This window comes from Malus domestica, chromosome 08 (assembly GCF_042453785.1).
Source record: "Malus domestica chromosome 08, GDT2T_hap1".
NCBI classification, from domain to species: Eukaryota; Viridiplantae; Streptophyta; class Magnoliopsida; order Rosales; family Rosaceae; genus Malus; species Malus domestica.
The window spans coordinates 2,099,268-2,370,445 of NC_091668.1; the positions used below are offsets into that span (position 1 = coordinate 2,099,268).

At 37.9% G+C, this 271,178-nt stretch overlaps 43 protein-coding genes, 4 non-coding genes and 3 pseudogenes across 84 annotated transcripts; 20 read left to right on the forward strand and 30 right to left on the reverse strand.

The window, feature by feature from the left end:
* Positions 1-629: 629 nt before the first annotated feature.
* LOC103428648 (uncharacterized) lies at positions 630-3,883 on the reverse strand. 5 transcript variants are annotated; one of them, XM_070827063.1, is made up of 11 exons: positions 3,705-3,841; positions 3,453-3,587; positions 3,278-3,349; positions 3,120-3,194; positions 2,890-2,973; positions 2,356-2,436; positions 1,604-1,673; positions 1,431-1,522; positions 1,294-1,335; positions 1,123-1,203; positions 630-885 (listed from the first exon to the last, which is right to left on the reverse strand). In XM_070827063.1, the coding sequence occupies exons 3-11, from the start codon at positions 3,299-3,301 to the stop codon at positions 814-816; spliced, it is 621 nt and encodes a 206-aa protein (XP_070683164.1). In that variant the 5' UTR covers positions 3,302-3,349; positions 3,453-3,587; positions 3,705-3,841; the 3' UTR covers positions 630-813. The 5 variants fall into 5 exon arrangements, with proteins under 5 accessions (XP_070683164.1, XP_070683163.1, XP_008364993.3 ...); XM_070827062.1 differs by lacking the exon at positions 3,453-3,587 and having other exon boundaries at positions 3,705-3,883; XM_008366771.4 differs by lacking the exon at positions 3,453-3,587 and having other exon boundaries at positions 630-1,005; positions 3,705-3,883.
* Positions 3,884-4,696: 813 nt separating this feature from the next.
* LOC103428647 (protein RADIALIS-like 3) lies at positions 4,697-6,318 on the reverse strand. The gene is made up of 2 exons (XM_008366769.4): positions 5,939-6,318; positions 4,697-4,975 (listed from the first exon to the last, which is right to left on the reverse strand). The coding sequence occupies exons 1-2, from the start codon at positions 6,199-6,201 to the stop codon at positions 4,951-4,953; spliced, it is 288 nt and encodes a 95-aa protein (XP_008364991.1). The 5' UTR covers positions 6,202-6,318; the 3' UTR covers positions 4,697-4,950.
* Positions 6,319-15,461: 9,143 nt separating this feature from the next.
* Positions 15,462-19,575, forward strand: LOC103440482 (probable LRR receptor-like serine/threonine-protein kinase At2g16250). Its single transcript, XM_070827066.1, has 4 exons — positions 15,462-17,888; positions 18,260-18,388; positions 18,519-18,541; positions 18,681-19,575. Exons 1-4 carry the CDS (start codon positions 15,910-15,912, stop codon positions 19,244-19,246), a joined length of 2,697 nt encoding a protein of 898 aa, XP_070683167.1. The 5' UTR covers positions 15,462-15,909; the 3' UTR covers positions 19,247-19,575.
* Positions 19,576-20,038: 463 nt separating this feature from the next.
* Positions 20,039-24,874, reverse strand: LOC103440481 (uncharacterized). 7 transcript variants are annotated; one of them, XM_008379171.4, is made up of 17 exons: positions 24,384-24,874; positions 23,363-23,685; positions 23,112-23,189; positions 22,771-22,991; positions 22,597-22,689; positions 22,412-22,495; positions 22,187-22,303; positions 21,824-21,929; positions 21,657-21,725; positions 21,457-21,510; positions 21,308-21,365; positions 21,084-21,160; positions 20,934-21,004; positions 20,780-20,840; positions 20,624-20,683; positions 20,448-20,510; positions 20,039-20,344 (listed from the first exon to the last, which is right to left on the reverse strand). In XM_008379171.4, the coding sequence occupies exons 1-17, from the start codon at positions 24,649-24,651 to the stop codon at positions 20,222-20,224; spliced, it is 1,926 nt and encodes a 641-aa protein (XP_008377393.3). In that variant the 5' UTR covers positions 24,652-24,874; the 3' UTR covers positions 20,039-20,221. The 7 variants fall into 7 exon arrangements, with proteins under 7 accessions (XP_008377393.3, XP_070683169.1, XP_028962472.2 ...); XM_070827068.1 differs by having other exon boundaries at positions 20,780-20,825; positions 23,999-24,872; XM_029106639.2 differs by having other exon boundaries at positions 23,999-24,872.
* A 7,049-nt stretch (positions 24,875-31,923) lies between these two features.
* Positions 31,924-32,352, reverse strand: LOC103410534 (uncharacterized). Its single transcript, XM_008349228.3, has one exon. The coding sequence runs from the start codon at positions 32,350-32,352 to the stop codon at positions 31,924-31,926; it is 429 nt and encodes a 142-aa protein (XP_008347450.2).
* A 1,472-nt stretch (positions 32,353-33,824) lies between these two features.
* Positions 33,825-38,647, forward strand: LOC103410505 (uncharacterized). Of its 2 annotated transcripts, XR_003775221.2 has the most exons (8): positions 33,825-34,125; positions 34,212-34,319; positions 34,448-34,578; positions 34,774-34,874; positions 34,959-35,018; positions 35,199-35,361; positions 36,002-36,814; positions 37,136-38,647. XR_003775221.2 is itself a non-coding variant. In XM_029106641.2 (6 exons), the coding sequence occupies exons 1-6, from the start codon at positions 33,840-33,842 to the stop codon at positions 35,281-35,283; spliced, it is 771 nt and encodes a 256-aa protein (XP_028962474.2). In that variant the 5' UTR covers positions 33,825-33,839; the 3' UTR covers positions 35,284-35,515. The 2 variants fall into 2 exon arrangements, 1 of the variants encoding a protein (XP_028962474.2); XM_029106641.2 differs by lacking the exons at positions 36,002-36,814; positions 37,136-38,647 and having other exon boundaries at positions 35,199-35,515.
* On the reverse strand, positions 35,950-37,779 carry LOC103410506 (uncharacterized). Its single transcript, XM_017325575.3, has 2 exons — positions 37,317-37,779; positions 35,950-36,834 (listed from the first exon to the last, which is right to left on the reverse strand). The coding sequence occupies exons 1-2, from the start codon at positions 37,777-37,779 to the stop codon at positions 36,206-36,208; spliced, it is 1,092 nt and encodes a 363-aa protein (XP_017181064.3). The 3' UTR covers positions 35,950-36,205.
* Positions 38,648-40,570: 1,923 nt separating the features above from the next.
* Positions 40,571-44,398, forward strand: LOC114826442 (DUF21 domain-containing protein At1g47330-like). 2 transcript variants are annotated; one of them, XM_029106644.2, is made up of 13 exons: positions 40,586-40,900; positions 41,242-41,318; positions 41,537-41,620; positions 41,717-41,830; positions 41,989-42,075; positions 42,220-42,359; positions 42,448-42,535; positions 42,659-42,732; positions 42,903-43,093; positions 43,275-43,298; positions 43,390-43,613; positions 43,759-43,805; positions 43,971-44,398. In XM_029106644.2, the coding sequence occupies exons 1-13, from the start codon at positions 40,723-40,725 to the stop codon at positions 44,131-44,133; spliced, it is 1,491 nt and encodes a 496-aa protein (XP_028962477.2). In that variant the 5' UTR covers positions 40,586-40,722; the 3' UTR covers positions 44,134-44,398. The 2 variants fall into 2 exon arrangements, with proteins under 2 accessions (XP_028962478.2, XP_028962477.2); XM_029106645.2 differs by lacking the exon at positions 43,275-43,298 and having other exon boundaries at positions 40,571-40,900.
* A 729-nt stretch (positions 44,399-45,127) lies between these two features.
* LOC103440485 (probable methyltransferase PMT28) lies at positions 45,128-57,945 on the forward strand. Its single transcript, XM_029106643.2, has 8 exons — positions 45,128-46,768; positions 46,877-47,026; positions 55,786-56,056; positions 56,158-56,250; positions 56,379-56,553; positions 56,750-56,992; positions 57,092-57,286; positions 57,369-57,945. The coding sequence occupies exons 1-8, from the start codon at positions 45,920-45,922 to the stop codon at positions 57,565-57,567; spliced, it is 2,175 nt and encodes a 724-aa protein (XP_028962476.2). The 5' UTR covers positions 45,128-45,919; the 3' UTR covers positions 57,568-57,945.
* A 353-nt stretch (positions 57,946-58,298) lies between these two features.
* LOC103440486 (S-adenosyl-L-methionine-dependent tRNA 4-demethylwyosine synthase-like) lies at positions 58,299-62,411 on the forward strand. 2 transcript variants are annotated; one of them, XM_070827071.1, is made up of 9 exons: positions 58,299-59,426; positions 59,535-59,650; positions 60,000-60,175; positions 60,549-60,739; positions 60,824-60,910; positions 61,033-61,190; positions 61,273-61,483; positions 61,572-61,719; positions 62,045-62,411. In XM_070827071.1, exons 1-8 carry the CDS (start codon positions 58,569-58,571, stop codon positions 61,710-61,712), a joined length of 1,938 nt encoding a protein of 645 aa, XP_070683172.1. In that variant the 5' UTR covers positions 58,299-58,568; the 3' UTR covers positions 61,713-61,719; positions 62,045-62,411. The 2 variants fall into 2 exon arrangements, with proteins under 2 accessions (XP_070683172.1, XP_008377398.3); XM_008379176.4 differs by lacking the exon at positions 62,045-62,411 and having other exon boundaries at positions 61,572-61,903.
* Positions 62,412-67,452: 5,041 nt separating this feature from the next.
* On the reverse strand, positions 67,453-68,498 carry LOC139198393 (uncharacterized). The gene is made up of 2 exons (XM_070827072.1): positions 68,381-68,498; positions 67,453-67,981 (listed from the first exon to the last, which is right to left on the reverse strand). The coding sequence occupies exon 2, from the start codon at positions 67,964-67,966 to the stop codon at positions 67,577-67,579; it is 390 nt and encodes a 129-aa protein (XP_070683173.1). The 5' UTR covers positions 67,967-67,981; positions 68,381-68,498; the 3' UTR covers positions 67,453-67,576.
* A 3,760-nt stretch (positions 68,499-72,258) lies between these two features.
* Positions 72,259-76,332, forward strand: LOC114826443 (uncharacterized protein At1g01500-like; annotated as a pseudogene).
* Positions 76,333-76,536: 204 nt separating this feature from the next.
* On the reverse strand, positions 76,537-79,345 carry LOC114826444 (uncharacterized). 3 transcript variants are annotated; one of them, XM_029106647.2, is made up of 6 exons: positions 79,062-79,345; positions 78,186-78,298; positions 77,914-78,090; positions 77,728-77,826; positions 77,401-77,646; positions 76,537-77,144 (listed from the first exon to the last, which is right to left on the reverse strand). In XM_029106647.2, the coding sequence occupies exons 2-6, from the start codon at positions 78,246-78,248 to the stop codon at positions 76,845-76,847; spliced, it is 885 nt and encodes a 294-aa protein (XP_028962480.2). In that variant the 5' UTR covers positions 78,249-78,298; positions 79,062-79,345; the 3' UTR covers positions 76,537-76,844. The 3 variants fall into 3 exon arrangements, with proteins under 3 accessions (XP_028962480.2, XP_028962481.2, XP_070683174.1); XM_029106648.2 differs by lacking the exon at positions 79,062-79,345 and adding an exon at positions 78,562-78,820; XM_070827073.1 differs by lacking the exon at positions 79,062-79,345 and adding an exon at positions 78,509-78,576.
* A 2,343-nt stretch (positions 79,346-81,688) lies between these two features.
* LOC103440487 (peroxisomal membrane protein 11A-like) lies at positions 81,689-82,790 on the forward strand (annotated as a pseudogene).
* A 68-nt stretch (positions 82,791-82,858) lies between these two features.
* Positions 82,859-87,398, forward strand: LOC103410508 (lysophospholipid acyltransferase LPEAT1). 4 transcript variants are annotated; one of them, XR_003775223.2, is made up of 10 exons: positions 82,859-84,335; positions 84,438-84,557; positions 84,653-84,690; positions 84,810-84,874; positions 85,080-85,148; positions 85,386-85,519; positions 85,684-85,824; positions 85,978-86,041; positions 86,342-86,762; positions 86,857-87,398. XR_003775223.2 is itself a non-coding variant. In XM_070826570.1 (10 exons), exons 1-10 carry the CDS (start codon positions 83,832-83,834, stop codon positions 86,869-86,871), a joined length of 1,320 nt encoding a protein of 439 aa, XP_070682671.1. In that variant the 5' UTR covers positions 82,859-83,831; the 3' UTR covers positions 86,872-87,398. The 4 variants fall into 4 exon arrangements, 3 of the variants coding, with proteins under 3 accessions (XP_070682671.1, XP_008347424.3, XP_028962483.2); XM_070826570.1 differs by having other exon boundaries at positions 86,593-86,762; XM_008349202.4 differs by having other exon boundaries at positions 86,593-87,398.
* On the reverse strand, positions 86,894-89,155 carry LOC103440489 (deSI-like protein At4g17486). 2 transcript variants are annotated; one of them, XM_008379180.4, is made up of 4 exons: positions 88,957-89,155; positions 88,117-88,376; positions 87,661-87,948; positions 86,894-87,361 (listed from the first exon to the last, which is right to left on the reverse strand). In XM_008379180.4, the coding sequence occupies exons 2-4, from the start codon at positions 88,325-88,327 to the stop codon at positions 87,117-87,119; spliced, it is 744 nt and encodes a 247-aa protein (XP_008377402.1). In that variant the 5' UTR covers positions 88,328-88,376; positions 88,957-89,155; the 3' UTR covers positions 86,894-87,116. The 2 variants fall into 2 exon arrangements, with proteins under 2 accessions (XP_008377402.1, XP_028962484.1); XM_029106651.2 differs by having other exon boundaries at positions 86,894-87,355; positions 88,957-89,149.
* Positions 89,156-92,518: 3,363 nt separating this feature from the next.
* On the reverse strand, positions 92,519-96,490 carry LOC103440548 (J domain-containing protein required for chloroplast accumulation response 1). 2 transcript variants are annotated; one of them, XM_029106652.2, is made up of 9 exons: positions 95,523-96,490; positions 94,663-95,405; positions 94,159-94,574; positions 93,949-94,054; positions 93,588-93,655; positions 93,366-93,437; positions 93,211-93,288; positions 92,821-92,997; positions 92,519-92,703 (listed from the first exon to the last, which is right to left on the reverse strand). In XM_029106652.2, the coding sequence occupies exons 1-9, from the start codon at positions 95,996-95,998 to the stop codon at positions 92,665-92,667; spliced, it is 2,175 nt and encodes a 724-aa protein (XP_028962485.2). In that variant the 5' UTR covers positions 95,999-96,490; the 3' UTR covers positions 92,519-92,664. The 2 variants fall into 2 exon arrangements, with proteins under 2 accessions (XP_028962485.2, XP_028962486.2); XM_029106653.2 differs by having other exon boundaries at positions 93,588-93,649; positions 95,523-96,231.
* Positions 96,491-96,657: 167 nt separating this feature from the next.
* On the reverse strand, positions 96,658-99,657 carry LOC103440496 (arabinosyltransferase RRA3-like). Its single transcript, XM_008379186.4, has 2 exons — positions 99,155-99,657; positions 96,658-98,047 (listed from the first exon to the last, which is right to left on the reverse strand). The coding sequence occupies exons 1-2, from the start codon at positions 99,341-99,343 to the stop codon at positions 96,929-96,931; spliced, it is 1,308 nt and encodes a 435-aa protein (XP_008377408.3). The 5' UTR covers positions 99,344-99,657; the 3' UTR covers positions 96,658-96,928.
* Positions 99,658-100,387: 730 nt separating this feature from the next.
* Positions 100,388-103,861, reverse strand: LOC103440493 (probable protein phosphatase 2C 55; annotated as a pseudogene). The gene is made up of 5 exons (XR_011583578.1): positions 103,724-103,861; positions 102,454-103,371; positions 101,634-101,958; positions 101,217-101,365; positions 100,388-100,840 (listed from the first exon to the last, which is right to left on the reverse strand). The product of XR_011583578.1 is annotated as a probable protein phosphatase 2C 55 (transcript).
* Positions 103,862-105,585: 1,724 nt separating this feature from the next.
* LOC103440492 (cytochrome P450 734A1-like) lies at positions 105,586-108,090 on the reverse strand. The gene is made up of 4 exons (XM_008379183.4): positions 107,403-108,090; positions 106,899-107,143; positions 106,391-106,754; positions 105,586-106,266 (listed from the first exon to the last, which is right to left on the reverse strand). The coding sequence occupies exons 1-4, from the start codon at positions 107,889-107,891 to the stop codon at positions 105,847-105,849; spliced, it is 1,518 nt and encodes a 505-aa protein (XP_008377405.3). The 5' UTR covers positions 107,892-108,090; the 3' UTR covers positions 105,586-105,846.
* A 1,537-nt stretch (positions 108,091-109,627) lies between these two features.
* LOC139198449 (cytochrome P450 734A1-like) lies at positions 109,628-112,885 on the reverse strand. Its single transcript, XM_070827232.1, has 4 exons — positions 112,371-112,885; positions 110,772-111,016; positions 110,337-110,700; positions 109,628-110,221 (listed from the first exon to the last, which is right to left on the reverse strand). Exons 1-4 carry the CDS (start codon positions 112,857-112,859, stop codon positions 109,802-109,804), a joined length of 1,518 nt encoding a protein of 505 aa, XP_070683333.1. The 5' UTR covers positions 112,860-112,885; the 3' UTR covers positions 109,628-109,801.
* A 935-nt stretch (positions 112,886-113,820) lies between these two features.
* LOC103440490 (cytochrome P450 734A1-like) lies at positions 113,821-116,472 on the reverse strand. Its single transcript, XM_070826571.1, has 4 exons — positions 115,920-116,472; positions 115,001-115,245; positions 114,566-114,929; positions 113,821-114,436 (listed from the first exon to the last, which is right to left on the reverse strand). Exons 1-4 carry the CDS (start codon positions 116,409-116,411, stop codon positions 114,017-114,019), a joined length of 1,521 nt encoding a protein of 506 aa, XP_070682672.1. The 5' UTR covers positions 116,412-116,472; the 3' UTR covers positions 113,821-114,016.
* Positions 116,473-118,018: 1,546 nt separating this feature from the next.
* LOC103420971 (cytochrome P450 734A1-like) lies at positions 118,019-120,564 on the reverse strand. Its single transcript, XM_029106654.2, has 4 exons — positions 120,018-120,564; positions 119,138-119,382; positions 118,703-119,066; positions 118,019-118,610 (listed from the first exon to the last, which is right to left on the reverse strand). The coding sequence occupies exons 1-4, from the start codon at positions 120,507-120,509 to the stop codon at positions 118,191-118,193; spliced, it is 1,521 nt and encodes a 506-aa protein (XP_028962487.2). The 5' UTR covers positions 120,510-120,564; the 3' UTR covers positions 118,019-118,190.
* A 1,634-nt stretch (positions 120,565-122,198) lies between these two features.
* LOC114826446 (zinc finger protein GAI-ASSOCIATED FACTOR 1-like) lies at positions 122,199-126,164 on the reverse strand. The gene is made up of 4 exons (XM_029106656.2): positions 125,669-126,164; positions 125,171-125,567; positions 124,839-125,053; positions 122,199-123,193 (listed from the first exon to the last, which is right to left on the reverse strand). The coding sequence occupies exons 1-4, from the start codon at positions 125,814-125,816 to the stop codon at positions 122,346-122,348; spliced, it is 1,608 nt and encodes a 535-aa protein (XP_028962489.2). The 5' UTR covers positions 125,817-126,164; the 3' UTR covers positions 122,199-122,345.
* A 6,857-nt stretch (positions 126,165-133,021) lies between these two features.
* LOC103440497 (uncharacterized) lies at positions 133,022-138,640 on the reverse strand. The gene is made up of 16 exons (XM_008379187.4): positions 138,497-138,640; positions 137,721-137,932; positions 137,183-137,319; positions 136,992-137,102; positions 136,764-136,865; positions 136,482-136,590; positions 136,186-136,386; positions 135,729-135,897; positions 135,473-135,554; positions 135,290-135,383; positions 134,988-135,084; positions 134,703-134,787; positions 134,525-134,597; positions 134,130-134,303; positions 133,908-134,030; positions 133,022-133,605 (listed from the first exon to the last, which is right to left on the reverse strand). Exons 1-16 carry the CDS (start codon positions 138,507-138,509, stop codon positions 133,444-133,446), a joined length of 1,944 nt encoding a protein of 647 aa, XP_008377409.3. The 5' UTR covers positions 138,510-138,640; the 3' UTR covers positions 133,022-133,443.
* A 114-nt stretch (positions 138,641-138,754) lies between these two features.
* On the forward strand, positions 138,755-142,750 carry LOC103440498 (COP9 signalosome complex subunit 4-like). The gene is made up of 14 exons (XM_008379189.4): positions 138,755-139,017; positions 139,126-139,271; positions 139,478-139,581; positions 139,685-139,745; positions 140,273-140,365; positions 140,469-140,569; positions 140,652-140,760; positions 140,838-140,882; positions 141,020-141,088; positions 141,167-141,258; positions 141,348-141,390; positions 141,579-141,638; positions 142,052-142,111; positions 142,306-142,750. Exons 1-14 carry the CDS (start codon positions 138,888-138,890, stop codon positions 142,378-142,380), a joined length of 1,188 nt encoding a protein of 395 aa, XP_008377411.3. The 5' UTR covers positions 138,755-138,887; the 3' UTR covers positions 142,381-142,750.
* Positions 142,751-143,490: 740 nt separating this feature from the next.
* On the reverse strand, positions 143,491-145,977 carry LOC103440499 (uncharacterized membrane protein At1g75140-like). Its single transcript, XM_008379190.4, has one exon. It carries the CDS (start codon positions 145,560-145,562, stop codon positions 143,655-143,657), a length of 1,908 nt encoding a protein of 635 aa, XP_008377412.3. The 5' UTR covers positions 145,563-145,977; the 3' UTR covers positions 143,491-143,654.
* A 1,994-nt stretch (positions 145,978-147,971) lies between these two features.
* LOC103440500 (uncharacterized) lies at positions 147,972-152,325 on the reverse strand. The gene is made up of 12 exons (XM_029106658.2): positions 152,216-152,325; positions 151,405-152,126; positions 151,260-151,314; positions 151,072-151,171; positions 150,820-150,976; positions 150,333-150,386; positions 150,106-150,245; positions 149,352-149,958; positions 149,062-149,173; positions 148,898-148,947; positions 148,616-148,753; positions 147,972-148,414 (listed from the first exon to the last, which is right to left on the reverse strand). Exons 2-12 carry the CDS (start codon positions 152,023-152,025, stop codon positions 148,037-148,039), a joined length of 2,412 nt encoding a protein of 803 aa, XP_028962491.2. The 5' UTR covers positions 152,026-152,126; positions 152,216-152,325; the 3' UTR covers positions 147,972-148,036.
* Positions 152,326-153,402: 1,077 nt separating this feature from the next.
* LOC103440501 (outer envelope pore protein 24B, chloroplastic-like) lies at positions 153,403-155,484 on the reverse strand. The gene is made up of 3 exons (XM_008379193.4): positions 155,110-155,484; positions 154,657-155,013; positions 153,403-153,609 (listed from the first exon to the last, which is right to left on the reverse strand). Exons 1-3 carry the CDS (start codon positions 155,305-155,307, stop codon positions 153,529-153,531), a joined length of 636 nt encoding a protein of 211 aa, XP_008377415.3. The 5' UTR covers positions 155,308-155,484; the 3' UTR covers positions 153,403-153,528.
* A 2,355-nt stretch (positions 155,485-157,839) lies between these two features.
* On the forward strand, positions 157,840-162,340 carry LOC103440550 (uncharacterized). The gene is made up of 7 exons (XM_017333619.3): positions 157,840-158,332; positions 158,501-158,572; positions 158,867-160,949; positions 161,028-161,103; positions 161,335-161,717; positions 161,825-161,923; positions 162,133-162,340. The coding sequence occupies exons 3-7, from the start codon at positions 158,934-158,936 to the stop codon at positions 162,292-162,294; spliced, it is 2,736 nt and encodes a 911-aa protein (XP_017189108.3). The 5' UTR covers positions 157,840-158,332; positions 158,501-158,572; positions 158,867-158,933; the 3' UTR covers positions 162,295-162,340.
* LOC103440502 (transcription repressor OFP7-like) lies at positions 162,310-163,589 on the reverse strand. Its single transcript, XM_008379195.4, has one exon. It carries the CDS (start codon positions 163,379-163,381, stop codon positions 162,389-162,391), a length of 993 nt encoding a protein of 330 aa, XP_008377417.3. The 5' UTR covers positions 163,382-163,589; the 3' UTR covers positions 162,310-162,388.
* A 1,325-nt stretch (positions 163,590-164,914) lies between these two features.
* On the forward strand, positions 164,915-166,863 carry LOC103440504 (uncharacterized). Its single transcript, XM_008379196.4, has 3 exons — positions 164,915-165,374; positions 165,491-165,838; positions 166,114-166,863. Exons 1-3 carry the CDS (start codon positions 165,111-165,113, stop codon positions 166,603-166,605), a joined length of 1,104 nt encoding a protein of 367 aa, XP_008377418.1. The 5' UTR covers positions 164,915-165,110; the 3' UTR covers positions 166,606-166,863.
* Positions 166,864-167,934: 1,071 nt separating this feature from the next.
* LOC114826701 (small nucleolar RNA R16) lies at positions 167,935-168,022 on the forward strand. The gene has a single exon (XR_003775757.1). It is a non-coding gene; the product is annotated as a small nucleolar RNA R16 (small nucleolar RNA).
* A 39-nt stretch (positions 168,023-168,061) lies between these two features.
* LOC139198493 (small nucleolar RNA R16) lies at positions 168,062-168,147 on the forward strand. The gene has a single exon (XR_011584021.1). It is a non-coding gene; the product is annotated as a small nucleolar RNA R16 (small nucleolar RNA).
* Positions 168,148-172,310: 4,163 nt separating this feature from the next.
* On the forward strand, positions 172,311-174,837 carry LOC114826450 (uncharacterized). Its single transcript, XM_029106664.2, has 3 exons — positions 172,311-173,201; positions 173,327-173,551; positions 174,464-174,837. Exons 1-3 carry the CDS (start codon positions 172,938-172,940, stop codon positions 174,539-174,541), a joined length of 567 nt encoding a protein of 188 aa, XP_028962497.2. The 5' UTR covers positions 172,311-172,937; the 3' UTR covers positions 174,542-174,837.
* Positions 174,838-175,617: 780 nt separating this feature from the next.
* LOC114826449 (protein ESSENTIAL FOR POTEXVIRUS ACCUMULATION 1-like) lies at positions 175,618-183,445 on the reverse strand. 2 transcript variants are annotated; one of them, XM_029106662.2, is made up of 10 exons: positions 183,251-183,445; positions 182,528-182,616; positions 181,428-182,345; positions 181,236-181,347; positions 180,951-181,145; positions 179,884-180,651; positions 177,116-179,744; positions 176,722-176,909; positions 176,581-176,640; positions 175,618-176,308 (listed from the first exon to the last, which is right to left on the reverse strand). In XM_029106662.2, exons 1-10 carry the CDS (start codon positions 183,318-183,320, stop codon positions 175,935-175,937), a joined length of 5,403 nt encoding a protein of 1,800 aa, XP_028962495.2. In that variant the 5' UTR covers positions 183,321-183,445; the 3' UTR covers positions 175,618-175,934. The 2 variants fall into 2 exon arrangements, with proteins under 2 accessions (XP_028962495.2, XP_028962496.2); XM_029106663.2 differs by having other exon boundaries at positions 180,951-181,142; positions 183,251-183,412.
* A 5,505-nt stretch (positions 183,446-188,950) lies between these two features.
* LOC103440505 (deoxyuridine 5'-triphosphate nucleotidohydrolase-like) lies at positions 188,951-190,015 on the forward strand. 2 transcript variants are annotated; one of them, XM_008379197.4, is made up of 3 exons: positions 188,951-189,306; positions 189,410-189,501; positions 189,604-190,015. In XM_008379197.4, exons 1-3 carry the CDS (start codon positions 188,966-188,968, stop codon positions 189,846-189,848), a joined length of 678 nt encoding a protein of 225 aa, XP_008377419.3. In that variant the 5' UTR covers positions 188,951-188,965; the 3' UTR covers positions 189,849-190,015. The 2 variants fall into 2 exon arrangements, with proteins under 2 accessions (XP_008377419.3, XP_070683175.1); XM_070827074.1 differs by having other exon boundaries at positions 188,963-189,306; positions 189,410-190,015.
* Positions 190,016-196,994: 6,979 nt separating this feature from the next.
* LOC103420951 (deoxyuridine 5'-triphosphate nucleotidohydrolase-like) lies at positions 196,995-198,175 on the forward strand. Its single transcript, XM_008358987.4, has 3 exons — positions 196,995-197,332; positions 197,551-197,642; positions 197,741-198,175. The coding sequence occupies exons 1-3, from the start codon at positions 197,145-197,147 to the stop codon at positions 197,983-197,985; spliced, it is 525 nt and encodes a 174-aa protein (XP_008357209.3). The 5' UTR covers positions 196,995-197,144; the 3' UTR covers positions 197,986-198,175.
* A 127-nt stretch (positions 198,176-198,302) lies between these two features.
* On the reverse strand, positions 198,303-200,913 carry LOC139198395 (glucose-6-phosphate isomerase, cytosolic 2B-like). The gene is made up of 12 exons (XM_070827075.1): positions 200,840-200,913; positions 200,441-200,568; positions 200,256-200,304; positions 200,116-200,169; positions 199,913-200,041; positions 199,677-199,740; positions 199,511-199,584; positions 199,376-199,429; positions 199,233-199,301; positions 198,822-198,911; positions 198,608-198,715; positions 198,303-198,472 (listed from the first exon to the last, which is right to left on the reverse strand). Exons 5-12 carry the CDS (start codon positions 200,033-200,035, stop codon positions 198,422-198,424), a joined length of 633 nt encoding a protein of 210 aa, XP_070683176.1. The 5' UTR covers positions 200,036-200,041; positions 200,116-200,169; positions 200,256-200,304; positions 200,441-200,568; positions 200,840-200,913; the 3' UTR covers positions 198,303-198,421.
* A 4,722-nt stretch (positions 200,914-205,635) lies between these two features.
* On the forward strand, positions 205,636-206,900 carry LOC139198396 (deoxyuridine 5'-triphosphate nucleotidohydrolase-like). 2 transcript variants are annotated; one of them, XM_070827077.1, is made up of 4 exons: positions 205,639-205,967; positions 206,069-206,142; positions 206,423-206,440; positions 206,543-206,900. In XM_070827077.1, the coding sequence occupies exons 1-4, from the start codon at positions 205,780-205,782 to the stop codon at positions 206,782-206,784; spliced, it is 522 nt and encodes a 173-aa protein (XP_070683178.1). In that variant the 5' UTR covers positions 205,639-205,779; the 3' UTR covers positions 206,785-206,900. The 2 variants fall into 2 exon arrangements, with proteins under 2 accessions (XP_070683177.1, XP_070683178.1); XM_070827076.1 differs by having other exon boundaries at positions 205,636-205,967; positions 206,423-206,900.
* A 4,078-nt stretch (positions 206,901-210,978) lies between these two features.
* Positions 210,979-216,862, reverse strand: LOC103440507 (glucose-6-phosphate isomerase, cytosolic). 2 transcript variants are annotated; one of them, XM_029106665.2, is made up of 24 exons: positions 216,734-216,862; positions 216,203-216,296; positions 216,039-216,115; positions 215,871-215,952; positions 215,731-215,778; positions 215,426-215,581; positions 215,251-215,347; positions 215,056-215,098; positions 214,822-214,889; positions 214,630-214,714; positions 214,445-214,493; positions 214,105-214,177; positions 213,963-214,023; positions 213,462-213,528; positions 213,086-213,142; positions 212,946-212,999; positions 212,727-212,855; positions 212,514-212,577; positions 212,347-212,420; positions 212,212-212,265; positions 212,070-212,138; positions 211,626-211,715; positions 211,404-211,511; positions 210,979-211,268 (listed from the first exon to the last, which is right to left on the reverse strand). In XM_029106665.2, exons 2-24 carry the CDS (start codon positions 216,251-216,253, stop codon positions 211,218-211,220), a joined length of 1,707 nt encoding a protein of 568 aa, XP_028962498.2. In that variant the 5' UTR covers positions 216,254-216,296; positions 216,734-216,862; the 3' UTR covers positions 210,979-211,217. The 2 variants fall into 2 exon arrangements, with proteins under 2 accessions (XP_028962498.2, XP_008377422.3); XM_008379200.4 differs by lacking the exon at positions 216,734-216,862 and adding an exon at positions 216,401-216,576.
* A 575-nt stretch (positions 216,863-217,437) lies between these two features.
* Positions 217,438-217,509, reverse strand: TRNAE-UUC (transfer RNA glutamic acid (anticodon UUC)). The gene has a single exon. It is a non-coding gene; the product is annotated as a tRNA-Glu (tRNA).
* A 103-nt stretch (positions 217,510-217,612) lies between these two features.
* Positions 217,613-220,123, reverse strand: LOC103440508 (protein LIKE COV 3-like). Of its 2 annotated transcripts, none has more exons than XM_008379201.4 (7): positions 219,852-220,122; positions 219,478-219,530; positions 218,969-219,078; positions 218,499-218,666; positions 218,200-218,424; positions 217,974-218,098; positions 217,613-217,867 (listed from the first exon to the last, which is right to left on the reverse strand). In XM_008379201.4, the coding sequence occupies exons 1-6, from the start codon at positions 220,002-220,004 to the stop codon at positions 217,992-217,994; spliced, it is 816 nt and encodes a 271-aa protein (XP_008377423.3). In that variant the 5' UTR covers positions 220,005-220,122; the 3' UTR covers positions 217,613-217,867; positions 217,974-217,991. The 2 variants fall into 2 exon arrangements, with proteins under 2 accessions (XP_008377423.3, XP_008377424.3); XM_008379202.4 differs by having other exon boundaries at positions 217,731-217,864; positions 219,852-220,123.
* Positions 220,124-220,926: 803 nt separating this feature from the next.
* LOC103440509 (glucan endo-1,3-beta-D-glucosidase-like) lies at positions 220,927-223,270 on the reverse strand. 2 transcript variants are annotated; one of them, XM_029106667.2, is made up of 5 exons: positions 223,167-223,270; positions 222,384-223,048; positions 221,947-222,270; positions 221,246-221,585; positions 220,927-221,176 (listed from the first exon to the last, which is right to left on the reverse strand). In XM_029106667.2, the coding sequence occupies exons 1-5, from the start codon at positions 223,222-223,224 to the stop codon at positions 221,139-221,141; spliced, it is 1,425 nt and encodes a 474-aa protein (XP_028962500.2). In that variant the 5' UTR covers positions 223,225-223,270; the 3' UTR covers positions 220,927-221,138. The 2 variants fall into 2 exon arrangements, with proteins under 2 accessions (XP_028962500.2, XP_028962499.2); XM_029106666.2 differs by having other exon boundaries at positions 221,070-221,585.
* A 1,697-nt stretch (positions 223,271-224,967) lies between these two features.
* On the reverse strand, positions 224,968-229,383 carry LOC103440510 (uncharacterized). 2 transcript variants are annotated; one of them, XM_008379206.4, is made up of 5 exons: positions 228,974-229,383; positions 228,362-228,423; positions 226,231-228,255; positions 226,036-226,105; positions 224,968-225,819 (listed from the first exon to the last, which is right to left on the reverse strand). In XM_008379206.4, exons 1-5 carry the CDS (start codon positions 229,080-229,082, stop codon positions 225,185-225,187), a joined length of 2,901 nt encoding a protein of 966 aa, XP_008377428.3. In that variant the 5' UTR covers positions 229,083-229,383; the 3' UTR covers positions 224,968-225,184. The 2 variants fall into 2 exon arrangements, with proteins under 2 accessions (XP_008377428.3, XP_008377427.3); XM_008379205.4 differs by having other exon boundaries at positions 224,968-225,825.
* Positions 229,384-232,431: 3,048 nt separating this feature from the next.
* On the forward strand, positions 232,432-243,338 carry LOC103440511 (uncharacterized). 10 transcript variants are annotated; one of them, XM_070826590.1, is made up of 11 exons: positions 232,438-232,719; positions 233,417-233,541; positions 233,888-233,924; positions 234,010-234,026; positions 234,553-235,357; positions 235,480-236,862; positions 236,976-237,005; positions 237,752-237,851; positions 239,983-240,062; positions 240,264-241,312; positions 241,411-243,338. In XM_070826590.1, the coding sequence occupies exons 5-8, from the start codon at positions 234,928-234,930 to the stop codon at positions 237,772-237,774; spliced, it is 1,866 nt and encodes a 621-aa protein (XP_070682691.1). In that variant the 5' UTR covers positions 232,438-232,719; positions 233,417-233,541; positions 233,888-233,924; positions 234,010-234,026; positions 234,553-234,927; the 3' UTR covers positions 237,775-237,851; positions 239,983-240,062; positions 240,264-241,312; positions 241,411-243,338. The 10 variants fall into 10 exon arrangements, with proteins under 10 accessions (XP_070682690.1, XP_070682693.1, XP_070682695.1 ...); XM_070826591.1 differs by having other exon boundaries at positions 232,439-232,719; positions 234,553-234,665; positions 234,893-235,357; positions 240,264-243,338; XM_070826589.1 differs by having other exon boundaries at positions 232,432-232,868; positions 240,264-243,338.
* LOC139198492 (small nucleolar RNA Z103) lies at positions 240,729-240,831 on the forward strand. Its single transcript, XR_011584020.1, has one exon. It is a non-coding gene; the product is annotated as a small nucleolar RNA Z103 (small nucleolar RNA).
* A 1,822-nt stretch (positions 243,339-245,160) lies between the features above and the next one.
* LOC103440512 (uncharacterized) lies at positions 245,161-247,414 on the forward strand. Its single transcript, XM_008379208.4, has 4 exons — positions 245,161-245,852; positions 246,322-246,463; positions 246,579-246,705; positions 246,824-247,414. The coding sequence occupies exons 1-4, from the start codon at positions 245,474-245,476 to the stop codon at positions 247,166-247,168; spliced, it is 993 nt and encodes a 330-aa protein (XP_008377430.3). The 5' UTR covers positions 245,161-245,473; the 3' UTR covers positions 247,169-247,414.
* Positions 247,415-247,554: 140 nt separating this feature from the next.
* Positions 247,555-249,109, reverse strand: LOC103440513 (protein BRASSINAZOLE-RESISTANT 1). The gene is made up of 2 exons (XM_008379210.4): positions 248,628-249,109; positions 247,555-248,497 (listed from the first exon to the last, which is right to left on the reverse strand). Exons 1-2 carry the CDS (start codon positions 248,868-248,870, stop codon positions 247,853-247,855), a joined length of 888 nt encoding a protein of 295 aa, XP_008377432.2. The 5' UTR covers positions 248,871-249,109; the 3' UTR covers positions 247,555-247,852.
* Positions 249,110-250,201: 1,092 nt separating this feature from the next.
* Positions 250,202-251,803, reverse strand: LOC103440555 (NEDD8-conjugating enzyme Ubc12-like). The gene is made up of 6 exons (XM_070826693.1): positions 251,706-251,803; positions 251,489-251,602; positions 251,102-251,210; positions 250,915-250,993; positions 250,694-250,810; positions 250,202-250,572 (listed from the first exon to the last, which is right to left on the reverse strand). Exons 2-6 carry the CDS (start codon positions 251,595-251,597, stop codon positions 250,417-250,419), a joined length of 570 nt encoding a protein of 189 aa, XP_070682794.1. The 5' UTR covers positions 251,598-251,602; positions 251,706-251,803; the 3' UTR covers positions 250,202-250,416.
* Positions 251,804-271,178: the final 19,375 nt, after the last annotated feature.

A 271,178-nucleotide genomic window follows, 5' to 3' on the forward strand; every position in this document is an offset into this window, starting at 1 on the left:
TCTGAATCTCTCAGTCTGCAAGCACGGTACGCAGAGATCCGAAGTGGATATCATTCCTTTGTTCAATTTCCCTTTGGTTTTGGTTTCTTTATATTGTAAAATTACAATCACATGTTACTGTAACGTCTACATGTAGAGTCATTCCTACTTACAAACAAAACCGAACACGACATGATAGCAAAACACTAATCGTTTTCTTTTTATAGTTTTAAGTGTACGCTTTTGATATATGTGTTAGACTGCATTTTGCATGTCATAAAAAAAGACTCGTTACATAGTTTATTTGTGTTTGGATGGATACAGGGGGAGCTTTACCTGGACCTCTCCATCTATCAATGCAGATAGATAGAGGTCGCAACCCAAATTTAAGAATCCACCGACCTCTATCTTTCATTGCAAATGGAGAAGTCCACTGCCCGCAAAGCAATCTACGCCATTGAAAAACGAGACCTTGCAAATGGTCCTTACAGACACCCTAACAATTCCTCTGTGGAAATATATCGTGAATGCCGGCGGTATGACTGCACCACGTCTTAATTATTTCGCATGGCAGTGCATGATAGGTTTAGGATACCGTCAGAGTCCTTAGTGTTTCTCTTTCTCATTCACATCGGTCTGTACTACCGACATAAACAAACTTGTCTACGATTCATCCGGGAAGCAAATATAGTTCACAACAGATACAGATGCGAATAGCAGGTAGTTATAGAGTTCAACGAAACGAGATCAGATGCCTAACGACAGAAGAAACATAAATACGCGTCAATTAGATAAAGTACCGTTAAATAAAAATGCGGAAATCTCCGGCTGCAGCTAGAGGGCCTCTTTCAGGAGTGTCCTAGTGAGATCTATGGGAAGTCCCATCACGCTATCGGTTGTCCCTACCTGCAAGCACCACACCAATTCAAATATGACTATAATGACAGGGCTCTACAATCCGTAATCAGTAGATCAAACATCCGACCACAATGGGTTATGCTTGCAGGATTCATTAAACAAAAGCTCCTGGATGAAACAGACACACGGTACCATAAATAGACTCCATCATGCTTCTGTTGCCTCGCATTCTCAAAATGTAATGACTATTGTTTACAACTTTAGAAGAGAGAGTAGAAAACCAACCACTTCTTTGACATAGGGAAGAATAAGAGGATGTTCGATTATGAGTCCCCCGGCAACTTTGAGCACTATCCCCTCCTCAATCTGACATGGACACAGAGGAATGGGTTCTATCGTCGTCATCTCATCAAGAAAGAAGTGAAACAACCAAATAGGATACAGAACAACTCTTACCAGCTTCTCAATGACTTCATCTGGTATTTTATGGAAATAAATCTGCAAGGAACCCCGAATAGATATTATCCATAGATATGATCAATGGAGTTGTAGCATTGGCATCAATTTTATGTTTCACTGAAAAAAAAGGGTACCTCCACTCGATCCCATTCTCCCTTACTGAATCCCGTTTTAAGGTTTGTAACATGCACAGATCCTACTGTTGCTGCATGCCCTCCAGAATAATCTGCAATTCATGTTAGGAAACTCATCAGAGTCAAAAAGTAAAACATCAGGGATAGAGACTGAAATCAACCGTTAAGCCAACCTTTCAAAAATTGCCGTGCTTCTTCCTTGCTGGATGGTTTTTCCCGGATCACACCTTCATAGACCACCACCTCCAGATCATTTTACAATAAGAGTAAGAAATAACAGATTTAACGTTCACTGACCCATAAAAGGAAATTTCTAAATTCCTGGTTTTACAAACAAGTCATATCACCATAGGCCAATAATGTTCATGGACTCATAAATTAGAAATTTATAAATCTCTAAATTCCTTGTTTGAAAGACAAACAAGAGTATGGCAAAGCTGATGCTTGGAGCAACCATAACAGAAGATGTTGATGCACAAAACTGGAGGGGTCTTGGAACAATGTAAATCCGACCGTGAATCTGCAAGAAAGTAAATAACACAAGATGTATCGTGGTTCACCCCAAGGTTTGGGCTACGTCCACACTGATATTGTATTTCTGAGGGAGAGAGCTCTGAATATGAGAGTGAGAGCTTTGAGAGGATGAGGGAGCTTAAGGCCTAAGAATCGGCCTCCCTTAATGAGGAGGGTGAGAAGTCCTTTTATAGAATAAGGGCTCCTCACTTATTACATATTTGCCCCTTCCCTTATTACATAATTACATTTGAGTCCCCCGAGTATTTATACAAGGTCTAAATACGGAGGCCCTACGAATGGAGTATGATAAAAATTCCATATATACATTTAGGTGTATTATCTGCAACATGCAACAGACACGTGACAAGAGTATAGAGACTATAAATATGGTATAAGATGTGATGTATACTTGATCAGAAGTAACTAATAGTGTTGGTTCGGCATCCTTTATGTAGTCCCCAACTGGGAGCTTTTGTGAAATGGCTTCTGCCTGAGATTTTTCCGTCAGCTTAGATAGGTAAGCAATTCTATTTCAATGAGAAACCAGTTCAGACAATGCCATAACATTATTAACAATATCCAGTAAACAAACAACTGCAACAAAGGGAGCATTAACACACACAATTCCAGACACTCATATACAAGCAGAAAGAAAGACCTATAGTTACGAGCATGAATTTAGTTGAGCACCACAACTAATTAGTATCTTTCTTTTCTTCTCAACTAGTTTTGCACAGTTATGCAGTCAAAATCCCAAATTAAGCCTTAAAAAAAAGTCTAAAACTGTAAAAACGATACTTCCTCAATAAAAAGAAAAACGGAAACATCTCCTCCATAAATGGCACTAGGTGATATCAGATTTTAAGATGCCTCTTGTAGATATACAGAGTGATCATACCATACATATAGATGTATACACAATATGTACGAAGAAATGACATACTGTGTCTGCCGCAATCACAATTGTCGGCTCAGCATCCTTCTCTTGATTATTGATGCTTTGCAACTTTGATATAATAGCATCGGCCTGACACGCATATTCATACACGGCCAATGTAAGAAATTAAAATCAAAACAACGCTAAACTAAAAGAAGCAAATTCCAAATCAGCCGATTAGTATTTAGCGTTAGATTCGCAATAGGAAAACAATAAAAAGGAGATGAACACCAAACCTTTGCCTTGGCAAGAACCAAAACCAACTCCTCTGGTTTTTCCGTTCGGATGGATTTTTCATCAATGTCTGCAGTCTAAAGCAATAACAAGAGTTTAATTTCAAAAAATCAGCAGGGAAATTAGTTTTTATATATTTCAGAGGAACAATTGGTAGCACCACGACTGTGAATTCATATCCCATTTCAGCCAATATTTTCCGGCGTGCTATCGAAGCCGATCCCAAGATTATCTGCATAATCACACATTAACATTAACATCATCTCCGGGATTAGCATAGTTTCAGTGGAATAATGAGAGCAATTTTCACATTAAACTAAGAACAACACAAATACTCTGTTTGGCAGAAGCAGCTGCAACCAAACAGTGCCCTAATATCCAGCACTACAAGTCCACAACCACCTCCTAGTGTTGTCCACCATCTAAAAGCTTCTATTTCTACTGCAACCAACCAGGAGGGAACGACGACGCTTCGTGTTTGAAATCGTCGCAACAGAAACGCGTCGAAACCCTAGCTTTTAGTTCAAAATTTGGAGCCGAGCAATGCGAAAAAGAAACTGCCTGTAGACGGAGAGTGAGTCGCGTACCTTGAAGGAAGATGAATCGGCTTCCATGCCTGAGTCAGCCGACGAGTCAGTCCGATACCTTGGAGCTTGGAAGAAGCAGTTGTGGCGGCGTTTGGCTATTTTCTTCGCGCCGTTTACTCGTTTAGGCGCGTTTTTACCATGCCGTCTTTGCAAAGTACGACGATTCTGTATCGGTCGTTTTTGGCGAGTAGGGTTAACATTTCAGGTCGTTTTAACCTTTTTGTTCATCTTTTTTATTTTGATTTTTTTATTTCTTTTAATTTTGTTTAAGAATATTGCACAATCATTCAAACCGTTTATTTTTTGTGTTTTGGTTTTAAAGATCATCTCAGTAAAAAGTATACAAATATGCTTTAAGTTTTTTCAACACAATCATATTTTAAGTTAAATATTATATTTTTTTATAACGTTAATCGAACGGTTAAAAAATTTCAATTTGATTAGTTTTTGCGTAGTTGATGTTCAAATAAAAAATAGATGATTCTAAATATCACGCAAATTGCAAAATTAGTAGAAGAGCCAGCGAGGAAGTCGCTAGCACCTTTCAATCGTCAACTTCCATATAATTTAGTTTACAAAATTTTATCTCCTTAAAAGAGACTACGATCATAATTTGGCCTTTCAGTTGGGTCACACCATACGAGTTTTATTATTTGGTTAGCAAAATGAAGAAGCTGCCATGGAGTCCCTCATGAATATGATATATAATATATTGCGGGGGATGACGACCAATATTTCAAACTTGAAGATCTGATCGTGTCACTTCTTTCAACATTTGATAAGTACTGGTTTAATTTGATACTCCCACCTTTCGACGGTTTTGACTGAACTTCATTCACGTAAAATTCTCTCACTTTCAAATCTTCTCTCATCTCCTCCTCTCTCACTTTCTTTGTCTTTCTCTCTCTATAAAGAGACACAAGATGTTGACGTGACTTAATCGTAAGGGTTCAAATAGAAAGAGACTGAAGAGAGGAAAGAATCCAGATCCATGAAAAGCAACCATATTCTATATTCTATATTCATGTCATTAACTGAGTTTCTTTTCCTTTTCTTAGTACAAAGGAGCTGAAAGGAAAATATAATGACTTTTGGAAAATTAAAGGGGAAACTGCAACAGATTAACTAATCACATTTGACTCTTGTCGTCTATATATATTGTTACTTCGACGGTTCTGCATTTTCTTTTATGTTGAAACTTAAGAATCTTTATTCCCATCTACGAACTGATCTGGGTTGCTCTCCTTCACTGAATTCTTAGAGTCTTCATCCTGCATGAAAACCATAATTAAGATCATCTGTGGTACAGGGGGGAAAGCATGAAACATTCATCTCTTTGAATATATAAAAACTTTTTTTCCAGCTTGGGATCATGTTATTGTTATATCACGTGTTTTATGTGTTAATATTCTATGTGTTAAAACATGTGAAGTTGTTACGCCACGTTGGTGATTCATGCGTATACATTTGCTTTGAACAAGAAAAAATGAATGTAGATATAGAATGAGTAAACTATTTAATTTCATGATACAACTACGATATGTAAATAACCAAACTTTAAAGTATGGTTCAATTACGAAGAAAGTTGAGGTTTCATCATAAAATCAATCGACAATATGGGAAAGTAGCTCAATTACTTATAAGCACATGCAATATCTCTCATTTCTCTGATATGGGATTGATATGATAAAATAAATGGACGTTCCAATAGACATTGTGCACTTGTTTCACAACAACCCCTTAGAGGAAGCACCAAGCAAGGGGGATAGCAGGTTGGAGAAATGGAAGTTTGGGCTCTAGAGGGATTTGGTGTGAAGCTATACTAACTGAAAAAATTGCATTTGTGATAAATTCATACCAATCCACCCAATTTTTTTATTTGTTACTTTGATGTAAAAGATTTATGGATGAACTTAACAATTTGGATAATATATCCAAATCTATACTTTCAACACGTCCCCTCACGTGTAACGAATTTTCAAGCCTAACATGAGGACAATGCAAATCAAGTGGTGTGGAGCACATGTGGCACACGCATGACAACCTACTCTGATACTATTAAAAAAGTTAAGGTTTCATCATAAAACAAATTGACAATATAGAGAGTAGCTGAACTATTTATAAACATATATATATATATGGGTAAATAACTATAACCAAATTTTTAGAAGTGTAGTATTTTCCTTTGTATAAATGAATGCAGCTCCAGGAATTAAAAGAGATTATAAATTTACCTCTGTTCTTCAATATCCATGGAATATGATTTAGTGTTTCCTCCACCAGATTTTCTGTAATTAGGCAAAGGCACCTCACCAGCCTCAATCTTGTTCACATCTTCTACAAGCATCTGATAGTGCCTCTTCACTTCCTCCACTGATTTGCCACCCACAGCCCTCGCGAGATTGTACCACCTCTCCGGCGTGTCCTTGTCGTAAACCGCCAGAGCATTCTCAAACAACTTGTTTTGCCTCGCCGTCCACGATCCTGACGACGCCATTGATCGATGTAAACCGAACTTCGCTAGCTACAGCTGATAATATGCTTGTTGGGGAGCTAGAGGGCTGAAAATGCCAAATGGAAGTAGGGTTATAATTGTTTGATGAGCAAAGAGAACGGCAGTGTTAGCTCCTTATATACTGGAGGGAGGAGAGAGAGAGAGGTGTGAGTAGAGAGAGAAAGAGATAGGTGGGGTGGGGTGGGGTGGTGTGGGGTCGGGTTTGGTTGCACAGCTATTTCTTTACTTGCAAAACAATGGGGGAGGATTTTGAACTTTGCAATAACGTACGTGGTATTTTTTACTTTCTAGGCAATATTTTCTATAGAATAATGTCAGAAAAATTAAATTTATAGACTAAATTTGCAAATTAAATAATGTATCATCAATAAAAAATGAGCACGTATTACATCGTTTAAATAATAATTCAATCATCAACTTCTATGTCATTTAATTTATAAAATTTAGTCTACAAATTTAGTTTCTTTAGTATTACTCTTTCATGTATTAGGGTTTAAACCCCCAAGAAATTATACAGGCCGACTTTGTTTTACCCAATAGAAAAGTAACATGATCGCCCTCATTCAACTCTCCTTGGTGTTCTTTTCTTCCCGTAAGCTTCGTATATACACCGTCCATTTCTACGTTCTAGTTGAAAGAAATTTTTTGAGTGTGCCGAACACATGATCCGGTACACGTGTAATAATACAATTGGTTGAAAATTTGGTTTTTTTTTTAATTTTCAATCAATTGTATTATTACATCAATTGTATTATTACATTTGTGTACCAGATGTGTTCTCTGTATACACTGACAAATGATCTCCTAGCTGTAATGCTTCAAGTGAATGATATTAATTAGGGTTTAGGAAAACAAGATTCACTTCACACTCTCAATTTGTACGTTATCATGCATTTCTTCCGTGAGGGTTATTTTAAGATAGTAAAATATTAATTTCAGATTACACAATGACAAATTGAAAGCATGAATAACCATTGCCTAACTTGTTTAATGTTTGATTTGTGTTATGAAACTTTTACGTCTATCAATTGAGAGATTTTTCAGTGTGTCAAGAACACTATCTGTTACACTAAGTATAACAATTAATATAATTAGCTGAAAACTTCAAAAAGATTTCAACTAGTTGTGTCATGACACTTTGTATATCGACCCATGTTCTCACCCGGCACACTCAAAAACTTCTCTTATCAGTGTAACTGACAATAGATTATGGTTGGAGGGCACCTAATCCCGATGCAAATACGCATGATTTTCGTGCAAGACGAAACTCCTCTCACCCATTTTTGGGTAAAAAATTTCAGTTATTTAGGGATGTGCCTTTTTTAAGTCAGTTTTCAAATAGGCTAATATAATATTATCAACATTTTTATAGATCTAAATCTCTTGTTAGTTTTTATGATTGGTAGAACTTCCGTATAGATGTTGCTGCAACTAACAAGAAAAAGAATTTCAACATGATCTATTGATGACCTAGAATGTGACTTCAAATTTCCATATTTAAAAGTATGTAATTATTACTTAGTTATAGCTTAAGTTAATTTATCAAGAGTAGTACTTGTGCACTAGAACAGAAAGCATGAGGCCCAGATAATCGATCTTATTCACAAAAAGAGTGTTAATGTCGAGTTTTATGAGGTAAAACACAAAATTCATTTTCCACTCTCTATCTTTTTCCAAGCGTTTTATACATGCATTTTGTGGTCAATCTCAAGTCTCAACCCTAGGTGAAAAACTTGAACAAGATATGTTTGATCGTATCATTTGTAAGACACTTCTCACAAAAATATAAAACTTATGTGTTTTGATATCGCCTAGTTATGCCACCCAATAAGAACTGTGCAACCCTAATGACAGATTTCCTCAACAACTCGAACACACCATGTACTCTTTTGTTTGGTCGTTGCTCTCTTATTAAGCAACCTTCCGAAACATTTCTAGCTGGCTCATCTCGTGTAGCAACCCTCCTACATCTCTCATTCCGTACTACTATTCACCCCAAATAAGTGAATATATACCCAAATAAATTGAACACAGATTACTACTTTAATTAGTCCTTGTAATTTGAGCGTTTATAGTTTTGGTTATCGCGATTTAACTCTTGCAATTTAAAAACAATTTAACTTCATCAACTTTTTAATTTCGACAAAATTATAGACCATAATGCAGAAAACTCTGCAGAACTTGGCGCGTTTCAACTATTTTTAGAGCAAAAGCATAGCTGTATGTATTGTACTCTCCTCTTACTAAACCAGTAATTAAGACAGTTGGCAATTGCTTTTGTATGACTTGATTTTTGAGAATCTACCTAATCATAATATATCTGGGCTAGTGGCAACCTAAATAGCAAAGCACTGCCATGGGGTAAAATAGTTCCAACTTACAAGTCCAGTGCAGAATATATCTATATCTATATATATATATATATATATATATATATATATATATATATATATATATATATATTGTTGTTAGTGAATTATGATTCTAATTCCCAGTTTAGTTGGCACAATTGGATCAAGTATAGTTGTCTAAATTACTATGTATCCAATTTACTGATAACTAGTTGTTACAGTACTGCAGCTGTCTTGAAAGCAAACATTTCTTCTTTCTATCATTTAAGTTCAAGAGATCCCATTCGTATGATAAAACAAATCTGATGGATACTAAACAGGCGTATATACATTTTCTTTGTTACAAATGAGGGGTTTGAATCATGAAAACAGTCTATTTGCAAAGCAAAGGTAAGAGTGCGTACGATAGTGTTTCCCTCCTACCATCACAAAACGGGAAGCCTTGTTGCCTTGGGGTCACCCTTTTAAATGAGGGTTTGGAACCCTAGATTCTTGGCTTATTATATCACTCTCAATGAAGATCAATAATCTTTCATTTTTATGGAAATAAAATAAGTAAATATTAAAACCTTTGTAAACTACATACATAAGCCAAAATATCTTATCAAGTAATGTAAGATGTATACTTGTATTTTTATCTTCTTTTTTTATGCAATTGCAGCTGTCTCTTGCTGCTATAATTTGGGAGAAACACACTGAAAAGGCGCTCCTAGTCATTGGCTTTGGATATATCATATTTGCGCACTGAATAATACTCATGCAACTTTTTTTTGTTCAGGTATATATATATTTGAAATTCTGATGTTATATATATATTGGATTGGAATCCTTATCATAATCCACGTCCGATCGATCAAAGAATTTAATTTATATCCATGGATGCCTGCTGCCTGCCTTTCCTTCAAAAGCTTTGACACTTGACAGTACTAGTTTTCCTTTTTTTTCTGGTGGCCCTGAGTTGCAAGTTGGAGCCTCATCACCGTTGGCCTCCACATTTCTATGGTCATCATGCGCCGGCACAGGCAGATGCGTTCCGATGGATGGATTCTTCGAAGACCTAGGACTGGATACCGAATATATGGTTGTTTCGATTAGACATTGCTGAGGGCAATGGGGAACCAACTTCCATTCATTTTTATTTGGGGAGAGAAAGTCCTTGATCTAGACCTCTCAACAAGCAAAACCATCTATTAGGGATTAGGGTTTGCACAAATTATGTATACATAACGTTGATGGGCGGATCCGTGAAACCATTTTTTTTACACAAGTTTTACAAGGCCACTCCATAATGTATTTTAGCGATCCGACCTCTGTATCTTTTAGGTATTTCCCCAAAGATCATGTACGTCACCCAAATTCAAAACCACATGACTGTTGAATTAAGGGTTTAGGGTTTCTTTGTAGAACCGTATTCGTAAATTTTCTTCACTACAAATGAATGTCTTAATGATTTTAGATTTGTCCAATTTTTTGTCAAGATATCTATGAATGATGTCCTAAAAGATAGACGGTTCAGATCGTTGAAGTACATTACGAAGTGGGCCCTGAAAAACTTGTGTAAAAAAGGTGGTGCTACAAATCCACCCCTATAACATTAATGTACGAGATGCATTTCTAATCCAGCAGTGATTATCATCTATACTTATGAGAGTAAAAGTGAACATGCCAAATTCAATGCTTAGTAAAAATGATGTATGACATACACTATTGTATGGTAGAATTTTTCGATACGTAGTACCTAGCGCTCGCTTTGTTGAGACGAAAAACTACTACTAATTTGGTATAGAAAGACATAATATACCAAATGTGACCGATGAATGGATATACCTGGAATCCTAATCAATGGTGCTGATCATTATTCCACTGTAAAGTTGCCTTTTATACGGTTCTGCATGTCCATCAATGGCTTTTGCGTTAGAACACCCTTTTAATTATTCTTTCTGCCTATGCATCCGCCCCTTCTCACAAGTTGGAAATTGCCCTAACATATTCAGCTTTGCATACCAAAAGCTTTTGTGTATTTTTTTGATAAAAAGGAGAAACCCAATTGGTTGATCTAGTTGCTGAAATATTGAGAATATATAGAAAGAAATCATCAGAACCAGGTGATACGATATGCGTATCTTGACATATAAGCAGAAAGACATATATTCTCTATTTGACTGATCTGATAGAAAGTTAGAAAAACCATGCATACAACTTTGTTAAAGATTTTAGCTAAGATACTCCAAAGTATAGAATACTTCATGTATTTTAATTGTTAGATCTTATTTTTTTTTCTTTTTCAAATAATGAATTAACGGCTATAACATCGAAGATCCCAAATAACAGAGTACCGTACAAAATCTCTTAAGAATATATGTGTTCCCAATTCCCCATTGTAGAATTTATTAATTAGCCCCAAAAAAGAATACTACATATAATTATTGAAAATAAAGATAGTAACCAAAGTCCAGTGTTCGAATCCTCGTTCATGTAGTTAATATAGACATCCTATCGTTGGTATAGGAAAATGTTTTAAAACTTACAAATCACAATGTAAACTGAATTCTTCTTTCTAATTAAGTATATATGAATATGATATTATGAAAGTCATATACGAAGAATCTCATTCTAAATATTGCCTTGTAAAGAATGAGAACAACTTACGTATAAATCCGGTGTATATCGGTTCCCAGTCTTTTCTTGCAGCATTTGTGCAACGTACACGTGATGAGTGTTAGAGCTGGTTTGATATTGCTGTGTTTTGAAAAAATACTGCTTCTGCTATGCTGTGAAATAAAGCAGCAAAGTATTTGGTAAATTTTTTTGTAAAAGTACTTTTGAAAAGAAAAAAAACAGTATTATAGTGTTTGGTAAACTTTTATGTAAAACAGATGTGAAAAAAAGTCAGTTTTTCAAAGCTGGGTTTTGCAACTTTGTGTTTTTGGCTTTTTTCACCCAAAACTGTGAAAAAAAACTAAAGCTGAATATTTACCAAACACAAAAAAGCTCATAGCTTTTTTTTATACCCAATTTTTTTCAAAATCACCTCAGTACCAAAACAGGCCTTAAAACATATAAATACATACTTTTTATGTTTTCATATTATTGACAAATTGGGCCAACTAAAAATGCTCACTAAAAGCCCACATAAATCATGACTCTTGGGCTATCTCTTTTTCTTGGCTGGCCCTAAGTGAAAAAATATACATTGATGTTCTTCATTCACGAAGCACACAAACAGGTGCTTATTCTATAAAGTATTTTAAGTACTTTTTTATATTGTATACTAGCATTTGCCTACATATTTTATGTGTACGAATACATTTTTTTTTAAAATGAGAAGGAGAGAGGGAGAGAGAGAACGTGGGGGGAGTGGGAGGTTTTTACTTTTGGTTTTCGGTTTTTTTTATATTTAATATTGGAGGTATTTTACATGTAAGTGAGACTTCAATAAAAATCAGTAAAATTTGTACCTGTGAAATTACATTATTGCCCATCATTTTTTTTGTGTGATAGAAAACTAAGTAGTCTTTTCATCATCTTTTGATTGATAAAGAGGGTTTCATTAATTAATAAAGCTAAGTATTTTTAACATTGTTTGTCAAACACTATAAAAACACTTTTGGTTAATTTAGATAAACTTCCAAGTACAACCTAATATCCATGGTGGGAACTTTTTCCCCTTTTCTTATGGTTTGTAGTGCCACAATCTAATAATATCTCCAATGAAGGTTTCAAGGGAATAGGCAAATGCCTTGGGCAAAAATACCTAAGAAGGTTTCGTGAGGCAAAATAGCCTTGTTGTAGGAGATAAGGCAATTTTGGGTCAATGTCAAATTGAACCAAAAAACCGAAAAAAAACATCGAACCAAACTAAACTGAACTATAATTTGGTATGGTTTAAGCAAAAAATAAACTGGTTGAAATCGAATCTACCCCTTTTGGATGGTGTGCTTGGAGTTTCGACAAGGAAAAAGCGGAGGAGAGAGAGAAAGCGGGGTGGTGGTGGGTCAGAGAAGAAATTTAAAAAAAAAAAAAAAACTTTATCCATGTGTCACGTTTAAAGTAAGATTTTTTTAACAGTTGTGATAAACTTTGTCGCAGAAAAACGATTTGTGCGATGTTGTACAAAGGATATGGTCTGTAATTTTTTGAGAATAATACTTGACTATTCAAAAAATAAGTAGGAGTTTCTACTTAAAATTGTTTATTGCCGATTCATAGAGCTTTATTTTTATGATCCAAACCGTTCTTATTATAAATAACTTTAACGTCACATCTGCAAAAAAAGTCTATTAAAATTAAGCCGTTTAGTCATCTAATTGTGTAAAAACAGATGAGCATAATCGATAAAAACATTACAAACCGTCTATCTATTTGCTACCATAGATTGACTAGACGACCTTAGTTTTAATTCATTTTTTGCCAAGATAATCTTCACATAGTGCAACAAAACTCTAAACAATTATGATCACAAATACAAAACTCCGTTAATGAGAATTTTGAAGAATTTCTACTCATATTTGAGTAGTCAAATTTTTTTATTTTTTTAAGGGACATATTAGACAAGACAAATATTAAAGCGAATTTTAACGAAAAGTTCATGACCTTATTTATTTTAACGAAAAACCACATTTTTATATTAAAACGTCAATCTTAGTACTATTTACTTTACCCTTTATTTTATCATTACCATTAAAACTCAAAATTTTCAAATATTTTTTATTAGTTTTCATAATATTAAAAGACAAAATGCCGATAACTATGAAATTTCATTTTGCAATGATTTTGACGCGGAGGCTGTCGGGTCAATGTCGGACTCCGTGGATAAAAATGCCACGTAGGCCACAATCATTTTCCCACAAAGTCGTTGTTTTTTTCGCCCTTTTGTTTGTGGGAGTGGGAGACTTGCTTTTGGCCTTTATGTCATTCCCATCGCTTTATTATTTGCCCATTTCATATTTTGACCGGACAATTCATAATTTTTGCATTTTTGGAGTTAATATTTGACTAAGAACATAATTGTTGGCCGCCATCATACTTTTCAAAATCCCTTTGTGGCCCCAAGGAAATTTATAGTTTTCCACTTTGAATTTTATTTTCTTCACATCATTACTTTGATAAATTATTTTACATAATTTACATGACGAGGAATGCTAAGAAAGCTCCTTTTTTTTTTTTTTTTCTTCTTCTGACCAGATGAGATGATGATTAGTGGGTCGATGTGTGCTCTTGATCACAATTATTAAAGGGGTGTGATATCCACACACCCCTTTTTACTTCTCTCATATTTTTTTTTAATTTTCAGCCGTCGGATCGGATGAATTGAAGAAGATCAACGGACATAATTTAACAAGGGGTGTGTGAGAAGTAAAAATTGATGTGTGGATAGCACACCCCTTATTAAAATAAAGGAAAGGTGATGGGATGCTCTTTTACTCAATTTCGGGCCGCCATGTTCATTCGTGTGAGAGTCAGAAGTAGAAAGATATGTTTGACGTAGTCAGTCTCGTCTTTTAGGGATTCTTCTTAGACTGTCTATTTTCTCACAGTTCAGCGTTAATTATCTTGTCAACATTATAAAATATGTGGTAAAAATATGAGATGACAGAGAGTTTATAAAGAGTCTCACTGTAAACAGAATCCCTCAATTAGCATTTTTCTTTAATTGAATAATCATCAAAAGCACATAAAAGTCCTTAGAATAATCATTTAACTCTACTTTGGTTCTGAGGACCAATCAAGAGTTATTCAAAGTGTAGGTGTTAAAAAAGTCTTGGTCTCTCACCAATTAACTAATAGTTAGGTACTTAAACTTTTAATACTAAATTTGGGGATAATATCTTGATACTTGCCCAAATTCTTATCTAATTACGTGAGTCAATAACTAGCAACATATGTACTTTTACGTAAGTCCATCCAATTCAAGATTGTGAATATGCGGAGAGAAGTCAATCTCTTCTCAAACTTTTTGTTTCCAAAAAAACATATGTAATTTTATCTGGTTGTTAATTAGATGAACTTACATTTATTTTTATTTTTCGTTTTTGATGAAAAACATGCACGAGTAACTCAAGAAAAACACAAAGATCATCCTTAAAGAAATAAAGATTAAAAAAAAAAAATCAAGGTCAACATAGTGTCATATTTTGTTCTTCAGTGAAATTCATAAAGTAACATATCATACTGGTAATACCGACATTTTATTTACAACATTAAAAGAAGTTTCAAACTTGAATTATTCGTCCAAATTCACAAGAAAGCGACATTAATTAAACTTTTTCATAAGAAAATGACTTATCTGAGCTTATCTTAATTGAATTTGGAACAAAAAACACTAGATATCACTATCATTCTGGCCAAATTTTTTGTGGCAGTATGTGACATGAGGCTAAAGGTGTCAATAACTCCATATGGAAAAAGAGAGAAGAAAAATCAAAGGCAAAGACGCGCTTAAAAGAAAAAGATGATGGTCTGTTTAATAAAAATGTGATGTGATCCTCTCCAATCCAAACACAATACCAAAGTACAAAGATCAAAATAGTAATTAGAGAAAGGGAAATACGAAGAATATGAGGTGGAGTATCTTTAGCATTTGTCAATATAAATTGTCAGACACCTTATATTTTTCATAATTCTATATAAAGTAAATTGTAACAATAATTCTTTAATTTTAATTTAATTGGAACAAGGAAACTTTAACGAAAAACTCTCGGTATTGTTCATTTTAACAAGAAAATCACATTTGTATACTAAAAAATCAATCTTGATACTATTCATTTTACCTTTCATTTTGCCCTTATCGTTAAAACTCAAAACTTTCAAGTATTTTTTATTAGTTTTCCTTTGAAACAATGGTAAAGAGTTTATAGAGAATCTTACTTTTAAGAGAATTCTCTTACTATCTTTCCAAGTTAATTACAATAATCTCAAAGAGTGTCTTGGCATTTTTCTTTCCAAAAACTAAATATCAATATTTCAATATTTTCAACCACACCACCAAAAGCCATAACTGAAACTGAACATGGCTTCATTAATGGCTTCCGGTGGCTCTGACAGTGACTCCACAATACAAAGACATAGACACAGCCTTGGCCGTTGGTTGAGCGGGCGCACTCCTCACTGCTCCTCTCTCTCATTAAATGGTCTACCTCCTCCTCCTTCGAAGTTTCAAACCCACTCTCTTTTCGCAGAGTACTCTTAATTTTCAGTTTTGTTTGTTGGGTCTTTGAAGTTCGCAATTTTGGTTGGTGGGTTTTCTTGAGTTGCTGAAATTTTTAATCTTGGTAGAGAAAAGAAGAATTATCAGAGAAATGGTGGAGACCAAGACGGAGAAGAATTTCCATTGACGACCATGAAGTTGTTATCTGTAACTAAAACGGCAATGGGGGCGAGAGCCCAAGTCGGCGCCTTTGCCGTAGCGTTAATCTTGTTCGTGATTCAGAGTGGTTTTGCGCAGCAGGGTTCTTTGAGCTCCGACATGGAGCGGTCGGCGTTACTGGAGCTCCGGTCTTCGTTGGGTCTCAGAAGCAAAAACTGGCCCAGAAAGGCCGACCCATGTTCATCCTGGACCGGAGTCACATGCAGCAAGAATGGCCGTGTCACTGGAATTACCGTGTCCGGTTTGAGGCGAACCCGAGTGGGCCAGCAAAACCCCCGGTTCTCCGTCGATTCACTGGCTAATATCACCCTCTTGGCTTCTTTCAACGCCTCCGGGTTCGCGCTTCCTGGGTCCATACCCGACTGGTTTGGCCAAAGACTTGGTGCACTCCAGGTGCTCGACCTTAGGTCTGCGTCAGTCATTGGTTCTATTCCCCAGTCGCTTGGTAATTTGAAAAATCTTACTTCTTTGTATTTATCTGGCAATGATATTACTGGGATTTTACCTTCTGCGTTGATAAACATAACAGAGTTGGAAATTCTTGATCTTTCGAGGAATGCGATTACTGGGTCCATACCTTCTGGCTTTGCCAATCTTGGAAAGCTTGAAAGTCTTGACCTTTCTTCAAACTTCTTATCTGGGTCGGTTCCACCAGGTTTGGGAACCCTTTCAAGGCTTAAGTTCTTGGACTTGTCTGATAATAGTCTCACCGATTCGATTCCGGTTCAGTTTAGTAACCTTTCCCGGTTGGTTGAGCTTGATCTTAGCAAGAACACTTTGTCTGGGTCATTGCCTGTGGAACTGAGAGGGTTGAGGAGTTTGAGGAGGATGGGTATTGGAGATAATGCTGTGGAAGGTCCATTGCCGGAGGGTTTGTTTTCGAGTCTTGTTCAGCTGGAAGTTCTGGTTCTGAGTCGGAATAAATTTGATGGTGCTCTTCCTGGTGCCTTGTGGTCACTTCCCAGTTTGCGATTTCTCGATGTATCCCGCAACAATTTTACAGGAACTCTACCGAGCCTGGGTTCAAATGCTAGTGTTAGTGGCGCTGTGTTCAACCTTTCTCATAATCTGTTATATGGAAATCTTACATTTCCTGTTGGGAAATTTGGCTCAATCGATTTGTCTGATAATTTTTTCCAAGGCAAGGTATTAGAGGATAGTCAAAGCAATGATACTCTTACTGGAAATTGCCTACAGATTGTACCAAATCAAAAGAGTTTGCAGGATTGTAGGCAGTTTTATGAAGGGAGGGGTTTAAGTTTCGATGATTTTGGGGCCCTAGAACCAGCTCAGCCACCTTTCCTAGAACCTGAATCAAAGAGCAAGAACCGATTAACATTTATATTGGTTGGGATATTTGGTGGACTCGGCTTCATTGTGATTTTGGTACTGGTTCTGGTAGTGCTCCTGAAAATGTGCAATAAAGGCACAAATCAACGTGGAAGTGCAAATGTTGGGCCTGTTCCAGAAGGAGATGACCCTTCACTCCCCAAAGATCTCATCGATGCATCAGGTCGAGGAGATTCATTTACGTATGAGCAGATTCTCCATTCCACTTCTGCTTTCAGTGAAGCAAATCTTATAAAACATGGACACTCTGGAGACATATACCGAGGATCCTTGGCGAGTGGAACCCCTGTAGTTATCAAAAGGGTAAATTTGCATTCCGTAAAGAAAGAATCATACACGATAGAAATGGATTTATTCAGCAAGGTTTCACATACGAGATTGGTGCCACTTTTGGGTCACTGCTTAGAGCATGAGAGCGAGAAGCTTCTGGTTTACAAATACATGCCAAATGGAGACTTGGCTAGTTCCTTGCACAGGGTTACCAACTTAGGAGATGGCAATTTACAGTCCCTGGATTGGATTACAAGATTAAAAATTGCAATTGGAGCTGCTGAAATCCTAGCTTACCTACATCATGAATGCAGCCCACCGCTCGTTCACAGGTATTCCTCATCTTGCTTTCAGCTATTGTCACATCTTACAGACATTGTTCATGAATTATAGTGATTTCGAGTCCTCGTACTAATAAAATGTAGTATTTTTTGGCTCAAGTTAAATATGTCTAATAAACCTGCTTAGTCTATCAAAATAAAGATTCCGTAATGATAGTGAATGGTTACAAATACAACTATTGAAACCGAAGGCAAAGCATGCCTTGTGGTTGATAGTTTATGGTTACACCACTTGGTACCTTTCATTCGAGACTGTAGTTCCCTGACTGACTATAGTTTTTTACTTCATGCTTAATTGTGCTGTATTTTGCTAATTTTAGTTAGTTGACAAGCGATTGAAAGTTTATTTTTGGTTGTTGAAGAGATGTTCAAGCAAGCAGTATACTTCTCGATGATAAATTTGAGGTCCGGCTTGGAAGCTGGAGTGAGGTCCGTGTGCAAGAAGGGGATGGTAACCCAAATGTGATCACGAGATTGTTGCGGAAACAACAGTAAGTGTTCCTTATGAGTAGCCCTGCATTCCTAACATATGCAATCTTTAGCATTTTTTCATCAAATTATACTTCAGTCGTGGATAATATATGAGAAGCATAATCACAGTTTCCGTTCTGTCTTATGCAGAACCTTGGAACAAAGCCCTTATGGTACGTAAATCTACTTGAAACTTTTTTTCTGAAAATTTCGTTCCTGTATCTCGCTTCCCAGTTAAACCTCTCAAGTCTTGGGTCCTTATATTTCTCGTTCAATAGATTAATTAGTTTTCGTTTCTTTCTGCATGGACAGCCTCGGCATCAGCTGCTTGCTCATATGATGTATACTGTTTTGGGAAGGTTTTGCTTGAGCTTGTAACGGGTAAGCTTGGCATCAGCAAATCTGATGATTCGTCTACAAGGGAGTTGTTGGATCACACGGTGCGCTACATCAGCATATATGACAAGGAACTGTTGAATAAGATTGTTGACCCATCTCTGATAGTAGATGAAGATCTATTGGAAGAAGTTTGGGCCATGGCAATCGTGGCCAGGTCCTGCCTCAACCCCAAGCCATCTAAGCGTCCCCCGATGAAATACATCCTTAAGGCATTGGAAAACCCTCTAAAGGTGGTGAGGGAAGAGAGTTCCAGCTCTGCAAGGCTGCGAACAGCTTCATCGAGAAGATCCTGGAGCACTGCTTTCTTTGGTAGCTGGCAGCAGAGCTCATCAGATAGCGCCACCGCTCCTGGCCACACGAGCAGAGAGAGTATCAGTGGCTTAAAACGGGAATCCTCTGCATCACACAAAAGGTTATCAAGTGAAATATTCCCTGAGCCAATTGAAATACAAGATCTCGAGCGACAAGATGAACATTAGATATGAAGAACAACGACGTAGTCTTCACACAGACCACCGGTATCTGCGTTAAGCTCTGCATTGCTCTGCATCTGCGATTCTGCGTTAAGCTCGACGACGATGCCGGATAAAGATTACGAGCTATCTGGCGGATTGGAAATGCCTGGTGAAGTTGGTCTAAAAGTTGAGCCAGATTGTTATTGGTATGATAAGCTTGTTAAATTGAAGAAAACAAGCTGCAAAACTCAGTGACGGATGCTTTATAAAAGATCCCACGAGTGGAGTATGAATTTGTTACAGATTGGAAATTGGTAATAAATCTTATACAAGAATTTTCGTGGTTGTCAAAATTCAAACTTCATCAGATACAAAAGCATTTGCACTGTTTCTGGAAGCACTTTTTCTACAAACAAAAGCACTTAAAAATATTTTGGCATAACTCCTTACTTTAGTTATCGACAATGAAAATCGATAAAAGTCCCTGAGTTTGTCTGTTGTAATCTTTCCGTAAAAAATCCATCAATATCAAAAATACCCTTAAAAGGGTGATCACATAATCGTTCACGTGACCAAAATGATTCATGGTCAACAGTCTCAGGGACCACTTCTATCCATTTTCGTTGTCAGTAACCAAATTGAAGAGTTAAGCTAATCTCAGGGTTATAGCTAAAAAGCCAAACTTAAAAAGTGCATCTATGTCAAGAACCACTTTCTAGAAAAGCACTTCCAAATGCTTTTGCATAATACACTTCCAAACAAGTCCCTAACAACCTAGATCATCTCGAGAGAAAGAAATCAAAGTGAATCGGAGGATAGTCATAATATGCAAGAAACATTTCATTCAGAATGCAGAAAAGTTTGTACCACATATGGGGCAAAGAAAAGTAAAGGGCTTTTAAGCACTTAATTTACAGTTCTCTATTGGAGCAAATCATTTACAGTTCACCTAGATCATCCATAGATGCTCGCGTCTTCTTATCACGAAGCAAACATGCTTCACAGGGAAAGAATATCGAATTCATGGGGCATGTAGTCTTCGCTCGGCCTGTAGTATTTGTCGGGAGAGTAGAGACTCAAGTTGGAAACTTGGCTAGTATAAAGGCAGGCAAATCTCTCGACCTGCATCATGAAAACACAGTTCCAATTGATGCCATCTTAGAGAAAAAGGCTTAAGTAAGAATGTGTGTTTTTTTTTAAAGGTTGACGCCATTTTACACCGCACCTGATGGGAAAAGCGGGAGTTCTGATAGCCAGTCTTCATGAGTTGCCCCCAGATCTTATGAAACTGCAAATGTAAGCAAACCACAAGTCAACATTCTTGAAACCAAACTCATATACCACTGGACTAAAGCCTCAGAACTAGGAAGCATGTTTCATGTTGTACAAGAGAATCACTACCATTTGGTGACATTCACGTTGAGCCTGTTGATGGGCGAAACGCACTTGATCTCTTTGAAACTATAAAATCAAGCCATTAAGAAGTATAAATACGAATTTCACAACTGTTGAGCAACATCTGAAATAAACTTTACTCGGCAAGTTTAACAGGCTTACCTCCAAAGCATTGCATTCAGAAGATAATTTTTGCTTCTCCACAGTACTAAAATCATCAAATCTGATAAGGGCAATAGCATTTCTGTGTAAATTTTCGCTCACAATTGAAAATTTAATAAATAAAAGTACTATAGAATTCTAGATGAACACTGACTTGAGAGACCACTTTAGATGATGTATTTTGTCTTCAATTAGATCGCGTTCATTCCTCAACAATCGAAGTTGCTGTATGAACCAGCATACAAGTTAGCTTGTTGATCATGATACTACATTACAGCAGTTTCACAAGAAGTTTTAGAAAGACCTTGCGGGTATCTCTCAATTCCCATAGGAGTTCAACCTCCCTCTCTAGCTCTGGAACGACAAGCATTGTTCTCCACCCTATCCATAAAGACAAGAAATTAGGGAAAATATGATCACATTTGGGGAAGCAACGTAGAAGAAAGAAAACATGCACATTGTTTAAAGAAGTGACACAGATAACTGAAATCTGGAAAAAAAAAAAAAGGAAATTAGAAGACTCAGTACCAAGAACCTTTTTGCTGCGCAAAATATCTCCATATATATGGTCACCAACATAAAGAACCTATGAAAAATGTGTAAAATATTAGACCCAAGTTTGTTGGTAGCATCGGTTTTTCTTGCAACTGATGTACTTCCAGGAAAGAATAGTTCACCTGTGAACTTGACTCAATTGAAAGCAGTTTATGAAGATGGCCAACGCTGCCTCCCTGAAACAATGTCAAAGGCACTATTACTCAAGTTGAAATAATTAACACAATAATCAGAAAAATGGAAGGTTTTGTTATAGAAAATAAACTATTCAGATAAAGCTATTAATATGATCCTATAATGCACTAAATATTTAAAAGAGTACCTGGAAAACTCTACAAGCCTTCTTCTGTCCCTTCAACGATAACGTAGGTGCAGGTGAAGAACTTCCAACCTTTTGGAATATGAAATTAATTAATAAAACTAGATTAAATAAGAGGATACAAGTGTATAATGCGACATACAATGAATTATCAACATTAGCATACCAACCTGAGCCATAGGAGAACCATTATCAGTATTGATTAGCATCCCTGACTCGAGTTCTACCTCAAACAGATTAGCACGGTTACCATCATGAAAGAAGCTTGGCTTTGCACTGCATAGGTAACCACTTCTAATGGTTAGTAAAATGATAGTTACTATGACATAGGCGGTGTAGATGGCAAATGCTTAGCAAATTCAGAGATGGTGAACATAATGATAAACAGCATAACTCATAAAAACCTACACCATGTCAAAGGGTAGGGCAATTGAAATCCAGATTAGCAATCTCCAATTAAGGAATTAATAAAGTAGTGATATATGGTAAAGAATAACAACAAAGAACGCTTAGAGGAAAGGAAAAATCATGACCTGCCAGTGATGACAACATCAAAGTATTTAAGCCAGTCGAAATTGCATTTTCTACTACCATCCACTGTACGTGACTCGCAAAGGAAATTCATCACAATGTTTGTGTAGTCCCATAAACTGTAAGACGTAAACAAATTTATAAGAAAAATGTGTGTTATAGATTATCAGCAAAAACATATAAAATTCTCAAATTTAATTAAACAGATATAAAAGAAGCACAAATACCTGTTTGTCACCAGGAATGTAGCACGGCCAGAATCTCTCAGCATTTTGAGCATAGGAACTATGGAGGTATCTTCATTAATATACCTTGTAGCATTAATCATGAAGACCAAGTAAGATTGTTTTACCATTCAATTATTGATTAATCTGCATTATGTGAAACTAATACACAATGTTTATATCCTTACCGCTGAGGGTCATTTGCCACCATTTGCTTTAAAGTTCCATCACGGTGGCACAAATCAACAGCAGCTCGAACATCCTTGTACATAACAGCATAACTGAAAAGAAAAAAAACAAAATAAATATTGATATCAAAGAATTTTACCATCCATGGACCACGGAGCAAGTCGTATTCTTACTCAACACCCTCTGGAATTTTTCCTGGATTTTTGTCTTTGAAGTCAACCAGTTGGGCAAACATGTAAGCTTCAGCTAGAGCAAAGAGAGTATCAATGATAATATAATCTGGCTCGTCAAAGGAATCCCGTATTAATGTATTTCCATAGGTGTTAACTTTATCTTCCTTAGATAACTCTTTGAATCCATGGTAAGCAACTTTCACATACTTATGTCGATCCATCTGCACATCCATGTAATACAAGTATTCACACAGAGATTCACAATGCAATAAAGAATAGAAATCCAACCTGACTTGGAATGACCACATAAAACATCAAAAAACCATAATCAACGGGATCACCTTCAGGATGTTGCCTCTCTTCTTATCCAGAACCAACCCTCTGACCATATATGTCCAATCGAAGGACCAATTCAGCAACTGCGCCAGGTAATTATTGTTAATCAACATACTACGAATCGCTCATATTTTAAAATGGTAGCAATGATGTTTGCTACTGGTTTAATCGCAATATGAAACCAAAATAATATATGACATGTCAGCAACATAATGTCTTCCTGAAATGGAAAGAACAAAGGATAGAACAGACGAACCTCACGAGGGTATCCTAGATCATACACCAACTTTCGGATAGTTCCATCGTATGCAAGAGACTCAAAGGTTTCCGGCTTGTACTGTGCCAATGTGTAATCCATATCAAATCCCACCGCGACAATATTCTTCATATTCAACGATCTGTTGCAGAAAATCTGCTTTCTTAAGTCTATTTTACATCCTCCTTGGGGAGATGACCACACACATGGTTTCTGACCACCATCCGTCGAGCCCATAGTTGCAAAATGTGATGGCTTGTCACCTCCTACAGCAGTCTCGTGGCCCCTTTCCATCGAATAGCTGGCATGCAATTGATAACCTCCTGTTAGTTTATAGGAGTGGAGCAAAAATTAGAGCTTCTGATGGTGATTGAAAACGATGACATTTTCATTCAACTAAAGCATGATGCACCATATATACATTAACAGCTTCAGATTATGATTGTATACGGTACTTTTCAATAAAACAGCTCGAAAGTCCTCATTTTTTTCATCATTCTTGACCTGACCCATTTCGGAAATCATTTTCTTACAGAAACCCCATTTTCTGTTGGAAAATGAAGACGAAGAAGGAACAAACCAGAAGAAGAAGACCCCATTTCTACGAACAGAGAACCCGGGATTCGGGAAACTTACCCCCAGTGCCAGACAAAAGTGAGCGCACAGTGCACCAGGTTAAGTTCCGACTCCACGAATCCTCCCAGCTACGCTCCAGGAGACCTAAAATTTCCAGTTTTCTCAAAATTAAAAGAAAAGCTCTGTGCTGTTTGCTCTCTCTTTTATCGCTGTTCAAACCGCGCCCCCCCCCCCCCCCCCACAATACTTACAGCCCTCTCCTCCTACGAACTTCTAAAAAGCTTCACGCCAGATAACAAGGTAAAATCCCAAACCAACAAAAACCCACCAGCGACACGTAAATGCAGACACAGCCCTCGCAAAACTCACGCTTCAAAAGCTCAAAAAATGGCTAAAAATTTGAAATTTTTTGTAAGAAAAAACGAGGACGACAACAAGAACGGACCTATCGTGTGAATGCCTTTTCGTTTACCGGGAGAGCGAGAGCGGAGGCGGGGAGAGAGAGAGGAAGGGGAGGCAGCGGAAAGGTCGGGAGAAAACAGAGAGAGGCAGAAGGAAACGGGTTTCTTGGGAACACGCATGGTGGTTTTAAATAGGCATTTGGGAAGAGGAGGGAATGGGAGGGATGATAAGAGGGAATCGGATTCGAGGGGAATAATCTGGGAGATTCCGATGCCAATGGGATTAGGAAAAGGAATCGGAGCAAGTAACATCTAATTTGGGTGGGAGTTGGGTGTGTTATTCCTCCGCATTGGGAAAGGGAGAGGGAATTAAATTCCTTGGTGGGGACGACGGTGGTGAGAGAAGAGGGACGGTGGGTGGGTTGTTGTTTCCGTTTCCGGAAACGGGAAACTTTGGTGGTGGACGTGGTGGTGGTGGGAGAGTGGTGGGAAATTGTTCATGGGAGATTGAGATGCGGTGCCACGTAGACTGTGTAGAGGCTGAGATAATATTTACTTTTCCATTTTTAACTTTAATTGGGTTTTTAATCTTTTTTTAATTCTGTTAAAATACGGCATGGCCGCACATGTTACTTCATGGTGAAAGATTTTTGTTGTCTTCCCAAAAAAAAAAGATTTTTTGTTTTACTTTTTGTTAAAAACTTACGATCTCAATAATGATAATGATGATGATGACGATGATGATTATAAGATTTTAACTAAAAATTCATTATTATTGGTCCATCAACTCATCATAACGTGCAACTATAGTCATTTTCGTCAACTTAGTTGAAACTTTCGTCAAAATAAATCACATGTCATGCACGTGAGGCTAAATCAAGGGGTAAATATGGAAAATCAAATAAGAAAAATTGTATTAATTGTCCCTCAACTTTAATTCAGTTGGAGGAATGGTTCCTCAATTTTAATCTAATTGGAGCAATGATCCCTTAACTTTAACTCAATTGTAGCAATAATTATTCCAACATAACTCATTTTGACATAATTTTGACGAACTTGACGAAAATGACCATAGTTACATGTTTTGATGAGTTGAGAGGCCAATAGTAATGAATTTTTAGTTGAGAGACTATTGCTCTAATTTGATTAAAGTTGAGAAACAATTGTTACAATTTACTCTGATTATAAAACTAAACCAATAACAATTTTTTTTTTCTCCTCAAAATAATAAGATAGAATATTCTAATAAGATAGAATATTCTAACTTAAAAACATATTCTAAAGTGTAAAATTAAGCAATTATTATACTTAGTGTGGTAGTGTAAAAAGATTAGGGTATGTTTGAGAATTCTTACGTGAGAAGTACATTTTGTTCATAATTGGTTAGATGTGATTTTAAAATGACTGAAAGCATATTTAGAAATAATATTTTTGAGTCTCAATGTACTTGAACGTGCTTCGTCGAATAAGCACTTTAAGTGCTTTAGAAACCCAAAAATATGTTTTCAAAAGTGCTTTGGAAGAAGCACATAATTGCTGTTTCTAGCAGAAAGCACTTCCAGTACTTTTTCAAGATTCACTTGTGTTTTTATGAAGAATTGGTTTAAAAAATATTTTTCACAAAAAATGATTTCAGTCATTTTAAAAGTATTTTCTAAACAAGCCTTATAAACACTATTAAGCTTTGATGTTAAATGTTGTCAAAATCACTTTTAAATACGAAGGTGTTTTTAATTATTCTTAAACGACGTCCAATCGAGCCTTTTGGTGAGGAACTTTCAAGTCTCACGGGATCGATGCTAGAATAGTAAAGAATGAGTCACAATATACTAGATAAAAGAACTTAGATAAGAGGGATTTGATTAGCAAATGACTCCTTCCAACAGTGTTCTAAAAAAATTGTATAGGTGCCCACTTAATGGCTAGGCGATGGCCAGCTGCCGCAATTAAGCCAGAGTTGAGAGAAAAATCGACAAATGGGTTTCTAATTTTAATGTTTAGGTTTTTGGGCAAAGCTAAAATTGGTAAAGGGCTGAAATTTTAATTTTTAGGTTTTTGGGAAAAGCTAGAATGGCACAAACCAAATGATACCCAATCAAATATTTTTAAATTGTAACCAAATGTTCAACATTCCAAAACATAAATTACACGTTACCTTTTTTGCCAAAGATGACATATTTGTTTCCCATAATCTTTTTGTTGCGATGATCCAGCATAGTCAAGTTCATCTTTTATCTTGTAAATAAAGGACTAGATAAGATGACAAAGAGTACATAAGGTATGATGACTGAAGGTCGAAAAAGGCGAGAGAAAGGTTGGAATACGAGAAATTAAGACAATAACAACCAAGATGTTAATAAAACAAGTGTTATAATATATGGAATAATATTTGCATTCTTCTTTGGGGGATAATCGAAATTGTATCTTCACTTTAGAAATTTCATAATCGAAACTGTTCAATCTTTATGAAAACTACCATCACAAAAATCATTTAAATTAGATATCGTTTAGATATCCAAAAATATTAAATAAATCAATTGTTTAACATGAATATGTTACTTGATATCTAAACTGCTGATAAATGTTATATAACATGAGATGTTATTTGCATTTCAAAAGTCATTATGCATTCGTCAAAGTGTTATTTTTCTCTATTATGATGTGGTGGTTGATGTTTAAATTCTTTTTTTAAATCATTAGAAATGAAATTCAATTATTAATTGTCACATCATTTGATTTAATATGATTTAAAAAGATAGTCTATCTATCATTACTCTTGATTTAATAATACATAATCTTTTTTTATAGAACAATACATAATTTTGTAACTGTTAATCATTAAGGTTTAAATTTAAATATTAATGGCCGATAATTGTTGAATAAAGTGAAGAATTACTATTTTTTTTATCACTTGAAAACAAAAGGATACTTGGATAAGAAATTACTTACAAAAAGAAAAGTTACTCGACGGTAAAAAGAAGCACGATGTCAGTAAATGCTATTGCCACCGGGGAGGTGTTCCCAGAAATTTTGGCATGAAAGCTTCGTGCCTTCGAGAGAGAGATCTCGGCATGAGTTCTGGTGGCTGGCTGGCTGAGTCCGATGGCTCCGGAGTACAGATTCTTGTCGGATGCTTTTTTTGTGAAGATCTCGAAAATTCTCGTCGTACAATATACGATAAACGAACACGATTTACAGATTTCTAAAATCCTCATTAAAAAAATCCGAAAAAGACCCTGTTGAGGGGAAAGGGCGCGCGGGACAAGTAATAAACGTGCAGAGGGGAGTCACAATCCACTAATAACGACGAAAACCATTTAACGACAGAAACGTGCACTCCAAAAACAAACAAAATTCAACGCCCACTGTACCAAAAACTGCGCCAAAGACTTTCCACGTTTGTTTATAAAATTAAATTTATTAATGTCTTTATAATTTGATCAATTATTTTGATTTATTAATTATGGGCATGTGGCAGCAGCACCTTGAGATTTATATGACCAGTTAATGTATTTGCGGGAGAGGTGCTCTCATATGGTTTCCATTTTGGAGACATGTGAGACACTTTTTCGTACGAGTTTTCAAGTTAATCTTACGGTAGATAAAACTTTTTAACTTAACTAATTCATGTTACACGAAAACAAAATACTAATTGATAAAAAAAGAAAAAAAAGAAGTGATCAGAAGATTTCGTCGAATCATTTCTATATGCAAAACCTAGTCTCATCATTGAATATCTAAACCTAGCAAATCCAACTGCATAAAATCGTAACAACTTTACAAATCCAATTTCATCCAATCTTTTATCAATAATATTCAAATTCAGTTAGTTACAAAGCACAAAAAAGAGTTGAGACTGTGTGCTTTCGAAAATTGGGATACTCTTCTTCTTGAACGCATAAACTCTTTTTCATATGAAATTTTCTGACGGTGAAAATTTTGAAATAGGTTCCTCTCTCTTTTTCATACGCAAAAAGGAAAAAACAAAAAACTCATGAGGAGAGAAGGGGAGTGAACGATCGAAAGAGAGAAAGAGAGAAAGGGAATGGGGAGGAGATAGACGGTAGAGGAAGAAAACGAAAAGTTTAGAGGAAGAAGACGAAAAGTTTCACATGAGAACTTTTTTATACTTTAAACACTGTGCAGAATTATTATGTTTCGGTATAACATAAATTATTTAAATTGATAGTTTAATTTATCATAAGATTAATATGTAAAAAAGAACCTCAAATGAGCAGGTCTAGTAATTACCATATCTTCTTTGAGCTGAGACACTTATCGACTACTCCTTGTAATAACTAATTTGTTGGTTTCAAGTATTATATTATGAATGTAAAATGAGAAATATACATTACATGATTTTGTATCTATCATTAAATGACACACTAAGATTAATGAATCAAAGTAATTATAATATTCTTAAAAAAAAAAATAATAATACTCAGGTTTTAGTGTATTGGATTTCTTATATCGCTTGTATGAAGAAAATAATCAAACGGTAATAAAATACAATGCAAGTCAACAATTAGAATGATTTTAATACAATTTTTTGCTTACAAATGATATTACTACTATAAGCCACACTAATAAAATGAATGAAAGTTAAATCCAATACGCTTTAGGTTGAAGAAAAATCCGTATTCAACAAGGCAATCTACCAGTCATAAATGAATTGAGGTAAATAATGACTATTTTTAGGACAACGAGAGATTTTTCAGTATATCGAACACATAGCATGGTACACCAAATATAATAATACAAGTAGTTAGATATTTGGAAAAAAAATTCAAGGTTGTTTTATTACCACCCCATAATTTGTTAAATGCACCTCACAGTTAATTTTTTTCTCAATAATTCCAATTTTACCCTTCTTTCTGTTAAATCCACCCACCTTCCAAAAAAAAAAAATAATAAAAAAAAAATCTCACAATCAACCACCCTATCACAACACCATGGTTGGGGACTCCATTGTGTCCTTCAAATCATCTAAACCTTTGGAGAGGCAATAAGAGCATTGCATGTACCCTATTTTATGCAGGTTTCTAGAAATTGTATTAGGAGTTCATTCCTAGCTAATTGCTTTTGATAATGATCTTGAAACTAAAATCATATCCTATTATCCAGGTTTCACGCTACTGCATTAGGGTTTTGTTCTTATTTTGTACTTTTTCTTTTGGATAATATTCATATCCTTGCTTGTGAGGGTGAGAATTCCCTTTTATAAAATAAGGGCTCCTCACTTATTACATATTTGCCCATTACTTTATTACATAATTACATTTGAGTCCCTCGAGTATTTATACGAGATCTAAATACAGAGGCCCTAAGTATGGTACAAACAGTAGTCCCCTAAATCTTCAGTCAAAAGAGTCTTTTGGCTGGAGACTTGAAATTCAGTCTATGTCTTCTAAAATTGAATACTCGATATGAGACGGTGCTCAATCTGAAATGATGCTCAACTAGAAGTAGTACATGTTGCGAGGCTGCTCAGCTTGTAGCTTATGTTGCCTTGGTTGGCTCGGCTTGCGGCGTTGAAGGTGAGGGAGTCCCTTTTATATAATAAGGGCTCGCTCCTCAATACATAAATGATGGGCTAGAGTTGATGCTCGCGGCGAGACGATTGCTTAGCAGGCGGCGATGCTATCTAATGATGGTGAGGGGGTCCCTTTTATAAAATAAGGGCTCGCTCCTCAATACATAAGTGATGGGCTATGAGTGATGCTCGCGGCGAGTCGGTTGCTCAGCAGGTGGCGATGCTCTCTAATGATGGTGAGGGAGTCCCTTTTATAGAATAAGGGCTCGCTCCTCAATACATAAGTGATGGGTTAGGAGTGATGCTCGCGGAGAGTCGATTGCTCAGCAGGCGGCAATGCTCTCTAATGATGGTGAGGGAGTCATTTTATAGCATAAGGGTTCGCTCTTCAGTACATAAATAATGGGCTAAGTCCTCAAAGTATTTTTCATGAGACCCAATTGAGGCCCAATATATGGTATATAATGTAGTCCCCCAAGACTTCGGTCAATAGAGTATGTTGGTTGGAGACTTCAAATTGAATCCATGTATAGGTCGAAGTAGCGGTTGTTCAGAGGTGGTATTTGTATACCCTGCACTGAAGCTTTGTAGGTGAAGCTTTGCAAGTGAAGCTTTTGAAGCCGGAGCTTTGTAAATGAAGCTTTTGAAGCTAGAGCTCTCGAAGCTGGAGCTTTGTAAATGAAGCTTTCGAAGTTGATTGACATGAGTGATGCTCATAAATGTTTTATGTTGATTGACATGAGTGATGCTCATGAATGTTTTATGTTGATTGTCATGAGTGATGCTCATGGATGTTGACATGAGTGATGCTCATGAATGTTGACATGAGTGATGCTCATGAATGTTGACATGAATGATGGTCATGAATATTTATGCATGATTGACATGAGTGATGCTCATGAATGTTTATGTATGATTGACAGGAGTAATGCTCATGTATAATTTTGGAATACTAGACGTACTTTTGATCACCTGGTTGGTGATAATAACGGCAGACTGCTGAATAATTTTGAAGTACTGGGCGTATTTTTGATCACCTGGTTGGTGATAATAGTGGCAGGCTGCCGAATAATTTTGGAGTACTGGGCGTACTTTTGATCACTTGGTTGGTGATAATAGCGGCAATGTGCTGAATAAATTTGGAGTATTTGACGTACTTTTGATCACCTGATTAGTGATAATAACGGTAGGTTGCCGAATAATTTTTTGTAGTACTGGACGTACTTTTGATCACTTGGTTAGTGATAATAGCGGCAGGCTGCCGAATAATTTTGGAGTACTGGGCGTACTTTTGATCACCTGGTTGGTGATAATAGTGGCAGGATGCCGAATAATTTTTTATAGTACTGGAATTACTTTTGATTACCTGGTTGGTGATAATAGAGGGTCTGACTTTTTTGGGCACCCTCTACATAACATTCCAGCCCATTATTTTAGGCTTGGCCTTTTTTTTTTTTTAATGATTACCTTCTGATGGGGTTACACAGATGTCTCTGAAATATAAGGAAAATAAATTACATCATTCAAAAATAAATCTGACTCTCTGCTTAATGGGTCACGCCCATAATTCCCTTTTATACATGCCATCACCACCGCAATTATGTCTGATTTTTTTATCTTCTTCCTTTTTTTTTCTTTTGCTTTTTACTTTTGCTTTTGTTTTCCACTGTGCCTTCCTCTCTGTCTCTGTCTATGTGCTGCTGTCCATTTGTAAAACGCATCTTTGAAGGTCATCACTCACGAGCTCCACGACCACTTTCTTTGGAGGTCATCAACCCACATGTGCTTGCATGCACCTGATCCATTTAATCACATAGAATTAATGGAAAGCATTGCCGGGCAAAAGCAAAAGCATACCAATATCAGTTTCCCTTTTTATTTTTCTTTTTCTATTCTTTAGTAACATCATGATTTTTTTTTCTTTTTCTTTTTCTTTTTCTACTTTTATTATTCTATTGCTGTTCCTTCTGATGCTGAATCCCACCAGAGAACGACTTTTGGTTGTTTGAAAACGACCACTGCATCCCTGAATTCTTGGTTTCTTTACTGGGTTATTCCTTCAGAGTCGCACCACCATTGATTGAGCTCAGACCCAGAAAATCCCTCTCCATTATTCCAACCTTGGCAGTTGAGACATAAGAGATGGATATGTCGACGGAAACATTCATAGGGAGGTTTGGAATATAAGCTAAGGAACCACCAACTATATCAACAAGGTTTGCAATTGCACCATTTGCCAAAGTTCCATCTCTATCGATAAGGCGGGGATGAACCTTGAAAGAACAGATGACGACATCGGGCTCGACTCGCTCGACTTGGATACTTCTCAGAGCGAAGGCATCGTAGAAGCTCGACTTTCCGATTTGGAGAGCTAGGATGGCAACTCGCGACATGGTCTCTGACTCGTCCGAGTTCAGCTCCAGACGCTTATTCGCCTTCTCCATCTTGACTTCCCTTTCCCCAAATCTATAACCTTCCATCTCAGTTTTCAATTCGCGAGTAATCGATCCCACAATCGTCCGCCTTGAGATAAAACATCAATCCGGAGGCGAATTCAACAACACGAACCATAGATTCACGAAAATCGAACAGGGGGATAAAACCCTAGATCAAGCTTTGGGTTTTTGATTGGATGAGGGTCGAAACGATTTGGGAAGTTTAGGGCTTAGGTGGCGATGATTCAACCATGGGTCGGTTCAGACAGATTTTGAGGATTTGGGATCGAGAAGGAAGGAAGGTAACTTAATTAGCGAAATCTAGAGAGAGATTTCAGGCGAGGAGCTCACGATGAAAGAGAAAGAGAGAGAGATCCAATACTATGGAGGTGGAGTTGAGGTAGACGCGGGTGCCAGTGATGGAGATCGTGGATTTGAGGTAGAGCTGCACGGCGTTATAGAGCTCGTTGGTGTTGACGCCATCGATCTCCCTGATGTCGAAGTAGTAGTAGGAGGAGAACTAGTGGAAAATCTTGTTGAAGAGCTTGGCGAAGGCGTAGCGGAGCTCCGATGGGAACACTGCTTGGAGGAGGCTTTGGCAGAAGGCCAAAACGCCTAGCAAAGAAACTAAAGAGGTCCAATACTCCTTCATTTTTGGTGCGAAAATACTTGGGATTTTGAGTGGTGGGTTTTGCTCAATTTATGAAGGGATGATGAGATTTTGGGAAATGGGTTTCGCACAATTTAAAGAAAAGTGATAGAATTTTGGAACTTTGGAGTATTTTTCAAATGGGGTTTGCTGGATGTAGAGAAAAGTAATGAACTTTGGAGTTTTTGGGGTTTTAACAGATTTTGCAGATTCACGGTGGAGGTGAAAAAATGAAAGAGAACTGACATAGTTTTTCGTGTCGATTCCCACATACGGCGCCAAATGTTGATACACAAAACCGGAGGGGTCTTGGAACAACGTAAATCCGACCATGAATCTGCAAGAAAGTAAAGAACACAAGATGTATCGTGGTTCACCCCAATGTTTGGGCTACGTCCACATTGATATTGTATTTCTCTATTTGTAAGAGGATGAGAGGGTGAGAGTTTCTGAGGGTGAGAGAGCTCTTTCCCATGACCTAAGAATTGACCTCCTAATTGTGAGGGTGAGGAGTCCCTTTTATAGAATAAAGGTTCCTCACTTATTACATATTTGTCCCTTCCTTTATTACATAATTACATTTGAGTTCCCCGAGTATTTATACGAGATCTAAATACAAAGACCCTAAGTATGGTACAAACAATTTTAATTGTAGGATGTTTTCATCAAATTATGGAGTCTTTATTAAAAAAACCCAAAAATTTAACCACTTATATTATGACAGCATCGAAATGCTCATAGCCAACGCCCATTAAACTAAAAAAACTCCTCTTGAAGTCCGTTAACAGCACAAATAAAATCGGACCAATAGCACACCGCCACGTCGGATATGCAAAATCGCGTCCCGCGTGACGAGGAAAGCAAAACGTCAAGTCGTGTATCGATGACTCACCCACACAACCACAACACGTCGTCGCAAAAGAAAAGCAGAAACGCAACAACTATGGCAGTTGCTTCGCGCCGCCTTATCTCCAGCTCGGCCTCATCCACTGTAACCGCCATTTCATCCTTCCCTCCAAAATCAAAAACCCTAATTTCAAATCCGCACGCTTCCCCCAATCTTCAGCTGCCAAAACGCAGTCGTAGAGACGTCGCTTTGCTCTCCCTCATCGCTCTCATCCCTTCACTCTTCCGACCCGGCCTGGCATCCGGACTTTCCTTCGGCATTTGTGAGCTAGCTCGCACCATTTTGATTTAGTCCTCTAATTTATAGTTGTTTGCCTTGGAAACCCTAATTTTTTGGGTATTTGCGCAGCAGGACCAAAGGATTGGCTCCGCGAGCAGAAGAAGAAGGCCTCCAGGTTCCTCTTGGCCCCGATTGATGCCTCCCGTGAGAGCCTCGTCGCGGCTCATCAATTACTCAGTCTCTCTCTCTCTCTCTCTCTCTAGATATATATATATATATATATATATATATATATATATATGTATGTATATGTATGTGTGTGTGTTGGTGCAATTTCATTTGGATTAATGTGATTTATTTTACAGCGGCTACAGATTCGGATTATACGAACAAGGAGATGGAGGAGGTTCAGAGATTGTTTAGATCTGCTGCGAGGGATTGTGTTATAGAGGATAGGAACTCGTTTGTTGCATTTCAAGCCAATACGGGTGTTGAGGTTCGGCAATTCGCTCATTTCTCTTTGTTTTTATTTAATCAGGTTAATTAAGCCGCTATTAATCTTAATTAATGCATAGGAATGTGTAGAACCCTATTGCAATTTGGTTGGCATTGGGAGAATTTGTTGTAGGATGATGGAGATGTTGAGCTTTTGGTAATTTACCTCATATTACTAAGCTCATTTACTTCACAGGTTTGCACATTCCGTTTGGTTGTAAAGAATGCGTCGTCATTGCTTGGTGATAAGGATCCTGTAAAATTGGAAGCCGAGTCTTTGCTAAATGATCTTATAAGGTACATTTAGGTCTGACATAATTTCATGGTAGAGAAATATATTTCTCTATACAATCGTTGTAATATTTACTTGTTATATTGCAGATCATTCACTTCTCTTAATGGTCTGGTAAATGAGACCGATGTTCAATTTGCCGCTGAAAGGTAAACATGGACAAGAGAGAATTTTCTTGAAAGCTTTAGAAATTTGTTTACTCTCAGTTTTGTCGCACCCTTGATCCTGAGAAGGAATTTTTTTTAGTACCCTGTTTCGCATAATAGGGTACCAAGTTGTACGTTAGTAACAATTCATTTTTCCATCTGACGTTTTTCTATTGGCTGCAGAAAGAAGGTTGCAGATTCTCTCATGGATACCATATCATCCCTAGACAAATTTGAGCAGGGAATCAAGGACTGCCTTGAAGCTTAACCAATCTGTAGTTTTTTCCTTGCAGAAAAAGCTATCTAGTGGATATCATGCTTGAAATTCTGTAGATGCATGTATATTGTGGGTTTGAAACCTCTCCTTTTTTCTTGTCTATCTTGTGTCTTGATTTCTGTCCCCTGTCATGCTCTTTAACCTTATTTTGTCCATTTTTCTCCTCTAAGTTGTATGTTTATAAATAGCAAAGTTATTGAAGTCAATGCTAGTTTTTTCTTAATGTCTTCATATTGCCTTCTTAATTTCTCATTGTGGCAATATCATTGCGTTCTTTGTTAATGGAAAGGCATCCAGGTAGCTCTGTTCTTGGTTTTGGAACGATAAGGATCTGAAATATATTCACACACACGCACATATATTTATATTTAAAAATGTATAGTTTAGTCACATTTCAGGTCAATCCTAGTCATTTAATGAACTCTAGTGGTCAAATCATTCCAGATATTAACTAGGTGGATGACTTGAAGTGAAGCAAAATGCACACTTCTAAATGCAGAGAATGCGGTTCACGACTCTATAAGCTATACTGTTTGATTTTTTTTTCTTTTTTCCTTAATTTGCATACCCGTTGACAGTGGGTGTTGTTGATAATTTGCTCAACATGATTGAAAAACTGCATATGTAAGTACTGGCTTGCTTGGAAAATTTCAGACATCTCAAATTTGTTTGAGTTTCTCATTTCAATGGAATATATTTTTCTTCACAGATCTACAAATATCAATGCCTACTCCTATGCTGCCATAAATTTTGAGTTTGACACTTGTGGTATCAGATATAATGACCTGTTGGTCCATGTGGAGTCGTCTAATAGTTTGATTCAGATGGCTACACCAAGCAGTAGCGAAGTTGTGTACTGACCTTGACAGCTGTGCAGCTAATTGAAGATATTTAGTAAAAATTTGCTGGCTATCTAGGGAATAGTTTGATTCGGTGAGCCAGAAGCCTCAACCAAATACAAGCGACAACATGGTGTTCCATCATCTGGGTGGGTATATAATGACCTAGGCAAACTGCGAAGCTTGTTGAACAGATTTAATGGATCGTGCATGAGTCCAAAATGAGCATCTGGATCACCAATTTGTGAAAGTTTAACATGAGAAAAGCCAAGAGATGGCAGGAGATGATCAGGCCAATCGCTGTAGAAATGGAAGGTGGAATTGGAAAGTGTGGTTGACGGTTTGTTCATAAAATCCGCCAGAAGCACCGTGTGAGTAAGCGAGCACTTGTCTGCTATGGTTTCAAGTACTTGCGTGGCCTCAGAGTGGGTTAAGTAGTAGAGGATGCCTTCCAGAACCCACACCGTGTTCTTCTCCGGCACAAACCCGGATGTTTGAAGTTTTTCGAGCCAATTATTGCTTCTGATATCGGCCGCCACTCTAGTTATGGATTTTGCTGTCATCATTAGACACTGGTGATCGTTTGTAGAGTCCATTGCTGCTTTCAGGAGAGTGGCTTTTATTTGCAGGACATCAGGAAAATCAACTTCGAACACATTGCTTTCCTTCAAGCAACTCAGTCGGTAAGCTCTTGCATCCATTCCTACAAAAGAAGTGCAATTTTCATCATAAGCTAAATATTTACTTTCCGTACATGTGAAAGTCGAGAGATTTCAGTTTCTATATATATTCTATCTACAATTTTATATAAACTACAATTAGTATACTTGGTTGGGACCTGGTCTAAAAGTTTGCCCTGGTTTCTAAAGTTAGCACATGCATATACATGACCAATAATTCCTGATCTGTAGTTTACATTGGTGCATAATCAGATGCTGCATGTTGGGGATCAATTTTCCTAAAAAGCGTTTGTTTTTTTACGGGAGTTGTGTTTCACTCTACAGGAATTCATCCAGTAGACTGGTAAAGCAATGTAAATGAACAAGTCATCTAGTCTTGAAAGCTACGTATTACACAAATATGTCCCAACATCATACATCACCGGCACGAAGTTCACCTTGATATACACTGCATTGGTTCAAAAAGTGCTGGTAACCAAAATATTGTGATAGGGTAGTTACCAACCTGCCCCAAGAAAAACTACTTGTGCTTCTCCATCATTGAACGAATGAAGTGCTGCTTCAAGCTTTGAATCAAACCAGAGTGTTCGAACTGCGAGAATGACACCAGATATTTCTCGCGCCTTGTTGACGCAGTCTTTCTTTATCTTCTCATGGAAACTTTTAAGGTACGACTCTCCTGCAAGTATGTCTGCCAGGGGGTCATGAATGACATGATTCCACAAGGCTCTCCCAGCTGCCGTCTGGCAACCCGACCGCTGAAGAGGATCCCATTCGTTCTCAATGGTTGCATGAACCTGTTGAACGGTGTCTGTGGACAACAAGTCCGGAAGCTTGAACTCCGGCCACATAGGGAACTCAGGTGAGCCATTGTCTTGACTCGACATGGTCTTTATATTGCACTGAAACACCTTTAAAGTGGACGGAAGTTTGGAAACTAATAGAAAGGAATGAAGAACATATGACATATGCTATATGCAAGCAGAAGATAGAGGTGGGATTCAAAACGTTAGGCTGCAGCAGGTGATAGAGGGATAAGAAAAGAGAGCCACACAACACAAACCCATAAGGGTTGGAGAAAATGGCTTATAAGTCGCGTCCCGCCTTTTTTTTATTGGCCTTTATAGAAAAAAGGAAGGTTGCAAATGCAGTCCACGGCTACCACAATTTTATGAGCCTTCTGTTTTTGGTCTACAGGCATTGTGTTATTATTTGGTATCAGTGGCTCCCAGGAAGTGATATCCGACAGGGGCACCCTGGCTCCTAATGAGGGAAGTCCAATGCAGTCCAGTGGTTTTATAACAAGTACTCATTTGTTTGGTTTTCGTTGGGCACACGACAAAGGCGTCATTTCGTGGTACGTGTTTGCTTGCGTTGCACAAGGGGGAAGGCAATTGGCGTTAGGCCCCGAATTGAGTGGCTATCAGTTTTCACCCTCTATCCCCCACGGGAAGACTGACTTGTATCCGTGATGCCACCACGGGGTCTTGGGACAATGCGGATAACTTTTGGATGTGACATTGTATTATTGGTTGGAAACGTCGTGCTAGCATCCTAGGGGTGGAGGAAAGTCCCTCCTCTCAAGGTGATACTTAACCCCAAGTCAATGAAGCACTGTTGCACGTTTTATCTGCCGTGGTAGTTTCTTATGTTGGTTGGAGCATGAGAACAGTGACGGGACCAGACATACACAACTGGCATCGTCAGCCCATATTTGACAAGGATTCAGCTTAACCACATGCGATCATAAACCAATATTTTCCTAGGTAAAAAGTTATGCCCGTTTCTTAAGATGAATTGACTTTTCTGTAGGAATTTTGAGACAAATTTTTTTTATTTTTTTTTATTTTGTAATTTGGTTGATTGTTTGGCTTATTAATTGAACTGCTCCGGAAACCGTCTTTATGTACTGGTTTGGTACTGAGGTGCTTTTATAAAAAGTTGGCATAAAAAAAAGCTGAGCTCAAAAATGTGTTTGGTAAACACTTAAAAACAGTTTATTTTCACAGTTTTGGGTGAAAAAAGCTAAAAACATGAAGCACAAAAAATAAGCTTATTCTCACAGTACAACAGAAACATTTTTTTTAAAGCACAACAATACCAAACCAGCCCTATGTCTCAATTTACCCTCTGAAAGTGGACTTTAACCTTAAAGTCTTGATTGTTTCAGGGGGTAAATGAAGACTTAAAGACAGTTTGAGGGGGAAATTCAATTATAAAGCCTTTGATTGTTTTGATTATTTTTGTGTGTACAATATGATGTTTTAAACTACCTGAATTACGAGAAGCCGATTCAAACTTGGATGTAAGAAGCTAGCACATTGCCATGACCGATTGACATAGCTCATGTCAAATGATTATGAGAATCAGATTAAAACTTAGGTGTAAGAGGACGCCCACACATCACCATGATTCATTGACGTAATTTACATTTGTTAACTACGAGAAGTATGATTAATTGATTTAACTCACGTATGCTGATTATTTATTCCTTTTATGAAGTGTGAATGTGGTCCTCCTAATACAAGTCGCTTTGTGGTTCATTTTTGTCTTTTATATTACCACCACGAGTGAAAGGTCCACACCCAGCGAAAAGCATATGCGAATAAACATTGTGAAGAACTTGAGATGGCCGGAAAAAGGAGAGAGTCGTGGCATAGAGAGGACCGTCGCTGCCGTAGCCAAACAAGTGGTGGCGGTGCCGCCAATATTAATTAATGAAATATTCTCTGTAAATATACCTAACTAGATACCCCGAATCAACGGCTGACGTGTTTATTCTTGTTCCGGGAATCAACCCATTATCATCGATCTGCTTGCAAACGCAAGCGTATCGGGGTAAAATCTGACTTTTCAGAGGCCATGTGGACCAAACACAATACTAACATGATTTTTTTTTTAATAAGAACGTCTCGCTGTTACGTGTGTTTAATAATTATACGATGTGTGTTGTCCACTTGCATTATAATTGTGAATAAAGCGGTCAATATTACAATTGGAACATGTGTTAAGCTTGTCATTTGAACATTGTAAAAATAGACTGTTTAAATTACTGTATCACATTACAAAATAAAAAAGAAATAAAAATGCTCAAAGAGAAAACTACAAAAAGAGAAATACTAAGGAGATGCTCTTGAAGTGTGACTGTCTATGGATTCTCTACCACACAATTTACATCAATTTCTGTGACATTATTATTAAACAGTGCTAAAAATATGAGGTGACAAAGAATCCTGAAACAATCTCATTGTTGAGAGAATTTCCTTAGCATTTCTCTTGCAAAAAATACCAAATAGATTACCAAACAAATTGAAACATGCCACGTGTAGCATTAGCACCACATTCAAAAAAATATAAATGTTAGGGTGAAGTGCTGATTTAGTCTCTGAACTATCACTTCAGTGAAAATTAGGTCACTAAATAAATTTTTTCAGTAAAATAAGTCACTAAATTCATTAAAAATTGCTAATTTCCTCCCTACTACTGTATTCAAAGCTATTTCATCTAATTTTTCGTCAATTTAAGTCACTTAACACACTTTAGAATGTAATACCGTTATTTTTTTCGTCTATAAACCTTTAATATTTTATATAAATTGTGAATCTAACGTTTAAATTAAACTTTAAAATTAACTTACATATTTTCTTACAAAAAAACTATCAATTTATCCTCCAAAGTTAATATAATTGGGACTTGCTGTGCCGCTAAAAGCAAGTGTTTTAATGCAAGAAAGTCAATAAATATTACCAATTCCGGTAAAATGGGTGTGATAAAATCGAGGGAACTGAGCCGGCAAAAGGCGATCCAGTACACCCAACGCAAAAGGTCCGAGAAAGACAAGCCCACGCGCACGCCCACGGCTACAAATTTTGGTCTCCACTGTCCAGGAACTGAGCCAGCGAGCGACGGAGATGGCGGCGAAGGTGCCTTGCTGCGGGACGACGTTCTTTATTTACGTGCTGATAATCATAGGCCTGGTTTGCTTCGCCGGATTGATGGCCGGACTCACTCTCGGCCTCATGTCCCTCGGCCTCGTCGACCTCGAGGTCCTCATGAAGTCCGGCCAACCTCAGGATCGCAAGCACGCCGGTCAGCTTTTTTCCCTCTTAAATTCATCTTCTTTTTTTTTTTAATCTTTTTTTTGCAATTATGAAATTTGGAGCTCAGCAATTCAAATTTCAAATTTCATTGCTTTGGGCCTTCTGTGATCCTCTGGATTCTGAGCTCTAAGAACTGTTTTTGAATTGAAACTTACTCAAATTTCGTTTTTGGATTGGAAATTATGAAATTTATCTGTGATATGCTGGACAGTAAGCTAAATTACGAGATGACTCAGTTGATTGCAGTCCAAGTCAAAGGAATAGTTGAATTTTACAGAAGAAGTAGATTTTCTTGTGTTTAAATGCTTTAAACTGCTCCGATTTTCGCAGCTAAAATTTATCCGGTGGTGAAGAATCAGCACCTGTTACTTTGCACGCTTTTAATCGGAAACGCGTTAGCAATGGAGGTAATTGTGTGATTTTGTGGCTTTATCATGGCAATTGATTAAAAGGAAAACTAATGAAAAATCCAAAAAAAATTTAGTTTGAATGAAAAAGACAAATAAACGTGTAGTACCAGAGAAAAGTAAAAATGTGGTTTTTTTTGTTATAAGTGAACAGTACGGGAGTGTTTGATTAAAAGTAATGCTTTCTTACAAATTGGTGATGTTTCTTTTGTTATTAGGCTCTTCCGGTGTTTTTGGATAGTCTTGTGCCTCCTTGGGCGGCTATTGTGATATCAGTCACTCTCATTCTGGTGTTTGGGGAGGTGGGTTGTTTTTCGCAAGAGCATTTTACGTTGAATAACTAATTTAACATACAAAAGACGTTCACTTTTGTTTCTTTGTATGCATTACAACTCCAGATATTGCCACAAGCAGTGTGCACTCGCTTTGGATTGACTGTTGGGGCGGCAATGGCCCCGTTTGTGCGTGTTCTTCTTGTTCTTTTCCTCCCCATTTCGTATCCCATTAGCAAGGTGATGTTAATACGTGAACTTGCATAATAATTACCTTTAGATGTTTGTAAGTTGTGTCATGCTTCTTGACTATTTGACTTAGCTGCATATATTCGGTCATTTATTGCATTTTTTTTCCTATTTTCATTTTATTTGTTCTAAATATGTTCTCTCCGCAGGTTTTGGATTATATGTTGGGTAAGGGACATTCTGCCCTTTTACGAAGAGCAGAACTAAAGACTTTTGTGGATTTTCATGGAAATGAGGTATATAATATTTTACTAATCTCGCATTAGAGCACTATGCTAGTAGCTAGTGGCATATGTTAGGAACTTTCAACTCTCTGGAAGTCCTCCGGTTTCCTGTGTTCTCTGATTAAATATGGCATATGCAAATGATATGTTACTTAGGCTGGGAAAGGCGGGGATTTAACACATGATGAGACCACCATCATTGCTGGGGCACTTGAATTGACTGAAAAGACTGCAAAAGATGCCATGACTCCCATATCAAATGCATTTTCCCTTGATCTGGATGCACCTCTTACTTTGTGGGTTTGCGGACTTCAGTTTGTTCTCTCTATCATATCTTATGCGTTCTTCCATCCTTTTAAACCTGCCACTCTATTCTCTCTCCAGGGACACATTGAATGCAATAATGGCAATGGGTCATAGTAGAGTTCCAGTTTATGCTGGGAAGCCCGGAAATATAATTGGTCTAGTTCTGGTAATTCCATTTTTGCTTTCTTTATACACTTTTTTCAAAGTTGAAGTGATGCTGCGTGTCTGACCAAAAAATGAAGAGTGATGTTGTCTGAACACTTATCAGTTCAATCTCGTATAAGTGCAGGTTAAGAATCTCTTGATGGTTGATCCAGAAGACGGAGTTACTTTAAGAAAACTGATGATACGAAAAATTCCTCGGTATGGAAGTACCTCATTATATTTTGGTTTTTATTGCCGATACAAGACATGAGCTTATGTAATTTTGAGAATTTTCACTCCTAAGATAGTTCATTTCACTGTCTACGTATTCTTCTTTTATTGGGCTTGAGCATGATTATTCTAGACTGGCCTTTTCATTTGCCCCACAGGGTTTCGGAAGACATGCCTCTGTATGATATTCTAAATGAATTTCAGAAAGGTCACAGTCACATTGCTGTTGTCTATAAGGATATAAGTGGGAAAAAGGATGCACTAAAGAATGGCAAAGATGATGAAACACCCGTGTTTAAGGATGACTGTAAGAAGCAAGCAGGCGAATCTGGGGCATCATTCAAGAAAGGTGTGTATATTCGTAGCAGCTACAAAAGTATGTTGCCGTTTTGGCTTAATTTCAGTTTGAGGTTCAAAATCAAATCTCAAATTTCGTATTTGATCGTTTCATGACATTTCTTTTTGTACACATAATGTAATGTTACGTTTGACTTGTTCTGCGTGTCCTGTGTGATTGATGATTAATTGAGCTTTTGGCTGCATGATTTCTCAATGTATGTGCTTTTCCTGAGTTCTTCAACCACTGCCACTTTTTCGTATGGCGTTCCCTTGAACTACATAATTAGTGTTCTTGTTAAATTCCAGATGAAAAAGTGGGTTCAAACAATGCTCAGAGTGCTTTGGACAATGGTGACGGAGGTCAACAAGCAAAGAAAAGCCCATCGGCTACTCCTGCTTTTAAGAAACGACACAGAGGCTGTTCACATTGCATTCTGGACATTGAGAACGGTCCCATTCCAGTTTTCCCAGACAATGAAGAGGTTGTAGGAGTAATTTCCATGGAGGATGTCATTGAAGAACTTCTTCAGGTAATGATCATGATTATACAAATAAGTAATTGAATCTGCTTCTGCATTTTCTTACGAAAGTTGCAGTATTATCTGGATACTGGATTTTTGTAAATATTAATTGCTGCACGTATTGATCCAAATGGTAAATCTCTGCTTATGCCAGGAAGAGATATTGGACGAAACAGATGAGTATGTCAATATCCACAACAGGTAAGATTTGAGTGATTTTCACCTACACATATTAGCACGACGCCTTTTCCTCTTAAATCATCGGTGCCATGCTGTGGTATGGGTTCGTCTTGAGAGCAAGGACAACCAGAATTGCTGAAACATGTACTTTGGACGGAAAGATGATAATATTTCTTGGATATGCAGGATTAAGGTCAATATGCATGCATCTCAGGAAAAGCCTTCTGACTCGAACTCAGCCGATCCTTCCAGAGAATGGTCATCTGTCACCAACGCCCCACTGCTAACATCAGCGTCAGTGCCATCAGATTTGGGTTCCACTCAACATCAAGACTCTGGTAAGGCGTGATGCCAACGGACTCGCATACCGCAGCTCATCAAGGTTCTGAAGATGACGCGTCGAGAGATCGGTGAGTTTGGTCGTATGTTCTTGGTATGAATGAAATTTAGATGCACAAAATCGATATTTAAGTTAAAAACTTACCTAAAATTAACCTACATGTTTGATGAAAATCCACTAAGACAACTCTCTTTGGAGAATGTAAAGTCCATTGCTACATGAAGTGTTACCGAAAAGGATATTAATGAAAGGTGTGGAACCAACCATTTTTTGATTTTGTGTGTGTTTGGTAAGCACCCTTTCCCGGGTTCGTAACGTCAAGTTTTGGCCATGAACTCCTAACACTTTGCATCGAGTTATCGATCGGTAGAAGTAGAACCACCCAATTGTTTTATTTTGTCAATTTTCTGACGTGAGATTCTTGTGTTCTTCAACAATTAAGACCTAAACTTGAATAGTGAAAACCATTCCTTGTATTTTTGGCGAAACTAAAACTAACATGATCAATTGGTAGCTGTATTTTACATTTCTAAAGATAATATACGGAAACACGTATATAATCACTCCACGTGTTCATAATATAAACTACCTATTAACAAAACTTTATTTGTCAACTAAAAGTGGGTGAAAGATCACATTAATCTTGTCAACAAAAAAAATAATAATAATCAAAATAAAAATTTTAGGCAATATAGTAAATTAAACGCAAAATAATTTTACTGCGCTTTTTTTTCATAGCCTCATATGCAAGTACCCATATCAGTCCCTCATTTTCTCTTTCACAATGCTCTTAGTGACAAAATAAATATTCAGATATGAACAATCTCTTCAACGATGAAAATTGTTTAAAGATCGTTACCATAAAGTTTTAACGATTATTTTATATTATCATATTTTTTTTTTGTCAAACCATTGATTCTGTTAGATTATATATTAAATTAGCCGTCAACGGAGTTTGAATCCACGTGAAATAATGGATCCCATAATGCGTGACCGTATTCAAATATTAGACGGCAAAGTCAAAGTCTTCTTAGTGCATGTGTTGGTTAGCTATTGTGAGCAGTACGCATCCATGGCGTACCCGGACGACATAAACCCGAAACTTTCTCATGACGGTCCTTTTTCCATCAATGGCGGTCGCCGCAAAGTGCAGATAAATTCCAACCTTCCTTCTTCCAGCCTCTGAGGTGACTGACACGACCACCTTATCAGCAACGCCCCGACACGACAACACAACTACCTCAATCCTACATAAATCCACCATTTTTCAATGTATTTTTCAAAAGTTACTACCTCTCTGCTCATGTCCCCAGCTGATCAACTTTTTTTTATTTATTTTTTAATATTAATTGTCTGAAAAACCTGCTCCTAATTTAAATCGGGTCGGTGCCACTAAACATACCCAGTTGAAGTTCGTCTTATAATTTCCCAGCTCATCGGAAAAAAAAAATAAAAAAATCAAACTTTCCTCTCGATTTTTCATGATCTTGGTTATAAATTCTTTGAAACACTTCGATCCAGACGGTGATTTTCCCATTTGGGTACTCGCAGTTTCATCTCTCTTTCCATTTTCAGAAACATTCCCACGGATCTGTCTCATCTCCCGCTCCAGATTTTCGAAGATTTCCTTTTTAGTAAAATCCCACTTCTGTCTTTCAATTTCGATATTTTATCCAATTTTGGCGCGGTTTTGCATTGGGGGTCTCCAGATTTGTAGTTGCTTTAGTTTACTTTCTTCAAAGTTCATCTGTCGGGGAGGTGTTTTTTAGAGGGAGAGAGAGAGAGAGAGAGAGAGATGGCAGTGGCAGTGGCTCGGTTAGCTCGGTTGGGCCGCAAAGCAAAACTGCCAGGTGGGTTCTGTATAAAAATGGCGGCGGCGGCAATCTTGGGCCTCTGCTTTATATTCGCCTGGTCGATGTTTTCTTCGCCCTCCTCCTCTGTCACCACCCGAATCGAAAGCTTCGACAACATTGTGGCGCCGCCTGGATCACGGAGCACCCGGGCGAGCACTCCCGATGGGACCCAACAAGCTGCTAGTAATGGTGGGGAGGAGAAAAGGGCTACTGGGTCTGCTGTGAGGTCACCTGTCCATGAGCATAAGTCCGAGAAGAAGGAGAAGAAAGTGGTAAATGGGAAGAAGGGGAAGGGAAAGAAAAAGTTACCGGAGAGTGTGACGAAGGTTAAAAATGTAACTGAGGAATCCGAGAGCGAAGATTCAGAGAACGAAAAGGAAGATGGAGATGAAGAAAAGGAGGTAGTGGATGGAAAGGAAGAAGCTTTGAGTGATGAAGGTGAAGGTAATGGGGAAGCAGGAGGAGAGGGGGATAATTTGATGGAGACGGGGGATCAGGAATCCGAGGAGGTGAAGCTGGACGATGACGGTGGTGAATCCGAAAAAAAGGGAAAGAAGAGGTATAAGATGAAGGGTCCATTGTTTGATCCAAAAGCACATTATAGTTGGAAACAATGTAGCACAAGGAGCAAGCACAATTACATTCCTTGTATTGATATGGAAGTTGTATCTGGAAGGCTGCAGTATAGGCATACGGAGAGGAGTTGCCCGAAAGCGGAACCTATGTGTCTTGTACCTCTTCCCCGCGATGGATATGGCCTTCCGGTCCCCTGGCCTGAGAGCAAAGAGAAGGTATATATGCTTGGAGTTTCATATGTTTTTCTTGCATTCAATTGTAGTACTTTGTGAGGAAAAATAATCATTTTGATGTTTTGTTTTCGTAATTTTCGTGTTTTGTAGATATTGTACAAGAATGTGGAGCATCCGAAACTTGCTGCATTCGTCAAGGAACATAGTTGGGTGATGGAGTCTGGAGAATATCTGACGTTCCCCCAAAACCAGTCTGAGTTGAAGGGCGGAATTCTTCACTATCTTGAGTCCATTGAAGAGGTGTGACTTTTACTCATTGTCTTAATTGAATATGAGAATCTGTACGATGCCTCTTTTATTCCAACCTGAAATGAATTGATAAAGTTTAGACATGATTATTTGGGTAGACAGACGATTTTCTCTTTCGAACATGTGTTTTTATATATGAAATTAGTGGTAAACCTTTGAAAATCTCATATTTCCTGGATAAGGAGTCTAATTGCTTTATGTCGACTGTTCTTTTGCATCCTACTATTGTGAGAGATGCGGAGTTTTGAAACTGACGGCTACTTACAGATGGCAATTAAACTTCACCATATACATATACTGAAACTCCGCCTATGTCTTACATGGCCGGTCCCAAGCCCGGATAAAGGAGGAGGGGGAGGGCGTCAGGTAGTCGACAGCCGGCACTCCATGATCACGTCGAATCCTTATGAAAATGAATCCAGAACAAAATCGCGCTAAAGCTAGGGCGTCACCCGTAAGTGGCGCGCTGTGTGGCCTGAGCACAGTGATAAGTGAGCAAGGGTCGCTGTATCTCCATCGGCACCCGGATGCAGTGTTAAATGAGCAAGGGGGCCATAGAAACTTCTTTTCGAACGACTCCACTCAAAGTTGTTTGGGAGCATATGCTCCTATCAACTTTACCCGGGACACACAAAAGAAGTACTTTGATCCTATTAGACGGGGGAGGGTGAAGAAGCTAGGACAGAAGGGTAGAGTTCAAGAGAGCAAAATGCGTTTAGGAACGTGGAATATAGGAACCTTAACGGGAAAATCTATGGAAGTAGTGGAAGTTATGGTGAGGAGAAGGATAAATATTATGTGCCTACAAGAAACTAAGTGGGTTGGTAGTAAGGCAAAGGATCTAGAAAACTCAGGGTTTAAACTTTGGTATTCGGGCACAAATAGAACGAGAAACGGTGTTGGCATCATCGTGGACAAGACCTTGGTACAAGATGTTGTAGATGTCAAGAGGGTAGGAGATAGAATCATGGCAATCAAGATTGTAATAGGACAAGAACTTATCAATGTGATTAGTGCGTACGCACCTCAAGTAGGGTTGGATACGAGTTCGAAGGAGAAATTTTGGGAAGATCTTGGAGACTTGGTGCAAGGAATTGCTCAGACGGAGAAGTTATTTATAGGAGGAGATTTAAATGGACACGTGGGCAGGGAGACAGGCAACTATGGAGGTTTTCATGGTGGCCATGGTTTTGGGGAGAGAAACGAGGATGGGGAAGCTATCTTGGATTTTGCAATGGCATATGATCTCTTCTTAGCCAACACCTTCTTTAAGAAGAGAGAAGAACATGTGATCACCTACAAGAGTGGGTCGTCAAAAACACAAATAGATTTTCTTCTAATGAGGAAAGGGGATTGTATAACTTGTAAGGATTGCAAAGTTATACCAGGAGAGAGCGTGGCTAATCAACATCGCTTGTTGGTGATGGATGTACATATCAAAAGAGTAAGACAAAAGAACAAGACTTGGAAGTGCCCAAGGACTAGATGGTGGAATCTAAAAGAAGAAAAACAAGCCATTTTCAAAGAGAATGTAATCACCCAATGTGTGTGGGATAGAGAGGGGGAAGCTAGCCAAATGTGGGATTCCATGGCTAGTTGTATCCGAAAAGTAGCAAAAGAGGTATTAGGAGAGTCCAAGGGCTTTGCCCCACACCAAAAGGAATCTTGGTGGTGGAATGAGGAGGTACAAACAAAGGTGAAGGCTAAGAAGGAATGTTGTAAAGCCTTATACAAGGAGAGGACTGATGAAAATGGTGAAAGGTATAGAAAAGCGAAGCAAGAGGCGAAGAAAGCTGTCAGAGAAGCTAAGTTAGCGGCTTACGACGATATGTATAAACGACTAGATACCAAAGAAGGAGAGTTGGATATCTATAAACTATCTAGAGCAAGGGAAAAGAAGACAAGGGACCTAAACCAAGTGAGGTGCATCAAGGATGAGGATGGAAAGGTTCTTGCTACAGAGAACGCGGTTAAAGACAGATGGAGAGGTTATTTTCATAATCTTTTCAATGAAGGACATGAAATGAGTGCTTCTTTAGGGGAGTTGAGTAACTCAGAAGAGTGTAGAAACTACTCTTTTTATCGTCGAATCCGGAAGGAAGAAGTGGTTGTAGCTTTGAAGAAGATGAAGCATAAAAAAGCAATAGGCCCAGACGATATACCAATCGAAGTGTGGAAACTTTTGGGAGAGACAGGTATAACATGGCTCACTGACCTTTTCAATAGGATTTTGAAAACGAAGAAGATGCCAAATGAGTGGCGAATGAGCACTTTGGTGCCTATCTACAAGAATAAGGGCGACGTACAAAATTGCATGAACTATAGGGGTATTAAGCTAATGAGTCATACAATGAAGCTCTGGGAGAGAGTCATTGAGCATAGATTGAGGCAAGAGACACGGGTTTCGGACAACCAATTCGGGTTCATGCCAGGGCGCTCAACCATGGAGGCAATCTATCTCTTACGAAGATTGATGGAAAGATATAGAGATGGGAAAAAGGATTTACACATGATCTTTATAGATTTGGAAAAAGCGTATGATAGGGTCCCAAGAGACATTCTTTGGAGGATTTTAGAGAAGAAAGGAGTACGAGTAGCATATATCCAAGCTATAAAGGATATGTATGAAGGAGCAAAGACTGCCGTAAGAACTCATGAAGGACAAACCGAAAGCTTTCCCATAACTGTAGGATTACATCAAGGCTCATCCTTAAGTCCTTACCTTTTTGCGTTGGTAATGGATGAGTTAACACGACATATTCAAGATGATATTCCTTGGTGTATGCTTTTCGCAGACGATATAGTGTTGATAGATGAAACTCAGGAAGGGGTAAATGCAAAGCTTAACCTTTGGAGAGAAGTGTTGGAATCTAAAGGTCTTCGCCTAAGCCGATCAAAGACAGAATATATGGAGTGCAAGTTCAGTGCAAATGGAGGCCAAAACGAGTTAGGGGTGAGGATCGGAGATCAAGAAATACCAAAGAGCGACCGTTTTCGTTACCTAGGATCTATCTTGCAAAAGAACGGAGAATTAGATGGAGATCTCAACCATAGAATACAAGCTGGATGGATGAAGTGGAAGAGTGCATCCGGCGTGTTGTGTGACCGCCGTATGCCACTGAAGCTCAAGGGAAAATTTTATAGGACGGCAATAAGGCCGGCGATGCTGTATGGCACAGAATGTTGGGCGGTGAAACATCAACACGTACACAAAATGGGTGTAGCGGAGATGAGGATGCTTCGTTGGATGTGTGGGCACACGAGAAAGGATAAGATTAGGAATGAGGATATCCGGGGTAAAGTAGGAGTAGCCGAAATTGAAGGAAAGATGAGAGAAAATCGGTTACGGTGGTTTGGACATGTGCAAAGAAGGCCTACTGACGTTCCGATTAGAAGATGCGACTATGGGACAGAGGTTCAGGGCCGAAGGGGTAGAGGAAGACCTAGGAAAACTTTGGAAGAGACTCTAAGAAAAGACTTAGAGTACTTGGATCTAACGAAGGACATGACACAGGATCGAGCACAATGGCGTTCTAAGATTCATATAGCCGATCCCACTCAGTGACTTGGATTTTCCAAGTCTCCAACCGAGAAGTTTTCCTCATTCGGGAAATTAAGAGAACACTACCCCAACCTACATGCTCCACTCAGAAAGCTTCAACATACAAGCTTTAACAAAAGAAAATTCAAAGAACTTAGCGAAGAAGGCTTTGGTGTATTTAACACAATACGTTGAAATGAAGGAAAGCTTATTTATTGATATCCCCGATAAGCTACAAATATGTACATATACATGAGTCAAAATAAGCACACAAGAGGGAGCCTTCACAAAGGTTGCTTAGGAGAAGTCTCAGCAGTCGGTAGAGCCCCAGAAAGAGAAGGCACCGGAGGGGGATCATTTGGAGCCTCAGTACTGGACAGAACCCTAGAAGGAGGAGGCATCAGAGGTTGATCATTTGGAGCTTCATTACGCGGTACAGCCCCAGAAGACGAAGGCAATAAATGCCTTTGGAACAAACCCACAAATCTCTGATGATCAAGTAAAACCTGACCATCAGTTTCCTTCATCTGGTCAAGCTTCCTCTTCATGTTTGTAGCATAGTCATGTGCGAGCCGGTGCAACTGTTTATTCTCATGCTTGAGCCCTCTAATCTCCTGTTTGAGACTCATCACTTCAGCCGCCAATGATTCAACTTGGCGGGTTCGAGCAAATAGGCGTTGGGCCATATTAGACACAGAACCTGCACACTGAACACTGAGAGCCAGCGAATCCTTAACAGCTAACTCATCAGACCGTTTGGAAAGTAGTCTGTTATCTTTGGGAGTGAGAAGGTTCCTGGCCACCACCGCAGCGGTCATATCATTCTTCATCACGGAATCCCCAACGGTAAGAGGACCAGTAGGGGAGACGAAGGATGGGCGCCATATGTTGTCTGGAGAAGGCGGGGCTGCCTCTTCAACAAGGTTCAAGTCAAAACGACGGTCGGAGGGGCCAGACATTTTCAAAGGTGTTGAAGAGAGAAGAGGTCGGACAAATCAAGATCTTAGAAGTGCAAGAATGAAGCTTCTACTGGTGGAGATTCAAGTGTGCTTTGGAACTTAATGCCAGCCCCTATAAAAATCTGCACTCGACGAAGCTTCAGAAATCGAAGAGGCGCCTGCTCAGAAATCGAAGAGGCGTTTGCTTTCTCAAAAGCTGGGCTGCTTAGAGATCACGAGGGTTGATCTCAGAAATCGAAGAGGCGTTTGCTTTCTCAAAAGTTGGGCTGCTCAAAGACCACGAAGGCCGATCTCAAAAATCGAAGAGGCGCTCGCTTTCTCAAAAGCTGGGCTCCCCAGAGACCACGAGGGCCGATATCAGAAATCGAAGAGGCACCTACTTTTCCAGCCTTTTCCAGCCTTGTCAGCACCTGTCACACGCACACTCAGTTTTGCGGAAATTATGGGCATTCTGTCAAAGACGTCTGGGGAAGTAGAAAACACATGAATCTTACTGTTCAATCACCCACTTCCCACACGCAACAATAGCTCATGGGTACCACAGATAACTTTGCCAAAGTTCTCTGCCAAAGTTGAGCACGTGAAGCTTGCAGCTCCCACTACATCGCTCTGACCAAGAAGGGTAAAAGAATAGCAAAGAAACAGCACTAACAAAGTTTAGACCCATAAATTTTGAAGGTCTAGCTACCATATTATTACCCACAAGGGTAAAGGAACAGTACCACTGCTGGATAATTGGAAAGTCCCTGTGTGTCAACCTCTGTGCTTCGTGGCAAGGTAGACTAGCAAACATGCCCAACCTTTACTCACATTCGAGAAAACACTCCCAATAAGATTGCTTGCTCCAAAATCGAAGAGGCACCGTCCTCCGAATCTCGAGAGCCAGACTCCCAACATGACTACTTTCTTAAAAATCGAAGAGAGGGTAAAGGAACAGTACCATTGCTGGATAATTGGAAAGTCCCTGTGTGTCAACCTCTGTGCTTCGTGGCAAGGTAGACTAGCAAACATGCCCAACCTTTACTCACATTCGAGAAAACACTCCCAACAAGATTGCTTGCTCCAAAATCGAAGAGGCACCGCCCTCCGAATCTCGAGAGCCAGACTCCCAACATGATTACTTTCTCAAAAATCGAAGAGACACTGCTCCCCGAATCTTGAGAGCCAGACCCCCAGCATGATTGCTTTCTCAAAAATCGATGAGGCATCGTTCTCCGAATCAATCGAAGAGGCGCTCGCTTTCTCAAAAGCTGGGCTGCTCAGAGACCACGAGGGCCGATCTCAGAAATCGAAGAGGCACCTACTTTTCTAGCCTTGTCAACACCTGTCACACGCACACTCAGCTTTGCAGAAATTATGGGTATTCTGTCGAAGACTTCTGGTGAAGTAGAAAGCACATGAATCTTACTGTTCAATCACCCACTTCCCACACGCAACAATAGCTCATGGGTACCACAAATAACTTTGCCAAAGTTCTCTGCCAAAGTTGAGCACGTGAAGCTTGCAGCTCCCACTACATCGCTCTGACCAAGAAAGGTAAAAGAATAGCAAAGAAACAGCACTAACAAAAGTTTAGACACATAAATTTTGAAGGTCTAGCTACCATATTATTACCCACAACTGTAAAGGAACAGTACCACTGCTGGATAATTGGAAAGTCCCTGTGTGTCAACCTCTGTGCTTCGTGGCAAGGTAGACTAGCAAACATGCCCAACCTTTACTCACATTCGAGAAAACACTCCCAATAAGATTGCTTGCTCCAAAATCGAAGAGGCACCGTCCTCCGAATCTCGAGAGCCAGACTCCCAACATGACTACTTTCTCAAAATCGAAGAGAGGGTAAAGGAACAGTACCATTGCTGGATAATTGGAAAGTCCCTGTGTGTCAACCTTTGTGCTTCGTGGCAAGGTAGACTAGCAAACATGCCCAACCTTTACTCACATTCGAGACAACACTCCCAACAAGATTGCTTGCTCCAAAATCGAAGAGGCACCACCCTCCGAATCTCGAGAGCCAGACTCCCAACATGATTACTTCCTCAAAAATCGAAGAGACACTGCTCTCCGAATCTCGAGAGTCATACCCCCAGCATGATTGCTTTCTCAAAAATCGAAGAGGCATCGTTCTCCGAATCTCGAGAGCCAGATACCACAGACCACTTTTTCAAAGTGCTCTGACAGAGTTAAAACATGTGAAACTGGCAGCTCCCACTACCGTGCTATGACCAAGCAGGGTAAAGGAATAGCATTACTACTTGTTGTTAGGGAGACTCCTATATATGTCGACCTCCATCCCCAACGGACAGGCAGACCTGCAAAAATGCTCAACCCTTCATCATATCTGAGAGGGCACTCCCAACGAAGCCTTTCGAAATATTCAGCTTTCTTTCCCCCCGATAATACCTCTGCAAACAAGCTATACTAGAGCAAGAATATCTCATATCATCAGGGTTAAAAGCAAGAGTATCCCATATCATGCTTTTTCCCTATCTTTTCTTTTGGCCTTGTTTTTACCTGCAAGACAAGGAGAAAGAGAACAATCAGTCAGCACTTGGAATCAAGCTTCCAGCCAGGAACTGACTGCCTGGAACCCCTTACCTGATTACTTACCTGGCATTGCTCTCGAGTACTCATCTTCAACATCTTATGTTTCCAGGGAAGATTCCGCATCTGCTTGAGGAACAGATAGGGCAAGTGCGAAGGATACAAGGAAGCATGTGGAGACAAGCGTAACAGCACACGTGCCGATACATTCATTACTCTGTCAAAAGCAAAAGTATCCCATATCAGCAGGGTGGAACGTACTCTAGATTTGATGGACTTGTTTTGACCCTCAAATTCTTCAGTCGGCCTTATACTCTGGAGGAAACCAGAAAACCCTCCAGCTCAGTTCAAGAATAAGCCTGTGGAAAGTTACTTCTTCAAAAGCAAAAGTATCTCATATCATCTCTTCTCATTTTTCTTCTCTTTATCCTTCATGCTGCTGCAAGATGGGGAGAAGGTGAACAATCAGTCGGAGCTCTGATTGCTTACCTTGTCTGTCACCTCTTTCAGCAGACCCCCTAGCTCGGCGACTTGGGGGACTCCTACTACATGGTTTGTATCGCGCTTGACCAAGCCTGAAACTACAAGTAAGCTTCAAGTGAAATTGATACATTACCTTGTGCATCTCCACCAGTTAAAGATACCACCCCTGGATGGAGGAAGAGTACTTCCAGAGAAGATGCCACATCTACCTATGAGACAGATAAGGCAAGTCAAGACGACACCACACTCCGATACTTAGAAGTTTCGTGATTACGAGATCATTCTCCCACAATATTTCCTAATGTCATTTGTACTAAATCATTCACTTGTACTCACTAAATGAGAGCTTGAACCTATGTACTTGTGTAAACCCTTCACAATTAATGAGAACTCTTCTATTCCGTGGACGTAGCCAATCTGGGTGAACCACGTACATCTTGTGTTTGCTTTCCTATCTCTATCCATTTATATACTTATCCACACTAATGACCGGAGCAATCTAGCGAAGATCACAAAAAGCGGTCGTTTTCGCTACCTAGGATCTATCTTGCAAGAGAACGGAGAATTAGATGGAGATCTCAACCATAGAATACGAGCTGGATGGAAAGAGTGCATCCGGCGTGTTGTGTGACCGTCGTAGGCCACTGAAGCTCAAGGGAAAATTTTATAGGACGGCAATAAGGCTAGCGATGTTGTATGGCACAGAATGTTGGGTGGTGAAGCATCAACACGTACACAAAATGGGTGTAGCGGAGATGAGGATGCTTCGTGGGATGTGTGGGCACACGAGAAAGGATAAGATTGGGAATGAGGATATCCGAGGTAAAGTAGGAGTAGCCGAAATTGTAGGAAAGATGAGAGAAAATCGGCTCCGGTGATTTTGAACATGTGCAAAGAAGGCCGACTGACGCTCCGGTTCGAAGATGTGACTACGGGACAGAGGTTCAGGGCCGAAGGGGTAGAGGAAGACCTAGGACAACTTTGGAAGAGACTCTAAGAAAAGACTTAGAGTACTTGGATCTAACGGAGGACATGACACAAAACCGAGCGCAATGGCGTTCTAGGATTCATATAGCCGACCCCACTTAGTGGGAAAAGGCTTTGTTGTTGTTGTTGTTGTATATACATATACTGATGTGCATGTATATGCTAGTTATCTCCTAATAGTAAATGCTGTCAGTCTTACCATAAAAAGAAGTTAAAATTTTTATTTTGTTTGATAGATGGTACCAGACATCGAGTGGGGAAAGAATATCCGTGTGGTGCTGGATATTGGATGTACAGATTCTGCCTTTGGGGCTTCTCTCGTTGATAAGGATGTATTAACATTGGCATTGGGTTTGAAAGATGACCTAGTTGACCTAGCTCAAGTTGCCCTCGAGCGTGGTTTGCCTGCTTTTGTTAGCCCTTTTCGAAATAGAAGACTGCCTTTCCCCAGTAGTGTTTTTGATGCTGTTCACTGTGGCGGTTGCACCATACCTTGGCATTCACATGGTTTTAGTCAATTTCTTCCCACCTTTCATTCGTCATTTTTTCTTCTTGAAGTTTCAAATCCGACTTTAAGTCACACCTTTGTGATATTCTTTCTTTATCAGGGGGTAAGCATCTTCTAGAGATGAATAGGATTTTAAGGCCAGGCGGATACTTTGTCTTGTCAACTAAACATGACAGCTTTGAAGATGAAGAAGGTTTGCCCTATGCTGCTAACTCTTAGTGTATCTAAGATTTGTTTGCTTTACGGGATCGTATGATTTTACCGTGAGTTGCTTGTGCTGAATAATTCGATAACATGTAGCATTTTTTTCTTCTCTTCCAGCCATGACTAAATTGACCGCATCTATCTGTTGGAATATTCTGGCTCATAAAACTGATGAAGTCAGTGACGTGGGTGTCAAAATATACCAGAAGCCAGACTCGAATGATATATATGAGCTGAGGAGGAAGAAATATCCGCCTTTGTGCAAGGAAAATGAAAACCCAGATGCAGCCTGGTAAGCTTAAATCAACTTGCTGTACAATATTCATCTCTTCCAGGTTTTCTATCATTATATATCCATCCATATTCCATTTTTCGTTTGTTAATTTTTTGAATGGAATCAGTATGTTAATTGTCCGCGCACGGAAGACTGCTTTTCAATGATTTTGTTCTTTATTTAGGACCAGTTAGCGTTATGTGTCCCTTAACAGGTATGTTCCCGTGAAGACTTGCTTGCACCCCATTCCATCTGCCATTGAGCAGCATGGCACGGAGTGGCCAGATGAATGGCCCCAAAGGCTCGAGAGGTATCCTGACTGGTTGAGTGATAAAGTTAACTTGGATGCAGACACCAAGCACTGGAAAGCTATTGTTGATAGATCCTATCTCACAGGACTAGGTATCGACTGGTCAAAAATTCGAAATGTAATGGACATGAAAGCCATCTATGGAGGGTATGTCAAAAATTTGAAAAGAACCTTGCACTTTCTTTTCTATTCAACAGAAACGCGTCGAAGTTGATTGATAAGTTGAATTGCAATGCTTTTATGCAGATTTGCTGCAGCTCTCACTCAACAAAAGGTTTGGGTGATGAATGTGGTCCCTGTCCATGCGCCCGATACACTTCCTTTCATTTTTGAACGTGGCCTTGTTGGAACCTACCACGACTGGTGTGAGTCCTTCGGTACTTATCCCAGATCATATGATCTTTTGCATGTTGATCATCTGTTTTCACGGCTTAAGAACAGGTGAGTTTCTGTTGCTTGCTGATAAAGTTTCGATTTTGTAAACTATACACATATCTTTTACTTCCGGAATACTACTTTGCAGGTGTAAGCAGCCTGTATCAATCGTTGTTGAGATGGATCGCTTGTTACGGCCTGGAGGCTGGGCAATTATACGCGAGAAAGTTGAGGTACTGGAACCGCTGGAGGGAATGTTGAAGAGTATGCATTGGGAGATCCGGATGACTTTTGCTCAGGGAAAGGAGGGTATCTTATGCGCCCAGAAAACCTTGTGGCGGCCTTAAAATGGTAATGCAGCTTCATACAAGTCCATAACAGCACGAAGACCTGCGGCGAAGCCATGCTTCCTTCGGCTGCTCCAGCCTCCGTAGTCCATCCAATTTTGAGCCAGTTATAACCGATGTTTTTGATATGCCACTTGAATTTATTGGTGACGCAGTTGATGTAGAGGATGAGCTAAGGAAGCATGGACGGAGCCAGGCTCACTGGGGCAGATGCCCCCGCTCAAGTAATTCGTTTGTTTAGTTGCAGACTACAATTATATAATATACACGGTTATCTTTGAAGAAAATATATGTATCTAATATCCAACATACATTCATTCCACTTATACTCCATATCAAATATTATATTATATGAGCAATAGTGCTTTTGTTCTGTCATTCAAACCGAAAAAACCATCTCCCATATTTTTCTCATCACTTTGTCACTTTCCAATACTATATTGAAATTTTTGTAACATTGCAATTGTAATACATCATCATTTGAAATCATCATTAATATCATATTGCACATAACCATACTATAATAATGTTTTCTTAGTTGTTTTCGGTTGCCCCACTAGAAGAAATTTCTGGCTTCGTAGGGTGAATGAGCAAGGGATTCGAACCCAGATGCATTAGAGGGAGAACATTCGCTCTAGTCAATGTGACTATGTCTGTGTCTGCAAATGTATAAGTTTCTTTCATGAGCGAGGTGCTAAATTGTTGTATACTTGTATTTGAGTAAATTTTTAGATTCTATTTCACGTGTTATAATATGAGCGGATTTGAATTTAAAATGAGGCAGTGTTAATCATTGAACTCAAATAGTTTGGGCCGACTAAGACTACAATATGAATTCAGCCCACCAACACTGCGTACCCAAATTCCGAACGCCGTCTTCTGCCTCCCCTGTCACTCTTCGCGGCTCTGCTACGAACTCCATGTTCTTCGCGCCTCCATAACGCTCATCGGCTCATGTGATTTTCCGCAAAAGGGCAATCCCAGAACTTTAATTTCCCGCCATGTCCTTCTCCTCCACCCCTGCGCGGCTCACTCTCCTCGCCCTCCTCTCCGCCACCACAGTCTACTGCTTCTACAAATCCCGCCGCCTCCGACGCCTCAAGCTCTCCCTAAACCCTAACTCTAGCTCCTCGCCTCGCAGAGGCAAGCTCTTCTTCGTCTCCCAAACCGGCACCTCCGAAGCTCTAGCTCGTCGCCTGCTCGATTTTCTGACGTCGAACGGCGTCGCTTTCGACCTCGTCGACCCCAACAACTACGAGCCCGAGGACCTGCCGAAGGAAAACCTAGTTCTGATCGTCGCTTCGACGTGGGATGACGGGAAGCCGCCTCCGAACGCCAGATTCTTCTCCAATTGGCTCGCCGAGAGCGCGGAGGACTTCAGGGTGGGATCGCTGTTGCTCTCCAATTGCAAATTCGCCGTCTTCGGCGTCGGGAGCCGAGCCTATGGCGCTACGTTCAATGCGGTGGGGAAGGACTTGGCTAGGAGGATGAGGGCGTTGGGCGCTTCTGAGATGTTTCCGATTTGGGAAGGTGACGTGGACGGTGGTGATTTGGACGAGGTGTTTGATGCTTGGAGTGGGAAGGTGGTGAGGTTTCTGAAGGGTGGTGCGGCGGAAAATGGCGGGGTTTTGGGTAATGGGGTTGGCGATGAATGTGAAGCTGAGAGCTTTGATGGGTCAGACGAGGACGAGGAGGACGAGGAGGAGGATGGTGGGGAGTCAGGGGTTGTTGACCTTGAGGATATTGCAGGTAAAGGACCTTCAAGAAGGAATCCAGTGGCGGTGACGAAGACTAATGGGACAGTGAATGGTAAAAAAGAGATGGTCACTCCGGTGATTCGGGCTAGCTTAACGAAGCAGGTAAGCTTGTCTGGGCATACTGTGACTGCAAAGATTTCAAGTTGTGTATTTGCTTTTAGGATTGGTGTTCTGATCTTTTGCTTTGATTTTTCTCGAGTGAAAATGCAGGGGTATAAAATCATTGGTTCACATAGTGGTGTCAAAATTTGTAGATGGACAAAGTCGCAGCTCCGAGGCCGTGGAGGTTGCTACAAGCACTCGTTTTATGGCATAGAAAGTCACAGGTAACCGGAATTGTTATCAATTTGTAGTAGATTTCTCACCGTCCCTTCACATATACATGTCTGTGAGACTGTAAATTCATGCATTATGCGCAGATTTTAGCTTGACTGTTGCATATCGATTTTCATGAAGTGAGAACATAATGCCCGGTTGAGATTTTTCATAATGTAGAGGTTTTGTTACTCTATCTGTTATACCTCAGCACTATGTAATTAGTGTGAATTGGCAGTCTTAGAAGCATATACATTTGAATTTGTATATTTTACATAGTTGCATTTACTTTTATAGTTGTATATGTAATCCACATTGCCTCAACTAGCAGCTTAAATTTGACACGTTTGAATGAAACAGGTGCATGGAGACAACCCCTAGTTTGGCATGTGCCAACAAATGTGTATTTTGTTGGAGACATCACACAAATCCTGTCGGAAAGAGTTGGCAGTGGAAGATGGATGATCCGTTAGAAATTGTTAACTCTGCCATAGACCAGCACACAAAAATGATCAAGCAAATGAAAGGAGTTCCTGGTAAATCCTGTGTTTTTTTTTCTTTTGGGAAGAAATGGGGGTAAGGCTAGCCGACATTCACCTCTCCCAGACCCTGCGTAAAGCGGGAGCCTTGTGCACTGGGTACGACCTTTTGGGAAGAAATAGATCCTTGGATAATGCTTTAGATATTTTTAGTTGTACAAGACTACCTAAACCAGTGATGAATTAATTGAAACACCTTTTAGGCAGATATGATTATATTGGGTTCCCAAACTATTTGGTTGTACTATCATCAACTAATCAGTAGTTGACAGAAACCAGTTAACTGTGATTCATGTTTGATATCAACTAAATCATAGGAAACTTGATGGTGTATAAATCTACTTAGTATATGAGATATCTTCTCCTGCAGGTGTTACATTGGAGCGATTAACAGAGGGTCTCTCTCCCAGGCATTGCGCCTTATCTCTTGTTGGTGAACCTATCATGTATCCTGAGATTAATTCACTCGTAGATGAGCTGCATCGAAGGCGGATTTCTACTTTTCTAGTCACAAATGCTCAGTTTCCTGAAAAGATCAAAATGCTGAACCCCATTACGCAGGTTTGTTTGCTACTGTTATATTACTGTCAAATTTTACATCATGCTATTATTTAGTTTTAGGAATGATTTTGGACTTGCACACAGTTATATGTAAGTGTGGATGCTGCTACTAAAGAAAGTTTGAAGGCAATTGACAGGCCACTTTTTGGGGATTTTTGGGAGCGATTCATTGTAAGCATCTGATCTACTTGATACTTTGAGGGCCCAATTTCTTGTCTTTAATCCACTGAGAGAAAATAATATGAATCAGTACTTGGTATTACTCATGTGTATGCTTGAATTTTTATTGCCAGGATTCCTTGACTTCTCTCAAGGATAAACAGCAACGAACTGTTTATCGCCTTACTCTGGTGAAAGGCTGGAATACAGAAGATATTGATGCTTATTATAACATTTTTAGCCTTGGTAGTCCTGATTTTGTTGAAATCAAGGGAGTTACATACTGTGGAACGTAAGTTTTCTTTTCTTTGGTTCCTAAGTAGTCGGGTCATTTACAATGCTCTAGTTCTATAACGAGAGTGATCAATTCACAGGTCTGCTACATCAAAGTTGACAATGGAGAATGTGCCCTGGCATGCCGATGTTAAAGCATTTTCAGAGGCCTTAGCTTTGAAAAGTAACGGCGAGTATGAGGTTGCATGTGAGCATGTCCACTCTTGTTGTGTCCTCCTGGCTAAAACTAGCAAGTTCAAGATCAATGGCCAGTGGTTCACATGGATTGACTATGAAAAGTTTCACGATCTGGTATATGCAACTCCAATAATTATATACCCCTAGAGTGCCGTTCAGGCGATAATATTTATTCACTCATCCATTCTTATTGAAAATGCAGGTGGCTTCTGGAAAACCTTTTGACAGTAAGGATTACATGGCTCCAACACCTTCATGGGCCGTGTATGGGGCAGATGAAGGTGGATTTGATCCGTACCAGTCTCGATACAAGAAAGAGCGCCATCACAGACCAAACCAGTGACTACCAGGTTAGGGGTTTGATTACTGTCATGTTCTAGGAACAGTTTTGATTGTATTTGATTGAAGTTTTACGTACGTGAAACAGTATTTTCACAACATAACTGCAGTCTATAAATTAGAGAGAGAATTACTGTTTATGTTCCCATACATTATTATCCTTTAGTAATTCTCTGCTTCGTTGTTTCTGGGAAAGTTTTACTCTGCAATGATTATGTTTCAATAACGTCGTAAATATGAAGCTACTGTTAATTAGGGAGAGAATTACTGTTTATGTTCCGATTCATTCAAATCGATTCAAAGGTTCTGGCTACTTGATGTCTTTTGTGTTCTTAGCTCTTGGGACTTACAAGAAACGGGGACACTAGGATAGCGGTTTGCCAAACCTATGGGGCGGTGTGTTTGAACTTCATGCATTATGTCACGTGATTGGTTTGGGACACAAGCGCTTTGGCGTTTCAATCAACATCAATTTGAATATAATCCTTCTCACCTTGTATTGTAATAGGAATTAGATTTTTTTCTCCCCCAAATCCTCTCCATCTCTCCTCCCACTTTCCTCATTGTCTTCTCTGTAAAGAAATCACCCAAAATGTTGACGTGATTTAATTGTGACTGTTCAAATAGAAGAGGATTGTAGTAAAGGAAATTTCGAGAGGAAATTGTCGTCACTTGTAAATATCATACGCAGCTTTACACATCAGCCAACCTCATTATTGCATTATTTTTTTTTTCACTTAGTTTTTATTTAGTTTTTTGTATTACTGTTAGGCAGAGCAAATTATGTCATTACCCAAAAGATGTCCAATCAGTAAATTTTATTTCACGAGCGAAAAATTGTACTATATGTCTAGTCATTTTAAATTTCCACTGTTCTTTTCGCAAATTTAGGTTCAAGTCTTGTTCGCCCATCCAATAAAATGTTGAATCGTTGGCGTTTAAATATGTAAATGAAGTATCAATGATAAAAACGACGCATCTTAATCAATAACGTATGAATATGATTGTTAATATTTGGTGATCGTACATACCGTGTGATTAAATGATCCAGCGATTTGACTTAAGATTCTTTCATCTAAATCGAGCCTAGAGATATCGTGTGCATTTGGAAGCATGAGTTTTCTTCATAATTCAGGGCGGGGACTTGAGAAGCCACACCATAAAATCGTGGTTCAAACTCTTCTTTATAAAAATCAAACCTAACATCTTTGATATACGAGAGAATAAATATCATTAAACCACAATATTAAGTGACTGTATATTCAATAACTTTGAATCTAGTGACTAGACCTGACAAATGGATTGTATTTGTGTTGTTTTCATGTCATACTCATCATCGTTACGGGTCGCATTGTACCAAACTCGTTATCTTAACGTTTGCTTAACAGCTAAACCCGATAATGACCCGATTAACGAACATGTTACGTATTTTGTGTCATGTTAACGCGTTATGTAAAAAATTGATATGTCTAATGTCTTGATATGACAAACGATATATTATCAGGTGACTGATAACGACTGACTTGTTAACAAGTTCTTAACGTACAACTCGATAACGACCTGACTTATTAATAGATTGACCCGAAATTTATTATTTTAAAGTCTTTTCGTCCAACTCGATAACGACCCGATTCATCTTCATTGGGCAATACAATTTGCTTTTCGTAAAGTGTCATACAACTCATCGCGCTGCAATCAAACAGTGGCTGTGGATTCTGGAAATCAAACAAACAGTGGGCGGCGTCTGCTGCTGATATGTATCGTTGAGGTGAGGTGGGCCGCCACAACCCAACAACTTGACGAGTGGAAGCAGGAACCATTGGGCCCCACCCAACACAAGTATAAAGCACGTCAAGACGGCTCCAGCCCTGCCAACTCCCAAATCCCTTTTCTCTTCCTCCTCATCTTCCTCGAACATATCTCAAAACCTTTACAAAACCAAATTATAACTCTCTATTTAATAGTAGGTATTTGTCGATTTCTCCATGAACTGTCAATTTTTCTTTCAATTTTAATTTTACTCAGTTATTTTCTTGAACTTTTATAATCGGCTAATTTTCTTTCAGAATTTTAATTTTATCGATTACTCTGTTAAACTTTTATAATTGACCTTTTTTTTTTACTTTAGATTTTGAATTTTTTTTATTTAATTTTCCATCCATTTTGGATGTGTGCACAACAAAAAGGTAATTTTATCTTGATTAAAAAGTTAATCCGTTTAAGTTAAAGTTAAAGTTTAGAGGAAAGTTCGTCAATAATACTAACAATTTTGTACCAATAACAAAACTAAATCGTAAAAAATGAAAATTTGGCAAGTCATTGCATGCACGGTGCATATTACCAAAAGATAAATAAAAGTTAAAGATTACTATGGTCCAAGATATAATTACTAAGATTAAATTGTTAAAAATTCCGGAGCATACGATATTTCAAAATTTTACAAAATTTTAATTTTGTAGAAATTAAATTTCCTACGAATTATGTAGTTGACATGCGATGCGTAAATGACCATTAAACCCATGGCTACAACAATTTTTTGACTTTATGCATGGTTAAACCAGACACGAGGCAGTACTTACGCGTGCGTGGAACCCCTAAGCTGCCACGTCCTACTTATTACAAAAGCACTTATTGGCTAAACATATAAAATCAGCTTTCTTCTACTAGCTTTGTGCTTTTGTTTCTTAACTTAGAACGTGAGCGTCACGTGCCAGCTGCAGCAATTTAAGAAAATTAGCAATTGCTCTCCTCTCATCAGTCTCAGAGAGCTGGCTGTGCGGAGTTAGAACTAATAGTGCAAAGCTGTTAACTCCGCACAGCTAAAGACAATTTTTTTGTGTGCTTCGGAGTATTTCTATTTTGAATGTCAAACGTTAAATTTTTGTTAAAATTTAACGATTAGAATATTCGGAGCCTAAAGTATTTCGGAGCACCTAAAAGCTTTTGCAGCGAAGACCTCTAGATTTTTCAGTCTTCCTCTTCTTTCTAAATTCTGCAGTAAAACAACCCCAACTTTCTTACTCGTTCATTTTTTACCCACTTCTTTTAACTGCCTTTTATTTTTACTTACTTTGTGTGTGTTTTACCCTTTTCAACATAATTATATTCGCGGACTTGAGATTAATCAAGTTGACCATGTCAGTTTGCTTTCTTTGTACGTTTGAGTTTTTGGGTAAATTATTCACAAATTTGATCTTAATTAAATTGGCTATATTAGTGTACTGTTCTTTTATACATAGTTCGAATTCTCTTCATAAACTTAATTGAATTGATTTAAAATATATCGCTCATATAAAAATTAAAAATTTAACAATTAAAAAATTCGAGCCTAGAGTATTTAAGAGCACCTAAAAGCTTTTGGAGCCAAAAACCTCCAAATTTTGCAGTCTTCCTTTTCTTTCTAAATTCTGCAGTAAAACAACCCCACCTTTCTCACTCATTCATTTTTTACCCACTTCTTTTAATGGCCTTCTATTTTTATTTATTTCATATGCGTTTTACCCTTTTTCATAATTATACTCGCAAACTTGAGATTAATCAAGTTGACTATATCAGTTTGCTTTCTTTCTACGTTCGAATTTTTGGGTAAATTATTCACAAATTTGATCTTGATTAAATTGGCTATATTAGTGCATTGTTCTTTTATACCTAGTTCGAATTCTCTTCGTAAACTTAACTAAATTAATTTAAAATATATTGCTCGTATAAAAAATAAAAAATTAACGATTAAAAATTTGAGCCTAGAGTATTTCAGAGCACTTTTTTGCAGCCAAAAACCTCCAGATTTTGCAGTCTTCCTTTTCTTTCTAATTTCTGCAATAAAACAACCCCACCTTTCTCACTCATTCATTTTTTACCCACCTCTTTTAATGGCCTTCTATTATTATTTATTTCGTGTGCGTTTTACCCTTTTTCATAATTACACTTGCGGACTTGAGATTAATCAAGTTGATTGTATCAGTTTTCTTTCTTTCTACGTTCGAATTTTTGGGTAAATTATTTACAAATTTGACCTTGATTAAATTGGCTATATTAGTGCACTGATCTTTTATACCTAGTTCGAATTCTCTTCATAAACTTAACTGAATTAATTTAAAATATATCGCTCGTATGAAAAATAAAAAATTAACGATTAAAAAATTCGAGCCTAGAGTATTTTTAGAGCACCTAAAAGCTTTTGCAGCCAAAAACCTCCGGATTTTGCAGTCTTCCTTTTCTTTCTAAATTATGCAGTAAAACAACCCCACCTTTCTCACTCATTCATTTTTTACCCACTTCTTTTAATGGCCTTCTATTTTTATTTATTTCGCGTGTGTTTTACCTTTTTTCATAATTACACTCACGGACTTGAGATTAATCAAGTTGATTATATCAGTTTGCTTTCTTTATACGTTCGAATTTTTGGGTAAATTATTCACAAATTTGATCTTAATTAAATTGGCTATATTAGTGCACTGTTCTTTTATACCTAGTTCGAATTCTCTTCATAAACTTAACTAAATTAATTTAAAATATATCGCTCATATAAAAAATAAAAAATTAACGATTAAAAAATTCGAGCCTAGAGTATTTCAGAGCACCTAAAAGCTTTTGCAGCAAAAAATCTCCGGATTTTGCAGTCTTCCCTTTCTTTCTAAATTATGCAGTAAAACAACCCCAAACAACCCCACCTTTCTCACTCATTCATTTTTTACCCACTTCTTTTAATGGCCTTCTATTTTTATTTATTTCGTGTGTGTTTTACCCTTTTTCATAATTACACTCACGGACTTGAGATTAATCAAGTTGACCATATCAATTTGCTTTCTTTCTACGTTCGAATTTTTGGGTAAATTATTCACAAATTTGATCTTAATTAAATTGGCTATATTAGTGCACTGTTCTTTTATACTTAGTTCGAATTCTCTTCATAAACTTAACTAAATTAATTTAAAATATCGCTTGTATAAAAAATAAAAATTTAATAGTTAAAAAATTCGACCCTAGAGTATTTCAGAGCACCCAAAAGCTTTTTCAGCCAAAAACCTCCAGATTTTGCAGTCTTCCTCTTCTTTCTAAATTCCGCAGTAAAACAACCCCACTTTTATCACTCATTCATTTTTTTATCCACTTCTTTTAATGGACTTCCATTTTTATTTATTTCGTGTGCGTTTTACCCTTTTCAACATGATTACAATCGCGGACTTGAAATTAATCAAGTTGATTATATCAGTTTACTTTCTTTGTACATTCGAGTTTTTAGATAAATTAATCACAAATTTGATCTTAATCAAGTTGGTTATATCAATGTACTGTTTTTTTTATACCTAGTTGAAACTCTCTCTATTAACTTAATAGAATTAATTTAAAATATCGCTTGTATAAAATAAAAACGTAAACTGCAAAATTAATTCCTAGGCTTCTTCTTCATCATACAAAAGGAGATGGATTGTCTGCCCTCCCCTTTCCATACCCTCCCTATGCCCTTCTGTTTTGTGCGGTTAAGGTTAAACCACGTCAACATTTGTTTTTTGTCTTATTATTTTTATAAAAAAATTAATATAAAATGTTGACGTGGCTTAACCGTAACCGCACAAAACAGGAGGGCATGAGAAAGGTATAGAGAGGGGAGGGCAGGCAATCCATCTCCCATACAAAATCACATATGAAAATAATAAAAAAAAAAGAAAATAATAAATAAAAAAACTTACTAAAAGATACGCTATATATCACCAAAGAACTAAGAAATAATAAAAAAAATCAAATGCCAAAGCAAACTCCAGCTTTTTATCTTTTCAGATTTTTCGATTGATTTAATTAATTTTCCAGATGTTTTTAACACAGAAGAGGAAATTAAGAACAATAAAAAAAAATTACCATGAGAGGTAACTAATTGTGGCTACTCTTTCTGGGCTTGCTTTTCCTCCTTGCTCTACTTCTTGAAGGCTCCCTAGGTAAAAACCCCTCCTCTTTTTTACCACCACCTTCTTCTTCGTTTACCTTCTGCTGCTGCAACTCTTCCTGTTGCTTCTGCTTTTGATCTTCATCATCCTCATCTACTTTTGCTTTTTTGGAATCACTTTCTTTAGCAACATCTTCAGCTGCAGAAGCAGAAGCAAAAGCAGACGCAGAAGCAGATTGTTCTACTACTGCAGTGGATTGCTCTTCAATAATTATCTTGCGAGGCCTTCCTCTCTTTCTTGGGTTGTGAGCCTGCGGTTGCTGCTGGGATTCGTCTCCGGTTGATGAAGCTTCTGCTATTGCCACTGATAGCTCCATCGTTTTCTGAGGCTTCTTCTTCCCCATTAAAACAAAAAATAAAAATATTAATCTCTCTATCAAATAATGAATATTTTGATGATAATTTTCATCAAGACAACAACTTTTCTCTTAATCCGACGAGAATAAATAAAACCCACAAAGCCGAAAAAGATTCAAGAACGTATTATCTAATATTTTTCATAGTTCTCTCTCTCTCTCTCTCAAGTTTGAGAATAAGCAGAGAGAGAAGACAAATCTTTGACCTGGATTCTGAAAATCTTAGTTAAAAAATCTTCCCTTTCCAGTGACATCCAAGACCCAATAAAAATTCGATCCGGCCCCCTTCCTTCTACTTCTAATTGATAAAAAATAAGCAAAAATATTATCAAAAAGCCACTAGAATAATTATATTTCCCTTTTCTTTGGTAGTACCTATTTCTCTATCTGATTCATGTCTAAGTAAAAGAAGCTAGAAAAAGACAGACGAGGAAATGAGGTCGAAAGCCAGTGAGAGAAAAATATATATGGAGTGGCTGAGGGTAACCCTACCATATATATTTTATATACTACCATGGTTAGGGGACTGATTGTCAGGGTTTTAGGGGTTTTTTGAGATAATAATTAGGGCTTTAGGGTTTTTGTTTTTTCAGAGTAGTTGTACACATTCTAAAATTTTTATTGCAATTTAGAATGCATAATAGTTCTTAGTGATAGTCTTTTGGTATAAGCGATACTGAAAAATGAAGAGGAAGCGAACGTTCGAACTTAGGTCAGATTTAAACGTAAATCCTCTTGACTAATTGAGTTACAAAATGTTTGAAGGCGTTAGGGTTGGACCAAAGGCCAAATGGGTTCTCTCTCTCGACCTTTTTTTTTTTGTTTTTTTGTTTGGACAAGAAACGATAGAGTGTATTTCATTGAACTTCACAAACAATTACAAAGGTTGTCAATTGGGTACATAAGCTCCAGTGACCAAGAAATTTATTTGGAGTAAATTTGCGCATTAAAACAAACAATAGCAAACCCTTATACAGCTACCATAAACACTGCCATAACCCGACAAATTGTCATCAATACAAATCTGTTACAAAAACATGATAGACGCAACAAACTTATATTGGCGACTGCATAGGTCATCGCATAAGCCACATAAAATCATTGTCATAGAGCGAGACCACAAAAAGTCATCGTTGAAAGAAGAGACCACCTACTCAACGCATAAAGCGAAGACAACATCCAACCAACACAAACATGCGACCACAACATTCATAGGGCAAGGAAATAGAATCAAACACTACTTCAAGAAAGGACCACCGGTTAGCTCATCTCAGTGAGTAGGTCACGAACCAAGACCACGTGGATTTCTGGACAAGAGAGGACAAAAATACCCTTGAGGTACAACAGAATTCCTATGCGCGAGCAGTGGACAATCATCCTTCAACCAAGTCAAAAAAGCCAAAAAAAAGTAACAATTCAAAATCCATCTCATCAAATGCCTTTTACAAGGTAATTCCCAAAAACTATCTCATTCCATATATTTTTACCTCTTTTTCCCTCTTTTAGCTAATCAATTAAGCTATCATTCCATAACTTACAAAATATTCCACATAAATTACATAACCTCCCAAAAACATTCCTTTTATTATGTTAATTAGCCAATTAATATATGTATTCCTAATCAATATATTAATTGCTAATTAAATCACCAAACAAGACCCCAAATATACATAAAGGGCTGGCCACTCTTTCTCCAAAGAGGATCGGCCATGCCCTATAAATATTACGCACTTTTCTCTAAAAACCTAAGTTCACACTTTTGCAAAATTTCAAAAACTCTCTAAACACTTTTCTCTCTAAATTCTAACTTTGGCATAAGAAGGTTTTTGGCCAAAGCCCCCCTATTCATCGTGGACGCGTGAGGCTCTTGGCCTTGACCCAAAGGAGTTAATTGTTTTGTACGTGCAATTTTGTCCAAGAAGAATGAGGAAGAAATTTGCATCCACAGGTAGGTCCTCTCTAGATATGTGTCTCCGAATCCTACAGATCAAGTCATTTTGGCCGTTTGATTTGAATCGTGTGGTCATATTTTTATTTATTTATGTCCTTCTTTTCCTTCCTCTTTCTCTTTCTCTCTGTCTCTCCCTCTTCTAGGAGAAAACCCAGCACCCACCAAACTTTCCCCCCGACACAACCTAGCAGATTTTAGTTTATTAATTCGATTCGTGCGGTTTGAAATTGTACCAAAAACATAACATGACAAAAAATCTATTAAAAATTTTACTTTTAAAGAAAATTTTCGTAGCATTTCTCTCTAATATTTCTCTTGTGACAAATGGAAATCTCAGCTCATCAATCAGATTAAGTGGCAAATTGACAAACTGGCAAATTTATTATGGTGCCGAAAGATTTGTTTGACCTCCCAACAAGGTCAAACCTTGTAATAGTCTTCCATCCTTCGTATCTTCTACGCGTCTCGCGACGCGTGGAAAAAGCCTGCATAGACGCGTCATCATCCTTACAGTTTTGAAGATATGCCGACGGCAAGGTAGATGGGCCCCATGTGTCCCAGCACTCTCACGATGTTTCTGGGCTATTCCATCCCAACTCGAAACCTAACCCTGTTTTTTTTTCTTTTAGAACAAACGATATTATGTATACTAAATTGAAGGAAATTAGTTTAATCTCACAATGAGTTAGTAATAATGTAATTAAACATTTTAGTCATCATCGGGGTGCTTCAGTGGTTGAAGACGAATTCCATGTTCATATTCCACTCGGAACGTCCTGAGTTCGAATCATGACGCTCATGAATAATACAGTAGTGGCCAAGGGAGGTCGACATGCCTCTGTAAGTTTTCTCAACCCCTCAGAAAATGAATTGTCATAACGAAACTATCAGCTGATCATTTAAAAAAAAAAATATTATTATTAAGTTTGCCACCTAATAAGAATACCATATACCAAACGAGTAAGAATGAAAATACCAAATTCCATATGCTACCAAATGCATAAGTGATATTCCAAATTTTAGAAAGGAAACTACTTGCCTCGTTTGGCGTCGAAGAAGCATGCAAATGACAGTTTGACACGTACTTATGATGTGAAATGTCCAACGTGAAGGAGTCAAGTGTTTCCCTTTCGGAGATTAAGATTGGATGGAAATCAGATGGGACTGTTGTTGGACAGCAAAAATGGGTAATATGTTAGCTCTCCAAGCCCATAGCTCAACCCTGTATGAACGGTTTGGACTTCACAAACAGTTATTTCAGCTTTCAGCCCATATGAGGAGGCTTATTGGCTTTTGTGTGTGTGTGTGTATTTTTTTTTAATTTTATAAAAGATAGCGTTTGTGGGTTAAGTTTAATATTAAGGGGTAGGGAGATTGGTTAGGATGGAACTTTGTACCATGTTATATAGACAGAATTGTATTCCGCTACTATACTAAAACTCCAAATGCATGCACTACTTTTCTTCTTTTTATGTAGTTATGTTCAATGATAGTTATTGTTTTCGTCTGATTTATTCAATTGAATGACCACATACAAATTGTTGTGCTAGAAACTATAAATTATGTGCGAAATCAATTTTCTTTATAATATCATTACCATCATTTTGTGTATGATTAGTAACTAAGAGTAATATCGTATTATTGTTAATGAGTTAAATAGTTAATTGTTGAAAAAAACTGGTGAGATCGAACATGCACCAGAGTGCATATACATGCTCTCTTTTTTTCGCCACTGCAGCAAAACATCATTTGCAATGTCAATAGTTATAATTAAACAATTAAATGGTTTCAAAATTTTGTTTGATTTTTTTTTTAAATAAAAAATTTAAACTAGTTACCCAAATCAATTTTTAATATGAAAATTGAAATAGTTGTCAAATTGCTCTGTGATGATTACCATGGCGCATATATTTTATAAATACGCAGCTATAGTTCTGATATTCATACTTGAGTTTGAATTAACAGTTTACAATATTATCTACATTATCATTATTGTGATGTTTAATAAAATATCTTTCAATAAAAAAAGGCAAAAACCCCCCACAAAAGGAGGAAAATGAATTAAAAGGGGTTAGTTTCCCATTCCATTGAATCTTGTAAATTTTAACGAAAAATTTCTGATACTGTTCAATTTAATGAAAAATTATATTTTTACACTAAAAAATTAATCTTAGTTCATTTCACCTTTTATTTTATTTTTACCGTAAAAACTCTAAATTTTCAAACTTTTTCATTAATCTTCCTTTGAATCATTGGTTAATTTAACCCTTAAAAGAAGGAAGAAGATATTTTTATTAAAAGTAGCCATTAATTTCTCACCAAGCAATTAAGCATCGGCCATCCCTTTCAGGGACATCAGCGTCGTGAGTGCAAATTCTTCTGCCTCTCCCCAATCCGATAAGTGAACGCCCATTTCCCTCTCAGATTTCCTTTCCCTCAGAAAACCCATCTCCCCATTTCATACGATTTCTTTGTAAACTTTCAGAATCCACACGCCACAAACTCAAAAGCCTCAAACCTTTTTCCAACCCAGAGAAGGAAACAACAAAAAGCAACAACTTTTTTTGGAGGACTTGGGTCAATCGTAAAATTGATTGGCCTGCCACGAATTCTGGGCTGGGAGGAGAATCAAAAGCCTCGACCTTGGAGTTGGAAAGCGATTCGGGAAGTCACTAGCTGCAGTTGAAGATTGTGGATGGAATTGAATCAATTACTTGGTAAGTTTTAATTTTAATTTTGTTTATTTCCATTTATTTGTGGCTCTTGATTCGTTATAGAGAGAGAGAGAGAGAGAGAGAGAGAGAGAGAGAGAGATTTGGCTGCTTGTGTGAATTGAAAAATTTTTGGGCAGCTTTTGCAGCGTATTTTATTTTTCTTCGTAATTTTGTAATATTCGCTTGCAAATATTTCAGAATTCAATTGGGTTTCTGTTCGTTTGATTTCATTTGAAATTTTACGAAATTACGAGTTGAATTTGAAGATTGTAGATGTGAATTGCTCAGTTCTTGTTTATTTCCAGGATCCGCTGGTGGGTCTTCCTGTTTTCATCCTCTTTTCAAATAAATTGTGTGTAATTATTATTTAAAGTTGATATTATTATTATTTTTTTTTAGGACTATGTTCATGCAGTGAAAAGCTCTAAAATTAATCTGTAATTTGGATTGCTAATTCCCATTTTTTTGTTATTTGAATTGGATTGGATTACTATGCTTTTAGGCTAACATTCTGTGTTCTTCTAATTACTTAGTATAAATGGGAAATTATATCTGCACAGTATTTTTCTCGTCTATGTTCATTGATTTTCCTTCGATTTATATTCGAAGGCTATAAATATACAACGGTGTGCAGAGGGAGAAAAGGTGTGTGCGGAAATTATTTCCCCGTATAAAATGTTCATGATTTTATGAAGTTAGATTTGTGTTTGTTCGATGCAAGAGTGAGCATATACTTTTTGTTTTCAAATCCTATTTATTAGCCTGTATAGCTCGATTTTTGCTCTTTCAGTTGTGAGATTGAGTTATTTTTTCCACAATTTATGGGTGTCTAACTTTCTGTTTCTAAAAATGAAGTGTCTTTTTTTCCTTTTTTTCCCTTAAAAAAAAACCTTTTTACCTGGCAAAGGCTGGATTTTAGTTTGACGATCCGGGTTTCTGGGTTTTTCCCCTTTGTTTGTGATTATCTGAATCGAACATATTCTGGTTGTTTCTTTGCAGGTTTCGTATGCCAGTGAGTTCAACCTGTGTGGTTCCTATTGCAATGACATTGCCGTTTTGATCAATATTGAGGGATTTCGGTGAGGATTGCCCTTCTCAATCATGGATGGTCCAAGGAATGGTGAAGTTGAGAATCATGACCTCCAGATTATCCGGTACTCTCCTTACCAGCCCTGGAGTAATTTGTCTTCATCTTGGTTTGATTTGAGAGTCTTCTATGTGAGGATCAGCAACTTTAAGGTGGATGATTCGACCCCAAAGTTTCTGACTCTCCATCATATTCCTGTAAGCCCGGATACCCTTTTGGAAGTCAATGGTGCGAAAACTAGCATTCACTCTGAAGGTGTTTCTTCACATCTTAGAAGGGATCGGGTAGATAAGAAATCTGAAGAGGCCACATTTGTGAATACAGACAGCATAAGGTTGACAGGGAGTGCAAGATTTGAGGTGTATGACAAAGAAGATCTCATCCTATCTGGGGTGTTAGAGATGTCTAATAGCAACGGTTTCGTTGGGGAGTCAAAAAACAATGCCAAGCGATGGAGCATGAATTGTGAATCAGATATGAGTGCTTGTACTGGATTTTTGAAAGGGAAACATCTTGGTGGCGCTGAATTACCTGCACCAACCATTGAAGTCTACATCACAGGGTGCTTCTCCGGCACACCGATCATCTTAACCAAGACCCTGCAGCTTCATTTTAGAAAGAAACACAATAAGAAGAGCATGTTGGATGCTATACCTGAATACGAGACAACTGAATGCCAGAAAGATGTCTCGCCCGGAGTTGATATGGAGGTACATATTGAAACTATTTATTTGCATTAAAAATTTGAAACTCAAATTGTCTGGTGCTTTGCCATAGTTGCATTCATCCGGTATCTTATGGTAGTGTTGATACATGCATGTTGTAAGGGACCTGCGTTCATCTAATGCCTCAGTCTAGGGTGGGTTTTTCTTTGTTATAAGGTGGAAAATTCTTTAAAGTTTAATTTCCAGTCACTGTAGTATTTGATATCGAAAATTTTGCAGTGCATTGGTGTCCGCTTCAGTGGATGGCTGGATTTGCCTGCTCTAAACTAAGCAGTCAATCTAGCCATCCATAAAACCGGTGCATCACACACCTGTGTACTGCAGGACTCCTTTGATAGATGAGGTATTGAACAAGTTCTTCGCTTTCGAGAGGCAGGCAGGGCTCCAGTGATCTAAAACTATATAGCAGTAGGGTGAAATTGTTCGTTTTGTCAACTCTTTCATGCGAGCCTTGTGACTGCCTGCCCGGAATATTTCTTATTAAACAAGGACTTGCAAACATAACCTTATCTTATGGCACATGGATATCATGGGTAGGGCTCAGTTTCCAAATGATTAGGTTGTATTCAATTTGCCCGTTTTGTTTTCTTTTTCATATCCTTGTTTTTCTGGTGTTCGACTTACATCGGCCTCATCCATCGACACGTGGGGATGGTCCGTTGTTGCGGGCCCCACATTCTGCTTGGTAGTTGTAGACAGTATTCTGAAGGTTATATTGGCGCCATTTTATTATCTTTGTGATCTTGATAAGTTGGTTGTTTTAATTTACCCTGGTTAAGATGGCACTCGTGAATTTGTTCCGTTGGTTTTATCTCTTGCTTAAAGAAGGAAATGTTAACTTACTATTGGGTAAATAATTAGTCATCGTAGCATCTTTCATTTGTTATAGTTTGTATCTCCATCATTTAATCATCGGTTGGGATTTGTACGTTTTGGGATACCCTAACCTTTCTTGAATTGCAGGTAGCAGAATACAGAAACTACAAGCCGGAGAACGAGGAAGAGTACAACAATATGTACTGGAGGAGGACGGAATATATGGATGGTGAAGATGGAGAACTCTCATGGTTCAATGCTGGTGTTAGAGTTGGCGTGGGTATCGGACTTGGCGTTTGTCTTGGAGTTGGTATAGGGGTTGGGTTGCTGGTTCGCACTTACCAAACGACCACACGAACTTTCAAGAGGCGCATGTTGTGATTCTTTCAATCCGGACGTCAATGTGTTTTGTGTGCTCAATTTCGAGAGGCAGCTATTCGTCTACGTTCGACGTGCATCTGGAACTACAGATTTTGACTTAGTACTGTTTGTGTAGCTGACGGTTTATGTGTTTCATATTCTTCTTTGTGTTTTCTCCATTGGTGAGAGGTTTGTTTAGAAGAAGGGTATGATAGAAAGGGATAAAGAGTCTTTGATTTGGACAAAAGTTTATAAATGGTAAAAGATTGTATTTCGAGCCCCAAAAAAAGATTGTATTTCGTGTCGATAACGAATCGAGACCCCTTTCTGGATCTCGGAGTTTAGAGTCGACGGATCGAAACATTCGGACGGTCTCATTTTAAATTATACAGTCCTCATTAGGCTATTTCATTGATTCTTCTCATACAAATCAAGGATTCAGATCTCTCTCTCTTTTGAACTGTTCGGAATTTTCGGTCCATCGGCTACGAATTGCGAGATTCAGAGAGGATCCGAACGTGTTGAGAGAACTCTAAAGCTAGTAAAAGGTTATTCTGTATTGTTTTTCCATGGTAAATCTTCCTTGGCTTGCTTTAGAGTCAAGGAAGATTTATTGAATTCATATGAAGATCGCTTATTAATATTCATATTTTATGAGATTTTATTTTTGGCCATCGGACTAAAATGAGTGGAGAAAAAAGGTGCAAGTGTTTTTATCATTTTTACATCCTAAACTAGAATTGTAAAAGGATTCAAACTTCGGTGTAAGATGATGGATCTTAATTACGTCTTGGCTGATTGATCCAACTCGCATCTAATGAGATTTTAATTTTTCAATCAAAGTGAAATGATCCTAACATTTTTTATAATAAAAAAAGTTTTACCCGATAATTTATTTTATTGTTTACTCATGCAATTAAGGACATCAAATCGGTAATTTGTTTTCTTAATAATAATGTAGCTACTAAACATGTTTAGTAGTAAGGTAACAGGCACTCGCCAATGCCTGCAAGAGAAAAACTCGCCATGAAGTAATAAAATTCCTGCCGGATCGTAGCTTGCAGCCTTTCAGAACCATCTCAATGAGTTAGTCCCTCTCACTTATTCCGATATACTTTATCAGCTCCCGCTATGGAGGATTCCAGTGCACCATCATGATCATGCGCTAAGAGTTGGGGCGGGAGACTCAGCTGGCTGCCGGTGTAACGCTCACCGGTTCTGGAGCCACCTCGGCTCCAGAACGCCCATTAGCACAATGTGGTAGCTTTTCATCGCGACCCCAAAATGCAGCTGATTTCACATCATCTTGATTCATTAATTTCGAGAATTCCTCGTGGTCATAATTTAGTATGGCCTGTCCTCCAAACTCGGTAGGGAGATTTTCCTCATCGAAATATTGTTTCATAAGCTCCACGCTATCTTTGTTCTTCGGGTAAACGAACTTAACCTTGTGGAATGTCTTGTTGTCCAAGAAATACTTGACAATCTGCACAAACAGAACGGGGCAAGATATCAAGTTGTCGTATAAGAAAAACTCTAGCGAATCTATCGTCAATGGGAATGATTTCAAGATTACAACCGCAATTCAAACTCGGTTGTCTGAGAAATATTGGATATGTGAACTTGGAATTGCCGCGAAAAGATCATGAGTTAATGGAAACCAGCATGATCATTGGTTCTTCAAACAGAAGTAAATATTCAATGAAGCAGCGAAAAGCAACTAGGAAAAACAGAACTCAAACCTTCCAAAACGCTTCGAAGATGCGTGGGGGATTGTAGAGAAATGCTACTGCAAGTCTCTCGGGGTAGTGGTTCTGTAAAATATTGATGGTGTCTCGAGCTGATTTCACAGGCACGGTAGTACTTAGCGTCCACCCCGTGAAGTCAATCAGCCACGCCATTTGTTCTTGGCCCTCGGGAAGGTTGAATACAGCATTCTCGATCAGATACACCAGATGACGCATTTGATTGTCTATTGACACCGTGTTCTGCAACATTTCTAGCAGCATTAATCTTCGGCCTAGTGAAAGCCAACGAATCAGAAATATGACTAGGCAAACCCTCAATACCTGCATTCCCGGTCTCAGTATAAGAACACTCCTCCCACTACGATCGCGAAAACTTGCTCTGTAAACTTTTCCAGTCTCGCCTTCACTTGCAACTTCGGGCTGACAAACACAACAATCCCACCAACACTCAGCTAGAAACGTAAGCATCAGAAACAGAAAACATTGTAACAAGTAAAGCAATTTTACCCAGCGGATTTCCTCGGGCTTATAGGTTGACCTCCATTTGAGCGTTTCATCCAACATTTTCTTCGCTTTGTCAACGTTCCAATTCCGCGCCTCCAAGTACCTCCTGAAGCATGCATCAGTGCAGAACTGCAAACTGCGTCCGGATAGCGGTCCGATCGCAGCCTTCATCTCATTGATCTGCACATAAATTTCAATTCATAAACTCAACCAAGAAAGATATTTTTTTTTCACCTTTCCTTGAAAGCTCATAAAATTTTCAAACTTTTCATTACCTTATCGTCGTGCTTCAACGGATCGTTCACTTGCTGATGAGAACCGCTCCAGAGGCGCAACATGTTCACAGATTTTTCGATATCAAAACTTTCGCAACCGCGTTCAAATTCACCTACAACATCTCAAGCATTCACACAAGAACATATTAGCTGCTTGTTTACTAGACTTGTAGGATCAGAGACTTTTCCTAAAACGCCATAAACCCGAGGAGTATTTACTATTTAGTTTCATGTCATCCAATCGTACAAAGCTTCAAAAGAACAGACTTACATGAAACGGGAACGCTAGAGACACGACCAACGCTTATAAAAAAAAAACTTACATGAAACGAGGACGCCTAGTGACGCGACAAAAGCTTATAATAAACTGACTTACATGAAACGGAGACGCCGGCAGGCACGAGGGGTAGAAAATAATAAATAAATGAGGAGAAATCACGCAAATTGCGGTGTTAGATCAACCAACGGAGCGTGACTCAACCAACCCAACCCCATCTTGGAAGTCGATGAATAAAACAGTTTTATGTTCCAGAAAAAGTGAACCTTTTAATTATAATTTAAAACAATATGAAGGGAAGAAAGTATGAGACATTGGGCCCAGAGACAGGAGGTGTTGGCAGTCAAAAGGGAAGTGTTCTTTTTCCATATTCAAGCTCAATTCTTTTGACTTTTATTTCGGTTATCCAGAAGCACTACAGAAAACCCAGAATTTAGAATTTCTAATTCTTTACTAATATCTGCATTAAAAATAATTTAAAAATAAAAAAAAAGACAAAAAATTCCAGTCTTCATTAATTTTCATGGTAAATATGCAATAAAAACAGATTAAAAACATAAAAACAAGCACAAAACATGAACACAGAGATTCAATCCTACCTGCAATCCAAGCCTCCGAGCTTGCCAATTGCCAGATGAAGAGAGAGAGAGAGAGAGAGAGAGAGAGAGAGAGAGAGAGAAATGTGATGACTTTTTGTAAGACTAACAGGAGAAACAGGTGAAGAAAGAAGATAAAAGGGTGAAAGACTGAAGCTTTCTGGAGTCGCTTCTGGTGTACTCATATGGCAGGTCCTCCAGATATTTTGGGTCTCCCTTCATTTCCACAGAGAGAGAGAGAGAGTGTATGCGTGTGTGTGAAGTCCGGATTCGAGGAGTAAAATATTGGGAACTTTAATGAAAAGTATCTGCTACCGTTCATTTTAACGAAAAACCACATTTTTACATTAAAAAGTCAATCCTGGTACTATTCACTTTACCCTTTATTTTGTCTTTATCATTAAAACTCAAAATTTTCAAGTCATTTTCATTAGTTTTCCTTAAAATATTCTCTAATTATATTGTTTATGCGTGTGAATAATTTTTATCAAATACTGTTTATATTTAATTTTTAAATAAAAAAATTATAATAATTTTTAATTACATAATATACAATGAACGGATATAATTGAAAAATCATTGACATCCTCGTAAAGAAGATCGAAGAGGAATACTCATTCTCATCTCTCGGCTCTGCTGCTTTCCTTTTGCTGTGTTATTCTTGGCGGCAATGCTATACCCACTGCGTGGTGATGTTTGGAGCAGTGACAGGCGGCCTAAATCACCCCACGTGTTTTTCGCGCACTTTACGCTGCGTGTGTCCGAAGGCCAATCTCTTCGCTCTTCTGCTTTCATACGTTCCTCTGTTTCTCTCGGAGGCAATGCTAGAAATACTGGCGGGTGATGTTTCCAGCAAATGACAAGCGACCAAACCAAACCCACCCCACACGCGGTGTTTCACGCACTTTATGCTGCACGTGTGGCCTGTGCGAGAGAATCAAGTAGAAAATTTTCAGTGTTTCGAAAATATGCTCCGGATCAACAAGTGTTGTAATAAAAATAGTTAATTTTTTTATAGTAATTAATCACTTGTGTCATGATATTATAAGTTATGATTAATTAAAATGAATTTAAATATAGTCCGTTATTTCTTATCTTAAAAGTCTATATCAATCTAACGTTATCTAAGATCCAATAGTCCAACAAACAAACTTTAATAATTCGAATTGTATTTTTGATATACTAAAAAATCTCTGAGTATCAAGGGTCTTGGTTAATGTGCATGGAGGCAGATTCTTGATGGTGGTTTGACGAAATTCTTGGACATTGAAATGGAGGAAAGTTGGAGAAGAAAAAAAAATGAGAAATTTTTAATTATAACTTGAACATGGATGGTACACCGTGTTTTTAAGTAAGTGATGAAAAATTTTATTTTTTAAATTATTAACTTTTAATATACATATTCCAATATTTATATAATAATACATAATGTATCATTCCGTGTGACGATCACACAAAAAAATCTCTCCAAAAAAGTAACGAGTACATGGAGGAAATAAAAAAGATGAAAGTGAGGAAAAGTAAACCGGCGAGTCGGCAATGCGTGACTATGCGTGGTCGACGTATTGGGTAAGTGGTGGGTGCTGCTTCGTGCAAGTTGCAAGTGCCGAGTCAACGTCTGCCAAACCAAACAAACAAAACAAAACAACACAACACAACAAAAGGACTTCACTCACCAATAATCACTAGGCTTTTTCCAAGTAGGTTAATCGATTCGACATTTTTCGAATAAGCGTCAATTATTCACATGCATATCAATCACTTTTTCACTAAAAAGTAATGTACGGTGACTTGTTCAAAGTGTGTAAATAATACCTAGTTGACATAATGCGTTTATTTAACAAATTGTGTTTTAAGTTCAAACTCTTGTCCCCTCCGTTATGAAAGACTTATACTGATGGACATAATTGATGTGTCATTTAACCAAATTCAAAGAAATATGTTGTTTTTGCATTGCATTTCACCAAATCCAAGGGTCACGAAAGAAAACTAACTCACAAATTACTTCTTAGACATGTCACGAAACTAAAATCCATCACAAATTAAGGAAACCACCAACAAAAACATGAAGAAGGGGCGCCGTAAAGACTGTAAAAACAAACGTCTGAAAATCACTTCTCTTAAAACTCGAATTGTAATTAGTTAATTGGATATGATCTACAACGATCTCTTTAGTAAGCCCAATTACTCATCACAAAAGCTAGTCAGCCCAATTACTTATAACAAAAGCTCGTCCACGAAATTCTGAGAAATAAATAAATAAACAATATTTGGTGGCCTGCAAAACATAAAACTAGCTGGGAAGAGGAACCTTTCCGGATTCATTTTACAGGATCTTAAGAATTTCCACATTTTAGCTACATTATTCGGTTAATTTTTATCAGATATTATACTTGTGTTTAATTTTAAATAAAAAAATTAAATAATTTATGACTGCACGATATACAATAAATAATAAATAAGTAAGATATGTGAGGATTCCTATAATTTCATCGATCCGGATGGGATCCAAGTAGTGACGTATTGGTTGGTTCCATGGACAACGGTTTCCCGCGGAAACGGCAGCGGCTTAATACGACTAAGCAATTCCGTATCTGGTTCTCTCTCTCTCGCTCGCGCTCTGCGTTTCCATGGACTCGAAACCTTCAACAACCACCGCTCCTCTACTGAACCAGAAAAATCCTAACAATCCTCCATCGAAGCCGAAGCCAAGGGACTTCCTGAACCACCTCGAAGCCTACCTCGCCAAGCGAGATGGCGTCGACAAGCTCATCAAGATATCTCGGTACGCCACCAAGATCGTCATCGCCTCCTCCGCCCTCCCGGAAACCCTGCCCCTAACGCAGCGGCTCAAGAGCTTCGAGTCGAGCGTCGGCGTCAGTCGCAAGGCCTTCCGGTTAGGTAAGTTCGTCCAGGACGTCAACGCTCTGAGGAGCTCGACATTCGATTCGAATCAGGAGCTCGTACTCGCACTAATCGCCTACGGCGGCGAGGGACTGTATTTTTTCGTTGAACAGTTCGTCTGGCTGGTCAAATCGGGGTTGATCGATAAAAAGCACTCGCGGAATTTGCAGAAGATCAGCGCCTGGGCCGAGTTCATCGGGTACGCCGGCAGCATTTAGTTGAAATTCAGGGATTTGAATCGGATCTCGGAAGACGAAAAGTGCGTGAAATCGAGCATTGAGATCTCGATTACGAGGGGGAACGGGTGTGAGGAAGAGAAGGAGAGGTTGAGTAAATTGCGTGAGAAGAAAATGATGAAGAGGCTCTCTGTGGTTCAAGATTCGGCGGATGCGTTAATGGCGTTGGCGGATATCCGGGACGGCGGCGGACCGTTCCTAGGGCCGCTTTCGGTATCGCTGGCCGGGATGTTGTCGGCTCTGATTAGCACTCACAAAAATTGGGTGTCCTGCTGAGATTCATGGCCATTTTACAAGGTATGATTGCTGGACACTTTCTTTGTTAATTTGGTTATTAATAATTGATCAGTTTTAGAGTTTGTGCTGCAAATTATAGGGGAATAAAACTCAATACGGATTGTTACTGGCCGTGAACTCTAAAAACTCCATGTCTTTCCTTAAAGTCTTTTTTTAACTCTTCCTAAGTTTTTCTCTACCTCTTTTGTCCCGAGTCTCTGACTCAAAATCACATTTTCTAAGCAGAGCATCTGGAAGTGGTCGGTTCATATTTTCTAAATGATAAAAAATCAAATGAAGTGACAACTTATATGTAGTGCCTAACGTGAAGAACTTCAATGGATGGATTTGAATGTGTAAGTGAACCTCACAGAAGTTAGAACAACGGATCGAAAACTCTTGGTTTAGGATCTTAACATTTCGAGTTCGTTTGAAATTTTCATGTTTGGTCTGTCGTGTACATCTACATTGTCCTTGAACATGACATGTCTGAATAGTTAGGAGCAATGTAGCCGAAAACATTTGTCGAAGAATATGATTCTCGTATGTCAAATTCGACTTTGATGAGGATGAAGATCCCTTAGGGCCCCAATATCTGATTCAAGTACAACTGAATATCATCCCTTAGATCCCTTGGGACTCCCCTTGTTCCCACTCCGTTTATCGGAAATCTATAGTCGCTTGCCTTTCGGTTCACAGTTACTACCGATGGATGCAGTTTTATGAGTTCAACTAGTTAACAGAGTGGCGATTAAGTGCACTCCTCTGTCTCAGTCGATCCATCCGTGGTTCGAGTTGTCACTCCCGCAATCATCTCACTCCACGAAACATTGTTATGTCAATCTGCGACTTTGCTGTTTTGCGTCGTATACAAGTCGTGTGATAACAGAAACTAGAAAGACGCTTCAGTGGCAATATTCCGCACCGACTATGCAAAGTTTGTATGGTTTGTTGTATTGTTTTCCGTAAGACTGCGTTTGGTTGGTGAAACAATTGTTTGGGAAAGGAATGTTTGTGAGAGCAGTGTTATTTCCTTCCCCGGTTCGGAAGGTGGAAGGGAAAGTTTTGTAATACTTGTACAATGTTGCCAACGGCTATTTGGTCATAACATCGAGTAATGGGCCAAACCTACTCAATCAACCCGGCCCATTATATTTTGTGAAGCTGGGCCAATAGAGTGCAAGCCCAAATCGTATCACGACTATCCACTTCGCAACCAGAATCTTCCCGCCGGTCCGCCTTACTCCTCTTTCCCCAGATCCGCACACTCCAATACGCCATCGTTTCGATGACCCTTCCCTAGAACCCCGCCGGACTCGGACCTCCTTCCAATTAGGTTTTTTTTTTTCTTTTGCTGATGGTTTCCGAACTCCAAGGCCTCAATTCCAAACAGGCCAAGCAGGACCGCAACGACGGTCCGGCGTCCAAGGACGACTGCCCGCTCCTCAAACCCGAACCGGCCTCCTCCGTCTCCGCCGAGGAGCTCCAGGAGCTAGAGAATAAATGCGCGGCGTACGTGCGACGCGATGTGTACGGCACCATGGGGCGAGGCGAATTGCCGGTGAAGGAGAAGGTGCTGCTAGGGCTCGCGTTGGTGACTCTGGTTCCGATACGCGTGGTCCTGGCCATGACGGTGTTGGTGCTGTACTACTTGATTTGCCGGATTTGCACGCTCTTCAAAATCCCCAATCGCGACGAGCAGGAGCAGGAGGATTACGCGCACATGGGGGGCTGGCGGCAGGCCGTGATAGTCCAGTGCGGCCGCGCCTTATCCAGAGCCATGCTCTTCGTCTTTGGCTTCTATTGGATCAACGAGTCATATCGGATACCATCGGATTCCGAACCCAAACCCGCACCCCAGGTACTCTCTCTCTCTCTCTCTCTCACTGTTTCTCTCTCTAAAGCATGAAAATTGATTTCGTGAGATTTTGAGTGGTAATTTTGATGTTAAATTTTTGGTTAGGGAAAAGATGTTGCCGAAGAAAAGGAGCCTGAAAGGCCAGGGGCGATCATATCGAATCACGTTTCGTATTTGGATACCTTGTATCACATGTCTAATTCGTTTCCGAGCTTCGTCGCCAAGGTTTGCTACTCTATATGAATTTTGATTGAAAGATGATCCAATTTTATCTATGTGTTGGTTCTGAGTTTCTGTTATCCTGGATTTTGTTTGTGAAGAGATCGGTGGCGAAACTTCCTCTAGTTGGCCTCATCAGGTCGGTTGCATTCGCTTTCGCTTGCTTTAATTTCGTCATACTTCTGAAAATCTGTAGTTTTTCTCCATCATATTTACGGGAGCTAATGGAGTTCGATTTCCGATTGTTGTTTTTGACAGCAAGTGCCTCGGTTGTGTCTATGTTCAGCGAGAGTCAAAGTCATCCGACTTCAAGGGAGTTGCAGGTACATAAATTGGGGTGCTCCCTGTTTTTGATAGTTTTCTAATCACTCTCAAGGTGCACATCATAAATCTAGCGATATTTGCAGTATCGAGGTGAAAACTATGATCAATCACGAGTGGATATGACACACGAACACTGTATAACGAGTTTTCGGTTGTGTTACTTGTATGAATGTTGTTTGATTAATAATTGGATATCATTTGCAGCTGTGGTGACTGAAAGAGTTAAAGAAGCACATCAGAATAAATGCGCCCCGCCAATAATGCTTTTCCCAGGTTATAGTTTTAAGCACTCTACTATTATAAGAAAGCCCGATTAATGATTTTTCAGCTGTCCTCGTTCTTGGATGTTCAAATCATCGTTTGTTAATTTATGTGCGTGGAAGGGAACACGAGTTTTCAACCACGCTGAAACTGGTCTGCGATTCATTTGTTAGCAGACGTGCATAATGTTGTCAGCGATGCTTATACTTCTGTTACGTGGTATTTATTTTATGGTTAATCTTTCTACAGAGGGAACTACTACAAACGGAGACTTTCTTCTGCCATTCAAGACGGGAGCATTCCTGGCAAAAGCTCCAGTTCTTCCGGTGATTCTTAGGTATCCTTACCGAAGATTTAGTCCTGCATGGGACTCGATATCTGGGGTGAGTGTTTCTTAACCAATTTCCAAGAACACGTATAAAGAAAATACATATATCATGCAGGATAATTATACATACACAAATAGTAAGAATTCAACATGTCAGGCATATAGCCTTTCGGTCTTCTGAGCTTCTAATTTTGGTTACCTCATTTACTTTATTTTCAGGTGCGCCATGTGATATTTCTTCTCTGTCAATTTGTAAATCACATAGAGGTCACAAGGTTACCTGTTTATTACCCCTCGCAACAAGAAAAAGATGATCCAAAACTCTACGCTAGTAATGTCAGAAGATTGATGGCCAATGAGGTACATGTTTCCTCCCGAAAGTATATTATGAAAGCAAAGTTTAAAGCATTTTCTTGCTTGAGAGCGTGACCATCAACTAGGTAGAGATATTAATCGTGCGAGCTCCTGGTGTTTGTAACTTGATTCCATGTGTGCTTTTTGTTTTGTTTACAGGGCAACATGACTTTATCAGATATTGGACTTGCCGAGAAGCGGGTGTATCATGCTGCTCTTAATGGTAATAATAGCCGTCCTAGTGTTTTGCATCAGAAAGAGGATTGATAAAATTCAGGGCCTCGCTCCCAAATGATATCTAGTCGCAGTTGAGTTTCGTAGTTTTCGTTCATGATTGCACTAGCCACAGTGAGGGGTGTGCAATTATTAACTTGTAATTCCATGCTTATGGAAACTGTGCCCTTTAACGCTAAAATCTTCGAAATATTTGTGTTTTCACCATGTTAAAATGCATTGCAACCCCTTTAGAAGAAACTTTGCACCTGTTGATCTGATCTGAAGCATCTCTTTCATGTTCATGCAGGTTTGTTTTCCCAATGCTAACTCGGATCGTCATCTGTATATTCATATGGGGTGTGCTATCCACACACCCCAAATTACTTCTCACATACCCTTGTTAATTTCTGTCCGTTGATCTTCTTCAATTCATCCGATCCGACGGCCGAAAATTAGAATGGTGTGTGAGAAGTAAAATGGGGTGTGTGGATATCACATCCCTATTCATATATGATTCTATTTGTTATAGGGAAAAATTAAAACTGATACGGATTGCAGAAGAATTATTTTTTGGTCGGAGTAAGTTGAAACGGTATTTTTACGATGCGCGCCGCTGTGGATTTAAGCTGGCATTCTCAAAGCAGGCGTTTTCCGATTGTTGTATGATCTCAGTTAACGGAGGAGGGAACGGGTTGGCGGAAGTCGATTTATCTCGACGAGCTTGGCTGGTATATATATTGGTTGTGATTTTGTTTCACCATTATAAAGCTCTGATGTGTGACGATGTATCTCAATCTGATCCTTTCTGTTGCAAATTAACAGGTAGGTTTTGCGTAAGAAAAGTTTGAAAGATTAGAACTGATTTAGCAATACCTTCATGAATTTGTTGGAAACTAATAGTTACAACGATCACAAGCATCAGTCCACAAACCTGGGAGAACACACTCTGCGACGGAGGGAAATTCAGACTCACTCTTGGTATCGATTCTGAGAAGACTTTTCCCCCTAATTGCTACGTCATCATACTAGATACATTCAAATTACAATTGCGGGCGTAAAGAGCAAGTCTTCCGAACAGTTTCTCACCTTTCTTTCAACGAACCATTCAACGATCTTCGCAGTTCCCATGGCGGCAAGCAACCTTTCAGGGGCGACTGTAGAAATAACGAAGATGAAGATAACTGCTTCTGCCGCATTGAGATAGACGACACGCAACTGAAGGCGCTTCTCAAGCTCCTCTTGTCGCTGTCGTACGGTTGGCAGTTAGGGTCATGTTGTACATCGGAAATCTTCAGAGATTCCGGAAGTATGCAGTTGCATACTGAACCTACCACATAACAGTAGAGTTAGTTTACCTCTGCAAACCACTGTTTTTCCATCGTTCATTAGAAATTCGAATCTTGATTCGATCCCAGGTAAGACCTTAAAACATGCATGACCTAAGCCGATTTCTTAGGACTATACTTAATATCAGAATGACGACTCTAATGAAACTTAAAAGCGTTGTTTCACAATGTCCGAAAATACAAAAACAGACCAGAAACTCAAACTCCAAGCTCCATACAGAAGCACGCGCGAATGAAACAAGATCATTACAACTGAAAACAGTGGGTGAAGAAAGGATACCAATTCTTGCCAGTCGGTTCACCCATTTAGGAATTGATTTTCCGGTGAGCCTGCGACAAATATCCCTGCAGAAATGGTTGCAGTTCTTGACAATCAGGTGATATGTATCCCCGTTGTAGCTCAAAGAATGGCGCTCCATAAACTCTCGAACCTGAGTAGGGTCCAAGCCTGTTGTCCCGATCAATATCGACCTTCTGAACTTGAACCCTGGGCATTGGCGAGGTTCAACCTCAAAAACACCACTCGTAGGATAGTCATGTGCTCCGAATGCATATTCCACACCATGAACTGCACAATGCATATGGACTATCAGCAAAACCGAACTTCACTCGATCGAAACAAACATAGAACGAAGATTAACAAGGTTATAGTAATTTGATAGAATTAAGCAAAACAAACAGAGATAGAGTTCAGCTTGAGATAAACACGAATTGCGTGACCAGAACGTAAGCTCACCTTCAACACCAGAGTGAAAAATTCCAAAGCCAGCCCAATAGACATAGCCATTCATGGGAGTCAGATCATATACATTGAGATAAACTGGTGCTTTTCCTGATTCAGCGCTATCCGATTTTGATTTGGGAAATAAACAAAAACGCCCCGCGGATTTGTTCTTCAATTGAAGCGGGGCAACGGATCTCCATCTCTTCTTCAATTCAAATTTCATGTTTCCTCAACAAGTAAAAACCAGAACGCACTCAATGCTTGCCTCCAGCCTGTGCATTTGGGTACACATCAAAGGCATTACCACCCAAAGGATGGAAATGCAGTGGCATTATAAACAAAAGCTCAACACAACTACATACATACAAATATTATCCTCTTTCTTTATCGATGAAAGCGTTATTTTAAACTACTCTAATCTGCGTGAATTGCAACTACTTTATTGACCATGGATAAAAGGCGACCTCAGGCCAACAAGGCTCCTGACTTTGCGACGGTCCAGCAATATATCCAACACAACAACAGAAAAAAGGAAATTCTTTTGCGGGTGATCAAAGATAACAGGCTCCAGTGCAGATCTCAGAGTATAAAATCAGATCCAGTTTCAATTAGTAGAGAGGAAGCAGAGAAACTTTTAACCAAAATTAACAGATAAATGAGCTTTTCAAAACTTGGTCAATCATAATTCCCACTTGTTTGTTCGTTTTCCCGAGCTTTCTCAGCTACCAAACAGGACCCAGAAGAAAAATTCAAGCCCCGGAAGATACATGAACTCATAAAACGAAAATTTAAAGGAAAAAACTGGAAGAGATTGAAAGTTCTTAGAAAAAAATGAACAACTGTGGGACTCACCGAATAAGAGAAGACAGCCATTGGAGGGCAGCAAAACCCAACTTCTTTCTTGAACACTAAAACAGCTGCGTTTCTGTATTTTCAGAGCTCAGAAATGCCAACAGCTGCTCTGAAATGGAAGGCCTTCGTGATCTTGCTGCAACCCCCTCATTATTATTTTTTAATTCTAAAAAAAAACTAAAGAAAATGATTTGAAAAAGTTAAGTTTTAACGGAAATGATAAAATAAATAATAAAATGAATAGTATTATAATTAACTTTTTAATATAAAAATATAATTTTTCGTTAAAGTGAACAATATCGGAAGATTTTCGTTAAAATTCTTAATTCTAAATTCGTAAAAAGTACAAAACAAAAAGAGAATAAAAAAAAGAAGAGTTTTAACAAAAAAACTTACGGTACTGTTTATTTTATCAAAAAATCATATTTTTACACTAAAAAGTCAATCATGATACTTTTCAATTTACCCTTTATTTTTGTCCTTATCGTTAAAACTCAAAGTTTTCAAGTTCTTTTCATTAATTTTCTTAAAAAAAAAAGAAGGTAAAATTGCCGGAAAATCAAAATTGTAGTGTTGGAGTTGGAGGTCAGTGTGGAATCTCACTGCCTACTTAATACAAGGTCATCAGGAATAACTAATTTACGTTTTATAATATGAATATTTCAGATTTTAGTTAATCTTTTTTTTAAACAAGATGATATTTTAAAATATAAAAATATAATTGAAATTGACATATACATTCTGTTGAGTAACAGGTATGCTATTTAGTATAAAATTGATCTTATTGTTGCATTCTCTAATACAAAGTAATACAAAGTAATACAAAGTATCTCACAACGGGTTCCGAATTAAAAAAAAAATAGAATAAAAATAAATTCATATTGAGTCGAATTTTAATGGATATTAAAATACATTAAGTATAGTCGAGTAAATTAAGCACCATTTTTCAACGGATTGGTGAGTCGTCGTTTTCTCCATGTATTTTCACGTGGGATATGATTGTTCATCATTTGGTTAAAGTTCAATTAAATCCATATGCAAAATTTATAATATATATATATATATATGTATATATATGAAATAAACAACTTAGGATTCATGTTATATTTTTCTTCTTTTTTACCTGAGAGGAAAATTGGATGTTGAGGAGTCAACATCAACATGTTAACATGTTACATGTAGCAATTATTAATTGTTAATTGTCTTTTATAATATTTGCAGCCAAAAAGAGAGACAATTTGGTCAATGTGACTTGTGAGTAATTAGATTCTAGGAAAAGCAAAATTAGAATACAAACAAGACAAACCCGTGGATTAAACCATGAACTATGCTTCGTTGATGAAAGAAGAACGGCAAGTGCTACTGAAAAATCAATTACAAATGAACACGTGTCTAAATAATTAAGATTGAAAATTAGGATTGGACACTTGTCCATTTGTTATTGGTCCATTTGTTATTAGGTTTCAGCAGCACTTAGTACTTGCTGCTCTTCTTTCAGCAGCGAAACATGGTTGTTAAACCACAAGTGAAATGAGGAAAAGTTTTAAGTTTTACTAAACCCCCTGATTAGAAAATAATAATACTTATTTTATGAAAACTACTTTTTCTGGAAAAGAGTAATAACTTTAATTTAACTAGAAATAGTGTAATGATTAGAAAATAAGTCAATTTAAGTTGAAAGTTGAATAATTAATTTTAAAAAATTATTATCTCACAAAAAAAAAAAAAAAACTAACGAAAAGAACTTGAAAACTTTGAGTTTTAATGATAAAGACAATAAAGGGTAAAGTGAATAGTAACAGAATTGACTTTTTAGTTTAAAAATGTGGTTTTTCGTTAAAGTGAACAGTACCGGGAGTTTTTCGTTAAAGTTCCTAAAAAAAAATTAGGTCACAACCCCATTAGTTTTGAAGATTGATGACAGACATATTACCCAAATAAACAGACTTAATGAAAATGATCATCAGGAGCGCATGTTTTAGAACTACAAGGGTCGAGATTGAAAATCCAAATAACAAATCATTGCGATAACAAACACTATAATTTTCTCGACAAGAAAAAATAAACACGGTATTTCTGTAACAATCAATTTAGTTACTAATATGTGTTTTCATATAAAAAAAGAATTCACAAACTTGAGCGTAGTCATATTGACCAGAACAATATGCTTTATGTCTACTGATTTGAAGGCTTCCACGGACATCTTGTGCCGGGCTGGTCGTACTCTCTACTCAATAAATACATATCACCACTCAGATTCAACAAAAAAAAATATCACCATCAAATATCTAAAAATAAATAAACCAATAATAATTACCCAATTTTTTTAAAAATAAACCATAAAATAGGATAGACGGTGATAGCTTAATTATTGTTGAAGTGTTATATATATAAATGTCCCACCAGGGATTATTTGAAGTTTGAACAATGTTTTTGTTTATAACCGGATTAGGATTCAGAAACAGATGCTTTGACAAGTATTTTGATAAAAACGATTTATTTCGTAATATATTTAAACGAGATCTACATTTGAATACACTATTTATAATAAATTATTTATGCAAATAAATAAATAAATTTAAAACCATTAAAACTTTATTTATAATAAAAAAAATAAACTAATACGATTCTACAAAAATATATTAAATTTAAAGAAAAACTAATGAAAATGATTTGAAAACTTTGAGTTTTAACGATAATGATGAAATAAAGGGTAAAGTAAATAGTACCAGAATTGACTTTTTAGTGTAAAAATATGATTTTTCGTTAAAATAAACAGTACCAGAAGTTTTTCGTTAAATTTCTTTAAATTTAATCTAACGGTTGTATAGTTTCAAACTTTAGTAATTTTAGGTAGACGACAATCTACTGCAAAATGGGAACGCTAGAAACGACAAGCGTATTGCATGAATATAAAGCTGTCGAGTGGTACAAATAAACACGTGGACAGGAGCACAATTTCAAAAGTTTGGACCCCACCGGTCACCCGTGCCACTGTCTTATCCAATTTGGCCTTTTTTCGGGTGGGTCCCAGTCTACAGTCGCTTTCAATCCAATCGCAGTGGCAAAATGGGAAATTCACTTTAAGTTGTTCACGGGGTACGGCATTGGAAAGCTAAATGTTAAGGGCCTGGCCCAATTAAGCAATTTCTTTACTTCGGGTTTGTTTTCTTCGTTTATTCAATGGGAACTTTAACGAAAAATCATATTTTTATATTAAAAAATTAATCATGATACTATTCATTTTACTTTTTTTTTTTTTTTTATCGTTAAAACTCAAAATTTTCAAGCCATTTTCATTAGTTTTCCTTTATTCAAGGGAAATACTATGACTTATTTGAGAAGTGCTTTTAAATGACTAAAAGCGTTTTTAAAAAAAATTCTTTTTAGATTCCAAAAGTGTGTGAAGTACTTCCTGCAAGAAGCACACGTTAGCATTTGTAGGAAGTATTTCAAATGCTCTTGGAGCCCAAAAACATTTTCTTTGAACGTGATTTCAATCATTTAAAAGTACTTTTCAAGCGAGACCTTAATTTATTTTAACCTAGAGAGGGACTGGAACTTGGGTACAAATGGTACTTTTGCCCTAGTCAACTTATTTACGCCTTATCAGCTTGTGTATATATACGTCGATTTAATTATATACAGTTGAACAAACACGAACTCGACCAATCATAATCTGACACGTGACTTCGGAACAAAACTTTGTCATAGTGAGCCAAGTGAATTGAAATGATCCCAGGCTTCCTGCATTTGCCCAAAACAAGTAAAAAAAAAAATTCACCACGAGCATTAGTTACTGTTTTTGTAGTAAAAAATGGAGAAATTAGCAGTTGATCGATCGATTCTTAACAAATTACTGACCTGCAAGACATCAAAAACTTTTGCTGCAAGGTATTTGTGATGTGAAGCAGCACCCTTCTGCCGCAGCTTATCCGGGTGTAAACATAGCAGCGCTCTTTGGTACGCTCTTTTCACGGAATTTCCTTCGATTATATCTACAAGAGGTACCGTCTTCCACCCGCTCTCGGGCCAAAGAACCTGCCATGTATCGGTTTAAACCCGCATTAGTTGCTGAACGAGTAGTCAGGCTTCAACCTCGTGCTTGAGAAATATTTACTCATGGAAGTCTTCAATCTTAGTGACAAAGAAACGGTGAAGTTTATGCCATGAAGCGTGCTGTTATGCAATATCCGCGGCCACTTTTGAAGATAGAGCAAACTGGAAGGAAACAAACAACGAATCAATGCTTACAATTTGCATGGTAGTGAGCAGCGAGCGGATGTTTCCTTCCTTTCCTCTTGACCATTGTAGTATCTTAGCATCAATCGCCTGCAATTTATGGGATGTTACATTACTGCTTTCCGGAAACCATAACAGCATGCTGTGTTTGTTTGTTATATATTTACCTGGAGTTCTTCATGATTGTTGACGGGTTGTGGTTGCGGTTCTTTTTCCTCATCTTGAGTTATTTCTTTCATCTGTCAAGTAGAGTACCTCATCAGAAATTTCGTCGTAAATACTGCACTGAAGGATTAAGTAGAGACTGGACGAAGGAAAACTAAATTCATAGAAAACGAGCGTAATTTATAGACTACAGGAAACGGTTCTTTTATATAAGAATTACACACCTGGAAGTTTTCGTGGGAGGACTCATCTGCATCTTCAACGGTAGCATTTGATCCGTTGCGAGCTGATCCTGTCAAAGCTCAGAAGTTAATGAATAAGTTGCACGCCTTTCATTAGACTATCACTAGATACGTGGAAAAGTGAAAAGTTACTAAGCCTGCAGTAAACTGAAATACAAAGAACTGATGTATGATATCTGTTGAGGATGAATCCGACATTGATGGGAGGAGGGACCTTGCATGGGTTTATAAGAGGTTGGGCGACTCCCAATATTGCCATTTGCCAATTGGTTTTATGTTTGTATACCAGTTCTTCCCCTACTTAGCTAAGCCACATTCCTTAAACAAGATTAGGAGAACTAACCGGTACTTGATGCAGGGGTGTCCTGCGCGGGAGCATTATTATGTGTATAGGGAGCAGTCTTTGCTTCAATATTTTCTTTCTCTAGCTGTTGGAGATCTTCCTTCATCTGGAAAGAGTAGGAAAAAAAGAGTTATATTCAGAAAAATGTTGAAGAAAACAAAATCATTTCGTTTTTGGCTATGCGAACTCAAACCATTCTGAATTGATTACCATTACGGGAGCATCAGAAAATGCGTTTTTCACATCGGACTTTGGCAAGTCCTTGTTCATTTTTGTTGCGGTAATACTCGCTTCATTCTCTGCTTTGAAACCACCTTTCTCCTTCATTGTATAGCTCTGACTTCCAAGGTCACTACCATCATATGTGGGTTTACACAAAACTTCTTGGTTGAACATTTTAACAAGGTCCTTCACCTTACCCTTAACTTTGCTTCTCCTGAGATTATCTCCCGAGTTCTTCGTTGAACCTTGGAAACTTGCCTTATTAACTTCAACTTTAGTCGAGCAACTTCTTTTTAAGTGCTGATGTTTTGCAGTCTTATTAGCGCCAACATCTACAGATGATTTTTTGGCGCCTTTAACCACGCTTTCCTTTTTACCACTCGATTTAGTTACCTCATCATTGCCTGCATTGCATATGAAAATTCAGGTGTGGTGTCAGCGGTAGTACATGATGACAGTTACCTCGCCATGACAGTTAAGAATTTAACATACCTTGTTGAAGATCTTCATCAAAAAAGAAAGAAGGAACATGATTTTGATCTGGCTTGTGAACTTGCTCCATAAGCACGGGAATTTCTTTCTGTCGGTCTTCAGAAGAAGCTGTTTGAAGTAAAGGATGAGGCTCTATATCTTCACTTTTACGGAATGAGATGGTGTTACCGGAAACATCTTCAGCAGTGTCACGAAGGCTGCTGAAGGTTTCTGATTCAGCTAGGGGAAGAACCGCTTCCTCAACAAATTGTCGCGGATCTACTTTATTAGGAGTGGTTTCATCAACACGCAAGTCATTTTCTTGTTTGATTAGTTCCACGGTGGGAGACCTAGCATCATCGAGTGGACTCTCAGTAGCAGCGCATTCATTTGTGCTTGACCCTTCCTCGTTTTTAGTTCTTTTCTGCACTCTTGAACCATTCCGCCCCCTAAGAGGCATCACCATTGGCACTGCCCATTTGTAAATCGAGAAATGAAACTGAAACGGACTGCTAGAAGTTGCATTTTCCGAACTCTTTGAATCCTTTTCCGAATTCCCTCCTGTGTCTACTTTATCGGATGTAGCCAAGCTCGAGGACCCTTCGCCAACAGGAGAAGAATGTTGGTATGAGGAGCTCCGGCGAGTACTGGATCGAATATCATTTCTCGACTTATCGTGACTTTGGATTGCTCGGTTCGAAAATCTAGAAAGAGACCTCGAACGAGGCAGCTCCACCAGCCCTTTGCTAAATCCGGCGGGGAGGCTGAGAAATTTTGAAGCAAATAAGGTAATTAACGCATGATTGATTCAATATATAATGAACAAAATTAGCAGCTGCTCAAACATATTGTATTTCTTGTTCCTCAAGTTTCTATGGTACCTGAATTGTGCAGGCAGTGAAGAAGCTGCAGAGGGCTCGGTTTTGTGCAGCAGGGGGTGGGCGGGGCTTAGAACCCGAGAACCTGGCGCCGAAGCAAAAGGGTCCCTCTGAAGCCTCCTTGGACTAGAACTGACAGAGTGATTGCCATTAAAGATGTCATCAAAGAAGTCATCGCTCTGGGTCCGTCTTCTGTTCACGGACCCTTCCCCAAACACCGGCTTCTCATTCAAACTGGACCAATCATCATCGTCGTCATCGTCATCAGCATCCCCTTTCAGTCCGCTGCTCTCGGTAGCTTCGCTGAAGCTGTACCTCATGTCGTTAACAGACCACCGCCTCGGCGGGCCACCAAAGACGTCATGAAAATCAACGTCCGAGTTTTTGGTGGGAGTGTGGGAAGAAGAACCGGAGTTGACGAACGCTCTCTGAGGACTGTAGCCGAGAAGAAGGCTCTCCCGTTGCGAAAATCGCTCCATTTCAATCACCAACCAAGTCCCAACTAACAATTCATCGAAACAAAACTCACAACCAGAAGACAATTCGAATGAGACACGAAACCCTTATGTTTCACTGAAACAGTTGCAGGGGAAGATTTTTCGACTTGTCGAAATCGGAATCAAAAGGGAGAATTCAGGAGGAGGAGGTGGGGATCAGGTTGGGAATGTTTGCATGGGATTTTGAGGCCACACAAAACGGGAGAAAGTAACGCGGAATTTGGATGGAAGTGTTTCTGGATAAGTGGAAGAGTCCAAAAGAGTTGGAGGAAGCTATTGCCTTATTGGAGAGTTTGGATTTACGATTTTGTTTTGGTAGGCACCCGAAATCTGTTAATCGCTGTGCATTTCATGGTGGGCAATTTATCCAAAGATATCAGAAAATTTTGTAACTAATAAATTTGATACTTCCGGCAATCTGTGACCGTCACACTGCTACATGTAGGACGACTGATTGTAACATCACGAGTCAGTATGACAGTTTCTCCCAGATCATGTGTCGTATTACAGACTTTACCCGAGGCAAATGCTCAGGCTGCCCCGTTTCAACGAGGTTGTACGTCAAACACAATATCCATTTCAAAATCCAATCAGAATAAATATGCAGAGTTTAAAGACCAAGGACGTCGCAAAGCTGTCGATGACGAAAGATGAGAAACCCTCGAGTTAGATTTCTTGGTATAATATGGTACAGAACAACGTTCATCTCAGGAGATATCTGGTGAAACTTAAAATGTTACTATCCATATAAATCGAAAATTTGAAAGGAAACACGGGAAAAAGCAAAAAAGAAAGAAGAAATACTTCGAATTGGCCTCAGAATGTGCAGTCGATGTATCCAAACCAGTATCAATTGAATTGCAGAGCATGTGTACGTAGATTTTAGCGCATCCGGGAGTCTGTTGAACTATACTACCATTGAGAACCGTCAGGGAAAGGTTCCAGCGCATCTTGCTTGCCGTTGAAGTAGAACTCCATAATTGCCTGCATCCTTGGAAGTTTATCCGGGTGGTAGTTTACATGAAGGATTACTGGTTTCAACTTTTTCAAGTTAGCGTCTTTCCTGACCGTCTTGAAGAGGACCTTGCTATTCATAAAGAGATAGAAATCCATGGTTCTCTTGGAAGCATGAAGGCCACTGTACCCCGGATGAGAAGGGAAAAATAGTTCCTCGTTGAATACAGCTTGGTCCCATGCTTTTTGTGGCCTAGAGAGTCGTTCAGCCACACGATCCAAAAGCTCAATTGCAGGGAGCGTAGGTCTTATGTAAAAGAAACCAGAGTTGTAAACCCATATCCTCATCGTGTGAGCATAACGAGCCCACCCCATAGAGGGTTCGTCAAACACATCATTAAATCCATAAGCTGTATAGTTATTGTGACCATCGGTCATGGACTCTACATCAGAATCTCGATAAAGATGATTGAACGGGTTTTGCAAATATACTATATCAACATCCGAGAGAAGAACACTATAACCGAGTTGCAGAAACTCCCTCAAGATGCGAAACTTCAACCCTGAGACGGCATGGTTACCTCCCTTCTTCGCAATTGGATCAATACCCTCATCCGAATCTCTCTTGTATACAGGAACGTCATTAGCTTTGCAAAATTCTTCAATTTCATCGTCTAATCCTACTACCAGATAATTGGTTATACCAACTTTCTTGATGCTAGTAAACCATACCTCCAACATGACTTTCACATTTGAATTCGCAAGTGCAACTATAAGCTCTTTTTGAACTGCAACTTCCTCCAAGATCTTTGCCAACCTCGGATTCACGGATTCATCAGGAACAACTGTCGGGTTAGTTCTCAAGCCCTTGACGGTACCAAAAGGGCCAGCCTTATGTGGTTTACCTAACACAGAAAACTGCTCATGTGCAAGATCCTTTCCTTGTTCAGACAGACGTAGCTTTTCAGTTAGTTCCTGCACCTCCTTCTTCAACTCGTCATTCTTGTCCGACAATGATGCAATATCGGACCTCAACGAGGTAATCCGTTCTGTTGATTCACACTGTGATGAGCTAACCTGCAAGCAAAAATCGCATAGCCAGCCATATGACATCGTTCCACATTTTAAAAAATTATGCTATTTAGCATTATATCGATACTTCTAAAATACCAATTACAATCTGTGAGCTTAATGCAAACTAAAGATCGATGAGATCAATGCTTCTGGAAGGGCTAAAAGCGTTATATGACACCGAAAGCACTTCTGACAACGTTTTGCCATAAAAAAGAGAGTAAATTGTATAAATGGTCTCTTAATTTTAACTCAATTGGAGCAATAGTCCCTCAACTAAAAATCCATTACCATTGGTCCCTGAACTCATCAAAGCGTGCTGCTATGGTCCCTCAACTAAAAATCCATTATCATTGGTCCCTTAACTTTAATCTAACTGAAGAAATGGTCCCTCAACTTTAACCCAATTGAAGCAATGGTCCCTCAAACTTTAACAGTAATGATTCTTCCAACCTAACTTATTTTGACAAAATTCTGACAAAGTTGACGAAAATGACCATAGATACACATTTTGATGAGTTGAGAAACCCCAATTGTAGCAATGGTCCTTCCAACATAACTTATTTTAACAAAATTCTGACGAAGTTGACGATAAGGGTCATAACTACACATTTTGATGAGTTGAGGGACCAATGGTAATAGAATTTTAGTTGAGGACCATTGCTCCAATTTGATTTAAGTTGAGGGACCATTGCTACATTCTTAAAAAAAAACTTGTTTATGGATCGCAGAAACGCTGTTCCGAGAAGCGCCCGCGGAAGAAACACTTGGATTCCTCTTCATAAAATGGGGTAAGGCTAGCTGACATTCACCTCTCCCAGACCCTGCGTAAAGCGGGAGCCGGGTACGACCTTTTTTATAATAAAAGCACTTCCTAACTGCTGGAAGTGCTTTCTGCAATCCCGAACAACACTTCGTAACTGCTTCTGGACTAAATTGATTAGAAACTGAATCCAATTTCTCAGAAAAATGTAAGCTTTACAAGTAAGTTCTATCAGCAAAATGCAGACTGGCATAATCAAATCACTAAATGAAGCGATTAAGATATGTAATTAGCGCTAATTAAAAGCGAAAAGGCAACGAGTGAGTAAATTAAGGAAGCGAGATCCAAACCTGGAGATCCGATTTCCCGAATCTGCGGTTTTGGATAGGCCGATCGGAGCTCAGGAACCCGAGAGGAAACAAGTAGGCGACGACGGAGCCGAGTAGGATTCCGATGACAATGGCGGTCACGATTCGAGATCCACGAAACGACTGCGTCTTGTCCCTCATCAACGACCCCTCTCGACGAACTGCCATCATTCCCGCCTTCTTTCACTCTCTCTCTCGAGTCGTTCGCAGCCGTTAGCGAGAAAGAGATGAAACAAATCAGTATTCGATTACTGCTCTGCCGGTTGCGGCGGTGGCGGCGGCGGTCGCGGCGGTTGTGGTGGAGTTGCCACTTTCGCTTTCAAAATAACAGCGGAGCAGTGAGATTGCTCTCTCTCAGGGACCCGAGGAGAGAGGGAAAAGATCGAGCTGGCAAAGATTCGGTGCTTTGCATGTACGGAACTAGAGAACCATCATTGCTGTCTTTGTTTGCACATCGGCCAAGATTTGGTGTTGTTTTTGTGTGTGAAGTTTGTCGTTTTTTGGGTGGACAGTTAATTTAGTTTCAGTTTAACCACGCCTAGTGGGCCTAACAGCGAAAGTCCAGTAAAGAAGGGTTATATAAAAGGATTTTATCGTCGTAATGGCATTTCGGTCTAATAATAATAGGAACTTTAACGAAAAGCGCATGTTACTGTTCACTTTAACGAAAAACCATATTTTTACACTAAAAAGTCAATCCTGGTACTATTCACTTTACCCTTTATTTTGTCCTTATCATTAAAACTCAAAGTTTTCAAACCATTTTCATTAATTTTCCTAATAATATATTGTTATGTGATATTTACCGTTGTTAGGATTGGATTCTCCGGATTAAACACAAAGGGGGTGTAGAGAGATTATTGTTGTTGTTTGTGTTTTGGGTTATAAAATTCTTTTTTTTTAATATTTATTTAAAGACAAACTTTAAAAGTTGGATAGATAAATTTTTTCTGTAGTGTATAGATATAAGAAAGTTGGGTTTAAATAAAATTTTCTAGAATAATATTCATCAACTTGATAACAATAAAAAAAAAAAAGTGTAAAAAGATAAGATAACTGAGTAGGTTTCTTTATAGTGAATGAAGGTAGTTTAGGAACTAAAGTTGGGCAAATAAATCAAATAAAATTTGTGTAAATAGTAGGTTGGATGTAAAGAGACTCTGATGCGCGCAAATAAGACGAGAAAAGATAAAAAGAAGAATATCACTAAAGGAATAAAAATAAAAGAAAGAAGAATGTAATAAAGTAAAAGTAATGTCATTACAAAAGAAATGCAATGGAATTTTATCCATGTGAGCAAAAAGGGAGATGAAGGAAAGAGGGAGAAATGTAGCATATACATGAGAGAGAGAGAGAGTCCAATTGTTTGTATCATGGATCATTTGAACTGGTCACATATGAAACAACAACGGTTATATCATCAAGCTTGCCGCCATAATGAAGGACCCCAGCATCTTGAGCGGCAGTGGAGAAAGGCGTCTGCCGGTTTCGATCCTGTGCTCGTTGGCGTGCCAACGCTGCAATCTTCTGCGCTGTCACCTGAGGCCCAAAGCCAGCTCTCATGGCATGGACCACTACCGCAGTAATCTCGTTGTTGTACAAGTTGTCGAACAGGCCATCAGTTCCGGCAATTATAACATCCCTGGGTGCAACAGGGACAGTAAAAACCTGAATCAAACAAAACCATCTTAGCTTTGTTATATGTACGACGATCATTCCAGGACATTTGAAACATTAAATGAAAAATCATGAAATCATGTTCTTGACGTCGTAACTTGTTTTTGCAACAAACTCAAATAATCTTTTTTTTTTTTTTGAGGACATCGATATTTTTACACTAGAGGGAAGGAGAGTTCAGCTAAACCACACAATGGGTAGCCTAATTTGGTATCGAATTCGCCATCCACAAGATTCGAACCTAAGGCCTCTCACTTCTAGGCGAAGAGGAATACCACTAGACTGTAGTACTTAGTGGCAACTCTAACAATCTATTAGCGATATTTATCAACCAGCATAAAGAAATTTGGAAAACATTGCTGCTGACCTGGCCAGAGCTAGGTAGATCACCGTTGTTTCCAGTCCCCAGTTGATAGGAAAAGTTAAAATTATGCTGTTGCACAGGAGATCTAAAGACGGTGGACCCGCCTCGAACCACTATAAACCACTATCACCTAAATTAACTGCATGAATACCCTGCAGTGAGATCAAAAACAGTTAATGCAAGTCCCTGAATCGTAAATATGATAAAATAGCATTATTATGAGACCCTTGCAATCCATTTAATCTACAAAAACCACTCTTACAACAAAATAAAACGTAAGAGCTGAGACTTCAATAGTTATTTTTACTACAAAGTTCATTATTTCAGCATATGGCAATTTAAAAGGCCTCAAAATAATGGATATTTGTTCCTTTGATGCAAGCATAAACATCCTGCTTAGAACGAAGAGAAGTTCCCCACCTGTTCTGTGAGTGCTATGATGCATGCTGTTGAGGAACCCCTGGCTTTCGTGCTCGAGTGAGCTTTCTCCAATACCCGAGCAGGGTCAATGGCACCCTTGGGCTCCTCCTGAACAGCGGCCACAGAATTAGACATCAGTTCTCTGGAGTACAATCCGGAATTAACACCGAGATCTGCCCAGCCACCAACACCATCCGCCACCCCTATTGCTTGTTCATTTGCACAAATGAAGTGAGCATCCTCCCCGCCAGTTTCCTCTTTATCTGGATGGGGCAGGTAATATGATCCTGAAGTTAGTTTTAGGGACTTTCCATCTGTAATCTTCCTGTAACCATAGCAATGTATGCTTAACAAATGCTGAGACTTATTGCACTAAAAGTAAGACAAATAAAATCAGACCAAATACTTTTCCACTGCAGAATACTTTATATTCCCATAAGTCAGTATTTACGTAATATATGCAGGTTGTTAGTGAACAAAATATACTAAATTAGCAGAGAGAACTAATTGTGACTTGTAATTTGTGAGCGCATATAAAGATTTAGTGATTTCTCAATTCTCTTCAAATCTAGAAACCTACAAAATATCCTAACTATATAACTATGCAATTTCTCGTCATATCTAACTTTCAATTAAATTAAAGGAAACCCTAGTAGCAGGATGTCTGTTACACCGAGAGCTAGGAAAAATGAAATCAGTCAAGATGCGCATTTAAAAATAAAATATTATGCCTCTCAACTACATAAGACAACAAATAAATAACATCTCAGAGACAAATATGACAAAGCATTTGAGATAAAAACTGGTCTCTAGAACTTACTCATTAGATGAATCTGCAGAACTTGAAACTTGCCCTTCAGAAGCAGAACTATCGAAAGACACGTCATGGGCAGTCCTTGTAGATGAGCATGTTGATGAACCATGAAATTCTCTTGACCCTGATCCTTCACTTGGGGAGGAATTACACCATCTCTTTCCAACTTCATAAATCAAATACCCATGAATTACATTAGTGTTGGACTGCCCACTTTTATTCAAACTCATGCTAGCTGTTTGAAAACAGTCCGAACTTCTTTTGTTGTATAATGTACAGGCACTTTTGGGTACCATTGCATGAAGCCCAGGCCTTGAAGTTAAATTATCTGGGCAGAATCCCCCAAATAAAGTTCTAGAACCACAAGCAGCCATAGGTTTATTCTGAAACTTACTTCTGGTCACAAACTGACTGGGCTCAGAAAGCACACAATCGATATGATACCCGCAAACCTGAATTGAAGGCCCTGACACAGATGGGGTTGAAATAATGCGCGAAATCTCTTCAACAACAGAAATGTTCCTTCTTTTGTTAACTAGCTGCGAATCCAACCTCGCAGCAAAAACAATGCCTGGTGAAAACAATGCTTGGAGGCCTGAAATAGTTGAAAACGGAGACTGGAACAACTTAGAATTTCCAAACAACAATTTTCCCTGTCCAATTAACCCATCTACTGATTCCTGAAGCGCTCCTTCCTGCCCAACAATCAATCTCTGCAACACAGTCCTAATCTTCGACAAGTAAGAAGATGGCATCTTACCCTCTTAAACAAAACAGCTTAGCTTCAACCCCTCTATTGCAGATAACACAAAGGCCACCCCCGTACGCAAAATTAAATCTCATAACTATATGCACATCCAATCCTACATTAACTAATCACATGATCCCCTATCTCCAGCCAATATATCACAATCGTTCAAAATCCTGAGAAATGAACACAAACGGTGCACATCATCAGCTATCGAAATTCGTATCAGCACAAATTCCGCAGACAAATCTCCATAATCCACAAGCAATCAGATATATCCCTATATAAACCAGAAAATTGAAAATTAAAGAAAACCCAGTAGCCAGCTAACAACAACATGTATCTAATCAGGCAGACGTGAGTTAGGCCAGTTCGCCCGGGCAGCGTACCCGCCCCTCGTAGTTTACAATATAAACCGTATAGCAAAACTCCAGGAAAAAAAAAAATTCAAATTCAATCTCCTAAAAGTAACAAAAATCCTACTTAAAATAATGGAAAATAGCTGAATCAAAGAAATAGAAATCTCACCGAGCTTAGCCGCGATCGGATTCGAAGCCCCAATCCAGAAAAATCAAGAACTACATCCCTAATTTCTCCGAGACCCAAAAATCCGACGATCGCCTTCAACGGTTAGAAAAGTGGGGTCCCAGAAAATTCTAATTTCACGGGTTTTATGCTTTCGGGTTTTTTCACTGCAGATGGGGCGTTGAATTTACTGACCATTTAACCACTGGTTGTACTGATATTTACGGAACACTACCGGTAGTTTACGATCTGATACGAGGGTGGTTTGGTAATTGTGTTGACAGCTGAACGGCTAGTTCGGACCGGTACGTGAAGACATTTATCCGTAGTCTTCCAATAATATTGGAGGATAACTGGAAATATTAACCAGGGCAAAGATGCCGAGATTATAACAAAAGGCCACAACGAGGCAAGCAACCAAAAAACAAAGACGGAAGTGCAAGGGGAAGAAAAACTTGACACTAAAAAGAAGCAACTAGCATCACCCCTTGCACAACTGAACAAAATTAATGTGGGCAAGGTAGTCTATCAGTGTTAAGTACATGAATAAGTGAAGATGAAGATCTTTCTACCCAAATAAAGTCACACATCTCCACATAACTCTGCGAAACCAAACGGTTAGCAGCCATATTGGCTGATCTTGGAGTCCAAGACCAGCAACAGTCATGGAAGGAATCGCCGACTTTCTTGCACATATAGTTTTACGTTTTGGGAAATTATACACAAAACCCCAAGATTTTATTCTTATCACAAAAAAGCCCTTGACCATAATCATAATTCAATATTTTTTAGGCTAAATTATCACAAAAGATTACTAAAATTGATGGCAATTTCACTTTAGTCTCTCAATTCAAATATTGATCAATATCGTCTCCCAATTTTACTATCATAAATCAATATCGTATCTATCGTTGAACTTTATTAAATATTGTGTTAGTGAGTTGATGTGAGTGGGAAACCACATTAATAAAAGTGTTCCTTCTTTGCATCTTTCCTCCCATAATTGTGATTAGATCAGAATAAAAAATTTGTCATTTCAATTTTCAAATGAGAAGATAAACGATAATGATTATATATGTGGAACACGATGAGAATTGAAGTAGAAGGTAGGTCTTGTTCTGTTCAAAAATGTGGAAGGTAGGTTATAAATTAACGTTTCTACAAATAAAATAAAATAAAGTGGAAGTTAGGTTATGTACATGTAAATGAGAAAATAAATGAGTGGATTTTGATATAATGTTAAACTATCCAAAAGATTAGGAGTGCACTTTTGTCATTTTATATGCGATTTACCCTGAACTTTTATAATTGATTAATTCTTCTCCTGAATTTTAGTTTTAGCCGATTACACCCTAAACTTCTACAATTGGGCAATTTCTCCCCGAACTTTAATTTCCTCTTAAACCCTAAAATTCAAATAAAAAGTGTACTGAGTGAACTAGTGGAAAAGAAGAAGAAGAAGAGAAAAAATTAAAAAGCAATATGTGTCCACATTAGGGATAAAATTACCTTTTTGCAATTAGAAAAATAAAGTTTTGGGAGAAATTGACCAATTATAAAAATTCATGGGGTATCGGCTAAAATTAAAGTTCAAGGGAAAATTGCCAATTATAAAAGTTTAAGGGCGTAATTGGCTAAAATGAAAGCTCATGGGAAAAATTGGCTGCTCCTCACAAGTTCAAAGAAAAATCGACAAACACCTCTTTTTGGAGTGACAATAACAACATCCTAATAATTTTTTTTTTATAATTTGTTGAATAGTAATTCTACTTGAGAGACACACAAAATTGCTCAACAAACACAACCATTTAATTATAATGCGTACCTATTTAATATGTTTATGAATTTTTTTCCTGATAAAAAGGTAAGTAAAATGCGTTGTTTATTTCACCAAGAAAAATATGACAAATGAGGGCAAATTGACACATTTTAAATGTGACTCATAACCAAAGTAAAAATCAAGAAGCCAAATTGAAAGAACATCATAAGTTATTGATGGGCAAGTACTCTGAAGGACAGAAACCCTAATTTGAAATTGCATGCCAAGCTTTTATTGCATAAATAAATCAACCAAAAAAAAAAAAAAAATCCACCCAAATTTCTTCGTCGAAAAACCTCCAAAATTTTCAGTTTGAAATCTTCGTGAAAAGGATCTGAGCGCCGTACTGGGGCTGTAAAGTTAAAAACAGCATGGGTGCATGAACATATGTTGGTGACACCGTGAAAGAATAGCCCCGGATGATGAGTGCTAACGCTAGTTTTGCTTCAACCACGGCCGAAGTTTGACCTGCGCAGATTCGAGGCCCCAGGCCAAATGGGATGAACGAGGCTGAATGCCTTCGAGATTCCAAAAACCTCGATGGATTGAATTCGTGAGCATCTTTTCCCCATATCTCAGTGTCGTGATGGACAGCGATCAACGGCAAATAAAGTTGTGCATCAGCAGGAATTTCCAGGCTCCCGAGCTTAACCTTCTTTGTTGTTTCCCTCATAAGCATCGCGGCTGGAGGGTATAGCCTGAGCGTTTCATTAATGATTATAGTTACCTGTTCAAAAAGTGACAGAAAATAAACAAAATGCGAGGATCAAGCAACTTGTTTCAGTAATTTAAGTACTACTTTAATGGGAATGGATTTCGTTATGCTGGCGAAATAAATGGAACGAGCTTACATTCTTGAGTTCATTCAAATTCTCTGCAACCGGGAGCTGATTGTCTCCGAAAACACGGAATACTTCTTCCCTAGCCTTGCTTTGCCATTCCGGATGCTGTGCCAAAAGTAGTAGTGCCCAAGTCAAAAGATTAGCTGTTGTTTCTTTTCCTGCAAAGTAGAATGTCTTGCATTCATCTATAACTTCCTGTATCCCTAGCTTTTCCTCTTCACCATCCGGATTCTTGTATGGCGTCATTAGCAGACTAAGCAGATTTCTCGAATCTCCCTTCTTTTTGCCATTTTTCGCAATCAACGTCCGTATGGATTCACTACTTTCCTTATCTAATCTCCACCTTTCTCTGTTACTCTTGGTAGGCAAAAACCTGCATGCCAAGAAAACCAATCAATAGAACCGCCTTGTTTAACTAAGAATATCTCAGTAATTAGCGCGTATATAAACGACAACAACGAGGGTAACGAAGGATTAGGAGAACATATATATACGAACAAGGTTTAAATTACTCCACCTGAATCCAGGAATGTAGATGCTCCTTGCGGCCTTACTGAAAAGATGCATTTGTTGTTCTTGCAAGTCGAAAACATGTTTTCCCTCCTCGAAACTGCTTCCGAAAGCCGTCCTCGATATGACTTCCCCTAAGAGCTCATGAAGTTCTTTGTGCACATCCAACTCAAACTCTTCCCTCCCTCCTCTTACGTCCTCCCATTTCTCCAACATCTTCATCGTACTCTCCACAATCCCAGGAACCCAACTCTGTTGTATTAAAACCAGTAACAAATCAAATTTCTAGCCATTTAGTGCTTAACTAACTCGGGGTTCCGCTTCTAATGCGAAACCTTTTTGTTTCACAGTTACACTATCACATTACGTTACTAATGCACCAGATATAATATGAACGGACAAAATAGTTGATACGCTACTCTGAACCTTAAACATAATGTTAAGTAATAAATATGGATATATAGTATTAAATTGATAACGCTAGATGACAGTGCAAGAACGGAGTTCTCACCTTGACACGATCCATTCTAAAGGCCTGGTTCACGATCCTTCTGTGAAAAGCCCATTTGTCGCCCTCGAGGCCAACGAGCCCCCAGTCACCAAGCAAAAACTTAGTCAGAGGTGTGGACGGTACCTTTCTAAACGACCCACCCGAATTGAAAAGGACTTCCTTGATCATATCCGGGTCGGATATTGCCACTCGGGGCCTCAACCCGAACCAGTAGACGAAATTCTTCCCGTACATCAGAGACCACTGGTGGTAAAATGGGGTAATGCGTCGAACAATGTCGTGGTCGAAAGGGAGCGGCTTGGAGACTACTTCCGCGAACATACGGCGGATCTCGGCCGAGTTTCCGACGACCGGACGGTAGGCGGGGCCGCGCAGGCCTTGCTTTTGGAAATAGGTTTGTGTCCTCAGTGGTACCCATATGGTTGAGTACACAAATTTGAAGATGAGGATAAGAAGAAGAGGGAAAGTCAGAAGAAGAAGAAAATGCATCACGAAAGCTTTTCTGGGTTTAAACAAACGCCGCTTCCCACAAAAGCACGGCTGCTGACAGCAGAAGCTGCTTTTTGGCTGTTCTTTTGGCCTGAACAAGTGAAGCTGCTAAGTGAAAGAGTAGTTGGTGGTTCTTATAGAGAGTTGAGCGGTTGTGTCGATAAGTTTCAATAAGAAAAGTCTTTAGGGAATCTAAGACAGGTTTTTGAAAAGTCATCGGTGATTATTCAAATGACGTTCTATAGTTTACTTTTCAATGTTTAATTTTTAATTTTCGTTTTAAGTGTTAGAGCAAAAGGAAGAGAAATTTTTAGTTATGATGGGAAGGTAAGTGGTACACCACATATTTTAATAGAAGTGGTAAGAAATTTTATTTTTTAAGTTATTAACTTTTTAGCACACATATCCCACCATTTTTATAGTGACACGTGGTGTATCACCTTGTGTACCGGTCACATTGAAAAATCTCTCCATCGGTAGAAATAGGACTTCCACCACCAATTAATATTCATTTCGTTTATTGGAGTTGTTGATAAAAATATAGAAGCTATATCTACCGTTGGTTTTCCGACAGTTCAAATATAAAGGGGGAGTTGCAGAAATGGCTACCAGCATTCACGTAAAAACCAAGAAAAAAACGAAAATGAGAAGGATGATGTGTAGCATTCTCACTTGAGTGGGCTTTGTTTGCCACTCAAAATCAACAGTGGACCCCTCTTTGAGTCCCTATATACAGTTCTTACATTTAAGGATTTTTTTGAGTTATCCGGCGAGTCTATGTATATTCCGACTCATTAAAAGTCTTTTGTCCCTAGATTTAAGGTATATACAGTTTTATGGACTCCTATTTATGGTCCCATTAGACCATCTCAAAGGATAAAGCTTAAAAATTTTAGCCATAACCCATAAACTGTTATTCTCCTCCAATCTTATGTCTTAAAATTTTAGCCCGAGATTATTAAATAATAATTTTAGTCTAATTTTTTTTCTTGATAACTTTTTTGAAAATAAAATTTATGTAGATTATCCTAATTTATTTTTATGAACATTTTAATTTAAAAATATTTAAATTTCGATAAGTAATTAAAAATCATACAAATACATATGTATTTATAAAGTTTTAAGTGAAATTTGATTTAAATAATTTTCTTAAATTATTTTAGACGTTATATTTAATTTTGGGCCGTCAAATCTTTTTTTTTTTTTTACCATTAGATATGATATATTTTCCCTCTACGGCTTATTTTAGCCCAATGATTAGAGATGGTTTGAGGAGTTTAGAGCTTATATTTTAAATTTTATCTCATGAGTTGGAGATGATCTTATAGATTTCTTTAACATTCATAGCGGGGGAGGACACGTTTTTGTTCGAGCAAAGAAGTGTTGAACTTTCTATTTACCAGAAAAAGAAAAGTGTTGAACTTTCTGACAGCCTAAGAAACTTTTTTTTTTTTGCCTGGTGAGCTGATACTGCTAAATTATTTCCATGAGCTTACTAAAGACAAAAGAAAATGGAAAGTGGAAAGTATATACGTCTCACGTTAAAATTCTTAATTTATTATTAAGGATATTAAAAGTTAGATTGACAAAAGAATAGTTGTCCCATTACTTATTTCGGAAGTCTCCTATTCCTCTTCGTAGCAGTGTGACTGATGTTGAGTTTGCATCTTTTTCTTGTTGACAATTCAATATTCTAAAATGTTGTAATCAGTGAAGAAGGGAAATTCGAACTTGAGTGCTAAAAGAATCAACCAAAGTTACAAGTGAAATTCAACTTACAATCTTAAAGTCACCGGAAATAAAGGGAAGTTCATAGAAAATACAATCAAATATGGTTGCAATATGACTTAAGATATCTGTGTTCTGAAGCTTCATTGTACAATAAGATAAATAAAACCCTAATTAGAATCTCAATTTAAAATCCTGGTAAAGAGGATTTGAGCGCCATATTGTGGCTGCAAGGTTATGAACAACGTTGGGGCATGAACATACGTTGGAGACACCCTGAAAAAATAATGACGGATGATGATAGCTAACACAAGTTTTGCTTCAACAAGAGCCAAGTTTTGGCCTGCACAGATTCGAGGACCCAGACCAAATGGAAAGTACGAGGCTAAATGGCTTCGAGGCTCGGAAAACCTCAGCGGGTTGAACTCGTTAGCATCTTCTCCCCATATCTCAGTGTCGTGATGGACGGCGGTCAAGGCCAAATAAAACTGTGTGTCTGCAGGAATGTCCAGGCTCCCAAGCTTAACCTTCTTTGTTGCTTGCCTCAAAAGCATCACCGCCGGCGGGTAGAGCCTAAGCGTTTCGTTAATGATCATGCTAACCTGTTCAAAACGGGACAGAAAATAAACAACATATGGGGATGCAGCAAATAAGTACAAAATTAACTTTCTTCCCAGCATTGATACGTATACATAGGAAAGACTGCATGGAACTTACGATCTTGAGGTCATTCAAATTATCTGCAACCGGGAGCTTATTGTCCCCCGCCACGCGAATTATTTCTTCCCTAGCTTTGTCTTGCCATTCCACATGCTTTGCCAAGAGCAGAAGTGCCCAGCTCAGAAGATTAGCAGTCGTTTCCTTTCCTGCAAAGTAGAAGGTCTTGCACTCATCTATAACTTCCTCTATCCCTAATTTCTCCTCTTTGCCGTCCTGATTCTTGTAAGGAGACATCAACAGACTAAGCAGATTTGTTGAATCTTCACTTCTTTCGCAGTTACTCGCGATCAACATCCGTATTGATTCACGAGTTTCCTTGTCGAGTCTCCATCTTTCTCGGTTATTCTTGGTAGGCAAAAACCTGCATTCAAAAGAAGTCAATGAGTTTGGAATCAGTCACATTTCGCCGTTGAATTTTTGAAGGAAAGTCACCTGAATCCCGGAATGTAGATGCTCCTGGCTGCCTTGGTGAACAAATGCATTTGTTGTTCTTGTAAGTCGAAAACTCGCTTTCCCTCCTCAAAACTGGTTCCGAAAGCTGTCCTTGATATCACGTCCGCTGAGAGGTCATGAAGGTCTTTGTGCACATCGATTTCGAACTCATCTCTCCCTCCTCTTACATTCTCCCACTTCTCCAACATTTTCATGGTACTCCCCACAATTTCTGGCACCCAACCCTGGCATTCCATAAGAAACCCCAACAAATGTATCAAATTAAACGATATAAGATGTTGTCATTTGATACCTACTAAAAGCCATCGTTTCCGAAAGCATTTGATAGAAAAACTTAAAAAAAGTGCTCTTAGTTGAAGAATCACTTATGAGCAAAAGGAACTTACTTTTAATCTTGCATATTATGATATAAAGGCTAAAATATTATTACCTATATCATTAAGCTTAGTACAAAGTTCAGTTGTCGGGACTTAACTCGTGTAATTTACTAATTATTTCTAAACATAAAAAATCCAATTTATCCTTGCACATCTCGCTTGCAAGCTTAATTGTAATATACACAAATTATACTTATTGTAAAAATGGTAAGGTCTTTGTCTCCTCTTTTTCTTCTATTATCTTTTAGAAAAAGAGTAAGGTTTATGTCATTTCATTTTTTATGTGTTTTCTTTTTTATATCAATATTTCTCATACCCTAAAAGTTCCTCTTCTTAAAAAAAAAAAACTTAAATTGTTAAAATTAATAAACTACAATAAAGATAGAGTGACTAAAATCTTGTTGGCCAAATAATAATGCCTAAAATGAAATGCCCATTTTAGGAATCTCAATGTTGTTAGAGCAAGTTCACCCCGACCCAATTGTCCCCCAAAACCCCAACAATCCTCTTCCTCACCACCCTAGCCTAATAAGTTTGACCACAGGTGGGCCCAAGACCATCGGACTAAGGAGTCGAGTAAAAATAGATCGACTGTGCGTCTGAGGCCATGTGACATCAGTCCCATGTTATAATTTTTTTTTTGCGTTAGGCGCGTACGTTTTATACACACGTGACGACTAGTGGTCGAACAAAATGCAGTCGGCGGGGCCCACATTGTAGGCACTCAGGCCATTTGCGAACGTGGAACGTTGGATTTCCCAAATCCGACGGCCCATGGTAATTTTCATTTTTTTAAAATTAAAAAAAAAAACCCAAAAAAAGGTATTTATCTGAAAAAGACATTGTGACCACATGGCACAACTTGCACTCTTGGATTGCAAAAAAAATGTCATCCATCAGTCCATATTAATTATGTTAGTAAAAAATGTTTAAAATACAAAAAAAAAAAAAAGAATATGAACTGTGGGGTGACCAAGAAGGGACTATTTCTTAAGAAAATGACACGTGATGTGGCGAGATTAGTTAAAAGTTCTATTCGAAATTAAACATAATATTAATTTTTAAGGCGAATTACCCGCACAATTTAATTACAGAATAAAAATATATTAAAAAAATTACTATTCACTAAGATAGCTCAATTGATGGCGAAATTATTGCCATGGGGGTGGACTTCTCTTAATTGGGTTAATAGAGTAATTACCTTGACCCGCTCCATTTTAAAGGCCTGGTTTACGATCCCTCTATGAAAAGCCCATTCTTCTCCGACAAGCCCAAAAAGTCCCTCTCCAAACAAAGTTTTAGTCAAAGGGGTAAACGGTAATTTCCGAAACGACCCACTTGTATTCATCAACACTTCCTTGATCATGTCAGGGTCGGATATTGTCAGCCTGGCCCTGGGCCCGAACCAGTACAGGAAAATTTTCCCGTACATGCGGGACCACCTGTGGTAATGTGGGGACGCGCGGGGAAGCGTGTCGTGGTCAAAAGGTCCTCGCTTTGAGAGAGATTCCACGGATAGACGACGGATCTCGGCCGAGTTCCCAAGGATCGGACGGTAGGCAGGCCCCCGTATGTCTTGCCTTCGGAAGTGATGTTGCGTCCTCAGTGGGACCCACAACGTGGAGTTTACAAATTTGAAGAGGAAGAAAAGGAGAGGAAGGAAAAGAACTGCAAGGAGAAGGAAATGCATCGTGAAATCTCAAAGGAAGAGAGAGAGAGAGATAGAGAGAGAGGGGAGAGAGGACTTTTAAGTTCCTAAATACATCATGCGTGATGTACACCAACGTAATCCGCTTGAGAAAACAACTTGTTAGTTGGTAATAAAAAAAATTAGATCGATGCTAAGTAGTAGTGCTGGAAATTTTTTCCGGAAATCCCAAACCAAATAAAAACAAATTCGATCCCATACTGAAAATTTTTCAAACTAATAATACCGAAATTTTCGGCATCCATACCGAACCTTTCGATACGAGAGTTGGTATTATATATTCAATGATCCAAAAATCTCGAACCAAATCAAAAAAACATATATATTTATTTTGGTTGTATGCATGTTAAATGTTGAATTTAAGTAGTTTGATAGTAGATTATATTAGAAACAGAAGTATGAAATTAAGTAATTTGAAACTTTGGAACATTAATTTGACTTGGTACGAATGAATTGGTATCAATGTATGAAATTTCAAATTAATATGAGGTGAAATTTCAATTGATATGAAATTTGGAACAAAATTTTAGGCCAAAAGCCGAAATTTTGGCCCACATTAAAAAAATCTCAAATTTTAACCCAAAAGTCAAAAAGTCCAAAATCTAATCCCAATCCATCCCGAAATACTGAAAGCATTTTTGCGAATTTTGAAAATTGTGAATACCGAAATTTCGGTTTGGGATTAGTCTTCAAATTCCCGTCCCAAAAATTTTAAGTTTGGGATTTAGGATCCCATTTTCGGTTTGAAATCTCATACCGAACCACCTCTACTAAGTAGTGTCACAGAAGATCTCACAAAAATGTGTCAAAACTTGTGTAAAAAAATGATGTCATGAATCTGCCTCCAATAAATTAGATAGATAAAGAATAGTAATTTATTACTCGTTTCTTATATCTTCTATACTTGACTTGCACGGTTTCTTTTTATTTCAAGTAATTAGTGTGGAAGAACAATTCGAACTTAGTGTAAGAGAACGATCAAAGTTACAAGTGAAATTCAACTTACAGTCTTAACGTCACCTAAAATAAGGGGAAATTTCGTAGAAAATACAATCACATATGGTTACAATATGACTTTAGGAATCTGTTTTCTGAAGCTTCATTGTACAACAAGATAAATAAAACCCTAATTAGAATCTTCAATTTGAAATCCTGCTAAAGAGGATTTGAGCGCCATACTGTGGCTGCAAGGTTACGAACAACGTTGGGGCATGCACATATGTTGGAGACACCGTGAAAGAATAGCGCCGGATGACGGTTGCTAACACAAGTTTCGCTTCAACAAGAGCCAAGTTTTGGCCTGCACAGATTCTAGGACCCAGACCAAATGGAAAGTACGAGGCTAAATGGCTTCGAGGCTCGGAAAACCTCAGCGGGTTGAACTCGTTGGCATCTTCTCCCCATATCTCAGTGTCGTGATGGACCGCGGCCAAAGCCAAATAAAGCTGTGTGTCTGCAGGAATGTCCAGGCTCCCAAGCCTAACCTTCTTTGTTGCTTGCCTCATAAGCATAGCCACCGGAGGGTAGAGCCTAAGTGTTTCGTTAACGATCATGCTAACCTGTTCAAAACGGGATGGAAAATAAACATGCATGGGGATGCAGCAAACTAATTGTGCAATTTAAGTACAAAAATTAACTTTCTTCCCAGCATTGATGCATATAAATAGGGAAGATTGTACAGAACTTACAGTCTTGAGGTCATTCAAATTATCTGCAACCGGAAGCTTATTGTCCCCGGACACGCGAATTATTTCTTCCCTAGCTTTGTCTTGCCATTCCACATGCTTTGCCAAGAGCAGAAGTGCCCAGCTCAGAAGATTAGCAGTCGTTTCCTTTCCTGCAAAGTAGAAGGTCTTGCACTCATCTACAACTTCCTCTATCTCTAATTTCTCCTCTTGTCCGTCCTGATTCTTGTAAGGAGACATCAACAGGCTAAGCAGATTTGTCGAATCTTCACTTCTTTTGCAGTTATTCGTGATCAACATCCGTATTGATTCGCGAGTTTCCTTGTCGAGTCTCCACCTTTCTCGGTTATTCTTGGTAGGCAAAAACCTGCATTCAAAGGAATTCAATGAGTTTGGTATCAGTCACATTTCGCCTTTGAAATTTGGAAGGAAAGTCACCTGAATCCCGGAATGTAGATGCTCCTGACTGCCTTGGAGAACAGATGCATTTGTTGTTCTTGTAAGTCGAAAACACGCTTTCCCTCCTCAAAACTGGTTCCGAAAGCTGTCCTTGATATCACGTCCGCTGAGAGCTCATGAAGTTCTTTGTGCACATCGATTTCAAACTCATCTCTCCCTCCTCTTACATTCTCCCACTTCTCCAACATCTTCATGGTACTCCCCACAATATCTGGCACCCAACCCTGCATCACAGAAAGAACCCAACAACAACATCAAATAAATCGTTTCCCAAAGCATTTGATAGAAGAAACTTGAAAGTGCTTTTAAAAGCACTTGCCAAAGTACCTCAAGAATCACTTACAAGCAAAAAATCTTACGCTTAATCTTGCATATTATGATATAAAGGCTAAAGTATCATTAAGTTTCTTATCCTAAATCATTACGTTTAGTACAAAATTCAGTTGTCGCGATTTAACTCATATAGCTACCAATTATTTTGAAACATAAAACATCTAAATCTAATTTACCCTTGCATATCTAATTGTAATATCCACAACTTATACTTAAACTACAAAAGGAGTAAGGTTTGTGTCCATCCGTTTTTCATACATAAAGTTTGCTCATACCGCCAAAGTTCCTTTACTTAAAAAATACTTAAATTGTAAAAGTTAGTAAACTACTATGATTAAGAGATCGTTTAACTGAAAGTTCTTTTGGTGAAAATATTTTTAAAACCGGTTCTTGGTAAAAATACAAGCAAATTCTGAAAAAGCACTTTAAGTGTTTTTAGAACCAAAATAACATTTCCTTTAAAAACGCATTCAGTGATTTTAAAGGCCTGGTTTATAATATGCCTAAAAGGAAGGGCCCAATTTGGGAATCTCCATTCAATTAAGTGGGTTCATAGAGTAATTACCTTGACCCGCTCCATTTTAAAGGCCTGGTTTATGATCCTTCTATGAAAAGCCCATTCCTCTCCCTCAAGCCCAATAACTCCCTCTCCAAACAAAGTTTTGGTCAACGGGTTAAACGGTAATCTCCGAAACGACCCACTCGTATTCGTCAACACTTCCTTGATCATGTCGGGGTCGGATACTGCCAGCCTGGCCCTGGACCCGAACCAGTAGAGGAAATTCTTCCCGTACATGCAGGACCACCTGTGGTAAAATGGGGACGCGAAGTGAAGATTGTCGTGGTCAAAAGGGCCCCGCTTTGAGAGAGCTTCCGCGAACAGACGGCGGATCTCGGCGGAGTTCCCGAAGATCGGACGGTAGGCGGGCCCCCGTATGCCTTGCTTCCGGAAGTGATGTTGCGTCCTCAGCGGGACCCATATCGTGGAGTTTACAAATTTGGAGAGGAAGAAAAGTAGAGGAAGGAAAAGAACAGCGAGGAGGAGAAGGAAATGCATAATCTCAGTGTATCATTTTTTTTTTTTTGAAAGAATCTCAGTGTATCATTAGCATAAAGAGAGAGTGGGAGAAGACGAAGACTTATTAGTTTCTAATACATCATGCATGACGTACACCAACGTAATCCTTTTGAACAAATTGTAAAATTAAATTTGAGTTTTAACGAAAAAAACAAAATAAAAGGTAAAGTTAATAGATCACGATTTACTTTTTAGTTTAAAAATGTGATTTTTCATTAAATTGAATAATATCAGGAGTTTTTCGTTAAAATTTCCAAATAAGATTTTTGAAGTGCTAATAACAATTTCATTTAATTAAATCATTAACATTTTCGAATTCAGAGTTATGACTATTTTATTATCGGATAGTACTGTTTACACAATCATTTTTTCTTTTTAGCACACTTTTTTAATTTTCGATCGTCAACTCAAATAAACTAAAAAAAATATTAATATAACTTGCCCTTATATGTATAAGAAGTAAAAATAAATCAGTGTATGTACTACATACTGCATTCATGGCAGTGTTGAATATCACAAAGAAACTTATCCAAAAAATGGGGCAATTAAGTTAGTTACGAGCATCCATTCCCTCATGCGATCCTAAGTTCGACTCACTCTAAACCTCAACTGCCGCTTGAAAAAACAACTTGTTAGTTGGTAATTAAAAAAAAAAATTTGAAAGAGGTCCAATTTTATAGCTCATATTTTGAAATAGGTCGAATTTTTAGTGATTTTTTATTTTTGAAATATGTCCAATTTTTAGTCCAATTGGACCTATATCAAAAGACCCCTAAAAAAATTAGATCAATGCTAAGTAGTAGGGCTAGAAATTTTTTTCCAGAAAACCCAAACCAAATAAAAAAAAAATCGATCCTATACCGAAAATTTTTCAAATTGATAATATTGAACCCAACCGAAAAAACATATATATTTATTTATGTTACATGCATGTTAAATGTTGAATTTAAGTAGTTTGATGGTAGATTATATTAGAAACAGAAGTATGAAATTAAGTAGGTTGAAACTTTGGAACATCAATTTGACTTGATATGAATGAATTGATATTTCAATTGGTATATAATTTCAAATTAATATGAGATAAAAAACACAAATTTCAATTGATATGAAATTTGGAACAAAATTTTAGGCCAAAAGCCCAAATTTTGGCCCACATTCAAAAAATCTCAAATTTTAACCCAAAAGTCCAAAAGCCAAAATCTAATCCTGATCAATCCCGAAATACTAAAAGTATTTCAGGAATCTTGAAAATTGGGAATACCAAAATTTCGGTTCGGGATTAGTCTTCAAATCCCGTCTCAAAAATTTTCGGTTTGGGATTCAGGATCTCATTTTCGGTTTGAGATCCCATATCGAACCACCTCTGCTAAGTAGTGTCACGGATCGTTAAAATACATTACGATGTAGATCTCACAAAAATGTGTCAAAACTTGTGTAAAAAAATGATGTCATGAATTTGCCTCCAATAGAATTAGATAGATAAAGAATAGTAATTTATTACTCGTTTCTTATATCTTCTATGCTTGACTTGCGCAGTTTCTTTTTATTTCAAGTAATTAGTGCGGAAGGAAAATTCAAACTTAGTGTAAGAGAACGATCAAAGTCACAAGTGAAATTCAACTTACAGTCTTAACGTCACCGAAAATAAGGGGAAATTTCGTAGAAAATACAATCACATATGGTTACAATATGACTTTAGGAATCTGTTTTCTGAAGCTTCATTGTACAAGAAGATAAATAAAACCCTAATTAGAATCTTCAATTTGAAATCCTGCTAAAGAGGATTTGAGCGCCATACTGTGGCTGCAAGGTTACGAACAACGTTGGGGCATGAACATATGTTGGAGACACCGTGAAAGAATAGCGCCGGATGACGGTTGCTAACACAAGTTTCGCTTCAACAAGAGCCAAGTTTTGGCCTGCACAGATTTTAGGACCCAGACCAAATGGAAAGTACGAGGCTAAATGGCTTCGAGGCTCGGAAAACCTCAGCGGGTTGAACTCGTTGGCATCTTCTCCCCATATCTCAGTGTCGTGATGGACCGCAGCCAATGCCAAATAAAGCTGTGTGTCCGCAGGAATGTCCAGGCTCCCAAGCTTAACCTTCTTTGTTGCTTGCCTCAAAATCACAACCGCCGGAGGGTAGAGCCTAAGTGTTTCGTTAACGATCATGCTAACCTGTTCAAAACGAGATGGAAAATAAACATGCATGGGGATGCAGCAAACTAATTGTGCAATTTAAGTACAAAAATTAACTTTACAGAACTTACAATTTTGAGGTCATTCAAATTATCTGCAACCGGAAGCTTATTGTCCCCGGACACGCGAATTATTTCTTCCCTAGCTTTGTCTTGCCATTCCACATGCTTTGCCAATAGCAGAAGTGCCCAGGTCAGAAGAATAGCAGTCGTTTCCTTTCCTGCAAAGTAGAAGGTCTTGCACTCATCTACAACTTCCTCTATCTCTAATTTCTCCTCTTGTCCATCCTGATTCTTGTAAGGAGACATCAACAGACTAAGCAGATTTGTCGAATCTTCACTTCTTTCGCAGTTATTCGCGATCAACATCCGTATTGATTCGCGAGTTTCCTTGTCGAGTCTCCACCTTTCTCGGTTATTCTTGGTAGGCAAAAACCTGCATTCAAAGGAATTCAATGAGTTTGGTAGCAGTCACATTTCGCCTTTGAAATTTGGAAGGAAAGTCACCTGAATCCCGGAATGTAGACGCTCCTGACTGCCTTGGAGAACAGATGCATTTGTTGTTCTTGTAAGTCGAAAACACGCTTTCCCTCCTCAAAACTGGTTCCGAAAGCTGTCTTTGATATCACGTCCGCTGAGAGGTCATGAAGTTCTTTGTGCACATCGATTTCAAACTCATCTCTCCCTCCTCTTACATTCTCCCACTTGTCCAACATCTTCATGGTACTCCCCACAATATCTGGCACCCAACCCTGCATCACAGAAAGAACCCAACAACAACATCAAATAAATCGTTTCCCAAAGCATTTGATAGAAAAAACTTGAAAGTGCTTTTAAAAGCACTTGCCAAAGTACCTCAAGAATCGCTTATGAGCAAAAAAGCTTACGCTTAATCTTACATATTATGATATAAAGGCTAAAGTATCATTAAGTTTCTTATCCTATATCATTAAGTTTAGTACAAAATTCAGTTGTCCCGATTTAACTCATATAGCTACCAATTATTTCGAAACATAAAACATCTAATTTACCCTCGCATATCTAATTGTTTTAAAAATACTTAAATTGTAAAAGTTAGTAAACCGAACTCGTTTGGATGTAACTTTAAAATGATTGAAAACGCTTTTGGTGAAAATATTTTTGGAACAAATCTTTAGTAAAAATGCAAGTAAATTATGAAAAAGCACTTTAAGTGCTTTTGAAATTAAAAAACATTTTCTCTAAAAATACATTCAATCATTTTAAAAGCACGTCAAAACAAAACTACAAAAACGGAACAAAACTACGACAACTAAAAATATGATTGGGCCGAATTTATAATATGCCTAAAATGAAAAGCCCAATTTACGAATCTCCGTTCAATTAAGTGGGTTCATAGAGTAATTACCTTGACCCGGTCCATTTTAAAGGCCTGGTTGACGATCCTTCTACGACAAGCCCATTCCTCTCCCTCAAGCCCAACAATTCCCTCTCCAAACAAAGTTTTGGTCAACGGGTTAAACGGTAATCTCCGAAACGACCCACTCGTATTCGTCAACACTTCCTTGATCATGTCGGGGTCGGATACTGCCAGCCTGGCCCTGGACCCGAACCAGTAGAGGAAATTCTTCCCGTACATGCGGGACCACGTGTGGTAAAATGGGGACGCGCGGTGAAGATTGTCGTGGTCAAAAGGGCCCCGCTTTGAGAGAGCTTCCGCGAACAGACGGCGGATCTCGGCGGAGTTCCCGAAGATCGGACGGTAGGCGGGCCCCCGTATGCCTTGCTTCCGGAAGTGATGTTGCGTCCTCAGCGGGACCCATATCGTGGAGTTTACAAATTTGGAGAGGAAGAAAAGTAGAGGAAGGAAAAGAACAGCGAGGAGGAGAAGGAAATGCATAATCTCAGTGTATCATTTTTTTTTTTGAAAGAATCTCAGTGTATCATTAGCATAAAGAGAGTGAGAGAAGACGAAGACTTATTGGTTCCTAATACATCATGCATGACGTACACCAACGTAATCCTTTTGAACAAATTGTAAACTTAATTTTGAGTTTTAACGATAAGAACAAAATAAAAGATAAAGTGAATAGTATCAAGATTGATTTTTTAGTATAAAAATATGGTTTTTCATTAAATTGAGCAATATATGGAGTTTTTCGTTAAAATTCCCAAATTAGAATTTTTGAGTCCTAATAACGATTCCATTTAATGAAATCATTAACGTTTTGGAATTCAGAGTTATGACTATTTTATTATCAGATGGTACTGTTTGCACAATCATTTTTTATTTTTAACACATTTTTTTAATTTTCGATCATCAACTTAAATAAGCTGAAAAAAATTAATATAGCTTGCCCTTATGCATATGAGAAGTAAAAATAAATCGGTATATGTACTACATACTGCATTCATGGCAGTGTTGAATATCACAAAGAAACTTATCCAAAAAATGGGGCAATTCAGTTAGTTACGAGCATCCGTTCCCGCATGCATGCGATCCTAAGTTCGACTCACTCTAAACCTTTCAACTGCCGGTAACGATTTCACGTGAAAAACCTCTCAGGGCTGCAGCTGCCAACCAGAGAAACCACCGGGCAGGCAGGTGCCGTACCACGCCATAAAACCACGGAGCCCACAAGTGGTCGAGTCAGAGCAGCACACAACAAATGCAACCGGCCAGCTCACAAATTAAAGGAATTGGATCCTCTCCGAGATAAACCTTCGGGATTTTTCTGACCTACTAACATGAACCGTTGATTTTGATCCAACGGTTACAAGCAGAAAAATCTCTCTAAAATCATAATAATTGTAATCATTTGATTAAAATTCAACGACTTGTGTTAATAGATCAGAAAGATACCGAGGGTTTGCCTCGGAGAGGATCCAGTTCCCAAATTAAATACATCTTCGTCTCGCCACTGACCGATCGATCAACCCGCAATGAACAATACTGTGTCAAATTAAACCCAGGTCCCAGTTTAATCAGCTCCGATTTGACTTGTTTAACCGCCATCAATTTCTCAGTCCATGTGCTCATTCAATCTCGTGCATAATTTTGCTGGTGTCTTCAATAATTTTCTCTGATTTTCTCCAACGCATCAAGTTCGATAAATTGCTGATTGCGATGAGTAATGCTAATGTACCACATTTTTCATACTATTTTTTTTCTTTTGAGGGGGATAAATGGTGGTAAATTACGATTATCTATTTTTTTTGGACTCGGAAAGGTTATGAGGAATTTTATCTTGTCCGTTGCCACAATCAAGCCGACTCACCAACTAGGAATATTAAATCCAGCTTTCCACAATTTTTTATTTTTTGGAGAACCACGGTCCATGATCTTGCCACTTGACTATATCTTTAGAGAGATGTACAAATTTAATATGGAAAGTATAATAAGAGTAGCATTTTTTAATTGGAATGGTCACACCGCTACGATATTTTAGAATAGGACAAAGTATTGACTTTGTCAATCAATGTGTTATAACATAAGTTGACGTGTTATAATATATGTAAATACGCCGTGAATTAAAAGGACTACATGGAGGTTACACCTCTCTAAGCTAGTAAACTAAACAAGCTCCTGTGCAACTTAATTTAACTTTTCCATCCAAAACGGGGACGTTTCAAAATAGCAAAATCAAGCACGATCTATCGCAAAAACAAGGAAGCTTTTCTCCTCTGCAGTTGTACTACATAATATATGATATAACCAGCACAAAATACAGGAGGCCTAAATGTTGGGCTTTCTATCTTGTGCACCTTCCCACGATTCTCCCTGCGAGCTTCCACCGCCTGCTCCTCCACTTCCATACGGAGCTGCAACGTTGAAGGCACCGCTGCTGCCGCCAAAGGAATTCAGGAAAGCAGAAAATCCCCCAGCGGAAGCGCCACCGCCACCACCACTACCGATGCTCAGCCCAAGAAGGTCACGAGTCATGGGCTGGCCCCCGAACGACGAAGGTGGACCCATCATTAGATCAGTAAATTGGGCAACATTTGCAGTTGAGAGAAGTTCAAGCCCTAACTCGGCTCCCACGTGAGCACCACCACCACTTTCTGGCTTCTTGCTCCACTGCAATGTGGTGCTACTGTCTTGAGACGGGGATGAGGTCGTGGACAACCCGAACCCACGAAGCAGTGAGGCGTTTGATGCTGCAGCACCCATTTCGGCTGCCTTTTGGAGCAATGCCGTGGCGGACATGGCAGCGGGCTGAGCGTAGTCGCGGTGGTCTTGTTGATCGGGTGTTGGAAAGAGTGAGAAGCCACTGCTGGAGAGGTAAAGGGAGGTAGAGAGTGAGAGTGATGTGGGTTCATTAATGGCGGAGGTTGTGGTGGAGCCATCCAGGCGGCCCAATGTGGATACTTGATTGGTGAATGAGGACGGTGACGATGCTTGGGGTGGCTGTGTCATCAACGCTGAAGCGGAGGAAGGTGCGAATACACTGGCGAATACACTACTACCATTGTTGCAATTTCCAGTCGAGGTGGTGGCAGTGGCGGTGGTGCTGATTGCCTTGGTAGTTAAGCATGTCGTGGCTGGCGCCGGAGGGGACAGGCCAATTGGGTTTTCTGGCAATTCTGTAACCACCATAAAACAATCAAGCAATCATGATCATCAAAACTTAAAAAGCAGAATGCAAGAAAGTGGTGCAGTCATGAATAAAGCATGTAGAGAAATGTGTTTGAAAATTCTACCGAAGTCCCTCCTCATTGGAAACAACTTAAAAAACCTTGAAAGCTTTGTGCTTTATATGCAAAAGCAGAAAGGAGATAGGCAATCATGGCGTCCTTTCCCCTCAAAACTTTTTCTTCTATTTTTTAGTTTTTTTGTTTTTCAACCCTAATACTCCTCGATCCCTGAGCTCCCATATCAATCGTGCATCCATCCATTTTTCCTGTCGCCGTGGGACAACTCCACTCTCTCTCTCTCTCTCTCCCTCTCTCTCCCCCATGCCTATACTACTGTAAAAGTTGCAACTTTACAAAAGCCTACTCACCCACGCGAGGGCAACATCAAGGTAGAGACAAAAACCCAGCCATAAAAGAATCCGGATCCTCTTTGAGAGGATATGTTCGTTAACGAAGTCTGTTTATTATATATCGTGCGGTTAAAAATTATTTTAAATATTTTTATTTAAAATTAAACATAAATAGTATTTGAAATAAACTGACCGCACAATGTACAACAAACGAACATGATTCACGAATCTCCAGAAGTCTCGAATCCAAAGAGGATCTTGTTGGATAAAATAACACACCAACAGCCTTCATTATTATTATTTACGGAGTAATGCTAAGGGAACTCTTAAAACGGTAGGACTCTTTAAGGACTCTTTAAAGACTCTATGACACTCACAGTTTAACTTCAATTCGTATGCTAACATTGTAAAATATTGTGCAAAAAAACATGAAGTGACAGGAGTTCCACTTTTGAGAGTCTCTTTAGCATCTCTCATATTTTTTTTAATACAAACGATAATTTGGGAAACAATCCAACTTAAGTTCTTCGAGAAAATGCTATAAACCAATTGAAATTTCAATTGAATCCCACGGGCAAGCATTTCAAGAAGGAAAGTGAACTCCCTCTAGAATACTAATCAAACCTATGCGTTTCTAACTATGTAATTAGACAGAGACGCATAGACGTACGTCAGGCCAGTTACACATAGTAAGGCCACCCTCGCATTGAGTTTGATTCCTCTCGACAAACTACGGTAGTTTCCTTTTCATGCAAGAGCTATTTGGAAGAGCGAGAATCAAACTCGGGATCTCAGTGCAAGTGTGACCTGTGAACGTATTCAACCAATATAGCTACAAGCCACTGAATGCTAGCGTAGTTCTAAACTTCTAAGTTTATTTGTAAGATGTGCAAAATAATAAAACCTAAGTATTTTGTTGAAAGGACTGCAACAATCATGTTACGTATCCAAGACGCGCTCCCAAGCTTAGCATTTGACGCACGCACGCAAGAGATTTTTTAGTGTGACAGAAACACGAAATTGTACTTATTACTATACAAATGATAGGATATATATGTTAAAAAGTTAATAACTGAAAATATAAATTTTTTACTACTTATATACTTATATAAAAACACGTAGAATCTCACTCTTGTTCCGATTATAATAAAAAAATTCTCCACGTACGCGCTGTGGCATGCTCAAATTATTCATCATATCGTAATGATAAAACCACATTTATTGACCTTATTAAATAGTGTTACCTGAGCTTTGAATAGACAAGGCCGGAGACACCACCGTGTTTGACGGTGTGTGAGGCGGTGGAGGCGGCGACGCCACCACCGTACTCTTCGCACTCGGAGTCGGATTTGAACTCGGATTCGTACTTCCGTCGGACCCAATCATTAGGGTTTGAGTCTTCGCGCTCTCCTCCGCCAAAGCGTCGCAGAACGCCCTGTGCGTTATGAAGCTATCCCTCCTTCAACCATCCCAAAACAAAACGACAACGCATTAATAACCGGCCGTTTCCCGAAAAAATGTAAGAAAATGGAATGGAAAAGGAAAATGTAAGTTTTCTCGGGAAACAAACACACACCTAGAGAATAAAGTCCCGCAATCGCATCTGTACTCTCGGGTGCCACAGGTCTTCATGTGCGCCTTCCAATCGGACTGCACTGCGTATTTCTTGGAGCACCGCTCGCACTTCCACTTCTTCTCGCCGTGCTTTCGACAAAAGTGCTTCTTAATCCCCGTCAGGTCGCCAAGCGCCCGGGTCGGGTTGTGGTGCACGCAGGAGGTCTCGGGGCAGACGTAGACCCGCTTCCGTACTTCTTTGCTCGTCCGCTGCTTCAGCTTCCACGGCAGGTTGTGGCCCCGCCGGTGGAGCTGCAGGTTCTGGTCCCGCTGGAAGCCTTTGCTGCAGATCTCGCACACGAAACGGTTCGTTGCAAGCAGAGTCGTCGGCGACAGCGCGATCACATCCGCTTCGGGATCTGAAAAAATCGAAAATTAGCAAGAAAATACGTGCTAGCTCAGCTCTAAATAGCAAAAATTAGCAGAATTTAAAGACTAATCGAGAAACGACGTCGTCTACCTGGCATTCCGGGAAGGTTTCGCTTTTTCTTTTGCGGCGGCTCCGAACGAGTCATGGCTTCGCGAGCGGAGGAAGTTAAACTGGCTTCGCCGCCGGAAGCCGTTGAAACCGTCGGTAACGGCGATGAGGAATTATCCAGCTCCCCCATTTTCCAATTTTTAAATCTCTGAGCTCAAAGCCTCTCAAACAAGCTATAAACAAGTTGACTACTTACGGTTTCAGTTCTGATAGATTAAAATAAACAAAAACTCTCTGATTGTTTCCCGGGAAAAGAGAAAATTTTCCGAGAAAAACCGACAAAATTCCTCGAGCTAAATTAATGGACTCCTTGCCCCGGAACGCCGAGTCAACTCAGTCATCGAGGCCGCAGACGGAGAGCCAAAGTCCCATTAGGCGGCGCGGCTCCATAGCTGGATATGGAAGAGAGGGGAGAGAGCGAGAGTGTGTTTGTGAAATACAGGCAGAGAGAGAGAGAGATTTGAACGGAGTGGAAAAATCTTAAATTTATTGAAAAACGGGTTAAAGCGGCGGCATTAACCATGGTTAAATTCGGAAGCTATGGATTTTAACCATGGTTAGGGGATATACCCGAACCCAATGAGTCGAAAGCCGATCCAGTGGCTGCTGGTGTAGATCTGGCCGTCCACGTGTCGCAACAAGCGAGAAGGCGACATTTGTCGGAGGACTAGGCGGTGCTTGTCTTTTAGCACTTCGAAACTATTTTTCTAACCAATAATATACCAAACTTTTTTAAATCAGGACAAAAAAATTTCCTAATACTAATTACGTCAAAAGCTAGTTTTACCCCTGCACAATCCACCGTTTCATAACGGAATGAAGGGGATTTTTGGAATTTGATGTGTTTTTGTAATTTTACAGTAATGCCACTGTGCCGATAAGGACGGGCAAGCGAATGTGGACAAGACAATTTAAAGTTCAAACGTTTTGTCCATGGTCTCAGTGGCTTTCTTGTGATTATCTTGAAAAGCCTGTCTTGTTTGTGTCACTTACGTTGGTGAGGGACAAGAACTTTCATGTCCAAATCTCAACTTAATCAAGTCTTAAAACATGTGATTAAGGGTTTAATCACGTTTTGTTATGTAAACTAAAAAAATTAAAATGCATAACGGTATACAGTTGATTTAGAACACCTAAACATTCATGTCGTCCGTAATCTTCCTTGTTAATTTTGAATACTGTCACATCGACAATTTGATGGAAATGCATATACTTCATTAAATCATATATCTTAATTTTCAAATTGGTAATGAGCTATTAACTGCCATAATGCGTATTTAGTGTAAGTTTTTCCAGTCCAACACAAGGACTTACTTATAACTCGGTATGCCACCGTACATTATAATCGATAATACAATGTCATTTATTTTAACGTTTTCACGGAGCACGACATAACGATTACGAAATGTTAACGTAGCATAATAGAATTTAGGTAAGTCTCCCTGTTTCGTCTATCAAAATCAAACAGTAGGATACTGTACCAACGGAGGTCAAATGTCATCGATGCCCTCGTGAGTCATGGAGGTGCATTTACCCCTTGCGTGCACGTGCTTGAGTCTGCCACTGAAGAGCTTCAATTCCCTGCGTCACAAGTCCATTGCAATCCCATGGACCTCATGGTGTTCCGAGATTAATAGCCGTCGACTGGTCAAATCCAAAGTTCAAGAAGGAGATGCGATGCGTAGTCTAATGTTTGCCTAAAAAGGCAAGTACCCTTTTGTCTCTCCAAAAGTCGGATCTCGACTGAAGAGATTTTCGATGTAATTCAAACACAAATATACTCTCCGATCATTTTTCTTAATTCATCAAGTTTAAGAATTCAGACCGTAGAAATTTAATTTAACGATAAAAATAATTGTTCATTTTAAAAGTTATAATAACTTTAGTCGTTTAATCAAATTTCAACAGTTCAGATCCTTGGATTTGATGGATTAGAAAGAAGTGATCAAAATAAGATCCCTTTCCATCGTTATTGGCCCTGAAAAAACTTCGTTACAGGTAAACTACGTGTGAAAAACTGAGGGAGGAAAGAGAGTCACCCACGCCTAGAAGGCTAGAACAAAACAAATTACATTATAGTATAATCATCAAACAAATAACTCGTTAATTATGAAAAAAACAACATCACAATGGAGGCAAGCGGTCTAATGGAGCTGATTAGATCCATAACCGAGATGAAGCCATCGCTGGAACCCAAAGAACCTATCCCTCCCGAGGCTAGAGCACTGAACAAGGAAATAGCACAACCTTACCCGATCTTCACAACGGTAAAAAATTTAATGAATGAATCATATGGATTGGATTGATAACCTTACCAATTCGGCGAATGCTTAGATTTTCTCATTTGAATAAAAAATCTCATTCTTTAGAGAGTTTCATTAGCATTCACGACCGAGCCCACAGGTATTTAAGACATTTTAGTATAGTATACTGATATTCAGATTCAGATACAGTGGACAGGGATGTGCAGGCCGTCGACGGTCCACATCTCTCAAGGCCCACCAGAAGGGAGCCTAGATGCTGAGGTGGACAGTGCGGATGCAATCTGTCAACACTGCATGGTATATCGACAGGTACTTTTTAAAGAAAACTAATGAAAATGGCTTGAAAACTTTGGGTTTTAAGGATAAGGATAAAATAAAGAGTAAAGTGAATAGTACCATGATTGACTTTTTAGTGTTAAAATGTGATTTTTTGTTAAAGTGAACAATACCGAAAACTTTTCGTTAAAGTTCCCAATATATGCCATTGTTTAATCCCCAATGGTCATAATTATACTCAAATAATTAGAACCCATTTGAACATTATTTTATTCACAATAAAATAATTACATGATCTAATTATTTAAGCAAGTTGTTGCACCCTCATCTCCAACCTAATCTGTGATTTACCCATGATATATCGACATGTACTTTTTAAAGAAAACTAATGAAAAGAACTTGAAAACTTTATGTTTTAACGATAAGAATAAAATAAAGGGTAAAGTGTATAGTACCATTATTGACTTTTTAGTGTAAAAATGTGATTTTTTGTTAAAGTGAACGGTACCAGAAGTTTTTCGTTAAAGTTCTCAATGTATGCCATTGTTTAATCCAAAATGGTCATAATTATACTCAAATAATTAGAACCCATTTGAACATTATTTTATTCACAATAAAATAATTTCAAGATCTAATTATTTAAGCAAGTTGTTGCACCCTCATCTCCAACCTAATCTGTGATTTACCCATTAATTATTTTTAATTACAAATTTTAAACCCTTATGTTGATATTTTATGAATTTAACCCCACCTAAATATTAAATCCTTATAATTTATGTTCTGCCAATTTAGCAAAAAAACAGTGCAGTCACTGCCCTGGCTAGTTGTAAACTGAATGAGTCAAACGACTTCGTTTCTTTGTTTTGTTTTGTTTTGGGGCATTAATCTATAGAAAAACTAATGAAAATGGTTTGAAAAACTTAGAGTTTTAACGATAATGACAAAATAAGGGGTAAAGTGAATAGTACCATGATTGGTTTTTTAGTGTAAAAATATGGTTTTCCGTTAAAAAAACAGTACCGATAGATTTTCGTTAAAATTCCCTTGATCTATCTGTATATTTTATTTGTATTTGGTTTGGTTCTTTTTGCTTGATAGACTTTTTGACCTCAAAACAAGCAAAGTTTACATTGGACTTGAATCTTTTAACTTTTCACACGCTTGGTTTAATTTTGATCGTTGATTTCGTTTGATTTTCTCAATTTAGTGGCTTAAAAAAGAATATGTGAGCAGCAAAAAAAAATATGAAAATCACATTCCTTAATTTTTCGCGTTATATTCATAGAAAAAGTTTAGTAATGTTCCATAAATTACAGGTCTTTTTTCGCTTTGTCTTGCAAACTTTCGATTTAATTATGAATCTCCCATCTTCAATGTGTGTTAATACTGAAGCTTAACATTATCCATTTTGAAATGTCAATGCCTCTTAATTTTTTTGTCGTAAGTCAGTTATTGATTATGTGTGAATATATTTTGTTGACGTATATGCCTTTACAAGTTAGGCATGTGATGCAGAAAACATAAGATTGGTTTGAAAATGATGATTTGTGGGTATTGGTGGTGCTAATTGAAAATTAATGACGGCTGAAAACCAAATTAAAAGTTTGTGAAAATTGAACGAGGTCAAAAGTTTATGATCATCAATTAAAAAAAAAGAATTGTTATTAGCACTCTAAAATTTTCATTCTACACTACAAACTTTTTATATTTAGAAAAATACGAGTGCATTTTTGCTCACCACCCTATGTATCATTGTTAGATAAGTTTGAATTTTGAGATTTGTGCTTATCCACTACACGAATCTCGAAATTTAAACTCATCTAACGGTGATAAATAGGGTGGTGAGCAAAAATGCTCCCGAAAAATACACTGTGAGGAGTGTAGAATAAGATTTTTGGAGTGCTAATAACACTTCCCTAAAAAAATCCTATATTAAAATAAGAACATATTCTATTTTCCGTAGTCCAACAAGAAAAAAAAAACAAGTGGGATTGATGAAAGCTTACCAAATAAAGAAAAAGTTTAATCAATGTCATAATTCGAGAATTGAGAGGGATTAGTTTGTGCTAAGATCATAATTAAGTGCCCAATTCGATCAAAATTGGTATGATGATGTTTGAAGATAAACTTACTAATTATCCATGGATGGAATATTGACTTGGCAAGAAAAAAAAAATGCTAAAAGGGGTAACTGTAGGCATGTTCAGGTGAGGTTTCACCCAATCAGAGATTATCAACATGGAATTTCACCGGATGGTCTTCTATTTTGGGAAGGGAAATAGTGGATAAATTTTCCAGCGCTTAGAACACGGAAGTATGCGCTATAACGTCATTATATAAGTAGAGGGATACGTGAAAAACAAAATTCATTCAATTATATAATAATATATGGAGAAAATTGTAGCAATGATCTTTTAAATTTAATCCAATTGGATTATTGGTCAATCAACTAAAAATTCGTGACCATTAGTCGCTTAACACATTAAAACGTGCAGTTATGATCATTTTCATCAATTCCATTAGAACTTCCGTAAAAATGAGTTATGGTGAAAAGATCATTGCTGCAATTGAGTTAAAGTTGAAAGACCATTGCTACTTGGTTTTCCATCCTTGCCCCTTGACTCAATCTCACGTGCATGGTATGTGACTACTTTTGACGGAAGTTCTGACAGAGTTGACAAAAATGACTATAACTACACGTTTTGATGAATTAACAGATGAATGGTCATAGACTTTTAGTTAATGAATCATTGTTCCAATTAAGTAAAATTAAGAGATCATTACTATCATTTCCTCTAACATACCGCATACCGCCCACTAAAAAATTCTAGAAAGAGCGGTTGGATGAGAATTTTATCACTTTGTTCATTGATCAATTGAGAACACAACGTTGGATGTGACTGAAGACAAAGACTTTTATCAAAAATTGAAATGATTTAGTGGCTCAAAAGCAAAATAAAAGCAAGCAGAAAGTTGAAATTTATACATGTTATCCAGCTTGTTCAAAAAGCATTAACTTTTACTGACAAGTTGCGAGCTCAGAAGAAGACTTAGCATCCCCTCTTATTGTGGCCTGTTTGGATGTGGTTTCAGAATTACCATTGAGTCTTTTTAAGGTTGCTGATTTTGAAAGTAGTTTGGCCGTTTGAGAGTGCTTATCTTGAAAGCATATCGGTTCATAATGCTTGTGATAAAAGTGCTTTTGACATTTTCTGCTATAAACTATTAAGAATTCGTTTAAAAGTGTTTTTAAAATAGCTGAAAACATTTTTTGAATCAATCCTTAATAAAAATATTAATGAATCATGGAGAAACACTTAGTAAAAATGTCAATGAAACTTAAAGAAGCACCGAAAGTGTTTCCTGCATTCAAGAAGCACCTAACTTGTGCATCTTGCATCTCACAAAGATTGGATTTCACTAATTTTCCATTTATTGATTTAATCTTAAAAGCACTTTAAGTGATTCTGAAATTCAAAAACATTTTCTTCAAAAATTCTTTTAATCATTTTAAAATTACTTTCATACGAAGAAAAAAACTACATTTAGTTGGCATTAAACGCTTTCACTTGCTCCATAACATTTCCAAACACGGCCTAAAAAAGTTGTGGATAACCAAACGTGCTTCTAACATCAGCGATTGTGGGTGACAAAAAAAAAATTGTTACGAGTTAGAAAAGCACTTTGTGAAGTTGCGATGTGAAAAAGAAAACAAATGGAATGCAGAGTCACAAGCACAAGGTAATGATGACTAGTTTGATTATCTTTTTGGTAGCTTTTCTGATTCCAATATGCTGCGCAAAAGGGCCGTCTTGAATCTCATTTTTTTATTTATTTATGCGACCCCACTCCCTCCCTTTCTCATTTTTTCCCTTTTGTTATGAGTGGAAATGGATTCTCTCCGGATTCATTTTGTAGGGATCTTAAGAATGCTTACATATGAGCTGTTCATCGTATATTATGCAGTTAATTTTTTTTAAGATATTATTTGTGTTTAATTTTAAATAAAAAAATAAAATACTTTATGACTATATGATATACGAAAAATTGCTACAATGTGGAGATCAAAGTGAATCCGAATAAGAACCAATTCCGTTATGAGTGGCTCTGCGGGGCCCAGTACTGCTTTGTGGATGCATAAGAGTCAATGGCAGAGTAATTTTGGAGGAAAAATGGCTATGGGGAAAAAGATTTGAATCGTTTTCCGGTTTTCTGTGTTGTGCTAAATGCAGTGAACCCACGAGACGAGATCAATGCTGTTCGGCACAAAGTAGGCCACTCTTGTGTCTGTCGCTGGTTTGTTGACGAAGTAGAATGCATCGGGATGATTTTATAGCATTATTTCAAATCAATAATGTCTTTCTATAAAGTTATCTATCCTCGATTTTATGGAAAAAATAAGATGCGTCAGGATGATCCTATTGCAGTATCTCAAGTTAATTATGCCCTTTCATAGAGATGTCCCTTGCCGGTTTTATTAGTGCAATAAGATTAGTGTTTAAAATATCGATATAGTTAAAAATATTTATATGCAAATTTATAAAAAAATCGATGAATATACCGATGTTTGATATCGGTTACCTTCGAAAAAAATTATGAAAATTTGCAATGGGATGAATATATAAATTCATTCAAATATAGTCGAGATTAGAGAAAAATTTCTCAAAATAATTTCAAAAAGTTTGAAATCTGCAGAGCTTTCTTGCAAAACTTACGCAGTGAATCAGAAGAATATCATCGATATTCATTAATTTTTTTTTATCGATCCTTAATTTTTCGGATATTTCGACAAAAATATCGACAATTTTGTGGATATTTTATACACTGAATAGGATGCATTGGGACGATCCTGTTGCAGTATCTCAAGGGAATCATGCCCTTATACAAGGAGAAGTTATGACATTACATGATTGCTTTCGGTTACCGCCGCAATGGCGTCTCAATGTATGCAGGTTTCTCTCGGTAAAGTAGCCAGAGGATGTTTCCTATCTATGTACCGTAAAACTTCTCCAGATAGTGTTTCTCATATATGCAGTACCTTTTAGTAATCGGCCTCCGATAAGGAAAAGATAGTAGAAAGCATCTGTACATTACGCGAAAAGATTATGAAAATATGGAAGGTGCAATACCAGCGGAAAACAAAAGCATCTGTCATGATCTGCTGGATTCAATCTCGCTGCTAACAACGTTCGTTTGCAAGTCTGGAACTGTCTTTCCTCACGAGCGACACGCATTGTAGATCTCACCCCGCATTGCATCAATGGGCGTGTGATCGTGCGTGTAACGCTCAGGACCGAGGTACAAACCCGTCTTTTCAAGGAGAGCCAGTCCTTCATCTCGACCGTATCTTGAAGAGTAGAGTCTGAGGTACTCAATGTCCTGATAAAACACCCACAGAAATGTCTAATCAACATGAAGAAAGTTTAAAATTCTAAACTTTTGGAGCAAGGAAAGATTCAGGAATTATAGTAGCATTCTCGTTGAGTAACTTGAGGGTCAAGGGCATGAATTTTCGTTGAGTCAAAATTTAAACTCGGTTATTCAGATAATTGATAAGGAACCATACTGTGAAATGCGTCGAGGATTGCTCTACATGATAGTTTCGTATGTGTTAAAGACAATGAAGAATAAATGAAAACAGATTGGGATGAACTTACTATAACATTTTAAGTTTCACTTACCTGCAAGCCACTGAGAATGCGCTCGAGTCTGACCGAAGCAACTGGTTGACTTGATGATGAGAACACCTGGCCAGGGTAGAACAAAACTCCATCTCCGGGGGGAAGGCCACGCCTGAATCTTATCTGCTCATGGGCACGTTATTTATTTCAGTAAACTGTGAAGATGTAGCTTTTTATAATTGCTAATCAACCTCATAAATCATCAAGATGCCAGGAAAGTACCTCTGCGCTTGGAACATTTGCCTTCTCATAGCAATTGGCACCCCAATATAGGAAACCCGTTCCACCTTCTTTCCATACACGCCACATTACAGCACGGTGTTGTGTACCTCGCATCCCAAGGTGCCAATTGGGATGGGGGTCAGACGGTCCCAAGCACACATAAGTCCACCATTCCTACAACATTGACGAGTTTACATCCTTCAGCAAGTAACAAACAAGATGCATGGACTATAAATAGGTAACCATACATAATTACCAGAAACTGTTTAATCCATAAAACAAAAAACCACAAACTATTCCTTAAATTCAACCAAACTCAACAAGAACGGAGCACAGAATTTAAGAAAGTTCCCAAGAAGATTAGATAAAGTCGAGCAAAAATTCTGTTACATCACCTCGCCATTTTCTGTTTGTATTTCGGAAACAATATCTTTGACCAAATCCTCTCGATTCCCAAGCACCCATTCACTGCCAAATTCAAACCAAATTACGTTGTTCTCAGCCATTGACATTGACAAAAAACTAGCAACTAAAGTCAAATAATAGAGATACAAAACGAATGAATATCAATACCTTGTACAATAAATTTGAGTATGTGGGCGCAGGAATTTTGGAACTTTCACAAAACCGTCAAACGCAGTAGGTGCATTGCTAGGCCCTACAAGGCGGAAAAGAGCAATATAACAACATAACTTCCCAGGCAGAAGGAGCCAAAGTATGGATGAACTATATACCAATGTCTTTACTGAAGTACTCATTCAGCAGAACCAAAATAGACAATCAAACTCATACTACAGCCTACGAAACTCTATGCAATACTTAAAATCATCTAGTTAGAACAAGCAGATGAGTTCATACCACAGTAGTAAGTAGTTAAAACACGAGCATCGGGCGCATACACATGGATCTCACTGGCTATGCTGCGGAGGGACTCATATTGCTCCAGATTCAGTGGCTGGCATATATTATTAAAGCATGCACATTAACTTACTATAAATTAGTAATGCATTTTGCAAAAGTAAAAAAGACAATGCATAAGTTGTCTCTAATGCAACAACCTTTCATAAATCTTTCTAAATTGAAAACTTAAGGGAAACATGGGATCAGCAACACAATCCAAAAAACCTCACTTTCCTAACATTTTTCGATAGTGTTCATACCTCATCCCACAAATAAAAGTATGCTTTCTTCCAGTGAGACTTTGTCCTCAATATATCAATTTGTTTCTGCATGTAATCCTTTGCTGCATCACCACTGTGGCACATCAGCAAATGGGTAGAACCCCATCAGTTTTCATCACATATATACCTGATAGAAGTGAACTTGAATGACTAGCTGTATACCCAGAGACAGATCGACTATATGGCAAAGCATAGGCTGCCAACCGTGGATCCGAAAAGTATTCATCTGATTTTGGATGATCAGCTGCAATAGAGAGAGATAAAGGTCACAATGATACGTGAAATTCACAAAAGCAAATAATTCATCTTTTTGAGAAGGCATTTATTGAAGATAACGAAATGAGAAAGTTTAAGAAATCAGAGATAGCCGCATAAGTAATTGATAATAGCAGAGTAACTTAGACTTGCTCGTAAGTACCTGGCCAAGGGCAGGTATACGTCAAGACACGCATACTATCACCCCATCTGCAAAAGTATGGACTGATTTTGTATTGAAGAAGCCACTTAAAATGCTGATCCAGTGCCTCATACCACTCATCAGTCCCATGTTCAACACCAAAACGATCTTCAATTACAGTATCAGATATCTAAAATATGGTTTAAGGATGCAACGACATTGTAGGATCACAAAATATATGTGGTCGAACATACAACAGAACATAATTTATGAAAGACTTTTGGTCTTTGTCATAAGAACAGCACATCTGCATCTTCACACATGGGCATTATTTGCAGTAAGGAATTCATGATTCCCCTTTCAATTTTACAATTACTAAGAACTTTTTATGCTTCTCAGTTACTTGAATTAATATGTCAGAAGTTAAATAAATTTTTCAAATTATACCAAATACTATTTTTATTAAAACACAGGATACGCCAAAAACAGCAGGAAGTGATGGGGTTGCAGGAAGAATGAAGTCCCAAACTGTCATATTAATCTTCACACGTACTGAAAGGATCGAAACAGCATCTTCCTCCATCATATCAACTGGCCCATTTAATGTACAGAATTCAGAAAATAATGGCGACAGAAGAACTCTTCTCAAAGATGTTGCAGCAGATTTCACCCTTTCTACCTAAAAAAGCACATGCTCAAATGAACAGCTAATAACACACAACAAGATTAAACAGAATAATACACTTGTGTACAATGTTCAATTTGTAAACCAACCACTTCATCCACCGGTTTCCCATCAATGGGCTCCACCATTTGAAGACAACTTTGAAGATCCCTATAAAGTTGATGCTTCTCGCCTTTGCCCAAGCAATGCGCTGGAGCCCTATACCAAGTCAGAATCAGTAAATGTAGAGATCTCCTTGTTCATATTCCAATGTTTATGGAACAGGAATTCTGATATTGCTGAATCAATAGAGAGCTAAAATTGTACAACTTATTGACTAAAAATGAAAGCACATCACTCAAAACAACTGAAACAAATGTGAACTGACTCACTCTGGATCTGCCTTTGTAGCAGTAATGATGATCTCTCCCTCATACTGTCCTGGGGGTTGCGCACTAGGAACATCAATGGAAATCCAAACTGCAGTTGTCTCTCTGGAGGCACCGGCACGGGGAGGACACGGAAGGATAAAGAAGATTGTGTCAGTCTCTTGCAATAAACTCTTACGGAATTCTTTCACACCAAATATAAGACTATCTTGTTACTAATGCGATCAGTACCCTGGTAATAAGTTTATTTGACTAATTGGAAGATCAAGAGGTGCAAGAGCATCTGGGACACCCAATATGGGAACCACACGCCGCATGTTAATTGATTGTCCAACAACCAACCTGCCCACAGTCAGAAAGTAAGGAATTGGAAGAGTAATTGTAAACCTACAGCAAGAAAGATATGACTTCAAAGAACTAACCGATCACCAGATGTGGAGCACAAGTCACTACACTGGACCTGCACAACCCCTGCATTTCCAGGATCACCCCAAGAAACTTTTGGACGCAGTGCAATTTGAATACTCTCTCTTTCATTTCTACCAGCCAGAAGATTAACCTTCAAGTAAACCCAACTTAGAATCCAGAAGACTACCGCACCTCAAAAGCAGAAGATTGGATGCTTTATCCTATTCTATTAAGTAAAAAGGTCACGAATTGCTGTTTTTCACAATTTATGATAGCTCCTACATATTATAATAGAAATTGTATGGAACAAACAAATAGCAATAGCCTCCCAACAGCACGGTAAAAATCTACTGATATGCAGATTATTAAAAAATAAAAATAGAATTTGCATAACTCATCTCAGACATGGTAAGGATTGAAAACCAAATTATATTAGGTGTGGCAAGACACCACTTAAGCTGCTTGCCTTCCAATTTCAATAAATGTCGTGGAATTCATAGTTTTCAGAAGCTAGTAAACAAGACACCATTTAAATCATGGAACTTTACGTACCGACTCCAAATTCCTTGGTGTTTCTTGTGGTCCAACATTTGCTGTGCTTGGCATGCACCACACATGCACTAAATCAGCAGTCGGAACCTCTGTCGGGTCGATGGATCCCTTGAGTGGACTTGCACCTTGTAAGCCACCCTCAGTCCATCCATATGCCGTCCCTCCTCCAGCAACACCTTCAACTGGTGGCACAACGACGTCCTGAGGATTCCCTGGTAGTTATCGAAAAGAATAAACAACTCAGCTCACATCAATCTCTACATTCAAAATTATTTACTAAATTTTGAGGCAAATCAAACTAAAAGGCATTTCAATCGGTAAACGATGGAAACGCTTCGCAACAATTACAAAATCGCATAACATATCCTAAATCCAATCAGAAAAGCCAATTCATAAACTCCACATCAGAAAATTCGAAGTTCCGGTAAGCTTTTCCAGTAAATAACCTTAGTCGATCATCTAAGCTAAATTACAAACAGTTAAGCAATCACAAACAAAATGTTCAGTTTCGCGGAGATTGCAGTGAAACAAAGCATTTATTGACAACAGGCATTTGCATATTGGACTATAACCGCTAAGATTTCAAGTTTGATTTCCCATATTTTCCCAGTTACTCCTCCATTTTTTCTCAGGAACCAAACAGTGCATACAGGAATAAAAAAAAGGAGCAAATTTTCGACAAAAATGGTAGAAATTGAACACCGCCGACTCAAAACAAAGATTAAACAAGCGCCTGAAAAACGAAGAGAGAAAGGTGAACAGTCGCCGGGACTAACCTGAATCATCCATTTCCGGCAATTACAATTTGCCGAAGATCGGCGGTTTTAGCTTTTCAGGCAAAGAAAGTGAGGAGTCGCCTGAGGCCTGAGAGAAAGAAACGATCCCGCTGCAAATCGACGTAAGTACCTGCCGGTCTTTATTTTCTTACTTTCTTTCATTTAGTTTAAAGAGAGTGACAAAATTACCCTTCCATCCGCGACGTGTCCTTCCCTGATTAGCTGAACATCACACGCAACGCTACACCTGGATGCCGATTAGCCAATCTCCTGCTCCTTCTTCTACAAGCCCTCTGTAGGAAATTGGAGCGAACGAAAAATCCCTCTCGAAATTTAGGGTTTGCGCGAGAAACCACACCACCCACCGTTAAGCGACGTCGTTCAGGCTGCCATGGAGAGTGCCTTCGCGAGCGCCTCTGCGATCTCCGACCAGCGGCAGAAGATTGAGCAGTACAAGCACATTCTCTCCTCCGTGATTTCCTCAAGCGACGTTGTTCAGGCCAAGAAGTTCATCGATCACTGTAAGTATTTCCTCATCGCTCTTTGTTTTAATTTTCGCAATTTTTATTGTTTATTTTGGTTTACCAGCTTTGTTTGGAGGCCTTACGTGTAATTTTGTGCTCTTTCAGTGTTGTCGGATGATGTTCCGTTGGTGGTTTCCCGGCAGCTTTTGCACACTTTTGCCCAGGAGTTGGGGCGGTGGGAGCCGGAGACCCAGAAGGATATTGCCCATTATGCCCTTTCTCAGATTCGCGTCGTTTCATTTGAAGAACAGGTCCTTTTCGGACTTTTATATATCGAGAATTCCCCGTTTTGCATTTGTTTTGTTCAATTTTTGTAGGTTTAGATTTAGCATTGCCCAATGCCCGCATTGTGGCGAATATGTAGAAATCACTTGATTTTTTGTAAGACATTTAGAAATATTTTTTTATGTGGGATTAATGTGATTTAGAAAGTAGGATTTGGTTTAATGTGATCTAGGTGACGATAATAAGAGAGAAACTCGCGGAATTGTATGAATCTGAGCAACAATGGTCAAAAGCAGCTCAGATGCTCAGTGGAATTAACCTCGACTCAGGAACGAGGTCTGGTAGTAGGATACTATTGTTGTTATTGTAACTTTTCCCTTTTTACTGCAGAATGGATTGTGGGATTAACAATGTATATGTTTTCGTGTTATTACTTCAGAGCCGTTGATGACACATTCAAGTTATCAAAATGTGTCCAAATTGCTCGCCTATATCTCGAGGTATTGACCTTTTTTTTTTTTTTTTCCAAAGCATGCCTATTTTTCATTTTATACAATTGATGTTCTTTGGAATGGTGTTTAATGCTGTTGTTTGTTGATGCTGCAACTCCTTTATTACTAATATACAGGCTGGACTATGAATATCTGCATGTGATACATGCGTTGGAATCGATGTGCTACCTATATCTGTTTCTAGTGTCTAGATTTGTTGTAGATAGCCGTAGTGTGATCTTTACAAGTGCTTACTGGATCAAATAACTTGTTTCTAAGTCAAATTTGGAACCAGTTAGACTTTTATGTAATGTGACAATTTGTTGAGGTCTAACCTTAGTACCTTACCATTGTCTGATACCTAAGAGTTCTGTTGTGTAGATGATTACTTGCTCATTGGGGAGTTGTCATCAATGTCGGTTGTGAATGTATTTGTTTATGCACTTTGTCTGGTGTTGGAATGAAGAACCTTATAGGATTTTAATAATACAGGTAATAGCGTAATTGCAATTCAATTTTTGTATTTTGTTTTGCAGGATGATGATGCTGTCAATGCAGAAGCTTTTATTCATAAAGCTTCATTCTTGATTACAACTATTCAGCATGAAGTATTGACTTTAGAGTATAAGGTTTGACATTATTGGATAGTCGATGTAAAATAATTGCATTAAGTTTGCTGCATGCGAAAAGCATATTTTAATTGCTTTTCCCCTGATGTTTTCTTCCTATCAGATTTGCTATGCGAGGATTTTAGATTTAAAAAGAAGGTTCTTGGAAGCAGCACTACGTTATTATGATTTTTCTCAGATTGAAAAGAGGCAAATAGGAGATCAGTATGTCAATTTAACTTCTTTCATTCTTGTTATTTGTACCACTTGAAAGACAGTTGAGATGAATTCATTCATTTTGTTGCAGAGAGATAGATGAGGAAGCATTGGAGCAAGCTCTATCTGCTGCAGTTACATGTACAATATTAGCCGCGGCAGGACCCCAACGTTCTCGTGTTCTTGCCACTTTGTACAAGGTTAATTTCTTTAGCTGGAGATGTATATTATGTGTTCTTCAATTCACATTTGCTGATACCTAGGGGTTTTCATTCAGGATGAACGATGCTCAAAGTTAAAAATATATCCAATACTACAAAAGGTGATCTCTGTCTCTTTGTTTCTCTCTCATACACACACACTCACGCGCAAACACACACATGTACTGCATTATCTGTTTACTTTTTTCTCTCCTGACTGTATATCACTTTTACTGTTGCTTTAATGGATATTTATTAGGTGTATTTGGAGAGAATTTTGAGGAAACCAGAAATTGAAGCATTTGCTGAAGAGTTAAAGCCACATCAGGTTATAAACTGACTTATTCTTTATCTGATATCATATTCCACGTGAGCCATAACAGTTATGTCCTATTTATTTCAACAGAAAGCACTTCTTCCAGACAATTTTACGGTGTTAGATCGTGCAATGATTGAACATAATCTTCTGAGTGCCAGCAAACTTTACACCAATATAAGGTAGGAGATATGTTGCTATTGGTTTTCCTTTTTGACTTGTGCTATAAAGGCGGGATCAGTAATTCTAACTATCATGAATTTTGTGGCAGTTTTGAAGAATTGGGCACTTTGCTGGGAATTGAGCCTCATAAGGTACAGTTTTTTCGTTTGTTGAGCCTTGTGTTTTACCTTTTAGTCACACAACACCCCTGCTCCTTTTATCACCAATGATCAAGATTGCTGATCTCCTCTCACTCACTCTCTCTCTCTCTCTCTCTCTCTCTCTCTCAACAATATATTATCTTTCATGTTTCATGACATGGATTTAATTTTTCTTGCAGGCTGAGAAGATTGCATCAAAAATGATATACGAGGACAGAATGAGGGGATCTATTGATCAGGTATAAGAATTACAACTTATCATGTATCCAATCAATAGGACTTGAGGCGTTTTCTCAAACAAACAAAAAAGGACTTTAAGTCATCAGACCTGTTTAATTGTGAGAGCCACTGCCAGTTTCATTCTATGCGAGACCATTAAAATGTCTTTTAATCCACTTTATGTCCCCAAGTCTCTTCTTGTTTTCATGACTGCTGCTTCCTCTACGAAAACCTTGGAATTCCAAAGTTTTATGCAAGTGGAGGTGTATATGGTTGTAGTTTATAATGCTTTGCACTGCCTTCCTCTTCTACTGGAACAAGATTCAGAATAGTTCGTTTGATTTTGTAATATATTCTAAATATGTTGCTTTTGGTGACATTTGTTATTCTAGCTTGTACTTCTTAAGCATTTACCCGAGATGTTTCACAACAGGTGGAAGCTGTCATACATTTTGAGGATGACTCTGAAGAGCTGCAGCAATGGGATCAGCAGGTAAATTTGTCTGCCTTAAAGAGCATCAACTACTCACTGAGTTTTGTTCGATTTCAAAATTTTCTCTGTAGACTTATGTTGTTTCCAAATATAGCCTTGTTTACACTTTCAGTTCTCTCCCTTTAAGCTCTCCCCCTCCTTCGTGGTCCAACTCTTTTAAATTTTTTCTTATCCTTTGGTGGCCATATTTGCAGATTGTTGGCCTATGTCAGGCGCTCAATGACGTCTTGGATAGCATGGCAAAGAAGGGTATGTCAATTCCCGTCTGATCTTCATTAGCGTAGCTTCAGAAACTGGAAAGCGAATTTGCTTTTACCCCTATACATTTTGGTAGCTGTCGTCTTGCATATTGTAGTGATTTGAATTTCTTGAGAATTTTTTCGACTGAATTTCAAGTCCTGTAACGAGGACAGAAAACTCCCCTGGAACTGATTTTTGTGTATAATTTGGTCGTGGTCGGAAATCTTAAGCACTCTTTTTTGCAGCCCCTGTGGGAGGGGATTCTCGCATTTTTCTCTTGGCGGTTTAGAGTAGTTATAATTTAAAGTTGAACCCGTTGCTTGCTTCTTCAGACTTATTTTTGAATATATGAAAGATCAGAAATCTGTTGCTTTTGCCCCAACAGAACATGTATTTGAATTTTGATGTGATCACTTTGAATGGTAATTTAAGGGTGTTTTTAAGCTCATCATCCTCAAGTGGCGGTAATGCTCACCGTCCTACTTATTATCATTGGATGAATTTAAATTTTGAGGTATGTATCTATTCACTACATAAGTTTCGAAATTTAAATTTTGAGTATCACCATCACTTGAGGGTGGTGAGCAAAGATATTCCTGGTGATTTAACGCAACGCAAAATCTCATGCTTGGGGCATTGGGTTTGCAATTAATTATAAATATTTGGATATTTCATAACACTTGAACTAGTTATATCGCATGATTATAGTTCGTTACCATGTTATAATTACCCATTTACTATTGAATAAGGCTGCTATATGTTATAAACGACGAATAATTATTGTGTTCCCATCAATGATTACTTGTTAGGATTTGGATTTCATCCGGTTCTAAATTGTGGGGATCTTAAGAATTCTTATATCTTAGTCATTTATCGTGCGGTCAGAAATCATGTGACTTTTTTTTATTTAAAATTAAACACATAGTTTTTGACAAAAACTGACTGCATGATGTACGATGAATAGCTATGATGTGGTATCTCTAGGATTGGATCCCCACAAAATGGATTCGGAGATGATCCTCTTCCCTAGTTATCAGTAAGTAAATTTTTTGTGGATCCAATAGGAAATAGCAATGGTAGCCGAGAGAGCCTGAAATGCATGTGTGAGTCTTTCGGTTAGGAAGTTAAGTGCCTTGACATGTGTGAAATATTAACGGTAGGCATTTTTCAAGTACAAATAATTGGTACAGAAGATTTGAAGCCGTTTCAAATGGCCCTGACTTGCCAAATGAAATGGTCTAACAACTAAATCTCAAAGAAACGAACTCAAAAAAATAAAAAAGTTGATGAAATTTCGCAGAGGTCAGCTGCGATCATCCATCACTTGGTTGTTTACAAACAAACTCTCCCTCCGTTTCGGAAAACCCGAAGATTCTAATCCAGACCCTCTAAATTTTAGCTCTGAAGTTGTTCTAAAATTAGGATCGACAGATAACGGTCTAGCGTTATGATCCGTCGTGCCTGGCCTAAACGAACTGGTTGCTCCGCCTGTATACCTGGGCGGAGGAGAGGGATACCTCATCGACGGTCCTCTTAGGTCACCACCTCTAAGCTCCATCATATCAGGATTTCTCGAAGAAGAGTCCACGAACGACCTGTCTCCGGCGCTGCTTCCCCTCAATGGAGCTCCCGTTGTACCGGATGTTGAACTAAAAGGATCATCCCCTCCCCATGAAGTGAGCGCTTCCCTTTTCTTCGCGAAAAATTGCCACGCTCCAAACAGGAAAAGTACAAAGAAAAATACAGGGCTGGTCCATAGCGTTGTGTTAAATTCGCCTTTAAATTCCGGAAGGTTAGAGCGATACATTCCCACATACCCTCCGCCAAGGCCAAGAACAAGCAGCCTTTCCCGATCACTTGCGATTAAAGGTATCACATTCCTCTTCTCTCCATTCACCGTCTGGTAATTGAGAAACGATGATCTAATCTCATCGAGACCAGCGGAGAAGATAATCCGAGGGGCGCCAACCCTAACGTAATGCTGAGTCGAAACATTATATACGAACACCTTCTCCCTGTTAACAATAAGCAAACACCCCTTTACAGCCTGAAAAGCCAAAGGCTCATCAATCTCAAACTTTCTCTTGGACCTAACCCTGCATTTGAAGTTCATTACATCCCCCAACAACAAAATCTGAATCAGATCGCCTTCGGATGTAAGCCCGTACGCCTTAGAGCGCTCCGTGGCATCGAAAACATAGTAACGAGAATGCGAATGGTTCAGCCCTTCACACTCACTCTCCCTAACTTTCATGGTCCTCACGTCCAAAGACCCTGCACCTGTCTCCGTCAAGAACAAAAGCCGCTGCTTCAAGAAAGCAAGCGGCCTGCTTGACGGCATTGTGGAGCCGTGAACTGAACCATTCCCTCGGTAAACCGAAATCTTCCCACTCGCATCACTGGCCAACACATAACTCAACCTCCCAACATGGTGCACTTCCAAAATCTTAACCGGCAATCCTTCTCCGCCCGCGTCGAATTTCGTCACGGTTTCCATCAAAAGCGAGCTCCATTCTTCCCCACTCGCTCCCTCCCAGACCCTATGCATCAAAATGACACCGTTTTGATGCCCGGTGACCACGAAACTCTCGTTCTTGTAAACCGACATGAAGGAAGCCATGGCCGTGATCGGAGACCCCAGCAACGTATCAAACTCCACCAAAACGTCCCCGTTTCTGAGAAACACATAAGCCCGCCCTCTCTCGTCTCCGACGGCAACATATTTCGTAACCCCCTCGAAATCCCGAAACGGCAGGACCTGAATACACGTGGCCTGGGTATCCAATTTCACGGCGGAAACGAACTGAAACCGGTCGGACCAGAACGGGCTGTATTTCGTTACCGAAACTGACCTCACCCTTTCTCCAATTTTACGATCGGAACCAGACCCAGCTTCTTCTTCAACCTGCTTGATCAGCTTCTGGCTTTCCTTTTCTTCAACCGCCGTCAAACCCTCGTCGATCGGAGCCCCCTTTTTCGGAGGATCCGATTGTAATTTCAATTCTAATGTCGCAACTATTTCGGTTAGGTTCTTCACTACTTCCTCGAGCCTCTGCAATACCTGCTGTTGCGCATTGAGCTCGATTTCGGATTCGGTTTCGGTTTCGTTAGATTGGACGAAAAGCTTAGGAACGGAGAAAGGAGATGACAAAATGAAGAGAAAGCAGAGCAGAAGGAGCTTGCCTTTGAGGGAGTTCATCGCCGCCGCCATTGGAGCTCCACACAAGCTGTTCAGCTGAGCTCGGAGACTTTTATGCTTTCAGTCGCTACTGTTTCAGTTTCACCATTGCAGCGCGCGGGAGATTCGGATCTGAGGCGGGTTTGGATCTGCGATTGGGAGGATTTGGAATCGAGTTTTTGAGGAATCTGGCGGTGGCGGTGGGGCCGAGTGAGGGCGATCAGCTGAGCGACCGGTTGTTAGAAACCTCTCGTCATATCACCTGTGAGCTTTGGACTTGGGGTCGACGTACGGATTCAGCTCGGATTAGATTTTCAGAGTCTATATTTTGGATTTTTTTATTTTGGAATTTTAGGACAACGGTAATGGGAAATTTTTAGAAAACTAACCAAATTTTGTATTCAAAATAGAATTCTAGCCACATTTTTAAATATGAAAATATTAATACACCCTTTAAATAAAGTTTTCTCAAAAAAAAAAAAATGTCAGCCATAGAAATTAAACAAAGCAAGATTCAATTAAGATAAGGAGATTCGAAGTAGAATTTAATAAGTTCAAAGCCACCCGTGCTCCTTGAAGTTCCTTAAACAACCCAAAATCCCAATTCAATCATAGAAGAAAACAAAATCCAAAGTTTAACCTTAGGAGAAAATGAGAGAAAAAGAGAAGGGATCATCGCATTTTGGGCTTTTCACCAATGATTTGGTTCTGGAGCTGATCTTAGAAGTGGAGGTCCCAATTGAGGGGTTGAGATGTCGAGGAAGGGCATCGGACACTAAAGTGAGCGAAAGCCTCGTTGTAAGCTTGGTGGTGCAAGTGCTCAAACTTAAGGATTACATCATCGTAGTTGAAAATCAGAAATTGGAGAGCATAAGAGGAAGCTGACCGAGATTGAGAGTGAGAGTCGTCTTCATGTGGAGGAGGTCGAAAATTTTTTGGGGGTTCGGAACTAAACGAAGGTTGTGTGTGAGAGTATAAAAGAGGAATAGGAGGAGGAAGGGAGAGGGATCATGCTGCACGTCATGGCTGGCTGTGCTTGGGTTGGGTTTATGTGGTTTTGGATTATCGTCTAAAAATGACAGAGATGGCGGTAAAAGACAGCCAAGCCTTTTGCTTTATGGTTTTTTTTTTTTTTTTTTTTTAGAAAACTTTATTTTAAAGGTATATTAGTATTTTCATATCAACTTTTGGTTATAATTATTAAAAATTTAAAATGATGGTTAGAATTCTATTTGGGATCCAAAATTTGGTTATTTTTCCAAATTTCCCAACGATAATTGTAGTAATGTTTTCTCAACTTCAATTAAATTGGAGCAATGATTCCTTAACTAAAAATCAATTACCATTGGTCCCTCAACTCATCAAAATGTGTAGCTATAGTCATTTTCGTCAGAATTTTGTCAAAATAAATTATGTTGGAATGACCATTGTTACTATTGGGTCTCTCAACTCATCAAAATATGTAGTCACGGTCATTTTCATCAACGTCGTCAGAATTTTGTTAAAATGAGTTATGTTAGAAAGACTATTGCTTCAATTGGGTTAAAGTTGAGAGACCATTGCTCCAATTGGGTTAAAGTTAAGGAACTATTTCTCTAGTTGGATTAAAGTTTAAGGATCAATGGTAATGAATTTTTAGTTAAATGACCATAGATGCACGTTTTGATGAGTTGATGGACTAATGATAATAGATGTTTAGTTAAGGGATCATTACTCCAATTGAGTAAGTTAAGAAATCAATGCTACAATTTACTTGTGTAATTATTACGTATTAAAAGTTATGGCAAATAATGTTTTACTGTAATGGAGAAATGTAATATGCATTAACTTTGATATGGATTTAATTCTCAGAATTTTCTCTTTCTTAACAAGTAATAATTTTAAATTATAAGATTAATTTTGATTCTAATAATTTTGACTTAAAATTTTAGTCGAGATTACTTAAAGTGTGAATTTAAGTCATTTTTTTTCTTTAACTTTTTTTAAGTTAAATATAAATGTTATAGTAATTTAATTTAAAATATATATAAATTTTGATAAATAAAAATAATAATTAAATATGCTTTAATTTTGGACCGTAAATTTACCGTTATATTTATTTTATTTATAAATTATATTTCAAAATAAAAAAGTTTGAATTTGGATGTTGGATCACCCAACGACCCAATCTTTACAACCATCGAATTACAAAATAGTTGTTGGGATGGAATAAGGTGGAAGACAAAGTTGTCAGCGAGAGAGCATCACCCGCTACAACTTTGTTACGTGCGAGAAAGTGGGGCATGTCTAGAGCATGATAGCCTTCAATTTCTTCGTGCGTATTATGGGAGCCCACCACTAACATAGCTTACTTTTTTTATCTAAATCTATCCAAATTTTAGGTTTTATCACAAACTTAAATTTAACCTAAAAGTTTAGCCCAATTGTGAATGAACTAAGAACAAGAGGCAATCACGTCTTTCATTTTACTTGAACACCATTCAGGATCAATGTTTCTTATGCACACACTAGGTTCTTCTGTATACATGTCCGTTCGCCCGCTTCGATTTCCTTCCGTCTTCCAATGAAGCTAAGACGGATTCGATTTGGTCAACAGTAATCTCCCCGGTGCATCGCTTTGATGACATGGAAGGCTGCCTTAATACCGTCAATAACGAAGATCCAGCTGATGTGTTTGTCCCCATACCAGCTTCAGCTGATGCGTCCGCCTGCGCACCCGCTCCAGCTGATCTGTCTATCTGTGCACCAGCTTCAACCAATGTGTCTGTATTCGCAACAGCTTCAGTTGATACCGTGTCAGGTGACGATTTCTGAGTACCAAACTTTGCCTTGGACTTGCTAAGCTTGGCTGCAGTAGTCTTTTTCGGTAGAATCTCCTTCTGTATCTGCATTTCAGTCCATAACCAGTTGATACTTTCACTTTTCGATAAAAAAAAAGTGATGGTTTGGCGTAACAAGTTATTCCTACTATTTCCCATTTGACATTGATATCTTACGGATTCTTGATCAGCAGAAGAAAACCAAACTGCTAAACATACCTAGTGCAACTTTCAGAATAACCATACAATAAGATCTAGATGTGCTACCGTGTCTGAAGAATCCTCCAACATTGAGCTCCTACTATTGCTGTCACCTCGTACTAAGATGAAAGAACGAACTGTGCTCAGTCCATGCTTATTGGATGAGGGCAGAGAATGACTTGACCCCCGACCTAAGAAGGATGACTGCAAAATTTACGAATAACAGAGTTGTGATCAAATGGCATGTCTTACAAAAACTTGGCTAAAACACCAGGGTTTATGTTTCTTTGTGCTGTTCCGAAATAGCAAGATAATATTCATGTTGCATCTACTTCTATATCAAGTTACCTTTGATGATATGCTCCTGTCTCCTCCTGCAAGCAGGATATTGGGGAAGGCTGCAAAATAAAACAGTATGACAGATGACGATCAAGTTAAAATCAAAATGAAATCAGCAGACTACAAGGAAAAAATTTACACAACGGTAATATATGATAAATAACAGATCTTACAAGGGGCTTTGGCCTTCTTAGTATCAGGCGCAATATTCAGTTTCTTTATATGACCAAAAACTTCTCTTGAACTCTCATCCTCTGCTGGTGACAAGAAAGTAGCCTGCATTTCCTGTTTCAAATCAAAATGTTCTTGTAAGTTAAAAGAATATGTACAGAAAAAATGACATCAAATGCAGTTAAAGAACGTTAGCATGGATAAATGATTTAAACAATGAAAATACTCCACCGTCATAAGGTATAGTGGACCTAAATTTGAAGACACATTCAATAAAACGATAAGAACTCACAGCTTTCTCAGACAGGCACTGTTTAGATAGTCTCTTTTCTGTCTCATCATCGTCAGATGACAAGTATACATCATCGTTATCAGTATACAGTAGAGGCATCATTTGCTTTATTTCTCGTAAGTTCATTCGCACAGCATTTGCTGGTGCTGAATCTTCTGCTGCATCGTCATCACCAAGCTCTTCATCTTCTGCATTTTCATCACCAAACTCTTCATCTTCCTGTCCCTCTGCATCTTTCTCTTCAACCAATGCTGTTTTTTTTCCTTTAGAACCAAACTTCAGCTTCTGCATAAGTTTTTCTGTTCCAGAGGCATCCTGTTGCTCGAGCCACTTTTGATGGAGTTCATTCCGCCTTTCATCATCAACTGGCCTTTCTTCATATCCAGTTGCTATCATATCATTAAGCTCCGCAGTGTCTCCATCATCCTCATCTTCGTCAGTATCTTCGAACCGATGTAGGTCATGATCACTATCGTCTTCTTCCTCAGCTTCATCATCCACAAAAGCTTTTACAGGATCACCGATTGGAGATGAAGGCACGTCAGCCACTTCAGGAGAACAAGGAGCAATATTTTCTTTGTCATTGTAGTCCTCCTCGTCAGAAGAACTACAAAGAGAGAAGTATCGTTGTCCATTTACCAGAATTTTTAAATCCAACTTAATTAATTTTAGGAAACATTTGAATGCAATAATGACACAAACTACTTGAGTGCTTCACCTTCACAAGATATGAATACAAACAAATAACACTTACACATCATCAGGAGGAGCAGAGTCAAGTTTTAAGTTCATGGCAGGTATGGACGGTGCAAAAACCTCTTCCAGTGGACTTTTAGGATCATCATTTGGCAGATCATCCTTGGAGTCGGTAGTCTGGGAATCAGAAAACAGGTCCTGCAACAATGCACAAGGTGAAACAGTTATGCTCAAATACAAAATCCTCTAGAATAATGATAAATCTGGTTGAAATGTAAAAAGAACCTGAGTATCATCAATAGGTGCTCGAAATGTTTGTTTGGGTTCCTCGTCAACATCCTGCAGTTCAACATATACATCCATTAACTGAATCTCAAGTCTGTCTCAACTTAATGCAAAAGACTATCAGGAGGGTTTCACAGAAAGAATATTTTAAGACTACTCAGGTGTAACATAAGAAGGATTGAAATGATAACCATATTGTTCTTGGATTACCAATTAAAAAGCCCTCTTTTTCCACATTGAAAACTGTAGTACTAGCTCTTTCCAAATCACAAAATTTTGTTTGCGTTAGTATTATAAAAAGTAGCTCATTACTCAAATCCATGGATGCATATATCCCTATCCCATTATTTGTTGTTAAGAAGAAACACTCGGTCAATGCACTTTTACATCTACAACAACAACAACAATAAAGCCTTTTCCCACTAAGTGGAATGCACTTTTATATCTATTAAAACAAAATTGATCAAGAAACTCGAATTCGATTTACCATCCCGGAAGGAGCATTTTCACCGTTTGAATGCTCCTCCTTATCATTAGACCCATCTTTGCACACCTCATTTGCACTATACCCCTTTTCAGTCTGAGATGCAATTGGCTCCTCAGTTGCCGCTTTCAGTACCTTATAATCTCCTGTACTACTACATCTGCAACACTCAAAAGACCAACAGCGAACTATTAATTATTTAAATAAACACTAAGACCCTACGAACATATCTACAGTTAAAAATAGAATACCAACTTTTGTGAAACCTCCAGTTTCCTTTTCCGAATCTTCTCCAGAACTGAAGATATCGGCTTCTGAACAAGCGGTATGGGTTTAAATGCTGCATCTCTGGTTTCTAACACGGGGAAGATGATATCGAATAAGACACAAGTAAGACTATACATGGCAAATTAACTATTTAATTAGCATCACTTTGTTTGTACCTCGCAAAAGTCTCTGAGATTCAGCATGCAGTTGTTTCAGATGCTCTTTTCTTTCCTACAAAATCAGAATAATTTAGGACTAAGCAAACAGTATAAATTAATTTCAAACCAATTTTACTGGATGCAACACAAAATTTCGCAATACTTTTTCAGTCGTTCTCTTGCCCTTGACAGCTGCAGCTTCGCTCTTGGCCCTCTTGCTCTTCTTCATGTTCTCTTCTTCCTCTAAGCCATCAGAACTACACCGTTTCTTATCCGTCTCTTCTACCCTCACATCATCACTTTCTTCCGGCATCTCCCAGTTTCGACCTTTGCCTTCTTCACCAAACCCCTCTTCCACAGAATCAAAATCCAAAACCCTCTTAGCTCCATTGCCGTCTTCACCGCCGCCCAAACCATCAAAATTCGACTTCATTTCACTTTCACCACCCAAACCATCAAACCCGGAATCGATTTCACCTCCACCGCCCAACCCGTCGGAACCAGAACTCATTTCACCTTCACCACCGCCCAAACCGTGAAACCCGGAATCAGAATCCCCTTCGCCGCCCAAACCTTCTGATCCCAACCCTAACCTCGACGGCTCATTCGATTCCTCCAGGCTTAGAGCTCCGAATTCAGAGGGATTCACTGGGCCACTCTCAGATTCGTCAACGGGAGGCTCTTCGGAAACCCTAATTGCTTTCTTTAAGCGCTTCAGCTTCGTTTCGCGGACCGGAGGAGCAGCCTCCAGTGACAGTAGCTCAAAGTCATCGTCGCTGTCCATCTCTGCAATTGAATTCCTCGGCGTAATGGATGAAGAATAATTAAATTAGGGTTTAGGGTTCTATAAGATTATGAATTTTTGGGGCGGATCTGATCCAATACCTGAGGAGAAAACAGATAAAGGGCAGCGATGTGTAAGCGCCAAATTATTTAAATTTCTTTTGGGGATTTGTCAGTGCCGCCAAATTTACCTGCTTTCATGACGAAACATCAGGACCGTCGGATTTTTCTAATTTTGGTTAGCGGTTGTGATTGTAGCTTTGAGGTCAAAGTGATAGGTAATTGTACCAGAAGGATCCTCTTCGGATTCTCTTTGTGGATAGATTTTCAGTGTAATTGGTAAACGGAGTGATACATCACGTGTCATTATACAAATTATAGGATATGTGTGTTAAAAGTTACTTAAAAAGTAAAATTTTTCATTACTTATATAAAAACATGTGGTGTACCCCTCGTGTTCCGGTCACAATGAAAAATTTCTCCTCTTCGTGAGGATCCTAGGGATCTTCAAATCATGTCCGTTTGTCGTATATCGTGCGGCCAATTTTCATCATGTACTATTCATATTTAATTTAAAATAAAAGTATTTAAATGATTTATGACCACACGATATACAACGAACGGACACGATTTGAGGATCCCAGGATCCTCATTCGTAATTGTATACCATTTTTTTGGGAATAAGTGATAGTAGTGTTTACTACCTTAATTATCACCGTTAAGTAAGTTTAAATTTTGAGATATGTGTGATGGATCAAATCTCAAAAATAGGATGGTAAACATTACACCACTTGAGAGTGATGAGCAAAAATGCATCTTGTTTTTTTAATGCATTCAATATTATCTATGTTTCCAATAGATTAAACCATAAAAACTTGGTTCAAATTTGCCTTTTAATTCATGAGTGCTTATTCAATCGTTAAGTGGCTTAGGTTTACATGTTATCTTGGATTCATAAACGTATTCAATCGTTAAGTTCAACAATGTAAATGCACTCTAGCATTTTCACAGAGAGTATTTTTTGGATTTTCACTAATATTATTCCAAAATTCCAATTTGCGTAAAGAATTTTATATCACGATATGAAGCGTCCACCTATATTATAACACGTGGTTAGCTGTGTATCACTCTCCAATTCTAACTCTGCAGCACAGAACAAAAAACGAAAGCTGAACACAGAAGATTGAGCCTTGAAATTCTTTGAATTTGAATTTACTTACGCGCTCACTTCCTTAGTAAAGTTCATGAACCATTCTCAAGCAAATCAAAGATGTGTATTTTCAGTATAAATTAGCCCTAAACAGGCCAAAGTTCCTCCAAGAGAAACATTTCACGTTGCAAACGAAGTTTTTGGTTGCTCGGACCATCGAAGATTAAATTTTCAAGAAGATAGTCGATGCTACCCGAAACAAGATACCATGAATTTTTATCAACGATGTTTAGAGCCATCGTGAGACAATGCTACATCGTTTATCAGACTACAAGAAAAGATAACAACAATGAATCACATTTCAAGATCCCACGTACTCTCGGCAGTTAACTTTGGCATCTTTCGTTCCTCCGCCAAATTGACAGACGCTGAAACCTGGAAAGAATACAAGAACGTTATCAGGCAACGCTTGATTTTAAAACAACAGAGAAGCAAAACGCTACAAGATTAGAAGTCATAAGAAAACACTCGGAAGCAACATTCCCAGAGTACACCGAGTATGAGGCAATAGTTTCTTTACATATGAATTTCTATGATCCGTCTAAATTGGAAGAAAAATGTATTACTAACATTTAACTGATGGCAACATAACGATCGAACAACTCCACTGCAATACCGCTGTGCACATGAAGCGTTATCTTTGATGCTACTACCATCAAGTTTCAATCCAACCACCCCACTAGTAGGACAAACCACAGTTGTAGCTCTGGTCACTGCCACAACCACAACCCTTAACGTAAAAAACATCAGACCGCCTTGTTTTGCAACACACGAGAGTTGGAGGAACTGAGTGTGTTGCAAAATTGATGCTGCTTCTTTGCAATTCATAGGACAAACTGTTACAATAAACCCTTGTATACTTGGACTGACCGACATACAAAATGACATAACAAAAACAAAATTTCAACTTCATAGGGGGCAAAATGCAGCCGTTCCAACAGCACCCTTTCCCGAGTGTCACACATCCGATTTCACAATCATCAACTCCATCAACACCATCGTGTGGAAAGACCAACGTCACCCTTTTCCCCCAACTGAGGTTAATCAATTCTTTAGCATACTTAAATTTCGCTCGAATACTAACCGAATGCAATGACATCTCCTAAGTGCTAAAAGCATACCCTGCTCAATCTACTCATATCAAATCTAGTGAAGACGCGCGGAAGCCCAAGATGACACAATTGTCGACAGAGAGAGGAGATCGTTTCCATAAAACACATACTTACGCAATAATCGATTTACACTCACTATGTTAGTTATTCAAAACTAGGACCATAATCCGAAAGCAGGCACAAATCATTAACAACCCAAAATTCAAATTCCATACTTCATTCAAACATCAAAATTATATTTGCAATTAGAGCAACCAAATCAAAACCCACTAAGTAAACCAAGAAATATCAATTTGAAAAGCTTAATTACCTTAAAAGTGCCATTGATTTTAGAACTCCTCGACCACTCCAACCCCAACAGCTTGCTCGATGTTTGGTACGAAGCCCTGAGCACATCATCATAAAACCTCCGGGAAACCGCGAAATCCCACGAATCCTTGGCCAAATCGTAAGACGGCTCAAACGTCGTCGCTCCGCCGTGCAGATAAGAGTACTTGAACTTCCCGTTCCTCGAGCCGAGCACGTGATTCGTCGACACCTTGTTGGCCGAATCGAGCACCAGGGTCCCGTCAAGAATCGTCCGGTTGTCTCCCTTCATGTGAATGTAATTCAAATTCAACGGCTTCCCCGCAACCCTAACCGAGCTCATGAACTGAAACCTAAAGTCCTGCACACACCCAAAAGACAAAAGCCACCATTTTTACAGTTAAATTCACACAGGGCACCCAATTGAAACGACACCCAGTTGCCGAAATCTGCCTACCTTTTTGGGGACGTTGTAATCAACAATAAAGAAGCCGGGTTTCTCGACGGCGAGGACCAGGCCGTGTAAGCTGGGTCCGGCGGCGAAGGTGGCGTCGGTGAGTGAAGCTCGGAACTTGACATCGCTGGCGAAGACGGCGACGTTTGCGGCGGCGCCGCTCTTTTCAGTGTCGTAACTGCCCTTCAAAGATGCCTTCATCGTGAACGATGTGGCGGGTGGTTGGGAGAAGGTGAGAGGGAGAGGAGATGCCTCCGGTGAGGATTTTTAAATTGTTTTCTTGTGAATTTGTGAACTTTGGAAATGTCTCTGTTTTTGGTTGGTGGTGCGATAGGGCGCCTCCCTCAACACATTTTTTTTGGTTTTAATTTTTTAGCCAATTTAAAATTTTTATTCTATTTATTTTTAATTATAGCAGGTCAATGGCAAACGAAATGGATCATTTCCGGATCCTTTTCACCAAATTCATCAATTCGGACCCTTAAAATTTGATGGCTAAAAACATGGCCCTTTAAAAGTTATAATAATTTTTGTTGTTAGATCAAATTTCAAATGTCTGAATTGATGAATTTGGTAGAAGGGATCCGAATGATCCATTTCCAATGGCAAATACCGTTTACTAAAAACAATAATTACTTTCTTGCAGATTCAATAGTTTTGCCATTATCATAAGGATTGCTATTTATGGACAGAGATCCCAGCCCCCACCAAATCCTAACGATCCGGAGATCCAGACCTTTGAAATTTGATTCAACGATTACAATTATTATCATTTTAGAAGGATCCCCTGTTTGTAGCCATTTTATCAAATTTTAAAGGTTCGGATCCTTAGGATTTGGTGAGGTGAGATCCAGCTGGGATCTCTATCCACTATTTACCAGTTGGAATGTATAATTTTTTTTTTTAATTTACAACCTAATTTTTTTTTATACAGTACATATATTTTTGCCGGAATTTTGACTTCTTGGTCTTGTCATTAATTGAATTCGCAATGACATGGATATGAAGTTTAAGGAAATGTGAACTAGATTTTTTTGCTTTTATTGTTGCAATGTTTATCTTCAATCAAATTTTGCTGAAGGCTATAATTTTTATGTATATTTTTGCGTAAATAAGTTGACTAGGTTAGTGTGGGTTGTGATTCTTTTACAATTGAGTTCGAACCCTTCTATGAATAACTAAAATTTGAATATCGATCAAGTAAAAAACATTAAATTGTAATTTCTAATATAACAATTAAGAAAAATGTTAATGAGACTTTATCAAAAATAAGATAATCTATGAACTTTTTGTCACTTCATGGTTTTTCCACAATATTTTATAATGTTGGGACATTAATTAACGTTGAATTATAAGATGGTAGAGAAAAAGTCTCCGAAAAATATATATGGCAAGGAAAAAAAAAACTCACGAAGTTAAACAAAACAAATAGAAATAAAGAAAGTTCTCTATAACTCCTTCTAGCCTATATCAAGACACAAACTCAATACTTACTATAAACTCTCAACCAACACAATCAACTCAAATTGGTTGTAATTGTAAACATATTCAATGAAGCATCTACAACCAAAATACTTTGTAGCAAATTACGGCGAAGGCGATGTATGACGAACGACATGAATAAAAAGTGTATGATTTGTGATCTTAGACAAAATGTATACATTCACTAATCTAAAATCGATAGTGAATATCATTGCTAATAGGGCTTAAGCGTAAGAACTTACAAATGATAGCAATAACGAGTCAAAGCTTAATAATGTAAACTTGTAACTAAATAGAACATTAAAATAATTAGTTGAATAAGAACGATGACTTTAGGTACAAGTCACACCTTTCAAGGGGGTAAAAATGGGATTCAACTCATCTTTCAAGGCCAATCCAGTAATTAAGCCAAAACAACATTGGGAAGAGAAAGAAAGAGAGAGTGATAGATCTTAACGGTGAGATATGATGAATCTATCACCAGTCCTACAGGTGATGCTGTAGTCCAGTACTTCCATTCCTCACCCGAATATTCTTTTTTTTTTTTTTTGGAGTAAACAAATTCATTAAAGAAAAAACACTACAACACAGAGGCCCAAAATTTACAACACAAAGGCCCAAGAACGAAAACATAAGCAACCAACAGAGGCCCAACCAAAAGGTGAGCCCAAAACAAAAAACACACAGAAACAACCAGAACCGCCGCAACATCCGCCAACACCGCCGCTGCAACCACCAAAAGAGCAGCCGGGCATGTCGATCCAGTCAAATTCGGTCCCCAAACAAAGCCACGTCTCATCGCCACCAGCATCCAAGTCCAAGCTTCACGTCCAGCACAGCTACAGACCCAGAGAACCTGCAGCCAAGAGAAAGAAGCTCATGGCAGTCCACGAGCAACACTGCCAACAAGGGCAGACAACAGAGAGAAGGTGGGGGTGCAAGGATCACCCGACCTAGTGCCAGCACCAGATCAAAGCACACCAACTCGAAACGCCGCAACCAGGTGCGATAAAGGTTGACGGAAGCTGGGAAAGAGGAGGCAGATGGAAGAGAAACAGCAGAGGGGAGCGAAAATGGCAGATCGGCCAAGAAATGGACACGATCCCAGCCCGAGCTAGGATCGGCGGCACCAGAAATGGACACGATCGGGAACCACTCACACAGAACGGTGAGATGAACCCTCACACAGAGGGAAGGTCTCTCACGGAGAGAGAATCAAGAACTAAGGTTTTTTTAGTTGTGCTTATTTTCCCTCACCCGAATATTCAAGGGAACTTACCGAATATCAAGAGAACTCAATAGAATCTTAATGAAAAAATTTCGATATCGTTAATTTTAATGAAAAATCATATTTTTATATTAAAATATTAATTTTGATACTATTAATTTTGTTCTTGTCGTTAAAACTCAAAATTTTCAAACTTAGAGTTTTCAAACTTGTTTCAATCTAGAAGTGATCGCTTGAGTTCCCGCCAAACAGAATTCGGCGCGTTTTCTAACAATCTGAAAAACCCTCTTTTCCCGCGAGCTAAAAAGTCCCTTTGCCCACTAGCTCCACCCTCTCAAATCTCAAACTCTCTCCAAACAGTCCAATAGCTCTCTCTCTCTCTCTCTCTCTCTCCTTACGTCTATCCGTCTCTCCGATCCGGATAATCCCCTGATCACCTCGCCCTTCTTCGTCGTTTCGGTAATCATAGAGGGAGAAGTTCGTGGAAGGTTCTATTGCTCTTTGTTGCTAACGAAGGTTTGTGATAGTGAGAAATAAAATTTTAATTGTATGTGCCCTAGTTGATTACCGATTAGGGTTTCAATTTGGGATCTGACTTTTATGCTGGATGTATTTGTTTGAAATGATTGTTTAAATTCCTCTGTGTAATGTTACCGTGGCCTGAAAGCTTCTGTTTTCCGGCAGCGTCTCCGGTGCGATTGGCTGGAGCGAATGAAAAAACAGCAGTGGTGCTCCTCGCAGTAGTTGAGTAATCTGGTACAGTTTTTCTTATCACTGTATATTTTGAGGGTTTATTTTCTTTCAATTGTTGCTATCAGCTGCTGAATCTGAAAACTTATTAGTCATTTTTATGTTTTTGATGGAGTTAATGTAATTGATTGATTTAGAGCCCGGGTTGTCTTCATGTGAGGCTTTTAAGACACGGGTTTTGTTTCGAAGCTTTGAATATGGCCTACATTTTATGAAATTCGAGGCTGTTGTGTTTTAGGACTAAGAATTAGTTGAGAACAATTTGTTTAGTTTTATATGTAAGTTTGATTTCTGTTTCAGGGAAATCATCTTGTGCATTTTAATGATCGTTTGTGTACTAATGAGAAGAACCTGAGCTTTATATCTGATGGAGTTGAGAAGTTGCAATCATCTGCACTTTATCCAGGCTCTGAAAGGTGGTTTAGTGATCAAGACTCTGAATGTGGCTTGCGGACGACCAGTACTCAGATTCAAGGAGTTGAATGACATACATGAAAGATTAGATGCCAAAAATGGTGATTCGTTTCCAAGATTTCCACCAAAAGATGAGTTTAGGGGATCACTTGTCAACAGTAACAAGGTCATGGGTGAAAGTCCAAGCAGGCGTACTGTGCGAAATATAACAGTCAAAACTGAACCTGAAGCTTATGATATCAGTGATGGCAATGCCGGAACGAATAGTGATTTCGATGGTTTTGGTGATATGACACTGAAGCAGATCAAAGAGACATGCAAGAAAAAGAAAAGAAAACGTTCAACGTCTGTTGATTTGAACAAAATACTTGAAACTTGCTCACCTGTAAAGCATGAGTGTTCTGAGTCACAAAATGATGAAGAGGATGTTGATCTCATAGAGCCTCTTAGTAAGTGGAAACACTCGAAGAAGGCAAAGGCCAGGACTAAGAGTAAGCTTAAGAGAAACATTTCCTCTACTATGTCTAAAAGGTCCACATCAACTATCACATATGAGCCGGAGTTATTCCAATTCGATCGAGATGTGATTGCATCTGGTCTCAACATTAAAGTAAAGGTTCCTGAAACTGAGTTTTCAGATATCCAAAACACAATTCCTTATGCTGGTGGTACCTCTTTGTCTTGGGACAATCAGGTGGGTTCTTGCGGAGTGGTGCCTGATGAATCTCCTGCGACAGCTGCTGATTGTGTTTACGAGACTGAGTTGCCAATTTCTGAAACTAAAGAAAGTCAGATTTGTGTTGTTAATGAAATCTTCTATGAAGATTTGGAGTATGCAGTGGGGCCTCATGAATCTCCTGCGACAGCTGCTGATTGTGTTTCTGAGATTGAGTTGCCAATTTCCAGAACAAAAGAAAGTCAGATTTGTGTTGTTAATGAAGTCTTCTACGAAGGTTTGGACTATGCAGTGATGCCTGATGAATCTCCAGTGACAGCTGCTGATTGTGTTTCCAAGGCCGAGTTGCCAATTTCCGATTTAAAAGATTGTCAGATTTGTGTTATTAATGAAGTCTTCTATGGAGATTTAGAGTATGAAGTGGTGCCTAATGAATCTCCTGCGACAGGTGCTGATTGTGTTTCTGAGACCAAGTTGCCAATTTCCAAAGCAAAAGAAAGTCAGATTTGTGTTGTTAATGAAGTCTTCTATGGAGATTTGGAGTATGAAGTGGTTCCTAATGAATCTCCTGCGGCAGCTGATGATTGTGTTTCCGAGACCGAGTTACCACTTTCCGAAGCAAAAGAAAGTCAGATTTGTGTTGTTAATGAGGTCTTCTATGAAGATTTGGAGTATGCAGATCCTACACCTATTCAGATTGTAACGACCTCAGATTGGGATATTGTTGAGGCAGATGATCCAGAGTTCACCAGCTATGACTGCTTGGATTTGTCTCTATTAGAATATAACATAGAAGGATGTATCACGGATTCAGTTCACCCTGGCAACTTCATTGAAGCAATATGTCCGGCGCAAGATCTAAATTTTGATATGCATGACAATATTTCCTCTGAGGATGAAAGGTTGTGTCAGGCTAACAGCGAGACCCAGGTTCGACTATCTGAGGTGGTGGGTGATTATCTCTTCCAGTGCATGGGACCTATTAATGGAAGTGATTCATGTCTCTCTGAGCCTGACATGAAAGATGATTCACCTTCGAATGTTGAAACCAGTGCTGGCCCTGCGAGTGATTGTGACTCAGGCTCTGGTAGCGGTATGGTTTCTGTTGCTGATGATTCTCCCATGGCTGAGGAGAAGCAATCCCACAAGCCTGCCTGTGCTGGTGCAGATAGAAACTTGTCTCCAGGAATCTTTTCTTCTGATGCTTCTGACGAGCTTACGACACTAGTGAGTGGTGGGAGTCCTAGTTTAAACCAGCAGCGTCCTCTTCAAAGGCTCTTTCCGACCAGAAAGGTACATAGCGTCTATTTGTTGTTATTTTGCTTTATCCCAGTGAGGAGTTTGTTTCTCATTAACTGTTTTCATGTGCAGGTCATTTCACCAACTTCCCAAGAAAAACTGTGTAAGGCCATGAAGTCAATTGAGTTACACAGTGAAGAACTTCCCGGTAAGTGTTCAAAGCCTGTTGTGCTTTCTGAGTGATTATCGTAGCACTCTCTGTCAGAGAAACAAGATTTCGTTCAAGTGTTCTTAATATTTAAGCTTTCAGTTTCTTATGCCTTTTCATAACGATTCATATGAAATGCAAAGAAATGTTTTTGGTACTTTGAATTTTAATTTAGTTTTCTGTTCATTATTCCAAATGCATTTGACTTTCATGGTTTTCTGATTATATCAGGTTGTAATGGGAATCTACATTTTGGAGAACAAACCGAGAGTACGATTGGTGGAGTCCAAGGGCCTGATCAGATCAGGAGAGCCAAATTCTCTATCAAAGCGCAAAACAACCGTTATCCAAAGAACGAGAATATTAATTCCCACCCTAATGGCATCCCTAAACCTTCCAATGTTTCTGCAGCACCACCTCGTTTTACCACGGGGTGTACTTCTATCCGAACTTGTTCAGAGAGCGCCATTGCATTCTCACAACGGCAGATGCAGGACATTGAATCCCTTGCAACGAAACTCACGAATGAGTTACAGACCATGAAGGAAATTGCAGAAGAAAGGCTACTGCCTGAAGCCTACCATGCTACACCCTTGAAATATAATGCAAATGAGGTACCCTAATACTTTTCTCAGACACGTTTGCTGCTGCAACATTTTATCATGTATATATGCAACAATTCTGTGTGCTCATCTATGAGCTTCCGATGGAAAAAATGCAGGTGCGGATGGCTATTAAGAACATAACCAGAGTTGAAGCATCTGCGAAAAGATTGCTTTCCATGATGACGAGGGACTGTAGCCGGTTTTGTAAAATCATGGTTTGCTCCTCATCCTGTTTTCTTTAAATTTCTCGGTTTCTGTTATTTGCAGTCTAAACTAAAATAATCATCACGCACTCTTCCCTAATGTAAATAAATTAAGAAAGAGAGCGCAGGATGACTGTTTCGGCGTTCTAATAACAATTCTATTTTCTTTCACTGCCGTGTTCCGCTGCATGAATTTGATCGTTTCTGTTCATCGATTGCAGAAAATGGCTGATAACGGCGTCGATGCTTCTGAAAACGTTGCAAACAAGGACAAGGAGAGGAAGAAAATTGTGTTTGCTGATGAAGCTGGGGGGAAGCTCTGCCATGTCAAGTTTTTTGAGAATGACGTGGCAACTTTTTTGGATCAAAGGCGGGATTGTTGAATATACATTTACGAGTAATGCTAGGAAAATCACGTATTTATAATCATTTTACACAAGTAATTCAGTAAAACCATTAGGGGCAAAAACGACAATATCAAATTTTCAAATTTCCCCCTTGGTCCGAAGGGTCAGAAAACAAGAGCTCCCATATCTCAGAAAACGCCTCCACGATAACATTCTGGTAGTGGCGGGAATTCAAAGTCAAGAAGCAACGGAGGAGCTCCTCCAACTCCTTGGCCTCGAAGATCTGCTTCTCCATGATCATCTCCATCATCGACCGCCTGAAATCCTCGTAGGGATCCTCCGACTTCTTCACCACCGCCACGCTCTCCCTCACCTTCCCCTCTCCCCCTCTGCACGCCCTCATCGGCCGCAGCACCGTCTTTATCTTTCCGAACTCGCCGCCAGTCGCCGCCGGTTTCTTCGAATCCAAATCTGAATTCGATCTACGAACCTTATCGTAGTCGCCACCGTTAGGTCTCTTCTTGCTGCTCTGCTTGTGCGATTCCGAGATCTTCTTGCCTATCGTCTCCATCACCAGCGAGAATTCATTCGAGAAGCTGCTGGAAGAGTAGATCGGAGTTCCGCTTTCTTCGCTGTTCTCTTGGCTGCCGTCGAATTCGCCGCTGGACCAGTTTCCCGAAGAAGCATTTATAAACGGAAGCTCCGGCTTCGCTTTCGGTTTCGATTTCTTCTTCGTCTTCGTCTTCTCCTCCTTCCGCTTCTTCCTGTAATACTTCTCGGTTTCCGAAATCGGCGGCATAAAATTGTGATTAAGTTCGTCATTATCCGCGGATGATTTGATTTCAACGTTACAATCGGAGATGAATCGCGTGGATGACCGGGACGGGCACGATCCGCAGCCGATGGATTTTGCGGGCTTGGAGAACACGTAGTGCTGTAGGGAGTGGTGCTCCGGTGTGGACGGCGGCGGGGCCGGGAGGTTGGGGAACTTGATGTCCATGGCTTTGGCGTTTACAGGGGACAGCCGGTATATTGCCGGTGAAGTGGAGTGGTGCTTGGGACGACAGAATTGGATTAGGGAAATAACCCGGGGGAATTTGAGCTTAAAGTAGCGTTTAGCCATTAATTAAGCTGGAGATTAAGCGATAATAGACGGAGGATTTGGTGTTGGATTATATAGTGAGGTGAGGCCGGCTGTAGAAGCAGAGGGAGCGGGATTACGATTACCAAATCCAATTTATCCGATGGATTAAATTAAGAGAGGATGACGTGTGCATGGAATTCTCTCCGGTGATTGTATGGTTTGAAAATGTGTTAAATAAATGGCTATGTTTAAGATTAATTAATTGATAATCAAATTACTAATCAGGTTGAAAGCTACTTAAAAAATCAGATTAATGAATTTTATTTCTGTTTCAAGTTGACGAGTTCCATGCACCACTTGAATATCAAAAACTTGATCATACAAGAGCGAGATCAATCTCATTGTCGTACACAATGTTAGCAATAGGGCGTTATTAGGACTGATAAATTACGCATCAATAAGAAGGTGTCACGTTTGTACAAAGTATGAGTAGATTCGGTTTCATTCAGTTTAATTTTTTTTAGTCAAAACTAAAAACCAAACTACAATTACTGTTCGGAAGTTGGAAGCGTACTGAAAATCGATCAAGAGGACAAATTAATCGAAATAGTAAAAAGCAGTGTAAAATAATTAGGTTTAATTCCAGATTTCGTTTTCAATATGAACTGAAAACCACTAGTTGACAAAATCGTTGGGGAGCTGACAGCCAGATAGATACAATTTTCAATTTTGTATGACACGTGTACAAGCAAAACCACTACAAGACAATTTGTAGAAAGTTTCTTCTACTGTACAGTGTGCACACGCGCTTTGACTTCTTGACTTTGCAGTACGGGTCGAGCTGGAAGCAAGTACGACTTGGGCCTTCAGAGCCCAGGAGATAAGTATTGTGGCCCGCAACGTTGGAGTCACTTGTGACGCGTGAATTGAATTTTTTTTTTTTTTGGGGGACAAATAATAACAGTTTTATTTGTTAGCTGTTGAAGGAGAATGATCAATGAGTATCAAACTTGCACCAGAATGCATAAGCATCATTTCTTTTGCCACTAAGATAAAACGTTATTAATGAATTCTTTTGTTAGAGTAATGTGTTCCTTCATTTGAACTCAAGTTCGAATCTATTTTATTGAAATTTAGATGAACTTAATGTAATTACCATATCATTCACAAGCAGGGAACACAAAATTTGTGATGCAACCATAACAGCGATAATGGTTCACAAAACATATGACCGGACATTAACTAGGTCCTATATAATTTAGTGATACATTTATACGCATCGTTGTTGATTTAGTAATAATTTTTTTCATAATATTAAAATGTGTCACAAGTTTGATTTTTTCTGATGATTTTATCTTAAGATAATAATTATGTTGAAATTAACTTAGTTAGCTTGACTTGTTTGATGATCAATGTTAATTAGTTGTGGTAGGGGTTAAGGGGTCCTAAAATATGCATGTGCCCTTAAAATGGTTCCAAGCCATGCGAGACCTACGCGCAAGGAGCACCTTAGACAACGAAACCTCTCTCCCTCCCTCTTAACTTCTCATTTTTCCAATACCAACTTAATATCCTACTAGTTAAAATTAAAATTTCCACAATCTCCCTTCTAATTTTAAAACACCCTAATCCTTTAGGGGGAGAAAGGGGAAAGTTTCCCTTTTCCTCTTTCTCTAATTTAATCAATTTATCTCCTCCACAATCCCCTAATCGCATAGGTTCCTCAAATATTTAATTTTACATTTTTTTTACAATTTAATTAATTTCTATGAGGAAGCTGTGTCCTAACCTTGACAATCAAGATGGCCTGGCTACCGTCCTCGAGGTGCCGATTCCGGAGGAAATGTTCACCAGCATGGGCAGCAGCGCCGAGTTGCAGTGGGCGAATCTCCGTTCTTCCATGAAAGCTCATCTCTCGTCAGGATCAAACAATGAGTTCATGGCATTGCTCAAGCTTGTTGGCTGTCCTCTCATCCCCCTTCAGGTTCATTGCGACAATGCACTCTCCCGCCCTATCAAAGACTGTTCAATCGTACGTAGTCTTAACCTAACTTGCCAAATAATATAGTTTCCATTTTCCATTACGTACCTTCGTAGTTCCATAAAAATCAAACGAAATCTAAAATTTGCATGCATGCATGCGGGCAGGAGGCTTCGACGGCTCATTATATAGTGCAACAATATGTGGCGGCGACCGGGGGACTGGCGGCGTTGAATTCGGTGAATAGCATGTGTGCCGTTGGGGAGGTGAAGATGGTGGGATCGGAAATGCACCAAGGTGATAACGATAGTGTACACGTTCAGAGCAAAGGCAATGGCGAGGTTGGTGGGTTTGTCCTATGGCAAAAAGACCCCGACCTGTGGTACTTGGAATTGTTTGTTTCCGGCTTCAAAGTCAGTGCTGGAAGCGATGGCAAGGTAGCATGGAATCAATCCGGCTCGCAACCTTGCCATGCCAATAAAGGGCTCCCAAGACCCCTCCGCCGCTTCTTTCAGGTATATACATTACTTGAAAACAACGCATGCACATTTCCTTACAAGAGTTTTTGCTATAAGTGTTTTTATTATTTATTAAAATCAAGTGTTTTCTTGGAAAAATAAAATACAGAACATGTGTTTCTTCGCAAAGTGATTATACGACCTAAAAACGCTTACTAATTATTCTATCGTTTGAAGCACTTTTGGTTGTTAGAAAATATGATTACTTCATCATAACGCGGTTTCTTCGTAACACGATTAAGTGACAAAATTAACTTTTGTTTATTGATTAGGGTTTGGACCCAAGGAGAACAGCCAACTTGTTCCTAGACGCAGTATGCACAGGAGAGAAAAGCATCAACAAAGAAGAATGCTTCATCCTCAAGCTAGAGACTCCCACGGAAATACTCCAATCCCAAAGCACTCCCCAGACTGAAATAGTCCACCACACCATCTGGGGCTACTTCAGCCAGCGTACGGGACTGCTAATCCAGTTCGAGGACAGCAAGCTGGTCAAGATGAGGTCGCGAAACGACAACGTTTTCTGGGAGACGACGATGGAGACGGTGATCGGGGACTACAGATACGTCGACGGGATAAACATAGCGCACGCTGGCAAAACGTCGGCGTTGCTGTACAGGTACGGACACGCTTACAACCAGAAGAGGAGGATTGAGGAGACGTGGAAGATTGACGAGGTGGATTTCAATATTCGTGGGTTGTCCACGGATTGCTTTCTTCCTCCGGCGGATCTTAAGAGGGAAGATGGCGGTGGAGATCAATAGTACGTACCATACGACTGTTTGCTTTTTAAAAGAGACTGTTTTGTTTGGTCAATTTATTTTTACACAACCAATACAAAAAACAAAAAACCAAAAAGAAAGAAGGCGAAGGGAGAACTGCATGTACATATAGGTAAAAGCAAAACTGTTTTTTCTCATCAGCCTGTGGTTTTTGGAATTAGAGAGAGCAAGATGAAGAGATTGATTAATTTTTGGAATTAAAATACGTCGTGTATGTGAGTTGATCTTGACGATTCATAATTTGGACCCACGAAATAAATCCCACATGCATGCAGCATGCGTTATTGATCCTAACACTCACTCCTCTTTAGACCCAACATCTAAACCAAATCTACGCTTAGCTTGTTTCTATATACTAATATGCATCTTGGTTGCTGGGCTCCCCCACATGCAAGTGAAAAACGAAGAGGATCCCTTCTACCAAATCCACCAAATCCATTAATCCGGATCTTTGAAATTTGATTCAAAGGCTATAAATGGGTCCCCTTTAAAAGTTATAATAACTTTAAACGTTGGATCAAATTTCAAAAGTCTGGATTGTGGATTTGGTGGAAGGGATCCGGTGAGTATCCATTTCCGAAAGAACGAATGATCTTCCAACCAAAAAAAGTGAGTGAGTGAAAAGCGTGGCAAGAGAGTGAGTTTGACTCGTGAACGATTGACAAGTGGACCGATCCTTTTGGGCATTTGTTATAATGGGCCTGTTCAGTAAACTGTACACAGGCCCAAACAAAAGTTGGACCTCGATAACTTTTAAGAAAGCCCATAGAAACTCCCCAGATATCTATTCAAAGCCCAAAGCAAAAAGAAGTGGGCCGGGCCACCAAAATATCAAAATCTGTTTGCCAGTTGGGTAAAACCCTAATCACATAAACCCCTATATAATCTCGATCCCCCTCCTTTCTGCCTATCATTCTTCTCCGCGCTCAGTCGCTCTTCAACTTTCAATCTCCGCAGCCCCACCGTTTCATAAATCTCCTTTCTTAAGATCCGTTTGTGGTTTGGATCCGATTGGGTTTCGGATCCGAATACATAGATAGCGTCTGTGTCTTCTGAATTTTGGTTTGGATTGTCTGCGCTCGCGCCAATGTTTGTGCGTAATGCATCTGTTTACCCTCTCCTTCCATGACAAAGAAATCAACGGTGGAGGAGCTTAGAACGGATGCAGATATCGATTGGTTGGCTTACCAGCTCACTGCAAATTATTTGAGTTTGCTTTTGGGTCAAATGGACCTACCGATATATTTATATCCTTAATTATGTTTAATTAATTGTCCTAATTATGTTTAAATTAGTGTGGGTCGAAAATCAAATGGCAAATGATGAATAATCTTTTCCGCTTATTGATATACTGAATCTTCTGTGTTGACATAAACTCCGCTTATTATCTGATGCCATTTTTTTCTATTTATTTATTTTATTTGGAAAAATTAAAAGGCAAGGCGTATGATGAAAAATATTATCACTTATACTACACACCGAAATAAATGTGGACGAAATCTCCGCTTATTATCTTATGCTTTGCCATTGTTTATTGATTTTAAAAAAAAATTAGTATTTTGCCGCTTAGTATTATGGTCCAGTGGTATTGTTTTATGTTCGATTCTCGTCAATGGCGAATAGATAAATATTGTTTGTTAAAAAAAAAATTAGTATCTTTGGTTTTGGATTTTTAGTGACGGTTTTGTTTAGGAATTGTGTTAAGAATTTGTTTCGATGAAGAGGAAAAGCAGACGGGCGGACAGAATCTGATGCTGTGTAGATTGTCTGCAATTGCCACTTGTGTGGAATTGTCTCTGAGGATTATTTGTTTTTAATTTTGTATAATATTTTCTTTTTTTTTGCTTGTTTTTAAATTGGATTAAAATTGAATTAGTAATTAGGAGTGTAAAGTTTGAGTTGATAGTGTGTGATTAGTAGTTTTATCATGTTAGTCCATATTTTTGAGGTTTTGAAAGATTCATAAAAGCACTTTAATTTCTTTTTTATCATCATCTTGTGATTCACTAACACAATGAATCAAATAGTTGCTGAAAATATTGACACGACAATGATGATATTGACAATGAAACTTAAAACGATAGAGAATATATGCAATAATTTGGTTAATAAAAAGAAAAAACGAGCCACATCTCTTTTGTTGTGCTCTTTTTCAAAAGCGGGATGTATTTTGAACCATTTTTCTTATAATTTTTAGGAAAAATTAAAGGGAGTTTTAACGAAACATTTTCGGTACTGTTTATTTTAATGAAAAATGATATTTTTAAAGTCACTTTTGATATTAAACTCAAAATTTTCAAATCATTTTTATTAATTTTTCTAAAATTAAACTCAAATAATTTGAATAAAAACTAAAATTATACAATCAATGCCCATCAATTCTTCTCTCCATTAGCTGTTTTTGTTTCTGTATTCCTAAGTTTTCAGTTAAACTGGTTGGTTCTTTGCGCTCTCTGACCATAAACCTTTGCAACCAAGCGTACAAGATTCTTGTGGTTTCGGTGAATCTATCTACAAGAGAATAAGGAACGGAGAGCTTTTCTCCCTTTCTGTCTGAGTCTTTGGCAGTTATACTAAAAAAAAAAGGAAAAACTAATGAAAATGATTTGAAAACTTTGAGTTTTAACGATATAGACAAAATAAATGGTAAAGTAAATAGTAACAGGATTGACTTTTTAGTATAAAAATGTGATTTTTCGTTAAAATAAATAGTGCCGAGAGCTTCTCATTAAAGTTTCCAAAAAAATATTATACAATTTGAGGAGAATAAATTGAAAATTTTGGTTGTATTGGGTCTAATGATAACAAAGTGATGGTCCGGGTGATTCATTTCCCCCCTCAAATGGGCTTACTCAGACAGCGTTGTCGGTCCTCAATGAAATATGGGTGGGTCGGGCCTTTTCGGTTTGGTTGAAGCCCAATGGGCTTCTTAAAATAAGAATTCTTATGGGGATTTTAAAAAATCCATCTCCGAATTACATTTCCTATCCACTAATTAAGATTTTCTTAAGAGCTCTTAAATTTAGGGAGTGAAAAATGGGCTCCTAACGTTAATTATCAATATTTTAAAAATATTTTAAGTACAACCTCTATTCCTATTGATTGGAGTAGAATTGTTTTAGGAAGCTTAACTTTATAATTTTTAGCTAAAATTTAATTTTAAAAATAACCACTACAAGGTAGTCTAGTCGTTGGAAATGAATTATAGGCCTGTATTCATACCGTACGTCTTGTGTTCGATTCTTGGCACTGATAAAGTACACGATAGTGGTCAGGGAAAGCTAAAATGCTTCTGTGAGTCTTTCTAGACTCTAGAAGAGTGAATTGCCGTGACAAAAACGCTAATTGGTCTCCTTTAAAAAAATAAAAAATAAACTTAAAAATAGAGTGATTGTAGATGCACTAATGGATTGGTAGTTGCGGTCTTGTGATGAATGCTGATCGTGAACATAATTAGGAATTAGGAATTAGCAATTAAGGAAGGTTAAGCTTATTTGCTGTCGTTATCAACCAATAACCCCACTTGCTTTAGCTGAGGTTGACTTTTTAAATGGCGTAATGTCGTTGTTTAGTTGTCAAATTGGTGGTCCTACAACTTTAGTTTACATTTCGAGTCTTTTGGATGTCAGATATCGGAAAAGAATCCTCGACGGATTATTTTCTTAAAGATTTCGTGATTGTTCATCGTACATTTTCGTTAGGTATTATTTATTGTTAATTTTATATTTTAAATTTTGAAATGATTTCTGATCGCATAATGTACGATGAACGATCACGATAGTAATGATCATTTTTCCAACGAAATCCATTGGGATAATATTTTCATCTCTTAACATTTACAATAGTGTATTATTTATTCTTGTATCCAAAGTTTTAAATTCAATTTCTCTCTTTTGCTATATCGTTTGTATAAAAAATAAAAAATAAAAGTTTTGTGGTAGCTGTGCGTCAAAGGTGCGCATCAAAGGGACTAACCTACTTTTAGGGATACTTGCCACTCTAAAGTAAAGATTCTCTTTGCATGCTTTGTTTCTTTCTCACTTTTAATGAAAAAAAAGGCTTGGCTCCTTAGGATTGCGAAGAAAATTCATTTAGTGGATGGTTCACGTAACTTGGTGGAGATCATATCTATAAAAAATAATTAAATATGTCCATAATTTATTTATCGAATATGTCCATCTGTTTTCATACAATTCAATTACCAAACGATTTCATATTTAATCGATTTTCTGCAGAGATGGTATTTACATAGTTATTTATACATGAATGGTTTTTATCATAATCATAAAGTTTCGTGAATCAAATACATAGTGAATTGAGGAGGAACTCGTCCTCATTCGTTAAGGAGCCAAGTTAATTGAAAAAAAAAAAGCATAAGGAGATTAAGATTTTGAAGGGGATACGAGTGGTAGATTTTCGTAAAAGTTAGCGTATTTTTCTTCTTTAACTCATTGTGTTTCTTATTCAAAATAGTAATAAGGATCAAATAATCTAGTAAAAATTAGTTTGTAACTGTGATATTAAAATCTTGAAGTTGGGAAAAACTTTAAAACTTTTCTCCTCAATGATTTTCTTTAGTCTATTTTGAAATTATTTAATTATTTTCTAATCATGAATCGGTTGACTAATGTAATGAACACAACATCAACAGGTTCACCTATCACAAGTTGACATTTTTTAATGGGCACTAAGTCGCCTTAAGAAAAATCATAATTACCATAATCGTGTTGGAAGCCTGAAAACGAGATAGAACTTGAGTACAGATGTTGAACCACGTTAATCGTAAGATATTTATGACTAAAACGCCAGATTATATATTTAAACTCATTCAATTACATGCGATCTCATATGACATAAGAATTAGGTCTGATAATTTTTTACATGACAAGTTAATTTGACACAAAACGATACGAAAATTACAAGTTTCTGGCCAACTTGTCAATGAGTCCAGTTGTTATCAGGTCACCCCAGTAAGAAACGGATCAGATATTGTTTGTTAGGTTTACATTAGACATGACAATTTCTTGCATGACTCATTAACCCGACATGAAAAGACATAACCCGTTAATGAATCAGGTCGCTATCGAGTCACCTGTTAAGTATTTATTAAAATAACAGTTTTAACACAACACGATCCGTTAAGATAATCGATCTCATACGACATAAGAATTAGGTATAATTTAAACTCATTCAATTATAAGCGATCTCATAAGACATAAGAATAAGGTCTGACAATTTTTTACACGACAAGTTAATTTAACACAAAACGACATGAAAATTACAAGTTTCTTGCCAACTCGTCAACGAGTCCGGTTGTTATCAAGTCACCCATAAAGAAACTGATCAGATATTGTTTATCAGGTTTACATTAGACACGATAATTTTTTGCATGATCCATTAACCCAACATAAAAAGAAATAACTCGTTAACGAATCGGGTAACTATTGAGTCATATGTTAAGAATCTATTAAAATAACAATTTTAATAAAATACGACATGTTAAGATAACAAATAGGATACGATTGTAAGGTCTAATCAAAACCAACCAAATCAGCGGTCATCAGTGCTAAACGACACAGGTGACGTGATGGTGGGAAATGACTAGGGTCACACACCGGCTGACGCGGCTGTATGCCCCAAACAGTCAAACTCTAGTCGGCAAATGATGCCCATTCCCGCGTCTAAATGGACCCCGCGTTCACGCATACTTTGCTGGGTGTGTGTCGTTATAAAACCATTCAGAAATTTCGGAATGGTAGCTCGCTAAACACTCCACAATTCCCTTCCCTTTCCGACATCAAAATTCAATTTCAAAGCTCATCTCATATGTCTCATATGTCTCATTCCGTTTGATTAAAACATTCATCGTTAACTTCGAGATTTCGAGTTTGATTTTCTTCATCTCGTATCGTCTTGTTAGGAACTTGTCGTTCAATTAAATAAGAGTTTTCACCACAAAATCGAGGTTTCTAGCTTAATTTTATTAATCTCAGACTCATATAGTCCTATCATGAGTTGATCGAGTAGTTAAATAAAAGATCTTAAGTTTGATTTTACTCATTTCATCGTCTTGTCATAAAATTATCGTTAAACTAAATCTGAGATTCCAAGTTCGATTCTCAACTTAAATGTCATAGTGGTATTGAGATGGCTCACCCACCCATGACCTCATGACCCCAACACATTAATACAAAATTTACTACTCACACCCCCACCCCCCACAGTCCCAAAGTCCACAGAGAGTCCCAGACGGTCTCTCTGTCTCTACTCTCTCTCTCTGTCTCTCCTCAGCAGTAAAACTTCATCTTCTAACAATGAAGGACAACGATCCACCGACACTGATAACGATCCCATCATCAACGGCGATCAGGAAGGAAGCCTCATCGTCGTCATCATCCTCGAAAACCAGAGTCTTTCTCGACAAAAATGGCTACAAGTTCTGGGCTTTAGCGGCGATTCTTCTCCTCGCTTTCTGGTCCATGTTCACCGGCTCCGTCACCCTCAAATGGTCCACCGGCAACTTGTCCCACCTCTCCGACGACCTCGACATCCCGACCTTCGACGATCTCGACATTCTGGTACTAAAGTTCGCATCTTTCTCGTACTTTGGACTAACCCATCTGCTTAATTTCTTCGTTAATCGCTGTGGATTTGGAATTAAACAAAATTAATTAGTGATCAATACTGGATTAATGATTTGCAGGAGGTGGAGGAGAGAGAGAAGGTGGTGAGGCACATGTGGGATTTGTACACGCAGACCACCAGCACCAGCACGAGTCGATTGCAGCGGTTTTGGCAGGAGGCTTTCGAGGCGGCGTACGAGCACTTGACCAGCGATGTTGCCGCCGTTCGAGACGCCGCCGTTTCGGAGATTGCCAAGATGTCCATCCGCTCCATCGTTCTTGATCCTTTTCCTCTTCAATCAACGGTTAGTAAGCCCTCTGATCTGCATAATCAAGTCTCTCTTTTATGTTAATGGGTGATCATTTTCTGCTAAATTTAAAATTTTAAGATTAACTAAATAATTAATTTTAAAATTAACTTGATGATCTGCTTTAGCCACGAAAGTTTATTGATCTTTCAGATAAGCTGAGCAATTTGAGTAAAAATGTAGTAAAATTTCAAAAGCTTGAGTAGTAGATGTAGGTGGGGAGTATTTAATTGAGAATTTGAGAAATTTTAATGGATTTATAAATCTATAGATTTTTATAGAGTTTAATTGATTTGTAGAGATTCTATATAAAATTTTGATTCAATTTCTTCGAAATTTCATGGGAGATGTGAGATTTGTGGACGTTTAAAATACACTATAAAATATCTTCAATTCTCTCTAATTCCTCAACTTTCAAATTATTTAAAATTGATTTATAATTGAAATCATTAAAATCCTAATTGAATACACCCGATTTCTAAGGATTTTAATAAACTATCTTAAAATTATAATTGAATACATCTTAAATTTTAGAAAATCACTTAAAACCATGATTGAATATCCCTAGATTCATTAAAAGAATTAAAATCTCTCAAAATCAAGATGGACGAGGCAGTGTTTTTGGCCTCTTGCACCCGAGTTCAAATTCTTATCTAGATGGATTAGAATAATTTAGAATATAATATCGTCGTGTAAAAGAGACATAAAATTAAAATTATTATCAAGAAGTGTTATAAATTTGTCTAATTTGATACGAATTTGATCTCATCCAACCATCAAAACACAGTGAAATTTTCCACCCGAAAAATCTCTGCAATTTTCAAGTGACGGAGTCCACAAAATTCGTATCGAAGCCTTGGTAATATGTGATTGCGATTTGTGACTACTTATGTTTGTTATTCTGTCCAGAACACAAGAGAGATGAAGAAGAGATCGAAGAAAGCCGAGGAAAGCAAGAAGGCGACTGCATTACGAAGTAGCAGCTAGAATTCTGCGTTACAGTTGCTCGTCATCGAACACTTGCTTAAAGTTTTCGGAGGACGACGGTGGACACACACCGGAACTATGTGCACCGTTTATATAATTAGGGTTCAGATCAATCCCCCATCTCAGGAGTCGGAACAAAAGAAAAAGATGCATATAAGAAAACTGGTATATGAATTGTCCTTCAGTGAACCCCATTAGTTGGGAACTTTGGACATCAGAAAATCCCATTAATTGGGATTTGATTAATTGTATATTTTATTTTTAATTAAGAGTAATAAAAACAGTAAATTTTCCAATCCTGGGTGTTGAGGGTTGTTTTGCAGCGAAAGTTTTATGATGGTATGTGTAAAGAATTCAGTTTTAAAATTAAAAACATGAGTTTAATACTGAATTCTTTAAGTTTAAAACTACAATCGAATGATATTTTTCTTCATTTGTAAGTGAGGGGTTTTAGGTTCAATTATCGTCAAAGACGAATTTGAACGACATTATTACTAGCTAAGGTTTAGCCCCCTCTCCAAACCCCCTAAGATAGTCTATGTAAATAGTATCGCTTATTCAAAATTAAATAAAATTTAAAAACTATCACTTGCATTTTGAGAAATTGTAACAAAGATATTTTAACTTTAACTCAATTGAAGAAATAATCTTCCAACTTTAACTTAATTAGAACAATGATCTCTCAATTTTAACTTAATCGTATCAATAGTCCTCCAACAAGGCTCATCTTGACATAATTTTGACGGAGTTACTAAAAATAACCATAATTTCACGTTTTAACGAGTTAAAAAACCAATGATCATGAACTTTTTGTTAAGAAACTATTGCTCCAATTTAGTTAAAATTGAGAAGCCATTGCTACAATTCTCTCCTTGCATTTTCACTAGAATATCAAAAGTACTTAGTCATTTTAAAATCACTTTCAAACGAACTCTAATTTAATCAAATGAAAAAATAGGGTCTAATTTAAAAAACTTTAACGAAAAACTTCCGATACTATTCACTTTAACAAAAAACCACATTTTTACTCTAAAAAATCAATCATGGTATTGTTTACTTACAACACATTTTTGCAATTTCCGTTAAAACTCAAGGTTTTCGAACCCTTTTCATTAGTTTTCCTTATAATTGAAGGCAGTCTTACCATGGTATAATTTAAGGTTACACAAAATCGCTCGAGCAGAAAAAAATAGCACTGCTGCTGTCGTTGGCTGGCTGGCACTTACTACAACTACTACAAAAGATGGAAGATCCAGAAAAATATGGGATAAAAGAAAGGGGGCAGGTAAGAAAAATCCTAAACCGATGAACGTAAAAAGCCATTTACAGTCCAAAAGCCAAAAACCTATTTACAACTGCCTCTTCTGATCTTTAAACTTGATCATCCTCCTCCCTAATCTTCCAGTGTCTGGATCTCACCCATCATGATGCGGTTACTCACGACGTTAAATCCCAAGACAGCCGGACTAACCTTCTTTCCTTTCTTCCCCTTCTTCTTGCCGCCCCCTTTGGAGAACCCGTCTTGGTCCACATCCCCAACATCTGCACTGTATGAATTCACATCTCCGCCGCTGAACCCAGCGACCCCTCTTTGGTCATTCCCTTTTTGAAAGGCAATTTCAAGGACATCAGCCGGTAGCAACTCCTTGTAGTTGAGAAATTTGTCAATGAACTCATGATCGGGATCATACGACCCTAGGTTCTGTTTCAGAAGCAACTCCGCCTCCGATTTGGATTGCTTCAGGCAAAACTCAAGGAAACTCGTATCTGGAAAGAAAAATAAATGACATTGCCAGGAATAAGACTTTGAAAGGATATATTCTTCTGAACAAATTCTAGCAAATCTTATATTTCTCAAATCAGTAATCCAATTATGAAACTGAATATCACGAGAAGGAATGGATTTGGACCAACACAATGCCTAATAATATCAATTCACTTTTTTAAGCTACGAAAAAAACAAAATTATTACAGCAAAAACATCCGGCTCTATGGATTTTGCCCACTATTTAACGAAGTTTAGTACTATTATGCAATACCTTTCGTGCCAATAAGCCTAACGCACTCGCTCTTGCACCAATCTCGGAAGCCCATGGCTTCTGCAAAGGAAAATAAAACAATGTAAATAGGCGACGAGTAATATTTCTGACAGAAAAATAAAAAATAACATGACTCTTGACCTGATTGCTTGGTCATGGCATCTCTTTTTCCTTTTGTAGATGACTGAGACGGTGAGGATGAAAGTAATCGCTCATTTGACTTTCCACCCACTGATTTCTGCCTGCCTAATGAACCAGCTGAAGTTCCTTTTACAGGAGTATTTTTCACTCCCCGACTGCCCTGGCTTGCAAGATGAGGAAAATCTGCCCTGCTCACAGGGAAACAAACAAAGACACAAGATCCAGGTCAAACTAGCTCTAATGAGATCCCTACATATACTAGAGCTGTGAGCCAAACCAAATATGCATCCCCGCAATATAATTGAGGTTCACTAAGCTTTCCGTCTCAAAGCAAAATAAAGTGGACACGAACACACAAATGAATAGTACATAAAGCAAAGGAGTAATATCATACTGCTTATTTTCTTGCTTTGCTTGATCAATTGGTCCCCAGAATAAGTCATCTTCTACTTTATTTCTTGACTGAGATGCATGGGAATTAATTGCGATGGGAGATGCAGCTTTAGATGGAGATGATGCTGAAAGCGACCATGACGGAGCACTATTGCGGGTGACTTGAGGTGGCTGTGATTTCTGTGGAGTTGGAATCTGATTTTGGTGCTGAGCAGCAGCAACCCTCTTCTCCTGCTCCTTTTGGATATCTCTTAAAGATGTGGGTTTAGGAATCTTCCCGGAGTCTGTAAGCCATGCTGGAGAAGGAGCAGGGTTAGCCGTTTCTCCTTTCCAAGGAACAAAATCTCCCAATGAAGGCCCTGATGGAATTGCAGGCAATACTTCCTTTTCCTGCTGTACAGAACGGGAGCTTTTGACTTTCTCAGTGGGGCTTGAACTAACAGGCACATCTACAGCAGTAACTGATATTGAGGTCTTGGTTCCAGTACCCTTCGCTTTTGCTGACCTTTTGCGACTCTTTTTGGTGTCTTTTGCCTCAATAAAGTTATCGTCATCTACAGATTCTGAATGGGTGGGCATAATTTGTGAAGAATGCTGAGTTGACACACCATTAGGAATTTCAACATCTCTTTCACTGGACTTGGCCAAAACCTCCTCTGCTAATAAATCATGTAGCGGGCTCTTCTTGCTCTTTGAGTTTTGAGAAGTTTTGGGCTTCCCAGCATTTAAGTCATCAATACCTGCATCTACCGGAGTTTCTCTAGATATTTTTGGTTCTGAATTGGCTACAACCCCGGCCCAAGGAGTTGACAAACTGGGGGAGTTGATGGTGACCTCAGGTATAATCACTTCTGACTCTGCCTTCCTCTGTTCTTCCTGTTGAATTTCTAGTAACGATTTTGCCTTAAAACCAGGAGCAGGCTTCCAAGCTCGCTGGCCAATCTGTGTATGAGTACTTTGCCCAGAAACAGACTCAACTAACTTAGAATCACCCCTGATTTCATGAGGTTCTGTATCATCTCCAGAAACTTTCACAGGTTCTAAATTTTCAGATTGTCGGGATTCCACAGCCTCCACTGTAACAATTTCAGGCTTACTGCCTCGGTTGCCTCTCGTCTCCAATTTTACGTCACCAACAACAGGCTTTTCAGCTTCAGACTGCGCCTTGGATGCTCCTTTTGCTTGGTCACTTGAAGACTGTGCCTTGGCAGATTTTTGCTTCTTGGACTTCTTCTCAGAAATCTTTCTTTGCCCTCTTACTTCAACATTCTTTGCTTCAACCACTGTAGGAGCCTCATCATTGTATTTTTCCCTTTCAATCTGCTGTTCTTCAATTTGATTGCCTGATTGAACATTCACATCATTGATATGCTCAGGTACATCTTTCTCAAAAGCTCCTAATGATCGCAGAGGATCTGCAACACCCTGAGAAATTGCTACCCCGGCAGATCGGTCAGCTATGAAAGCGTTTTCAGCTGCCTCTTCCAGGGTTTTAGCAACATGAAAATCAGAATCAGGTATGGACTCCTGCGCAAGGGACACCTCTCTAGATTTGGTCATCACATCAAACAACGGTGAGCTCTCAACATTTGTGGACATTGGCAGCGACTCCTGCTGAATAGAAATTGGTGCCGCCGGAGTAACATCCCGACTTCTTTGATGGGTAACATTCCCAAGCACTTGATGCGGTAAAGGTACTGAGGATGCTCCCTCACTAACATTATGACTGATATCTAGGTTACCTTGGGGAGGCAAAGTCATATAATTACTAGTAAGTTCATTTTGCGTATTAGGAACCTGCACATTTGTACCAACTGGAAACATTTCTTGTGACGACTGAAGCCGGGAGGGATCTATCCCTTTCAGCATCGCAGAAGCCTGCATCTGTCCAAAAGATGGCTCAGTAAAATGCTGTTGAGAGTGATGCTCTGGCATAACCTGGGAAAGCAACTGCTGTTGTTGCCTTAACAAAATTTGCTGCTCCTCCTGTTTCTGTTGCTGCTGCTTGAGCAACATTAAATTATCCAACAATGACATTTGTTGTGTTGGAACAGGCGCCTGGGAATGTAACTGCAATAAATACTGCTGTTGCAACATACTCAATACTTGTGGATCTTGTAATAAACCAGAAGATAGTAATTTCTCTTGCGTTGAAATACTTGAACTATCAATAGCTTGAGAGAGTAAAGATTGTTGATTCTGAGGATGCAGCCTCTGCTGTTGGAACCCAAGTGGGATTTGGGGAGGAAAGTTACTCTGGAGTGGGGCTTGGGGGGGAAAATTACTCTGGAGTGGCTCTGAGCCACCTTGGACAGGAAAAGTTGACCGACCAGCAGTACTATTATTTATGTCAGATGATGACCGGTTAGTTAATCCTTGAAGGATGGACATGAGGTCAGCATTTTGGGTATGAGGAGGCTGACTAGGATTTTCAGCCACTGAAGAGAGGAGGTTTGCATCTGGGACAATCTCCGACTTAGGCATCACAGATGAAGCATCCCTCCCAGGCCAATATTGATAAGGATTAGGAAAAGACCTCTGTCGTTCGAGAACCATTCTCTTGGCCAACAGATTATCCAATCCACTATGAGTCAAGCCGTGAGGATTGTTTCCCATAAATCCTTGTAAACCTAACAACAAAACATAGAGATCCAAGTCACAAGAAGCCAGTATGATATGCAGGACAAATGAAACTAAAGCATGAATAAAGCTTCAGAAAGTATGAAAACATTAGACTCAAAATGTAAAACATATGTTAATATCACCAACCTTCCGAAAAAGGAAACTGATGAAGTGGTAAGCCACTCGGATTACCAGACATCAGTGACTCCAGAAACCTATTCTGAGCTTCTGTTGTCGAGCCCTGTTTATTCCTTGGATCATTTCTTGCTATCTCTATCTCACTTAAACCAGCTTGAATCATCCCAACATTACCAAAGTTTGGCCTACCTGATGTATCTGCAACCTCTGGTTTAGGTGCAGTAAATCCAGGCGGTGGTCTAGCTTTAGCTCGTAAATGAGGCATAACATCACCAAGTGCCAAAAATGGCGTATCATTTTTTGCACCTGCTATGCGAACTAGCAAATCTATGCCAAAATATCCAGCCTCAAACCAGCCAATAATGTCAGCCCCAGAGAAAGGACCTTGAATTATACCCTGAGGATCTTTATAATAAAGCTGAAGCTCCTCTGGAGAAAGCTGCTGAGGTTGTCTCAATTCTTGTTCCCTATCTAGAATTCCCGATCGCTGCCTCCTTAAAACAGGATCATCACTGGTTTTCCATCTTGCCTCATCCCTACTTTCCCATTCGTTATTAAGATCTTTCGATCCTAGCGACCAGCCCATATCAGGAGTTCTTGACTTAATATCACCGGGAATCTCGTTCCAATCATGCAAGACTGTATGTGAGCGTTCTCCTTGTGATGAAGATCTCCATGGAGAACCAGAATGAGCAGTAATACCTCCCTGCATGCTCAAATCTGCACTAACAGGTGCCTCCTCAGCCCTTATGAAAGGACCACTGTCTCCTCTAAAAGCTGCAAACAGAAAGTACATTGAGTAAATTTAAATAGGGAGACCCATCTCACGCTAGTAACACGTCTGAAAAAGGCCAGTAAAATCATTTGGGTCCTTTTTTTGAAACATAAGCTCAAGAAAGAATGTAAAATTATGAATCAAGAATCAAATAAACCAGTTCCACATGGGCATGTGAACAGGAGGTTAGCATTTTCCCTTCCATTCAAAAAACATAGGTGAGTTTAAATTATCTAGACCAAACTTTTCCAGCCCACCCAATAGTAACCTTTACCAACGTGCATATTGTACATCAACATACCTTCCGATCTGAAATTGTTCTCTGAGTATGTCTTATGTTCCTGCGTTATTTCTCCTTTTAGGCTGGATCCATGATGGAGCACCTGCCTTTCATAAGAAGAGCCCTCTGAATAATTTGGAAGACCACCTTTTGACCTAGCAATGCTTTCATCTTTAGAATCACCAAGTGCAAGGGGTAAATCTTCTCTACTGCCTGCTAAAACAAAACAGTTCCAACACAAGTCAATTCCCACTTGAAAGGATCATGCACGTATAGTTTTTAAATATCTTGAACCAGCAAAACTACCAAGCTTGGGTCTTCTTGACTGTGTAAAATCATTTGGGCTCCTTCCATCTTTAGAAGTCTGGGGTGCACCACTACTTACTATATCTCCTTTGTCAATTCCCTTCAAAAGAGACTGCACAAACAAAAAATATTCAAATGCATGGACAAAAGCATCAGAAGCAATCAAAAAATAATACAATGGATCTGCATTACCATTTCCTCAGAATTCGGTGCACAAAGTGCCAGAGGCTCCAATGGTTCATCCACCGCAAGAGAGCTCACTTCTATAAACCCATCAACTGGTTTTTGATATGATTTCATATCAGCCTTCCTGTATACATCAAGCAGCTTCGTCCTACTATACCTTAATGGATAAGGCTCTCCATGTTCACTTTCAACTTTGTCCAATACAGTTCCTATAGACTGAGGAATAGTAGGACTGCTGTTCATAAAGCCTCCACCAGAGCTACCCCTTCCACGACCAAGAGAAAAGCTGGGAGGTGTAATTTCTCCACGCCCCCAATTAGATGAATGTGTAGGAGCATGCTTGTTTGCTGATAAAGTCTGGTTATAAGAAGGATCTCCCCTTCCCCGGGCTTGGGAGGAGTTTGATCTCCAAGGTCGGTAGTGATCCCCATCTTTCTCATCCTTTACATGATTTCCAACATGAGACAAACTCTTATCAAGACGCAGACCATCTCTACCAGAGTCTGCCCACTTGTCAGGAAAACCTTCTGCCTCCTTGTCATTAGGCCCCCAGCGCGTGTTCCATTTGCTCTCTCGCCGTTGCTCATAATTGGATTCCTTGTTACTTGAGTCAGTCCACCGCTCAGGTGGGGCACGACGTGCTTCTCCAAAGTGCTTTGCAGATGAATTTTCCATCCATCGATCCATCCTGCGAGTGTCACCAACTTCTTTATCCCCATCCCTCCAACGATCTTTGCGTCCTGAGGAGTTGGTGTCTCTTTCTTCATCACGCCAGCATTCACGACGACCACCAGCTTCCATATCCATCAAAGATGGCCTGAAAACATCCTTCTTCTGGGTATCACGAATTTCATCACCATTACCTGATGATTTCGTGGTATCCAAGCGACTGCCAACGGATGGATTTGGGCTGGGAGGTTTTTCCTGCATTTATTTTTAAGAAATAAATAACAGAGAAACTCCGAAGCAATATTCCGATCTTATTTTGATAACTAAGATAGAAGTGCATACTAATTGGAATAAATGTAACAAAATTTTCTTCTGAAACCAAGCAGCAATTGAGGTAAGCAGATTAATATACAATTATGAAAGAGACGATAACACACCCCAGTTAACATTCCTGTCTTACTCTCCCCCGGCTTAGGTAGAAGCCACTGCGGTGAAAGGGGAATAAGATTCTCAGAACCTTGTCCACCTGTGTACACCAGAAATAAACACAATTTAGAATTATATGAGAATTACCAAACAAATCCAACTAGAATTACAGTTATTTGGTGAAGCACAATTATTCCAAAGAAAAGGGAAGAAAAAAAACCGAAACATGATTGAATGAAGAAACATTATAACATTACTTATCGAAATCAATCAAAATATGAATTGAGAAAGGCTTGTCAAAACTGGAAATTTGATAAAGTTTATGATTCAAATTACTACTACAACCGGCAACCATGGGAAATTGTTATGGTGAACCATATTACGATATTCCTGCTGCATCCTCATTGAATTCATAATTTATTTGTTCCGACCAATAAACGGGAAAATGTAAAATCGAATTTAAAGGCCCTAAGAAAATTAATTGCATTTACCAATATTAATCAAAACCCTAGGAACAAAATATTTATCAAAACCCTAACTACGAAATATTTATCAAAACCCTAAACTCGGCTACGAAAAACATCAACGCCAATACGAACAGCAACGAAAACGATAAATGTGCGAGCTATTTATCAGAACCGACGCATAAATCTACGGTTTTTTTGTCGAAAATCGGAGGGTGGAGGCGAAATGCGAAAAATCAAGACGGCAAAGGAGGCCGAGGGAGGAAATACCTTTGGAGATCTGGGGCGGAGTGGTGACGGAGAGATGGCGGCGAGAGGCTGAGCTGGAGAGGTCGGCCATGGATGATCAGTTGAAGTTGCAGAGAGCGAGCAAGCCAAAGAAACCCTTTTGCGTTTTGATAGTGAGGTAAGATTAGGGAGAATGCGAAGGGTGGGAAATAAGGGCAGCAAAAAAAGAAGGGAGATAAATGTGAGAGGGGTAGATTCGGGATTTTGACCAAGCGGCTCACGTTAGCAAAGCATTGATTTGTTGTCTCACACATCAGCCTATACTTTAACACTGTTGAAAGAATGCATCATTGCTTTTTACTCAAACACTTCTAACTTTTACTAAATTTGAATAATGGTTTTTTAATTAAAAATTCGTGATCATTAACCCTTTACTCATCAAAATGTACATTTATGGTATTTTTTTGTCAAATTCATTAGAACTTCCTTAAAAAATAAGTCACATGCCACGAATGTGAAGCTGAATAGAGGACCAAATATTGAAAACCAAATGAAAAAAACTATTGCAATGATCCCTTAATTTTAACCTAATTAGAGAAATGACCCTATACTTTAACTCAGTTTGAGCAATAATTCTTCAACTTTAACTTAATTGTAGTAATGGTCTTTCCACTATGACTCATTTTGACGGGTGTTCTAACTGAGTTGACGAAAACAACGATAGATGCACGTTTTGATGAATTAAATGACCAATGGTGATGGATTTTATTTGATGGACCATTGCTCCAATTTGATTAAAGTTGATGGACTATTGCCACAATTTTCTCCAAATATTATTCACCCGCATCGAGTAAATTAGAGTTTAAATCTTCTGTATTTATTTGTGTGTGTTATTTGTGACCTCTATTATTAATTGACATTTATTACGGGAGCTGTTATTGGCATTACCAAAATCTCAATTCATACTCCTATATTTTTTACTTAACTATTTTAATTCTTTTAATGTGATTTCCGATTTTGCCCTTATATTGTTTTTAACGTGCACAAAATTTTGAAAACCTCATTAAGTATAATTTTGATGACTTAAATAAATTGGTGGGAATGCTTAGATTTTGAGCATGTTTTTCTTTTCTTTAAAGCCTCACTAATCTTTCATTTGAAATTGATTTTGCTTACGAAAACAAAAATTGGAGGGATTTCTGGTAGATTTTGCTTAAGAAAGCACCATCGTTCATCATCCGTTCATCCAAGATCAAGCCCCAACGGCCCCTTTGGATCAACAACGTCGACAAATCCACACATCCAACCGTTCTTCAAGATTAAGCCCAAAAGCCCTTGAAGATCCGTTCATCACTGTTCTTCAAGATCAAGCCCAAAAGCCCTTGAAGACCCGTTCATCACCGTTATTCAAGATCAAGCCTTAAACGGCCCTTGAAGAAACACTCATCTTTAACATCAAGTCCCAACGGCTCCTTGAAGATCCGCTCAAATCCACCTTCAAAGATCAAGCCCACGGCCCCTTGAAGAAACTTCCAACAGTTCATCCAAAATCAAGCCTCGACGGCCCTTGGATCAACGAAACATCCACAAATCAACATCTTACGGAGATCGAATCAGATGATCAAAATAGAGAGAGATTGTAACCCAAAATCATCAAAATACAAAAATTTGTTTGTGCACGTTGTTCTTGTCTCTTTCGTTTCAGGAATTTTCCGCGTTCACATAGATATATATATATATGTGTGTGTGTGTGTGTGTGTGTGTGTGTGTTCATAATGGTTGTGTTAGCCACATAAGCCTGAAGCATGTTTCCATAATCCATTTTCATGATAATCACACTCTAATTCTTATGTAGGCCTTAGAGTCTTTTGCATACAAGGTCTACTGGAAAACCTCAAAGTAAATGATAAATTTTTAGTTGTGATGGGAATATGGGTGGTACACCACGTGTTTTTATGTAAGTGGTGGGAAATTTTATTTTTTAAGTTATTAACTTTGTAACACACATATCCCACCATTTATATAGGGATACATGGTGTACTACTCTGTGCGACGATCACATTGAAAAATCTATCCAAAGTAAACAATTGTAAAGCCGACTTGCTTCTATAGCACAAAAGGTCTTTACAACTCCCTATAAATATTTATGTCATCATACTTAATGAGGTTTTCAAGATTGTAGACTTTAAAAGTAATATAAAGGTAAAATCGAGTAATCACATTAAAATAATTAAAATAGATAAATTAAAAATATAAAAGGAGTCATCAAAATACAAAAATTTGTTTGTGCACGTTGTTCTTGTCTCTTTCGTTTCAGGAATTTTCCGTGTTCACATAGATATATATATATCTATGTGTGTGTGTGTGTGTGTGTGTGTGTGTGTGTTCATAATGGTTGTGTTAGCCACATAAGCCTGAAGCATGTTTCCATAATCCATTTTCATGATAATCACACTCTAATTCTTATGTAGGCCTTAGAGTCTTTTGCATATAAGGTCTACTGGAAAACCTCAAAGTAAATGATAAATTTTTAGTTGTGATGGGAATATGGGTGGTACACCACGTGTTTTTATGTAAGTGGTGGGAAATTTTATTTTTTAAGTTATTAACTTTGTAACACACATATCTCACCATTTATATAGGGATACATGGTGTACTACTCTGTGCGACGGTCACATTGAAAAATCTATCCAAAGTAAACAATTGTAAAGCCGACTTGCTTCTATAGCACAAAAGGTCTTTACAACTCCCTATAAATATTTATGTCATCATACTTAATGAGGTTTTCAAGATTGTAGACTTTAAAAGTAATATAAAGGTAAAATCGAGTAATCACATTAAAATAATTAAAATAGATAAATTAAAAACATAGAAGGAGTCATCAAAATACAAAAATTTGTTTGTGCATGTTGTTCTTGTCCCTTTCGTTTCAGGAATTTTCCGTGTTCACATAGATATATATATATATATATATATAGGAATTGCTTAAGGGGAGGGATCCCCATTTTTTCAAAAGAGTAAACTGTCGATTTGCCCCTTAAACTTTCACCGAACTTTCGATTTCCCCCCTGAACTTTTCGATTGGAAAAGTTCCCCCCTGAACTAATTTTTTTAGCCAATTTGCCCCCTACCGTTAGTTTTTCAAACATTCCATCCAAATTTCTATTAAGTGAGACCATGTGCACAACATATGAGGGTAGTTAAGTCATTTCACTCTTAAAAATGATTAAAAAACTGAAAATTTCCCTCTAATTCATATCCTCAATTTTATTTTTCACTCATTCCTATGTATAAAAAATGACATACGATGTTATTGTCTTCATGGCATGAACATTCTAGTAATTTTACATTATTAAAAAAAATGATTAAACAAAAATAGATCGAAGAAAAGAAAAAAAAATATATACAAAAACCCCAGCCACCACCACTTCCTTTCCGCACCCCCATCACCCACCCCTACGACATCCTCCCCCTACCCTCATCTCCCTCAACCGTAACCCCACTCCCTGATTTGGCCCCACCCTCTGCTACCCCAATGACCCAACCCTCTTCCTGCATCACAAATCTCTCTCTCTCTCTCTCTTCCCACTTTCTTCGTTCCTTGCATTGTTCGTAGAATAACAAATAGAGAGGGGAAGGAGGAGTCTCTGTGTGTGGGAAGGGGGAGGACCGGATATGGTGGTTGATGGGTCTCAGGGGTGGGAGGAGGTGGTAATGGTGGGTACAAGGAGATCGGCGGTAGAGGTAAAAAATAGAGGGAATTTTTTTTTTTAAATTTATTTTCAGTTTTTTAATCATTTTTAAGAGTGAAATGACTTAACTACCCTCATATGTTGTGCACATGGTCTCACTTAACAGAAATTTGGATGGAATGTTTGAAAAACTAACGGTAGGGGGCAAATTGGCTAAAAAAATTAGTTCAGGGGGGAAATTTTCCAATCGAAAAGTTCAGGGGGGGAAATCGAAAGTTCGGTGAAAGTTTAGGGGGCAAATCGACAGTTTACTCTTTTCAAAAAAATGGGGACACGCTCCCCACCGTTGGATTTGACTTAAATGAAATCCTGTGGTTGAGATTCTATGGCCTGTGTTTTAATCTCAACCACACAATTTCATTAAAGTCAATCTAACGGTGGGGAGCGTGTCCCCATTTTTTTTGAAAAAATGGGAATCCCTCCCCTTAAGCTCCCTATATATATATATATATATATATATATATATATATATATATATATATATGTGTGTGTGTGTGTGTGTGTGTGTGTGTGTGTGTGTTCATAATGGTTGTGTTAGCCACATAAGCCTGAAGCATGTTTCCATAATGCATTTTCATGATAATCACACTCTAATTCTTATGTAGGCCTTAAAGTCTTTTGCATATAAGGTCTACTGGAAAACCTCAAAGTAAATGATAAATTTTTAGTTGTGATGGGAACATGGGTGGTACACCACGTGTTTTTATGTAAGTGGTGAAAAATTTTATTTTTTAAGTTATTAACTTTGTAACACACATATCCCACCATTTATATAGGGATACATGGTGTACTACTCTGTGCGACGGTCACATTGAAAAATCTATCCAAAGTAAACAATTGTAAAGCCGACTTGCTTCTATAGCACAAAAGGTCTTTACAACTCCCTATAAATATTTATGTCATCATACTTAATGAGGTTTTCAAGATTGTAGACTTTAAAAGTAATATAAAGGTAAAATCGAGTAATCACATTAAAATAATTAAAATAGATAAATTAAGTAGCCTTGACTCTGCCTTTCAAGAACCGATGGACTTGCCCTTGCCTGTTGTAACTAAACTACTTGAACTATTAGGGCAACTTAACATTTACCAAACAACAAAATGGCATAATGATATTTTTGTTTTTCATTCACATTGGTTTTGTTTTACATATAATAAGTGTGTACTACCTTGCGGAAGAGGATCCTCTTATGAGCTCAGGATGGGGATCCTCTTGATCATGAAATTCGGGCCGTTTAAATTTAATCCAATAGTTGCAATTATTATAACTTTTAGAGGGACCTCTTGTTTGGAGTCGTTGGATTAAATTTGAACGTCCTGGATTATGTGGTTAGGAGGATCCCCATCTTGAGCTCAGGAGAGGATCCCCATCCTAAGCTCAGGAGAGGATCCTCTTCCCTACCTTGCAATGCGTGCATGTTAAGAGATGGCATCGACTTGGTTCCAAACCTACTTGCACTTGAATTGTATAAAAAATAACACTAATCAGATTATAAATAAGTTGGATTCAAAGTAGTGAAGTGATTGTGATTGGAGTCTAAAGCTTGATCCTCAAGCCAAGTAAGATGTCAAAAAATCTACAGTATCTACTAACTATTAATCTATTGATACTTTTCTTCCCGATTCAATTTCTTGCGTCGCCATTTATGAAATGGTATTGTTAAGAGTTTTCTTTTTAAAAGCTTTAATTTGGTAAATATTTTTCAAAAGCTTTGTTCCTTATGATTTTAAAAAGAAAAAAAGCTTATTACCAAGATGAAAAAAAAAAATTCCTTATGACCCATAAATCAATAAATAAACTTGATCAATTTCAGACCAAGTTGGGCCGAACTTTTAAGTGAATTAAAACTGATTGGGCTATTGATCTTTCTTTCCAGACCATTGGGCTGAGGTTTATCCCCATTTTTAAAGATCGGCCCAAAATCCCTAAAGCTGACGTCGGAGGAGGAGGAGGAGAAGAGAGAGCATTTATACGAGTCTGCGCACAATAAGTAGCAACAGAAAAATGGCGGGAAAGCTTGGCGCCATTGCGCGGGAAATGCCAGTGTTCGCGACTCTCTCTCTATTTGAACGAACCCAGTCTTCCCATTGGCGCCCAAAATTCGGTCATTGCCAATTCCCGCCACATCGCCGCCGCTGTCTCTCGCAAGCTCTCAGAATGGCCCAGCAAGACGCGCAGAACGGAAGCCACGAAGTCAAAGAGCCGACTCCCAAGATCGCCAGGCTTCACGAAAACGACGACGTTTCTGGAAATGCCGCCCCGTTTTTCCTGGTGAAGAAGCTCTCCGAAAAGGCGGTTTTGCCCGCGAGAGGCTCGCCTCACTCTGCAGGCTATGATCTCTCGAGGTAAACCTCGAAAACCCCTTATTCACACGCTCCATTTTTTTTTTCAGAAAAATCATCGGAATCTGATGTGGGTTTTTCTGGATTTGTTTTGATTTTTGTGCAGCGCGACGGAGACGAAAGTTCCGGCCAGAGGAAAAGCCCTGGTCCCAACCGATCTGAGCATTGCGGTCCCTGAAGGAACCTATGCACGAATTGGTAAAAACCTTAACCCCCATACTTCCTGTTCAATTTCGATAAATTTTGGTTCTTTGTATACTGAACTGATGTGCGTTTTCTGTATTTTCTGTTGGTGTGCAGCGCCACGATCGGGTCTGACATGGAAGCACTCGATCGATGTCGGAGCTGGTGTCATCGATGCTGATTACAGGGGTCCGGTTGGGGTTGTGCTGTTCAACTTTTCCAATGTTGATTTTGAGATCAAGGAGGGTGATAGGATTGCTCAGCTGATCATTGAGAAGATCATCACCCCTGATGTTGTGGAGGTTGAGGATTTGGATTCCACTGCCAGAGGTGCTGGAGGGTTCGGGTCTACCGGTGTTTAGACCGCCCTGCCAGTGTTTAGGCTTCGCTGTGTTTTGTGATCGGGGACTTGGGGAACAATGTAGTTGGGTAGTTTAATGTAGTTGGGTAGTTTTGTTTCAGTCGTAGGTGGCCGGTCTACTCTCTTGTTATGCAAATATATTCGGTGAATGAATGAGTTTATTTTGTACATCCATGGCTTCTTTAATTTACTTCAATTTGAAGAACAAACACGAACGGGGAATGAAAATATAATGATTCAATAAGCGATTCAATGACTGAAAAATTGAAAAGATATATTATATGCTCAATGTATCAGAAAATTGCAACCAAAACTGGAACCAAGTAGCTAGAATCCGGGCTAATTGCAGTTGATATACATAAGGTTAAAATTTTATTTGTTCAACTTACTTTAAAGTAGAACTTTTCCGGCAGAAGGCAACATATGCTAACACACAGGTAGTCAAACCAGATGATGACCCGATCACATTACAGAAGGTAGAAAATGGAACAAATCACTAAAGCTGACGTCGGAGGAGGAGGGGGAGGAGGCGGCTGGAGAGAGCATTTATACGAGTCTGCGCACAATACGTAGCAACAGAAAAATGGCGGGTAAACTTTGTTGAGAATACATCCTCACAGTGTAAGATTTTATAGGGTGAGTGTAATCAAACCTTAGTGTATTTATATATATGCCGACATCAAGATAAGAGATTATATGGCCATATGGATAAATGGAGGGAAAAACATTAAGTTATAATGTTTGAATTAGAGTTGGTTAACAACTCTAAGTAACTGGCAATAACCGAAACCCTAATGGGGGTAGCAGTTATTGTTTTTTTTCATGTAAATAAAAGAGAGGTTCTTGGTCTCTTTTCTCGGTGTGATTCCAAAAAGAAAACCAGTCCCATTGAAGGTTGTATTGTATCAAACACCAGAGAAGAGAAGGCTAAACCTAATATCCATGCATGATGTCTTCGACAGCAAGTATGTTTTCTTTATTCGATTTAAGGTTTACTGGGGTTGTATATTACTCTATGTTGGTTGTAGTTCAATGGCTTAACTGATTATGTCTTGGCTGTGAAGTATAAGATAAGTTAACATGTGGTATCAGAGCCAACAGTTAAAGCGTTGAACTCGTTTTGTCTTATGCAAATTGATTCTAGTTTCCGCTGTTATTGCTTATCATATGTTATGAGATCTTGCAACTGCATCGTTATACTCTGTAACTATGCATGAGAATAAAGTTAGTTGATCTGATGAATAGATCAACATTATGAATAATCTTAAAATTGATGAAGACTACTTGCTGGTTTGAAATACTTATCACTGCTTAAATACATCATCAAAATGATATATTTATACTCATGAATTTAAGGTTTCATTTTCTGCAAAAGAGATGATTTACAAGCATTTAACAAGTAGAGTTAAATTCCAAAGAATTGATCTGCTGGGTTTGCTATGAATCAATGTATAATCTCTATAAAAAGGTTGTAGTTTTGTAAAAGTTCATGCCTAAAGGTGTGCAGTTTACATAAGTTACTGTATTTTTTTGTTCAAGATTATACAAGAATTGATATTCACATACTTAATGTATTATATGGACAGTTTCTTGCCCAAAGGTGTGACTGGTTCCATAGATTAAGTGTGATAAGATCGTTAAGTTATTGATTTTTGTCACAAGTGCAAGTGAATTAATCAGTTCGTAATGAATACACATTATGCAGATTTCAATATGTTGAATCTTATCAACATTGAGAAACTGAATGGCAACAATTTTAAGACTTGGAAGCAGCAAATTGAAATGCACCTGGGAATGTTGGAATTTGACGTTGCTTTCAAGCTACCTCAACCAAGTGCACATGCTGATAATAGCACAACAGTTCAAAGGGACCTGTTTGCCAAGTGGGAGAGGGCAAATCAAATGTCACTCTTGATTATGCAGAATGCAATGGAAGAACATGTGAGAGGAGGCATTCCTGCATGTGACTTGGCCAAGGCTTATATGGATAAGGTAGAAGAAAAATTTAAGAGATCTGATAAGGTAGAAACTGGTTCATACCTCTCAGCATTTATCAATGCCAAGCATGATGACGTTGGTAGTATTCGGGAGCATCTTTTCAAACTGGTGAACATTTCCAACAAGCTAAATGCACTGGACATTGGCATCACTGACCAATTTCTGGTGCACATGGCACTGCACTCGCTTTCAAGTGACTATGAGCAAATCAAAGTCAATTATAACACTCAAAAAAAGACCTGGAGCATTAATGAACTCATTGCAATATGTTGTCAAGAGGAGGAGAGGATGAAGAGAACTAAGATTGAGACTATTAATGTTGTTCAAGTTGAGAAAGGCCAGGGAAAAGCAATCATTCCTTACAAGAACAACAACTACAAGGGATCAAAGCCACATAATGCAGGTTCTCACTTTCCCTCAAAGAAAAATGCAAAACACTCAATTGTATTTGCTAAAAATAATGTTGCTTCCACGAGCATTGGTCTCAGACCAAATGCAATCCATCTTAAGAAATGTTATTATTGTCAATCCACTGAACACTTGAGGAAAAATTGTCCAGGTTTTAAAGGTTGGCTCATTAAAAAAGGTATGAAAACCATTGATGTTTTTGTCACAGTTGAATCGAATATGATTTTTATACCTTAAAATTCTTGGTGGTTTGACACTGGCTGTTCTACACATATAACAAACTCTTTGCAGGGATTTCAAAGCCTGAATGAGACAAATAAGGAAATCTACAATGTCTATGTTGGAAATGGAAATAAAGTGACTGTTGAATCAGTTGGTAAAGTAAAGTTGAGATTGTCATCTGGCTATGTATTAGTTTTAAACAATGTTCTTTATGTACCTTATATGAGAAGGAATCTGTTTTCTGTAACACATTTTGTAAGAGATGGTTTTTCGTATGTTGGTAATGAAACTCAAATTAGTTTTTATTTAAATAACCAGTTTGACAATCTCCTTGGATATGCATTTCTTAATGATGATCTTTGGCAAATTGAGTGTACTTACTTTCAGGATTGTCTTAATGTTGATCATTCTGCATTTAAAAGGCTGCTCACTAATGAAACATCTTCTATGCTTTGGCATCGAAGACTTGGGCACATATCAAAACAGTGAATGATGAGACTAGTGAATGATGGTGCATTGCCAGAGATTAATCCAAATGAACTTGGGACTTGCATAGACTGTTTTAAAGGGAAGACAACTAATTTAACAAACAAATCGAAAGCTACAAGAAGCAATGATCTCTTGGAGATAATACACACAGATGTGTGTGGACCATTTCCAACAAAGACTATATGTGGCAATTCCTATTTTGTACTCTTCATAGATGATTTTTCAAGATATACTTACCTGTTTTTTATTTCAGAAAAGTCACAAGTACTTAATTGTTTTAAAATTTTCAAACTTGAGGTTGAAAAACAACTAAACAAACAAATTAAGATTGTGAGATCCGATCATGGGGGAGAATATTTTGGTAGATACACTAAAGTAGGACAACAAAAGGGTCATTTCGCATTGTTTTGGCAGCAAGAAGTGATTGTTGGTCAGTACACTACTCTTGGGACTCCTTCCCAAAATGGAGTGGCTGAAAGACGGAATAGAACCTTGAAAGAGATGGTCAGGAGCATGTTATCTCATTCACAGCTACCAGAATTCCTTTGGGGTGAAGCTATCAAAACTGCAAACTACATACTTAATCGAGTCCCGACCAAGGCAGTCAAGTCTACTCATTTCGAAATTTGGACAGGTAGGAGACCAAGTTTTAACCATTTTCACAGTTGGGGTTGCAGATGTGAGGCGAGATTATATAATCCTAATGAAAAGAAACTGGATTTAAAGATTACCAGTTGTTTTTTTGTGGATATGCTGAGAAATCGAAAGGTTACAGGTTTTATTGTCCAGGTTCTTATACTAGATTGGTTGAAAGCAACAATGCTAAGTTCATTGAAGATTTTGGAGCACCACATTCCCATTCCAGAAATTCATATGTGTTTGAAGAAGGAGATGAGGAAACTTCAATTCCCTTACCTACAATTAATCATATTACCTTGCCAATTTCATTTGGTGTAGTTTCAAATTTATTTTCTTTGCCACTTACTTCCAATACTGAAGATCAAATGATTTTGAATCAACTAGAAGGGAATTTGCATGCTGCAGAAGTCCTAAATGAGTTAAATAATGTTGCAGAAGTTGAAAATGCACAGAATGTAAATGAGGTGATACCAATTGTAAGGAAATCCACAAGAGTAAGAAAACCGACATTGTCAAATGACTATGTTGCTTATTTGCAAGAAGTGGAGTTTGATGTTGGAGATGATGATGATCCTGTCACATATAAGGAAGCAATGGAAAGTAAAAATGCTTCACTTTGGGATGCTGCAATGAAAGATGAACTGGATTCAATGGCAAATAATGAAGTCTGGTGTCTAGTTGAAGGGTCCAGTGATATTAAACCCATTGGCTGCAAGTGGGTGTTCAAAACAAAACGAGATGCACAAAGACATGTTGAAAGATTCAAAGCGAGACTTGTTGCTAAAGGTTTCACACAAAGAGAAGATGTTGACTACACTGAAACTTTTTCACCAGTGTCTACAAAAGATTCTTTTAGAATTATTATGGCATTACCAAGTCATTATGATTTGGAATTGCATCAAATGGATGTCAAGACTGATTTTCTCAATGGCAGCTTATTGGAAGACATTTATATGAAGCAACCACCAGGATTTATTGAAAGGGGGAAGGAAAGTATGGTCTGCAAGCTTACCAAGTCTATTTATGGCCTTAAACAAGCTTATAGGCAATGGTATAAGAAGTTTGATCAGGTTGTCAATTCATTTGGTTTCTCAGAAAATAAGATTGACAATTGCATTTATATGAAACAAGCCAAATCAGACTTTATTTTCATGGTTCTCTATGTTGATGACATACTTCTTGATAGCTCCAGTGTACAGTTGTTAAAAGAAACAAAACAAATGCTGTCTCAAAGCTTTGATATGAAAGATTTAGGTGTGGCTCATTATGTTTTGGGAATTGAAATCACAAGAGACAGATTGCAGAAGTCTTTGTGTTTGTCTCATAAGAATTATATTGATCGAGTGCTTAAGAGATTTAACATGGAGAATTGTAATGGTGGTGATGTTCCTATAGCTAAAGGTGACAAGCTTTCACTTGCTCAGTGTCCAGTTACAATCCATGACATTGAACAGATGAAAGAGAAACCATATGCCTCATTGGTGGGGAGTGTTATGTATGCTCAAGTATGTACCAGACCAGACTTGGCATTTGCACTCAGTGTATTGGGAAGGTTTCAATCAAATCCTGGCATTGCTCATTGGAATGCATGAAAGAAAGTACTCAGATACTTAAAAAGAACCCGAGATCATGTGCTGGTATTTCATCAAGTTAAAGTTTTAGAAGTTGTTGGTTATAGTGATGCAGACTTGGGAGGTTGTGTAGATGACAGAATGTCAACAAGTGGCTATGTGTTCACATTGGCTGGAGGTGCTATTTCATGGAGGAGTAAGAAACAAACCACCAGAGCTGTGTCAACAATGGAATCTGAATATATACGGTGTTTTGAAGCTATGAGGCAAGCTGGATGGCTAAAGAATTTGATTCATTATATGGGAGTTTTGCACAGTATAGAGAAACCGATTAAGATATACTGTGATAACACTTATGCAATGTTCTTTGCCAAGAACAATAAGCGATCAGAGGCTTCAAGACTTATAGATATCAAATACTTGAAGCTTCAAGACAAAATCAGAGAAGGAGTTGTGGATATAGAACATCTTGGCACATTCCATATGGTTGCAGATCCTTTAACAAAGGCATTACATGTCACTGCCTTTCGCGGACACCTACCTAATATGGGATTGCAATCATCCATGGAAAATATTTGAACGTGGGAGTAAGGTAATTTTCTCACAATTATGACTACGTTTTATGATTTCTTGTACTAAAGTTGTGCTTATTAAGACTATGAACTGAATTGCATGACGATGTGATCAGTTCGTAAAAGCTCATTCGAACAAGAACTATAATGTTTGTCAATCTTGCAAGGATTGAAATAAAGAAGACATCTGCAGTGTCTTGAGTACCAAGAAATGTGGGAGTTATTATGGTATACAAATAGACTCTCATTAAAATTTCCTCATGTTCCAAACTTTCATTTGTACGATCAATTTGTGGTTATGGTACACTGATACTTTATATTTGTATTAAGTTGTCTATGACTCAGTTGATAAACATATGTAGTTATTTGGAAAGATTTATTGCACTTATCATGACTAAGTGATTGCTCTTTAGCTGTTGAGCATAATATGGATCACAGTTTTGAATACACTCATGTGGGAGAATGTAAGATTTTATAGGGTGAGTGTAATCAAACCTTAGTGTATTTATATATATGCCGACATCAAGATAAGAGATTATATGGCCATATAGATAAATGGAGGGAAAAACATTAAGTTATAATGTTTGAATTAGAGTTGGTTAACAACTCTAAGTAACTGGCAATAACCGAAACCCTAATGGGGGGTAGCAGTTATTGTTTTTTTTCATGTAAATAAAAGAGAGGTTCTTGGTCTCTTTTCTCGGTGTGATTCCAAAAAGAAAACCAGTCCCATTGAAGGTTGTATTGTATCAAACACCAGAGAAGAGAAGGCTAAACCTAATATCCATGCATGATGTCTTCGACAGCAAGTATGTTTTCTTTATTCGATTTAAGGTTTACTGGGGTTGTATATTACTTTATGTTGGTTGTAGTTCAATGGCTTAACTGATTATGTCTTGGCTGTGAAGTATAAGAAAGTTAACACACAGAGCAACAATGTATCAAAACCACCGCCAGATTCGATTCTTACTTAGCTGATAAGTCTGTGATGTGATTAGTTAGTTGTATTATGCTGAGTTGGCACATATTTTTTTTTTAGGAAAACTAATGAAAAGAGCTTGAAAACTTTGAGTTTTAATGATAAAGACAAAATAAAGGGTAAAGTGAATAGTACCAGGATTGACTTTTTAGTGTAAAAATGTGGTTTTTCGTTAAAGTGAACAGTACAAAGTGCTTTTTGTTAAAATTCCCTTTTCTTTTTTTTTTCTCTCTCTCTCTCTACAGTTCTCTCCTTCTCTCTAAGAGCTTTCCTTGGATTCCAAGTTTCAACAAACTTGGCGCTATTGTGCGGAAAACGCCATTGTTCGCGACTCTCTCTATTTAAACGAACCCCGTCTTCCCATTTGCCCCCAACAATACCCGCCACATCGCCGCCGCTTTCTCTCGCAAGCTCTCAGAATGGCCCAGCAAGACGCACAGAAAGGAAGCCACGAAGTCAGAGAGCCGACTCCCACGATCGCCAGGCTTCACGAAAACAGCGACGTTTCTGGAAACGCCGCCCCGTTTTTCCGGGTGAAGAAGCTCTCCGAAAAGGCGGTTTTGCCCGCGAGAGGCTCGCCTCTCTCTGCAGGGTATGATCTCTCGAGGTAAACCCCGAAAACCCCTTATTCGCACGCTCCATTTTTAGTCAGAAAAATCATCGGAATCTGATGTGGGTTTTCTTGGATTTGTTTTGATTTTTTTTTTCAGAAAAATCATCGGAATCTGATGTGGGTTTTTCTGGATTTGTTTTGATTTTTTTTTTTCAGAAAAATCATCGGAATCTGATGTGGGGTTTTATGGATTTGTTTTTATTTTTGTGTAGCGCGACGGAGACGAAAGTTCCGGCCAGAGGAAAAGCCCTGGTCCCGACCGATCTGAGCATTGAGGTCCCTGAAGGAACCTATGCACGAATTGGTAAAAACCCTAATCCCCAACCTGTTCAATTTCGATAAATTTTGGTTCTTTGTATACTGAACTGATGTGCGTTTTCTGTATTTTCTGTTGGTGTGCAGAGCCACGATCGGGGCTGGCATGGAACCACTCGATCGATGTCGGAGCTGGTGTCATCGATGCTGATTACAGGGGTCCGGTTGGGGTTGTGCTCTTCAACTCTTCTGATGTCGATTTTGAGATCAAGGAGGGTGATAGGATTGCTCAGCTGATCATTGGGAAGTGCATCACCCCTAATGTTGTGGAGGTTGAGGATTTGGATTCCACTGCTGGAGGTGCCGGAGGGTTCGGGCCTACCGGTGTTTAGACCGCCCTACCGGTGTTTAGGCTTCGCTGTGTTTTGGGATTTGGGGACTTGGGGAACAATGTAGTTGGGTAGTTTTGTTTCAGTCGTAGGTGACCGGTCTACTCTCTTGTTAATATGTTATGCAAATATATTCAGTGAATGAATAACTGGTTTTATTTTGTATATACAAATACAATGATTCAATAAGCGATTCAGTGATTGCAAAACCGAAAAAAGATATATTATATGCATGTATATGCTTGGACAGCGTTTCTTCGAACCCAGAAGCATATCAATTCGACTACAATTATGCTCAATGTAAGGTTGATATCAGAAAATTGCAACCAAAACTGGAACCAAGTAGCTTAACGGTGGGATAACGGTAGTTGATATACATGAGGTTAAAATCTTATTTGTTCAACCGACTTTAAAGTACAACTTTTCCGGCAGAAGGCAACTATATCTGTGGCAGAAGCGTCGGAAGGTCAGCAGGGATGTCTTTAGTTGCCTGTCATACAAGAGAGTAATTTAGCGTCATGATACTTCCGTTCCAAACCGGATCTCAAACTATCCAACAGGAAACAATCTCCCGAGACAACCTACGGCTGATCTATTATTCCAAATGAAAACTCGATTTGCGTACCTCCAAGTATTTTGTTAACAATGTTGTGGTACTGTAATTGAAGCCCTCAATAGGTTGCCCTTTTGTACGAGATGCATTGAGTTGCTTTCTAACTTGACTGGCCAATGACTGCGCTCACAAACACGAAATGAATATCTTAAAAATATGAAGGGGCGAATAGGAAACTTATCTTAAATGGGAAAGCGAGTTGATGAAAGTTAATGCAGTTCTCTACCTTTCCCAATTCTACTCCCCACTGGTCAAAAGAATTGATTCCCCATACAAAACCTTCAACTGCGATTCTGTGTTCGTAGATTGCCAACAACTGGATGCAGGCAAATCGATATTAGAATGCAAAAGCAGTACACCGACTTTATAAAATTCCGACAAAAACAAGGTTATACTTCCTATAGCACACGGCCAGGAGTACTTCCAGTAGAAAACAAGCACGGAGACTAAACATGCAGGCCTTGAATGTTATGTCTTAGAATTGACAAGTTAGCAAATGTGTAGTGAATGCCGACACATCAAGCAATTAACTATCCGTAAAAATTTATTTTGACAACATATGCTAACACACAAGCAGTCAAACCATAGGATGACCCGATCACATTACAGAAGGTAGAAAATGGAACAAATCACAAACCTGTCCAATATTGTAAGCATTTAGTGATGGAAGCAGAAGGCTGAGAGAAGGCCGATTTCCAGAGAAAGTCTGTGAGAGATATCTCATAAATTAGTACTACAGATTTACCTATAAGCCAATGACTAAAGCCGAAAGGAACGCACCTTATGAGTGATAAGATGCTCTGGAACATTCTCTTTCTTCAGCTGTTCTGGGTGCTACAAGAAACTTGATTTTGGTTAGAAACATCATAGACCATGTTTTTGTGCTCTCCTATTATTAATCAGCATAAGGCATACCTTTCCATAGGCCAGGGCATCGGGTTGTGCAAAAAAGTTAGACATGAGCTCATCGTGGTTACTCACCACTTCACCTGTAGCAATCCGCTGACTAAACATCAGAATACAAACTTTGAACAATCCATTGGCCGCTAATATCTTTTCAAATGAGCTTTAGATTAGGTACCTTTCAGGTAAACAGGTTGCTGACTCTTCATAACACCAATAAACTCGCAAGGAATAACGCGGCCCTGAACATTAAGGAAGAAAAAGTTAGCAACCATACACACACGACATAAACCAAAGTACCAAATTAATCATCTGAAGGTCAGCAATGTGCTTGGTCCTCCTTCACAAACAACAAGAAAACTAAAGGTTCTGTATATCATTTTTCATGCTAACCTAAAAGAATGTTCAGATCACCTGGTGAATTAGTTGGTAAAAGCTGTGCTGACCGTTTGTTCTGGGTTCACCAAAGTCAATTTCACCGGTCTCAAAGGGAAGAATTACACCATCAATTGATACACCCTTGCCGTTACTTTCCATGCTAACCTAAATTGAAGAAAAAATTGGAAGTTGTAAGTCCAGTTAACATAAAAATGCAGATAGAGGAGTGGTGAACTTGCCTGTTGAATGTGCGGAGCAAGCTTCTCCAGTGCTTGGGAGTACGGTAAGATAGCCTAAGGAATAAGCAGCAACAAGTAAAAACACAAAGCTCATTGATGCTTACAAATATGAAGTCTGGAAAGGATAAAGTAAGACTCACTCTTGCAGGATATCCAAGAAATGAAACATTCCAAATAGAGAAGTAGTTACTGACTTCTTTTTCAAAGAATTATTTAAAATCATTAATAAAGACAAACAAAATATAAAAGAGCCAATTGTCACACGCGTTAGTGTGTGGCAAGGGGCTAGTTCTACAATAATTATGACAATACAAACTTCAGGTACTTACAGGTATATTTTTCTCAAATGGTGTTGAGTAGAAGTGTTGGTCAATGCTAGAAGCTCCCTTTATGAACCTTTGATTAGGAAATATAACATCCGCATTAGTATACACAAAGATCATATTTCACCAACTAATGAATTAATCACGTTATGCGCCCTATCTAAAATATTTTCGTCAGTATTTATTTATTTATTTTCTGGCAGGAGGAATCTGTGTCCATAATTTTGACTCAAAATCCTGTTTCAGAAATCACACAGATAAAAAGTGTTTCTCAAGTACATACATTTACTAGAGAAACGAGAACGCAACAGCACTACAAACTGCAACCAGCAATTCAAAAATACCAAATAAACATCAAGGTAGCTGCATATATTGTCTACACAAAAAGGAAAATAACTTACCACTATATCGGCCACCAACCCAGTCCCAAAATGCAAAAGCATTTTTTGGGTCAATTCCAAACTTCTCTACAAGCTGAAAAAGAAAGACACAAGATAAAATGAGTGGATATCTAGACCTAGACCTGGCATTTTGAACTCAACCCGTTAACCCGACCCGACCCATTAATATTAGTATTTGGGTGGATGCTTAACGGGTCGGGTCGCTAACGGGTGAATCCGTTAACAACCCGTTAAATAACGGGTCACTTTGGGTCAACCCGTTAGACCCGTTAACACCTGTTAGCACCTATTAGTTGAGGATATTTTAGTAATTTTAGTAAAGTTTTAATCACAAAAAATAAACTTTATTAAAAAAAAAAATTGTTAACGAGTGAAACAGGTGACCCGTTAGCTTAACGGGTTGGGTTCGGATAACCCGTTAACTTAACAGGTCGGGTTAGGGTCGGGTTCAACCCGACCCAAACCCAATAAACCCAACCCGTTTACAGGTCTATCTAGACCTTAAAACTTCATTGCGGATTTTAACTCGAGAGCCTAAGTCTGCCAAGAATTCCATCTAAAAAAATAACCTCAGTCCTAATGGTCTTGATAAATTGCATCAGCATTGGAAATTTGAAACCAAAAAGAAAAAACTTAGAATTTAGAATGACAAATGACTAATGAAAAATAGTTAACAAAAATAAATAATAATCTCAGTGTACCTGAGATTATATTGTGCTACGATGCCATTTTGTTCAAGGTAAGTTGCAAAAGGGCCCTTGTGTTGTCCAACCTCAGTGTACCTGCTAAAATACTCACCACCTCTATCGGATCTCACAATTTTAATGTGTTTTTCAAGTTGTTTTTCAACCTCTAAATGAAAAGATTTAAAACACTCCAAAGCTTCAGATTTTTCCGAGATGAGATAAACATATGCATAACGTGAAAAATCATCAATGAAGGATATGAAATATGATTTTCCACAAATGGTTTTGTTTGGAAAAGGTCCACATATGTCAGTATGTATAATTTCTAGCAGGGATTGACTACGATTTGAACCTAGTTTCCTAGTGTTGGTGAGTTTTCCTTTGAAACAGTCGACACATTCTTTGAAGTCACAAAAATCAAGTTGCGGCAACATGTTTTGTTTTGACAAGGTGATGATTCTTTCTTTAGATATGTGTCCCAATCTTTTATGCCAAAGCATTGAGGATTATTCAGAAGTGGACAATAATTTTGAACCAACAGCTTGAACACTAAAGCATTTATTTTTATATGAACAGTCTAGTTGCCATATATCGATTTCAAGAAAAGCTTTCCCAAGCAATTTATTAATATTACTCGAATGATAAAACTTTACACAATGATCGTCACCAACAAAGGTAAAGCATGACCTAGCTAACTTAGATGCAGAAATCAAATTCCTTCTCATGGAAGGTACATAAAGTACTGGACTTAATTCTAAAACAAAACCAGACGAAAGAACTAACTCGACTCTTCCTATGGATTCAACAGCAACTTTGCTCCCATTTCCTACATAGACATTGTAAACTTCATTGTTTATCTCCCTTGTTTTTGAGAATCCCTGCAAGGAATTAGTTATATGAATGGAGCACCCAGTGTCAAACCACCAACTTTGAGGGGGAATAAAAACTAAATTTGACTCAACACATACAAAAACATTTATGATTTTACCTTTAGTGACAAGCCAATTTTTGAATCCAATGCAATTCTTTCTTAAGTGACCTGTCTCTTTGCAAAAATAACATTCCTTTTCTTTCTCAATCTCGGCATTAACAGGCTTAATTTTGTGAGATCCTTTAAAGGGGTTAGCACTTTTAAATGAAGAAAAGTTTTCTTTCTTTTTCTTCTTACCAGCAGGTATGGTTGAACCAAAAGTAGAGTCTCTTTTGCGTTTTTTAGCTTGAACAAAATTCACATCCACAGCCTTGTCCTTTTTGAGCCGATCTTCTTCTTGAGCACACATTGAAATTAGTTCATCGATACCCCATTTATCCTTTTGAGTGTTATATGAGACTTTGAGCTGCCCATATTTAGGAGGTAAGGAATTTAAAGCCATGTGAACTAAAAATTGGTCAGTCATAGGTACCTCAAGATCCTTCAGTTTCTGGGCAAGATCAACCATTTTCAATATGTGCTCTCTGACACTTCCCACACCATCATACTTCATTGATGTGATCTGTGTGAGGAAAGTCCCAATTTCTGCCTTTGTTGACTCCTTGAACTTTTCTCCTACTGCAGCCAAGAATTCCCTTGCATTGTCAGTCTTAGGTATTCCCCCTTTAACTGACTGAGCCATTGCTTTCTTCATGATCATCATGGACATTCGATTCGCCCTCTCCCATTTTTCAAACTTCATCTTTTCATCTGCAGTACTCTCAGCAGTGATGGCTTTAGGCTTTTCTTCCCTCAAAGCCAGATCAAGATCCATGAGACCAAGCACAATCTCGACATCCTCCTTCCATTTCTTGAAGTTGGAACCAGTCAAGGTCTCTATATTGTTGAAGTTGAGAGACGTCATGTGAGGTGCTGATGCTGAATCACAAAACAATATTATTCAGTAGCTAGTTTATCAAACAAGGAAAACTGTTTTTACAATATTTCCCCATCCAAAGTCATATAAATATGGTATCACCTTTAGACAGAAACCATTTATATTAGGTTTGTATAACTAAGTCATTAAACACAAGGGCAATTTACACAACTTCAACACTTTTGAGCAGATAAAGAGTGTAATCTTGTCAGTTTAATGACTCATTACACATTGATTTACTTGTTTGACTTGAATAAATAAACACTTTTGAGCAGATTATTATTCACTTAATACAAATAAACCACGTATCCAATTAGTTGATCAACAAGCCAAAATAATAATCCAAACACTTTTGAGCAGATTGGATGTTGTAATCCTTGTTTATGATTCATGTTATGTCTGTCAGTTCACTATTGACAATCATACTATGAACCCAAAATTCTTCTTTAATCGCTAGTTTTCCAGCGTTGTCCTTATCTGATGAAGTAGGTTACCTGCGAAACATAGCAAACACATCTCGAGAAAAACCAGGTAATCTATCATCATATTTTAATTGATAGGCAAGTCACAGATTTACGACGTAAGAACATTTAGGGGAAGCAATATTTTCCAGGATTATTTTGGTTTCGTATTTATCAAAACTATATGATAGTTTTAAATGAGAGTGAAGAACCCTAGCCACATTGAGTGGCTCTGATACCACATGTTATAATACACAAGCCAACAACATAATCAACGTAGCAATAGGATTACATCTACCACCAACCCCATGTACTTAACTCTACATGCAATCTGCAGTAACGACTTACCTGATGCTGCTGCCATTGAATGAACAAGTGAATCAGTCTTTTACTTCCAGCACACAGTGATGATCTCTACTAGTAAATAGGGTTTAGTTCTCGAGAGTCTTATTGTGTAGAAGCAGGGACTTCTTCAATATGTATATATACCAATTTATCCTATTAGAGTACCACACATACCGGCCTATTATCAGTAGTGAAGATAAACTCTATCTTTAAGGAAGTTCAAGTCCCATCGTGACTCTTATCTCTTAGTAAATACTAGATGAGAACTTCTGCTAAATCGGCTGCACAATAATTAAACTCCACAACTCCTATTATATCAAGGAACTCAGATTCCTTCAACCACACAACTCGCATAATGAGTTTACGTGTAATTCAAGAAACCTAGTTGTTATCTCATTGTCATTAACACGTAGTCTAACAATCCATTCCCTGAGGGTTCGAGCATTCAACATAGTTTCAGCTGTTGTAAAAGTGTTTGAAACTACCACAGCTACAAATATCAAAAGAATATGAACAATAAGAAACCCCACATAGAGATTAGGTCACCACCTCACTACAAAAGTCTATATTTAGCATATAAAAATAAGCTCAATGCTTACCAAGGGTAGTTTCTGGGTTGAACCCTGCAATATTTCTGGCAACATCAATAGGATCAACATTTGCAAGACTGCAGACAGAAGAAAACAAATTATTAGATTGACAAAATAAAGTATCATATGGATATAAACCTCAAGCAATGAATTCTTAATATCGTATCTTAAGTTCTAATTCATTGATATGGAAAACTGGAAATTAATAAGTTCTAATTCATTGATATTGAAAACCAAATGAAAAAAAATTGATATTGAAAACTGGAATTCTTAATACCGTATCTTAAGTTCTAATTCATTGATATTGAAAACCAAATGAAAAAAAATTGTTGCAAGGGTCCCTCAATTTTAACCTAATTGGAGAAATGACCCCTATATTTTAACTCAGTTGGAGCAAAATCCTTCAACTTTAACTCAATTGTAGCAATGATCTTTCCAACATGACTCATTTTGAAGAGTGGTCTAACGGAGTTGACGAAAACGACCACATTTTGATAAATTAAGGAACCAATGGTCATGAATTTTATTTGAGGGACCATTGCTTCAATTGGATTAAAGTTGAGGTACTATTGCTACAATTTTCATCATATATTATTCACCCGTGTCGAGTAAATTAGAGTTTAAATATTTTGTATTTATTTGTGTGTGTTATTTGTAACCTCTATTATTAATTGACATGTATTAATTAACTTAACTCTTTTTAATTTTGTTGCCGTAAACTTAATATTTGTTAATTAATGATAAAGGCTACACGCAAAGTACGTGGAGAATATTTGATCTTAGAATACGTAGCAACAGAATAATACGTGGCAGGAGGAGGAGGAGAAGGGTGGAGAGAGCATGCGATTCTGCGCACAATACGTAGCAACAGAACAATGGCGGGAAAACTTTGTGCGGGAAACGCCGACTCTCTCTATATTCTAACGAACTCCGTCTTCCCATTTGCCCCCACAATTCGGTCATTGCCAATACCCGCCACATCGCCGCCGCTGTCTCTCGCAAGCTCTCAGAATGGCCCAGCAAGACGCACAGAACGGAAGCCACGAAGTCGAAGAGCCGACTCCCAATATCGCCAAGCTTCACGAAAACGGCGACGTTTCTGGAAACGCCGCCCCGTTTTTACGGGTGAAGAAGCTCTCGGAAAAGGCGGTTTTGCCCGCGAGAGGCTCGCCTCGCTCTGCAGGCTATGATCTCTCGAGGTATACCCTGAAAACCCCATATTCTCACGCTCCATTATTTATCAGAAAACTCATCGGAATCTGATGTGGGTTTTTTTGGATTTGTTTTGATTTTTGTGCAGCGCGACGGAGACAAAAGTTCCGGCCAGAGGAGAAGCCCTGGTCCCGACCGATCTGAGCATTGCGGTCCCTGATGGTGCGTTTGGTACGCAGACGGAACGGAACGGGACGGAACGGGACGGAATGAAGGTGTAATTTTTGAAAAAGACATGGGGTATATTTGTCTTAAAATGGTAAAACATTGCGTTCCACAGACGTGGAACAAACCCGTTCCAGGGGGGAGGTGGGACGCAAAACACCCAAAATCTGTCCCGTGGAACAGCGTGTTCCACCCATTTTTGGTGCACCAAACGCGGGACGGAACGCCTCATCCCGTTCCGTCCCGTCCCGTCCCACGTACCAAACGCACCCTGAAGGAACCTATGCACAAATTGGTAAAAACCCTAATCCCCAAACTTCCTGTTCAATTTCGATAAATTTTGGTTCTTTGTATACTGAACTGATGTGCGTTTTCTGTATTTTCTGTTGGTGTGCAGCGCCACGATCGGGGCTGGCATGGAAGCACTCGATCGATGTCGGAGCTGGTGTCATCGATGCTGATTACAAGGGTCCGGTTGGGGTTGTGCTGTTCAACTTTTCTGATGTTGAAATTGAGATCAAGGAGGGTGATAGGATTGCTCAGCTGATCATTCAGAAGATCACCCCTGGTGTTGTGGAGGTTGAGGATTTGGATTCCACTGCCAGAGGTGCCGGAGGGTTCGGCTCTACCGGTGTTTAGGCCGCCCTACCGGTGTTTAGGCTTCAGGTCCTTCAACGGCGAAACCGGATATCCTAGAAAATGTCATATATAATATGAATAAAGAACTCAATCAGGAACAGCCAGGTTGAAATATCATACGTGTGTTAGAGTATGAGTGTGATTCTCACAGTTTAGTAATAATCATTGTTATTTCAGATTGGTATAAAGATGTCTTAATGTGTTTATAAGAGTTAATTCAACTTTGGTTTGGATTGAAACTCTATTGTTGGCTCGAAAATAGAACTCATACTTGTACAAGGATTTGATCTTGTATTCCTTGTAGGATTATTATAGGGTAATCCAGATTTTGTAGTATAAAAACCACAAGCCCCTGCTCTCACAAAAATACGCTCTTATTGTTCCAATTACCTATAACTTGGAGAGCATTGAGTTTTGCAGAGAGGAGAAGGTTGTGTGTGGATTCGTCCATGGCTTCTTCATCCATGTATGTGTTAAACTAAGAAACACAGCAGCATTTCAAATCAATTTCATATCTTAGGCCTTACGGGAAGGCTTTGTTATATACACTGCAACATACAACTTTACAATTCAAAATACAAGTGACAGCACGCCACACATGCAGCAGCACCATCTGCTGTCTTCTGACAGCACAAATGGGAAAGACTTCGTAAGCAGTCTGCAGGCAGGTATGTGTTGCAGATATTACTTCAGTATTTGCATATGTAGAACATATTTGATACGTTGGTTGTGATTTAGTTGCTAAATTCTTGTGTTCTTGGCTAAGTATATTATAAAGGCTATGCTTATTCTTACATGTGGTATCAGAGCCATTGAATTTAACAACTAAATTCGATCAAAAATCGTTTCCTAAAATCTGCAACATATAAAGTCTGTCTATTTGGTTTTCTGAAGAACAAGGAATGCGACGTCTTTTTGTGCGAATAATTTTTTATTAAATGACTCTTGGCTGCCCAAAAGAAAACTGGGTTCTTTAAACTATTTTTAAAAGTTTTATGACAATTATCGATTCAAAAGAAGAAAACAACCAGCGATCTTTTGATCATGTCTGCAGACATCTTCATCTTGTTTGTCTCTAGAAGATCCATGTAAGTGATCTGTTAACATCAAATCTCACCAAAATATAATTATATATTTCTGGTAACTATTGCTTTCGTTGCGTTGTTAATGATGTCTGCAACTTATGGTATTTTCTGTTTTTTCTTATCTCTCTTGTATTAATAATGGTCATAAATATAGAGAGATGTTCTGGGTTTTCAAATCATGATGTCGTACAATGCTTATGAAATATTTACAGACTTTATTTGCATTTTATTGACCCGCATGCTGTTTCTTTTGGTTTTTGATGTTTCAATTGAAATCGCGTCTGTAACAATGGCAATGCACTTCGATAATCTGCAATGGTACGAGGTCCATGGGAATTTGGAGTGATGGAAATCCATATGGATGAGTATCAAGCATTGATTGATAATTTATTTTGTTGATTTGGAGCCAAGGAATTGCAATCGGGTTGACGAATACGGGTCCAATGATGCATTCAGGTAACTCACTTCACTGTTTCATGCATGATTAATTGTTCTCCTATATGCATGATTATAGTGTGATGAGTTGGAGCATAATGAATTAGGGCTTTTGCTATTTCGAGTATGCTTGTTTAAATATATTGTGAAGGCATGATTAAACTTGAAATCCCTATAGATGCCAACTTGTAATTTATGTGAGATGTCAGGAATCATCCTTTGCTGCATAAGTAAATTAGTGTAGGTCGAGATATACTCTTCTATATTTAATTAAAGAGTCTATGTGCATGCTAATGGTATGTACCATCTTCATTATGAGAGCATATCTTGCAAAGCAATTCTTTATATTTCCTTGATCCTCTTAATTCTTAGCAAGATTAACCTTAAATCTTCGACTGCATGATTAATTTTTACAAAGTTGGACTTTAAATGTGGGAGGTTTAAGTAGACCGAATACAAGATATGCTTGTTTGGTTTGGAATGGATTCGACTGAATATATAAAGTGGATGTCAATTGTTTTGTGATTTATATATAATAGCATATATGAATGAAATTTTTATGCATATGGAGATAGCATTCATGCATAGCATATATTCTTACATGAATATTTGTGATTTCATGATACATGCTTTGGCTATTATATTTTGGTTGAAATCACAAATAGGGAGGAAGATGAACTTCGAGTTCTCCAGAAGAAATAGTGGTCTTGATTATCTCGTTTTAATCAAGACATATTGTTGTGATATATATCCAGACATTATCAAATTTTGGTTGATCTTGCTCGATGGATATTGAACTAGTTCAGATCAAATTGAATGCAAAAATATTGTGCTTGCTATTCTGATTTTGATCATTGTTGAAACTGGTGTTTTGGGTTTATGTGAGATAAGTTTTTCCGAATGGATTGTGACTATCTTTTGATACATAGACTGTTTGCATAATGGTTTAGGTGTATATGACTAAATTGAGATTATGCAATTGGTGAGGAATCGGGAACCAATTGGTTCATATCTCCGGTTTCTTTATCGGCTATGCAGTACATTCTGCTTATGCTTAAGTGGGAGAATCATATGTTTGAATGTAAGCATAAGGCTAAGAGTATTTAGGCTGGCCATTATAATTTATTTGGATGCTTAAAAACCAGTGTATGGTTTTATTGAAGCAATTGGTTGAATTATTTGTGTTACTTAATTTGTTTAAGTAATGAGAAGGATCCTATTATGTTAGCATTTAAAAGGAAACGAATTTGGTTTCCATATGGATTCTGATTAGTCATTCATTGTGGAATGATTTTTAGTTAATATAGTTGCTATACCACATCTTTTACTTAACTTGGTCGTGTTAAGTATAGCCTAGATAAGTGGGAGCAAATTGGTTTGGTATTGCTATATTGGTTCACATAATTACAAAGTGCAAATTAAGTATGTTGTGATTTTTGAGTTAATTCTGCGATGTAACAGAAAAGATTCTTAAGTTCAATACTTTAAAATGCATAGGTAAGTTGTATATGAGGTTAAAGATTTGGTGGCTATATGAGTGGGAGTAGACGTCTTGGTTTACTCTTGAGCTTAGATACATTGCTATGAACATGAACTAGACATTGTGATTTGTAAGTTAAATCTGTATTTTGTGTTGCAGAGGCAATTATAAATTCATTTTTTTGGTTTATGTAAGCTGGTTGTGTCTATGTACTAGTGTGTTGATGAATGACTTATGTCATCACCTTTATATTGAATTTGAGATGATTATTTACTGTTGTGAATCATACTCAAGTGGGAGAATGTTAGAGTATGAGTGTGATTCTCACAGTTTAGTAATAATCATTGTTATTTCAGATTGGTATAAAGATGTCTTAATGTGTTTATAAGAGTTAATTCAACTTTGGTTTGGATTGAAACTCTATTGTTGGCTCGAAAATAGAACTCATACTTGTACAAGGATTTGATCTTGTATTCCTTGTAGGATTATTATAGGGTAATCCAGATTTTGTAGTATAAAAACCACAAGCCCCTGCTCTCACAAAAATACGCTCTTATTGTTCCAATTACCTATAACTTGGAGAGCATTGAGTTTTGCAGAGAGGAGAAGGTTGTGTGTGGATTCGTCCATGGCTTCTTCATCCATGTATGTGTTAAACTAAGAAACACAGCAGCATTTCAAATCAATTTCATATCTTAGGCCTTACGGGAAGGCTTTGTTATATACACTGCAACATACAACTTTACAATTCAAAATACAAGTGACAGCACGCCACACATGCAGCAGCACCATCTGCTGTCTTCTGACAGCACAAATGGGAAAGACTTCGTAAGCAGTCTGCAGGCAGGTATGTGTTGCAGATATTACTTCAGTATTTGCATATGTAGAACATATTTGATACGTTGGTTGTGATTTAGTTGCTAAATTCTTGTGTTCTTGGCTAAGTATATTATAAAGGCTATGCTTATTCTTACAACGTGATGACTGAAAACTGGCGGTGTGAGTGCTCTTCGTCTCTAGCTCCGACTGCAGCTCCGATGTGTGTTGGGATCGGGGACTTGGGTGACAATGTAGTTGGTTAGTTTGTTTCAGTCATAGGTGACCGGTCTACTTTCTTGTTATGCAAATATATTCAGTGAATGAATGAGTAACTGGTTTTATTTTGTATATACAATGATTCAATACGCAATTCAGTGATTGCAAAACCCAAAAAAGATATATTATATGCATGTATTTGCGTGGACAGCATTTCTTCGAACCCAGAAGCGTATCAATTCGACTACAAATATGCTCAATGTAAGGTTCATATAAGAAAATTGCAACCAAAACTGGAACCAGGTAGCTTTACGGGGCTCGTTGTAGCTGATATACATGAGGTTAAAATTTTATTCGTTCAACCGACTTTAAAGTAGAACATTTCCGGCAGAAGGCAACTATATCTGTGGCAGAAGTGTCGGAAGGTCAGCAGGGATGTCTTTAGTTGCCTGTCATACAAGAAAGTAACTTAGCGTCATGATACTTCCGTTCCTAACCGGATCTCAAACTGTCCAACGGGAAACAATCTCCCGACAAAACCTACAGCTGATCTATTATTCCAAATGAAAACTCGATTTGCATACCTCCAAGTATTTTGTTAACAATGTTGTGGTACTGTAATTGAAGCCCTCAATAGGTTGCCCTTTTGTACGAGATGCATTGAGTTGCTTTCTAACTTGACTGGCCAATGACTGCGCTCACAAACACGAAATGAACAGATTAAAAAAATATGAAGGGGCAAATAGAAAACTTATCTTTGAATGGAAAAAAGCGGGCAGCGGATGAAAGTTAATGCAATTCTGTACCTTTCCCAATTCTACTCCCCACTGGTCAAAAGAATTGATTCCCCATACAAAACCTTCAACTGCAATTCTGTGTTCGTAGATTGCTAACAACTGGATGCAGGCAAATCGATATTAGAATGCAAAAGCAGTACACTGACTTTATAAAATTCCGACAAAAACAAGGTTATACTTCATATAGCACACAACCAGGACAAATTCCAGTAGAAAACAAGCGCGGAAACTAAACATGCAGGCCTTGAATGCTATGTCTTAGAATTGAGAAGTTAGCAAATGTGTAGTGAATGCCGACACATCAAGCAATTAACTATCCGTAAAAATTTTACAGTTCGATTGTGCAGAAAGCAGCATCTCAAATTTTGACAACATATGCTAACACCAAGTAGTCAAACCATAGGATGACCTGATCACATTACAGAAGGTAGAAAATGGAAACAAATCACAAACCTGTCCAATATTGTAAGCATTTAGTGATGGAAGCAGAAGGCTGAGAGAAGGCCGATTTCCAGAGAAGGTCTGTGAGAGAGATCTCTTAATTAGTACTACAGATTTACCTATAAGCCAATGACAAAAGCCAAAAGAAACCCACCTTATGAGTGATAAGAGGCTCTGGAACATTCTCTTTCTTCAGCTGTTCTGGGTGCTACAAGAAACTTGATTTTGGTTAGAAATGTCGTAGACCATGTTTATGTGCTCTCCTATAAATAGTCAGCATAAGGCATACCTTTCCATAAGCCAGGGCATCAGGTTGTGCAAAAAAGTTAGACATGAGCTCATCGTGGTTACTCACCACTTCACCTGTAGCAATCCGCTGACTAAACATCAGAATACAATCTTTGAAAAATTCATTGGCAGCTAATATCTTTTCAAAAGAGCTTTAAATTAAGGCACCTTTCAGGTAAACAGGTTGCTGACTCTTCATAACACCAATAAAGTCACAAGGAATGACACGGCCCTGAACATTAAGGAAGAAAAAGTTAGCAAGCACACACGCACGACATAAACCAAAGTACCAGTGTGCTTGGTCCTCCTTCACAAACGACAAGAAAACTGAAGGTTCTGTATATTATTTTTCATGCTAACCTAAAAGACTGTTCAGATCACCTGGTGAATTAGTTGGTAAAAGCTGTGCTGACCGTTTGTTCCGGGTTCACCAAAGTCAATTTCACCAGTCTCAAAGGGAAGAATTACACCATCAATTGATACACCCTTGCCGTTACTTTCCATGCTAACCTAAATTGAAGAAAAAATTGGAAGTTGTAAGTCCAGTTAACATAAAAATGCGCTAACATAAAAATGCAGATAGAGGAGTGGTGAACTTGCCTGTTGAATGTGTGGAGCAAGCTTCTCCAGTGCTTGGGAGTACGGTAATATAGCCTAAGGAATAAGCAGCAACAAGTAAAAACACAAAGCTCATTGATGCTTACAAATATGAAGTCTGGAAAGGATAAAGTAAGACTCACTCTTGCAGGATATCCAAGAAATGAAACATTCCAAATGCTCAACAGACCTAAAAGAACCTGAAGCAGGGATGAAACGTTAGATAACACATCCCCAATTAAATCACAAGGCAATCAAATCTATATATAAAGGGAACACACCAAAATGGTGAAAAATAGGGACAAAATAGTAAAAAAAAAAAGCAAAAGAAACAACACCCCACATAGAGAAGTAGTCACCCCACATAGAGAAGTAGTCACTGACTTCTTTTTCAAAGAATAATTTTAAATCATTAATAAAGACGAACAAAATATAAAAGAGCCAATTGTCACACGCGTCAGTGTGTGGCAAGGGGCTACTTCTACAATAATTATGACAATACAAACTTCAGGTACTTACAGGTATATTTTTCTCAAATGGTGTTGAGTAGAAGTGTTGGTCAATGCTAGAAGCTCCCTTTAAGAACCTTTGATTAGGAAATATAACATCCGCATTAGTATACACAAAGATCATATTTCACCAAGTAATGAATTAAGCACATTATGCGCCCTGTCTAAAATATTTTCTTCAGTATTTATTTATCTTCTGGCAGGAGGAATCTGTGTCTATAATTTTGACTCAAAATACATTTTCAGAAATCACACAGGTAAAAAGTGTTTCTCAAGTACATACATTTACTGGAGAAAGCAACGACCTTTTGTTTTGTTCCAAAGAGCAGCAAAATTTTAAGTTCTCTATATTAAGTTATTAACTACATTTCGTTAGAATCCTAGATAGAAAAACAGAATAAATAATCAAAACGTAATCTGCATTGCCTCATGGTGTGTGATAAATCAAATCTATGCATCACAAATTTCAAAAGTGACTCAAATATAATTGGGACAGCTATGAGTGGCTTACTTTTCAACAACTGAGAACCCATACTGAAGAGATAAAGGCAACACTCCAACAGCACTACAAACTGCAACCAGCAATTCAAAAATACTAATTAAACATCAAGGTAGCTGCATATATTATCTACACAAAAAGGAAAATAACTTACCACTATATCGGCCACCAACCCAGTCCCAAAATGCAAAAGCATTTTTTGGGTCAATTCCAAACTTCTCTACAAGCTGAAAAAGAAAGACACAAGATAAAATGAGTGGATATCTAGACCTTAAAACTTCATTGCGGATTTTAACTAGAGAACCTAAGCCTGCCAAGAATTTCATCTAAAAAAATAACCTCAGTCATAATGGTCTTAATAAATTGCATCAGCATTGGAAATTTGAAACCAAAAAGAAAAAAACTTAGAATTTAGAATGACAAATGACTAATGAAAAATAGTTAACAAAAATAAATAATAATCTTAGTGTTTAAACAACCACAGGCAGTTATACCGTAAGATTAGTGCTGACTGCTACCATATGCTTTGCAACTGCAGCAGGCCTGAAATTATTACATTCACCCATTAGATAGAGTGAGAGTAACTGAGTCCAAATTCAATCATCAAATAATAATCAAAACCAGAATCTGAAACAACTATTAGACTTATATATCGAAGAAGAGTTAGCAATGCACTAACCCGAGAGAAGATGATATCCATTCCCTAAGGGTTCGAGCATTCAACATAGTTTCAGCTGTTGTAAAAGTCTTTGAAACTACCACGACTACAAATATCAAAAGAATATGAACAATAAGAAACCCCACATAGAGATTAGGTCACCACTTCACTACAAAAGTCAATATTTAGCATATAAATAAACTCAATGCTTACCAAGGGTAGTTTCTGGGTTGAACCCTGCAATATTTCTGGCAACATCAATAGGATCAACATTTGCAAGACTGCAGACAGAAGAAAACAAATTATTAGATTGACAAAATAAAGTATCATATGGATATAAACCTCAAGGCTCAAGCAATGGATTCTTACTATCGTATCTTAAGTTCTAATTCATTGATATGGAAAACTGGAAATTAATAAGTTAAAGTTCAGTGCGTAAATACTTACAAATGCAGCTGCCTTCCCTTTGCTGCTCCCATAGCCTCTGGATCTGTAAGATGTAATCAAACTAATGAGCACTCGCTAAATTTTGTTCTGAAGTCAGTTCAACCGTTTTCACAAGGAAAACCCACACTACAAAGTGCAAAGAGAAGAAAATGTGAAAAGAGCTGCAGATCGATATATGAAATGTATCACTCTGACCTGTTTGAAGAGCTGTGTGCACAAATAGAGGACCTAAGAAGCTGCCACCAATACCAACAGCAATGACATCCTTCAGTGCTTTTCCTGTGGCTCCAACCTACCAGAGTTGCCAATCACTTCAGGATTCAAGCAATATGAACCTAAAACGGATAGTAAAAAAATTTCGGTTGATTACCCAAGATCCACTTCTAATACTCTCAGAGAACTTTTGGATCTTGTCCAGAACTTCCCAAACATCTGGGACCACATTTTTCCCATCACACTGTATAACTGCATCTCTTGCAGCACGAAGAGCTACATGAAGCACTGCCCGATTTTCTGTGCTGTTTATCTGAAAGCACCGTCCAGAAAACAAAAATTCATAAGAATCGTATATTATTGGTTTGAGAAATTTTCTCGTCTCTTCCACACATCCTATAAGGCTATCGAATACAAGTTTTCACATAATACTTGACCAAAGGAAGATAAACATGAACTTACACGCTCTCCAGCAAACATTCGATTAATCTTTTCTTTTAGGGATGCAGCCTGCATCGTGGAATACAAACCATTAATTAGAAAACAATATATTCATTCAACACCTCCCAAAGAAGGACGGGTTACGAAGTATTCAACCCCACCTCCGCTAACTTGAGGAGCTTCTGCAAGGTTTCAACTGTGGCACATTGCCTTGAGTAGTCCAACAGGAGACCATCAAACTCACTGCAAGAGTATATGTACACATTATCAAGCTCCAATATTCATAATTTCATACAAAACAAGGATTATATGAAATTAGATGAACATACACCATCATTGCCGGCGACCGCTTGACATCATTCAGCAAATCGCGCAGATGGGTCTTGTTTATGTCCTCAACGTGAGCCTGAACAACGAAAAATTACCGATAATTAACACAAAGATCACAATACTTTCAAACTGCGCGATTTCAAAGAGGTACTGCCTCGATTACCTTCAAATCCTTCCACGGCTGAGTATCAGAGATCAGAACAGACGAAGCCATTTCAGAATTCAGATTATGCTGAAAAACTTCTCAACCAAATTCCCTGCATTGAAGAATTTGTTAATTTTCGACCAAAAATAAATAAATTTTCATACTTCTACCAAAAAAAAAAAAAAAAAGAAATTTTGACAAACAGCTCTCACGCACTGTAAAACAATCAAATTGCAGCAAAAAATATTCTCTTTTCCTAGCGTTTCTCGGGAACCAAACAGAAAATCTAATCAAATTGCCATTTTCTTTCCCCTTTTTGTCAGCTGATCATTTTTCCCCGATCTATGTACAAAACTGAATCCATACTTTTGCAGACGGTGTGTCATCTCAGGCTGTAACATCACGTCGCACTCAATTGAAAAAAAATTCGATAAATAAAGCTGGCGTGAAAGAAACGCGACCAAAATTGCGATCAAGTCCGACTGGAAATTAAGAAATTAATCGAACAAAATAAACAAATATTAAAAAAAAAATGGAGATGATTTTTACCTGGTGAGGTTTCGAGAAGGGGATATTCTTGGTGCGGAAAGAAGGAAGATAGATTTGTAGATTGGCAAAAGCTTTGGAAGTTCGTTAAAAAGGAAAGAGAGAAGCTTCCGGCTCCAAGTGTCACCGGGCCCACTAGGAGAACCCGTCACGTGAAACCGTGGGTGCTTTTTCGGATGGATCGGACACGTGGCAAAGCGCGGTGGAATAAAAATTGGAAAAAATGAAAAGTTAAATTGAGAAAGTTCCTTTGCCGGGTATGGAACCCGGGTCACGTAAAACCATGGGTGCTTTTTCGGATGGTTTGACACGTGTCAAAGTGCAGTTGCATTGAAAAACGGAAAGAGATTCTATCCGGATCTCTTCCACCAAGATTATCGGATAAAGTGATCTGGATCTTTAAAATTTTATCCAACGATCCATTTATTTTAATCCCTCAAAAGTTATAATAATTTTTTACTGTTCGATGAAATTTAAAAAATCTGAATCATTTGCTCTGGTGATCTTGGTGTAAGAAATCCAGAGCCGTTGCCTGGAATCGAACCCGGTCACGGGAAACTGTGGGTGCTTTTTCCAGATGGATTGGACGCGTGGCAAAATGCGATAGGAAAGGGGAAAAATGCATGTGAAACTGTGGGTGATACGCGTGGCAAACTGCGATTGTATAGGAACTAGGAAGGGGGAAAAATTAAAAAAATTAAAAAAAGTTCCGTTGCCGGGAATCGAACCCGGGTCTCCTGGGTGAAAGCCAGATATCCTAACCGCTGGACGACAACGGATTTGTTGTTCATGTTACCTCACTAAATAAAGTTATACAAATTACGGGGGCACTTGGAACCGAAAACCAAAATGTAGACACAGGCCAACTGTTACCCCTCACACTGATGAAATCACATTAGATAAAAAGAAACATTTACAAATTGGTATTCATAATATATGGTACTTAAGAGAGTTATATTTCCCTTGTATACAAATACTATCAGTTGTGATATGTTTATAGTTTTGTTTCTAAAGGGGCTTCTCACTGCATTTCAGTATTCTGCTATGGTGTTCTTCACTCCATTCCCGGTACGATCCGGCCGCTTTTGAGCCTCTAAACTTCCTCTGCAAAACTTTGTTTGAGTTTGACAACTTCTGCTGCAACATGAAACATAGGTTATAAATCTATATCGTTCCATTAACCTGAAGGACAAATAGTTTACGGTGAAAAGAACAAGCAGTGAAGTACATTCTCATTTCTCACCATTGTGAAGACATATGATCATACTTTTGGCTCTTCAAAGTGCGGAACTCTTCTTGGTGTAAGGACTTGTGCATCCACCGTAGTTAAAAGTTGCGGTATGGATAGACCTCCGGAGATGACAATTTCTGCAGCGAACGAAAATCAAATGCGAAACAAATTTAAGAAGCCGAGATTCATAATTAGAGAGTACATTATGTTGCAATCTCTATGTACAAAAGAATCGTACCAATCCCCTCTCGAACGGACAGATTAGGTCTCAGAATATCCTTGGGACTGATCAGAAAAATATCCCCAAGATAAAGGTGGTTCGTAGGTATATAAACACAGCATAGTTCTTCTCCTACGTTTCTTTGAGAAAGAACAACAGTTGAAGTGATAAACCCTAATGCATACTCCCCAATTCTCGGATGCTTTATGATCGCCACTTCCTTAAAGGCTTTCGAGCTCTGATCTGCAAAGTGATGTAAAATGGATCAATGTTTCAGAACATGTAGGCTTAGATGACAATGTATGGTTTAAAAGTACCTGGTGAAATTGCTATGCTAATTTGTTTTGATGCAGCGTAGATATAGCTTATGAGCGGCATTTTCTTAATAAACCACTCCCAAAGAGTAAGAACAGAAGTTCCCAACCATGATTGCATGAAAATGCCGACTAAGAAGATGAAGGTGAGGGAGGTAGCAAATCCAAGACCTGCAGATTGACACCAACAAACATGTTTTGTTCCGTAAACTAGGCCCCAAAAAATGAATGAAACAGCCTTCTACCTAACATATTGCAGATCATATATTGAGATCATCCTTTTGCTTTGCTCAAAAGATTTGATTACGTCTTCAAAGGCTATATATATGCCTACTTACACACGTTGACTAACCCAAGCAAATCACGTTAAAACTCGAACGATGATGAGTTGGCAACACACAAAAATCAAGTTCTTTGACTCTTTGGAGATAAATCTACAAACCAGATAAGTAATAACTAATAATTCTACTTACCGAAAATATTGATCCCAAGGTGATTGTAGATCGGGGAGAAGAAACCATCAACAAATTTAATGAAAGCCCATGTGACGTAGAATGTAATAGCTATTGGAAGAAGAATGACACTGCAAAGAAAAAAAAAGAATCATGAAACATATCACGAAAGACTGTAACTTATATACATTTCAAGAGAATGTAACGAGGTTGGAAATGCGGGTTAAGTAAGTTGGCGTGGGCAGAGTGTACACCCCAGCACTCGAGTTCAAATTCCCACTCCGTAAATTAGACTATTTTATAACCAACTAGCTGGGATTGGCTTCATGGAATCTCCTCCTCCCCCATCCCCACAAACAAAAGGGTTATTTCAGAACATATGAATGCTAATCATGGCACATTAGGGTTCGTTGCGGCAGATGCCTGGAGGAAGTCCGGCCTCATTCGAATCATAACGCGTGCAAATGCCACGGAGGAACTAAACAGTGTTGAGTAAGAAGTAAGAGGGATTAGAAGAGACAATATGTTACCATCCTGTCATAAACTTCTTGGAAGCCCAGCTCTGAATAACTTTCGAAAAGGCCTACACAAAATAACAAGCATAGAATTCAATATCATGCAACAGTCTGAGAAAATATTTGATCTAACACATCACAACACAAGTAAAAAAAAAACAAGAACATTAACGACGAGATCACGATATTTCAGGTTACGTTAGAATGTAAGCATCCAACCTAAATCAATCTGCCAACCGGCCATGTTAGACGTTCGACATGAAAATGGATCAGCCATAATTACCAAAAATATATTCCCACATTTCATCCGCATTATATGATATGAAATATTCCGATCATATATAGACCTAATGCAGAAGGTCAAGAGAAAAATGAAATTAGACGAGAACCTCGCGGCCGGTTTGATGATGGGAATGGGAGGTGGTGGGAGGTGGGGAGTTTGCTGGGGAGGACGATTTGGAATCTCCTCCGGTTTCGGAAACGGCAGCAACTGGGATGAGGAGCTCGAGATCCCTTTCCCTTTCTCTCTCTCTGGTCGCCATTGTTGCTTTGCCTCTGCGTCTCTGCTTCCCTTTGTGTTGTTTAGGAATACTCGGACGACTATAACTGAATGTCAAATTCAACCAATCATCGCTTCCTCTTCCTCTTCCTCTTCCTCTTCCTCAGCTGTTGTTACTTATATTTCCCGGGTTGAACCGGGTCCAAATAAACCAACCCATAACGTCTATAGTCCGGCATTTTTTTTCTCCGAATGTTGGTTAATTTGAAACCCTATTTTCACAGTTTAGATTAGTTTAAAGTATAACATAATTTTTATTGTATCAAAATGAGAAATTTATATCAACAATTATAATATATTAATAACAAAGTTCGTATTTGAATACAAAAGAAGTTAGGCCAACTAATTAACTTAACTCACGTATGCTATTGAACTTATTTATTCATTATTGGTGATTTTCCTTTGTTTATAGATAAGTCACTAAACATGCCTAATACATTAATATGATATTGTTATGTGAATTTGGATCCTTTCCAGACATTAGTATCTGGAGCTTAAGGTGCAGGAAAATCCTAGTCTTTGATTTGTGTGAAAGAGAAATCGGAGCCCTTGATTTGTTTGAGGTGAGCTAGCGAAATAAGTTAATGCATACTGTTTTTTTAGACTCAATTTGAGTGGTCCTAAATGCCTGGTCTTTGGGCTTCGATAGTGAGATCTAGAGTGAGTCTCTATCCTTGTTATGTCACCAAAAATACACAACAAAGCGAGATGACATACTACAAAGCAATACTTATCACTTGCAAATTTCAGTTTAACACGTATGTAAAATATAACTTGTAAAAATTACAAAAGTTATGTAGAAAGAGTCTTTGAAAAACATGAATTACATAATACTTGCAAATTTCAGTCTAACACGTATGTAAAATATAACTCGTAAAAATTACAAAAGTTACTTAGAAAGAGTCTTTGAAAAACATGAATTGCATAATTAGAAGACTCAAGTACAGATTTGAGTACTCAAAACCATGACATCAAACACCAACTCTCTCATAAGATAAATATACAGACACTTCTTGACAAAGAAACCTAATTCCTAAGCAAACACATATATTAAGGAGGCAGATTAACTGAAATCCCTCCATACACATTGAATCTTCCCAGGTTCCTCCATACATCTTTAGGTACTCCCACCTGGGTAGTTGCAGCTATCATAGCCTACGTAACACAAAAGGGTACAAGTTTAATGAATGAAAAGAAGAAAAAATATCAAGGTTACAAACTTACTAGGGTTGTTGGATGAGAGTGTGGCGGTTTGCGAAAAATCGCAGTTTTGAGTATCCCCGCCGGTGGTTTGATAGAGGAGATTCATAGCATATGCAGCATGGGATTTTACGTTGTTTGGTTCAAAACAAGACCCTCCAGGTTGAATTGGAGTGCAATCAAAACCACTTCCACAAACATAATCTATATTTGCCTGCAACTGAGAGTCCGATACGCCGGCCTTGGGTACACAATATGATTCTTTCTTTGGATTTGGCCCCGATGGGTTAACCGGCGTTTTGGGTACTGCTGAAGGCATAGGTGACGCGGACGGCGTGGTGGGTGTGATGGGTGTGGTAGGGGTCTGAAGCAAAATAAATCAAGTTAAATTTAAACACTGCAACAAAAACATTTAGAACATATGTAAATCCCTTTATAACTTGTTACTAGCTGATAACATAATCAATTTCGATTAGCCCTAGCTAATTCCGTCAGGGTTTGTAGTACAACTAAACGTCAACAAGTCTTAACCTAATCGACAACCGGTTGGATCAGCGTATCAAACAACAACAACAACAAAATCATTTCTCACTAAATAAGGTCGGCTATATGAATCATAGAACGTCATTACCCTCGGTTTTGTATCATATCTTCTGTTAGATGGATCAGCGTATCAAAATTACCATAAAATCCCAAATTGTTGATAGTGATATCATGTTTTTTACCTGGCTGCTCTTAGAGAGGCCAACATCATAAGCCATGGTGAGGTCAGGCTTGAAGAGACCAAATGCTCTCTCAGACCCAGGGCCAGGCTTCAAGTTCTCATCATAGAGTGCGAAGAGGTAAGTGTCCACAGACTTCCCCGGCATCAATGGCGTCCCGAGCATCGATCGAAGGTGCGCAATCAGGTTTCCGTTATAAGCTTTTGCGTTCTCGACACTCGGACCAACCTCATTGTCGTCTCCTTTGTACGGCCATCCGGTCTCCGCCACCACAATTTCCACCCCCTTGAAGCCCATGGAGTCCAATGCCGATCTTATTGCATCCACCTGCGCATAATTGGGGACGACAATTAGTTTAAAGTTGAATATCGCTAGTAAAGAAAAAAACCAACTAATAAATAACGGTCTTGTACCGTACAAAACCGGTGCAGATACTTCACCTGAGCATCGAACATGTTCATGTACTTAATATTTGTGTTGGTGTCGAGCCGCCCCTCATTCGGTTGGAATAGGCAAAAAGCAAGTGTCTCGGGTCTCGGGTCGCCCCGGTAGGCGAAATAAGGGTACGGGTTGATTGAGAAAGGCGAACCGGTGGCGTTGTTAAACCCAAGCAACCCCTTCATGACGTCGCCGAAACCGGGGTCGAAGCTTCCCGAGGACGGCGGTTCGGATTGCTTGAGCACCGCCATGGAATGTACGGTGGAGACCTTGATTTTCCCTCCAAGAGACGCGGAATTGAGGGCGTTTTGGACATTCTGAATCGCCGGGACCAGCTGAGAAATAAGGCCCTGGTCGCCGGATGTCAACACCTCGTTGCCGACGGTGATGAGGATAATGTTGCTCGCCGGGTAGAACGGGGACACGTTGGCGCCGACCCAGCTCTTGGCGAAACTCGGGTCGGATGCGAGACCCGGGATGTCGCCGTTCGCCGCTCCGATGACGATTCCGACGCCGGTGTTCGCCAGGGCTTTGATTATGGCCGGGTCGGAACCGTAAAGCCGAACCTTTTGTATTGAGGTGGACTGGAGCAGCTTCGCGGTGGATGACGGTGGCGGGAGGTTGTCGGCGACTTGGCCGTAGTTTACGCCGATAAATGATTGGCAATCTGCGTTGAAAAAACAGAGCAATTTATCCTTTAATTTAAATTATGGGGTTTATTTCTTAAAAGTAAAAAATATTTTTTCGATAGTAGGGTTGAGTTAATCAACATTTTAAGAGCTTACTTGCGAGGTTAACAGATAAAACGAAGAGTGATACTGCATGAAGGAATGTAATCGCCATGGCTGAAGACAGAGTGCTCTGTTAAATTCTCCGAAGGTGAAAGAATGGAGGGAGAATATAAATAGAAGGTCGGAAAGAGCAAGACTTGGGGTAAAATCGTAAATTAATTGTAACTTCCACGTGTTGAAATATGTGGACGACATAATTAATAAACTCGTTTATAAGTGATTTTAAAATGATTAAAAGCGTTTTTAGATAAAATATTTATAATTATAAACACACTTGAAACTTCCTACAATAAACACTAGTTATGTTAAAGGAAGCACTAAAAGTATTTTTTTTAAGGTTTACTTGCATTTTTACTAAAAATTGGTTTAAAAATATTTTCATTAAAAATGCTTTCATTTATTTTAAAAATACTTCCAAACAAGCTCAATATTTGTCGCTCCTAAAATATACTAATTAAAAATAAATACAATCTTATAATTTAAGTATAATCGTAACACTATGTAGTAGTATTACGATAAAAAAAATTGCTAGCACGGACACTTGAGAACATTTTTTTAAATTTTTTTTAAATTTTAAGAGAAAGAACACCTTAGCACATAAGTAATGACAACAACAACATATTTTTTTTTTTTTTCGGTCAGTTCAATTTGTTTATCAAAAGAACCAAAAAATCCATCCAAAACCACTTTAATTCATTACCATTATTTTATGAAAAGAAAGCACTTTTGTGAATCTACGGTCTACCAAAATCAACCAGCCACGTTACACAAAGCTAATTTTACTTCATCACTAAGGAAGAAGGAAGCACTTCGTTTTAGAAAGTGACGACAATTTCAGATTAAAAGAACTTTGAACAACATAAAATAACCTACAATATAAAGCAAACTGGGAAAAAGTGCTTCTCATATATTAGTAGAATATTAATTTGGTCACTTGAATAACAACAAAAGAATTGAGATCATTTTTGAATTTTTGTGTTCGGAGTCAACGAATCTAGAGATTTCGACAACTCATTTTAAATTCTACGACTCGTATTAATCCATTCACTTGTTCACTTCATACAAATTAAAAGTCTGGATTTCTCTTTTTCATATGAATGGCCCACATCTCTTTGTCTGTTGGCTTCGGACATCGAGATTCGAAGAGGATCTCTATTCCAACAAACGCACAAAGGTAAGGAAAATTTGAGAAGTTGGGTATAATTGGCGCGCAAGTAACCTTTTGAATGATGCTAACAATAATGGAAAAGAAAGAAGATTTCAAACATTCAAAACTAAGCTTTCTGCCTAACACTTCTTGAATGCTTTAACTAAACGGTTCGCAAAAGAAATTCCAGTTCACGTGGAGCAAGAGCAAGCGGAGCATGTAACATCCCACATCGTTTAGGGGATGTATATTTTCATATCTACCTAATAAGAGACATTTTGAGAGTTCACTGGCTTCGGGTTCCATCGGAACTCCGAAGTTAAGCAAGTTCGCACGAGAGCAATCTCAGGATGGGTGACCCATTGGGAAGTTCTCGTGTGAGTTCCCAGAAACAAAATCGTGAGGGTATGGTCGGGGCCTAAAGCGGACAATATCGTATTACGGTGGAGTCGAGTCCGGATGTGATGGGGTCCAGACCGGGATGTGACAGAGCATGGCGATGATGTTAACGGCAACAAAAGTAACCAGTACGAGCTCAGGTGGAGCTTTCACCCTTGCGGAATTACTGTTATCTCTTGCAAAATTGGAACGATACAGAGAAGAGTGTGACCGTAAGGACGACATGCATAAATCGAGAACAAATATGAATTTGGTGATGACAATTTTGATTAGTGGAATAAATCCTCATGATTAAAACAAAAATGCACACTCATTACAAGAAAATTCTTCAATTAAGGTTTACATTATAATTTATCTCTTCGAAAATCAAATATATCGAAAAAAAATAAAACAAACTTTGCTCAAATGGCGTAATAAATCCTTTTCGTGTTGATAATGGTACTTCCAAGTGTTGGTATTCAACAGGTTAATGTATTGCAGAAAAACCAGTGCGACGGAGGTCTCTGGCAAGCTCATCTACAAGTCCATTGAGCAGAAGCCTCTCCAAATCTTTCACAACTTCATCCACTTGAATAACTGCAAACATAGTTTCATCCCAACCCATATCCCACATGCAATTCACGTCCGGCTCCCAGTTATGCATATCGCTTTCCAGCATTTGCGGCAGATACGCTTCCACCTCACATTCATACTTTCCTTTTCTTCCGTAGAACTTCAGTGTCTCGAAATCTTTATGCAGTTGCCTAACCAGCTCATCCAAGGAATGTATTTTGACAAAACTTATCGATGTCTTCGTGCAGTTAGGATGGACATTGAGCTCATGCCTTCTCCCCTTTCGTTTCATTACTTCATAGCCGCATTCTAATGTGAGCTTGATGTCTACATCCGGGCTGCAGTCGCGTCCGCTGTCGTGAAGAATGCCAAAAGGGATTTCGAGTTTGAAAAGTGCTTCTGCTGTGTTGAGGAAATGATGGCTCTTGATCACTACCTGCTTCAAGCGGTTTTCGCTTTCTGTCAGCGGCTCTTGTTTTCTTAGGTTGAATGCTTTATGGTGCTCCCGTACTTCTTGATAACAAATGTCCAAGCCGGCTTCACGGTTTCCTGCAACTTTTAGAAACCTAATGAGTTCGCATTTTGTGTTAGACGAGAAAAACTTACCTGCAACTAGATGTCATTGTGAGCTACTTAAGTATTGCCACTTGTTCACATGGCAGTGAGTGATTGGCTTGAAATACTGCCACAATGACATTCCCCGTTGCAGAGAAGTTCTTCTCATGTAAGATGGGAATTTGAATTGAAAGCAGAGGTTGTACTTACCATTAAGTGTAGTTGATGCAGTTATGCACTCATCATCTCCGAAAACAGGTGCTTGATATTGCTGATCATACTGCATAACATCCAAAAAAGCTTAAGTCAGTTATCCGCCAATTTGAATTACACAAATTTTGTAACTGAAGACGTATCTTTTATTTGGAAGTTATGAATTTTCAGATTTTGTATAGATGGACTTACACTTTCATTTGGAAGTAGATGAACTTCATTGGGATCACACAGAGTGGGAGCCTCCAGCTTGGCTTCTATATGTAGGTTTTGCGTTGAATCTACTGATTGAATGCTTGCTCTTGACTTGTTGGACTTGACGATGCGTGGCTCAGCTTGTTTTAGCCTGCTGGCTCTAACTTTTTCTGCTGCATTCTGGCTACCAAGTTTTTCATTGCTTCTTCTGGTTGCCACTTCATCGATTCTTCGAGGCATTTCACTTTTATTCACTCTTCTAGATTTTGCCTTCTGCAATGGTGGTGCAGCATGAACAGGTCTCTCCTCCATAGCCAGTGGAGTGCCAAAATTTTCTTTTGATGGTTCAGGATCCAGGTACTTTGGAGAAGAATTGTTCGTGGCAAAATTCAAATCAGAAGAGCTTTTGCTTCTGACCGGATTTTCATGGAATCTGCCATTTGAAACTCCTTTGGGTTGCATTGCACCACCGACTTCTCTCGTGTTTTTCCTATGTAGTCTAGCTTGGTCTGTAAGTGTCTGCTTCTTTTGCAAATCTACTGCTCCTGTTGACTTAGTCCTTGATATGATTTCGCCTCCTCGTTGTTTTCTTGCTGGCAACTTTGGTTGTGGACTCTGCTGCTCCTTCGTCTCTCTTCTGCGCTTATCTTCCAGTGTCTCTGATTTCAAAAACATGGATTGCTGCTGAAGTTCATGATTGTTCGGTGACTTATGCTGATTTCTCAGGGGAATCTTGATCCCGTTTTGCTTTTCCGTCTGAACCCTATTTTCCTTGAACTCTGTTTTTCCTTGTGTCGCAAGTCTCGCTTCGGAATTGTTATGCACCACAGCTTTATTCGGTTTGACGCTCTGAGTGGTTTTTTGCTGCTTATCTGATTTGATGGTTGCCTTTTCTGATCTTGCTACCGGTTTAAATCCTTCCGGGTCTTTCCATTGCGATGTTCCATCATGAACAACTAACTCAAGGCTGACATTGTTGGGAAGCATGTTTTTTTCTGCTTGCAAAACAAATGTGGTATTATGCATCAATGGATCCTTAGTCTTAACTCCAGAAATCTTACTCCTTTCGCGCATTGTTTGCTCTCTCGTCCGGCTTTCTGTTTTTGACTTGGAACTCAAGTCTTCATGCGCTTTGTGCTTCATGCTTTCGTTTTTCGGAAGCTCATTCAACCCCATTAGTTTTGCAATTACATTTGGAATTCTTTCCTTTTCTGGTTTAGACTCTTTATATTCTGCTGATGGATTCTTGACGCCGGAGCTATAGCTGACCGACTGCCTCTGAGTAACTGATGGGGAGGAGGTTATTTTCCCTTGCTTTTCGCGGTTGAAGCTACTACCTTCTGTAGTATAAGTCAGAGCTGCAGTCATCTTCTGCATGAACCCCGTCCTTCCAACTTCTTGAACTTTACGCCCGTGTCTCGAACCCTTGTCAAATGAGAACCTTGGAAGATCAATTTGCTTTTGCTCATCTATTTTAACAGCATTATCTTCGTCATCTTCCTCCTCATCTAGCAATGTGATCCGATTTTTCCTCTGAGAGCGGACCATGTAATCAGAAGTTTCCTGCAGGTTTACGAGCATTCTCAAGGACTCTTCCAAATCCATCGCCCCTTTCATTAACTCCTTCCCAACTTCTATTGAAAATCCATTGACATTAAGACCATTCGAGCAGGCTTTTAGGATCTGATTCAATTTATGTGCCCCTCTCGATATTTCTTCGATATGGAGATGAGAAAGGTTAGGAAATTGGTTACTTGAACCAAAGTACCTATTCGTGCTACCTTTTCTTTCCATCTTGCTGAACTCCATGGCTCCCCTCCCAATTTGATTCAAAAATCCTAGCATTGAACTTCTGCTAGATGTATCCGCCCTCCCGAGCTTTCCTCCATTTTCAAGTGCAAAAGCCAATGCCATGGAAAGATCTCCCATTTGTTGTGAGCTCCTACCTCCTCTCCCATAAGCAACAATCTGATTCGAACCATCTTGAATAATCGGTGTTCTGCTACTTCCTCTGGAGCCAATCTGCAGTAATTCGAACGAAAATAAAAACATTTGGACCAAACCAAGTTCATTCCATTCCGATTCCTCAAATAACTGGAATACAACAATTTCGCGTCAGATTACTTACTGTTCCACTGGTTCTTGCATCCCCTCTTCCTCTATAAGCTTGCTTGGAATAAGCATATGCATCTGTATCAACACATGAAAACAAAGAAACGCACATTATTTTTTGCACTGCATATGGATTTGGTCAATAAGTACACAAATAAACGTTACTTTAACGAAAGAACACATCATTCAAGCCTATTTAGGCCTAAACAGACTATCAAGATCGTTGCAAACGAAAAATGGACCGCAAATATGTTCGATCGAGTCACATTCAGAAAAATTTCAAAGATGAAACAGAAAAACCATACACTATGTCCTTTCCCCGATGTGGGATTCACTCTCGAGTCTCGACAAGATGATATATTGGTCTATGATGTTTGCAATATTTGATTTTTTTGACCTTACATAAACTTTTTTTGATCCATGATTACTTGCAGTAAAAAGGACACAAGAAGATTCTTTCCTTCAAAACTGGTTTTGTGCTTATAAATTTACACAGTTCGTGCTGCTTTAACTGTAGCCTTCACTCGTGCTCTGTGCTAGTGATGAAGAATTAAACATTTTCCTCATCAAGGACTAATTAGCGAAATTAATGAACATTTAAATGGGGTGTATTAGATTAGAAACTTACCTATTGCCATGGAGTTCGACCGGTTCGAGCTCTGAGACGCACCCATTTTCTCCTTGCGGACGCGAAGATCATCCAACAGCTTCTGCGCAAAATCCGATCGCTTTGCCATGTTTTGCCTGCAGATCACTTGCAGCAATGTTCAAGCTAGAAAATGGTGTTTGGGGCCTTAAATTCCCTTAAAAAACAGAGAGGTGAGAGGGGAAGCTCAGTTTGCATAATTTGTGGGTGGATGGAGGGATCCTTTCAAAGTTTGGTTTAGGTGGCAAGTCTCAAATTATTTATGGAATTTCTGAATTTCTTTTTATCATATGATACAAGGGTTGACGTAAACGTCATCTCTCTCTCTCTCTCTCTCTCTCAGCTTTCTCTCTCTCTCTCTCTGTTACATATTGGTCGTGTGAATGACTACCGTATATTTCAATCTAAGCAAAGGCTGAGGTTTTTTCAATGGGGCTTCGCTTTCAAGCTTTTATTTTTCATCAACTTTCTATTGTTTTGCTTTGGTCTTTCAATGAGTATAAGTATCTGCTTCTCTCTCTCGCTCTCTCTCTCTCTCTCTCTCTCTCTCTGCACAAATTGTGTTTACCACACGATTCATGATGACGAGGAAGAAAGTGAAAAATGGCAAACGTGTTATCGACGAAAGTGGGTAAAAGATCATATGATTACGTTTATCAACGACTAAATAATTACGTTTATCAACGTTTAAATAATAATTCAATCATCAACTTTTATGTTATTTAGTTTTAAAATTTTGTCTTCAAATTTGATCTTTCTAGCATTACATGTTGTTATCTTATATTCTATTCACTTAGGCTTTTGGGTCAACAGATTTGGACTAAATAATCTATATTCTATTCACTAAGTTGGATAAAATTGTGTTATGTTCTTCGAATCTTAGTTTTTGTAGTTTTATTATTTTTAACACAATTTTAAAAGGTGTGGGCACTGGGCTTAAAAAATTGAGTACCGACCACATCAAATAGACTGACCATCCGTTTTTGGTTTAAAAATAAAACATAATTTCAATACTTTTCAAACTTAATGATAACTCGGAATGAATTAACTAAATAATTTAAAGAAATGCTACAATCTAGACAAACCGTATTTGGCTCAACTCCAATCTCCCAAAGCCAACTCACTCATTTGTTTTCGCGACGAAGAGAAAATTTTCATTATGATAAGAATACAAGTGGTACATTACACGTTTTAATAAAAATTGTAAGAAATTTAATTTTTTAAGTTATTTACTTTTTAGCACACATATTTCACAATTTGTATAGTAACACGTGGTGTACCATCCTTTGTACCGATCACACTGAAAAATCTCTCCCCAACAAGTACCTCTGCTCCCGAATAACACGTACACAACCGAACCGGGCGGCTGCTTGTTTAGCCACGTCAACAACTTCCACAATTCTGAAGCTGACGTCACCGGTTCATCTTATTTTGTCAACGGTCCAATCGGATAAACCGACGCCGATGACAGGGCCAATTCCAATTCTTTTTTTTTCTTGCTATGCAACGTTCATGCATGTAACAATTTCCATTATTTTTCTTTACCTAATTATTTTGATTTTGAGATATATATATATATATATTGTGAGTTCTTTACCTAATTATTTGATTTTGAGATATATATATATATATATATTTTTTATTGTGAGTTCCATTTAAGTATAGTTGTTCTATACGGCATTTTTAAGTTGGGTTCAATGTGTGTTTTTCTTTTGGGAAAATTTGTAACAGTTTTTTTTTTTCATCTTGTGCTTTATGTTTACAGGAAAGATGGAAGACAGACTTTTATCTTGTGTTGTGTGTTTCAATCAAGGGATGTAGTCTTTCTTTTTTATAAATGAGACTAGATAGTGGCTTTGTCGCTATAGTTTACCTTTCTAGGGGCCATGAAGATTCACATAAGCATTTCAGTCTCACTTTAACCATTATTGTGCGATTCACCAGCTGCATAAATTGAACCTAAGATGTGTCGTGTAGAATACGGGCCTAGAATTCGTCCACAACCACTACGTCATCTCGTGGTGGTTCAAGCCTTCAAGGGATGTAGTCTTCGATTGGATTTAGATTTTGGCAAAACGTTATGTACTAGGGTGATGTGTACATATTCATCGTACTTATATTATGTAACATTTGCATCTAATTAGTTGATGTATGAAACCTAATTATTACTTTGCCGATAATACTTCTTGTTTCTTCATTTGGGTTGGTGATGGTATTAATTTCTGAATCATAAATATATTTTCAAAGAAATGAAAAAAATTATAAATATATTTAACTTTGAAAATGAGAGAACATGTATCATACAATTAATTGTAGAATGGAAATCGTTTTTAAATTAAAATAATTCACAAAATGCAATAATGACAAATGCAACTAACAATGCATACTTAAAACTTAAATTAAGGGCCTTAATAATCGTCCTTAAAACTTTTAACATCCGCACCTAATTTTTGTTAAACATCATACTTGTCTAGCTACGTGGCATAATAACTAGTAGGGTTGGAAATACGTACCTGTTTGTCCCTATTTTTAATTAATAAACACAATTTTTTGGTCTACTTGCTCTTAATTTTGTCGCGACCGGCAATGGGACAAAAATCTGCCGGTCACGGATGCCGTGGGATCGCCACCTGACTGGTCCAGGATGTGACCACAACTCCTACTCCACTGTCCTCTCAAGGAACCCTTCCGGCAAATGGGGCTTCGTATCGTTCAAATCCCCTCCAACATTGAAAAACGCTGCCCACGCGCCCACGTTGGTCGGCTTTCGCACCAACCATATGAACATCTGTTGACTTAGCTCCAGCCCCCACGCGAACTCAGTGAGCTGCTCCGCCGTCATCGTCCCGCCGCTGCCCAGAGCGATGAAAATGATCTGGAGGCTGCTGGTCTAGCCAGGCCAAGCATTCAGAGTCAACTTTGGTCAACAGTTCTTCCTCTTTAATCAAACGGTTCAACGCAGTGAAGTGGGATTGGGATGAGCTTATAAAAGGGATTTTTCTAATAAGAATGACGCAGAGGCGGGGGTCCCGGGGGGGGGGCATTTCTGGGTGAACGAGGGTGGGCACTTCGGCAGGAGGGAGGTCGAAGACGCGGAGCCCGGAGGGGAGGGTTGGGGAGTGGAGGAGGTCGGTTGCGGTGGAAGCCTCGGTGGTGAAGTCGAGGAAGCTGACGTGAAAGCCGTGGTGGAGGACCAGACGCTTCGGGAGCTTGAGGAGTGGGATGATGTGGGACGGCAACGTGGTGGAGATTCATGGTTTCTACCGATTGTACAGCCATATATGGTGGTTTATAAGATGAAAGCACACTGAAAGTTTATCTTCACCTTGTTATAGTGGTGTGTGGGACGTGTATATATTATACCTATACTAAAACCCCAAAACCGCGTTACTGTTCACGGACAGTGCGCGGACTAAAATACCCCTCGATTTGTTTGTTAAGCCAAATTTTTGCCATCTTTTCCACAGTGAAAAGACTGCCTTGCCCTCGAAGGCCACGGGTTGATCCTTTCCTGTTTCGATTTCTTTGGATGCTCTTTCCTTTTTTCTAAATTGTTGTCGCCGTTCTCAGCCATTTTGGGATTAGCTTTCTTTATCTCTCAAACCCTAATTTTTCTCCCTTTTGAATCTCATCTCTGTCCGCTCGCGCCGGTCAATCGGTTTATAAAAATTTCCTCTGTCCGGTCGCTGTCGCTGCTTCGTATAAAAAGTTAGCTTTGCTGTGGTGAGGCACGGTCTCGAACCCTAATTTTTCTACCTTTATGTTCTCATCTCTCTCTGCTCGCTCCGAACGGTTCGTTTGTAAAAATTCATCTCTGTGCCGTCGTTGTCACTGCTTGGTATAAAAAGTTGGCTTTGCTGTCTTCAATTCCTTTTTCGTGAGTTTTGTGATTTCCTTCTGTCTACAGTTTTTTTTTTTTTTTTTTAATTTTTTGATATGTTTACATGCGTTTTGTCTGTCAATTTTTTTTTCTTTTCTAGATATCGTTTGGACCGATGGTGTGAATGTGTTCTTTGGTTTTGTTTTTTATTTCAGAAGGTGTGGCTGTTCTTTTTTTTTTTTTGACCCTTTGTTATCTGCTGTTGTAACATTTTTCATGATTTCTGTAACTTGGGTTTTAAACAATTGGAGTACTATTAGATTCTTATCATTATGTGCAAATTACTGGTGATTTGGATTGCTGCCTGAGATTTAGAGAATGGCTCGCAGCTTTAATTTCTTTTTGCTTCATTATTACTGTTTTCAAATTTTTTATTGCTGGTTATTGATGATTTGTAATCTGTGAGAGCTTCAATCTGTTGGAATTTTGGGTTATTGCATCATCGGAATTTGGGTGGTCCAAAATTTGAATTAGAAGAAACCCATTTGATTAATATTTTTGGTGGATTGACTCTCTCTGTGTTTTCTCTGTTATTTCTTGCCCAGTTGGAAAGTGGAAGCCCCAAATTTGAGCTTAGAGCTTTAATTTCTTAATCATTCGTTTCTCTGCACTCTCATCAGTCAGTCTTGATACTCTCTCAGAGGAGCCTACATATTTAAACGTGTTGCTGGTATGTGATTCTCGCTCCATCTCATCTTTTTTTTTTAATCTTACTGGGTAATTTTCAAACCTTTTATAGTAGTTTTCCAGGTCTGTTAAATAGTTCTCCATTTGATTCCAGTTGATTGCTTAATTGAGGTTTTTTGTTTCTGTTTTTCGATCTTTCATTAGTTCATTGGCTTTCATGTTGGGCTTAAGGAAATGGGAAATCATTAATTGGCATTGTTCAAGATATGATTCTGTTTTTTTATTTATTTGTGAAACGACTTGGCTGATGAAGAAAGTAGTTTTTTGCATATAGATTACACACATATGGGCTGATCTATCTTTCCTAATAAATTTCCCATTTGTTTCAGGTATAAAATTTTCTCATCTATTTGCAAACAAGTTTGGGTATGTTCTTACTTCTCGCAAAATGTTTTGTTTTTAGTAATTAGGCAGGCTTAATGTATATGACATTATTTTTGTTTTTTGGCAGCAAATCACAGTACAAAGGTGAGCCAATTATTCTCATGGTCTTCATTTTTATAATTTATTTCCTTGGTTAATTTATTAATCTTAGTGAAGGTGTAATTATTGTGTAATTAACTTTTTTTCTTGATTCTATTCCCTTTATTTATGTGATTTTAAGCGGTGGGAAGCTGTTGCATACCTTGCATGCAATAAGTATAAAATTTGATGTCTTTTTATGAGCTTTCCCAAACACCCCCCCCCCCCCCCCCCAAAAAAAAAAAAATTAGTGGAAATGCTCAATCTTTTTGTTTACAAAGGATATCTCCGATTTTGGCTTGGGTATCAGGCCTTCTTAATTATCATCTATTAATCTTTCCATTCATAGTGAAGCTTAATTTTCAACCTGTTTTGGGGTGGCCACGTGAACCATTCTTTGTCTTTCTGTTCACCAAGCACATTTTCATCCTGACTGTTATTTGTACACTGTTTGTTTTTTCATGTGTATCGATTTTGTTACCGATGATTTTTTTTATTGATATAATGTGATGATTTCTCTTGACAAATACAGGTGCTTGAAAAATTTCAACTCTGCAAGTTGGAAAAAAAAGGAGGGTTTCAAAATACTGTGCTTTCACGCTTTGGCGTCTTTGTCTTTGTGTTTGAAAGATTTCTGTACTAAAGGTGAGTGAGCTAAAATTTTGGAATTGTTAAGATCAAATTTTAAGTATTTGTTTCGATTTTGTTTTATAAAGTATGAATAAACTTGGTATTTCCTTTAACTTTAAATTGAAATCCTAATTTTGATGGTTTGTTCATAATTAATGTTTGTTATGTTTTTTTGCTGTGTGATTTATGTGTTAATTTTTTTTTCACTTTTTTTTTCTTTTTTTTTCCCATCTTTTTTGCAGCTCTTCGCTTTTCCTCATAACAATTTGTTTTCAACATGTCTAAAAGATCTATAAATGCGTTGGTCAATGATGATAACAACAAAAAACAAACAAATAGTGATAATGAATATAATGTCTTGGTTCAGTGTGACCATCAGCCAAGAAAAGTGTGTAGAACCAGTTATCTTGAAAATCATGAAAACGCTGTTTTATCTCAGATTGATACATTTCTTCGAACTCCATATTTTAAACATCAGTGTAGTAGTAGTGGATCAGCTGTTGTACAATGCGATTTGAAAAATGCTAATTATGATAAAGTGCAGCATACTGCATCTGTTGAAAAAATTGTTCAGCCTTCTGATCGAAAAGGTAAAAAACCTATTAATTTGTTGGATAATTCTGATAACATGGCTGAAAAAACGATTGATCCTCAAAATTACAATCTTATGAACAAGGGCCAAGCATTCTTCCAGAAAAGCAGAACTGGTATGTTTTTTAATTTATATAAAAATATATTTCTGTTATCGTGTAAATTTATATTTAGTTTATTGCATATCTTTCCTAAGTCCCGTTTTCTTTCTTTTCTTTCCTGTGTATTTTTTTTGCAGGGGTTTTAAAAGATTATGTGGATTTTGGGGATAAGAATTATAAATGTAGTCACTGCGGTGCCTATTTTTGGTTGAAAGAGTCTCTTAAGCAAGTATGTAAAAAAGATGAACCTATTTTCACTCTTTGTTGTCAACAAGGAAAAATTGCTTTTCCAAATCCAAAACCAACACCGCCTTTTTTAGAATCTTTGCTTGATCCAAATGGTGGTCCAAAAAGTTTATCATTTCGAGAAAATATTAGAGCTTACAATTCTATGTTTTCATTTACTTCGATGGGAGCCAAAATTGATCACTCAATTAATGATGGTTCAGGTCCTTATATTTTCAAAATTAGTGGTCAAGTTTGCCATTTGATGGGATCTCTGTTGCCTGCTGACAATGAGTGTCCAAAATTTGCACAATTATATGTGTATGATACATACAATGAAGTACAAAATCGATTGAAGGCTTTTGAATCTGATGGAAATAATAGAAAGCTTGATCCAAAAATTGTTGAAGGTTTGATTAAGATGTTTGATATGTCAAATGAGTTAGTTAAGCTTTTTCGAACAGCAAGAGATAAGTTTGAAACTAATAGACTCACTTCTTTGAAAATGAGATTATCAGCAAGAGAAACAACAGATGGTAAACAATATGACCAACCAACAAGTGATGAAATAAGTGGTCTGATAGTTGGTGATATAGGACTTGCTGATTCTAATAGAGATATTATTATCGAGTCTAAAAGTGAAGGATTAAAGCGTGTTACAAAATTAAATCCAAAATTTATGTCTTTGCAATATCCTCTTCTTTTCCCATACGGTGAAGATGGTTATAGACCTGATTTAAAATGGAACAAAAATTATAAGGGTTCAGAGACTAAAAGACAAAGGATACCCATGAGAGCTTTTATAGCGTATCAAATTCAAGAACGAGAACCATGCTTAACAACATTGTTAAAAGGGGGGAGACTTTTTCAACAATATTTGGTTGATTCTTATGCAACACTTGAAGAAGATAGGTTAGATTACATTAGGCAAAACCAAAAAAATTTAAGAAGTGAAGTTTACAAAGGAATTTATGATGCGATGTCAAGGGGTGATAATGATGCAAACAATTTGGGACAAAAAATTGTATTGCCTGCTTCATACACAGGGAGTCCTAGATATATGATTAATAATTATCAAGATGCAATGGCTATTTGCAGAGAATATGGACATCCTGATTTATTCATAACATTCACATGCAATATAAAGTGGCCAGAAATCATAAGAGAATTTCAGAAAAAACCAGGATTCAAACCTGAAGATAGGCCTGATATAATTTCCAGAGTATTTAAAATGAAACTCGATGATATGCTTCACTTTATAAAATCTGGAAAACCTTTTGGAGAAGTTGAAGCAAGTAAGTCTCTAAGAGTCCTTCTTTTCCTTTATTAATGTTTATTTATTTTTCTCTGACCTAACATAATTTTTTTTCTCTGTTTGTTTGTTTTCTTTTATTTTTCTTATAAACAGATGTTTGCACGATTGAATTTCAAAAAAGAGGTTTGCCTCATTCTCATATATTAATATGGTTAAAATCAAACTTCAAGTGTCATTCCTCATGTGATATAGATTCTATTACTTCAGCTGAAATACCGGATAAAATTGTTAATCCAAAGCTTTATGAAATTGTTAATCAATTTATGATTCATGGTCCATGTGGTCACATTAATTCAAAGTCTCCTTGCATGCGAGAAAATAAGTGTTCAAAAAATTTTCCAAAACCATATAAAAATGAAACACTATTTAAGCCTAATGGTTTTCCAATTTATAAGCGTTGTGACGATGATCCAAAATTTTTCATAAAAAATGGCATCAAAATTGATAATAGCTTTGTTGTTCCTTATAATGCAGAACTACTTTTGAGATACAATGCTCATATAAATGTTGAATCATGTTGTCAATCTATGCTTATAAAGTATTTGTTCAAATATATTAATAAAGGTTCAGATAGAGCACGGTTACTTCTTCAAGAAGATTCAAATGATGAAATATTAGCATATCTCAATTGTAGATACATATCACCATATGAGGCTGTTTGGAGATTGTTCCAATATTCAATACATTATAGAGAACCTTCTGTTGAGCGATTACCTGTCCATTTACCATTAGAACAAAACATTGTTTTCAGTGGTAATCAATCATTGGAATCAATTATTAATCAAAGAGCTTCTGAACATACTATGTTAACAGCTTGGTTTGAAGCAAATAAAATTTATAATGAATCACGCTTGCTAACTTATGCTCAGATGCCATCCAAGTTTTTATATGATGGACGACAGAAGTTTTGGAAGCCAAGGAAACGCAAAGGATCAATTGGTAGGATAGCATATGTGCACCATGCATCTGGTGAGTTATATTATTTAAGAATGCTTTTAAATTTGAAAAAAGGTGCATTGAATTTTGATGATATCAAAACTGTTAATGGTGTTCTCCATTCTTCATATCAAGCTGCATGTAAATCATTAGGATTATTAGGTGATGATAAAGAATGGTTAGATGCTTTATCAACTGCTACACATGTTGCATCATCTCCTCAGTTAAGACAATTATTTGTTACAATAGTTTTGTTTTGCGATGTTGCAAATCCTGAAATTCTTTTTGATACTCATTGGAAAAATATGTATGACGATATTTTATACAAGCTGCAAAAAACTTTTGCATTTCCTAATATGATTGTTCTGGAAGATGAACTAAAAAATTCTGTCTTATTTGAGCTAGAATTACTTTTTAACAATGCATCTAGCTCTTTGCAAAAACATTGTTTGCCAATGCCTGATGAAAAAAAGATGCTAGAAATAAAAAATAAACTTTTAAGAGAAGAATTAAATTATGATTGTCAAGAATTATATAGAAAACATGAAATATTGAAATCACAACTTAATGAAGAACAAAAATATGTATATGATACTGTTATAGATACTGTAAATACAAGAAAACAAGGATTATTTTTTGTCTATGGCCATGGAGGTACTGGAAAAACATTTTTATGGGATACAATTATAAGTAAGCTTAGATCTGAAGGCAAAATTGTTTTAGCTGTGGCATCATCAGGAATAGCATCATTATTATTACCAAATGGTAGAACAGCTCACTCTAGGTTTAAAATTCCGTTGGTTATTACTGATACATCAATTTGTCCAATAAAGAAAAAAATTCATCTTGCCACATTAATTCAAAAAACTGATTTGATTATATGGGATGAGGCACCTATGAATCATAAATATTGTTTTGAAGCATTGGATAAATCACTTTCTGATATTCTATCACATTTACATGCTCCGAATAACATTGTTCCATTTGGTGGTAAACCCCTTTTATTAGGAGGTGATTTTCGACAAATATTACCTGTTATTCCTGGAGCAAACAAAGAAGATATAATAAATGCTTCTTTAAACAATTCTTATTTGTGGCCACATTTTAAAATTTTTCGTTTAAAAGAAAATATGAGGTTGTTAAGAAATGATATAAGCATTGATGAAAAACAAAAAATCAAAGATTTTGCAAATTGGATTTTAAAAGTAGGTGATGGAGAAATTGATAACATAGATGCACTAAATGATTCAAATGACATTGATACATCTGTGATTGAAATACCTAAAGATTTAATAATCCATTCTTCCACAAACCCAATTGCTGCAATCTTTTGTGCAACTTTTCCCAATTTTGAAAATTCTTTTGACGATTTTGTATATCTAAGAGAACGAGCTATTATTACACCTCGAAACACAACTGTGTCGGATGTAAATGATTATATAACTAATTTATTACCTAGAGAACATCATACATTTTTAAGTTATGATTCTTTGTGTTCTTCAAATGGAAATTTTGAAAATCTTGAAACAATGTATCCTACAGAATTTTTAAACAAACTTGATTTCAACGGTTTGCCTGCACACAATCTCATTTTAAAAGTGGGAATGCCAATTATGTTATTACGAAATTTAAACCAATCTTTGGGTTTATGCAATGGAACTAGATTGATTGTGACACAATTATTTGATAGAATTATTGAGGCTAAAATTCTTGCTGGAACTAATATTGGTCACAAAGTTTTCATACCAAGAATCACTCTTGCAGCAACTGAAAGCAAATGGCCTTTTATTTTCAAAAGACGCCAATTTCCAGTTAGACCATGTTATGCAATGACCATTAATAAAAGCCAAGGACAATCTTTGAAACAAGTTGGATTATATCTTCCTGAACCTGTTTTTACTCATGGTCAATTATATGTTGCATTATCTAGAGTTACATCAAGAAAAGGTTTAAAAATATTGATAGGAAATGGAGAAAACAATTTAAACAATTATACAAAAAATATAGTATTTAAAGACGTGTTACAAAATTTACAATAATTTGTTTATAATCATGAGTACATATTGAGCAATTTATATAGTTATCATTTGATCACCTTCTTTTGTTAAATACTTTCTTACTGCTACATTAATATTCTTACCCACTTTTGTTCAACCAAATGCAGGTTACCTTCATTGGAACTACTGTTTTTAGTTTGCTTACATAGGAAATAAATGCTGCAATTGCACATTTATTTTAATTATGGTAAAGCCTCAAAACTATTCCATCTGCCTATCCTATTTTTAATATATCCTTAAACATATAGTATATATCCATTTCCAATTTTCTACCTAAATTAAAAAAAGAATTCAAACATTTTCAAAGAGATTAAACATGTTCTAATAAACAAAGTTTTTACAATTGCTTTTTCAATGTATAGTGAGATGTTAACCTCTTCCTCCGCAGATTCAATGAAAAGAAGACACATGACAAATTCAACAACCAAGTTGCAGCTAAGCACGGTATAAAAGCAAAGATTATTAGGTATGGCCTAAATCCTCAACTACAATGGAATGACTTAATGGTATGTTTTTCTTAACTTTTTTTTCTTTGCTGATTCCCGTTTAAATTCAATATTTACTAACCTTTCTCTTCAGAGGAATTCGTTGCTACCAATGTATGTATATACAAACGATCTTCTTTTTACCTAATCTGAATACATAGCTTATTCCTTGCTTGACCATTGATGAGTTAAGGGGGACATATGTACAAAGTATATCTTCAATGAGAACATCTTCATCTATACTTTTGTATGTCCAACTCAAACCTCTCATTAGACAACCAACCAATTAGCCATGTGTTCACAATACGTCAAAAGGAGAAAGTTTTTGTGTATAAATTGGTAGCAACCAATTCCTCTGAAGAGAAAAGATGGAAGTGATGATTATTTCTCCAAATGATGAAGGCTGAAATAACTCAGCATACTTTGTCTCTATATTACAAAGAGGCATCTAACTAGCTATATCTGATCCATCTTTTTACATGTTTCACTTCACTTTTACAGATAAAATACTAATGAATTAACTCTTGATTAACAATGTCATTGTTTAAATTATTTCAAGTGTTGCTTTTATTCAACCTGTTTGAATTTTGCCATTTACACACTCCTATAGGATTTTGGATTTGTGTGAATTTTCAAGATTTTCCTTGGCTTCAATTTTTCTTTTTCAATCTGTCTATCATGTTTCCATTGACCATTTCATCATTTTCGCCCCACAGTAAAATTACAATTATCAATATGGATCCTACCAACAATGCATTGCCATATCGTTTTCATTTTTTTCCTGTTTTGTTATTTGTAGTTTTCGTTGTGTGATTAGTATGAGGAAAATCATATAAGATTTTGGTTTTTTGTGGGTTTTCAACTTTTTTCATGGCTTTTTGACCATTTAATTGTTTTTGGCTCCAAAGAAAATTACAGTTCTCGATTTGCATTCTTCCAAGGGTGCATAACCGTATCCTTTTCTCATTTTTGTTTTTGTTTTTCTGTTGTTTCTAATTTGCTGTGTAGCATTCTATTCCATGTACAAAGTTGAGCCTTTAATAAATTTAGTTATGAATGTTTTGTAAACATGGAAGACCTTATAAAACTCAATCATGTGATGGTGGAGCACTCTTTTGCTCCCAATTGAGGTTAGTGTTCTTTATTGACTCTATAAAAGTTCAATGGTTGGATAAAGTAAACAGAAGATTTTTTTTGGGTTTGTGAATGAACAAGGAAAACAACGGAAATATAGGAACTTATATTAGACTCTCAATAATTTTCTTTAAAACATAGGTCAATTTTCTGTTTACTAACATCATAATACCTCTTCCTCTATTTGAATTTAATCCCTTTGTTCTCATTTTCTATACAAATGGTTCTGCACCTTTCATTCAAACTTGATCATTCTATAAATATCTATATTATTTTATCCTTTTGAAACATATTTTCTCATACATTTTCTAATCCCGCAGCAACGCGCGGGCACTATTTCTAGTATAGGCTATATCTATATATTAGGATTAATTTATTGGAAAAAATCAAATTAATATAGAGGGATCATTTTTTTGTGCGTATAATTTTGCATGCATGCATGCATTATTTGCATACATGGTATTGGTGTCCAAGTATTAAAGTTATAAATGTTTATGGCAGTCTGTAGTGTTATTTTGGTTCGTCTAACCAACCTCAGTAGAAAATATATTATTATATACGCACAACACTCCATAAAGGTTTCGTTTGTCAACTCGAACTGTACTGATTATTTCTGTCGAATAGGATAAATAACCACTGGATAGTACTGACTAAATTGTCGGGCGTTTGGTACAATATCGGATTAATGACCGTATTATTTATACTTTGTTTGGTATTATACCGAATAGGAGGAATCAAACTTAAAATAAAATTAAAAAAAAAAAGGTGAAGTCATCTTTTTGTTCCCAGATCTCTCCGACCCCCCCTCCCAAAACTCCCTCCCACCTCTCCCTTCTTCTTCTTCCCCGACTACAGAAGAATCCCAAATAATTGTTCCCCATATCTCTTCGCTGCACCCCCTAAACTCCATCCCTCTCTCTCCCTTATTCTTCTTCCCCAATTGCAGAAGAATCCCAAATAAATTCAAACAACCAGTTGCTGAAGAATCCCAAATTGAAATCATCTCTCCGCCGCACCATGTTTCTTTGCAAGACTCAGTTGCAGGGGAGGACAACGAGTAGGCGATGAGGAAGGCCACAAGGAAAGGAAAACGAGGAAGGCGACGAGGAATAGGAGAGCAAAGATGGCAAGAGAAAGCGACACGACAGAAGGCAACAGAGAGGACGACGATGGCGAAGGAAGGTGACGGGGAGGACGATGATGCCGAGAGAAGGCGAGAGAGAGAGGGCCGAGTTCGCTAGAGAGGAGAGCAAAACCAACTAATAATCCGAGCGCTTTGGTTGCTTTTATTAAGCAGACGTATACTGTGTTAAATAAGCAGACCGGTTAAATTAATCCGGCGCTTATTTAGTACGAGTGAACGCCAAACACCCGAGTCTATATAACTAGTCATATCCGATCCTTTATCCGATCTGCCAAACAGGGCCAAAGGGTAGTGCCATCCTCACACTTTTTTTATCTTTCACAAATTCCTCTTAATTTCGGCTATCGAGTGTAATGAACTGAAAGATCAAATGATATAAATTTACAGGATATGTGTAGGAAGTGAAAAAGTGTATAAAACACTACCCTACATAAACTGAAAAATGTCAAGGGGAATTATTTTGCTTTGACAGAGACCTATTCTACGTTGCAAGAAAACGAGGCTTATGTGACAATGGTTTATGCAATGACACCCAAAAAATTGTCACAATAATTATCAAAATTAACTGGCCATTGCAATTTGTAATTATTTATAGATATTTGTGGAAAATATTAGAGATACCATATAATGTGAACATGCATGTTATGTGAATGATTTGTATCTTGATTTATATATTAGTTATATATAACGATTTTACTCATGCGCATTACTTGTCACGTCAAATTATGTATCACGTGATCTCCATACTAATTTGTGAATGAATGCATAAGAAATTAATCATGTTCAATTTTCAACTACAGTTCCCTTTGCCAGGCCTCCTCGACTAAATTGGTGAAAATTGTTTAATCATGCCATTTTACTTGTCTTGTCTCCAACTCTCACACTTCTGCAGCAACGCCGGAACTTTGCCTATCCTTACCAAATATTGCACATGCATGCAGTCACTCTTTCATCGACCCTCATGTATTACTGCTGAAAGTAATCACATTATTTTGAGTGGCACCTATCTAATAGAGGTAGGGCTTTACAAACACAACTAATTTATTATTTTTTTAATTAGAGAAGTGTTACAATGTGGTACAAAATAAAATATGATTTCTTCAGCATAGATTTAATCTAAATTGCTAGAAAGTGCATTCAAACTTGGGTATAGACAGTGGTAGATTCAGAATTCGAACTTTGGGCGGATCCTAATGTTAAATACAAGTTTTTATTATTATTTATATATATATACATAGCGCAAAGCGCGCACAAAAACTTCAGGTTATTCACTGAGTCATTTCGTCAATTACTTTATAAGCTTGTTGTCGTCAACTAAACCATGTTGTATACATGTCTACAAATATCGATATATGCTGCACCAATCTAATGAATGATACAAAGAGAGAGAATTTTTGAATTTGTCGGAGGTGTTGTCGATACAACCTGTCAAAATATGCTTAACATACATTACATCAAACAGTTGGTAAGCACAAAAATGATTTGTCCCAACATTTGTCCCAACATTTGGAAGGTCTTCAAAAGACTTTCACATACATATTCTTCGATCTCGTGGGCCTTTTATCCCCATGGATTTACACTTACAGTTTTCAAAGTCATGCAACTTAATAGTAGATATTTGATGACTCCATAGAGGCCCAGACCGGCCCATGTGAAGAGGCCCAGTGGGACCAAGTCATATAGCCGACTAGCCGTTGGTTACCCACTGAGTTTGCACTTTGGATACTTTACTCAACGGTAAGGAACCCCTTTCCCCGCCACGTCACCGTATAAAGCGCACAAAACGTAACCCGTTTCACAATTTACATGCATAACGTTTACCAACTGAATGCGACTGGCGGCCTAAAGCGTCGGTTGTTCCTCCAACCGCCTCTTCCGGCTTCCCGGTTTGCTGCTTGCTGGTAGTTCGCTTTGAATATCCAAAATACCAATTTTACCCCTCATTTCTACCCCGTGAAAACCCAGAACCTTCTTGATGCTTTACGCACATTAATTGAAACCAATCCAAAGTATTTATCTTCCCTTAATTAAGTAGTTTTAGGTTTGCCGCTTCTTTTCTTTATATTTTGTAACAACTATAATACAATAATCACATATTAATAGACACATCACAAGCGTTAAGGGATACAAATATATACCCTCAGAAAACCAAATCTTCTGAAATTTACGAGAGTTTGAGAGAAACCATTAATTTTGAATTGGTGATTACAATACCAGCCATAAGCTTAAATATAATTAGCTCAACCCTTGAAAGCTTTGAGGAGTCTTAGAAAATGCAAAAAAAAGTCTTAAGAAATGTACATAAATAAATTGGACGTTAAACGAAAAATCTAATTTTTATTAATGCAGTTTAGAAGTTTAAACTCTAAACTAATCTAACTTACGAAAGGAAAATTTTGAACTCCAACATAACCAAGGGACATGTCGCAGTGCCTTGGGCAAATTGGATATTGGGGGAAGTTTCTCTGTCGCTTTCAAAACCAAAACGGTTAAATGTCACCGACACGCAAGCATCACGGGCTGTTATCGGTACGTTACCCGTTCCAGCCTTCCGTTTTAAATCTGCAGAAAACGGTTCGTTTTTGCGTCACTTTGCTCCCCCCTCGCTTTCACCACTCCACTCTCCTCCTCTCCCCTTCCGCTCTCTGCTTCAAAATTCCAACTTACCATTTTACCCTCCGCTGACGCCCTAATTACCCATCCAACCACCATCCCAAAGCAAAATACACAACACGCAAGGATAATAATAATCTTCCATTTCGACAGAAAATTCAGCTGAACCCGTCGTTTTGGAGCTCGAAATCGAACCGGCGGAGCTCGAATTCGAAGCTATCGATGGCAATGTCGGTGGCCAGTAAGCTTCAATCTCCGATTTGCGAGCCGCGAGCCGTGCTCGGTCCCGGCGGGAACAGAGTTAGGGTTTTGGAGGGCCCGAAACGCAAAGACGACGGCGCGAAGAAGCCGCCGCAGCAGACACCGAGGCCGAAAAAATCTGTACCGGAATTGCCGGAACCGGTGGTGCGGAGCGACGTGTCGGTGGACAGCACGTGCTCTTCGGACACGTCGTCGAGCGGTTACTCTGCGAAGACGGCGAGTCCTGGAAAGATTGTGAGGCGTAAGAGCTTGAGGCCGGCGAGGGTTGCTTCCGACGATGCCGAGGTGGCCAAGCCCGCCGGTCCGCCGAAACGGTGCGAGTGGATTACACCTCACGCTGGTAAATTTGCTGTGCTCTTTTTAGTAGTTTATATGGTGTTTGGCCGCCTAGAAAATTGATAAGAAAAAGAGGGGAAATTGGAATGTTTATTTGGAAAATTTGCCTAAATTTAGAAAATTGATAAGAACTTTAAATTCTTTTCATTTGCCAAAGATATATTAGAATTGCTTATAACATGCATATAGTTGAGTTGAGAATCAAGAGCTTGTTTGGATGCGATTGAAAACCTTTTAGGAAAATATTTTTCGGTTCCAAAAGCACTAAGCAATTATGTGTTTTTTCCGGAAAGCATTTAAGTGTTTTTTTTCAGGATTTTATTGTATTTTTACTAATGATTGGTTTTTAAAATATTTTTATCAAAAACCCTGCCCTCATTTTAAAAGCGCATCCAAACTTGAAATTTTGCAACATTTTGTTCAATTTGGATTGATTTGCCCGCTTTAATTGACACTATTATTTACTTAAATAGACCCGATTTATACTTGTTTCCACGACGAAGAATGGGGGGTTCCGGTGTATGACGATAAGAGGCTGTTTGAACTGCTTGTCCTTTCACAAGCTCTAGCGGAACTCAGCTGGCCGGAAATACTGCACAAGAGAGACATATTCAGGTATGCTTGTTTCACAACAATCACAACTGCCATGGTTCATTTCATTTAAGCGTTTCGGATGAAGTAATGTCAGTGTTTGAGATTATACTTTTATGCTGGTTTCATCCCTTGGCAGGAAACTTTTCGACAATTTTGATCCGTCCTCCATTGCGAAGTTTGAAGAGAAGAAACTACTGTCTCTCAAGGTGCTGTCCGAACAAAAGCTTCGTGCAATTGAAGAGAATGCCAAACAAATGCTCAAGGTAATCACTATTCAGTCAATGCACCTTGCGCCGTTGCTTAAGCTCACATTCATAGGGGAATTTTGCCGGTGAATTCCTTCTGAAATATAGGTTTCCATGCGATTCACTCGTTTTGCAGGTTCAGCAGGAGTTTGGTTCCTTCAGTAACTACTGCTGGAGCTTTGTGAACCACAAGCCCGTAAGAAATGGATTCCGTTATGCACGTCAAGTGCCGGTGAAGTCCCCAAAAGCTGAAGCCATAAGTAAAGATTTGATGAAGAGAGGCTTCCGCTGCGTCGGGCCTACTGTCGTTTACTCATTTATGCAAGTGGCGGGGATTGTGAACGATCATCTCGCAACATGCTTCAGGTTCAAGGAATGCAATGCAAATGCCAACGCAGACTCAAAACATAAGATTGAGAAGAAGACAGGAGAAGATGGCACTAAACTAACCGAAGCTACGAAGATCGGAGACCAGAAATGACCGAATTGACTGAGCCAAACTTCTTCGCTAATCGCACAAAATCTACATAATTTAGAAGTTACTGTAAGAAGGTGAAAAATCAGATGTTCTCTAGTAGTTTTTGCATGCTTTTATCATGTCTGTGTCATTAAACTAACTAGGTAAGAGTGTTATGCTTGCACAGTTGTATCTAAAAACCTTCTCATCCCTTGTAATTTGCTCTTCATTTAGTGTCCTGTAATAAATATCCGCTATTGTTTTGGTGTATTGCTTTGAATATTTTGCTCTCAATGGAAATTTTCGAGGCGTTACCCACACCGGCTTCGCTACGAAGGCGTCCCAAATGAATAACGTGATGTCATGTGTTTTAACGTTCTCACATGACATTCCGTGGTGTATACCTGATCTTTATAACATTGCAATACTTGATTCGAAATTACGTTTTGGAAAATATTTCTACAAAAAATAAATTAAAAGTACATTTGAGAAAGAAAAACGATACACAACAACAATACCAATATCAAAATTAAAACATCTCAAACAAATTCGAACGGAAAAATTAAGAAATAAAATAACTTCAGATCTTACAGACAACAAGTATGGTTTGAGATACGCAGATTGACCCAGAAAGGGTTGTGGCAGATCGCCAACCTCTTTTCTCCTCATTATCTTTCATAACTCAGTTGCTCACACTTCGGGATTGGATTAAATCCGAGCCTTTCCATTCCCAAGCGTGAGCTCCAAGTCATCCAATCCCACCTCGTGAATCTTCTCTCCGATCCACGGCTTTACGTCCGGGATTTGATCCGCGGGAATATTCTGCTGAGGGAAAGCAGGCTTCACAAGACTGAAGGTCGGAGAGGCTGGCATTGCTGACAGAGAAGGAGCAAATCTCTGGAAGCAAACCCATTGTCCGGAATCGACGGTGGAAGCATCGGACTCGTCGCATTCGGGGATAGTGGCAGCTGTAGGATGAGGATGGTGTTGGCGGGTCGGGCTCGCTGGAGCGGAGACGGCGTAAAATGGGTAATCGAAAGAGGCCATGGACTGTTTGGCAATGGTGTCCCAGTTGGGAATTGGGTTGGGGCGTCTGCAGGTCGGGGAGGAGAGCGGCGGGGTTACAGGGGCACTGTTGGAAATTCGCAGGGGAGGAAGAGATGGTGGGATTGCAGAGCGGAGATAGTGAATTGGATTGGACGAATTAGTGACGGGATCGAAACGGGTGGGACTGGGATAGGACGAAGACGACGGACTGACTTGGTAGGACGGGATTGGACTCGGATTTAGCGAAGAGTACGGGCTGATCTTGGTTGATGCGGCCGGCGTATCAGTTTGACTCGGCTTTAATCCCTGTACAACAACAAACACAATCCAATTAATTGAATTCATCATAATTTTCTACGGATCTAAGCTACAAGAAATTGAAATTAAAATTAACTATAAATTAAATAAGGATTTGGGATAATTAAAGTACGGCGACCTTCCGGTAGGTGGTGCCGTCGTCCTCGACGGTCCAGCCGGCCTGGAGGCAGAGAGCTTTAAGGACCTCGTTGTTGTCGCAGTGCTTGGGCAAATTGAAGCCTCCCTGAGCTCGGAGGCCGGCGAATATCTTCGCCGCGATGGCTCTCCTCCTCCGCTCTCTCCTCCGGTTGTTCTCCCTCTCCCGCCACGACGGCTTCCTCCGCGCCATCGTCGCCGCTGAAGTCGCCCCATCCGACGTCATTCTTCGAACCAATTAGCTCCCTCTACCTCTCTCTCGGCCGCAGAGATTGTAAATGGTCGAGCTCAGGTGCGTCGCAGGGGATTTAAACCCGGCAGAATCACGAGGAATGCGCTTCCGCTTTTTCGCTGGTTTGTGTGGAAGAATCTCTCTCTTCTCCTTCTCTCTCCTCTCAGTGTTAGCTGAAAGAAAAAAGAAGCTGAGAAAGGATACCACGCACTGCGGGTGCACTGAAAGGCCTTGCGGTCGGCGTTTTTTATTGGTTGCACTCATAGTCGTTTCTCGATAGCTGATCAAGGGCCGTTAGATTAGGATCGTGTTATATATACGATCAGTGATTGAAGACCTATCTTTTGCATAGTGTTTCCGAGCGCAGGCGAGTTGGTCTCCGTTGCGAGTGTGTGAGAGAGAAACGCTTTTCGCCGCGTGGATTTTGATTATATAACTGTTTTTCCCGACGAACTAATAATTCTCTCGCGGGTCCGGCAGTTTCCATGGGACCCACTTTTCTGGTTGGGTTTTTCTGTTTTGGGAAGGGATCTTAGGACTTTTATGATTGGGATAGTTTATCGTACATCGTATGGTTATAAATTATTTTAAAATTTAAAATTTAAAATTAAATATAAATAGTAACTAATGAAAACATACAATGTATAATAAACAATTAAGATCACAAAATCTTTAGAATCCCAAAAAAAAAAAAATCCAAGAAGGATCCTCAGAAATAGGATTCGGAAGGATCCCAGAAAAAGGATCGAGAAGGATCCTTTTCCTTCTGTTTTGTTCTCTTCATGGGGATTTGGGTAAGATAATGGGCTTTGAGTTCCAACATTTAATGCCTATTTCACCAGGCCCAACCCAAAATTACGGGTTATGGATCAAACACGCTGAAAAACTGATTGCAATTTGCATTCATGCATCTTTGGGAGAAGAACTCGCATACAACTAACATGCTAAAGTGATGATGTTTTAAACTAATCATGAAATATTATGTCAGTAAATTAAAGCACATGACGATGCATAAGGGATTGGGACACCGCCACTATGTAGTCCCACTTCTCTGAAGTTTTATGTTTTCATGAGTTTAATCTAGTACTCCGAATGAGCAAAATGCTAAATCATACGTATAATAGTTATGATTTTATACATGCACCCCCAAATTATGGGCTGAAAATTTGCCACAAGACAAGACCGTAAATGATTGAGGTTGAACTGGGAGACACGATATGTTGAATTGTTGTTTTATTAATAACTGCATCCCCAAATTATCGAACCATCAACAAACAGCGGCCACGACATTGATTCAATTAAATTGAAATAGTAAGTCAAAACCAAGCCTTAACATGATGCCATGTTATTAATGGAAGGAAGATCAAAACTACACTAATACACGCTATCCTGCTACAAGTATGGGCTGAAAATGTGCCACAAGACAATCCCCCACCAAGTACTCACCTGAAATGCAGAAAACACCCCAGAAACACACAAACCTTCAACCTCATACAACCATGGTTGGAACACGGTGAAGCAAAACCCTAGATAAACCGAATCAGTAGAAGTCACCCGTTTTGCACCCAGGAAAATGGGCGCCTCCCACCCATATGTTTCCCTCGATCGATTTTCTCACGTTCAATCCAAACAATTTTGGATTGTCCCTCAAAAGATCAGCTGCTTCTTGATTTAAGGGGTCCTCATGGTTAGGTTCCTGCATGAAGAAATGCAGGATTTGAGTTCACAACAGGTACACATCCAAATAAAACCTAGCAACACCAAAACGGATAGTTTGTTTGAGGTCACGAAATATTTTGTGTTACGATCAGAGATACCGTGAATAGGTGATACAATCCGTAAATAACAGTGTTTATATTTAAGACAGGTTTCCAGTCTTCCCGAAGAATGTTAAGGCAAGTGTTTCCTTCTAAGTCGATGTTGGGATGGTAGATCTGCACAGATGGTATGCATTATACAACACCAGATATATATTATGGTTTGGATCGTAACCAATATACACGAAAGTTAAGTTTTGATATAACTAAGGTTTCGTTACCTTGGTTTTGCACTTGACCTTCGGAGGCTCATGAGGGTAGACTGCGGGAACTTTAAACGTGAAGACAAACCCACCACCCCTGCGACAAGAGGTACAAAATGTCGGTGTCAGCAAGATGACATCGAAGTTGTAAAATCCAAACAACATATAGAGAGCCAAATGAAGCTTCAGATCAAAGGTTACTTACATATAATATCCCCGATAAGGTGTAATGGTGATCTCAAAGTCCATCAAATCATCCTTTCCATTGGGGAATGAAATCTTGCATTCTTCTGGCATGTTCAACTCACTTATATCTACAAGACAACAACATAATACAATTGAAGGACAACAACAAAGTCTTTTCTCCCTAAATGGGATCGGCAATATAAATCCTAGAATGTCATTTCGTTGAGTTCTGTGTCATGATACAAATGAAGGATTGTTCGAAGGAATTAAAATAAACACCGAAACCTTGCCTTTACGTACGTTGGAGTTAAACGTGTATTTAGGAACTTAATATGCGTGTAAGCGTATAACTTTGTAATACATTGCAGCAAATCATAACATATATACATTCTAAAATCATATTTACCTCTATGAAGACGCAATTCTCCTGCACTTTGCTTCTTTACAAGACCATTCTCCTTTGCGTTTTCAGCTGTTTCCTTTTGCTTTTCTTTCACTTTAAACAATCTGATCATGGTTTCTGTAATTAAAAGAAAAGCACACATTTAAAACGGATAATAAGATGAACCATACATGTCTGTTGTAAGTGTTAACAATTTGTGAACAAAAACATCGAAGAAAACCTGCTCGACGAAATGCCGCAGAAAAGCAAAAGGAAAGGAAATGGAATGGGAAAGCAAAGATAGGAGAGGCACAATGAAGATGGCCAAGGAATGAAACGGATTTATAGTCTTCCTTTTTTCTCTATTCTTGTCTTCCTGCTACTTGTTCGTGTGGCCATAGGCTTCTCTTTCCAAAATACAAATCATATCAACATGCCGTCGACTGTATTTGGAAAAAAAAAAAAATGTATTCGAAAACTAAAAATACAAATCATATCAACGACATGTCGTCGGCTGTATTTGAAAAAAAAATTCCAAAGTATAAATCATATCAATGACAAGCCGTCAGTTGTATTTGTAAAAATAAAAATAAAAGTGTGTTCAAAAATTAAAAATACAAATCATATCAACGACATGTCCTCGACTGTATTTGAAAAAAAATAAAAATGTATTCGAAAACTAAAAATACAAATTATATCAACGACATGTCGGCTGTATTTGAAAAAAAAAATCCAAAATACAAGTCTTATCAATGATATGCCGCCGGTTGTATTGGAAAAAATAAAATTAAAATGTAATCAAAAATTAAAAATACAAGTCATATCAATGATATGCCGCCGGTTGTATTTGGATGCACTTTTTCACTATATTATTTCGGAGCAAATAGCAAATATCACCCTGAAAATAATTGCGTTCATAGAAATTGGGTATGTTAGGAAAATAATAGAGTTAGTTTTATGAGGGTTAGGACGGTATTTACAGAATATTATTGACCCCTGTGTTCTAGGATGTCTTAGGAATAAAACTAACTCCATTATTTCCCTGACGTACCCAATTTCTATGAACGCAACTATTCTCAAGTTGATATTTGCTCCCAGATGATATAGAGAAAAAGTGCATCAAACATTATAAAAATAATGATACAAATGTAAAAAATGTCCAATTCCAAGACTCTTGAAACAGATGGAATAAATATAATAGAAGGCACGATAAACATAGCTTGAAAGAAGTTAAAAGATACCATCGCTCAGCTGAATACAATTTGTGATTCAGCAACACCAACATCTTATGGTTGTTCACGCTGAGGATTCCTCTCCTCCGGAGGTTAGGCCGGCTGAGCATTCCCTTCATTCGAAGGCTGTTCTTCGGGTAAGTAAACAAAACATGATGAAAATCAAGAAAACAGTTCCGTAAACGTAAGGTAGAATAATAGCTAACTCGCCACGATGTTCCATTTCAGAAAAAGGAGAAAGAAAAGGAGAGAGAGCGAGTTTATAGAAAGCTAAGAGAGGGAGGGAGAGGAAGGAGATGGGGAGAGTGAGTATAGAGTGAGAGTGAGTGAGTGAGTAGGATGTTCCATTTTAGACAAATAAGAAAGGGAAACAGAAAATCAAAAAACATATGGCCACCGTTACGGCAATGGTCTTATACTGGTGTAAAACTTCCTCAACCTAAAAATTATTACCACAAACTACTACATACATTTTTCGCAAAATGTTATTGTTCATGTGTTGTACAATAATCAGAAGACTGGTCATGCAAGTTGAAATAACATATTTGGATACACTCTAAATTCACTTAACTTGTGGAAAGAGAAATTTGAACTTGAACGTTCCAAACTTCTTTGCATAAACAAATATCATAAGACCGGCGATTCAAGTCGAAACAACATATTTTTGCAGGCAATATTAACACACTTGAAAATGTATAATAAAGACTGAGTGATGTAGTTTTGATTACTAAATGTGGGTCTCTCTAATACATATAGACAAAATCTCTTTGTTATTATCTTTTTTCTTAAGAACAAAACCAAAATCCTGTGTCGATTTTATGCTGAGGTGTCGAAAAGGTACACCGCTCTTTCAACTACATGATCAAACCCCTTGATCTAAAAGTCTCAGCCATCCAACGGTCACAACCGTGGTCCTGCCTAACCAACTGATGGAAACGCTCGGTTCTGTCCGCAATATAGCATTACTAATTCATTTAAACATTTTCGTTACATGGTTGAATGTATGAGTCACATACGATTGAATGTAAGTTTAATCGAAACAACATTTTTAAGTTCCGACCCGTAATTTTGAAATAGGATCGGAACACAACTTTTAAACTTAAATTTTTCAACACGTTATTCGGAAGTTCATATATTTTACAAGCTTTTGAGTATTCTCAAAAGTTTATTACATGTCATTTATTTGGTGGAATACTAGTATGATTATTCATTTTAGTTATGATGAATATAAAAAACAGTGAACAAACTATATCTAAAGCTAAAATACATAATTGATAACACATTTTATAATTGAGTGACAAATCAAAACATTTTGGTATCAGAATAAGTTAGGTGCACACTTTGAAAAAAATTATGTCGGAAATTCCTAGTTATTAGAATTGCAAAATGCATTTTGATTTTCATTTCAACTTTTGAGAAAACATTAAGATTTGAAATTTTTGCGTACGAATTCAAAAAATTTATCGTCGAAAATTAGAAACTCATTCTGACTTGGACCGCTAGTTGAATCTTATTATTTAAATCATTCAGATATCAAATGAAATGAACCGTTGCCTACCCTGAAATAATAATTTCATCTTTATCACAAACCGGATGTCGTATCCACCATTAGCTATCTCATTTTTGCCATTCCCTTTACGCTTTTGGATGCTTTTTTCTTCTTTATTATCAAGAAGCAAAGAGCAAATATCACCCCGAGAGTAGTGGCCATCATAGAAATTGGTTATGTCAGGGAAATAATAGAGTTAGGTTTATGGGCTTTGGGACTATATATACAAAATATAATTGACCCCGAGTGCATCATATGCTTTTTCACCTTACTGAACTGTTCCTATTTCCTAATTTCTTTCGTCTTATTCCTGAGACATCCTAGAGCTCTATCCTTTCTAGATTTTGCCATAGGAATAAATGCTGTCATTTTAGTGTATTTCATAAAACTAATTGACGGTGGAAGAAAACTCAAGGGTTACGAATACGGGTTGTTTAGTCTATCTATTACAACCTGCGTTTCTGTGCTTTTGTTCAAGAGCCATCAAGAAAGTGTAATAGCGGAGATCGAGAATCCGAACACTATATTTGCAATTTTAGGTATATCTATTTTCACACCTATTAGGCGATTCTTAGAATATCTATTTTCACACCTAATAGGTGTGAAAATAGATATACCTAAAATTGCAAATATAGTGTTCGGATTCTCGATCCCCGCTATTACACTTTCTTGATGGCTCTTGAACAAAAGCACAGAAACGCAGGTTGTAATAGAGAGACTAAACAACCCGTATTCGTAACCCTTGAGTTTTCTTCCACCGTCAATTAGTTTTATGAAATACACTAAAATGATAGAATTTATTCCTATGGCAAAATCTAGAAAGGATAGAGCTCTAGGATGTCTCAGGAATAAGACGAAAGAAATTAGGAAATAAGAACAGTTCTGTAGGGTGAAAAGTCATATGATGCACTCGAGGTCAATTATATTTTGTATATATAGTCCCAAAGCCCATAAACCTAACTCTATTATTTCCCTGACATAACCAATTTCTATGACGGCCACTACTCTCGGGGTGATATTTGCTCTTTGCTTCTTAATAATAAAGAGGAAAAAAGCATCTAAAAGCGTAAAGGGAATGGCAACAACGAGATAGCTAATGGTGGATACGACATCCAGTTTGTGATAAAGATGAAATTATTATTTCAGGGTAGGCAAGGGTTCATCTCATTTGATAACTGAATGATTTAAATAATAAGATTCAACTAGCGGTCCAAGTCGGAATGGGTTTCTAATTTTCGACGATAAATTTTTTGAATTCGTACGCAAAAATTTCAAATCTTAATGTTTTCTCAAAAGTTGAAATAAAAATCAGAATGCATTTTGCAATTCTAATAACTAGGAATTTCCGACATAATTTTTTTGATTTTCATCGATATCTCTCTTAGCTTTCTGTAAACTCAATATCTCTCCTTTTCTGAAATGGAACATCGTGGCGAGTTAGCTATTATTCTACCTTACGTTTATGGAATTGTTTTCTTCATTTTCATCATGTTTTGTTTACTTAACGGAAGGATAGCCTCCGAAGGAGGGGGGGAATGCTCAGCCGGCCTAACCTCCGGAGGAGGGGAATCCTCAGCATAAACAACCATAAGATGTTGGCGTCGGTGTTGCTGAATCACAAATCGTATTCAGCTGAGCGATGGTATCTTTTAACTTCTTTCAAGCTATGTTTATCGTGTCTTCTATTATATTTATTCAATCTGTTTCAAGAGTCTTGGAATTGGACTTTTTTTTTACATTTTTATCATTACTTTTATAATGTTTGATGCACTTTTTCTCTATATTATCTGGGAGCAAATAGCAAATATCACATCGAGAATAGTTGCGTTCATAGAAATTGGGTACGTCAGGGAAATAATGGAGTTAGTTTTATGAAGTTAGTTTTATTCCTGAGACATCCTAGAACACTGGGGTCAATAATATTCTGTAAATACCGTCCTAAACCTCATAAAACTAACTCTATTATTTTCCTAACATACTCAATTTCTCTGAACGCAATTATTTTCAGGGTGATATTTGCTATTTGCTCCGAAATAATATAGAGAAAAAGTGCATCCAACATCATAAAGGGAATGATACAAATGTAAAAGGTGTCCAATTTCAAGACTATTGAGATAGGTAGAATAAATATAATAGAGGGCACGAACATGGCTTGAAAGAAGTTAAAAGATAACATTCCTAAGATGAATACGATTTCTGGTTTAGCACCACCGAGACCGACAACTTGTGTTTTTGTTCATGCTGAGGATTCCCCTCCGAGGTTGGGCCGGCGGGGCATTTCCGTCCTCCGGAGGTTGTCCTTAGGTTAAGTAAACAAAACAGGCATACAGAATGAAAATCATGCTTGGAAAGGCCTTTCATTACACTGAGCCACCTAAGACTAAGGGATTTCGAGTGTGATATTGATGGTGGTCCACAATGGGTGGAGGTTGTTGAACTTGGTGATCGGGTATTGTTTGTGAGCAACCTCCATTTCGCCGGTATATCGTACCTTTTATGGTTAGAAGGTTGACAGAAACCGTATTTATTTTGTCTTTGATTACCCGTGTTACGACTCAACCGGATGTGACTTTGGAGAATTGTTTTTCACAAATAAGAGTATTAGGCATTTTAGTTGCCCCAAGAGTCGTTATTGGTCCGAGTTGCGTACTGCACCTTTATGGTTCGTACCCAATCTTTGATAGATTAAATTTTGTTTTGTTTCCCTTTTTTAGTTGGAAGGATTTGTTTTTTATTTTTATGAAAATAGTTTACTTCTCAAACTTATATGCACTTATTACATATATAAATCATGTGAATATGTGTATTTAGTTGGAAGGATTTGTTTTTTATTTTTATGAACATAGTTTACTTCTCAAACTTCTCAAACTTATATGAAAATAGCATTCACCTCCTCCGCAGGCTGTCCCTGAGCAGCATTCCCACCTCTGGAGGTTGTCCCGGCTGAGCAGGCGGCTGAGCAGCATTCCCCCTCCGGAGGTTGTCGTTGAGCGTCATTCCCCTCCTCCGCAGCTTGTCCTAAGTAAACAATACAAGCATTTTGACAAACAAAAAAATGTAAACAAGACAAGCATATAGGATAAAAAGCAGGAAAATACCTCCGTAAACGGAAGGTAGAATGATAGCCAACTCGGGATGTTCCATTTCAGAAAGGTAGAACAGAGAAGAGGGAGAAAGAAGAAGGAGAGAGAGCGAGTTTACAGAGAAGAGGGAGAGAGGAATGAGATAGAGGGAGTGAGTAAGAGAGAGAGAAGGGAGGGAGGGAGTGTGAGAGAGTGAGAGTGAGTGAGTGAGAATGAGTGAGTGACTGTAGCTGGAAATATAGGACTTCAAACGTGACAGCTGGTAGGAATGGGTACTAAAAATTCCCTTAGACAAATAAAAAAAGAAAACAAAAAATCAAAAACATATAGCCACGGTGACCGCAACTGTATACTGGTGCAAAACCTCCTCAACCTAAAACTTAATCCCACAAACCTCCACTGATATCCAGAATACCATTATGCCCTCGCATTCCTTTTGCAATTAACTTTATACATTTTATGGATACTATTACTGTTTTTGTCCATGTAGTCATGCAAGTATGTAAAGAAGTTAAATTTTTAAACCCGGTCACTTGTATACATTTTACGCAAAATGTTACTGTTTTTGTTCATGTATCGTACAAGAATCATAAGATCGATCATGCAAGTTGAAATAATATATTTGGATATGCTCTAAATTCACTTAACTTGTGCAAAGAGAAATTTGAACTCGAATGTTCAAGATTTCTTTGCATAAACAAATATCATAAGACCGGTTATGCAAGTCGAAACAACATATTTTACAAGTATGATTAATATAAAAATCAATGAACAAACTATATCTAAAACTAAAATACAGAGTTGACAACACATTTTATAATTCAATAGAAAACTATCAGAAATCAAAACATTTTGGTATCAAGGTGCACACTTAGAAAAAAAAATTATATCGAAAATTCCTAGTCATCAGAATCTCTAAATCCATTCAGATTTTCATTTCAACTTTTGAAAAAACAACAGATTCGAAACTTTTGTGTAGATATTCAAAAAAAATTATTGTTGGAAATTAAAATTCTTTGTTTCCACATTTTTTTGGAAACGCCAGTTGAACCTATGAACTTATGAAAGATGTGACAAGCTATGACTGATTGACTGCAGGCTGAGGGAGGGCCACAACTTTGATTTACCTATGGTAAGGACTCTGTCACGCATTTTTCTCTGGTGAGGGTGGGAGTGGTTGGGTCATGGTGTTTAAGTGGGCGTGGGGGGGGGGGGAAGGGAATAGGCTGGCTTTTCTGCTGCTTCCTGGTTGCGTAGCAGGTTTTGATGAATTTACCAACTTAGCCTTGTTTTTGGACTGGTGTGGAAGACCAAGCAATGACCAAGTCAATTTAAAATTAGATATATACAATAATTTTGGTGACCCAGAAAATTACTGAAATATTGTGATGGTGTGTCGGCAACGCAGACCCAGCACTTATCCCCTAAGTACACACCAAGCACGGCAACGCAGACCCTGTCTCATTCCAGACTGGTTTTATCGTAACACGATATTATCTGCTTTAGGTCCAACTAGCACGATTTTGTTTATGGAAACTCACACAAGAACTTTCTAGTGGCTCATCAATCCTGGGATTGTTCTCGCTCGAACTCGCTTAACTTCGGATTCTGATGAACTTCGAAACTATAGAGCTTCCAAAATGACTCATAGTAAATGGAAATGAACGGGTACATATAAGGCATATCATTCCTTCTCTGTTAATCGATGTGAGATGTTGCAAACCCAGCATGGAACATATACCCACTGAAATTTTTGACCTTTTGCTGGGTTTTGGGGTGGAAGAGAAGTAAACAGAGCCTATAGGAGGAACCAATTAATATGCAACTGGAAAACGAGTTTATCGAAATAATAAATATCATACTATTCTCATATAACAAGTTTGGGATGCAACTGTAACACAGAATACAGTCTATGACCCGTCAAGTCAGAGACAAAAATGGTGTCGCTCGGATTAAGCTATGGTAGGATGCCCATTTACTTTGGTCTAGCTCACCCCGCCAGTTTCATAAAACAAGGTTGATGTTTTTCATTTTTGTTAATAAAGTTAGATGAGTGTAACAACGGCAACTAGTTTTTGAATTCGTCGTATCATTTGGTATTCAAAGTTATGGAATTAAAATTGTGAACCCATATTGTTCCAAGAATACATGAAGCATATATGCTAATTAATAAACACGATTTTTACAAATAATTATCTATAAGCAACAATTAAGCTTAGACGGGCTTGGCCCCAATGGCCATAGACATAACGGTTCGCCTAAATTCAAGCATTCAATTCAACCAACGATGGACTTGTAGCTTATTTAAGGGTACCCCTTATTTAATTAACTACTCAACATCTTGAGTTTGATTCTCACCCTTAAATATCGCCCGTCTCGATCTCTATCTCTCCCTCTCATCCATGGATGCTGAATAATTGCTGGAGGATATTGAGACGTAAAGAAAAGAGGGGAAGTGAAACATGTAGGAAACTTCCATGTAAAAGAAAAAAAATTATATTTTCAATTTTAACTTTGATCTTTATATTACGACCATGGGATTTTTATCAAACGGATAAGAACAGAAGCTCAGGTAAGTGTCCGAGGAAGATAATTAGGACTACACAATTCTTTCCCCATATGGTATTCGTTGACCACAATCAATCTTCAATGTTTCACACGGCAATGTCCTCTGTTCAATTTTTGACGCTTGTGCATCACACAATAATGGCTATGGAGGCTAAAATACATCGGTAAGTCTTTTTGAACTCCAAAAAAATAGTAGAACTTTTTAATTTTCCTATTTATGTCCCATCCTCTAATATATGAATATATATTTACGCAAAATATCATTATACCCTTGCATTCCTTTTGCAATCAACTTTATACATTTTATGGATACTCTTACTGTTTTTGTCCATGTAGTCATGCAAGTATGTAGACAAGCTAGATTTTTAAACTCGGTCACAAATATACATTTTACGCAAAATGTTACTATTTTTATTCTTGTACCTAGTGTGCATCACAAGTTCGACTTTCACAATTGTACATGTGCAGGTTTTATTTGTGTCGTACAAGAATCATAAGACTGGTCCTGCAAGTTGAAACATCATATTTAGATATGCTCTAAATTCACTTAACTTGTGGAAAGAAAATTTTGAACTCGAACATTCCAGACTCCTTTACATAAACAAATATCGTAAGACAGACCATGCAAGTCGAAACAACATATTTTCGCGGGCAATATTAACACCAACATATCTACTATTCTTGCAAACCAAACACCAGCTTCTCCCTCACATTTGCCCGGCAACTTGCTCTCTCACAATACAAACCAAAACAGCGAAGCAGCCACCTATTGCTAGACCAAAATTGTTGGAGCAGGCTTGGTGTTGTTATTGAAAGCAATTCCCGGAAAAGAAAAAAAAAAGCCGTATGAGGCGGCATTGAATTGGAACCCGAGATCGTCGTGTTTGTCATCTCCGGGCCATGACCTGTTTTGTACCCCTTTGGACAAACAGAAAATGAAAATAGAAAAACAAAAAACGAGTGGCCAACCTCCTCCTCACACCTCCTCTTCACACCTCAATTAGAAATTGGGATTTCAATTCAACTTTTTTTAAGTATATATGGTATTATTGTCTTCTCATAAACATTGTTAAATTCAATCTCCGATTACGATTTTGACTGTTCTCCTATTACAATTTTATCCATCATAACACACATGATAACTTGTAGAGATTTTTGAAAATCTATCAGGAACAATGTTTGGTATAACAAAATGTAATAAAAGAAAACTAATGAAACAAGTTTGAAAACTTTGAGTTTTAATGTAAAAATAAAATAAAGGGTAAAGTGAATAGTATCATGATTGACTTTTTAGTATAAAATGTGATTTTTCGTTAAAGTGAACAATACTATAAGCTTTTCGTTAAAGTTTTCATGTAATAACTTAATTAGTTGGAAACTTAAAAAAAAAATCTACAAATTGCATTAGAACATTTGGTGTAATGTGTGTTTGTGTATTATGCTAGACCTATTGTATCAGAGACATCAATCAATTCAAGAGCCTTCAATCTCTCTCTATATCATCTTCTTTTGAACTAATCTTTCATTTTTTGCAATGTAGTTAGCAGTTCCACAAGATAGATCGTGAGTACTGAATTCCATCTTCTAGTTTTAGTCTTTTAGGTTTGGTCTGTGATCGAGGGCTTGGTCTTGGAGACTTGTTATGAGAACTCAACGAATTCTTCTCACATCTAGGTAAGACATTGGTTGGCATTTTGGAGGAAGTGTTCGGTGTGCCCATTTCAAAGGAAGTGTTCGGTGTGCCCATTTCAAAGGAAGTGTTCAGTGTCAGGAAAATGACATGGTATACCAAGTGTTATAAGACAAATATTTGAATATTTTTTTTAAGTATTCAACGCTTGGTGTACCTGACATATTATCAGCACATTGAAAAATTTCTCGACAATTTGATGTTGTCTTGGTTTTTGTGTTTATGAGCTCGGAGATTAGTTATTAACTTATTACTATACTGGTAAATCTTATTTATCTGTATTTTCGTTTTTTTAGGCTTATCGAAAATTGCGACACAAGGAGACTTATAATCCATAGCGTTACTGAGCCTAGCATGGAGATTTCCAAGTGGAAGTTATGCTCAATAGGGTGGAACGATGTTCATGATCTAATGTGACAATTCTTAGGCTTCGCATAAAACATTATCCCAGTAGCCGTTTTTTCAAGCAGTGTTTGATATGTCTTTGTTAGGAAAATGGACTATATGAAACGGGATTATCATTATATTGACGTCTTGCTACAATAATAAAAAATTATTGAATCAAGACTCCACACGACATTAAATCTATTTTATATAATTTGATCTCAATGTAGTTATGTTCCGTTCATAAATGATTAAATGTAGTAATTATATTAAATATGCATGTTCACATGATTTATATATGTATTAAGTGCATATAAGTATGACTGTATGAGAAGGAAACAACTTTTATAAAAATAAAAATAAAAATAAAAAAGCAAATCTTTTCAACTAAAAAAGGGAAACAAAACAAAATTTAATTAAACTAACCTATCAAAGATTAGGTACGAACCATACAGGTGCAATATGCAACTGGGATCAAGAACGACTCTTGGGACAACTAAAATGCCTAATACTTTTATTTGTGAAGGAAAATACTCCAAAGTCATATCCGGTTGAGTCGTAAAACAGGTAATCAAAGGCAAAATAAATATTGTTTCTCTCAACCTTCTGGCCATGGGATACTATAGAATGGCAGAATGGTGATTAAAATGGAACTGGATCCGACGAGGCAAACCTTAGGGATCATGCTGAGAGACAAACATGGGTCATTTAATTTCAATCAAACGGCTACAATTATTATAACTTTAAGAGGGATTCCCTGTTTGTAGTGTTTGTCGCTCATCAAGATCCCGAGGGTTTGTCTCGGAGAGAATCCAGGTCCGACTAAAATTACCTTTTTATCTTTTTGTAGTGTCTTTCGCTACGGCTTTATTTGTTTTTTTTTTCATTAAAATTAATTTTCTTTTGAATTTTACGTTAATTTTTCTTACGAAAAATTATAAACAACTCCATAAATGCAGAATCTTTTGCTAGGTGAACGAAATCACAGCCATTGTAATGCTCTACTCTTGATCCATCATAATCAATGAATTTGTACCGATTGGACGTCTCCACCCATCAGCCACAGACCTGAGGTCATAGTCTGAGGAGATAAGCTGCCAACATCGTACCAAAATCGTAGGAGATAAGCTGATCTTGTCCAGTCTTAGCTGGGGGTACCTACTCCTCCACCCAATCAATAAATTCGGATCATGAAATTTGATTAAACGACTAAAAATATGAGATTCTTTTAAAAGTTATAATGATTTTAGCCGTTATATCAAATTTCAAGGATCCAAATGTATTGATTTAGTGAATTTGATAAAAGAGATCCGGAGATGGTCAATTTCCCAAGTTTTACACCAATTGACAGGGTCACTAGGACCCACCTCCTCTTCACTCCTCAATTGGAAATCTGGAATTCAATTCAACCTTGTTCAAGTAGATATGGTATTATTGTCTCCTTAAAAACATTATTAAATTCCATCTCCTATTATGATTTTGACTGTTCTCTTATCCACTATAACACACGTGCTAACTTGGAGATATTTTTGAAAATATAACGAGAACAATGTTCGTACATTACTCTAGCTACCTTAGCCACACCATATTTCATAAAAAAAATAGCATAGAACTTAGATCAATCACTTGAGTTACAAACATGCATGTTGCATCTAATCCTAACCTTTTATTTCTCAAGTACCGTAGTGTGTGAAAGCTTTGAGACAACCCACGTTGAGGCCCATCAACTTTTTACAAGATCCAGCCCATGTCAAGAGGCCTAGTGGGCAGTCATAGCTGACTAAACCTCTGGTTACCCACTGAGTTGAGAGTGCTGATGTGTCCACTTTTAGGCGTGGGACTTTGGATTCTGTCGTTTCATTTTTTTTCTATATCCTCTGGATTCATTTACGGAACCGCCATGTCACAAAAACGTAACCATGCCACATAAAATTTTCGTTGTATCAAAAACACGGTCTGACATGCTAAATATCATATTATAAACAAACACGGTCTGACATACTAAATATCATATTATAAACAAAAAAAAATCATTTTGAAGTGCTCAGTTACTTATATAATACCACTTGGTTATCAATTTATGTTTGCGGTACAATAAAGTATTCTCTATTCAACTATTCACACACCCTAAATATCCAAAAACCCATTTCATGCCTCCCGGCTGAGTTGCAGGTGGTTCTATCCTGAATATCCAAAAAACTAGTATTATTTTCCCTAACTTAAGTAGAATGGTGCATGTAGTGTTACCGCACAAGACCTTCGATTTTCTAAAACCCTCAAGTTTTTAGTCTAACAGACACAATCTATGAATCTAAATCCGATGACGTATGTACAATATGTGAATAGTGTAACCATTTTTGTTCATGTAGCTTGGGAGCATCAAAATTTGGACTTTTATACACAACTGTACATGTACACTTTTTTATTTATGTTGCACAAGGATTATAAGACCGACCATGCAAGTCGGTGAATACTCCACATTCATCTAACTTATGAGAAAAAAGATTTGAACTCCAACGCAAGTGACATATCCCAAACCTACGACATGCTTGGGGGATTCAAACCTGCGCGTATATATTTTCAAAGATTTAATTCACAAAACTGTAAATTCAGAAAGTGCAAAAGAACAATATAAGGAGTAAAAGTTAATTAATTGGTGCTATGTTCAATTAATATAGCGGATGCAATCTGCGATTATATTAATTAAAGCCCAAATAATGAGGAGTAAATATTAAAGGACATTTTTGTAACTACCCGAGATTTATTTGTGTTGCTGCGATTAAGGATGGGATAGATTAAAAAAATGTATAAATTTTTTAATATATATTAAAGCTTACTTTAAGGAATAATAAAGGATGAGAAAATAACATTTCAATTTTTTAACTTTTTAAGGTGAGTGAAATTATAATGTGGCTAGGAAAATAGGACAATGGAGTTGGTCTATCAACACTCTAAAAATAAATCGATATGCTAAAAAAAATTAATAATAGCAGTCAACCATACTATATTTCATATTGGGAGAGAAAAACTAAATATGGAACATGAGGAGGGAAAAATAATGAAAAAGAAATAAATAAAAAATAGCATATAGATTTTGAAAGAAATAAAAACAACGAGTAAGAAAGAGCTATAAATTAAAAATGGAAATTGTTATTAGCACTCCACAAATCATATTTTTCATTCCAAACTTTCTATGATTAAAATATATATATATATATACTTTGTGAGGAATGTAGAATAAGATTTTTGGAATGCTAATAATAATTCTTATTCAATTCAAATTATAACATGTGATTCTATAATTTTGGTTATGTTTATGCATTTAATTATTTATTTTGGAGAAAAAAAGACTTACCATTTACTTTCTGTTTAATTTCCTATAATCGAGGGGAATCAATACCATTTTCTCCTTCTCTCGACATAGCTGCAAAATTTGGAAAGGAAAGCTTATTCACCGGGAGCATAAAAATATCTTCCAATAAGTTGACAGTGTTAAACCATAAAGATACCTTCCAATAAATTAGAATACATATTCTCAAATATCTTCCAAGTTGTTGAAGTCGTCACTCCAAATGTTGTTCCCTGGTGTGAAACCAGTTGGTTAAACCCTAGGCTAGAGCTAGGCTCGGCTCTTGACAAACGAGAATTAACTTTTCAATTTTAATTACGCTTTGACCCTAAAAAATGGAAGATAATAAATAAATTAGCATTTTCAATGTGTAATGAAGAATGCTTATTATATTATTAGCCTGAAAACTGAAAAATTATAAGGAAAATATGATCAAGCAATTAACATATTTTGAAGACCGATGTGTGTTCCCAACAATAAAAAGATTGAACCAGATATAAGAGCTCTGATTTACTTTGCATTTCGGTTATGGATGGTCTAGAGATAGATCTTGTTTCATTGATCTTAATGAAAGGAAATTTCAATTGAACATGTAATTAGTTATCAGTACGCTCTACTCACTAGTCCTCGATATGTTGATATACTAAGTTGGGTGCAAGCTATGGGCACAAGAAAGAAGATTGACGGATATGAGATGACTTTCATCTGCAAATCATTATTATTACTTTCTTTGTTGATCGAACGTTTAATTTCTTCCTAGAAAGCAAATGAGCAAGCAAACTGAAAAAATACAATGGATGTAGCTAGGTTACCAGAGAGGACGAGAGGACAAAAAGTTGAATTGAATGGGCATGTCTATTAGGGATTTGCATGCTATGCAACTTTCATATGCCACAGAAAGTGAAGGGCTTGTTTCTGGGATGGTGACAACTGACAAGGCCGAGCCCTCTCTTATCTCTCTTGCCAACCCGAAACGCATTGATGTGAATAAAGCAGCAGAAAAAAAAACCAAACAACAAAATAGTACGTATTGAACAAGATATCCCCATTACTCCCCATTGCTCTCACCCACCAACCTCACCTCTTATACTCTCACCCACCAACCTCACCTCTTATACTCTAATTGCAATACCTACCAAGATTTTGAAGGCATCATCAAATCCTAAAATCTATCCGAATCGAGGCATCAAAACCTCGACGAGACTATATTTCCCATTGCTACGTCTGTTGAAGCAGAAGCTGATTCTTGTGCTTTATATCCAAATGATGTTAACTTAATTGCCTAGTTATCTGATATATTCCAATTCATATAGGAGTAGGATTCTCTTCCTTTTAAATTTCATCATCTTCTCTCTTTTTTCACGTTTCTTTTTTTATTTATCTTTATTTATTTATAAAGAATTCAACACAAGGTGTTGACATAGCTTAATCGTAAGCGTCTAAATAGAACGGGACTAAAGGAAAAGAAAAATAGAAGAGGAGAGAATCGGATCTATTCATATATGTGTGTGTGTTTGTTTAACCTAGACTCCTAGTGCATGCCTTGTGGCGTTGCCTCCCACTCCTGTCATTTTAGTAACTACGTACGCTAATGCGTCAGATTCAGACAGCATTCCATGCAGTAGGAATCCCCACATGACGTTCAAATTAACAACTAAGTCTTTAATAAGGCCTAAAAAGCAGGGAATTGCCTTGCAGCCAATTTTATGAACTGAAGGGCCATTAATTTGTTTTTGTTTAATATGGTTAATTCAAATCGAAAATTTCTTATATGGTGTTAGGTCAATGTGTTCTTGTATAGGTATCTCCATTGGATGGCACTAAATCCTCCATGACATTGATAGAACCTAAATCATTTACGCAGAATATGCACATAATTATGTATAATGTTCATGGATAAATTTAGATGGTCCACCCTCATCTTACAATAATCCATATGCCATTTGGAAATTAACATTATAGAAGCCATAGTCACCCTCCCCTACCATCGATTTATAGACTTATAGTTATATGATTTGTGTGCATATATATGTAATTAGTTGTACTCTAGTGTCAAGTAGCGTCAACAAAGTGTGGAAACATGCAAAGCAAAAGAAAAAACCGGCGAAAAAAAAGACAATAGGACCAACTTCAACAGTTGACTTAAAGTTTAAAATTTGCAATTGTAGTGGCAAAAAATCCATAAAGAATCTCACACTAAAAAAAAATCTCCTTAACATTTCTCGCTTTTTCAGAGGTTAACAATATGTATTTCTATATGCTGTCCACAAAGTAATTTAGTATGAATTTTTTGTATTGTGTTTGTCAATTTTGTGCCATCAGCCCACTTTTCTCCTTAGTTTTCTTTTTCACCCTGACGTATTCACATACGTCTGAGCTAGGAAATAGACTTTGGACATGAATTTACTCATTTCGTTATAATTTGAGTGGGTAACACATGGTTAATATGTCTCACTTCTAATTCATAACCAGAACATAGAAGGCAAAGAATCACAGGAGGAAGAAAGAAAAGGTGAAGTTTTGAAAGGAAAAAAGCTCTTGTATATTTGATAGCTGTTTTTATTATGCATAATGATTGTGTCCCCCACTTTGACATTATGTAAAGATTATATTTCGTTTAGTTATCCATACGTGTTATAAAACAATAGTTTTGATAACAAGTAGTATCCTCAAAATGAACCCTACATTTGTTTTATGCATATAAATGTCTAAACGATCTTTAAATTGAATAATTTTTTTTGCATCTACGATCTTTAGATGGTGTTAAAGAGAAAAAACAATTCATATTATGACGTTCAGACGGTAACCATTCGTTAATCGTAAGTGAAGGGATAAGCAAATCTCGTATGAGAGTACACAAACATTGTCCTTTTTGTTATTCTAACTGAATGGGTTTAATTTAAAGCAATAGGATCAGGTCCTTACGTACCCTTTTCCAACAATGCTTAGCATTTAAGCTAATAGGTGCTGACATGGCACATAGTGACTTATGATTAATACTACTATATGTTAATAAAAGAGTAAGTTGTAGCAATGGTCCCTGAACTTTAATCAAATTGAAGTAATGGTCCTTCAACTAAAAATCCATTTTCATTGGTCCCTCAACTTATCAAAATGTGTAGCTATAGTCATTTTCATCAATTTCTTCAAAATTTTGTCAAAATATGTTATGTTGGAATAACCATTTATATAATTAGGATCCCTCAACTCATCCAAGTGTGTAATTATGGTCTTTTTCGTCAACTACGTAAAAAAATTTGTCAAAACGAGTTATGTTGGAAGGACCATTGCTACAATTGAGTTAAAATTAAGGGACCATTTCTCCAGTTGAATTAAAGTTGAGGGACCAAAGGTAATAGATTTTTAGTTGAGGGACCATAGCTGCACGTTTTGATGAGTTGAAGGACCAATGGTAATGGATTTTTAGTTGAAGGACCATTGCTTCAATTAAGTTAAAGTTAAGGGACCATTGCTCCAATTAAGTTAAAATTAAGGGACCATAGCTACAATTTACTCTTAATAAAAAGAGTAATGCTATTGCTCGGCACGCTAAAAAACTGTTAGAGAGATTGTATGTTTACCATGTGACAAATTAATAATATATATAATTAACATTTATATGAGATAAGTTTATTAAGGCTTATTATATTAGCACCTCACAAATTATTGAACAAACCGTACATATTTAATACACCTCATATTTACTTTTTAAATTAAAAATTATATTAATACACTCACTTCCTTCCCTATAATACCCTCACACCCCACATTCTTAATATATACCTTACATTTTCTATACACACCTTACATTTTTTATACACCCCACATTTCTCAAATCCTATAACAATCATTTTTAATTTTGCCGAATGATTTCAAACAATCTAAACTTTAGTTTGTCGAATGATTTCAAATTGAATGATTTGAAAAAATGTTTAGGTTCATTTGAATGTTTTTCAATAACAATAGTAATGATTTCAAAGCTTTCGAAACACCAATTTCGTGTTCTATTCATCAAAAATAATTTTTCTTAATCAACATGTTTGTAGTTTCATTGCTTAGAGTTTTATTCAACAATGGAGGGTGTGAGGGGTTTTGATAGTTGAAAGAGATAAATAATACGTTAAAAGTTAATTTTATTATTTTTTTTAATAAGATCAAAATTGTCATTGCATAGTAGAGTAAATAAGTCATTAATATTAAATTTTAATATGGGGTGTATTCAACATTTTACAGGATGCTAATATAAAAAGCTTTTATTAATTGATGTGGCATGTATATATCATTTTAACACTTTAATTATTTAGTTAATTTAATGGTACTTAATTTCAAATACACCTCTTGAGAATTCTCATGTTTTCACAAAATCTCCTAGATTTTAAAAACTAGACGAAACTCCATCCATTACATAAGACTTGTAACATATGGAGAGATGTTTTTGTGGGTCTAGGAAGTCCGGTATATATTTCGGTATACAAGTATAATAACATAATTGCTTGAAAACTTAAAAAAAAAATTTAACTAATTATATTATGATACTTGATATCAAACCATATATATTTTTTTCACCTGAACATATGATTGCTCTCATGTGAGTTCCCAAAAACAAAACCGTGAGGGCATGATCGGGGCCCAAAGCGGAAAATATTGTGTTACGGCGGAGTCAAGCCTGGGATGTGGTAGGGGCACAGGCCAGGATGCGACAATTTGGTATCAGAGCCAATCCCTGACCGGAACTGTGCCAAAGATGACATTGGGCCCCTAAGAGGGGTGAATTGTGAGATCCCACATCGCCCAGGGGTGAGGATCATGTAAATCATATATGTATATTCCTATTTCTACCTAGCACGAGACATTTTAGGAGCTCACTGGCTTCGAGTATACGCTAAAATTTTCTTTAACATATGTGCATAATAAGTTAAAATTACAAAAAACACCCTCGCAGATTTCAACTAGTGTTTAGTTAACAAATTTTGATTAAATCAAATAAAATCCCCGAACTACTTGGCCAAACCCTAAAAAATCCTCGCAAGGTGGTTGTTAAATCCTAGCCATGCATTATAAAGAACTTGTGACTTCGTATCCCATCATGCTCCTATCCCATGCATGGCATTCTTCAAAACCATTTTCCTACGTTTATGGGGAAAGTACAGTTTTCTTGTTTAATTGAAATAGCAGTCGACCATACTATATTTCATATTGGGAGAGAAAAACTAAATATGGCATACGAGGGAAAAAATAATGAAAAAGAAATAAAAAAAATAGCATACAGATTTTGAAAGAAAAAAAAAACACAACTAAGATGAGGGTAGTCAAATTCGGATTTGGAAGGATTTTAAAAGACTTTAAAATCCTATTGTAGTCAACCAAAGGATTTGAAATGATTTTTAGAATCCATGCAAATCTGGGTGTAATCAATCAAGATTTTAATAGTCATTTTTAAAGTCCATTCAAATTTAGGTGTATTGAAAAATTAAAGATTTCGTAGGATTTCATTAAGTTATGAATTTTGTGGGATTTGAGAGTAAAAAATATATATAACCAGAGATCGAATTTTGGATTTTTTGTGTCGGGTTTGATTCTGTTTTGCATGATTTTTGTTGGTTGAAACTGTTTTTGGCTTAATTGCATGATCGTATCTCAAGCGCTTCGACCTCGAATTATTGTTTCATGGAATTTTATTCGCATTTTCTTAGTTTTTCTAACTCTTTTTTCTCTAAAACATAATTTTAATTAAGCTGGTGGTGGTAAAATGATTTCTGCAGGTGGCGGGATGCGAATCTCATTGATTTTCTATATATGTTTAGTTGTAAGATAGCATTTAGAGACCCTTCATACAATTTTTTCTTCATGGCTGAGAAG

Coding starts and splice junctions, on each gene's coding strand:
- LOC103428648 (XM_070827062.1), bottom strand. CDS start 3,731: ATGGAAGCCGATTCATCTTCCTTCAAG. Junction 2,437..2,889: donor TTGTGATTGCGGCAGACACA/GTATGTCATTTC, acceptor GAAAAATCTCAG/GCAGAAGCCATTTCACAAAA. Junction 1,523..1,603: donor AGCACGGCAATTTTTGAAAG/GTTGGCTTAACG, acceptor CATGAATTGCAG/ATTATTCTGGAGGGCATGCA.
- LOC103428647 (XM_008366769.4), bottom strand. CDS start 6,201: ATGGCGTCGTCAGGATCGTGGACGGCGAGGCAAAACAAGTTGTTTGAG. Junction 4,976..5,938: donor ATGGATATTGAAGAACAGAG/GTAAATTTATAA, acceptor GTTTTCATGCAG/GATGAAGACTCTAAGAATTC.
- LOC103440482 (XM_070827066.1), top strand. CDS start 15,910: ATGAAGTTGTTATCTGTAACTAAAACGGCAATGGGGGCGAGAGCCCAA. Junction 18,389..18,518: donor AGATTGTTGCGGAAACAACA/GTAAGTGTTCCT, acceptor TGTCTTATGCAG/AACCTTGGAACAAAGCCCTT. Junction 18,542..18,680: donor CTTGGAACAAAGCCCTTATG/GTACGTAAATCT, acceptor CTGCATGGACAG/CCTCGGCATCAGCTGCTTGC.
- LOC103440481 (XM_008379171.4), bottom strand. CDS start 24,651: ATGTTACTTGCTCCGATTCCTTTTCCTAATCCCATTGGCATCGGAATC. Junction 23,686..24,383: donor AAAAGGCATTCACACGATAG/GTCCGTTCTTGT, acceptor ATAAACTAACAG/GAGGTTATCAATTGCATGCC. Junction 22,304..22,411: donor ACATTCCTGGTGACAAACAG/GTATTTGTGCTT, acceptor TACGTCTTACAG/TTTATGGGACTACACAAACA.
- LOC103410534 (XM_008349228.3), bottom strand. CDS start 32,352: ATGGAAGGTTATAGATTTGGGGAAAGGGAAGTCAAGATGGAGAAGGCG.
- LOC103410505 (XM_029106641.2), top strand. CDS start 33,840: ATGACTCACCCACACAACCACAACACGTCGTCGCAAAAGAAAAGCAGA. Junction 34,320..34,447: donor CGCGGCTCATCAATTACTCA/GTCTCTCTCTCT, acceptor TTTATTTTACAG/CGGCTACAGATTCGGATTAT. Junction 35,019..35,198: donor GTTCAATTTGCCGCTGAAAG/GTAAACATGGAC, acceptor TATTGGCTGCAG/AAAGAAGGTTGCAGATTCTC.
- LOC103410506 (XM_017325575.3), bottom strand. CDS start 37,779: ATGTCATATGTTCTTCATTCCTTTCTATTAGTTTCCAAACTTCCGTCC. Junction 36,835..37,316: donor AGTAGTTTTTCTTGGGGCAG/GTTGGTAACTAC, acceptor CTTCTTTTGTAG/GAATGGATGCAAGAGCTTAC.
- LOC114826442 (XM_029106644.2), top strand. CDS start 40,723: ATGGCGGCGAAGGTGCCTTGCTGCGGGACGACGTTCTTTATTTACGTG. Junction 42,536..42,658: donor ATATAATTGGTCTAGTTCTG/GTAATTCCATTT, acceptor GTATAAGTGCAG/GTTAAGAATCTCTTGATGGT. Junction 42,733..42,902: donor ATGATACGAAAAATTCCTCG/GTATGGAAGTAC, acceptor TTTGCCCCACAG/GGTTTCGGAAGACATGCCTC.
- LOC103440485 (XM_029106643.2), top strand. CDS start 45,920: ATGGCAGTGGCAGTGGCTCGGTTAGCTCGGTTGGGCCGCAAAGCAAAA. Junction 46,769..46,876: donor GGCCTGAGAGCAAAGAGAAG/GTATATATGCTT, acceptor CGTGTTTTGTAG/ATATTGTACAAGAATGTGGA. Junction 57,287..57,368: donor TTTTCACGGCTTAAGAACAG/GTGAGTTTCTGT, acceptor ACTACTTTGCAG/GTGTAAGCAGCCTGTATCAA.
- LOC103440486 (XM_070827071.1), top strand. CDS start 58,569: ATGTCCTTCTCCTCCACCCCTGCGCGGCTCACTCTCCTCGCCCTCCTC. Junction 59,427..59,534: donor GGGCTAGCTTAACGAAGCAG/GTAAGCTTGTCT, acceptor GTGAAAATGCAG/GGGTATAAAATCATTGGTTC. Junction 60,911..61,032: donor ATTTTTGGGAGCGATTCATT/GTAAGCATCTGA, acceptor TTTTATTGCCAG/GATTCCTTGACTTCTCTCAA.
- LOC139198393 (XM_070827072.1), bottom strand. CDS start 67,966: ATGGAGCTATCAGTGGCAATAGCAGAAGCTTCATCAACCGGAGACGAA.
- LOC114826444 (XM_029106647.2), bottom strand. CDS start 78,248: ATGTTGCGCCTCTGGAGCGGTTCTCATCAGCAAGTGAACGATCCGTTG. Junction 77,647..77,727: donor TACTGAGACCGGGAATGCAG/GTATTGAGGGTT, acceptor GAAATGTTGCAG/AACACGGTGTCAATAGACAA. Junction 77,145..77,400: donor TCTTCGAAGCGTTTTGGAAG/GTTTGAGTTCTG, acceptor CTGTTTGTGCAG/ATTGTCAAGTATTTCTTGGA.
- LOC103410508 (XM_008349202.4), top strand. CDS start 83,832: ATGGTTTCCGAACTCCAAGGCCTCAATTCCAAACAGGCCAAGCAGGAC. Junction 84,558..84,652: donor TTCCGAGCTTCGTCGCCAAG/GTTTGCTACTCT, acceptor TTGTTTGTGAAG/AGATCGGTGGCGAAACTTCC. Junction 84,691..84,809: donor CCTCTAGTTGGCCTCATCAG/GTCGGTTGCATT, acceptor TGTTTTTGACAG/CAAGTGCCTCGGTTGTGTCT.
- LOC103440489 (XM_008379180.4), bottom strand. CDS start 88,327: ATGAAATTTGAATTGAAGAAGAGATGGAGATCCGTTGCCCCGCTTCAA. Junction 87,949..88,116: donor TTTTCACTCTGGTGTTGAAG/GTGAGCTTACGT, acceptor TGCATTGTGCAG/TTCATGGTGTGGAATATGCA. Junction 87,362..87,660: donor GAACCGACTGGCAAGAATTG/GTATCCTTTCTT, acceptor GTTATGTGGTAG/GTTCAGTATGCAACTGCATA.
- LOC103440548 (XM_029106652.2), bottom strand. CDS start 95,998: ATGGAGCGATTTTCGCAACGGGAGAGCCTTCTTCTCGGCTACAGTCCT. Junction 94,055..94,158: donor TTTCTGATGCTCCCGTAATG/GTAATCAATTCA, acceptor TACTCTTTCCAG/ATGAAGGAAGATCTCCAACA. Junction 92,704..92,820: donor AAGTTTTTGATGTCTTGCAG/GTCAGTAATTTG, acceptor GGGCAAATGCAG/GAAGCCTGGGATCATTTCAA.
- LOC103440496 (XM_008379186.4), bottom strand. CDS start 99,343: ATGATGGCAGTTCGTCGAGAGGGGTCGTTGATGAGGGACAAGACGCAG. Junction 98,048..99,154: donor TCGGGAAATCGGATCTCCAG/GTTTGGATCTCG, acceptor TTTTGCTTGCAG/GTTAGCTCATCACAGTGTGA.
- LOC103440492 (XM_008379183.4), bottom strand. CDS start 107,891: ATGCATTTTCTTCTTCTTCTGACTTTCCCTCTTCTTCTTATCCTCATC. Junction 107,144..107,402: donor TTAGAATGGATCGTGTCAAG/GTGAGAACTCCG, acceptor TTAATACAACAG/AGTTGGGTTCCTGGGATTGT. Junction 106,755..106,898: donor ATCTACATTCCTGGATTCAG/GTGGAGTAATTT, acceptor CTTGGCATGCAG/GTTTTTGCCTACCAAGAGTA.
- LOC139198449 (XM_070827232.1), bottom strand. CDS start 112,859: ATGCATTTCCTTCTCCTTGCAGTTCTTTTCCTTCCTCTCCTTTTCTTC. Junction 111,017..112,370: donor TTAAAATGGAGCGGGTCAAG/GTAATTACTCTA, acceptor ATGGAATGCCAG/GGTTGGGTGCCAGAAATTGT. Junction 110,701..110,771: donor ATCTACATTCCGGGATTCAG/GTGACTTTCCTT, acceptor TTTTGAATGCAG/GTTTTTGCCTACCAAGAATA.
- LOC103440490 (XM_070826571.1), bottom strand. CDS start 116,411: ATGCATTTCCTTCTCCTCCTCGCTGTTCTTTTCCTTCCTCTACTTTTC. Junction 114,930..115,000: donor ATCTACATTCCGGGATTCAG/GTGACTTTCCTT, acceptor CTTTGAATGCAG/GTTTTTGCCTACCAAGAATA. Junction 114,437..114,565: donor ATTTGAATGACCTCAAGACT/GTAAGTTCTGTA, acceptor CGTTTTGAACAG/GTTAGCATGATCGTTAACGA.
- LOC103420971 (XM_029106654.2), bottom strand. CDS start 120,509: ATGCATTTCCTTCTCCTCCTCGCTGTTCTTTTCCTTCCTCTACTTTTC. Junction 119,383..120,017: donor TTAAAATGGACCGGGTCAAG/GTAATTACTCTA, acceptor TCTGTGATGCAG/GGTTGGGTGCCAGATATTGT. Junction 119,067..119,137: donor GTCTACATTCCGGGATTCAG/GTGACTTTCCTT, acceptor CTTTGAATGCAG/GTTTTTGCCTACCAAGAATA.
- LOC114826446 (XM_029106656.2), bottom strand. CDS start 125,816: ATGGGGGAGCTGGATAATTCCTCATCGCCGTTACCGACGGTTTCAACG. Junction 125,568..125,668: donor AAACCTTCCCGGAATGCCAG/GTAGACGACGTC, acceptor CGATTTTTTCAG/ATCCCGAAGCGGATGTGATC. Junction 123,194..124,838: donor CTTGTCTATTCAAAGCTCAG/GTAACACTATTT, acceptor TGGTGGTTACAG/AATTGCCAGAAAACCCAATT.
- LOC103440497 (XM_008379187.4), bottom strand. Junction 136,387..136,481: donor GGAAACCGGTGGATGAAGTG/GTTGGTTTACAA, acceptor GTGCTTTTTTAG/GTAGAAAGGGTGAAATCTGC. Junction 135,898..136,185: donor CACTTCCTGCTGTTTTTGGC/GTATCCTGTGTT, acceptor ACCATATTTTAG/ATATCTGATACTGTAATTGA.
- LOC103440498 (XM_008379189.4), top strand. CDS start 138,888: ATGGAGAGTGCCTTCGCGAGCGCCTCTGCGATCTCCGACCAGCGGCAG. Junction 141,391..141,578: donor TGGGAATTGAGCCTCATAAG/GTACAGTTTTTT, acceptor TTTTTCTTGCAG/GCTGAGAAGATTGCATCAAA. Junction 142,112..142,305: donor TGCAGCAATGGGATCAGCAG/GTAAATTTGTCT, acceptor CCATATTTGCAG/ATTGTTGGCCTATGTCAGGC.
- LOC103440499 (XM_008379190.4), bottom strand. CDS start 145,562: ATGGCGGCGGCGATGAACTCCCTCAAAGGCAAGCTCCTTCTGCTCTGC.
- LOC103440500 (XM_029106658.2), bottom strand. CDS start 152,025: ATGGACAGCGACGATGACTTTGAGCTACTGTCACTGGAGGCTGCTCCT. Junction 151,315..151,404: donor GCAAGAGAACGACTGAAAAA/GTATTGCGAAAT, acceptor CTGATTTTGTAG/GAAAGAAAAGAGCATCTGAA. Junction 148,754..148,897: donor ACAGGAGCATATCATCAAAG/GTAACTTGATAT, acceptor TAAATTTTGCAG/TCATCCTTCTTAGGTCGGGG.
- LOC103440501 (XM_008379193.4), bottom strand. CDS start 155,307: ATGAAGGCATCTTTGAAGGGCAGTTACGACACTGAAAAGAGCGGCGCC. Junction 155,014..155,109: donor ATTACAACGTCCCCAAAAAG/GTAGGCAGATTT, acceptor GGGTGTGTGCAG/GACTTTAGGTTTCAGTTCAT. Junction 153,610..154,656: donor AAATCAATGGCACTTTTAAG/GTAATTAAGCTT, acceptor TATTCTTTCCAG/GTTTCAGCGTCTGTCAATTT.
- LOC103440550 (XM_017333619.3), top strand. CDS start 158,934: ATGGAGTTGAGAAGTTGCAATCATCTGCACTTTATCCAGGCTCTGAAA. Junction 160,950..161,027: donor GGCTCTTTCCGACCAGAAAG/GTACATAGCGTC, acceptor TTTCATGTGCAG/GTCATTTCACCAACTTCCCA. Junction 161,924..162,132: donor GCCGGTTTTGTAAAATCATG/GTTTGCTCCTCA, acceptor CATCGATTGCAG/AAAATGGCTGATAACGGCGT.
- LOC103440502 (XM_008379195.4), bottom strand. CDS start 163,381: ATGGCTAAACGCTACTTTAAGCTCAAATTCCCCCGGGTTATTTCCCTA.
- LOC103440504 (XM_008379196.4), top strand. CDS start 165,111: ATGAGGAAGCTGTGTCCTAACCTTGACAATCAAGATGGCCTGGCTACC. Junction 165,375..165,490: donor CTATCAAAGACTGTTCAATC/GTACGTAGTCTT, acceptor GCATGCGGGCAG/GAGGCTTCGACGGCTCATTA. Junction 165,839..166,113: donor CCCTCCGCCGCTTCTTTCAG/GTATATACATTA, acceptor TTTATTGATTAG/GGTTTGGACCCAAGGAGAAC.
- LOC114826450 (XM_029106664.2), top strand. CDS start 172,938: ATGAAGGACAACGATCCACCGACACTGATAACGATCCCATCATCAACG. Junction 173,202..173,326: donor TCGACGATCTCGACATTCTG/GTACTAAAGTTC, acceptor AATGATTTGCAG/GAGGTGGAGGAGAGAGAGAA. Junction 173,552..174,463: donor CTTTTCCTCTTCAATCAACG/GTTAGTAAGCCC, acceptor TATTCTGTCCAG/AACACAAGAGAGATGAAGAA.
- LOC114826449 (XM_029106662.2), bottom strand. CDS start 183,320: ATGGCCGACCTCTCCAGCTCAGCCTCTCGCCGCCATCTCTCCGTCACC. Junction 181,348..181,427: donor CACCGAATTCTGAGGAAATG/GTAATGCAGATC, acceptor TTGTTTGTGCAG/TCTCTTTTGAAGGGAATTGA. Junction 176,910..177,115: donor GCAAAGCAAGAAAATAAGCA/GTATGATATTAC, acceptor CCCTGTGAGCAG/GGCAGATTTTCCTCATCTTG.
- LOC103440505 (XM_070827074.1), top strand. CDS start 188,966: ATGGCGGGAAAGCTTGGCGCCATTGCGCGGGAAATGCCAGTGTTCGCG. Junction 189,307..189,409: donor GCAGGCTATGATCTCTCGAG/GTAAACCTCGAA, acceptor ATTTTTGTGCAG/CGCGACGGAGACGAAAGTTC.
- LOC103420951 (XM_008358987.4), top strand. CDS start 197,145: ATGGCCCAGCAAGACGCACAGAAAGGAAGCCACGAAGTCAGAGAGCCG. Junction 197,333..197,550: donor GCAGGGTATGATCTCTCGAG/GTAAACCCCGAA, acceptor ATTTTTGTGTAG/CGCGACGGAGACGAAAGTTC. Junction 197,643..197,740: donor AGGAACCTATGCACGAATTG/GTAAAAACCCTA, acceptor GTTGGTGTGCAG/AGCCACGATCGGGGCTGGCA.
- LOC139198395 (XM_070827075.1), bottom strand. CDS start 200,035: ATGGAAAGTAACGGCAAGGGTGTATCAATTGATGGTGTAATTCTTCCC. Junction 199,430..199,510: donor ATGCCCTGGCCTATGGAAAG/GTATGCCTTATG, acceptor AGTTTCTTGTAG/CACCCAGAACAGCTGAAGAA. Junction 199,302..199,375: donor AGCATCTTATCACTCATAAG/GTGCGTTCCTTT, acceptor TATCTCTCACAG/ACTTTCTCTGGAAATCGGCC.
- LOC139198396 (XM_070827076.1), top strand. CDS start 205,780: ATGGCCCAGCAAGACGCACAGAACGGAAGCCACGAAGTCGAAGAGCCG. Junction 205,968..206,068: donor GCAGGCTATGATCTCTCGAG/GTATACCCTGAA, acceptor ATTTTTGTGCAG/CGCGACGGAGACAAAAGTTC. Junction 206,143..206,422: donor GAGCATTGCGGTCCCTGATG/GTGCGTTTGGTA, acceptor CGCACCCTGAAG/GAACCTATGCACAAATTGGT.
- LOC103440507 (XM_029106665.2), bottom strand. CDS start 216,253: ATGGCTTCGTCTGTTCTGATCTCTGATACTCAGCCGTGGAAGGATTTG. Junction 216,116..216,202: donor AGCCGTGGAAGGATTTGAAG/GTAATCGAGGCA, acceptor TTCGTTGTTCAG/GCTCACGTTGAGGACATAAA. Junction 213,143..213,461: donor CATTTGAGAAAAATATACCT/GTAAGTACCTGA, acceptor TCCCTGCTTCAG/GTTCTTTTAGGTCTGTTGAG.
- LOC103440508 (XM_008379201.4), bottom strand. CDS start 220,004: ATGGCGACCAGAGAGAGAGAAAGGGAAAGGGATCTCGAGCTCCTCATC. Junction 219,531..219,851: donor ATCATCAAACCGGCCGCGAG/GTTCTCGTCTAA, acceptor TATTTTGTGTAG/GCCTTTTCGAAAGTTATTCA. Junction 218,667..218,968: donor CCTTGGGATCAATATTTTCG/GTAAGTAGAATT, acceptor GTCAATCTGCAG/GTCTTGGATTTGCTACCTCC.
- LOC103440509 (XM_029106666.2), bottom strand. CDS start 223,224: ATGGCGATTACATTCCTTCATGCAGTATCACTCTTCGTTTTATCTGTT. Junction 223,049..223,166: donor TTTATCTGTTAACCTCGCAA/GTAAGCTCTTAA, acceptor TTTTCAACGCAG/ATTGCCAATCATTTATCGGC. Junction 221,586..221,946: donor GCCTCTCTAAGAGCAGCCAG/GTAAAAAACATG, acceptor ATTTTGCTTCAG/ACCCCTACCACACCCATCAC.
- LOC103440510 (XM_008379205.4), bottom strand. CDS start 229,082: ATGGCAAAGCGATCGGATTTTGCGCAGAAGCTGTTGGATGATCTTCGC. Junction 226,106..226,230: donor ATCTACTTCCAAATGAAAGT/GTAAGTCCATCT, acceptor GATGTTATGCAG/TATGATCAGCAATATCAAGC. Junction 225,826..226,035: donor TGCATCAACTACACTTAATG/GTAAGTACAACC, acceptor GGTTTCTAAAAG/TTGCAGGAAACCGTGAAGCC.
- LOC103440511 (XM_070826589.1), top strand. CDS start 234,928: ATGTCTAAAAGATCTATAAATGCGTTGGTCAATGATGATAACAACAAA. Junction 235,358..235,479: donor CTTCCAGAAAAGCAGAACTG/GTATGTTTTTTA, acceptor TTTTTTTTGCAG/GGGTTTTAAAAGATTATGTG. Junction 236,863..236,975: donor TTTTGGAGAAGTTGAAGCAA/GTAAGTCTCTAA, acceptor TCTTATAAACAG/ATGTTTGCACGATTGAATTT.
- LOC103440512 (XM_008379208.4), top strand. CDS start 245,474: ATGGCAATGTCGGTGGCCAGTAAGCTTCAATCTCCGATTTGCGAGCCG. Junction 245,853..246,321: donor GTGGATTACACCTCACGCTG/GTAAATTTGCTG, acceptor TTACTTAAATAG/ACCCGATTTATACTTGTTTC. Junction 246,706..246,823: donor ATGCCAAACAAATGCTCAAG/GTAATCACTATT, acceptor CTCGTTTTGCAG/GTTCAGCAGGAGTTTGGTTC.
- LOC103440513 (XM_008379210.4), bottom strand. CDS start 248,870: ATGACGTCGGATGGGGCGACTTCAGCGGCGACGATGGCGCGGAGGAAG. Junction 248,498..248,627: donor ACGGCACCACCTACCGGAAG/GTCGCCGTACTT, acceptor GTTGTTGTACAG/GGATTAAAGCCGAGTCAAAC.
- LOC103440555 (XM_070826693.1), bottom strand. CDS start 251,597: ATGATCAGATTGTTTAAAGTGAAAGAAAAGCAAAAGGAAACAGCTGAA. Junction 250,994..251,101: donor CCTTATCGGGGATATTATAT/GTAAGTAACCTT, acceptor CTCTTGTCGCAG/GGGTGGTGGGTTTGTCTTCA. Junction 250,573..250,693: donor GATTGTATCACCTATTCACG/GTATCTCTGATC, acceptor TTCTTCATGCAG/GAACCTAACCATGAGGACCC.